Genomic DNA, 288,358 nt, shown 5'->3' on the forward strand with positions numbered 1-288,358 from the left:
GGATCGGGTGTCACGAACCGACACGTAGATTTAGGGGATCGGGTGTCACGAACCGACACGTAGATTTAGGGGATCGGAGTGTCACGTACCGACACAAGAGGATTTATGAATATGAGGGAGCGGAGTGTCACGTACCGACACAAGAGAAATAAAGATAATGAATCTTGAAAGGTGTTAATATACTTAATCTAAAGAACATAATTTCCAAATGAGTATGGTATTGAGGCTTGAGTCCTCATATGTGAACTTGATGGTAATGGTTAATGATATAGTACTTGTTGTTGCTACATGCTGAGTATCATAGTTGAGTTTATGATATTGCTTGTATATATTGTTTTCTATTTTGAGTTGGCCAATGATATCTACTCAGTACCCGTGTTTTGTACTGACTCCTACTTTTATGTTTTCTTCTTGTTTATTTTTGGAGTGCAGCAAACGTGCCATCGTCTTCAGCTCAACAGTAATTCAAGCCAGTCTTACTATATCGGAAATTCAGGGTGAGCTAATGCTTCTAGCTTGGACTGGATCTCCTTCTTCAAGTCTTGATGCCTTGAACTTCCTGCATGGACTAGCTTCTTATAAATTTTTAGCTTTTAGAATATTCTTAGTTTAGTCATTTGATCGTAGATGTTCTTGTGATGATGACTTTTAGATTTTGGGGGAATAATAGATGTTGAATTTTAGAAGTTAATGAATTGGTCTTTATTTAATGAGTTTAAGTCTTCCACATTACTTTCTGTTGATATTATATTGAAATGTTAAGGTTAGATTGGTTGGTTCGCTCACATAGGAGGGAAAGTGTGGGTGCCAGTCGCAACCCGGTTTGGGTCGTGACAAACTTGGTATCAGAGCATTAGGTTCATTGGTCTCATCACACAAGAACAGGTCTAGTAGAGTCTTAAGGAACGGTAGGGGGACGCCTTTACTTTTCCTTGAGAGGCTATAAGACTTTAGGAAAATTTCACTCTTTCATTCTTTCTTTCGTGCTACTACTTGAGTCCAATTGTTATCTATGCGATACGAATTGGTATCTGACCATCTTCACTCTCTTTCGCAGATGGTTAGAACTAGAGCAACGACTACGCCAGCATCAACACCCGCACCAGCGGGACAGGGTGCGACTGAGCCAGCCACTGGGGCTGTAGCTCGAGGAAGAGCAGCGGCAAGAGGCCGTGGTAGAGGTCGTGGGAGGACGTCCTCTAGGGTAAGAGGACGAACACCTAGTCCATATGATACTAAGGCAGTGACTCCTCCACCGACTGAGGAGGTAATAAGAGAAGGGGTGGATGGGGAAAATGAACAAGTGTAGAATGAGGAAATGCCACCCCAACCTACCCCAGAGATGATCAATCAGGTTCTGGCTTATCTTAGCGGGTTATCTGATCAGGGCCAGACACCCCCAGTGTTTCCTGCACCAGCACCTCAGGCTCCAGAGGTACAACATGCAGCCACTATGGCTCCTCGTATGGATGCCTCATTGGACATAAGCACGTTTCCACGTCAGACTACTTGGCCTATAATGACAAGTGATCAGCATGAACTTTTCAGTAAGTTCTTGAAATTGAAACCTCCGGTCTTCAAGGGTGCTGAATCGGAGGATGCTTATGATTTTCTGGTTGACTGTCACGAGCTACTACACAAGATGGGTATAGTAGAACGGTTTGGTGTGGTGTTTGTGACTTATCAGTTTCAAGGGAATGCCAAAATGTGGTGGCGGTCACATATTGAGTGTCAACCAACAGAGGCACCACCTATGACTTGGGCCTCATTCTCTAGCTTGTTTATGGAGAAGTATATCCCCTGAACTTTGAGGGATAGGAAAAGGGATGAGTTCTTGAGCCTAGAGCAAGGTAGGATGTCGGTCAATGCATATGAGTCTAAGTTTCGTGCATTATCCAGGTATGCCACCCAACTGTGTTTCAGTCCACAAGAGCGAATTCGCCGGTTTGTGAAGGGGTTGAGGTCAGAATTGCAGATTTCGGCCTTACAGATAGCGGCAACGACAAAATCCTTCCAAGAGGTAGTAGACTTTGTAATGGAAGTGGAAGGAGTGAAGCCAGACGACTTCACTACGACATCGACATCAAAAAGGTTTCGAAAGGGAGGTGAGTTTAATGGTGCTTACACTAGAGGACAGGGTTCGGGAAGTTACTCATTCCGACCAATTCAGTCTTCACTACAGACTGTAGTTGGGGGACCACCTCAGACCGGTCAACACTTCTCCGAGAGACCTATGCTTGACTCCAGAGAGTGTTACGGATGTGGGGAGACTGGACATATTAGGAGAAATTGTCCAAAACAGAGTTACAGACCCCCAATAGCTAGAGGTAGAGGTGGTCATGGTAGAGGCCGTTTATCGGGAGGGTGTGGTGGTCGAGGAAATGGTGGTCACCAAAACGGCCGAGGTGATAGGCAAACTGGAGCCACTACATCACAACATGGTAGGGGCAACGGACAGACGAACGATAGGGCCCATTGTTACGCTTTCCCTGGGCGGTCTGAAGTAGAGGCATCTGATGTTGTCATCACAGGTAATCTTTTGGTTTGTGATTGCATGACTTCTGTATTATTTGATCCCGGATCCACATTTTCTTATGTATCTTCCGCATTTGCTAATGGTCTTAGCTTACATTGTGAATTGCTTGACATACCTATTCGTGTTTCTACTCCGGCGGGTGAGTCTGTGATAGTTGAAAGGGTGTATAGGCCTTGTCTTGTAACTTTTGCGGGGAGCAATACTTATGTAGACTTGGTTATCTTAGAAATGGTTGATTTTGATGTAATTCTGGGTATGACTTGGCTTTCTCCGCAATTTGCGATCTTGGATTGTAATGCTAAAACGGTGACGTTAGCCAAGCCTGGAACAGATCTGTTAGTGTGGGAGGGTGACTACACTTCCAATCCGGTGCGTATCATCTCCTTTCTTTGTGCTAAGAAAATGGTTAGTAAAGGGTGTTTAGCTTTCTTGGCACATCTCAAGGATGACACTACCCAAGTACCTTCGATTGAGTCAGTTTCGGTAGTCCGCGAGTTTTTGGATGTGTTCCCTGCAGATCTTCTTGGTATGCCACCGAATAGGGATATTGATTTCTGTATCGATCTTGAACCGGGTACTAGCCCCATTTCTATACCCCCTTATAGAATGGCTCCCGCAGAGTTAAGAGAGTTAAAGGCACAACTTCAAGAGTTATTTAACAAGGGCTTCATTAGGCCAAGTGCATCCCCTTGGGGTGCTCCGGTTTTGTTTGTGAAGAAGAAGGATGGGAGTTTTCGAATGTGTATAGACTACAGATAACTAAACAAGGTAACCATAAAGAACAAGTATCCTCTTCCCCGCATTGATGACTTGTTCGATCAGTTACAAGGTGCTTGTGTCTTCTCTAAGATTGACTTGAGATCCGGTTATCATCAATTGAAAATACGGGCAACGGATGTGCGAAAGACTTCTTTTCGAACGAGGTATGGGCATTACGAATTTTTAGTGATGTCTTTTGGTCTTACGAATGCCCCTGCTGCGTTCATGAGCTTGATGAACGAAATTTTTAAGCCATATTTGGACCTCTTCGTGATCGTATTTATTGATGATATATTGGTATACTCAAAGAGCAAGAAGGAACATGAAGAGCATTTGAGAATGGTATTGGAAATGTTGACGGAGAAAAAGCTTTATGCCAAGTTCTCTAAGTGTGAGTTTTGGCTAGATGCAGTGTCCTTCTTGGGGCACGTGGTTTCTAAGGATGGACTGATGGTGGATCCTTCTAAGATTGAGACAGTGAAAAATTGGGTAAGACCTACTAATGTGTCAGAAATAAGGAGCTTTGTTGGGTTAGCTAGCTACTACCGTCGATTTGTCAAGGGATTCTCTTCTATTGCTTCCCAATTGACGAACTTGACTAAGCAGAATGTTCCATTTGTATGGTCGGACGAATGTGAGGAAAGCTTTCAGAAGCTCAAGACTTTGTTGTTTACCGCACCTATCCTTACCTTGCTAGTAGAGGGTAAGAACTTCATTGTTTATTGTGATGCATCCTATTCGGGTTTGGGTGCAGTGCTAATGCAAGAGAAGAATGTGATTGCTTATGCTTCAAGACAATTAAAAGTGCATGAACGTAACTATCCAACTCATGATTTGGAATTGGCTGCGGTAGTGTTAGCATTAAAGCAATGGAGACACTATTTATATGGGGTTAAGTGTGAGGTCTACACGGATCATCGTAGCCTTCAGTATGTCTTTACTTAGAAGGATTTGAACTTGAGGCAACGGAGATGGATGGAGCTACTAAAGGACTACGATATCACTATCTTGTATCATCCGGGAAAAGCGAATGTTGTAGCGGATGCTTTAAGTAGAAAGGCGGGAAGCATGGGAAGTCTAGCTCACTTGCAAGCTTCTAGACGCCCACTGGCTAGAGAGGTTCAGACTCTAGCTAATGACTTGATGAGATTAGAAGTAAACGAGAAGGGAGGATTGTTGGCTTCTGTGGAGGCAAGATCTTCCTTTCTTGACAAGATTAAGGGAAGACAGTCTGATGATGAGAAACTGTGCAGAATTCAAGATAAGGTATTGCGAGGAGAGGCTAAGGAAGCACAAATTGATGAGAAAGGTGTTTTGAGGATCAAGGGAAAGGTATGCGTACCCCGCGTCTATGATTTGATCAACACTATTCTGACAGAGGCTCATAGTTCAAGGTATTCTATACATCCGGGTGCAACCAAGATGTATCGTGACCTAAAGCAACACTTTTGGTGGAGTAGAATGAAGCGTGATATTGTTGACTTTATTGCCAAGTGTCCAAACTGTCAACAAGTAAAGTATGAACACCAGAGGCCCGGAGGAACACTTCAGAGAATGCCCATTCCTGACTGGAAGTGGGAGAGAATTGCAATGGACTTTGTGGTTGGTCTTCCCAAGACATTGGGAAAGTTTGATTCTATTTGGGTAATTGTTGATAGGTTAACTAAGTCTGCTTACTTCATTCCGGTCAAGATGACTTACAATGCAGAGAAGTTAGCCAAACTTTACATCTCGGAAGTGGTGCAATTGCATGGGGTTCCACTATCCATCATATCAGATAGAGGTACGCAGTTTACTTCTAAGTTTTGGAAAACATTGCATGCGGAATTGGGTACTAGGTTGGACCTTAGTACTGCGTTCCATCCTCAGACCGATGGTCAGTCTGAGAGAACGATTCAAGTGTTGAAAGATATGCTTCGTGCATGTGTGATAGAGTTTGGTGGCCATTGGGATAGCTTCCTACCCTTAGCGGAGTTTTCATACAATAATAGCTATCACTCAAGCATTGATATGGCTCCATTTGAAGCATTGTATGGTAGGAGATGTAGGTCTCCCATTGGTTGGTTTGATGCATTTGAGGTTAGACCTTGGGGTACTGACCTTTTGAGGGATTCGATAGAGAAAGTGAAGTCTATTCAAGAAAAGCTTCTAGCGGCGCAAAGTAGACAAAAAGAATATGCAAATCGAAAGGTTAGAGACTTAGAGTTCATCGAAGGTGAACAAGTCTTGTTGAAGGTTTCGCCCATGAAAGGGGTGATGCGGTTTGGAAAAAGGGGTAAGCTATGTCCAAGGTACATTGGTCCCTTTGAAGTACTTAAGAGAGTAGGAGAGGTGGCTTATGAGTTAGCCTTGCCTCCAGGGCTGTCCGGAGTACATCTGGTATTCCATGTGTCGATGTTGAAAAGATACCATGGGGATGGAAACTACATTATCCGTTGGGATTCAGTTTTGCTTGATGAGAACTTGTCTTATGGGGAGAAGCCTGTTGCTATTTTAGATAGAGAAGTTCGCAAGTTGAGGTCAAGAGAGATTGCATCCATCAAGGTGCAATGGAAGAATCGACCCGTTGAAGAAGCCATTTGGGAGAAGGAGGCGGATATGCGAGAAAAATACCCACATCTGTTTACAGATTCAGGTACTCCTTTTCGCCCTTGTTTTCCTTCTTGTGATCGTTCGGGGACGAACGATGGGTAAATTGGTATCTATTGTAACGACCTGTTTAGTCGTTTTGAGCAGCAGATTTTATTCCTGGAAAAACAGGCTGAGGCGACGAACCCAATGACGGACCGTCATGGGCACGACGGACCGTCGCAGGGTCTCGTTTCAAAACACTTAGAAAATCTGAAATTGGGTACCGAAAATCGACTCTCTGAACTTCGTAACGGAGTGGCAGGACGGACCGTCACAGGTGTGACGGACCGTCACAGGCCATTCACCCAAAAATCAAGTTTCTGAACTACGCAACGGACAGCAGGACAGACCGTCGCAAGCGCGACGGCCCGTCACAGCTTGCGTAATCCCAGTTTGAGTCAGATTTCTGGTTAAGTTTTAAGGTACGTTTTTGACTATTCTTGCCTTAATTATAAAGTTCGTGGGTTTATATTAATAACTCAAATTCTTGGGGGTTAAAAGAGGTAACCTTAAGTTAATTAGTGGGGTATTATTTCCATCTTTTATTCTTAATTATATACTAATTAGGGTAAAAGAAAGAGGGTTTGAATAAGAAAATAGAAAGAACAAGAAGGGAGAGAGAGAAACAATCGAGAGAAGAGGAAAGCACCAAGCTTTGAGGATTAACTTGCTTGATTTCAATTCTTCGGTGGAGGTAGGTTATGGTTTTCATGCTTTCATAGTAAACTCTTAATAGAGAATGATATGTATTGTAGTATTGTAAAACCCTCCTATGTGCTTAATTGTATGCATGCATGAACGTGATTATATAATTGTGATTATATTAAGCATGATGAAGCTATTGAATCCCAAATCTTGATAAAAACCTAATCTCTTGTTAATGATGATGCCTTGATATAAAAGAAGGCTTGATGAACTAAAGTAATGAGATTGATGATGCCTTGGTGAGAAAGAAGGCTTGATGAATTGATAGAAAGAGATTAGGGGATCGGGTGTCACGAACCGACACGTAGAATTAGGGGATCGGGTGTCACGAACCGACACGTAGATTTAGGGGATCGGGTGTCACGAACCGACACGTAGATTTATGGGATCGGGTGTCACGAACCGACACGTAGAATAAGGGGATCGGGTGTCACAAACCGACACGTAGATTTAGGGGATCGGGTGTCACGAACCGACACGTAGAATTAGGGGATCGGGTGTCACGAACCGACACGTAGATTTAGGGGATCGGAGTGTCACGTACCGACACAAGAGGATTAATGAATATGAGGGAGCGGAGTGTCACGTACCGACACAAGAGAAATAAAGATAATGAATCTTGAAAGGTGTTAATATACTCAATCTAAAGAACATAATTCCCAAATGAGTATGGTATTGAGGCTTGAGTCCTCATGTGTGAACTTGATGGTAATGGTTAATGATATAGTACTTGTTGTTGCTACATGCTGAGTATCATAGTTGAGTTTATGATATTGTTTGTATATATTGTTTTCTATTTTGAGTTGGTCGATGATATCTACTCACTACCCGTGTTTTGTACTGACCCCTATTTTGATGTTTTCTTCTTTTTTATTTTTGGAGTGCAGCAAACGTGTCATCGTCTTCAACTCAACAGTAATTCAAGCCAGTCTTACTATATCGGAAATTCAGGGTGAGCTAATGCTTCTAGCTTGGACTGGATCTCCTTCTTCAAGTCTTGATGCCTTGAACTTCCGGCATGGACTAGCTTCTTATGTTTTTTTAGCTTTTAGAATATTCTTAGTTTAGTCATTTGATCGTAGATGTTCTTGTGATGATGACTTCCAGATTTTGGGGGAATAATAGATGTTGAATTTTAGAAGTTAATGAATTGGTCTTTATTTAATGAGTTTAAGTCTTCCGCATTACTTTCTGTTGATATTATATTGAAATGTTAAGGTTAGATTGGTTGGTTCGCTCACATAGCAGGGAAAGTGTGGGTGCCAGTCGCAACCCGGTTTGGGTCGTGACAAAATGTCAATGTCTCATATCTTAAATCTTTATTTGGAGCATATTGCCTATGGTAAGCATATTCTCTCAAAAATTTAGCTCAACTTTCCCCCCTGATTTCTATGGTATATAATTGTGTTCTCCATTATATAAAAGGAGAACAACTAAAGGATAAATTTATAAATAAGCAAAATATATACTTAATAGCAATTGTACTTCGTAGAGTACATAGAAATACTGAAATTCCAGAAAAACTTTTCAATTTTAGCATTTCCTTGAAGTCACGTGGCTATCTACACATTGGAAGAGTAAAAGAAATCACATGGATTGCTGTAAATGTAGGGTCCAATATTGCCTTCAAAGTCATCACAGTAATTTTCTTAACTTTTTAATATATACTAATAAGTAAATAACATTCAAAAAATCATATAGCGTGATACTTTTTCTTTTTCTTAAAGTAATGTAACATCTAATCTACTCAATTGTGTGTATTTTGTTATTCCTTCTCAAATTCATAAATAATGTATATACATCATATTTACGAAAAACAAATTATATATATATATATATATATATATATATATATATATATATATATATGAAGTCAATAATTTTTAATTGTTATAAATAATAAAAGTTATTAAGTATTCATGTATTATATATCTTTTAAGTTTTGAAGTTGTTAATTATTATGATTGACAATATTATTTATGTTAGTTTCAAATAATGAATTATGATTTATAGTAATTTTGTATGTTAGTTTCAAATAGTTTATATTACTTTTTCTGTCCTAATTTATGAGAAATTACTAAAACTTTGACTCATTACTAATCATATTTTCTGTTATTATTTAAGATGACTTACACGTTGAACTTCATGCAATAATGGGATTATTACAATGCGCTTCTTAATTCGAATTTCCACTTGTTAACAGTAAATTTAATAATATAGGCATTTAAGAAAATAACATACAACAATTTAATATAAGAAATAACTTATTTTCAAAATCTATAAATTTATATAAGTAGTAAAAATAAAATAAAATTGCAATCATGAGTATTTCAAAAATAACATATATTTCCATAATTCATACCAACTATATTTGTTTTACAGTTAATCTACATTATTATGTTATATATTCATGCTAAAAGTTTCTTTAGGGAAAATAATATTAATCAAATTTTATTTAACATTTTTGTTAGCAAATTTATTCTTTAAAAAAATATAAAAAATAAAAAATAATAGTAAACACTTAAAATTTCTCTATGAAAAATAATACCGTCCTTCAATTATCTAATATCTTTGATAAATATTTTGGGGGCGTTGTTATTGTTAGATACTTAAAGGCTCGTTGACGGACTCAATATTATAATATTAAGTTATATTATATTTTTATTGGATTATTTTTTTATATTTATGAATATTTTGTTACACGATATAAAATGAATTGCACTTTATAATAAATTTATTATCTATTTCTACAAAATCAAAATAGAACTTATAAATTTTTGAAGTTCTCATATTAAAATTTAAAAATATATCTGGCATACTCATTTTAATATTATATATAAAATATACATCATATCAAATAATTAATAATATTGGTATTTTGTCATATTGTATTTGAAAAGTCTACTATAATATAAGTAGAAATAATGTATTACTGTATTAGCAAGTTTTCATTATGTCGAAGAGTTTATGAAACGATTCAAATCATCGTTATTTTTGGAAAAACAAAAATTCGGAAAATTATTAGGCCACTGTCTTGCCAGGGCGGGCTAGATGCCACTAGGACGGCGGGACTACGACTGGGTAAACTGGCGCCAGAGCGGTATAAGTGAGACATAATATAAATAATACAAAATCTTATTTTCTTCTTCTTCCTAAAATATCAAATTTAGACGTAAATCACCCTAGAAAACAGTCAAAAAGCTGCTCTAATCTTTGGAATGAAGGAGATGGAGATTTCTAGCATAAGGACCGCGGGGGATGACAATTTCCGATCAAGATCATCGTCACGAAGTTAGAAAAACAAGAATCGAAGCCAAAACTCTCTGCAGCTGATTGGCGCCCAGATATGCTAGGTTTTAGTAGTTGAGTAGTTATAAATTTGTTCTCAAAGTGTAATATAATATAAATCAATGGCATAATTTATTTGTAAGCCTTTGCACACCGAACAAAAGATTATTAAAATCATAAGAAGAACAAACCTTAAATGATGAACTAGAGCTAAGTATGGTGAGTTATTTTCTTAGTGATATATGTTGATGTATACTTCGTAAGTGATGGTTGTGATTCCATGTAGGTGATATATGTTTGTTCTTGCTTCGTTATAATGCATGTATGTGTGCAAATATTGTGTTATAAATCAAACTAATTGTATATGAACATAATTGAATGTGGCATGCCATGAATCTTAACTTAATTGTATGATTTAGAGAATATACTTGTGATTGTGATTATGACTTATTGAATGGATCAGTTGTTGCAGTCCGATACACTAACTTGGATCGGTTGTCACATTCTGTCATAACCATGAGATCGATTTCCATATTCCAACATAATCATGAGATCGATTGTCACGTTCCGGCATAATCATATGATCGATTTCCATATTCCGGCATAAATATTTGATTGTGTACCACGTTCCGTTGTGCTAATAGTTTTGTCTTGTGTTCCTTGAGAGGACCAATGACTTGACATAATTATATATCGTGTAATGGTGAAGTTGTATGTTGTTCGTAAATGATATTTGATGTCGTTTTCCTTGATTTGTAAATGATCACCTATTTATGTTTAATCTACAATGTTTATTTAATCCGTTATATATCTCCTTGTTGAATTAAACTGGAAGGGCCAAGAGTTCAAGAGTGTAAATGTTGAGAGACAAAAGTTGATCGTATGTTGAAATTATGAAGAGTGATTGTAGTATACGTGATATGAATACTTAGGTAAATTTCAGATTGGAAAAGGAGATTCATGGTTGGTAGTTAGAAAGCTTGATAATGTATCATGTGGCAATGACTGGGTAATATAAAGATTAAGTAAGGTATGTCATGAGTGGCTAGTCGGAGTGCTTGTAGTTATATTTTGTGGACTCTTTTATGAGCTAGAATGATAAGTCTACAGTCAAGACCCTAGTAAGTAGGTCAACTAAGAAGGTGATTGATAGTAAGGGTGTGTAATTTTGAAGTATTCAAGCAAAGGTAAAGGTGGAAAAGTGACTGTTTTATTGCTTAATCTGGTTAGTTGATTTTTTTATGTTATGTGGTGGGTTTTGGGTTGACCCGATGATGCCTACCAGTATGTGTGGTTTTGTTTAGATACTTATTTTGTTATTCCTTTTGGGCATAGTTTGGATACAGGTTGGTGATGTTTCATTAGATGAAGACGATGAGATTCTCTAGCAACTTTAATTTTTCCTTCCGCTTGGTCAGAACTTTGTCTTTTATTTAATATCTCTAGTTTATACTCTTAGTAGATATTGTATATATTTAGAATAGATCCTTAGGGGCAAAGTTACTTTACAAGTCTTAACTAAAATTGTGTTAAAAGTTCTTATTTATAAAATTTCTTAGTATATTTATTTCCCTTTTATTTAATTTTTGCATGTTGTAACTATTGGAAAAGAGGGTTCTTCTACTTAGGTGGTAGTGCGTACGTGCCTTCATGGTCTTGTGTCTTGGAACGTGAAAAATTGGTATCAGAGCCCCGGTTAGTGATCTCTCAGTGCAAGAGCAAAATGTAAACTAAACTCTTGCAGATTGGTGTTTGACGTCCACATATAATATTCATGAGGCTAGGAAGCAATCTAGGAAGTAGTCTCATATTTTCTCTCCTTCGTGCGAGTGTCAATTGTGGTGTGATTTGGATTTAATTGGTATCTCCCGATTCCAATTACTAACTCAACGAAGTGAATCTGAATCTGTATCCACGATCGAAGGTATACTAGCAAAGAAAATTGAAACTGAGAAAGTTCCAATTGGTATCTGGTTATGGTGTAAATGCATGGATGATCAATTTTGGTCATCGGAGCAAAGTAACTAATTAAAAACTTGGATTTGTATGAGAGTGTAACTTGAAACTATGAAAGCGTTCTTCGGATTTCTTAATTAAATGTGAATGTGAAAGTTGTTGTGCTGGAATGTGATGATATGATTGGATGCACGGTAAATGTGTGTATTTACCTTGTTATGTGTAATTTGTTGACTTAATCTTTTCAATTATGCAAGTTGTAACTTCTTGAGTATCGTGAAACTCTTTGTGGGAATAAATTCAAAACTAAATTGGTGCGAGGGTCTAGATAATTTTAAAGTTTTTTCGTAAAATGGAATCTAGACGTGTGTCGCAACCAACTTATTATCATGTGAATGTCTAGGTGTATCTTGGGGACAAGGATGTTTTAGCATTGAAGTAACACAAAGGGATTTTTGAGCATGTATCATTGGATTGGCTCGGGTAGGCAACAATTATAGTGGCTAAGGGGATTGATCATTTCAAATGCTTAGTTATATCTGGAGAATCTAAGGGAAGTTTAGACAAGAGAAAACCCCTAGAAAGTCTTGGTATGGATTCTGGTTCTCTCTTAGACTGTAGGGCGAGACCGAGCGAGACAGTATGAGGCAGAACCTCAGCCTGCCTCCCATGTTTTCCCAAGTTACCAAATAAACCCATAATGGTACCCGCGCTAACCCCTGCAACGCAATATGTGTTCAAAAATCAAGAAATGTTTATAAAACTTAGTAATTAACTAGTTACTGCGAAAACATCAGAAAAACCAGCATCCAAGTGTTACAAAAACACAAGGAAGAACGAATCATAAAGGCAAATTTTTGTCCTAAATTACAAGCCCAAAAAGGGGCGAAGAAACAATCAAGAACCCTGGGACTGGGTGGTGTGATCATCAAAAGTAGATCCTCCGAGGAGCTGGTCTATCACGGCCTCCACCACACAAGAGAATTGATGAAAAATGTACATAATTTTCACTGCTTTCAATATTCGAACGAGCATACAGTCCCACGCCAGAACCTTCCTTCTCTTTTGTAAGAACTGGTGACAGAGCATATGAAGCTCTATGGTACTGTTGGGGAGCCGAAGCATTGTAAGCAATAGGGTTCCCCATTCTCCTCCAGACAACTGCAAATTCCTTGGCTACCTTTGCAGCTGAGAGTGGAAGCTGGGACCTGGTGGGACGAGTGTAGTAGCTTACCTAGTCGTCAGATTCCGCAGCCGTCTAACCCTGCTCGTTCTCCTCTTTTTTCTCCAAGAAGTAGAGACTTGTCTAATCAAAATAGGTGAAGGGGGGGTCCATATGGAGTATCTCATCAATATATAGAAGGGGTACCCCTGCCTTTTTACCATAATGTAGTGATAAGTCTGAGCAGGAAGAAAGTCGTCTTGTTACCCCGATATAACATTTTCCACTCTGAGATGATCTACGCCTTCATATTCAGCTCAATGCCCTACATTTCGCACGCCACCACCAAGGCTTGAGGAAATTTCATGTCTGTGCGATTGTCTGACCCTTGGAAACTCTAGTACCTCATTAATGACAGTGGCATTCAAGGGGATGTTGATTCCCCATATACAATTGATGGGGTAAGGTTCGTCCAAGCGGACGATGAGCAGGATAGCGTAGAAATCCCTCACCAAGTCAGCACGCGCGGTAGAGGGAGCCTCGGTCAGCGAAGCCCACCTGAACTCCATCAGACAAGCATAGAATGAAGGCTATTTATCCTCCAGTGTGAGTAAGATGAAGCCCTTCTCCTAACGGAACTTGTGATTTCGAAATTCATGAAATCTCTCTTGACTAGAAGCATCGGGAAACTAGATGAAGGACAAATTTTCCTCGTTAACACCAACTATTTATAGAATCCTATAAAGGTTAATAAGAATGTAGAACACGATAAAAATAAACATTTTAAGGTTGAAAAGGGGAAGGAAGAAATTTTCCATCTTAAACAGATGCAGACCACTGGTCTGGCATATCCGACCATTGCAGCCAAAATCCCACTATAACAGGATGATGGAGGCCTCCACATCGGGATGAATGTCTCTAGAGTAGTCTTCATCTGGGACGACCAACAGGCGCGATCATGGCGCCTCTTCAACCTAAAATCCCCGTTTTAGATAGAATATTAGTAGATAAAACTATATTAACTATTATAGAATCTAAATATGCTATTATTTCGACAAAATAAACCATAAATACACCTCAAATTCGAGTTTTAAATGAAGAGGATTTTCAACTTCTCCCAACCATATTAACACTGATTTAATTGTATATTTATAATTTTTTTCCCTATTATGTTGTGGAGACATCATGGACATAGGGGAGTGACCATGCTATGTTTTTCTATTAAACTAGAAACCTATGTTCAACGTTTCGAATAACTACCCAAAAATTGTTTCTAAATAAATAATTTATCGTCGTGCATTTGTAGTTAAGTAAGTAATGAAGTAAAGAGAGTAAAAAGCATGAATTTTACCTTGTATTTGACATTTGGGATGAGTGATTTGGAGGATTGTTGGGACAATTTGAGTAAGGAAAGGGAGAAATGAGGAAACCATTCCCCGTTTCCATCTATATTGTTTTCCGATAGATCCCTCACCACAGCGGACCCGCCTCAGTGGGAGGGCTTCCACCCTAGTGGGGTGAGGCTATGTAAATTAAACACGTTCGTTTCTTCTTGTTTGTCTTAAATACCTAACATGCCGTGGAGAGTATAATAACTTTTGTTTTTTGATTGAAAGAGTCATCAACCTTTGTAGAATGGTCCAATATTTAGTTTAAAAGTAAAATAAAATTGGGCATGTGATGATACATACACTAGTCATTCGGGGATGAAAGAGATATAAATTGATATTTATTTTAATGACCCAAACCTTCATTATATAGGAAAAGAAAAAATTTGAGAAATTACTGGCCCAATGTGTAGATGCTGCTAGGAAGGCAGTGCCACACTTGTGTAAGCTGGCAGCAGAGCCGGATAGGTAAGATAGAATATAAATAACGTGAAATCTTATTTTCTTTTCTTCCTAAAATACCTAATTTAGATGTAAACCACTCTAAAAACCGTTAAAAACCTTCTCTAATCTTGGGAAGGAAGGAGAAGGATATTTCTAGAATAAGAAGTGCGGGGATGAAGGATTTCCAATCAAGATCACTGTTATAACGTTAGAAAAACAAGAATGAAGCCACAACTCCGTGCTACTGCTTCCTGCCCAGGTAGGCTAGGTTTTTTAATTGATTAGTGATAAATTCATGCCCAATACGTAATATAATGTAAATCAATGGGGTTTTTATATATAGGCCTTCGCGCACCAAACGAACGATGATTAAAATCATATGAAGAAGAAACCTTAGATGATGAACTAGAGCTAAGTATGGTCGAGTTATTTTCATAATGATATATGTTGATGGATACTTCATAAATGATGGTTGTGATTTCATGTGTTGGATAAACATTCATTCTTCCTTCGTTACAATGCATGTACATATGCAAATACTGTGATATGGATCACACTAATCGTATATGAACATAATTGAATGTGGTATGCCATGAATCATGAATTGATTGTATGATTTTGAGAATATACTGGTGATTGTGATTGTGGCTTATTGAACGGATCGAGTGTTTTGTTGTGAAACGCTAGCTTTAATCAGTTGCCACGTTTTGGTATAATCATGAGATCGATTTACACATTCCAATATAATCATAGGATCATTTTCCATGTTCTGGAATAATCATGGATTCATTGCCATGTTCCGTCATAATCATCGGATCGGGTACCATGTTCCATCATGCTAACAGTTTGGGTTGGGGTCTCTTTGGAGGACCAATGACTTGACATAATTGTATATCATGGAATGATGAAGTTATACGTTGTTTGTATGTGATATTTGATGTTGTTTTACCACAATTGTAAATGATTATGATGGCGTATTTATGTTTGTTCTACTATGTTGACTTAAATCATTAGTATCTTGTTATTGAATGAAACTTGAAAGCCTAAGGGTTCAAGCATGTTAATATTGAGAGACAAGGGTTGTTCGTATGTTGTGAGGGTGAGAAATGGAGGTAGTGTTCGTTATGTGAATACTTAGGTAAATTTCACCAAGAAAAAAAGGATTTGTGGGTGGTAGTTAGAAAGCTTGATATAGTGTATCATGTGGCAAGGGTTGGGTAATATGAAGAGAAAGTAAGGGTAGGTCGTGAGTGGCTAGTCAGAGTACTTGTAGTTCTATTGATGGACTCTTATATTAGCTATAATGGTTAGTCTATGATCAAGAACCCATTAAGTAGGTCAATTAATAAGGTTGTTTGTAGTAAGGGTATTAGTGTAATTCCAAAGTATTCAAGTGAGGGTAAAGGTGGAGAAGCGAGTGGTTTATTGCATACTCTTGTTAGTTGATTTTCTTATGTTTTGTGTGGGTTTCGTGTTGACTGATAATGCCTACCTATATGTGTGGTTATTTATTTCTGTTTTATTTAATTTTTGCATGTTATTACTTTTGCGATTAGAGGAATCTCATACTAAGGTGATAGTATGTAGGTACCCGCACTGTCCGGTGGTTGGGTTGTGACAGTTTAATTTGTTAAAAAGCTTTTATTATGTAGAAGCATTTAATGTATTAACAAGGATTTTGTTATGAAGAAGAGTGAAGAGGTAGAAGAATCCTTATTACCTTTTTGATAAAATTGTAAATTGATCATATTATTCTGTCTAACATAGTCTCTCAGATTCAATTTATGCGGAACACTTTTCTTTTTATACGTCCCAAAAAGAATGTTGCCTTTTTATAATAGAAAACAATTGAACTTTCTAATACTCTCTTTACTGCCAAGAAATGTTTTTTTAATCATACATTGGTCAAAGAATATTTTAGACTTTAAATTTTCAATATATATATATATATATATATATATATATATATATATATATATATATATGTTAAAAACTGTATGTCAGATTAAACGATGTCATATAAAATAGAGGGGATGAAATAACAAAAGATGGGTAGAAAGAAGATTGCTTCACTTCATCTTATATAATACAAAATTGATAGAACATTTAACAACAAAGAGAGCTCCAAGGGAATTTACAATCATGCTAAACAATGTATTACCTTTTAAAAACAGAAAATAAAAAGGCATTACAAAAGATTTACATGATAGAAATTATAGTAATTTGGAAAAGTTGTTAAGATTATTGCTATATATAAATCATTTAATTAAATGACATTACCTGGTGATAAATATTTGAATATAAATATAAATTTACATAAATTAGCCACACATCATATGTTAACCGTAATTGTGAAACAACATAAAAAATATAAAATACAATTTATTAATAATTATTCGAGTACAACCTATATTTTAAATAAGTTAATGTCATATATATATATATTCCATTAAAGAAATTTCATACTACAAATTTATTTACTTATTGTAATATGTAATTTATTTTACTAAGAAATTTATAAATCTGACAATATTATCAAAAAATGGTAATAAGTATTAATATTTGACTTGATAATAGGATCTTTACTTTTTTGATATAAAGGAGAATTACTTTGAATAATATATCACGCCAATCAAGCAAATAAAATAAAATATCTTAATAAAAAAAATTACTTGAATCGCTTTTGTAGATCTTAACAAATTATACTTTGTAATTATCTTTCGACCTATGAAAATTAATAGTAAGTTGTGCCAATAGATTATAATGAATATTTCAAACTAAAAAAAGAATTAAAAAAAATATACAGATTATAATATTCTATTAAAATGGACTAATTATTATTCTATATCTAGAATATTTAAGAAAAATTTGATTGAAAATGTGGAGTCTATGTTAGATGTTACATCATTAGAATAGACATGCCATTCAGGTAAAGGTGCTTGGTTATTTTGTTATTATAAATTTATGATCACTTTTTGCTTTTTGATTTTATAATATAGAAACAGATATTCTAAAATTTTTATGAAATGATAAAATTGCTCTCAATCGTCTTCAACTTGCCTCTTGTATATAGTAGAATTGTTGGTTTTCTTATTTTTCACTTGATTGCTTACATGCATGTTATCTAATTGTTCATATTTTTTAGCACAAGCTCTTTATTTAATTTGAGTCCATATTCATTTAAAATAAATCACTATTATTTATAGATGGTGATAAAAGAATCTAATGAATAATTTCTCAACTACTTTATTCTAGAAGTTCTATAATATTCTTTTCATCCTTCATTTAGAACTACACTTCTAAAATTATCATTGTGAAATCCCGCCCTCCCCCCTCCCAATTCTCCAGCTATAAGTAATATTGAATATTCTAAATTCTTCTTCGAAATATCATAAATATTAATCTGACTACGCATCCTACTCAACAGTCTATCACGTCCACCTTAGTATCAGGTCTAACATCCAAGATATATATGTCACACAAACGACTCATATGAAGAACCACACACGAGTCATCACTAAAATAAAGAGAGTTGAATGAAGTGATAATACCAAGTCATACCAAGGATGCACCATAGAGATTAAAAAATGTGAAGTTTTTTCCTAAACTTCATTATAGTATCGATCCTTGAGACTCTACTTAGACTCGACTTGTATGCATGTGAGACCTATGAATACGGGGGCTCCGATACCATTTTTTCATGACTCAAAAATAGATATGACGGTACTCATTTTCTTCCACCAAGACAAGTCAGCCTAAAACTCAACCATTATGATAAAGTGCGAAAACAAACTCTAAATAAAAGTCCAATACTTTAATATAAAATTCTAAACAAAAGCCTCCAATGTGTATTAAAAAATTAACAGAAAATTATGTCTCAAATGGTGTTGTCTCTAGAATAGAACAAGATCATAACTAGGAGTAAGAAGATTAACTGAGATGAGAAAAAACTACCTCAGAAATCTCCATAGGAAGCCTAAAAAAAGAAGATAATAGAAAATATCACAAAATTTGGGATCTTAACTTTAAAAATCTCCATATGTCATGCTTAGAGTCACACATTTATCAATTACTATGCCTAATCATGCATCATTTTCATTACATCAGAATATCACTTTTTCTTTAACCATCATGCTTCAGAGTTATACTATGTACACAAGATATAGACATGCCGGTTCAACAATAAAAATAATCAGCCTCTTGGGGAAAAATAACACAGGCAAGAAAACCCCAAAAGAGGATCGTGAGTTGGGCTACTCAGACTTCACCCTAGCACTCACACTCCATTTACCCCACCCCAATAAAAAGATATGCAATTATCCCCAATGAATAAAAGAATCCAAAATAATAGAGTGGTAGGTGAAGCAAACCTGAGGCGCAAAGCACCGTCGATCAACAAACTGGTGGATCCGGTGTCCCGAAACGCACTCCCTCTATAGTCTGGACACCCTCAGTAGTGTCCTTAGCATCAACAGCACCCTGATTAGTGCCTCTCTCAACAATCATAACACCATCAATAGTCTCTTCTCTTCCTTAACAACTCCAGAGCTAGATGCCCCAACAGCTAACTCAATAGCCCTCAACTGATGGGCCTCCTCATCAGCAGTCAAGGCTTTCCTCGCAGCCTCCAAATCTCGGGGCTCCCTCTTCTGTGCCCTAGCATCATCCTCATTCCGACCTCTACGTCTCTTGGCATGCTCTCGTTGTGGAGGCGGTGGCACTGCCACAGTGAAGAATAAGGCCACCAAAACAGAATCCTCGACGGGATCTGCAGAAGAGGCCTCAGTCTCGGGCACCCAAGCCTGTAATTTTGTGTCCAGGTCCGCTCTCAGACTCAATACAACATCCTGAAGGGTCTACACGTCCACCGGAGGGGCTTTCCGGGCTAGCACCGCAACTCAAAAGCGTCCAGACGCTGATGAACCTCCATGATCTTCCTTTCTGTGTGCTGGACCATCTTCCGCTCCATGCACTCCTCTGCCTCAACAATAGACCTCTGCATCCAAGGCTGGATGTGATGCAGAAAAGTGGCCATTTGGGCCTCATGTTTCTGGACCCCAGAAAGTGGGACCAGAGTTGCGGAGGGAGCCGAGCGAGAGGAGCTCGAAGCGGTGCTACCACCCGGGATAGACTCGTCCGGGGTGCTGTTAGTAGGCTCAATTGTAGCCTGGGTAGCCTCTTGGACTTGCTCCAAATTGTCTGCCAGGTTCTCACAAAGTGGAGGTACCTCCGGGAGGGGTCCGCTGTGTGGAGCCAACTCATTGGCCTCATCCCTGATAAGGCCTATATCAATACTACTCGACGGGGACTTTATCTGATCGATGTGCCAAATAGGCACACCTACGGACCTACACAAAGCAAACACTATGCATGGAAATGGGTAAGTACTAGTGACCTTGAAGGGCCTCTCGTGCATGACCGCCTGAAGAAGCCAAACAAAGTCCACCTCGAACCCTGCTATCATCACCGCCATCATAAATACACGATCCCATGTGACAATATTATCTGCAGCAGTGGGGGGAAAGGCAGTGGCGGACTATCAACCACAAAAACTTGGACAAGAAGGTCAGGTTAGCCTTTTTGATGGCTCCTTTCGGCTCTAGTAGCGAGTTAGCAGCCTCTCCATCAACGAACAAATACCGGGCAATCTGCCTCTTGATGGTCTCTCTCAACTTTGGCTGACGCAGGAACTGTCTATCTTTAACCAATTTCCACCGGTAGTCAAACTCGGCAATGAGAGGAGTCCGGTTAGCATCAACAGTCTTGCTATATAGATACCGTCGAATGGCTGGCAAGGAGATGTCTACCCGCTTGCCGCGGACTCGAATGTGATCTAGCGGGGCTTGTTTGGAGGGGGAAGCCCACTGTCTATCTGGGATCAGAGAGTCGCCACATACGAGGCGTAGAACTCTCTAACCAACTTCTCACTGTATCGGCCCACATCACGAGCCGTCTAATCCAGCCGGTGCCTAGTAAAGAGGGTATGTATTACCGGCATGGTGGGGAGACTCCCCGTAAGGACCCGCCTCTCCAGTGTAAGGGTCCGGGTAATAACCCCCCTATCATTCGGTAGCTTGGCATTTGTGTACACCTAAAACTTCCCCTCAACATACCACCAGTTTGTCTGGTCGGTAACCGGGGCGGGGACTCCAGTCAGTGGTGGTGGAGTGGAATCAACACTCTCAGCCTCATCAGACGAGGCGGACTAGGATGCAGTGGTTGGGGCAGAAGCCTCCTCATACCCGGAGACTTATTCAGAACCCGATACTTCCTCAGAACCGGAAGCATCGCTACAGTGTGTTGCAGACCCAAAAGGCGTGCCGGTTAGTATGTTCTACTCTTCAGACTGGGAGGCAATGACTACACCGGGAGCCACCTTCATGGGGGTGGCTCTGGTGGTACATGCAGCCCGTGCAGGAGTGATAGTGCCTGGAGGCACGTATTCGGGGTCACACTTATCGTCAGAGCCAATGACCAGTAGGGCAGATGGGGCGACGGACTTTGAGCGCCCCCGTGCGTACACGCTATCTAGCTTTTGTGCTATAAGTTTTAGTAGAACAATTAGTACCAATAGAAACAAACAAGACATTCAAAAAAGAAAACAAAAATGTAAAACCAAAACTGGCATAAGCTGAGGTGAACATGTTCAAGGAGGGACCATGGCCAACACATTGTTCCCAGCACAGATTAGTTGGGGTTAAAAAGAAAGGTCTATTTTAAGATCAAATCATTTGGATTAAGAAGGGATTATTTCATTCAGTTTTCTGTTATCTAGGCTAAAGATTGGCTATCATGAACAAGGGCTTATAATCCTTTCCTAATTGCCTATCACAACTTAATTTTAGCATGACTAGCCATACAAGTTCTAACTCAGTACCAATGGTTGCCTATTAAAATTTTCCTCACTCTCACTTGACATGTCATTACTCTACCAGATTATCATACACCTAGTTCATGTTTTAGATTTAGGGCCATGTCATGGTGTATCTCTATGTCATGCTTAGATCCACACATTCATCGGTTACTATGCCTAGTCATGTAGCATTTTCTTTAAATCAGTATATCATTTTGTTTAGCCATCATGCTTCAGTTTCCATTCCTATACTATGTACAAAAGATACCAACATGCCGGTTCAACAATAAAATAATCAGTCTCTTGGGGAAAAAGAACACAGGCAAGAAAAATCCAAGAGAAGATTCTGAGTTGGGCTACTCAGACTTCACCCTAGCACTAACTTTCCATTTACCCCACCCCCAACAACAAGACATGCAATTGTCCCCAATGCATAAAAGTATATAAAATAGGGTGATAGGTGAAGCAAACCTGAGTTGCAAAGCGCCGACGAGCAACATGCTGACAGGTTCCTGAAACTCGCTCCCTCTGTAGTAGGGACACTATCATTGGTGTCCTCAGCAATAAAAACACCATCATTAGTGCTCCTCTCACCCTCAACAATTTTGGAGCAAGATGCGCCGAACAACAACTTCTAGAACCCTCAACTGGCGGGCCTCCTCATCAATCAGCGAGACTCTCCTCGTGGGCTCCAACTCATTGCGCTCTTTCTTCCGTACCCAAGACTCGTCCTTATCTCTAACTCGGTGCCTCTTGGCACGATCTCGTGGAGGAGATGGTGGCACGACAATGGTGGACAACAAGTCAGCCAACACTGTGTCCTCAGCATGCTTTACGGAAAGGGACTCAGACTCAAGCACCCGAGCCTTCAGTATGGTATCCAAGTTTGCTCTCAAACTCTCCACAGCAGCCTGGAGAGTCGTCAAATCCACTGTAGGGGCTGGCCGAGTGAGAACCCACAACTCAAATGCATCCAAGCGCTAGTGGACCTCCATTATCTGCCGCTCAATATGTTGGGTCATCTTTTGCTCTATTCGCTCCTCCGCCTCAGCGATGGACCTCTGCATCCAAGTCTACGTGTGATGCAGAAGTGTGGTCATTTGGGCCTCTAATTTGTTGACCCTAGCAAGAGGGACCAATGTAGTAGATGTAGTCGAGAGGGAGGAGCTCATACTGGTGCTAGCACTCGGGATAGACTCAATTGGGGTGGTGTCGATAGACTCAGATGTAGCCAGATTAGCCGCTTGGGCTTTCTCTATCGTGGCCGCCAGGTTCTAACCGAGCGGCTGCACCTCTAGATGGGGCCCTCTATGGGGATCCAACGCATTGGCCTCATCCTAGATGAGGCCAATATCCATCGTGCCGCGTGAGGTCTTAATCACATCAATGTGCCACAGATGAACACCTGCAAACCTGCACAACTCAAAGTCCATGCACGGGAAGGGGTAAGTAGTAGTGTCCTTTAAGTCCCTCTCATCCATCACTGCTTGCAACAGCCACGTGAAGTCCACCTCGATCCCCACAACCATGGAATCCATCAGCACTACACGATCCCAAGTGAAAATGTTATCAGCAGTAGTGGGGGAAATGGAGTGTCAGACCAGTAGCCATAAGAATTTCGCTATGAAGGTGAGGTTGGCCTTCTTGATGCTCCCCTTGGGCTCCATCACCCAATTAGAAGACTTACCATCCATGGAGAGGTGTTGTGCTATCCACCTCTTGGTGGTCTCTCTCACATATGGGTCATGCTTGAACCAACTGTCCTTGATCAACTTTCACCGATATCCAAACTTGGTGGTGAGGGGGGTCCTCCTGGCATCAATGTCCGTACAATAGATAAACCTATGAATGGCCGGCAAAGAAATATAAACCCGCTTATCGTGGATTCGGACATACTCCAGAGGTGCATGTTTGGCTAGTGTAGCCCACCTATCCAACTGAGACTGAAGAGTTGCCACATAGGAGTCGTAGAAATCTCGCACCATTTCTTCACTATAGACCCACATTCTGAGCCTTCCACTCCAGCCGATGTCTGGTGAATATAGCATGGATGGCTGCCATAGTGGTAACACTCCTAGTAAGAACATGTCGCTCGAGTGTCAGGGTCTGGGTCATGACCCCCGATACGTTGGGCACCTTGGCATAAACATGTACTTGATATTGACCCTCAACACACCATTGGTTGGGCTGATCAGCAACCTAAGCAGGAACGTCAGTCTGCGGTGCTGGAGTCGAATCAGCATTATCAGCCTCATCAGACAAGGCAGACTAGACCGAAGTAGCTGGAGCATTTGTATTAGGAGAAGTAGAAGCCTCCTCAAACCCGAAAGCCTCCACAAAGACGGACTCTTCCTCAAAATCGTAGGCCTCATCGAACATAGATGCTCTCTCAGAATGTGTAGACGACCTAGAACGTGTGCCAGTCAGTATGTGATCCTCTTCAAATAGGGAGGTAGTGACTCTGCCGGGCGCCACCTTCGTGGGTGTAGCTCTGCTAGTGCGTGCAGCACGTATAGGAGTGAGGGTTCCTGGTGGCACGTACTCCGGGTAATGCTCATCATCTGAGTCTATGACCATCTGGTTCGACAGGGTGATAGACTTAGAACGCCCTCTCGAGTAGACAGGTCTTGGTTGAGTGTCATACGTACCAGCAAAGAGAAGTTACTAGTACCACTAGAAGCCTGTAACACATTCAAAAGCATCAAACACGAAAGTAAAACACATAAATGGACGTGTAGATGTGCAATTTTTCCTAACAAACCAATCGACGATCCATAGAAGGGATGACGGTCCGTCATGGGGGTCCATCGAGGGACTCAAAGAAGAATTTTTGAAAATATAAGAGGGAAAGGTTCTGATAGTGTCGACGGTTGTGATAGTAGCAAGTATGAATGTTTGATATTTATCAAGTGATGAGAGTAATTAGGGCATAAGTTTTCTCCACAGGTTCATAACGCGGTAATTCTAACTATAACAATCATTTCCTAGTATCTTGCATGCAAAGTGGTAAGTTATGTATCCCTAATTTCTTGGTCCGACAACTAGGGAATTTCATTCCGCACCTTGGTCCGCCTACGTGTGTATGCTTTACTAAACCTTACCTTTACCTCATATTAAGCATCATAATCGAAGTATGGCTTAGTTGTTACTTCGCACCAATCGACACTAGCCTATTAGATAGTTTATACTTAATCTACGTTGATAATTCTTTTCTTATTATCTACCTCCGTGGTCTGGCAAGTAGTGACAAGGCGAGTTCTAATGCGTGCACTCGTTAAAAAGACTTGTAGATGAAAGAATTATCAATACATGCAAGAAACTATTCTAGAATTGTTATTTTAGCTGGTTTTTAACTTGTTATTTACCCATTCTTCCCACAACCCTAGTTATGAATTTAGTTACCCATGTTCATAATTACACAATTCATATTGATTAGACAAGAATTCATGTACTTACTTTGATGAGATTGAAGAAAATCCAGAAAATCACTTGAATTCGAGAAAATAATGCAATAAACAATTCCAGAAAAATGAAGTATTTTCCAAAACCCAATATTCAACAACCAATTTTACAAATCAGAAAAATAGCCAAGAGTCTAACCCCAACTACGAGGTTTTTACATTTGAGCCGACGACCGTATCGACGGACCGTTGAGGCCATGACAGACCATCGAGGCCTCCCGTCGTTCCACACTTAGAATCTTTTTTCAGCTTCTTTCTTCTCCAACTCACTATTACCATCGACGGACCAAGATGACGGTCCATTGAGTGCACGATGTTCCGTCGATGGCTTCTATTTCTCCACACTTAGAATCTTTTCAAAATGGGTACTGGGCTACTTTCTGTTAGAAACGACGGATATCTAGGACGATCCGTCATTGAAATAACGGTCCGTCGATAGCTTCCGTATCCACACACTTGGTCTGAATTCCCCGATCTTCCTTCAACAATATTTTATTTAGACGAAGATTGCCACCTACGGACCGTACAGGGGTCGACGGACCATCGATGGCTCCGTAGGTCATCACTTTTGCAATTTCAGCACAATTCTTCTACGTTTTCATTCTGGATAGTTTTCCTGCAAACAAAGAAAAAAATACATTAAATATACTATAAAAAGGCCTTAGAAACACATTAAACTTAAAAAAAGCATTGGAAGTACCGTGAAACCACGGTACATCAAGGCTTAGAAGGGTTATAATAAGAATGCACTTCCCCTCATAGAAAAAATTCCATGCGGCCATCTAAACATAGATTCAATCTATAGATCATAGTCTCATGCGTGGAATTCATATTGAATTTTTATCCTCGGAATTTCATTAAACAGGTCAAAACTATAACATATAGAAATTCCCACAAACCATAGGTCCAGGGCATAGAACTTATATTGAATTTTAAGGCTCAAAAAATCATTCTTCGTACAGAAACTATGAACCTTAGAAGTTTCTATGGACTGTAGATCCAATTCATAGAATTTATATTTAACGTTAAGGCTAAAAAAAGTTCAGTATACGGATCCAAACTATAATTTTCTATGACCCAAAGATGGGTCCGTAGGAATTGGACCTCAAAATTTAACTTTCTAATGTTTTTCCACTAGTTGAAATTATGGCATGTAGAAGGGATTTGTAGGAACTTACTCATGAAACTCTGTTGTGGAAATATCTCATAAAATAGTGATAACCTTTTACTCAAAATTCAAATAAGGCAAACTTAGTGGTTTCGGAAAGAAAACTCATATACCTATAATTTATAGGTAATGAGCCAAATCATACATTATGTGTCGAGAGATATGATTGTTTGAAGTTGACCTAAGTAGAATCTTATGTCAAAACCTAATGGATAAGGAAGTTTTCAACTCAACTTTGTGCTAGGGGATTCTTGTGACATAAAATTATATAAGAATCCATTCCTACACAAAATAATTGAACTTAACACCTAAGAATAATTTAAGAATCACCCAATACGAGCTTACACACAAAATCTTTCCCGAGGAATCATTCGTCCTCAAATTATAGTTTAACTGATCATGGAAGGAGGTAAGAAATATTTAGCAACTTAATTTAAAATACACATGAAAACTCATGATCTCAAAACACAATAGGAGACACTAAATTTAATGAATACTTTTGGATAGATTAATACGTTGGACTATAACTAAATCAGAGGAAAAGAGATTAGAATGTCTAGATTTCATATTCTCTTTGGCTTCCAATGTAGACTCTTCAACTTGCAAATATGATAATTAGGGATTTGAATCAAAACTTCTTCTCAGGATACACAATTTTCACACTAATTCTTTCTATAAGAAAAACAAGAGAAGGATCGCTCAAGCATTTCTTTAGCATGGAGATGTAGAATACCACATGGAAAATCTTTAACTCTAGTGGTAAATTAAATTCATGACCTACATTACCAATCCTCTTTGACATTCTATAAGGACAAATCTATCTGGGATTGAGATTTCCTTTCTTACAAAACCTCATAACACCCTTCATGGTTGAAACCTTAAAATAGACCAATCACTAACTTCAAACTCCAAATCTTTCCTTCTAATATATATATAGGATCTCTAAAGATAGTGAAATGTTTTCAACCTTTTTTTGAATAATCTTCACCTTCTCCTTGGCTTAATGAACCATGTAAGGACCTATCAATTCAGCTCACCAATTGTCACGACCAGGGAGCACCCCCTAGAAGTAACATGGCATACTTGACCTCTTGCAGGTCTTAAACAAGACCATAGTTATCATTCATCGTGTTTTCATAGGTAAATTTAGCGCAAAATTTAAAACTTTCTTAGCACATTGTATGTTAGAAACTTTACTTCCGTTAATATAGAAATAACATATTTATATAGTTAGACTTTAAGTCTCTTTTCCATCTTAAACTCAACATCATTAGAATACTTTAGGGACATGGACCTTATACACAAAACATAACTATACTATTACATGACTTTAAACATAAACTTGACATAGGACATCCTTGAATCTTTAGAATTCCTTTGCTTGAGCTTGGGAAACACATATCAAGCTCTTCAACATAGAGACATCCTTTAAGCATCCATAACCTACACTTTGTGTAAAAAGGTAGAGAATAATGGAGTTATTACAACAATGTACCAAGTATGGAAACCATGCAAAAACATGCATTTAAAATGAACATTTTACTTGAAACCATGTATTATGCCTTTTTGTGAAAACTTCATAAAACTTGATACAATAATTTTCATGTCATTTGCATACTTGTTTTAGGCATATACAATAGTAATAATATCACATAAAACAACACATTGCATTTAAGGCATATAAGTCACAACTTTATAGTAAGCACATTTTCAATTACAATGAGTTCATTTTATAGTGAGCTTTCTTTCTTTTAACCTCTTAGCTTCCCAAGCAACCCTCTACTGATACTTGGTGCAATGCATCACTTTAAGGCCAAAAGGTACTCATACATACCACCTTCATAACCTAACACATACCTTCATATAATTATCACATCACAAAACACATTCAAGTCAAGACACCCAATACTATTACAGTAAGCCATAGTCACGTTGCACATATGTTAACTTCACTCCACATAGGCCACTATAAGACCCTTACTCATAACTCCAATCTAAGTCCACCAGTGCAATGTACATGTGAATCCTCATAGACTCACACATACTTAGTAAACCTATCATGAGATCACAAGCCTTAACATGTATTTCATACATCAACCATAATACTATAGTCAACTACATATACATCAAGTAGGACCTTAATCACATAGTCACATTAGAACTTCATACCATGCATATCATCATATCATGTAGAAACTAATACAATGTCATAAAAAAGAAACATAAACATGATCATATACATTACAACACCTTCCTAGAACTTCCTTCAAGAGTTACTTGTGCAATGCATAGGTAAAGTCCCATACCCTCATCTTCATAAGCAACTTCCCTTAGGTTATCCTACTTAGGTCCTAGCTTTACTTCCATTGTCCATTTTACTTTAGGGAAACTATAGCCTTAACCAAAACTAATACCATGTGTGCTAAATAAGGAATTTGGTTTTGTAGAGCCTTACACCAAGGGAAGGTGCTCTACTTAGCCAAAGTAGAACATTAACATCATACTAGCATCTTAGGTTATATCACTTGCTAAAACCTATGAGGCAAACATAGTTTATGGAACTTGGAGGTATATATGTAAACTCTCTTTATGCCTATTGAGGCATTGTAGTTATGCACCTCATGAGGATTATGGTGAACCTACCTTCTTACTTTGGGAAGGGGCACCACTCATATTCAAGTTCACTCGGTGATAAGCTAAGTTCCCTTTATTGAAAAGTCATTATTATCTTTACTTTATCAAATGTAGGCTTAGGAGAGTTAACTCCTCATAGGCTTAGCTCATAGGTCATATATGAGAGCTCATCAACCTAAATCATGTGAGAAGTACTTTCACATGGACATAGCATATGTAAAGCATCATCTAGTTTAGGGTACTCTTGAGAACACCTTCCAAGAGCCCCTCCATTGACTAGATCATCATACATATGTGTGTGTGTACATACATGTCAGCAAACCTTTCACATAAAACCTTTAGACCACACATACATTACTTTATTCATGCATAAAGTTATATGTGTAAGTACTTGAGCAATCCTTTCACATAAACACATTTAGACACTATGCATACTCATCTCATACTCATGCATTCATGTTCATGTACAAAGATCTCAAACTTAGGAGCTATCCTATCAAGGCACACATGTTCAATGCATGGACAATGTCTCATACCCTTATCCACACTAGTACACCTATCACGTCATCCTAGTCAAGGGATACATAACATACTTCATAGACATAAGCTTTACATGCATAGTAGTAGGCACAAGTGCATATGAGAATACCCTTTCATTAAACACCATGAACTTATGCTTCTTTGTAGGCGTGCATAAGGTGTAAGTGTATGTACATTGGTCAACATGATCTTTCAATAGCTATCAACAACATATTTCGGCAGCTACCCTCTTGAGACCACAATGCACATTCAATCATAGACCACACATAACAATTTAGCATAGGAGACAATCTAACTTCATATTACACTTAAGACTCTAACATCAGCTAATAATAAATTCACATAGGGGAACATAGTTGGGGGTTCATTGATCATCAACTACGTCATCAATGGAAGCACCTAAACATAACCCTAACATAGTCATTCACAAGATTATACATAAGCAACACAACCTAGATCACAACTACAATATAAGACTAGGCATGCTTCACATAGTGTGATCATCACAACCACAATCATAGTTCACAACTTTCCTTCAAGTATATAATCAACACATATAAGGATTGAAAAGAAGTAAACACCTCCACCATAAGTATACTATACCACACAATGTCATACAAGGCTACATCAACTAGCAATGTTATAGAAAAGTAGAGGAGTAGAGCAATCTTACCAAAACTCCCTTGCTTTGATCATCAATGATCAATAATCATAATCCATCAATAATACAATTATAGGGCAGTATCTAAATATAATATATCATAAAAGAAATCATACTTCAATTGCCCTAGAATCGAGATCATGACAAGTTCTCCATATTAACAATCAATAGAAAATAGAAGAACATAGGTCAACCTTCAAACCTTGATCCACATGGATAAATTTAACATAATTTACCATAATATTACATCATATGAAGTATCTAAAGTACACTAATCATATACAAGATTATGTTTCAATCATCATAGAATTAAGACAATATCATGTATACTACTTCACCAAACTATAGAAGATATAAGAGTACAGGTCAACCTTACCAAAATTCCAAGCCTTGGTCATCATTGATCACTCATTAATAATTCACCATCAATTTTAATACAAAAAGTAGAAATGTACAATTCAACATGCTATAATCATAATTCACTTAACATAGAATCAAGATCACAATGCCCACAAATAAGCTAAATCAAAATTTTAGATGGAATATTGGTTCATCATGCAATTGGATTGAGATTAACTTTAAAATCAATAAATTATAATCAATTCATCATGAGAAAGATTTTGAACCATGGCTAGATTGGAAGATTTGAGGTTTGATCATGAATTTTCATTGAAAACATAGGAAGGAACTCCTTAGAAGAAAGGTTGAATAAGGATGATCCTACCTCATTATATAAGAAAACCATGAAAACTTTATGAATAAACAATTACAATCCAATCTACAAGTTGTTGTTGAGATTCATATCCAATGGAGATTTCTGGAGAGAGTTTGGTTTGGGAGGGAAGTCTAATTTGAGAATATTAATTGGGTTTGGAGTTTTGATATTTTTAACTAACTTAGTATAACCAAAAATATCTAAAAAGAACCACATAGATTCAGGTTATTATGTGGGGTGAATTTTCCATTCACCCCTTAATAAAATAGTCCGTCTGGCAACGCCATCATCGACGACCCATAGTCCCAACGATGGAGCATATTAATGGTCATTTTTTGCGTCTGATGCTTGTTAACTGGATTGAGACTTCACCAGGATAAGTGTTTAACGATACCTCCCCATCGATGGGGTGTAGTCAACCTACGTAGCGTTATTCAAGGACGCCGTTCGACAATGCCAAGGCAGTGCATAGGTAGTATTTGGGGTCCTTCTTGAGGGACTTTTATAGGGCCCTTGGGGAGTCGTACCCAGACATTTCCAATGTAAGTACACATATTAACATGTCACGGACCTTCCATACCAGGTTTAGCATCAAACAACACTCGCAACACATCCAAACATGCTAGACTTACTCAAGTCACACATGCACATCTCAAGGGCTAACTTCAAACGTCTTGGACGTTTCACTTCCAAGTGACTTCAAATCGATCATAAATTCTTTTAAACACTTAATTAACATGTTAACAATATTTTAGGCACATGTGAGGCTCTAGACACCCTAACTCATCTTGGGGGTCTTACACCAATCTCGCACCAGCCATTAGGAATTTACATCTTTACCCATAAAGATCCTCATAATTAGACATCTGAATGAATGGACAATTGTTATCGTAAGAAAATATATGTTAGGCAAGTTATCATCCTAATTAACTTTGAAATTCATGACATGTGCTCCAAACATATCCTTTAGGGTCTGAATTGTGAACTTTGTTTGACTATCCATCTAAGGATGTAAAGCAATATTAAGGTTTACCTTTGAACCCAAACCTTTCTTAACGAGTTCCAAAATTAAGCAGTGAATTCTTCACTCCCATATGAAAAATGATGGACCAAAGGACTCCATAAATATGGACTATATAAGAAAATATAAACTGTCATAATCTTTTGCTAAATTTGTAGTCTTTACCGGCAAGAGATGTGTTGATTTAGTCATTTGATCTACAATTAATAAAATTGAATCATTCTACATGTGAGATCGCGGTAAGCCTGTAATAAAGTTCATATGAATCTTCTCCTACTTTCATTTCAGAAGACCTATGGTCTTAATCACACCATATGTCCTTTAGTGCTGAACTTTGACTAGCTGGCAATTTGGATACTTAGCAACAAAATTTGCAATACACCTCATTGTACCATTCCACCAGTATACTTCTCCCGAGTCACGGTGCATATTTATGGAACCCAGATGGATTAAATATCTAGAATTATGAGCTTCTACCATAATGTTCTCTTGGATCTTATCCACCATTGGAATAAACAATATACATTAGTATCTCTCCACCTTGTCCAAAAGATATCACATTTGGTTTATGAACATTTGTCTTTATTTTAAGTAAGATGGGGTCTTTGTCTTGCTTTTCTGTACTTCTAACACTAATGATGATTCAACCATATTTATCACAACAGCTCAACCTTCACTAGAATCCAACAAATAGATTTCCATACATACTAGTCTATGAACTTTCTTAGTAAATTTTGTATTTCCTTCCTCGGCATGAGAAGTTCTCCCCATGGAAATCCTTCTCAAGGCATCAAGAACAACATTAGTGTTACTTAGGCTATATAAAATAATCATGTCATAATTATTGAGTAACTCTAACCACATCTTTTATGTCAGAGATTAAGCACCTTCGGATCGAAAGCATACTAGAGAATCTTGTGGTTGGTGAAAATATCCACAAAATTCCTTAGAGATAGTGAAGCCATATTTTTATAGTGAAAATTATTACTACCACATCAAGATGAAGAGTCGGGTAGTTCATCTCATGAATCTTAAGTAACCTAAAGTCATAGGCTATAACCTTATCAGTCTGCATCAACACATAACCAAGCCCTACTCTAGATGCATTTCAATAGATGAAAAATCCCTCCTTAGTAGAGTCACTAGATCAGTAGTTAACTTAGTTTTTAATTCTTGAAATCTTTTATAACAAGCTTCAAAACATGAAACATAGTTGTCTTCTAAATTAAATTAGTTAACGAAGATGAAATAGATGGAAACCCCTTGATGAACCTTATATAGTAACCTAGAAACACATTATATCAGTTAGGGATATGGGTCTATGCCAACTCTGCATTGCTTTAATCTTCTGAGTTTCGACTAAAATTCATCCACCAGACACAATATGGCCTAAGAGTACCAGAGATTTAATCTAGAACTCACACTCAGAAAAATTGGCATATAACTTTCGATCTGTGATAGTTTGGAGGAATATCCTGAGATGACTAGTATAATTCTTTTCATTCATTGAGTAGATCAGGATGTTGTCAATTAATATGATAAAAAAATACATATCTGGATACTACTGAAATACTGTATTTATGAAATCCATAAATTTTATAGAGCATTAGTCAAACCAAAGGAAATAATAAGAAACTCATAATTATGATAACGTGTCGTAAATGTTGTGTTTAAGATGTCACTTTCTCTCCCTTTCAATAGATGATAGACATATTCGATGTAGACCTTAGAGAAGAAAGTGTTACCTTGAAGTTCGTCAAAAAGGTTATCAATTCTAGGAAGGGAATAATTATTCTTTATAATGACTTTTTCAATTGAGGGTAATTAATACACATCCTAAGAGAACCATCTTTCTTTCTCACGAATAAGACTGTGGAACCCAAGGTGAGACACTTGGTAAGAAGAAACACTTATCAAGAAGATCTCTCAATTGATCTTTAGATATTTTAGCTCAGGTAGAGACATTCTATATAGTGGAATAGATATGGGTTTAGTATCTGGAAGGATATCTCCTAAAAAGACCTTTGGGAACTCATCCACGATTGGGATCGATGAGGTAGTATCTCAATACTAGAGTCATTAACTCAGACTAAGTGATAGATGCAACCCCTACAGATTTACTTTTTAGCCTTTAGGTATGATATTAAATGACCTCTAGTCACTTTTGAATTACTCTTCAACTTTAACACTAGCTCATAAGCGAACTGAAATTTGACTACTGGAGTTCTACAATAGACTAAGGCATAACCAGCATAAAAGTTAGTCCAAAATGATATGAAAATCTGTCATGTCTAATTTAAATAAATTAACCATGGTGTCTTTATAATAGACATATATGGTACAATTTATATAAATTTTTTCTACTTGAATAGACTCACCAACAGGTGTAGAAATGCTGAAAAGTTCAAAAAGTTGTTTAGGGAAAGTCCCTAATGGCTACATATGGAATTGTGAAGGATAAACTCATACCTAGATAAAGGCATACACATTAAGAGAAAAGACCTTGAGCATACTAGTGACAATATTTGGTGGTTTCTCCTGATCCTAGCGACTAACCATCACATACAAATAGTTTACACCTCCACCTATTATTGAAGTAGTTTTGTTGGAGCAGCGCAGTATGCTATAGACGCTGAAAAATACTAAGTCTTATTTCCCCAATTACCTTGCCCTTTTTTGGAAAGCCTTTCTTAAATGACTCGTTTGACATAACTTAAAGCAACCATTTGATCCATCTTGACATTCTCCTGGGTGGTTATTTCCATACTTAGTACAAGAGGGGGTCTAAGAATATCCTTATGACATTACCTTGGGATTGAGTACCCTGAGCTATGGAATGCTAAAAATTGTTAAATATGCGATCATTCATATTCCTTGGTACTGGTGAACTAGATGATGATGGGTGTGATCCTTGAGACATTGAAAAAGGTTAATATGCATTAACGGGCAGGACCATAGGTTAAACAATGATGAACCCTCTAAGTAAGCCAAAACGGCTTTTGAAAGGGTCTACGGACCATTTTTGGGAAAGGGGTTGGTCATTAAAGGCAACCAAGAATGAATGTTATCTTTGTGGTTTTCTTCATGGACAATGGAGGTTTAAACTATACTTTTTAAGTCAAGGGTATTTAAGTCTTTACTTGTGTGTTTAATACTTAAGGTATTTACTATAAACCATTACTGTAATCTCTATATAAGTAATTTAATTCCTAAAACAACCCATTCTAAATCAATCTCCTAAATCGTTGATTTCCCCCCAAGTTCATCCCAAAGTTCTCTCTAAAGCTAAGGAAGAATAAGCTAGGGTTTTACTTTAATAATACTCAATTCACCATATATATTGGTACTTGATCACTAAGGTATGTTAATATGCATCGGTGTCTTTTCCTTCATAGGGTTCCCAATATTTCCATTTTAAGTTCAATTCTCAATTCAAAGTTTGGGATTTTATTCAATAATCATAGGTTATTCTCAATTATGATCCACTTTATTGATTCTATCTTTTTATGCATAAATTTAAGTATTTAAAGGATTTTGTGTTGAATTTATAAACACTCATGCATGATCCATGACTTTTTTTACTATAAATATATGATTAAGCTTATGAACTATGAACTTTATTTATGGAAATTATGCATGTTTTATGAAATCAATGTTTATGACTTAAGTCATCTTATAGATGAAAGTACGTGTGTATACATATATGTTAATGAAGTTTTGACCCAAGACATTATTGACATCTAGATTTGCCATGAATGCTTTTGATGGCTTTCTTATATAAGATCTTGATTAGTACGGAATCCGCATATTCCATCAATAATCATTGATCAAGTTCTAAAACTAATATTATTAGTAGTATGACCGTTTTACTATGAAGTTAATGATTATGAGTTTTCTGAAGCTATTATAAAAAAATCATGAATGGTGAAAGGTTTTCTCACAAATAATTTACGTAGCTACTCTATGATGCTTCTAGCTTAGATTATAAACTTAATTAAACTTTTCCGTGGATGATAATTTATTAATGACTATTTCATGGGATTTTAGTGTGCACCAAGTGGTCTTTTGAATGAAGGTTTCTGCATAACGTTTTTGGACCATTGGCAGTAATCCCTAAGTCACAAAACTATGTGTCACAATTGAATTTTGTCTCAGATAGACATTAGTTAGTGGATCCATCTTAGCTTAAACTCATGGTCCTTACCTTGGCAAGTATGACACTCTCTTCTTGGTATAGGAGTAGTGAAGTGTATTTCATGCTATAGCTCACATGATCTATGTCAATTAATGGTAAGCATCCCACAATAATGAACTAAGGTTACTTTTAAAGTATCTATCAAAGTGTTGTAAATATGATAAGCTCGCATTGACCATGATTATGACTCGTGTTTTCTAAACCTTTTATCTTATAGTTTAGCTTGGTCATTGCATGTCATAAAAGGTCCCCTTTTATCTTGTTTTCATATCGTTTATGCATTGTTATCATACGTAGTACCTTATATGTTCTAATTAAAACACTTACCTGAACTAATTCACTAATTCATGGTCCAACACTCCTATCTCGCATACTTGTAGCTACTTTATTTATCTGGAACTTGAAGATTTGTGAGTCATCATGTTCCAAAAGCCAATACATTTTTATAACTTTTCTTTAATTTTGGTTTACGGACATTATATGTTGTTTAGGGTTACATACCAAAAACTTCCTCTTGATATAATAGACATCTTATTGAGACTATTTTAGATTTCCACTTTGTCAAACTCTTTTATGATATAAGATCGTTTCTTTTAAAATCTTTGTTTCTATAATCTTTTATGATGCATTCTAAGTGGCTTGTGTGAGGTTTCTTCGGGTTTTGCGTGTCATTACACGCCTAGAGTATACTTTGGAACATGCCAAACTGGATATTCACAACACAAGATTTAGAAAGGTCCTAGGATGTCTCACAAGTCACGTCAAGTAGAGTCTTGTTCATGAGTGTGAAGCGTGCCACATTTTTTATTCGAAGGCTATAAGATATTTAGGAAGCTTCACTTCTTTCATCATTCTAAATTCGTGTGATGTAGTTTAACTCTATATGTTTCTCCCCTAATCTTTAATCGATAATCTTAACGTATGGACCCTCAAAGACCATACTTAAGAGGGAATGCGGTGAGAATGTGAGACAAGAAGTTCCTCAAGTTTCATCTGACCCATTGGTTGAACAAGTGACTAATAATGAGTTTTGAGTCGCATTTCACAAATAGGCCCAAGATATGACGACTCAAGTAAAGTGGGAGTTTGTGGATCTCATGAACCCAAACGTGGTTATGGCGAAAACAAGGGTGAGGGACTTTACTAGGATGAATCCTTCGGAATTCCATGGTTCTTAGGTTTAGGAAGATCCTCAAGATTTTATCAATGAGGTTCAAAAGATTGTATTATGGGTATCACTTCAGTAGAAAATGCAAAATTGACAACTTTCCCACTCAAAGGTTTTGCTCAAGTTTGGTTTAACCAATAAAAGAAGAGGGAGCAACCGAAAAAGGTCTTCTTAATTGGGAGAAATTTAAGGTTGCTTTTCTTTGATAGCTTATTTCCTCTTGAAATGAGGCAGGCAAATGTTCTTGATTTAATTAACCTTCTTCAAGGAAAAATGAGTGTAAAAGATTATTTTATGAAATTTATACAATTATCCAAATATGCTCCAACTATGGTTACCGATCCAAGGCAACTATGCTCCAAGTATTTCAAATTTGTTTTGAATAATATCTTGTTGCTCCATCCATTGAAACAAAATCAATCTTCAACAATTTCAACCCCTGCAAACTTTTAATGATCGGGCTCCACTTTTAACTATGATCATGCATATTGCTTTTAACACGTGAGCTCCACTTTCAACTCATGCATATTATTTTTAACGCATAAGATTCACTTTCAACCCTACTCGTAACTTTTAAAATAGGGCTCCGCTATTTAACCCATATAAATTTTTAAATCATGGTAAGCAGCAGTGATACATGAAGATTGTATGAAGAAAGAGGATCAAGATTATTATGCCAGAAAATTCAAACCAAAAGGGGAGATTTGTTAGGGTTATGCCCTAATTTTCTTACCTTATTTGAAGTGTATTTTTCCAAAAAAAAAAAGTTAAAACATTATTAACATGAATGTTTTTACTTTTTCTAAGGAAAATATAATATTGTTTCATATTTAGTTTATTCTTTCCTTTTAAGAAAAGGCTTGGAGTAGCTAGTTATTTTCTAGTAGGAAAAGGTTTTAGGACTTTATAAATATAGGCTTGTTTCTTCTAACACAACACAACAATAGAATCCACAATGTAGTCATTAGGAAATTTAGTTTAAAGGAGATTTATTCTCTCTATAGTTTCAATGTTTTCATTTATATTAGTTTTGATATAGTAATATTTAGATTTTTAGTATAAGTTTTTTTTTAATTTATCAACCATATGATTTGTAAATTATAACTTTCGTATGATGCCCTTATCAGCCTTCATAACCCCAACACCACCATCTCTAGAGCATAGCAGTTCATTGAACTGGATGCTATATTATTGCACACTTATACTCCTCTATTACATATTGAGGAACTCCCTCACTTTTGTTTCCATTATCTCTTGGGGAAAGAGACACCCCAAGAATGCATTCTCAAATATTGTCCAACCTAAGGGTGGTGCATCTTCTCCCCTAGTTTTCTTCCACTTATCGTACCAAATCCTCGAAACACCCTTAAGATAATAAGAAGTTATATACACCCTTAAGATAATAAGAAGTTGTCTGCACCCTTAACATCTATAACCTAAAATACGTCTTCTGAAACTCTTCCACAAAGTTTTCTGAATCTTCGCTGACCTTTGACCTAGTGAACTCTAGAGGATTCAATATTAGAAGCTCTTAGAATCTGGACATATAATTCACATTTTGATGGTAAGCTCCTTGGCGACCAACATGTTTTGTTATCACTTGAGTCAACATTTAAGCCGCGTTCCTGAACTTACTATTTGTGACGTCACCATGAGAAGGTTGCACTACCTGTCACATTCCGAGCCTACAACCTGGATATGGCTGACAGTCAAGAACGATTGATTCTCAAGCGAACCTTTGGCTTAGATGGATACTTATATAAATACTAACTCAAGTATATTTAAGCTTTAAAATAGAATTTAAATTCAAAAGTCTCAGCACTTCTCAAAACTCAAACTATCTCAAAGTACTATACTCAAAATTTCCTGAAAATACATTATAAAGAATAATAGTTTGCCAAAATAGTTTAAAGGAACTATATAAAAGAAATTCAACACTAACTATCTATGAAGACTAGATAATTCAACATGAATGTCGAGGCAAAACCTACAGCACCTTAAACTACTAAATTGAAAGACAGAAATGGACTCCTCTTGAATGCAAGGAAGGTTTACCAAAGCTAGCAAGAAGTATAAAATGATCTGAATAGAGTGTTTGATGATCGTGAACACCTGTATCTGCATCATGAAAAGATGTTGATCGAATGACATCAGTACATTGAACGTATGAGTATGTAATATAGATGAGAAAAATAAATAACTGAACCGAAGAAGCTAAAGCAAGATACTCAAAAGAATGTGAAATATATTTAGAGATAAAATCATTTAAAGTTATAAAAATAAATAGAGAAAAGACATAAAGTTACCATTGAAGTTCTCCCGGATTTTTAAAAAGACACCTTAACTTTGCGGATGTCCTATATAATTAACCCACTGAACAACTTCAAAATAGTACGTACACCGTATTTTTCACCCAATACCACTCATACAAAAATATTTGTAAATCACACACAAATAGTCACTTGCCACGTGTTAAAAATATTTTTTGATTATTTTTATTTGATTTCTTTGCTTATTTCTTTTTCTTTTTTTTCTCTTTCTTCTTTGCCTCAACTTTTGTCATCTACCATTGATTTCACCTGTACTGCGACGGTTGGCATATTTACCATGGCGGGATGGATTTCGCCGCAACAATATTAATTATTAGTCAAGCTACAACAAATTAATTTATTTATGAAAATAAATCCCATCAAACTATTAAATCTAAACACTCAAAAGATCACAAGTTAAATTTGACATTTAAATCACTAACTTCTTCAACTTCTTACTCCCAAATCGAGTTTCTCATAGTTTCACTATTTCTAAATTCTAATCTTGATTTGTAGGAGGTAAAAAATCACTAAACTAATTTATTTTTTAAAAAAAGAATAAGAATGAACACAATATCATTAGTTTTAAAAAACAATGATAAGAAAGGGAAACAAACAAAGGTAAATAAAAGAAGCCGTGAATGTTAAACAAATATGCGTAAGCTGATAATGGTAGGGAAGAAGAGAAAAGGGATTTGAGAAATAAAAAAACTATTTCTTATAAAGTTTCAAAAAATTAATACATGAGTTTTTATATTTTTTTCAAAATAAGTCAAATTGGGAGTGTCATGTGCCAATTTTTATGTTGGTTTGAATATGCACCAAGAATCCTTTACGAACCATATTTCGTGGCAACACGAGTGGTGTTAAAATTAGTCAAAAAGATATATTTTTTATGGATTTAGATAGTTTCGTGGGGTAATAGAATACTTCAAAAGTTAAGGTGCGTCTTTATGCAAATATGGGACAATCAGTGGTGACTTTATGTCTTTTTTCTCAAATAAATATGATAAATCAATTAATTGTGCATATACAACTATGGTAATGAAATACTCTTTACTCTATTTGAGAGATTCTCTAGACGAAAATCATTATTTATGAGGTCAGTGTTAATATAATGTCTCGCCCGCATTGCCAAAATTATGATATACCTTGTCAGCTATAGAACATCCTCAACTCATGGATCCATATAATAGGTCTTCTCAAACGTTATGAGGAGTCACCTCAATGTTGTACAATATTATCCCACACTTGTTATGTGGTTTATGGGGACTGCAACCTCCTTATATCGGTGCTCAATAATATCAATATATACAGACATTATGGTTGTGTCACGACCCAAACCGGGTTGCGACTGGCACCCACACTTACCCTCCTATGTGAGCGAACCAACCAATCTAACCTTAACATTTCAATATAATATCAACAGAAAGTAATGCGGAAGACTTAAACTCATTAAATAAAGACCAATTCATTAACTTCTAAAATTCAACATCTATTATTCCCCAAAATCTGGAAGTTATCATCACAAGAACATCTACGATCAAACGACTAAACTAAGAGTATTCTAAAAGCTAAAAATACATAAGAAGCTAGTCCATGCCGGAAGTTCAAGGCATCAAGACTTGGAGAAGAAGATCCAGTCCAAGCTAGAAGCATTAGCTCACCCTGAATTTCCGATGTAGTAAGACTGGCTTGAATTACTGTTGAGTTGAAGACGATGGCACGTTTGCTGCACTCCACAAATAAACAAGAAGAGAACATAAAAGTAGGGGTCAGTACAAAACACGGGTACTGAGTAGATATCATCAGCCAACTCAAAATAGAAATCAATATATACCAAGTAATATCATAAAATCAACTATGATACTCAACATGTAGCAACAACAAATACTATATCATTAACAATTACCGTCAAGTTCACACATGAGGAATCAAGCCTCGATACCATACTTATTTGGGAATCATGTTCATTAGATTGAGTATATTAACATCTTTCAAGATTCATTATCGTTATTTCTCTTGTGTCGGTACGTGACACTCCGCTCCCTCAATGTTCATTAATCCTCTTGTGTCGGTACGTGACACTCCGATCCCCTAATTTTACGTGTCGGTTTGTGACACCCGATCCCCTAAATCTATGTGTCAGTTCGTGACACCGGATCCCCTAAATCTACGTGTCAGTTCATGACACCCGATCCCCTAATACTACGTGTCGGTTCGTGACACCCGATCCCCTAATACTACGTGTCGGTTCGTGACACCCGATCCCCTAATTCTACGTGTCGGTTCGTGACACCCGATCCCCTAAATCTACGTGTCGGTTCGTGACACCCGATCCCCTAATTCTACGTGTCGGTTCGTGACACCCGATCCTCTTATCTCCTTCCATCAATTCATCAAGCCTTCTTTCTTACCAAGGCATCATCAATCTCATTACTTTAGTTCATCAAGCCTTCTCCCTTACTAAGGCATCATCATTAACAAGGGATTAGGTTTTTATCAAGATTTGGGATTCAATAACTTCATCATGCTTAATATAATCACAATTATATAATCACGTTCATGCATGCATACAATTAAGAACATAGCAGGGTTTACAATACTACCAATACATATCATTCTCTATTAAGAGTTTACTATGAAAGCATGAAAACCATAACCTACCTCCACCGAAGAATTGCGATCAACAAGCTATCTTCTCAAAATCCTTGCTATCCTCTTCGTTTCTCTCTCTCTCTACTCGTTCTCTTTCTTTTTCTGTCTCTCTTTGTCCTTTCTTATTTTTCTTATTCCAACCCTCTTTCTTTTACCCTAATTAGTATATAATTAAGAATAAAAGATGGCAATAATGCCCCACTAATTAACTTAAGGTTACCTCTTTTAACCCCCAAGTAATTAGACTTATTAACATTAACCCACTAACTTTATAATTAAGGCAAGAATAGTCAAAAACGTCCCTTAAAACGTATCAAGAAATCCGACCCAGACTGCGATTGCGCAACCTGCGATGGCCCGTCGTGCCTGCGACGGTCCGTCCTGTAGGTCGTCGCAAGGGTTAGAGACTCAATTTCCACTGAATAATCTGTGAAGGTCCATCACGCCTGTGACGGTCCGTCCTACCATTCCGTTATGAAGTTCAGAGAGTCGATTTTCAGTACCCAATTTTATATTTTCTAAGTGTTTTGAAACGAGACCCTGCGACGATCCGTCGTGCTCATGACGGTCCGTCATGGGGTCTGTCGCTTCTGCCAGTTTTTCCAGAATTGAAGTCTGCTACTCAAAACGACTAAACAGGTCGTTACAATAGATACCAATTTACCCATCGTTCGTCCCCGAACGATCACAGGAAGGAGAATAAGGGCGAAAAGAAGTACCTAAATCTGTAAACAGATGTGGGTATCTTTCTTGCATATCTGCCTCCTTCTCCCAAGTGGCTTCTTCAACCGGTCGATTCTTCCATTGCACCTTGATGGATGCAATCTCTCTTGACCTCAACTTGCGAACTTCTCTATCTAAAATAGCAACAGGCTCCTCCTCATAAGACAAGTTCTCATCAAGAAAAACTGAATCCCAACGGATAATGTAATTTCCACTTCCATGATATCTTTTCAACATAGACACATGGAATACCGGATGCACTCCGGACAGCCCTGGAGGCAAGGCTAACTCATAAGCCACCTCCCCTACTCGCTTAAGTACTTCAAATGGACCAATATACCTTGGGCTAAGTTTACCTTGCTTACAAAATCGCATCACCCCTTTCATTGGTGAAACCTTCAACAAGACTTGTTCACCTTCCATGAACTCTAAGTCTCTAACCTTTCGATCTGCATATTCTTTTTGTCTACTTTGCGCCGCTAGAAGCTTTTCTTGAATAGACTTCACTTTCTCTATCGAATCCCTCAAAAGGTCAGTATCCCAAGGTCTAACCTCGAATGCATCAAACCAATCAATGGGAGACCTACATCTCCTCCCATACAATGCTTCAAATGGGGCCATATCAATACTTGAGTGATAGCTATTATTGTATGAAAACTCTGCTAAGGGTAGGAAGCTATCCCAATGGCCACCAAACTCTATCACACATGCACAAAGCATATCCTCCAACACTTGAATCGTCCTTTCAGACTGACCATCGGTCTGAGAATGGAACGCAGTACTAAGGTCCAACCTAGTACCCAATTCCGCATGCAATGTTTTCCAAAACTTAGAAGTAAAATGTGTACCTCTATCTGATATGATGGATAGTGGAACCCCATGCAATCGAACTATTTCTGAGATATAGATCTTGGCTAACTTCTCTGCATTGTAAGTCACCTTTACCGGAATGAAATGAGCAGATTTAGTTAACCTATCGACAATCACCCAAATGGAGTCATACTTACCCATTGTCCTTGGAAGACCAACCACAAAGTCCATTGCAATTCTTTCCCACTTCCATTCCGGAATGGGCATTCTCTGAAGTGTTCCTCTGGGCCTTTGGTGTTCATACTTTACTTGTTGACAGTTTGGACACTTGGCAATAAAGTCAACAATATCACGCTTAATTCTACTCCACCAAAAGTGTTATTTTAGGTCACGATACATCTTGGTTGCACCCAGATGTATAGAATACCTTGAACTATGAGCCTCTGTCAGAATAATGTTGATCAAATCATCGACACGGGGTACACATACCCTTCCCTTGATTCTCAAAACACCTTCCTCATCGATTTGTGCTTCCTTAGCCTCCCCTCGCAATACTTTATCTTGGATTCGCCTTAGTTTCTCATCATCAAACTGTTTTCCCTTAATTTTGTCAAGAAAAGAAGATCTTGACTCCACACTACCCAACAATCCTCCCTTCTCATTTACTTCTAATCTCATCAAGTCATTAGCTAGAGTCTGAACCTCTCTAGCCAATGGGCGTCTAGAAGCTTGCAAGTGAGCAAGACTTCCCATGCTTCCCACCTTTCTACTTAAAGCATCTGCTACAACATTCGCCTTCCCCGGATGATACAAAATAGTGATGTCGTAGTCCTTCAGTAGTTCCATCCATCTCCTCTATCCCAAGTTCAAATCTTTCTGACTAAAGACATACTGTAGGCTACGATGATCCGTATAGATCTCACACTTAACTCCATATAAATAGTGTCTTCATTGCATTAATGAAAACACCACCGCAGCCAATTCCAAATCGTGGGTCGGACAGTTACGTTCATGCACCTTTAGTTTCCTTGAAGCATAAGGAATCACACTCTCCTCTTGCATTAGTACTGCACCCAAACCAGAATAGGATGCATCACAATAAACAATGAAGTTCTTACCTTCCACTGGCAAGGTGAGAATGGGTGCGGTAGTCAACAAAGTCTTGAGCTTCTGAAAGCTTTCCTCACACTCATCCGACCATACAAATGGAACATTTTGCTTAGTCAAGTTCGTCAGTTGGGAAGCAATAGAAGAGAATCCCTTGACAAATCGGCGGTAGTAGCTAGCTAACCCAACAAAGCTCCTTATTTCTGACACATTAGTAGGTCTTACCCAATTGTTCACTGTCTCAATCTTAGAAGGATCCACCATCACTGCATCCTTAGAAACCACGTGCCCCAAAAAGGACACTGCATCTAGCCAAAACTCACACTTAGAGAACTTGGCATACAGCTTTTTCTCCCTCAACATTTCCAATACCATTTTCAAATGCTCTTCATGTTCCTTCTTGCTCTTTGAGTATACCAATATATCATCAATAAATACGATCACGAAGAGGCCCAAATATGGCTTAAAAATCCCATTCATCAAGCTCATGAACGCAGCAGGGGCATTCGTAAGACCAAAAGACATCACTACAAATTCGTAATGCCCATACCTCGTTCGAAAAGCAGTCTTTGGCACATCTGTTGCCCGTATTTTCAATTGATGATAACCGGATCTCAAGTCAATCTTAGAGAAGACACAAGCACCTTGTAACTGATCGAACAAGTAATCAATGCGGGGAAGAGGATACTTGTTCTTTATGGTTACCCTGTTTAGTTGTCTGTAGTCTATCCGAAAACTCCCATCCTTCTTCTTTACAAACAAAACCGGAGCACCCCAAGGAGATGCACTTGGTCTAATAAAGCCTTTGTTTAATAACTCTTGAAGTTGGGCTTTTAACTCTCTTAACTCCGCGGGAGCCATTCTGTAAGGGGGTATAGAAATGGGGCGAGTACCCGGTTCAAGGTCAATACAAAAATCAATATCCCTATCTGGTGGCATACCAGGAAGATCTGCAGGGAACACATCTAGAAACTTATGGACAACAAAAACTGACTCAATCGAAGGTACTTGGGTAGTGTCGTCCTTGAGATGTGCCAAGAAAGCTAAACACCCTTTACTAATCATTTTCTTAGCACGAAGAAAGGAGGTGATACGCACCGGATTGGAAGTGTAGTCACCCTCCCACACTAACGGATTTGCCCCAGGCTTGGCTAACGTCACCGTTTTAGCATTACAATCCAAGATCGCAAATTGCGGAGAAAGCCAAGTCATACCCAGAATTACATCAAAATCATCCATTTCTAAGATAACCAAATCTACATAAGTGTTGCTCCCCACGAAGTTCACCAAACAGGACCTATATACCTTTTCAACTACCACAGGCTCACCCACCGGAGTAGAAACACGAATAGGCATATCAAGTAATTCACAATGTAAATTTAGACCATTAGCAAATGAGGAAGATACATAAGAAAATGTGGATCCAGGATCAAACAATACAGAAGCCATGCAATCACAAACCAGAAGATTACCTGTGATGACAGCATCAGATGCCTCCGCTTCAGACCGCCCAGGGAAAGCGTAACAATGGGCCCTATCGTTTGTCTGTCCATTGCCCCTACCATGTTGTGATGTAGTGGTTCCAGTTTGCCCATCACCTCGGCCATTTTGGTGACCACCATTACCTCGACCACCACGTCCTCCAGAATAACGGCCTCTACCATGACCACCTCTACCTCTAGCCATTGGGGGTCTATAACTCTGTTTTGGACAATTCCTCCTAATATGTCCAGTCTCCCCACATCCATAACACTCTCTGGAGTCAAGCATAGGTCTCTCAGAGAAGTGTTAACCAGTCTGAGGTGGACCCCCAACTACAGTCTGTAGTGAAGACTGAATGGGTCGACCTGAGTAACCTCCGGAACCTTGTCCTCTAGAGTAAGAACCATTAAACTCACCTCTCTTTTGAAACCTCTTTGATGTCGATGCCATGGTGAATTCATCTGGCTTCACTCCTTCCACCTCTACCACGAAATCTACCACCTCTTGGAAGGATTTTGCAGTAGCCGCTATCTGTAAGGCTGAAATCCGTAACTCTGACCTCAACCCCTTCATAAAACGGCGAATCCGCTCTTGTGGACTGAAACATAGTTGGGTGGCATACCGGGATAAAGCACGAAACTTAGCCTCATATGCATTGACCGACATCCTACCTTGCTCTAGGCTCAAGAACTCATCCCTTTTCCTATCCCTCAAAGTTCGGGGGATATACTTCTCCATAAACAAGCAAGAGAATGAGGCCTAAGTCATAGGTGGTGCCTCTGTTGGTTGACACTCAATATGTGACCGCCACCACATTTTGGCGTTCCCTTAAAACTGATAACTCATGAACTCAACACCAAACCGTTCTACTATACCCATCTTGTGTAGTAGCTCATGACAGTCAACCAGAAAATCGTAAGCATCCTCAGATTCCGCACCCTTGAAGACTGGAGGTTTCAATTTCAAGAACTTACTGAAAAGTTCATGCTGATCATTTGTCATTATAGGCCTAGTAGTCAGACGTGGAAACGTGCCTATGTCTAATGAGGCATCCATACGAGGAGCCATAGTGGCTGCATGTTGTACTTCTGAAATCGGAGGTGTTGGCGCAGAAAACACTGGAGGTGCCTAACCTTGATTAGACAACCCACTGAGATAGGTGAGAACCTGATTGATCATCTCTGGGGTAGGTTGGGGTGGCAATCCCTCATTCTGCACTTGTTCATTTTCCACATCCTCCCCTTCTCTTATTACTTCCTCAGTCGGTGGAGGAGTCACTGCCCTAGTATCAGATGGGCTAGGTGCTCGTCCTATTCCCCTAGCGGACGTCCTCCCACGACCTCTACCACGGCCTCTTGCCGCTGCTCTTCCTCGAGCTACAGCCCCAGTGGCTGGCTCAGACGCACCCTGTCTCGCCGGTGCTGGTGTTGGTGCTGGCGTAGTCGTTGCTCTAGTTCTAACCATCTGCGGAATAGAGTGAAGATGGTCAGATACCAATTTGTATCACCTAGATACCAATTGGATTCAAGTAGTAGCACGAAAGAAAGAAAGAAAGAATGGAATTTTCCTAAAGTCTTATAGCCTCTCAAAGAAAAGTAAAGGCGTCCCCCTACCGTTCCTTAAGACTCTACTAGACTCGTTCTTGTGTGATGAGACCAACGAACCTAATGCTCTGATACCAAGTTTGTCACGACCCAAACCAGGTTGCGACTGGCACCCACACTTACCCTCCTATGTGAGCGAACCAACCAATCTAACCTTAACATTTCAATATAATATCAACAGAAAGTAATGCGGAAGACTTAAACTCAATAAATAAAGACCAATTCATTAACTTCTAAAATTCAACATCTATTATTCCCCAAAATCTGGAAGTCATCATCACAAGAACATCTACGATCAAATGACTAAACTAAGAGTATTCTAAATGCTAAAAATACATAAGAAGCTAGTCCATGCCGGAAGTTCAAGGCATCAAGACTTGAAGAAGAAGATCCAGTCCAAGCTAGAAGCATTAGCTCACCCTGAATTTCCGATGTAGTAAGACTGGCTTGAATTACTGTTGAGTTGAAGACGAAGACACGTTTGCTGCACTCCACAAATAAACAAGAAGAGAACATAAAAGTAGGGGTCAGTACAAAACACGGGTACTGAGTAGATAGCATCGGCCAACTCAAAATAGAAATCAATATATACCAAGTAATATCATAAAATCAACTATGATACTCAACATGTAGCAACAACAAATACTATATCATTAACAATTACCATCAAGTTCACACATGAGGACTCAAGCCTCGATACCATACTCATTTGGGAATCATGTTCATTAGATTGAGTATATTAACATCTTTCAAGATTCATTATCTTTATTTCTCTTGTGTCGGTACGTGACACTCCGCTCCCTCAATGTTCATTAATCCTCTTGTGTCGGTACGTGACACTCCGATCCCCTAATTCTACGTGTCGGTTCGTGACACCCGATCCCTTAAATCTACGTGTTGGTTCGTGACACTCGATCCCCTAATACTACGTGTCGGTTCGTGACACCCGATCCCCTAATACTATGTGTCGGTTCGTGACACCCGATCCCCTAATTCTACGTGTCGGTTCGTGACACCCGATCCCCTAAATCTACGTGTCGGTTCGTGACGCCCGATCCCCTAATTCTATGTGTCGATTCGTGACACCCGATCCCCTAATCTCCTTCCATCAATTCATCAAGCCTTCTTTCTTACCAAGGCATCATCAATCTCATTACTTTAGTTCATCAAGCCTTCTCCCTTACCAAGGCATCATCATTAACAAGGGATTAGGTTTTTATCAATATTTGGGATTCAATAACTTCATCATGCTTAATATAATCACAATTATATAATCACGTTCATGCATGCATACAATTAAGCACATAGCAGGGTTTACAATACTACCAATACATATCATTCTCTATTAAGAGTTTACTATGAAAGCATGAAAACCATAACCTACCTCCACCGAAGAATTGCGATCAACAAGCTATCTTCTCAAAATCCTTGCTATCCCCTTCGTTTCTCTCTCTCTCTCTACTCGTTCTCTTTCTTTTTCTGTCTCTCTTTGTCCTTTCTTATTTTTCTTATTCCAACCCTCTTTCTTTTACCCTAATTAGTATATAATTAAGAATAAAAGATGGCAATAATGCCCCACTAATTAACTTAAGGTTACCTCTTTTAACCCCCAAGTAATTAGACTTATTAACATTAACCCACTAACTTTATAATTAAGGCAAGAATAGTCAAAAACATCCCTTAAAACGTATCAAGAAATCCGACCTAGACTGGGATTGCGCAACCTGCGACGGCCCGTCGTGCCTGCGACGGCCCGTCCTGCAGGTCGTCGCAAGGGTCAGAGACTCAATTTCCACTGAATAATCTGTGACGGTCCGTCACGCCTGTGAAGGTCCGTCCTGCCATTCCGTTACGAAGTTCAGAGAGTCGATTTTCAGTACCCAATTTCAGATTTTCTAAGTGTTTTAAAACGAGACCCTGCGACGATCCGTCGTGCTCATGACGGTCCGTCGTGGGGTCTGTCGCTTCTGCCAGTTTTTCCAGAATTGAAGTCTGCTACTCAAAACGACTAAACAGGTCGTTACAGGTTGATAAAAGTTCTCAAAATGACCTCTTTAAGAGGCAACTTGTTTGCACTCAACCTTTCTGAAAACTCTGTACTTTTCTCAAAATAGTACTATTTCTCTATGTAAAATAATAAATTTGAGAATCATATAGTTTTGTCAAACTCTTCTCATAATTAGACTTAAACTTTACTCTTGAACTCACTTTTAACTTCGGAAAATTTATTTATGAGAAAAAGATGTTTGTTCAAAAGACTCTCACTTAGATATTAAGGTTCTTATAGAATACAAACATGAATAGAAACTCAAGTACATCAATGTATAATATATAACACCTCATGATCAAGGACTTAGAACTCAAATCAATAATATCACGCATCTGAAGAATTCTTGTAAATAAGGTTGTAACCCTAGATAAATATTTTAATGACTGAATTTTAGTGTAGGGCGTGAGGTCGAACTCCGTCCATCACTATGATTAGCCTGACATATATGGAAGAATAAAGTTCTTGGCGAAGCAAGAAGAATGCTTGAAAACCCTAGCTTTCTCTAAGACGTGGAAGCATTGATCAGAGCAATTGGGTCGATTAATACTATTAGAAACTTACTTACATGTAAGAGAGTTAGGGTTTAGTCTTAGCCGAAGTGAGAAAATACTGAACTACCCTCTTAAAAAGTTGTTGAAAACCTTCCACGGGGCCATCTATGTTTCATGGATTGATCTACAGACCATAGATCTCATCCGTGGCATTCATATTAAATTTTAAACCTCACTACGAACCATATATATTTCTTCACACCATAGATCAAATTTATTGAATTTTAAGGCTCAAAATTTTATTCTATGGGTCCAAACTACAGACAGTAGATTCAATATGTGGACTTAATATAAATTTTAAGACTCAAAAATTCATTATACAAGTTCAAACTACGACTTGTAGATTGTTCTACTATATGTACATGGGTCTGTAGGAATTAGAGCTCAAAACTTCATTTTTTGATGTTTTTCCACAAGTTATAAGTACGAGTCATAGAAATTGCTATGTCCTATAAAGGTATTCATAGGAACTAACTCAGAAACTCTGTTGTGGTAGTCTCTGGTAAAACAGTCATAACTTTTTACTCCGAACTCAAAATGAGGCAGAGTTAGTGGCGCTAGAAAGATGACTCATATACCTTCAATTTGATAAGTAATGGGTCACTAATTCATTATGTGTTGTGATATATAATCATTTAAAGTTTACCTAAGTAGAGTCGTATGTCAAAACTTAATTGATAAGGAAACTTTCAACTCAACTTTGTGCCAGGGGATTTTGTTACCTTAGTTCATATCCAAATTCATTCTCAAAACAAAGAATGGAACTTAACACCTTACACATAAATGAAGAATGATTTGGACCTTATATTAGAAATGTGTGGGTTGTTGCATATACTTGTCTTCCGTTAGTCATAATTAGTATTGTTAACGTATAACAACGAACCAAACTTTCTTGAATTAGACAACACTTGTTGACTTAATTACAACAGTCACATCAATAGTTTTTTTAACAAATAAGTCCTTGTGTAATTTGTTTATCCGATTACTCACTATCACCTTAATATGTGTGATCATGTATACTTGTGTGTATGGGTGTGATATACATGGAGGCCTTTCCAACTATGACATTCACCTTCTTGTTACTTCACATGTTGGTAGTATAGTGTTTGATCCATCAATGATATCCCATATTCATAGTTGAGAAAATAATAATCATTCTTGTGCTCCACGAACAGTGGTTTCTCGCAAAATCCACCATTGATTAGTTCCTTTAGAAGTAGCTTGTAGGATCTCTCTTGGAATTGCTACGTTTCTTGAGTTACTAGGCTTTGATAGAACTTGCTGGATATTATTGGGAACAATTAATTATTCACAACTTAAATTTAACCAATTTTGGCCATACAATTTTACACTCAATTTTTACTGCACTCACTCAAGCAACTCTTTTTGTTGCTCTTTCTTATTTCTCACTCGATCATTCACATGTTGTTTGTTTTAGCATTCTCTTCTCTTGAGCACACGCATAATATTTGTGTATACATACATCTCAAATAAACCACCTCTATTTAAACATAGATAATAGAAGGATCTCTAGTGAGTTATTTCTCAACTACTACATTTTCTTTTTTGCCTTATCTCGAACTACACTTCTAGAATTCTCATTCTAAAGATTTCCTCCCAATTCATCAAGACTCTTTTTTGAAATAGCTTAACTATTAATTAATTTGGGGATGACTTTTCAACTGTTTAAAAATAGCATACACGTCGGAAGCATTCCAGAATCATACATCTCGCATGAATATAAACAACAATCACAAATAGTCATTACATACAAAGTATGCTGAAAATTAACTCAGAATACCTCTTGAAGCATGAGCAGATATATTGAAGCAAATCAAACTCCAGCTCTACAGTCTTTTACAGTAATCTCAATTAAGAATTGAACTCTCTCAATACTTGGGTAGGCAAGTATTGTATAGAATACTGAGTTCCTTTTCTAGGTTAGAAGAATCTCTATTTATAGAGATGTCTTCCTAGTTCAAAGAGGAGAAGAAAAGCAAATCCTTTTTCTTCAAAAAACTTGAAATACATGTTTCTTCTTCGAAGAAAAAAATACGCCACTTTTACATCTTCTACTAGAAAAATAAGATTCTGAGTTCTAGTTAAATTGGGCACTGGAGGGACCACAGAATATAATTACTGAGGCTCCTTGTTATGGTAATAATTCTAAATAACTAATTTGAATTATTCATACCATAATAAATTAGAAATCATTCCACTAAAAATTCGTAATTGCACTCTCTATTTATTTAGAAATTCACCATTAAAAACTTATATAATCATCCATGTTAAGATTACCGATACTAATAAATAAATTAAATTACTTGATTAATTTAATTCAATAATTAACTTTTTTAGAGGAACACTTAATTTATTTCATGTGCCAGATTCATAAATATATCGGACGGGTTTACACATGAAAAACTTATAAGCTTCTCATAAAAGGTGTATCATCAATATCTATACTGAGAAATGGATTCCATCAACTAACTAATTATTTCATATATATACATCATTATCATCTAATCTACCATGCATATTGACCAATCTCAGAATCTCACCTTTTAATAAATCAAAATGACAATTAATATATACATATCATAATCGTTATATCAAGATTAAGAATATAATTACATTTAATAGTTTAGAGAATATGTTTTTATTAGTCATTCTAAGACAACTCTCTTCATGGTCTCGTTCAATACATACCAAAATGCACTAGCACGAGAAGTTAGAACTATGTCATTCTCATAATCAAGATAAATTACATATAATCTCGTGCTACAATCTTTCTAATGGTTTTGTCCAAATTTCCATCTATGATTGTGAACTATAAATTTTAACTTATAAGAACTGATAATTTAATTTTCTGTGTATAAGCTTGAACTCTATACACCAAATCATCTACTATATAAGTTAAGGACACATAAATTACAATTGATCTATTTAATGTAACACTTAATTGAATTGAATAAACGAATAAACAATTGTTCAATATTAATACTATCGCAAAACGCATGGTTAATAGTATATCCTGACAATCTTCCACTTAGACTCGTAACCATGCACCTACAACTCTAACTCCCATTCCTTCAACATGTCTATTAAAAGACTTTTGTGAAAGGGTCTACAAGGTTGTTCTCTGATGCAATCTTCGCCACTATCACATCCCCTTTTTGTACTAGGTCTCGAATCAAATTGTATTTTCGCTCAATGTGTTTTGCCTTTTTATGACTTCGTGGTTCCTTTGAATTTGCAACCGCTCCACTATTATCACAAAACATTATAAGTGGTATTTCTATTGCAGGAACAACCGCCATGTCTTTCAGAAAGTTTATTAGCCACACTGCCTCCTTAGCTACCTCAGAAGCTGCTACATATTTGGCTTCCATGGTAGAATCAGCAACACATGTGTGTTTTATGCATCTCCAAACAATGTCTCCACCTCCCAAAGTAAACAAATTTCCTTAGGTCGACTTTCTATAGTCCATTTTAGACTGGAAATCTGAGTTTGTGTACCCTATGGTCACCAACTCATCTGAATGATAGACTAACATGTAATCCCTAGTCCTTTTCAGGTACTTGATTATATGCTTAACTGTTGTCCAATGTTCTCATCCAGGATTTGACTGATATCTGCTAACCATGCCTACGGCAAAAAAAATGTCAGGTCTAGTGTATAACATGGCATACATGAGACTTCCTACTTTTGATGCATAAGGAACTGTCTTCATGGTTTCTGTTTCCTCATCTGACTTAGGACATTGTTCCTTAGATAAAGAAATTCCATGTCTGAAATAAAGAAATCCTTTCTTGGAATCGTGCATGCTAAACTTGGTAAGAATTGTATCAATATAAAGAGCTTGAGATAAACCTAACATCATTTTCTTGCGATCACATAGAACCTTGATCCCAAGGATGTGAGCAGCTTCTCTGAAATCCTTCATATTAAAGTTTGTGGAAAACCATTCCTTAACTGAATTAATCAAGCCCACATTATTTCCTATGAGAAAGATATCATCTACATATAATACCAAAAACACCACTTTATGCCCATTCCACTTTTTGTACACACAAGACTCATCAAGACATTTCTCAAAATCAAAAGACTTGACTGCATTGTCGAAGCAAGTGTTCCATGCCCTAGAAGCTTGCTTTAATCCATAATTAGATCTTTTAAGCTTGCACAACATGTGTTCATTTCCTTTTTCTATGAAACTGTCTTGTTGTCGCATAAATATGCTTTCATCAAGAATTATATTAAGGAAAGTTGTCTTGACATCCATTTGCCAAATTTCATAATCATAATGAGAAGCAATGGATAAGATAATTCTAATAGACTTAAACATGACTACTAGCGAAAAAGTTTCCTCATAATCGATCCCTTCTTTCTGGTAAACCCTTTTGCAATAAGTCTAGCTTTGTAAGTTTGCACTTGTCCATCTACTCCTCTCTTTTTCTTATATATCCACTTGCATTCAATGGGTTTGACTCCATCTACAGGTGGTTCTACAAGGTCCCAGACTTTGTTAGAGTAAATAGACTTCATTTATGATTTCATGGCAACAATCCATTTTTCTTCATCTTTATCCTGTAGTGCTTCATCGTAATTCACGGGTTCGGTATTTGAATCTTCAGGGATTCTGTCAAAAGACTCTCCCAAGAGTGCATACCGAAGTGGTTTTACTATCACTCTCCCACTATGACGAGACACTACAGTTGTAGGGGCAGGTTCAGAGAGATTTGCATCATTGTGGTGGAACCACATCATTTTTAGGATCTTGAGTTTTCATGTTATCTCAGTACCTTGCGGTGCAGAGATATCAATAACTTCTTTCTCTAATACAATTTGCTCATTATTACTCCCTCTATCTTGATACAATGAATTTTCAAGATCTTGTACTTGTGGAATTTTATGTATGTTCACATCTCTCCCACTATTATAATGTTATGGTATGTTGACTCTAACATGTGGGGTCTGAATTTGGTTTTCATTATTTTCACTAGATTGATTTGTTATCTCTTTGCTAAATTCTTGTAAAACTAGTTTACTTCTAGGAATATGGTTTATTAAAAAATCTGTTTCTTGAAACTTGGAATTGGTAGTCACAATGACCTTCTTTTATTTAGGATTATAAAATATAGCACCTTTCATTCCTTTAGGGTATCCAATAAAAACACATACTTCTGTTTTAGGTTCCAATTTTTCTGTCTTTCCTTTCAATACATGTGTTGGACATCCCCAAACCCGAATATGTTTCAAACTAAGTTTGTGCCCAGTCCACAGTTCAATGGGTGTCAAAGGAACAGATTTAGAAGGAAGTAAGTTCAGAATGTAATTTGCAGTTTCTAAGGCATATACCCAAAACGAGTAAGGCAATCAGATAACTCATCATTGATCTAACCATTTCTAAAAGAGTTCTATTTCTTCTTTCTGCTACACCATTTTGTTGTGGCGTTCTAGGTGAAGACATTTGAGATGTAATTCCTTGTTCTGATAAGTAACTAATAAATTCATTAGAGAGGTATTCACCACCACGATTAAATCGCAATGACTTGATATATATTCCATGTCGTTTCTCTGTTTCAGCTTTAAACTCTTTGAATTTCTCAAAGCATTCAGACTTACGACGCAACAAATATATATATATATATATATATATATATATCCATATTTTGAGTAGTCATCAATGAAAGTCACGAAGTACTCATACCCACCTCTCGCTTTAATGTTCATTGGGCCACACAAATCAGAATGAATTAACTCTAGTTTATCATTAACTCTATTTCCTTTTGAGGGAAAAGGTCTCTTAGTCATTTTTCCTTCTAACAAGATTTACATGTTGGTAGTGCCTCCACTTTTAATGAACCTAAAGGTCCATCTCGAACCAACCTTGAAATCCTATCTAGATTCATATGACATAGACGCAAATGCGATAGATAAGTCTCATTAAAATCAGAATAACGTTTTCTTTTACTTGAAAGGTTAACATTCTTCAGTTCTATGGTTTGTTGTAATTCGGGAGAGATATTAATAATAAAAAGACCATCAATCAATGTACAAGTAGAGACAAGATGTTTATTATAGTGAATAACACAACCGTTATCAGAAAAACTAACATCATAACCATAGTTTAAAAACCAAAATTAAATTTCTTCTAACAGAAGGTGCATATAGAATGTCTTTTAAAATTAAAACTCTACCACTATCAAACGAAAAAGTAATATTTCCTAATGCTAAAACTGGAGCTGCTGAGCCATGCGCTTGAAAAACGCTAACTTCACTTCCAATCAGCTTGCGCGTTTCTTGAAACCCTTGCAAAGTAATGCGGATATGATCAGTGGCTCCTGAATCTACATACCATGAAGTGGTAGAAACAGTCGCTAAAAATGTTTCAACGACAAGTGAGAGTGAGTTACCTGGTTTGTTTTTCTTCTTGGCTAAGAAATTTGGACAACGTGCCTTCCAATGGCCTGACATCTTGCTATGAAAACACTTACCGTTAGACTTTTTCACGCCCCCAGTTGGAGGTACAATTGTCTTAGCTTTGTGAGCCTTTTTCTTCTTTGGTCCACCTTGTGGTTTCATTGATGGTGCATGTTTTTTTACAAGAGTCTTTGCCGCCTGCAGTTCATTCATCAATTGTTCCAAAGATAGACTCATCTTATTCATATTATAATTTAGGCAAAACTGTTAAAAACTGTCAGGTAGAGACTGCAATATCATCTCTAACTTGGGAGTCATTGTCAATTTCAGCCCCCAAAACCTCTAGTTCATTCAGATGACCTATCATCTTCAGAACATGGTCTCTTAAAGGAGTGCCTTTAACCATCTTAGTGTTCATGAGAGTTCTCATGGCAGTCTGCTTAGTTGATCGACCCTGGTCTCCAAACATTTGTTTGAGATTCTCCAGAATTTCAAAAGTAGAGAACATAGCTTGATGTTGATGTTGCAAAACATTTGACATTGAAGCCATAATGTAACATCGCGCCATCTCATCAGCTTTGCACCATTTCTTATAAGCTAACTTATCCTCATCACTAGACTGATCATTTGGTTTCAATGGACATTCCTCATGAAGCACAAACTTATATTCTTCAGCAGTTAACACAATGTCGAGATTTCTCCTTCAGTCAATATAGTTAGAACCCTCTAGTTTGTTTTAATCCAAAATAGCACTAATGGAATTAAAAGGAGACATGTTGAATCTGAGATTTAAGAAATAGTTACAATAGATCAATCAAACAGTCATATAAGATTGAATATTTACATTCAAACTCATCATATACATATATATTCATGCATCTTGAATAGTCAATCGATGGGATTGGAGGACTACTCATACAATATACATATATAATGACTGATTATTCACTCCATAAATTAATTCAGAGCTAACTCAGTTGGAGAGTCTACTGTTAGTTTAAGTCAAGTGAATATCCTCTAGTTACATTGATCTAATTATATATTACTCAGTTTAGGAGAGTTAATACAAATTATCAAACTATTGATTAAATACGTAGTAACTTGTATTAAATTCATCCGATGGGGAGGAAGGTCTAAGCCAACACATAAACTTAATACTTCATTACTATTTAATCTTGGTAAATATTGGAAAGAATTTTCATCACATTTTATATTTTCTTTTTCAATTTATACAAAAAAAATCCAGAAAACTAAAACATAGACATGACTAGTTCAATTCCTTCAATATTCCATTCAATTCATATTGCATAAACAATATTCCTGTGCATCTTGTTCAATGTCGCCTTAACACAAATAATCCACTCAATTTTTAAACTCCACTAAGCATATACATATTACTTGTATTAATTATTATTCACTTGATTTCCATTAACACAAGAAAACAACCAGCAACTTAGTTTGAGAAATAAATTCTAATTATTATTATTATTAATTTTTTTAAATCATAAGTGTTAAAAGAATATGCTCAACATTGATATATTTTTTAGATAAAACAAAAAATATAGGCTTGTTGATCTGTGGCTTAGCCGCCACATGTATCCCAAAATTTATTTATTGTTTTAATAGTTCATCAACTAAAGAGCACCTTTTAGAAGGATTCACAGTAGGGAACGTGGAAACAAGCACAAACAAAAATTCATTCCTTGATATCCTTTCACGCATGACTTAGATGCAACCGTTAAATCTTTTCAAAAAAATATTATCACGCAAAAGTTGCACATACATATATTTTTATATTGTATATAAAGATGAAGTGTGGCTCTCATATCAATTGTTAGAAAATAGCATACACAGCGGAAGCATTCCAAAATCATACATCTCGCATGAATATAAATAACAATCACAATAAGTCATCACATATAAAGTATGCTGAAAATTAACTCAGAATTACCTCTTGAAACGTGTGCAGATATCTTGAAGCAAATTCAACTCCAGCTCTACAGTCTTTTACATTGATCCCAATTAACAATTGAACTCTCTCAATACTTGGGTGGGCAAGTACTGTATAGAATACTGAGTTCCTTTTCTAGGTTAGAAGAATCCCTATTTATAGAGATGTCTTCCTAGTTCAAAGAGGAGAAGAAAAGCAAATCTTTTTTCTTCAAAAAAAACTTGAAACACATGTTCTTCTTTGAAGAAAAAAATACGCCACTTTTCTATCTTCTATTAGAAAAATAAGATTGTGAGTTCTAGTTAAATTGGGCACTGAAGGGACCATAGAATTTAATTACTGAGGCTCCCTATTATGGTAATAATTCTAAATAATTAATTTGAATTATTCATACCATAATAAATTACAAATCATTCCACTAAAAATTCGTAATTGCATTCTATTATTTAGATATTCACCATTAAAAACATATATAATCATCCATGTTAAGATTACCGATACTAATAAATAAATTAAATTACTGATTAATTTAATTCAATGATTAACTTTTTATAGAGCAATACTTAATTTATTTCATGTGCCAGATTCATAAATTTACCGGTCGGGTTTACTCATGAAAACGTATAAGCTTCTCATAAAAGGTGTATCATCAATATCTATAACGAGACACGGATTCCATCAACTAACTGATTATTTCACCAATATATATCATTATCATCCAATCTATCAGGCATATTGACTCATCTCAGAATCTCACCTTTAATAAATCAAAATGATAATTAATATATACAGATCATAATCGTTATATCAAGATTAAGAATATAATTACATTTAATAGTTTAGTGAATATGTTTTTTTATTAGTCAGTCTACAACAACTATCTCTGCTTGGTCTTGTTCAATACATACCAAAAAGCACTAGCACGAGAAGTTAGAACTATGTCATTCTCATAATCAAGATAAATTACATTTAATCTAGTGCTATAATCTTTCTAATGGTTTTGTCCAAATTTTCATCTATGATTGTGAACTATAAATTTTAACTTATAAGAATCTATGATTTAATCTGCTGTGTATAAGCTTAAACTCTATACACTAAATCATCTACTATATAAGTTAAGAACACATATATGACAATTGATCTATTTAATGTAACACATTATTGAATTGAATAAACAAATAAACAATTGTTCAATATTAATACTATCGCAAAACGCATGATTAATGGTATATCCTAACATTAACATATACCTATTTAATTTAAACTTTATAGGGACAAAAGAGAAGATAACAATAGTAGGCTAGCATCATTACCTAATAATAAAATGTGGAAGTCAAATTTATACTTTGATACCAAACCTAAAAATGCTTTAATGCAAACTCCAAGTCAAAATAATACAAAATTTGTACACCATCTCTATCAAGCTACCTACACTACACTTGATCAAAGTTCCAAAGACCCTCCTCAAAATCTATATCTATCTCAAGATTATCATTGTTGCTAGTAGTAGTACAAGAAGAGTAAACCCCAGATGAAATAACATCGGGCGAGGTCATACGGCTGCCGGAGGCTTCAAATGTTGCTGGAGTGAGATGATCATGATCATGATCATTGGGAAGAAAATAATCAGAGCTTGATGATTGAATTTGATCTTCAATTTTAGGATAGAATCTGAAAACTACTTCCTCCTTTGTTTCCTGTTTTATTGATGGAAATGTATGATTTTGATCAAAACTAATATAATTAGAATTTCCATCAATTTGAGAATCCAATATTATTTGTGAAACTCTAGGAAAAGCTTTGCAAGTGTGATGTCCATAGTATGTTGTTCTAAATCTTTGTGGGTTGTCTTGGATTTTCTGTACTTGTTTGCTTGCTTGACATTTCTGATCATATTTATGTGTGCACCTAAAGTAGTGCCTGCATACACATTCATTTTATTATAATTATTATAAATAGATATATAAAAACAAATATAAAATATATGGATTAACTGTACATCTATCACATCAACTCTATCATTATTAAAAAATTCATACCTTGGATAAGTAGAATTAAGGATCTGTTTTTGTCCATATTTTCTCCAAGCATGACCATCATCCACCAAATCTGAGGATTCCTTTATGTCTGATTCTGAAGTTTTCCTGTATATTTTCCAAAACATCTATCAGAAAATTGTTTCTAAAAGAGCACAAGTTAATTATTTTAGGGTTCGTTTGATTGGAAACAAATTATCCTAAAATTATTTATCTCGTAAAGAGTTATCTTGACTAAGTTATTTCACCATATACTTACTTCATCAATGACGTAAAAATGATGAGATAAATATAATTTTAGGTCTGCCTTTACCCCAACCAAGCACAATGGTACTTTACACACCCTAGAGAGCTCTATGATTATTGTAATTTAATGAGTAGTACAATTAACTATATAAGAAATAGATAACCCCAAGGCCCTCATCATGAATTCAGTATGAACAAATCTTAATCAATCTAATTATCACCAATGCTTTGTAGGGACCAACCAACAAAAAAGTACTTCAACCATTTGTTGAAGGACAAAATTGTCAATAACCAATCAACGACCGACCAAACTTGGCAATAATTATTAAACTAAAAGAGAACCAACCAATTACCAATCAAAACTTGTGACCACAAACGTGACAAAGACTAAAATACCCTCCATGAAAAATTAGTAAGTAATGAAATTAATGAATCACCTTCTCTTGTAGCATCCTCTTCGATCTGAACTCTTGCAACTTCCACTAGAATAATCTTCCGGCGACTTGACCTCCACCGCCGTAGCGACGACGACATCAGAATTGTTTATAACGGAGAGAGTCTCAGAAAATGAATCCAGAATTTTGGCAACTAAATCCTCAGCCATAATGTTTTCAACTTCACCACCAGATATTTTAATAATCTGTTTTAGTCGTCGAGTAAATTCTCGACCACGAATTAAACCTTCTATTGCTCTATTTAGATCAGACGATGAGTTATCCATATGTGTATTTTGATAATTGTTTAGTAACAAGTAGAAAGATGAGGGGATATATATATATATGGAGAAAAGTTGGAAGTGGTGAATTCTTAGTAAATTAATGGAAGCTTACAAGGAAAATTCTCCTTTACCTTAGCTTGTGGAAAAAATGACCCCCACGCGCACTAGTCGAATCTTTTGCTTTCCTCTCAAGTGATAATGACAATTATCGGTAAGGTTCATAAACAATTTTGATGTGCATAAATATTATATTAAAAGAAATGATAAAGTTAAAATTTATATGAGATCAAGTACAATTTTATAAATCGGAATGAGAGTCTAGTGAAGCTTTATTGGGGATTTCAATGATGTTATGGCTGTTGCATTTTACGCAAAGATGAAATTAGAAATTTGATAAAAAAATATATATATTTTACTTTTAAAATTATGTTAAGCATATATAAAATTAAATATATATTTATAATAATTAATATTTAATCTTTATTTGTACATCACATAATTTTCGGGCAAAACATATACATCGAACCATCCTTCGCCTAAGATGACTTTGTCCCTTGTTTAGAGCCATTAGCAATTTGATGAATAATTGATACTTGAAGTTTAAAAGTATAAAAGTAATTTTGCCATATTGCTTGAAATTATAATATTTGCTTATAAATTAAAAAAAAAATAAGTTATTCATAGATGACCAAATTAATTTAAAATTTTAATTAATAAGAAAGCTTTACTCGAATTCTAACGTATTAAGATGAATAGATGTTGGTAATGCATATTACCCTTCTCTTTGATGAATTTTTTATTGAAAATCAGTAATTTTAAGAGAAAAAATAAAAGGACAAAAGGATTATTTGAAAAATCCAAAAATTAGTTAATTTTAATCGATATAGTTATTTTCCAGGAAATTAGTAGAAAAGAATGAATGTGATTGCATTAATTTGGAACGCGCTACAAAGAGCGTCAACATACTTTTAGACGTTAACTGATGACGTTTCTCAATGTTGTCACCCTAGTATCGTCATCCACGTGCCACCTGGCAAGATTAAATGTGAATTTCTGTTAATACTTAATTAAAGTCCAATTGGTTTATTTATTTAATTTTAATCATATTTGCAAGTGGTAGTCCTTATCCCTTGGGGATTACAGATAGACAAAAGTTTTCATTCAAATGACAAAAATGACCTTTCTTGTATCAAACAAATTTCAAGTAATTATGTAAAACCATAAATAAGACAAACTAGTGTTTGTTGAATATGTACACATGATCATCATCAATCTCTATAATCAAAAAACAGTTTTTAATGTTTATAAAATAAATGGATTACATCCTCTAAAACCGGGAAATTTATTTTTTTTTAAAAATTAGTAGGTAACTACTATAAGTAAAGTAGAGTAGGTGGATTATTACATAGATTTGTACTTGACTTTAATTACAATTAATTAAGAGATAGATGGAAACATTTCAACATCTAATATTAGATTTTGAATCATAATATATATCAAAACAATTGAACTTGTCAAGATATTCCTTTTCCTCGTCCAAACTTTTCTCTTTAAGGTTTGACTTGAGAGGCTAATTGAATGCTTAAAAAGTTTAAAATCTTTAAAAATGAAATATAATTAAGATTTGGATCTTATAAATGAAGTTTTGCTTGATGGGAGTACTAAAATTCATGGTAGAGTACAGATAGATTCAAAATTAAAATGTTATTACCCAAAAAATTAAGATTTTACCATTCGATCTATTATATTTTAAAATTATGGTTATTCTATTTTTATTTATGTAACACATTTTAAATTTTGAGATTTAAACAAATTTATTTTTAATCATAAATTATCACATATCTTTAATTATTTTAAATTATCAATTTATTGTGAATTATAATTTTTTTATATAGTATACAAATATATAAATTTCATAATTTATACATATAAATTAATGTTTTCATGTCGAAAGTATTGTATTCAAATAAATTGAATAAGCATAACATCAGATTTGTTAGACCACTGATAAATGTTTTCTATCGTGTAAATTAGACAAAATATTTATTGAATTAATTTTCCTATATGTGACATTTTTATTTTGCACTTACATTATGAAATGATGTTATTTTATCCTTCTGCCTTTATTTAATTTTTCGAACTCAAGTTTTCAATAAATATAAATAAATTTATTTTGATTAATTAATTTAACCAAAGAACGTGAATCATTTACTTAGCTTTTCTAAGTTGGTCAAATATATATTTTTGAAATTAACAACTCACAAACGGTAAAAAAGGAACAGTATGATAATTTATGTATCGATTTTATAAAATGACAAATGTTATATACCAACTATTTTTTTTAAAAAAAAGGATCGCATACATAAAAAAAAATGGGGGGGGGGGGGGGGTACTATTTATTTTACAAATATAACTGTTTTAACTTGAGACTCGAATTTCAAATGTGGTGAGGAGTTAGAAAAAAAACAAATATCTCCATTTGAGAAAATTAGAAAAGGTATATGATCCCTCCGTTTAAGAAAAAAATAACATAATTTGATTGACACAAAATTTAAGAAAGTGAAGAAACTTTTTTACTTTGTTATTCTACCTTTTTGGCTAAAAACTTTTTTTAATTATACATCAAAATTAAACTACATCCTGAAAGTATCATTTTTAGCAGAAAACATCATTTAACTATATCCAAACTTAAACTACAACTTTAAAGTATCATCATTTTTAGCAGAAAACATCCTTCAAGTATTTTAAAGTAAACAATTTTTATTCTTCTACTTGAATTTATCAGAAAACTAATCGATATATCCCACAAAAATTAAGTCATGCCTACCTAATTATTATTCTTAAATATGTCAAGAATATTATCCAGAACTTTTTCGTAATTGAGTTAAGAATTATGCAAAATCTTTTAAGTTGACCGTATTTTATTCATTTTTCATGTAGTTTTAATTAAAAATATTAGTAGTTTAAATATGTTTCTTCTCAATGGAATATGCTAGAAGCGATAGTTGTTGGAGACTTCCGCTTCTAATAATATAGAATGAAACTCAAATACCAGACATGATCAATATTTTGGTCACTTTGATATTAGATTGACCCGAAAATATATTGATTTAATTGGTTAAGAAAAAGGTAAAGATAATTAATCTACAACTTCTTTTCGTCAAGAAAAAAAGAAAATCATGTGCACTCACACCTTGCAATTATTTTTAATTTCCATGAACAACAATGTCTAAGATTTAATTTTAAAGAACTTCTTGTAGAAAGTAATGAAATTTTACAGAATAACTTTTGTTGATAATCACGTTAATTACTCATGGTTTTTCGTAAGATCTCTTAATATTTTGACAATATCTAATAAAGGATGAAAGTTGTTCACTCACAAATAGTAAAAAATGTTTTCTGCTAAAAATGATATTTTAAGGATGTAGTTTGAGTTTGCGCAATAGTTAAAGAATTTTTTGTGCTAAAAATAATATTTTAAGGGTGTAGTTTATATTTTGGGTATAGTTGAAAAATGTTTTTGGCCAAAAATTCTAATTATCCTAAATCAAAGTTATATTAAATGAATTAACATATTATTTAATTTTATAATCTTAAATATGTCAGATAAAAAATTAAAGTACAGTATAGCTAAAAAGAAATTATCATTCTTTCTTAAAGTAAACTAAAAGAAAAAGAGTGCCTTTTTTTTAAAAAAAAATAGGGAAATTAATGATCAGTAAATTGTATAGTATAATAGGAACATTGAGCATGTGTATGTATTCCTTACACTCGCACTCAAACTCAAGAGTTTGATAAACTAAACTATAGTTAGAACTTAAAAGGGTGGTTAGGTTTGGACAGAGTAAGAAGGGAAGAAGGAATAATGTCATGTGTTCACACTGCACACTTTGTCCCAACCCCCAATATTCTATGTTCCCACTTCACACCTTGGACTTGGACTTTGGACTTTGGACTTGTTATATTGTTTGTAGACCTCACACTAACTATGAATGTGTACAGAAACGGACAACACTATTTGCTGGAGAATCTATTGCTACCATTTAATTCATTAACTATTCCTTTCCATCTCATTTAATGTAAATTTTATAGCTTGTAGTGTAAAATATTTTTAAAATAACTATGTGGCAGTAAACAGTGGCGGGTTCAAAATTTTCAGTAAGAGAATTCGAAAAAGAAAGTAATGGTTTGAATTACTAAATTAATCTCTAATATTATATTTATGAGATTCGAAATCAATATATAAAAACAATTTTTTCTAAAAATACTTTAAATATATAACGTAATTTTTTTGCCGAGGGGGTTAACCCATGAAGTTCTAAATCAATATATGAACATAAAATTTCTTTAAAATACTTTCAATATACAACGTAATTTTTTGCCGAGGGAGTTCGGGTGAACCCCCTCGGCATACTCTAGGTCCGCCCCTGGCCGTAAATTACTTTTTTCGTTCAATTTTATTTGTCATATTTTTACTTAACACACTCATTAAGAAATTAGTATTGATATAAGTATTTTACAAAATTGTCCCTGTTATATAATGCCTTGAAAAACGATATAGAAAATAAGTATTTAATATTGACAGTAACACATGGAAAATAAATTATCATCTCTTCTTGATATGTCAAAAAAGACAAGTAAAAAAGAAAATATAGTTTAAGATAAGTAACAAGAAAAATAAACAAATGAAGTATTTCCTTAAGGATAAAAAGAGAACTTTAAAGTTTGATTATGGAATAATATCCAAGTACCTCCTCAACCTATGTCTGAAATCTCAGAGACACACTTATAATATACTAAGGTCCTATTACCCCTAAACTTATTTTATTAATAATTTTTTACCCCTTTTCAACCTACGTGGTACTATCTTGTGGGCCCAACGATGGTTGACTTTTTTTTCAAACTAGTGTCACGTAGGCCGAAAAGTGGTAGAAAATCACTTATAAAATAAGTTCGGGTAATAGGACTTTAGTATAATATAAGTGTGTCTTTGAGATTTCGAACATAGATTGAGGGGGTACTTGTGCATTTTCTCTTTGATTATTTCTAATCATAAGATGACATATTTTTAGACAATTTTTTTGAAAATGTTACTAGCATAAAAAGTTTTTATTATTGCAACTTCCAATTTGTTGTCTGCTCCATTCATAGGACCTTATTAATTTATTGAGCTTTTGACTTGTAACTTGGGTCGTTTTGTTGACAACGAGTTAATTTTGAAATTAATTATCTTGATATAAGTTATTTTAAGATAATTATTCTATCATATATACAAAATAATTAATTCCATCGTTAATATATAAAGGGTGAGCTAAATAATCACAAGACTGTCTAATATCTCACAATAAATGCAGAATAAAATAATCTTGCATTCTATCTTTGAAATTGTTGTACGTTATATCTCATGCTAGATAACTTCTTAGTTTATAAAATATACTAAGGGCTTGTTTGAAAGGTCATCAGGTAATTGAAGTTGGTGTAATTGTAGGATAGGTAATTATTAGTCTAGTATGTTTGTTTGCTACAATGTAATTACATCTCATTATGTGTTGCTTTCTTGGCTATTCGCTTTGTATGTATTTAAGAAAATAAATTGATATATTTCTTTTAAAAATCAGTTAATAAAAAGAAAAAGAAAAAATTTAGAAAAAGTTGAATTTTTATCTGACGTTTAATTTTAGATTAATAATATGGAAAATAGGATTTAGAATCCTATTTGAATGTGAATCATGAAAGAGATAGGATTATTTGTCCTACTATGAAAATAACTCTGCAATTTACTTTTAAAAAAAAACCGCTTCTGTTTAATATCAATTATAAAATTGATTAGAAGATATGTTTGGTCAAAACTTATTTGATCATAATCTGGTTGTGCTTATCTTTTCGAAAAAATATTATTTTAAAGAAACGGAAATAAAATGAGTTAGATATAAATGGTTAAAAAATTGATTGTTTATTTTATAGTTTTCCAAATACTTAAGAAATATTAAGAGGAATCAACAAAAAGATGTGTACTTTGTAATTCATAGTGGAAGTCGTCGATCTGCTTCATTGACAGGTTGGTGCTCAAGTCCATCTTTGAATCACTAGGAAACAAAGATTTTGTTCACAAACTAGAAGTCTGTTTTTGTGTGTTGATGAATCTGCATGAGAAACTCAATACTTTTGTTTCTAGACTGAATGCTTGATTTTTGATTTTCTGTTTCACATGTTTTCCTTTCTCTTTTCACGTTTAATATTTTTACTTCTCATGTCTCACGTCTCTTATCTCATAGAAACTGCTTTCACTAGGAGTTTTTTAAAGAGGAGTTGAACAGTTACATTATAATTGTTCAGTCTTATCCTTTAAATGATTTATCCGAATTAATTAATTAACTAACTGGATAAGACATTAAAACAGATTGTATCTGGTCGGTCCACATGGGCGACCCATGACCCAAAACTTACATCTCCCACTTCTCACATGGTGGACAAAACATAAGTAAAAATTATATCAATCAGACACACAATTCATAAGACAAATAGTTCGTGCGACCTGTGAGCATGAAGAGCTTATCTTTAATATTTTTCAAGTCGTGTATATGAATTCAATCACACGTGGAAAGAAGTCACTACTATTAAAGAACACTTTTACTCACAATACCCTAGACATCATTCACTACTTCGATAGTTACTTATTCGATCCCTCAACCTCTTAAAGAAGTGAACTCGAGTTTATGTTTAACTTTATACACAAAATTACACTTGTGTAATAGCCATCTTATGTATACAAGTTGAATTGCTCATTCAATCATTTCCCCTTTCTACTCGAATATATATGTTTCATATCAACTGCTTTCCTAAACATATATTGTATTGCCGAATTGCTCATGGCTATTGTAACATGCTAAAGTAGCAACATTGATTTAAACTTCAAGAAACAACAAAAGGTAAAAAGGTATTTTCATTGAAAAGTTGATTTCAATTTTCTAGGTCTCACACAATGAAGAAACAAAGAATATTCTTTCATTGACCCATTGATCGCGAGACACACGTGATATGATACACATGCTACGGTGTTTACACCTTAAATTGGTGTATGTATCTCATTCTATTGATTATTCAACATCATATAAACCTTGGTCTAAACATCTCCAGATGTTTAACCTTAGTTTCTCTCTTCAGTGATCTTTATGCTCATTTCTTAAGGAAACTTTTGTCTAAATCATAAAACAAGTCATAAAATGGTGGTGAAATTCATCTTTTCACGTTTCCCTAATGTAAGAAGTGATTGCTCGTGTGAGAGAGTCAATCTCGCGACTTGTTCAACATATTATGTATTGAAGAAAACCTTACTACTATACAAGAAGCGGGTTCTTGTAATTTTGTCGTAACACAATAACACAAAGATTTATTGTGGAAACCTTCCTAACTCACGGAATAGAAAAATCACACCGAAGTTTTATATTAGTTCAAGATTTACAACTTAGTTAATCAATGAAATTAACTCTAAACTTCTACCCTTTTCGATTAACTATAATCGAAAACTCTCCACTCAACAAGAAGTCACACTCACTTCTTGTTTACATAAACTCTCAAGTCTTCTTAACTCTAATCACCCAAGAAGTAAAACCCACTTCTTGTTTACAATTCTCACAATCTCTCTCCCAAGAAGTCAATACCACTTCTTGTTACAATTCTCTCAAGACTATACTCCCAAGAAGTGAAACCCAATTCTAGTTACAAAACCTAAGAATTATTACAACTCAATAATAAACCTAGAGTAAATCAACAAAGACTAATAACGCTAGACTTCAACATTCAATAGTTCAGAGTGGAACATATTTCGTGAACCTGGTCCTTACGTTGATGTGATGAAGGTATGCATTTTTCTCCAGTAAATACTGCTTTCAAGATGATATATTTCTTGAATATGCAATGACCATTGTTCTGGCTTTGCTGATAAATTCTCTCGATTTGTGTTTATGCAAAGACACTTTTTTCCTTCAACTCTTGATCCTTTTATAGAGTTTGATTTGTCTTCAACTTCTACAGAAATTGAATTACAAATCCTTTTCCTTCTTGAATTTGTCTCTTTATCGTATAAGAAGAATAATTATAAGTATGGTATAAAAATAAATACAATTTGTACAAACCTTTTTATACATAACTTTCCTTTTTAATTATCCTTTACAAGTACGCAAACTTCAGGTTTTCTTGTTTGTATCAACTTCTAAATACTACACACTTATGCCTCTTTCTGTACGTGTTTGTTTCAACACACGCCTTTGCTGCAAATATGAAACCTGTTAATTGCTTCCGTATTGAATATGTTGAATACTGTATTATTACTTCTGCATTGGTGTACAATATGTCCATCATCAAAACTTACTAATCCTTAATCCTGTCATCATATATCTTACATATTATCACATGCATACTACATTTGAACATAAATTTAATAGTTTTATATAAAAGAGAATATTATAACCATCAAGTTACTTTACAATTCTCAAATACCATCATAATTTACTTAAACCTAGAGTCTTAACATGTTTTTCAAACTAGTATCTAGAGATGGCCTTCCAAATAAATCAACTACCATTTCACGTGTCTGAATGTATTGTAAAGTTATTTCTCCACTTGCCACTATGTCTCTCACAAAGTTATACTTGATGTCAATGAGATTGGTTCTTCTGTGAATCTTAGGATCCTTTATATACACGTTAGTGGCTTGACTATCTTGATGTAGAATTATTGGACCTTATAATTCTTTGTAATATCCAAATCTTCAAGGAATTTCTATGACCAAATAACTTTTTGATATGCGCACACACATGCCACAAATTCAGGTTTCATGATTGAAAGAGTTGTGCAAGTTTGCTTCTTACTTTTTATTGAAATAGTACCACCATTTAGTAAGAAATGAAAAATGGATGTTGATTTTCTATCATCCCGGTTACTAGCCCAATCAAGTACCTGTATACCCTTTTATGAATAAATCAGATCCACTATAACACAGTATATGATCTGCAGTTCTCTTCAGATATTAGAAAATTCTCTTTACTGCTTTCTAGTGATCTTTTCTAATATAGAATTGATATCTTCTAACTAGACTCACGACATAACATATGTCTGAGCAAGTACACATCATAATATATATCAAACTCTCGACAACACTAGAATAAGGAACTTTAGACATGTCTTTCAATTGACCCATCCGATTTACGTTTAACTGTAAGAATTCATTTATTCCCAATAACTTAACATTCAATAGGAAGTTCAACTAGATTCCTGACTTTGTTTGTTTTCATAAGCTCTAATTCTTCTTTCTTCGCTTATAACCATTCATCCCTTTTAGGGCTTGATCATGTCTCTGTTACATAATTATGTTCATCCAATTTCGTAGGAGATACCAAGAAAACATAATCCTCAATTTTATAAGATTGTTTAGGTATACTTTTCTTGTACTCTTACATATTTGAAGTTCAAATTCCTCTATAGTATTTTGGGATTCATAACTCCCACTTGGACCAAGAATCATTTCTTGATTCATTGAATTATCAAGTAGTTTGACAACATTGTCGCACCCCATTTTTCAGAAAAGCGCATGACCTGACAACTCTTTTGGAATTTTGAGTTTTCAAGAGTCGCCAACTAACGAATTAAGGCGCGTTATCTAACCTAACTAAGTTTAGCTAAGGTTAATGAGCCAGAGATCAGTTTAAGGGTTCAGATTACCTCGAGGGGAAGGTGTTAGGCATCCCTCGAGGTCCACAAATGTGGGTCCCGACTTTATCTTATGCAATCTATGTGGGGGTTACAAGTAGCAATCAAGGTCACTTCATTATTATTCATTAATATGATTGCTAAGTGATGACATAATATTAAGCAATTAAAAATATTTTTTTATTATTTTAGTTAATTTAAGCATACAAGGCTAGGTGATAGCAATAAATAAACAATTAAACTCATTTTTTATTTAATTTAGCATAAGAGACTATATGATATAACAAATCGAATAAATAACTCATATTATTATTTTAATTGATTATTTAAGCATGCTAAAAAGGTGATAGAAATAATAAACACAACAAATACTAATCAATTAATTTAAGATAAGCGAGGAGAAAAAAATAGACAAATAGATAAGCCAATAAATTTCTTAGTTTTTTAATTTTAAGCTACCCAAAATGAATTACTAACAATTAAGATTACTTCAATTATTTATTATTTGAGTATACGATCTATGTGATTAAAATATTGACCAGATATTAAACAATTAATAAAGAGATAAACAAGAAGACATAATATGCACAAATAAAAATAATTCAATTTAATTTATTATGCCGCACCAAACAAGAATAAGATGTGTGAAAATAAATTATTGAAAAATTGAGAAAATTTTCGATATAAATTTTATAAAAAAATGTTTGTTTCTTTATAGGGATAATGCCACGATATTGTTAATCGCGCTCCTCCACCATAGAGACAATTTTGTTTTGATGTCGATCTTAGAAAAATAATAAAAGTTTATACTTTGAAGATGATTAAAAAAGGATTTAGTGTGCATATAGGCACGTAAATATTTACATATAAATACACATAATCCCTTTTGAAAATCATGGGTAGGTGGTGCTCCCGGAGACGCGTCGGCTTAATTTATAAAATATTAAAATTAGACCTCGTAATTCCTTTGACTTTCCCACTAATGATAGGTTAGGAGACAATAGTTATAATTTATATATATATATATATAATCAATCCCGAGTTCTAAAGGAGGATTGAACAATGACTAAAAAATCATGTTATAAATCTTTGTAAAAAAACAAGTAGAGCATTAATGTAGCCAATAAATTAAATGCAAAGATTTTAATATGAAATATATTTAAAAGTCAAGCAATTTTTTAAATGCAACAAATGATTTTTATCTTATTTTAAAGAGCAGTTATTAATTAACAACACAATATTAGTTGATTTATTTATTTAAAAGTGGCAAAAAGACAAGCACAACAAATTTTAATTTTTATTATTGATTTGCTGAAAATTTATAAGCCTATCAACATGATTTTTAGGTGATCAATATGCTGAAAAAATTATTGAAACACAAAAAAGAGTTATAAAAGTCTAACCAATTAACCTACTAAGATTATTTGATTTTAACATACCAAATTATTAGAATCTAATTTTTAGAAACTCATTAACAAATTTACTAAAACATTAAGCATGTTGAAAATTGGTTAGATTACAATACCTATAAACAAGAATTCTAGGTAGTTAAAAGAATTAAAATAGCATACCTATAGGCGTAATTTTTAACTTTGAAAATTACGACAAAACAATTATTTTATTTTTTATATTTTTTTTCATATTGAAAGTTAGAGTTAGAGAATTATAAATTATTACAAAGTAACAATTATACATACATAAGAACATAAATCAAATAAAATCATTTTCTCTGATCTTCCTTATCTTGGCGACTCTTCTAAATCTTGAATCTTAAATTCAAACCTGCTAAAAGGTTAATATGACACAGATATATAATAATAAAATAATCATAGTATTAAATATTCGTAATAACCGATTGATTTCACATAAACAACAAACCAAAATAGATAAAGAATCGTCATTGTTGTACATAAAGGGAAAGGGTAGTGAATCTGTCACGACCCAAAACGAGCCGCGAGTGGCACCCACACTTACTCTCCTAGGTGAGTGAACCAACAAATCTAAACCCCAACATTTACCAGTATTTCAACCATAATGAACAAAATATAATGCGGAAGAGCCAAAACTTATTAATATAACCAAATAAATAAGCTTCTAAAGTTTATCAATTATTATCCCAAAAATCAGGAAGTCATCACATCAAGAACATCTATCCTCAAATTTCTAAATCTAAGAGTATTCAAGAAGCTAAAATAAGTAAAAAGATGGTCCATGTCCGACTTCAAGACATCAAGACGTGAAGGAGAGAATCCAGCACGAGCTAGGATTAATAGGTCACCCTGAACTCTGATGTACTGAAGACTGTCTAGAGCTGAGGACGAGTCGAAGTCGATGACACGCTTGCTGCACTCAACAAATAACAAAGAAGAAAGTTACAAGTAGGGGTCACTACATGGAACACGTACTGAGTAGGTATCATCGGTCAACTAAAAATAGAAAACAATATATACTGAATAATAACATAAAATCAACCACAATACTTAACAGGTGACAAGCAACAAGCACAAGAACCATTGACAACAACATCAAGCACACCTATGAGGACTCAAGCCTCCACACCATACTCATTTGGGAAATAGGTTCTTCGAATTTGAGTATATTAACATAATTCAAGATTCCTTCTCTTTATTATTATCGTGTCAGAACGTGACACTCCGATCCTATATACCGTGTCGGAACGTAACACTCCAATCCCCTAATACTACTGTGTCGGAACGTGACACTCCGATCCAAGAATACCGTGTCGGAACGTGACACTCCGATCCATTTATCTCATTATTTTTATTTCGTCAAGCCTTCTTTATGTCAAGACGTCATCTTAATAGAGAGGATTTAAGATTGAAGATTCCAGAGTCTCATCATCATAACCCACCACAATCACACAATCAAACATACAAACACACAATTAAGCACACAGAAGACTTTACAATACCACCCAATGCATATCGATCGCTATTTAGAGTTTATCTATCACATAGAAATAAACCATAACCTACCTCCACCGAAGAATCGTGATCAAGCAAGATACCTTCCCAATGCCTTTGCTGTCCTCTTCGTTCTCTCTCTCTCGCTCGTTCTCCCTTTCCTGTTCTTTTTGTTTTTCTTCTTCAGATTCTTTTTCTTTTACCTTAATTATCATATAATTAATTATAAAAGATGATAAAAGTAACCCACTATTTATTCCCTATCGTCTTCTTTAACCCCCAGTAAATAAATTATTAAACTTACCCCACTAATTTCATAACTATAATCATGAATAGTCCAAAACACCCCTTTAAAACTTTTAGCGAAAGTCTGACCAAGTCGGGGTTACGCAGCTTGTGACGGCCCGTCATATCTGCGACGGTCCGTCCTGCAGGTCTGTCACCAATTTCAGAGAGTTAATTTCAGTAGTGAGGTTACACAGCGTGTGACGGTCCATCGTATCTACGACGGTACGTACTACAGTTCCGTCGTGAAGTTCAGAGAGTCGATCTCAGTACCCAGATTTCAGAGTTGAAGTGTTTTGGAACGAAGGCCCTCGACGGACCGTCGTGCCTATGACGGTTCATCCTACCTGTCGTCAAGGGTAATGAGGAGAGCAGCAGAAGAAATTACATAATTATGGGATGACGGAGTCCATCACGGTCCGTCGTGACCATGACGGTCCGTCGCGTGATCCGTCGACCCTTTCAGTTTTTATCAAAAATAGTTCTACTGCTCGAACCGACTAAACAGGTCGTTACAATAGATACCAATTTACCCATCATTCGTCCTCGAACGATCACAGGAAGAAAAACAAGGGCGAGAAAGAGTACCTGAATCTGTAAAGAGATGTGGATATCTTTCTTGCACATCAGCCTCATTCTCCCAAGTGGACTCTTCAACTGGCCGATTCTTCCACTGAACCTTGATAGATGCAATCTCCTTTGATCTCAACTTGCGGACCTCTCTATCTAAAATAGCAATAGGCTCCTCCTGATAAGACAAATTCTCATCAAGAAGAACTAAATCCCAACAAAAAATGTAGTTTCCATCCCCATGGTATTTTTTCAGCATAGACACATGAAATACCGGGTGCACTCCTGAGATTCCTGGAGGCAATGCCAATTCATAAGCAACCTCCCCCACGCATTTCAGAACTTCAAATGGACCAATATACCTCAGACTAAGCTTACCTCATTTCCCAAACCGCATCACCCCTTTCATGGGTGAAACCTTCAACAAGACTTCTTCACCCTCCATAAAATCCAAGTCCCTAACCTTTCGATCTGCATATTCTTTCTGCCTGTTCTGAGCTGCTAGAAGCTTCTCCTGAATGAATTTTACTTTATCTAACGATTCCCTCAAGAGATCGGTACCCCATGGTCTCACCTCAAATGCATCAAACCAACCAATGGGAGACCTACATCTCCTCCCATACAGTGCCTCAAATGGGGCCATATCAATACTTGAGTGATAGCTATTATTGTCTGAAAACTCCGCTAAGGGTAAGAAGTTATCCCAATGACCACCAAATTCTATCACACATGCACGAAGCATATCCTCCAACACCTGAATCGTTCGCTCAGACTGACATTGGTCTGAGGGTGAAATACAGTACTAAGATCCAACCTAGTACCTAATTCAGCATGCAATGTTCTCCAAAACATAGAAGTAAATTGCGTAACTCTATTAGATATGATGGAAAGTGGAACTCCATGCAATCGAACAATTTCTGAGATATAGAGTTTGGCTAACTTCTCTGCATTGTAAGTCACCTTGACCAAAATGAAGTGAGCAGGCTTAGTTAATCTGTGAACGATTACCCAAATAGAATCAAACTTACCCAATGTCTTTGGAAGACCAACCACAAAATCAATTGCAATTCTTTCCCATTTCCATTCAAGAATGGCATTTTCTGAAGTGTTCCTCCGAGCCTCTGGTGTTCATACTTTACCTGTTGACAATTCGGGCATTGGGCAACAAAATCAACAATGTTACGCTTCATTCTACTCCACCAAAAATGTTGCTTTAGGTCACGATACATCTTGTTTGCACCAGGATGTATAGAATACCTTGAACTATAAGCCTCTGTAAGAATAGTGTGAATCAAATTATCAACATGGGGCACACATACCCTTCCCTTAATTCTCAAAACACCTTCCTCATCAATTATTGCCTCTTTAGCCTCTCCTTGTAATACCATATCTCGAATTCGGCTCAGCTTCTCATCAGTAAACTGTTTTCCCTTAATCCTGTCAAGAAAACAAGATCTTGCCTCCACACAGGCAAAAAATCCTCCCTTCTCTAGTACTTCCAGCCTCATAAAGTCATTAGCCAGAGTCTGAACCTCTCTAGCCAATGGGCGTCTAGGAACCTGTAAGTGAGCTAAACTTCTCATGCTCCCTGCCTTTCTACATAAAGCATCTGCCACAACATTAGCTTTTCCTGGGTGATACAAAAATAGTAATATCATAGTCCTTCAGTAATTCCATCCACCTCCTCTGCCTCAAATTCAAATCTTTCTGAGTAAAGACATACTGTAAACTACGATGATTTGTATAGAATTCACACTTTACCCCATATAGGTAATGTCTCCATTGCTTTAATGCAAACACAACTGCAGCCAACTCCAAATAATGGGTCAGATAGTTGCGTTCATTCACTTTTAATTGCCTCAAAGCACAAGCAATTACATTCCTCTCCTGCATTAGCACTGCACCCAAACCAGAATAAGATGCATCACAGTAAACAATGAAATTCTTAACTTTCACTAGCAAGGTAAGAATTGGTGCGGTAGTCAACAAGGTCTTGAGGTTCTGGAAGCTTTCTTCACATTCGTCCGACCATACAAATGGAACATTCTACTTAGTCAAATTTGTCAATTGGGAAGCAACAGAAGAAAATCCCTTGACAAACCGACGGTAGTAGCTAGCCAAGCCAACAAAGCTCCTTACCTCTGTAACATTAGTAGGTCTTACCCAACTCTTCACAGCTTCAATCTTAGATGGATCCACCATCACTCCATCCTTAGAAACCACGTGTCCCAAGAAGGACACTGAATCTAGCCAAAACTCACACTTGGAGAATTTGGCATAAAGCCTTTTCTCCCTCAACAATTCCAATACAATTTTCAAATGCTCCTCATGTTCTTTCCTGCTCTTTGAGTATATCAGTATATCATCAATAAATACAATAACAAAGAGATCCAGATATGTCTTAAAAATCCCGTTCATCAGGCTCATGAAAGCAGCAGGGGCATTCGTAAGCCCAAAAGACATTACTAAGAATTCATAATGCCCATACCTGGTTCGAAAAGCAGTCTTTGGAAGATCTGTTGCCCGTATTTTCAATTGATGATAACCAGATGTTAAATCAATTTTTGAGAAGGTACAAACATCTTGTAACTGATCGAACAGACCATCAATGCGAGGAATAGGATACTTGTTCTTAATAGTTACCTTATTCAGTTGCCTGTAGTCTATGCACATCCGAAAACTTCCATCCTTCTTTTTCACAAATAAAACAGGAGCACCCCAAGGGGATGCACTTGGTCTAATAAAACCTTTACCTAACAACTCCTGAAGTTGGGCCTTTAACTCCCTTAACTCAGCTGAGCCATTCTATAAGGGGGTGTGGAAATGGGGCGAATACCTGACTCCAGATCAATACAAAAATCAATATCCCTATCTGGTGGCATACCAGGAAGGTCTGCAGGAAACACATCCAAAAACTCACGGACTATTGAGACAGACTCAATCGAAGGTACTTGGGAAGTATCATCCCTGAGATGGGCCAAGAAATCTAAACAACCCTTACTAACCATCCTCTTAGCACGAAGAAAAGAGATAATACGAACTGGGGTGGAAATATAGTCACCCTCCCACACTAACAGATCTGTCCGAGGCTTGGCCAATGTCACAGTTTTAGCATTACAATCTAAGATTGCAAAATTTGGAGAAAGCCAAGTCATACCCAAAATTACATCGAAATCAACCATCTCTAGAATTATCAAATCTACATGAGTATTGCTCCCCATAAAAGTCACAAGACAAGACATATACACCTTCTCAACTATCACAGACTCACCCACAGGACTAGAGACACGAATAGGCATGTCAAGCAAATCACAATATAAATCAAGACCAGTAGCAAATGAGGAAGATACATATGAAAATGTGGATCCAGGATCAAATAATATAGAATCCATGCAATCACAGACCAAAAGATTACCTGTTATAACATCATCAAATGTCTCTGCTTCAGACCTCCCGGGGAAAGCATAACAATGGGCCCTATCACCTCTCTGCCCGTTGCCCCTACCATGTTGCGCTGCAGTAGTTCCAAATTGCCCGCCACCCCGACTGATTTGATGACTACCATTACCTTGGCCACCACGTCCTTCAGAATGACGGCCTTTACCATGACCACCTCTACCTCTAGCTATTGGGGGTTGGTAACTCTATTTTGGACAATATTTCCTAATGTGTCCAGTCTCTCCACATCCATAAAAATTTCTGGAGTCAAGCATAGGTCTCTGTGAGAATGACAAAGTCTGGGGATAACCTCCAAACTCAGAAAAATGCTGACTGGTCTGCGATGGACCCCCAGCTACAGCCTGTAGTGAAGACTGAATAGGACGGGCTGGGTAACCTCCTGAACCCTGCCCTCTGGAGTAAGAACCACTAAACTCACCTCCCTTACGGAACTTCTTAGATGTCGACGCCAGGGTGAAGTCGTCTGGCTTCACCCCCTCCACCTCTATCACAAAATCAACCACTTCCTGAAAGGATTTTGCTGCAGTAGCTACCTGTAAGGATGGGATCTGCAAATCTGACCTCAATCCTTTCACAAAACGGCGAATCTGGTTTTGTGGACTGAAGCAAAGTTGGGTGGCATACCTGGATAGTGCACGAAATTTAGCCTCATAAGCAGTAACAGACATCCTGCCTTGCTCTAGGCTCAGGAACTCATCTCTCCTCTTGTCCCTCAAAGTCCAGGGTATATACTTCTCCATAAATAAGCTAGAGAATGATCCCAAGTCATAGGTGGTGCCTGTGCTGGTTGTCACTCAACATACGACCGCCACCACATTTTGGCATTCCCCTGAAACTGATAGGTCACAAACTCAACACCGAATCGTTCTACTATGTCCATCTTATGTAGCAGCTCATGACAATCAACCAGAAAATCATAGGCATCCTCAGATTCAGCACCCTTGAAGACTAGAGGTTTTAACTTCAAGAATTTAGTGAAAAGTTCATGCTGATCACTCGTCATTATAGACCCTATAGTCAATCGAGGAAACGTGCCTACTTCCAATGAGGCATCCATGCAGGGATCCACAACAGCTGCATGTTGTACTCCCGGAACCTGAGGTGCTGGTGTAGAATACATTGGAGGTGTCTGGCCCTGATCAGATAACCCGCTAAGATAAGTAAGAACCTAGTTAATCATCTCTGGGGTAGGCTGGGGTGGTAATTCCTCATCTTGAACCTGCTCGTTTTCCCCTTCTTCACCCTCTCTCACTACCTCATCAGTCGGTGGAGGAGTCACCACCCTATTACTAGCTGGACCAGGTGTTTGTCCTCTACCCCTAGAGGGCGTTCTCCTGCGACCTCTACCACGGCCTCTTGACACTTCTCCTCCTTGAGCTACAGCCCCAATGTTTGGCTTAGACGCACTGTCTTGCCGGTGTTGGTGTTGGCACAGTTGTTGCTCTAGTTCTAACCATCTGCGAAATAGAGTGAGGATGTCCGATACCAATTCGTATCACCTAGATACCAATTGGATCAAAGTAATAGAATGAAAGAAAGAAAGAATGGACTTTTCCTAAAATCCTATAGCCTCTCAAGGAAAAGTAAGGGCGTCCCCCTACCATTCCTCAAGATTCTACTAGACTCGTTCTTGTGTGATGAGATCAACGAACCTAACGCTCTGATACCAAGTTTGTCACGACCCAAAACGAGCCGTGAGTGGCACCCACACTTACTCTCCTAGTTGAGCGAACCAACAAATCTAAACCCCAACATTTACCAGTATTTCAACTATAATGAACAAAATATAATGCGGAAGACCCAAAACAAATTAATATAACCAAATAAATAAGCTTCTAAAGTTTATCAATTATTATCCCCAAAATCTGGAAGTCATCACATCAAGAACATCTATCCTCAAATTTCTAAATCTAAGAGTATTCAAGCAGCTAAAATAAGTAAAAAGATGGTCCATGTCCGAACTTCAAGACATCAAGACGTGAAGGAGAGAATCCAACACGAGCTAGGATTAATAGCTCACCCTGAACTCTGATGTACTGAAGACTGGCTAGAGCTGAGGACGAGTCGAAGTCGATGGCACGCTTGCTGCACTCCACAAATAACAAAGAAGAAAATTACAAGTAAGGGTCAGTACAAGGAACACGTACTGAGTAGGTATCATCGGCCAACTCAAAATAGGAAACAATATATACTGAATAATAATATAAAACCAACCATAATACTCAACAGGTGACAAGCAACAAGTACAAGAACCATTGACAACAACACCAAGCACACCTATGAGGACTCAAGCCTCCACACCATACTCATTTGGGAAATAGGTTCTTCGAATTTGAGTATATTAACATAATTCAAGATTCCTTCACTTTATTATTATCGTCACGGAACGTGACACTCCAATCCCATATACCGTGTCGGAACATGACACTCTGATCCCTTAATACTACCGTGTCGAATGTGACACTCCGATCCAAGAATACCATGTCAAAACGTGACACTCCGATCCATTTATCTCATTATTTTTATTTCATCAAGCCTTCTTTATGTCAAGGCGTCATCTTAATAGAGAGGATTTAAGATCGAAGATTCCACAGTCTCATCATTATAACCCACCACAATCACACAATCAAACATATAAACACACAATTAAGCACATAGAAGACTTTACCATACCACCCAATGCATATCGATCGCTATTTAGAGTTTATCTATCATATAGAAATAAACCATAACCTACCTCCACCGAAGAATCGTGATCAAGCAAGCTACCTTCCCAATGCCTTTGCTGTCCTCTTCGTTCTCTCTCTCGCTCGTTCTCCCTTTCCTATTCTTTTTATTCTTCTTCTTCAGATTCTTTTTCTTTTACCCTAATTATCATATAATAAATTATAAAAGATGATAAAAGTAACCCATTATTTATTCCCTATTGTCTTCTTTAACCCCCAAGTAAATAAATATTAAACCTACCCCACTAGTTTCATAACTATAATCCTGAATAGTCCGAAACACCCCTTTAAAACTTTTAGCGGAAGTCTGACCAAGTCGGGTTTACGCAGCTTGTGATGGCCCGTCGTATCTGCGACGGTCCGTCCTGCAGGTCCGTCACCAAGTTCAGAGAGTTAATTTCAGTAGTGAGGTTACGTAGCTTGTGACGGTCCGTCGTATCTACGATGGTCCGTGCTGCAGTTTCGTCGTGAAGTTCAGAGAGTCGATCTCAGTACTCAGATTTCAGAGTTGAAATGTTTTGGAACGAAGGCCATCGACGGACCGTCGTGCCTATGACGGTTCGTCCTACCTGTAGTCGAGGGTAATGAGGAGAGCAGCAGAAGAAAAATTACACAATTATGGGACGACGAAGTCCATCACGGTCCGTCGTGACCATGACAGTCCGTCGCGTGATCCGTCGACCCAGTCAGTTTTTATCAAAAATAGTTCTACTGCTCGAACCGACTAAACAGGTTGTTACAGAAACTAACAGTGCTTCCTTGTTGGTTCATTTTTTCAACACATGACAATTCATAATTATGCAAAACCCAAATTTAAACTAATGAAGGGGGTTAACTTATAATATAAATGTTAATTAAGAACACTAACCGGTTAAACAGAATAGAGAATCAACAATGAAGTATTAAGTAAGGTTTTCGATCAACAACAGCAACACAACAATAAAGGGGCCAAAGGATGATTCAAAGATTTACTTGAGTTCTTACTTCTTTTTTAAGAATAGGGAGAAATATTTAAAGCATTTCAAGAAAAGAAAGGAGAGAATGAGAGAGCAAAGTGTAATGATTGAACTTGTGATAAAAGTGAATGAGTGTGTGAGTTGGGGGGAGGGGGTCCTATTTATATAGCAAAGAGTGGGAGCTCAATAATGAAAATAAATAAAATCAAGGAGCTAATTATAATACTATTTCCTTATTTTCAAGGAAAGCCAAAAATCAAAAAATATTTACAATATTTCATTACCAAAAATAAACTAGAAAGAATAAAGTAAAAATGTCTTTCCTTAAATAAAGAAGAGCCAAAATCATATTTTAAAATATTATTATGTTACCAAATATAAAAAAAATAATAATAAATTAGGAAGAGTAATATATTCTTTAAATAAAGAAGAACCAAATCAAAGTAATTATTTTCCTAAAATAAGCAAGTAAGAAATCAGTCAAATTTTAAACTAAGGTAAGCAAATTCAGTCTACCATGAGGAAAAAGAAAAATAAATTATAATTAAAAAAATAAATCTATATTCAATCAATATTTACAATCCACCAAAAATTGTATAAAAGAAAAAAGTATTTCCAGCCAAGTATTATTCCTTCTCATGCTAAGTTTCTGTTACGAGAGCAAAATAAATTGATTCATAATCAATTAGCACAAGGTGTAAACTTATTTCCAAGCTATTCCTAAACAAGAAGTTACCACCAGTGAGTTGGATTAAATAAATAGTCAGACACAATTAGATTAACATTTATCAAGGTTCAATTGATTAATCTCAAAATCACGAAAAAAGCTCAAGATTTTGATCTCTTAAGAAAACTGAATATTTTAAGGTTAAACTACGATGATGAAATATTTAAGCCAACAATTGAAGCTTTAACAGTAAATACTCAAGACATGCTAACATCCATTACAAGATCCAAAGTCATCAGTAAAATAGCTTGACATTAAAATTCTCGTTGAAAACATTAAATCAGATTAACTATGATGCTATTTTAAATAAGCTAAATCATAACCATCCTTGATACTATCACTAACTCACTAAGAAATTAAAGTGGTAATTTGAACAAGAAAACAACCGGGGACAATCTGAAAAGAACTGTCAAAGTACTTTAACTTGCCCGGAAATCTTCTTTCTTCATTTGCTTCGCCGGGGTTGCTGTTGAAGATGTTGCTTGTTGTTTGCCGATGGCTGGATGGAGAAAGCCGGTCAGAGCAGCCTCCATCGCTGCTGCTGTTGGTTGAAGTTTCTACCCGCGTTGCTGCATTCAGCCGGCGGCTGCTTGGTTGCTGATGGGAGGCGCTAGTCGCTGCTGCGGTCGTCCTTGCTTGGCTGCTGGTACTTGCAAAAAAAAAAGAGAAAGGAGAAGAGAAAGGGGAAGAGAAGAGACGGGAGGGAAAGAGAGGAGAAGAGGAGAGAAAGAGGGAGAAGGGGGATGACGGGAGAGGGGAGAAGAAGGGGAGAGGAAGAGAATGGAGAGGGAGGGGTGGAGGCGGAGGAGAAAGAAAGGAGGAGGGAGGAGAGGCGGCTGCTGGAGAAGGAGGGATTTTTAGGATTAGGTATTTTAGGGTATTAGAAATAGGAGATTTAATCACAATCATAGGATTAGTTTAGATGAATGACTATGATTTAATCTATGAATTATTTTAAAGATGGACGGATGAGATCAAAAGATGAAGTCTTGAAATTAGATTGGAAAAGATATGGAATGGATAAAATTGCGATAAGAAATTTGCTAGAATTGAAATGAAAAGTTGGCTATGATTGAAATAAAATTGAAATTGAATAGGCTAGATTGAAAAGAATTAGAATAAAATGGGCTACAATTTAATTAATTTTGATAAAAATTTAAAAATTACTATCCAATTAAAATACTACATATATTAATATTTTTATATAGTTAAAAATCACTTCAAATTTAAAGCATTTGAATAAAATAGTAATTTCAAAATTCATTAATGATTTTTTTTAAAAAAAATTAAGTAAAATTCACAATAATTTTGTAAAGTAAACATTTCATTTTTTATGCAAAACGAATAAAACTCTAAACTTAAAATAATTTTTTAAAAATACAAGTTTAATTGAATAACATTCCTAAAAAGATTAAAGGTCGGTCAAAATTGAGTGTCAACAAACATTATCTGATCTTCTAAATTCAATATTTCGTACAGATGTTCAACTTTATTCATATATCTTTTAAAGCATCAAGTGCTATAATAAAGTATGAAGCACCAGACCTTGCCTTCACATTCATTAAACCACAAATATTGATTGAAGTGGGAATTCAACTCTCTTAGCCTCTCAAATGATTTACGCGTAATCTTTCCACCAAGACAACTTTCATAAGTAGACATTTCAATTTTGGTCAAAGAACCTAAATGCCCTTCTTTTGTAATTTTTTTCTTTCAATATTGCCCTATGTGACCTATTCTAGCATGTCATGTCTGTTATTGACATATAATTAGTCAAGAATTTTAATAAGGCCAAATACATACGCAGGTCCCTAAAGTTGTTCGCGTTTTTCTCCCAGGTACCTCAACTTACCAAGATTCCTATTAAATCCTTTAAACCCCTATAATTTGATCCTTTTAAATATTCTTGGCTGATGTGGAGCCAAACATGATCTCTCGTCCTTTAAGCGCGTGCAGACGCTTTAAAAGAGCTGATGTGGATCTTGAACCACCCACCAACGAACTTCTTCCCCCTTTTAACCCTAATTTCTCTCATTCTTCCGTTATTTCTCCTCTTTTGTTTATATTCATCCCTTATTTCTCCTCTTTTGTTTCTCTTCATCATTATTTCTCCTCTTATATCTCTTTTTCATTGATTTCTTCTTAATCATCAAGTTTCAATGTTGAATTTATCTTCTTCATCGATTTCTTCTTCTTCAACTGCGAAGGTACTATGTCAATGTGGAAACGTTGTGGAAATGAAGACCTCATGGACGCAATCCAATCCTGGACGTAGGTTCCTTTGTTGCAAAACTTCAAAGGTAAATCAAATTCATTTATTTTTTCCAATATAGTAAAGAATCACCTTATTTATAATTCAATTTTTTACTTTAATTTTATAGGCACGAGGTGGATGTGGATATTTTCGATGGTATGATGATGAAATGTCTGCTCAAGCTAGGAAGGGTGATATGGGGTTTGATTAAAAGAGTCAAAACATATGAATTGGAGAGGAATCGATCAAGAAAACTATGGATAATATGCATCATCGTAGGGGTGATATTGGCTACTTGGATTTTTGTAACAAAATAATCTTAGTTGATTCATTTGTCTTCTATTAGATTCCTTCATAAAAGTATGTATGGTAGATTCGAGTGTTCTTTATGGGCAATTTTAGATCGATTTTTCTATTGTAAATGCCTTGTGTTTTTATTGTAATGATTTAATTGAAGGAATGAAGATAATTTGTGCCTCAAAAGCAGTAAAAATTGATCATTCATGCCATTAATTTGCTCTAGTGAGCTCCACGTTTCAAAGCAGTCAATACAAATTTCTACTGCTAATTACACAACAAAAAAGTGATTTTTCTACATAAATTAGGCATTTTTTGGTGCACTAGATGTTCCACGCTTGTTTTTCCTTGACTGAGTGATACGTTGCAACTGTGAACCAGTGACAACATCTCCACGATTCCACTTGAGTCCTCGAGGCTTATAACCAATATCAATATTTGTTGGAGTTGCATCCTTATAAACTCTCGAATTGATAACTTTTTCTGCTGAAGTACCAGGCTGCATGGAAATATCTTAAAATGAGACTTTATATAGTAGAGTAAGAAATGAACAAAATTATGTGTACACTTACATTAAAGGTTTGACTACCACTTGCATTTGTATAGATGCCAAATCCTATAGTATTGGTCCTTTTTTGTCTTCCTGTTGATATTGAAGCTTCCACAGCCGTTGGTTGATCAGGTTGCTGACTTGATACATCTCCAATGTTGAAAACACTGCCTTTTCCAATTTCACTGGCAGTGCCAGTACCTCTACCAGTGCCTTTACCAGTTCTTCTGTCAGTACCTCTCCCAGTGCCTCTCCCATTGCTTCTGCCTCTGCATGTACCTCTGCTTTTAGCAGGTTGTTGCTCTCTTCTAACAGCTGAAGAATCAAGAAACATAGAACTGGTTTGATGATTGAATACTGGTGGCTGACTTGAGCTTGATGGTCTACTAAAAAGTGGTGGCTGACTTGAACTTGATGGTTAGCTAAACAATGGTGGCTGGCTTGAGCTTGATGGTTGGCTAAACAATGGTGGCTGGCTTGAGCTTGGTTGCCTGTTTGGGTAGCCTCCAGGTTGTCCCATTTCAGCCTATTAATACAGTAATAATAATTGATTATTGCAAATAATTGAAGCTTATTATAAATGTATTAGAAGAGAATAATAACTTACCAATGTTGGACAAGATTTTTTGTTGTGGCCTAATTGATGACACAGTGAACATGTCATTTTTACTCCTCTTTTGGATAACTTTCCATACTTTTTTCTACGCTGATTCTTTGCCTTTCTTCTGCACTTTGGTGGCCTACCAGGCATGACTTTTGGTTCAGGAGGTTCAATCACTACACCACTAGTGTGAGGCCATATTTTCATGTTTGGTATTGGCTGTAGAAAATGGTTATAAGCCTTCAAAAAAAGTCTCTTTCCTATACCAATGTACCACTTTATGTTCAGGTTCTATGCCGTTGTGCTGATATGCAAGCACAACATGTTGACATGGTATGCCCCTCAATTTCCATGTTCTACATGTACATGTCTTCTTTCTTATATCAACAATATGTCTGTATTGACCATCTAAGATTTCATACCCAATATCATCATTGAATCTAACGTCACAAAATCTAGCAAGATCTTTGTTCTCTTCTAGTACTAGTCTAGCCATAGGACATATTTGAGATCCAAGTTTCAGCAAATTGCCTCATTGCAATATTTCTATCCATTATCTTGTGCCTAATATCCTCTAACATAGTTATGATAGCCTTATGTCTAGCAACTAGTATCCAAGAATTAAAAGTTTCACACATATTGTTTTCAACAATGTCACACTTAGAATGCTCTTTAAAATATGCTTTACACCAAGTAGTTTTTTCATAATGCAACAAGTCCTCACAAATTTTATTACCTAATTTGTTGAGTTTATCTATCTCATCTTCAAATTTCACTTCAAAACTTGACTTAGCACATCTCCAGAACTGTTTTCTTCTTTCTTCACCACTCCATAATTGATGCCAGTTGGACCAGATATATCTAGCACACCTTCTCTGCTCACTATCTGGTAGCAACTCACATAAAGCTGGTATAAGGCCCTATGTAAGCAATTGTAGCACAAACATTAAAAAGTATTAGCAACACAAGAAAAAAAATAATAGAACAAGATACAATACAAAAACCATTTACCTTCTGCATATCTGACATAACAGTCAGTCCATGTCCTGTGCCTAAGTTCAGATCTTCTATCAAGTACTTAAGAAAAAAACTCCAACTATGTTTTGTCTCTGTGTCAACAACAGCCCATGCGATTGGAAACATCTGTTGATTTCCATTTCTACCAACAGCAACTAACAATTCTCCCTTGCAAGAACCCTTCAGAATAGTCTGCAACAGCTTTTCTAAATTGTTCAGCACTTTCAAATACCATACCAAGCTCAAAAATTGCTACAACACAATCAGGATCAAATCTTACCTTTTTACTTTTTCTTCTTCTTGGTAAATCAACACCCTTCACAAATTTTGAATCCAATTCATCCCTACTGTCTTCACTGTCCAATTATGAGCTATCTATATATTGCTCATCACCCCCTAGTCTTCCAGTGTATCTAGCAGTCTTATTCCTTCTTATGTCTTCAAAGCCTCTATCAACACCAACTGTTCCAAGCTTTATTTCCTCAGTTTGAGTAGGTTTTTTCTTTTTCACTTTGTTTCTCCTTTCATTTCTAAGAGATCTTAATTCTTCATAAACCTCAGAGTCATCCACATCAGGAATAGCATCCTCTTGAGAGTCATCACTACTTTCTTCATTTGATTCAGTCCATTCCACATCTAGATCTGATATATCTCCTGGCTCAACTTTCACATTAACATTTTCAGATTCAGCCTCATGATTCAACCCTTCACTTGCAGTCACATTTATATCTTCTAAGTCTTCTTCAACGACAGACCCACAAAGCAAACCTGTTGTGATCACTTCTATATCATCCACCACATGCTTTACATAAATGTCTAAAAAGCCACCATCTTTTAGGTCTTTGATGAGATTTACTAATGTTAAATCAGTGTCTACCTCAATAAAGCCATTTTTTGTGGGGTCTTTAACACAGAATCCACCAACACTAATATACCCCAATTGTTTAGAGTAAAAAAATAACTCGATTATTGAGAAGTTGTCCTTGTCGATATTAACATATTCAACCTCGGCTTCCCCTTTATAAGTAATTCCAGTTTTGTCCTAAATAAACTTACCACCATGATGAATACGAGTTATAATAATGGCGTCCATAAGATTCCCTGAAACAAGGCCCAATTTTTTCTAACACGTTATGAACAATAAAAACCAAAAAACCCTAACTTTATCTAGATATTAACAACAACAACCACATTGATACTAAAACCCAGTATATATCAATAAAAAATACAGGATAAACACATATATTAAAAACACACAACCACAACAACATGCTCGTCACTTACCTCACACTCGTCAACTCAAAAATCGCGAATGAACAATCTTCGATGATTCCATCAACAAAACACTCGAAATCACATTAAAATCTAAGAATTTCTGCTGTAAAAGTCATTGAAAGGGAGAGATTCTTAGGGTTTTCTCGTTTAGAAACGGATTAGAAGTGATTTGGGGGGAAATTGATTTTTAGGTTTCATGACTTAATATGTGGCACTGACGTGTAACTGGGTTGGAGTGCATTGGTCAAAATTTCCACGTGGGGAAGGTTCATCTCACGCGCCTAATTACCAAAAATTATTTATTGAAATTTGGCTCCACATCAACCAAAAATATTTAAAAGGATCAAATTATAGGGGGTTAAATGATTTAATAGGAATCTTGGTTAGTTGAGGTACCTGGGAGAAAAGCGCGAACAACATTAGGGACCTGCTTATGTATTTGGCCTTTTAATAATTATGCATGTGATATACACATTCAAGCAACAATTCTCATAAAGGTTTCATATTTAAATGTAAAATCGAAAAAACACTTAAGCATCCATTCATCATTTACTAATTAAATATTTAATCGATATTTGAAATTAACTTATTAATGTGTAAGCTAATTCATTTTAGACTATAATCACACAGATTTGCATGTCTAATTATTAACACCATATAGTATTGTGCAATAGAATAATCGTTCGCTCATCCAAAATAAAAGAGAATAAAACTCAAAAAAATTCATATTAAAACGCAATTAAAGATGTTCACTTCAAAGTTTAATAAAAAAAATTACAATAATAATAGTAATAAAAAAATTTATTGATTAAAAAGGGAATATGTGGATACACCATAGGTGAGGTTTTATCCACTTAACTCCTATTTTGACATAGTATTTCCATAATTCTTTATTATCCCGAATTTAAATTCTAACTTGATTTAGTTCATAATTCCATTATTCTGGCAAAGAATGATGCAAAACATCATACCCTTTCCTCTCTGAAACTTGAATTTCACTTTCATTAAGCTTTTAAATTTTTTTGACAAAAATCTTGAGAAAATCCTATTAAACAACCAAGGGGATCCATCTTCAAAGACTTTCTCTATAAGATATTTTTCTTTTTTTCTTCGAATGTTCAAAGACTTAAACTCTCTTAGATCTTTTTCTTTTTTTTTCGAATGGTCCTTTCATCCCTTAACATACTTTGTGTATCTTTTGGGACACCAATCTATACGATTTCTTGCCTTCAGAAACATATCTTACGGCGGGTTGCTTTTTGATCTCGTCCTTTTGCTCTACTATGAGAACTCCCACTTAGTGTAATTTGAGCATATTCCTTTTAAGCCACATCTGAATTTGGAACAAAAAGAAATATGATTAATCCATCTTAACATGTCACAAATTTCTCATAAAAGGCTAGAAACTGTTTAAGGAACATTAGGACTAAAAGAATACACAAGGCCAATAAGATCCTAAAGAGGAAACATATAAAAATGATCCTGAATAGGACTCTCTCAATCCAAAAAAAATTAATTAAAAAAATGTATTTTTTCAGCTCAACTTAAAAAATTCATATCTTACTCATTTTAAGTCTTTTTCTCTATTGTATTATATTTTCGGAAAGCTTAAAACGAGCAGATTGTAAAATAATTAAATTTTTATCCAAAAACTGCACAACAAATTTCTAGATGGGTCCAGACATATGCAGTTTATTGGAAAACTGTAAAAAAGACAGCCAATTTTTTTAACAATTTGTATCTAACTCGATTTAATTCCTTTTTTTTATAATATTTTTTTCGGAAAGAAATGCACATCCAGATTATGATCAAATAAGTTTTGATCAAAAATATTTTTCAACCAATTTTCAAATTTCTATTAAACAAAAGCATTTTTTATATATATATAAATGCAGAGTTATTTTTTCATAGCAGGTCAAGTAATCCTATCTCTTTCATGATTCACAATCATATAGGATTTCGAATTCTATTTTCTATATTATTAATCCAAAATTAAATGTCAGATAAAAATTTATCTTTTACTAAATTTTTTCTTCTTATTTTTATTCACTAATTATTAAAAGAAATATACTCAATTTATTTTCTTAAATACATACAAAGTGAATATCCAAGAAAGCAACACATAATGAGATTAGTAACAATGACTCTGATACCACCGAAGGAACATTAAGAGGAATCAACAACAATATGTGTACCTTGTAATTCACAGCGAAAGTCGTCGATCTGCTTCTTTGATAGGTTGGTGCTCAAGTCCATCTTTGAATCACTAGGAAACAAAGATTTTGTGTATTGATGAATCTGCATAAGAAACTCAACACTTTTGTTTCTAGACTGAACGCTTGGTTTTTTATTTCTGTTTCACAGGTTTTTTTCTCTCTTTTCACGTTTAACGTTTTTACTGCTCACGTTTCACGTCTCTTATTCATATAAACTACTTCCACTAGGAGCTTTTTAAATAGGAGTTGAACAATTACATTGTAACTATTCAGTCTTATCCTTTAAAGGATCTATATTAACTAATTAATTAGTTGAATAAGACATTAAGACAGATTGGGCGACCCATGACACAAAAACTTACACAATGTAATTACAAATATACAACTGTATGCACAATATCAATCAGAAGATTTTATTAAACTTAAGAGTGGAAGTTAATTATCTTAAATTAAAAATTTATACAAGACATATAAGAGACTTTATAAATGATATTGAATTAAATAACGAAGATATATATCATCTTTTAAAAATATATTAATCATCAAAAATAGGTTCTTAATTAATTTTATAAAAAAAATTAATTTATGGTTTTTCAAATTAGTATATATTAATTAAATTAATACTAAAAACTAAATTATAATATTTCTTTGAACATCATATATACATATTTACAAATAGATTATATCGTAAATATAATGTCATTATGAAAATATTTGACAAAAAAGAGAATCTATCAAATCTGACTAAAAGATAAATGACTTGCAATGTTAAGCAAGTCAATACTACTAAAAGAAATGTAATTGAAAACATAACATAAATTCTTAATTAAAAAATAAATTTAATGTAATACTCATATGTCAAATCTGAACATAAAGTACATAATTGTGATCTTAAAAAAATGTAAATCTATAACTTTATATGAAGATAAATTTTCCTTCAAATTGAGAATTAGAATACTAAAATAATTATGCTAATAAAAAAATTAATTTCCCTTCAATTTGAAAATTAGAGTACAAAAATAATTATGCTAATGAAAAAATAAACATATAACCAATAAATCAAAAAAAATACAACAAAATATGATGAAAAATTCTATGAATAAGAAGGAAATGAAATATGAGCAATATAAAATAATATATATTTGGTTAAAAATTTGTTTGGAAACATTGATTGCGAGATGAATTCTTTTTTTCGAGGTTATTGCAAGATATAGGTGTTTCATGTAGACTTTAGGTCTTCCTTAATATACCTTTTGATTGCTTTATATCTTAATTATTATTTTTTTATTTTTACATTTTTTCATATTTCGCAAATAGAGTTACAACAATGTTGATCTTCATCTCAATAGATAAACAAATGAGGCTTCTACTACTTTGGTTCACCAAATCCTGTAAATTGACCCTTCAATTATATGGATTTTAACTATCCATGAGTCTTAATGAACTTCAGAATGTTAAATTTGGGTGAAACATTTTTCAACTCTGATGCTAATGATAATTTTCTTGACTAGTTAGATCTTAATCTATTCTGACAATGAGGAATAACCAAGTCTCTCAGTAGAAGACATGTGAAAGGCTATATCAATATCAACAGATAAGGAGACAAATGATGTCACACTTCAAGTTTACACTCTAGACGTGATGGACACTTAAAAATATTGTTGTTCCCAAGTGAAATTTTGTTTGACTACTAAGAAGAAGACTAACTCAAGCATACACAAACATCAAAACTGAAGTATTATTTAAAATAGTTTGCATAATCTCAAATTATCTGAAAAATATTGAGTATGAAATATAAAGTTTTTTTATGAAACATCTAAAATTGAATACTTAAAGACTACCCAACACTTTCTATCTAGGAAATCTCTACTATCTCAATATAGGTGAGGGGAAAAGACCCACGACACCTCAACAAGATACTAGTAACAAATCATAAATCTGGAGACCTCCATAAGCAAAGCAGCCTCACCTAAAAGCTGACAAGGGGATAAAGTGAACTCAATGAAATGCCTATTAATGGTTCTAAGTACTTGAATCTGCATAACGAACTGATATAGGTTGAATTACATCGATACATTAAATGTACGATATATAATAGGGTTGAATAAACAAATAACTGAGTTTCAAGACTAAAAGTAACTCAACTGAAGTATAGTATCATAAATGTTGAAAATCGTTTAAACTCTTTCTATTAGGATACAATAATAGTAAATATTGAACTGGTATTTGTGTGTGTATATATATATACATATATATACACACACACTTTACTTTATTGTAGAGTTTCTCTAAACGACAATTATCACTATAAGCCTCGTGATGATACAACATCTCATCCACCTTGCTGGAGTATAAAACATCTAATTCACTTGGGAGACTGAGGATGATATGCAAAAAAGATATCCAGACCTGCAAAGTCATTTTTGATTTTTTTTATAAAATTATCATTTTTCTCCTTTCAATATTTATATCGAGTCAATTATGATTGATCAGTGAAATTGATTGAAAATTTTAAACTATTCAATAACTATAGTAACTTAATTGACATGTATTTATTAAATAATTTATTTTAATTTAATTGATAATTAATGATTAAATTTATAATCAATTTTACCCATATATTAAAACAAGTACTAAGATTTGTTACTTTTAGTACATTATTAATTTTTAATTAGAAAAAAAAAAGTAAAAGGAAATCTAGGTCAAGAACTCGCCGTGCGGATGCGTCGTGAACACAGAAAAGACGAACTGTTTCTCTTTCTTAAAGGTAACTTCAATTTAAACTTACAAATTTATAGAAGCATTTAATCTTGTTGACATTAATTGCACACATATTTATACATATAATGATAATTGTAATGTTTTTGAATTAGGTAGATTTTAGAGTTAATGTTTCTTTTGCGTACTGTTTCTTTGGTTTTCCTTTTCTAATGAGTTATAATACTATCATTATATAATTGATAGAAAGCTAATGTATGTTATTGAAGGATATTCTATAAAATTAAGTTAGTCTTCTGCTTTATTTTGTAGTTGAAGTTACCAGATACGTAACTTGGATCTGATCTTGAATTTTCTTATAGTTATTGTATGATGATTCAAGTTTTGACATATTGAAATAAGTATTTATATGTAGAGTGTATTATTCTATATAAAACGTATTAAGGTGATAGTGTTTGGAGAAATTATGACTTAACCCTTGATTTAAAACTTGAAAAATATGATAGTCGAAATGTGAATTGGCATCAAGATTTATTTACTTGATTATAAATTCTAGTGAATTTTTTTGGGTCAATGCTAAATACATAATAATGTGAATGTTGTTAGTTTTGAAATCTTATCGTGGTTATTTATTTGAATAAATTGGTTTGAGTGGAAAGTTCAATTCCGAAGGACGTAGACAATTACTATACATCGAGGATCGTATCGCACACCACGATGAATGCATGGACATATATGTCCCCATGGGTCCCGGGCTGAGAGACAACATGTGTGTATCATTATGTCAAACATGCATACGATACTTGACATTGCATTTCATTGCATTGCACATCTTCATCATGGGTGAACTTGATCTTGTGTGTTATGGATCTTGTGAGTGTTTTTTTGTTAAACTTGTGATTAATGAACACTGAGTTTGTTGTTGAGGATATTTAATTTGTTAAAGTGTTGTTGTTGAGGACATGTAATTTGTTAAAGTGTTGTTGAGGATGTGTAATTTGTGTAAGTCTTGTTGTTGAGCTAGGTGCTATGTAAACTGTGAGTTGTTAGGGTGAGTTGGTGTCACGCAGGTTGTAGTTTTAAAGGTTTGGATGGGTGTAAAGAGTACCCCTATTCTATTCCCTTAACTTGTGTTTATAGGTTTGCTTTTTGAGTACCGTGTGGTTTGGTACTCATCCCTACTTCTACGATTTTTTGTAGGTTATTGGCCCAGAACTTTGTGATATATTCTCTTCTTTTTTCGAGGCTTCTCGAGGATTTGTGAGATAGCTGTTTGTCATCTCAGCAGACCTTCTTACTCCTGTTTATGATTTTGTTTGACTTGAAAGACAAAGTCATTTGAGACTTGCGTATTTTATTTCATTATAGTATTACATTAGAGGCTTGTACACGTGACAATCAGATTTTGGAGATATTTTAAGTTGATTGTGAATTTTCCGCATATTATTGTGATTGTTAAGTTTTAGGCTGACTTGTCTTGGTGGGATAAGATGAGTGCCATCACGTCCATTTTGGATCGTGATACCAGACCTGGTCGATTCAAGTACCTTTTCTTGCCCTCACTATTTTTAGCGGTTCAAGGATGAACGATGACTAAATTTTATTTGATGTACCAAATCTTTAGGTTGAATTGATTATTAGAACGTCTTATTTCAGAAAAAAAAACTCTTTCAATAGATTTTAAATGGATATTTTAGACTATTCAGTAATTATGATTAGTTCGTTGACAAATATTAGTTGGAAATTATCTCATGACCCAAAGTGCACCCTAGACGTAACATGACATGGTGCATTGGACCCCATGAGGCACTACACAAGTCGTTTAGCATACATCATATAAAATAATAAAATTAAAGATTTCAAAAGATAGCATTTTATATTTGAAAAGAGTTTGATAAAAGTAGTAGAAGTCTAACATAAGTCACAAAGCCATCTATTATATCAAAGAAGTGATTGTAATGTAACTCATACATCATATACCACATCCAAAATGAAAAGATATGAAAGAAATAAAAGAATTTTGGCCTTCAGATTATGAGGAGTCAATAATCTTCAATGTCTATACAGGATCACTAACCACGAGTGTACATGTAGAAGCGTTAGATCCTACATTAGGTAAAACAATGTAGGCACAAGTATGCATTAGTAAATGGATGTAGCAAGTATGATAACCATACATAAGTGTTATAAAATCATGCTAAAAGGAATTTATATGACATGCAATGACCACGATAAATCATGAATCAACATGTTAGAAAAGATAAGTCATAACCATGATCATGCAATCTAGACATCTTCGAAACAAATTTAAGAGACTCTTAGGATGTACATTAGTTCATCATTGTGGGAGATTTACATTTAGCCAACATAGACTATGTAAGCTATAACATGGAATCTAATGTATGCCCCACACCGAAAAGGGGTGTTCTAGTTGACAAGGTAAGGACCATAAATCTTGAGCTAAAGTGGATACACTAGCCAATGTCTATCTAAGACAATTCTATGGTGGAATATAACTATGGGACATGGGTAATTGTCACTTGTTCACTTAGTCCTAAGCATAAATCCTCCAACTTAACCGTTAATCTTAACTTATTTTTATCATTTTGGGACATGGATAGTCGTTGCTTGTCTTATCATCCGTGGGGTCACATCAAGTAGTCAATCAAAGCTAGAGTTAGAATAACTCCTAATTCTTGATTAAGTTTAGTTGAAAAAACCTTTCAACCCTATATGTGAGAAATCCTTTCACAATAACAACATCAATGCTTCATTCTCAAAGAAATCTTAAATCATTTATATAAATTTCATAAAGAAAATTGCATATCTTTATAAATTCATCTTTCTTAGTTTAAAAGCCCGATCATATGATCATAGTCTAGGAGCCTGTTTGGCTCAGCTTAAAAGCTGGTCAAACTGACTTAAAAGCTGGTTTTTGACTTATTTGACTGTTTGGCAATACTCAAATAAACTTATTTTAAGTTTAAAAAAACTTATTTTAAGCCAAAAGTTAAAAGCTGGGGTAGGGGTGCTTTTTTTTTTAGCTTATAAGCTGTTTTAAGTTGACCGTACTTTTACCCTTTTGCCCTTAATATTTTTATATAATCCCCAAATTACCCATCCTAACCCTAACATTTTCTTCCAATTTTTTCCCTTTTTCCTTCTCACGCTTGGCAGCTGCTGAACTTCTTCCTCTTCTTCCAAAGTTTCGGCTGCTTCTTTTTCTTCTTCTCTTTATCAAGTAAGTTTTTCTTCTTCTGCCTCTTTAGTTTTCTTTCTTTTTTCTCCATTTTAATACAGATTTGTGCTACCTCCGGCTCTTCTTCTACCTTTTTCTTTGTTATTAATGGATTCCATACATGGTTTCTCCATTGCTCTTGTTTTGTGTCTCAATTTTGAAAATATAACTTCCGAATTGTTGTTCTGTTTTATGTGCATGTTCTCTATGTTTTGAGATGGATATTGAATGTTAATATACAGTGTTTGATGCCTGAAAAATATTATCCGTTACTGGGTAAAAACAGGGTTATCGTTATCCACTGTAATCTACTTCGTCCACTGTTGTTCCAGCCATAATCATTACCTTTCCATCAAGACTACTAAGCATTGCACCTGTCTCATATAACTAACTCAAAGAAGGTCCTTCAATACCAGAATAATCTTCAGGCACAAAGTAACGTCTTTCCAAGAATCACTAAACTGCAAAAAAACGAAATGGTTAAAAAGACAGGTGAAAATAAAAACACTCTCAAACCAATAATAGAAGATAGTTACAAAGACCAATTCTTTATCACAAAAAGACCATCACATCACACTTAAAAAAAACAATGTTGTTAGCAAAAAAGAGTGCCCTTTTCAGAATCTAGAAAATAGTTACAAAGAAGAAGCAAAGAATGAATTATCACTGTTATTACAAGGTGGCACAAGAGTTTCACAAAAGGAAGAAATAATTTGAATTTGAGAAGAAGAGAAGCCATGTATATAGCTACTGTTAATTCTTCATCCTTTTAATGAAGAATGACATTCTGTTTCCTTCACCATATTTTTTAGTAATACCTCAGCTTTCTTGTTTTTGAGTTATCCTATAATGTTAAAGGCTAAAAATGTGTATTTATATATATAGTTCATATTACAATTGTGGTAGGTTTTGATATATCAAATCCTAATAGGCTTGGTAATCCCTTTCCTACTAATATTGGGATTAATTTTAGTTTGAGTTTATTTCATATTTAATTGAAATAAAATTATAAAATAGGTTATTCGGGGTTTTAGTATTGTTATAGTGAAATTATTTTAAGATAATTTGTTCTCGAACCAACGAATCTTAAATATGCTCCTTCTATTTTTTCTTTGAACTAGTTTAATGTTATTTTATATTTTCTTATCAATTTCATCTTCAGATTAATTACACCATGTCTGAAACACAAACTAATGCTAAGTGGGATAATGATGCTCATCTCAAATTTATAGAGTTATGTGAATTAGAGATTAGGAAGGAAATAGACCAAACACACATTTATCCAAAGATGGATGGAAAAATACGATTAAAACATTCTATGAAAAAATGGGAAGACGTTATATAAAAATACAAATGAAAAATCATTGGGATGACATGAAAGCTGAGTGGACTCTTTTTAAGCAATTGATGAGAGGAGTTACAGGTATAGGATGGGATGCCACTAAAAATACAATTATGGCAGATGATGATTGGTGGAAGCGAAAAATTAAGGTACAGTTTTCACGTTGTTTTATATATCTTTTTATTTATTTTAAAGTTACATTTTTACTTACTTAAATTTGTTGTTTCATTTTTTGTTATAGGAGGATGTTCGATATAGAAAATTTAGGAATAAGGATCTTTCACTGATATGGTTTTACTATGATGCATTATTTTCTGATATTGTTGCTACGGGGGAAAGAGCACGTGTCTCAAATCAATCCCAATTTTTTGAAAGTGAGGTAGATTATGACGAAGAAAGACAAAATGGTAAATGATGATATCGAGCACTTCTTTAATACAAATAATGAAGGGGGTGATGAAAGTGATGATCCAGAAGATATGAATTCTTCTATGTTTCCTAAACCATCAATAAAAAGACCAAATTCAACAGATGGTATTGGAACTAGTAATCAAGTGAAAAAAGTAAGACAAAATCTACACCTGCATCAATGAAAGAAGATATGCAATCTTTACTAGAGTTAATGTCTAACAAAAGTACTGCTACATCTCATGCGGTAGATGATCCCACCATTGATAAGTGTATGGATTTTTTGGCAAATATTTTCAATATTTTTGAAAGGGGTGAAATGTACAACTACTTTGTGAACATGTTTCTTAAAAAAGACATTTGACAAGTGTTTCTTAAGATGCGTACGGATGAAGTTCGAAAGTCTTGGATGGAGTATAACTATCAGTTATACCTTAAGAAAGTGTGAAAATGTGTTGTTATTGAAAAAGTAGTTTATTCTTTTATGTTTGACATTATGCTTGTACGCATGAACTTTTTTTATTATCTTGGATTTTGTTTTGGACATTATCATTATATAGTTAATTTATTTTAAGTGAAGTTTTAATTTATATAAATGTGTTTGTTATGTTGAATTTATGTAAATGTATATGTTGTGTTGAATTTACATATAGGTGTTTGTTATGTTAAATTTATGTAAATGTATATGTTGTGTTGAATTTACATATAGGTGTTTGTTATGTTGAATTTATGTAAATGTAAGCAAGTAAAAATATGTGTCATTACTTGTGAAATAATGAAACTTTTATACTTTTGATTTTTTTTTAATTGAAGATATTTTTATTTGTAGTTAAATGGAGGATTTGGACTTTACCATATCACCTCATTTAAGTGATTTGTTAGATGAAGAAGATGAAGAACTAGAACAAAGTAGGAGAGAGAAAAACGAGAAAGAATGGATGTGTCTATGCCGGATAGCAGGTAAATACATCTTAATGTATTATGAAAAATACTTACTCAAAAAACCTTGTCGTAGATCAAAGCGTTCCGGATATATATTTATTCAAGAGATATTACAAGGAAATGAAACTCGTTGTTATGAAAATTTTCGGTTAAAGAAGGTGGTGTTTGTTAATCTATCCAAAGATTTAGAAGAAAAATATGGACTTAAGCCCACCCGTGGAATGTCCATAAATGAAATGTTAGGCATGTTCTTAATGACTTGTGCACATGGAGCGGGAAACCGAATGATACAAGATATCTTTCAACATTCGGGGGAGACGGTCCATAGACACTTTCATAGTATTTTAAAAGCCGTTTCTAAACTTGCAAGAGACATTATTAAACCACATTTGAATTATAATGATGGTGTTGGAGCTCACAAGCCATGTAATGAGCGATATTTGCCTTTCTTTAAGGTAAGTAACAACTTTGACTTTGCTATATTTTGAGTTAATATCTTAAAAAGGTCATTCAACTTTCACAACTTATCTGATAAAGTCATTAAATGTTATTTTATATCAATAAAATCACTTAACTTTAGGGTCTTTATATCAACAAAATAATACAACTAAATTTATCAATAAAAATATGTGTCTTCAAGAAATTCTATATTTTTAAAAATAAAGTTCAATGACGTTGTTAAATAAATTGTGAAAGTTGAGTGATCTTTTAAAATATTAACTCCTATATTTTTTTAGTATTACTTGTTATATTTATTTAGTTCACATGCCTATATTTTTAGGATTGTATTGAGCACTTGATAGCACACATGTCAAAGCTAGATTGCCATAAGATCAACAAATACCTTATATTGGGCGTAAAGGTTATCTGACTCAAAATATTCTTGCCGTTGTGGATTTTAATATGTGTTTTACATTTGCATGGGTTGGGTGGGAAGGAGCGGCTCATGATAGTCGTTTATTTGGTGAGACTCTTCGTAGAAAAGAACTTAACTTTCCACATCCTTTAAGAAACAAATATTATTTAGTGGATGCAGGATATGCACATATGAAGGGATATATGGCTCCATACAAAGGAGACAATGTGAGATATCATCTTCCCAACTTTCGTCGTGGTGCAACAAGTCAATTGCGTGAGCCAAGAGGACACATTGAAAAATTTAATTATATGCATTCTTCATGTAGAAATATAGTAGAGCGTACATTTGGTGTTTGGAAAGCAAGGTGGTCTATTTTGCGAGATATGTCTTATTATAATATTGATACTCAAAGGGACATCGTACTTGCTACTATGGCCATTCACAATTATACCAAACAAAAATGCAATGTGGATGATGCATTTCAAACGACTGAGGATGAGAGATATATTCCATCAGTTGACTCCGAATTTGGCTCAAGTTCAAATACTAACAATGAAGAAAACAATATGGAAGAACAAAATGATACTTATTGGACGGGGCTTCGTGACATGATTGCTAATGAAATTGGTAACGTTTGATATTTGTATTATTTTAGTTTTTCCACTTTTATGTTAGTAAAGTGTTCTCTTTCATTTTGATATTTGTATTTGAATCAAACAACTTATTTTTGAAATATGAATTAATATTCTTCTTATAAGTAATTTGTTGATAAAGAAGTATGTGGATGATAGACAATTACTATTCAAATTATATATTATTAAAATGTAAAATAAGTTGCACATATAACTTAAATAAAAATTTATATTCCTCTTATAAATAATTTGTGATAATAAAAAAATATGTGAATGATAGACAATTATTATTACCTATAGATGAAACTAAAATAAATCTTAATTCGTTCTTTGATCTATTCAAATTAAATATCTTTAAAATCTATAATAAGTTTATATTCCTCTTATAAATAATTTGTGATGAGAAAGAAATTGTGAATGATAGCAAAATATAATTATTTATGGCTGTAAAATATAAATTAATTAACTTTTATTATGTTAACAGATTTTAAGGGTATTTCAGACATTTTGATTTAAAAAGCGATTTATCAGCACTTATTTGCCGAACACATCAAAAACTTTTTTTTAACTTCAGCACTTTTATCCAAACACATAAATGCTTATTTTAAAAATAAGTTTCAGCACTTTCAAAAGTACTTTTTTAAAGCTGCTTTTATTAAGCCCATCCAAACGGGCCCTAGATATCATGGATTACACATAGGTTCGTAGGAGTTCAAATTAAAAAGCATACAATTACTTTAATTCATGCATAAAAAGACATAAAACAATCAATTGGATCATGACTGAGATTAACCCCTAATATGGAAGAAAACCCTAACTTCAAATAAAGAATTCTAACTTGTAAAATTGAAGGATTTAGAAAACCTATAGAGGCAAGACTTCCATAGGTGAATACAATCATACCTCGACGTAAAAAACCCACAATCAATAATGAATTTAGAGACTTGACCTTGAAACCGTAAACTTATTCTTCAAGGTTTAGAGAGATTTAGAGGGATGCATTAGGTCAAGTTTAGGGAATTTTAGATACTCAATTGAATATGATAGTTTTAGGATTTAATTCACTCATATAGGTCTTGAAATAGGGTTCAAAATAGTGTAGTTTAGGTAGCAAATACATTGGGGAAGACTAAAAAGACCCTAACAGGTCTTAAAAAAGGGGCTTCACGAACCATTTAGTATCATACGGTATGTGAAACACTTCACCTTCCCCAAAAGACATTACTAAAATGAGGATAAATATTTACTCCAAACTTGCAATAAGGCAAACCTTGTGGCCTTGGAAAGATGACTCAACGATCGATAAGTGACTTGTACAAACCCCTTAGCAGGTCATCCAAGTCATTACGGATCTTCTAGGATCTTATCTAGGTTACCCCTGTCTAGGATGACTTGGATGGTCCATCACGACACCCAAGGCGGGTCGTGACCCCTAAATGAGTTCTAACGTGTCGTGAAGGTGACTCTTCGACAACCTTGGAAAGTTCTTTACAATAACCAAGACATGTCGTAGACCCCTAAATGGACCGTTTAAGGTTTCGTGATGGGTCTATGGTCCATTTTGGGTTCGTGCACTTGTATGTTTGTCATTTTTACCCATTTTTGCAGTCCGAGGTGTTGCAATATCTCCCTCTTGAAAAACTTCATCCTTGAATGGAACTCAAACTAGCACGAATAGAGTATGTCACACCCCTTTTTCGTGCATGACAGTGAAGTTTTTTCCAATTTAAGTGACGGTATTGATTAAGAGATTAATATTATTTTTCAGAGTTGCCACTTGAAATTGAGTTATGACTTCCCAAGTCACCTTTTTATTAAGTCCCTAATCGAAAGGAAATGACTCTTTGTTTGGTCTGTGAACGAGAAATTCAGGTAGGAATTCTATTGACCGAGGAAAAGGTATTAGGCATCCCTCGAATCCCGTGGTTCTAGCACAATCGCTTTTATTGACTTATACTTTAATTATTTATTATTATTGGGACATATTATATCTTCATGCTATGATTTACTTATTTTTTATTGTTGAATTCTTATTAGTCTAAACCTAGATGGGTAACCACATTCTTGGTCTTGACATTTAGAGGCATAACATTTTTTCCTTTCGAGTACCTCACACCTAATAATTCCTATTTACACCTTTTGATTTAAATTAAGGAAAGTTTAGTCATTTAAATAATTTAGCCAAAGTGCGTAACCACATCCTCGAATTTGGCCAAGGTGCGCAACCGCATCCTTGATTTATTTTAATGTTACAAAAAAGATATGTAACCCACATTCTTAATTGGAATCAATTTTTGAAATGGGTCATACATTTTAATATTTTACCTATTAGTAGAAAGTTTAAGTGTATTGTTAGTGATATAAACTACCTCTGCTATCTATATTTATTAACATTATTTACGTAATAAAAATCTAAATTTTTAAACAAATAAAAAATTATTTCATATTCAAATGTGATATGGATGTATTCATAAATTTAGTATTCTAATAAGTTATGATAAAAGACATAAAAAATGTAATTCTTCATATCTTAATTTTTCTAATATCTATTTTTTAATTCTAGATAAATTTGACTAAATAAACTATTATACGAATTTTTTCACGCATTTAGTTGAATATAAAAATACTTAAATGATAGCAACATATTATATAAAATTGAAGAGCAACGAGATTAAAGACATAAAATTCGAGAAACTTCAGAACATTGAAATCAAGTATTATATAATCATGAATATTAAATTATACAAATAAAAATTAAATAGTATCTCTTGCAAAAATTTAATTCATGAAAAAAATCTTAATAAAAAATTACGAACTCGAAATCGCGGAAGTGAATCTAAAACTCACTTTTGTTTGTGAGTAAAAGAAATATAATATATAAAAAATGTGAGGGGTTGTGAGATTTTTGTGTTTTCTTATTTGTTATTGCCTTGTTTTTGCTGATTTTTTCCAGCGTCCGTGTAATTTTTTTTTAGTAGTGTAGAATTGTTAATATAGTAGTATGTGTGTGTCGTGTGTTGTTTTCGAAAATGGGGAAATGGTGGTGTGCAAGTGGGTAATAGTGGTATAGGGGTAGAGTAGTGGGGTTAAATGGGGAGGTACATATATATATATAAAATATAATAATATTAAAAATATTAATCAATTACTTATGTTAATATAAATATGAGAAAAGTTATATAGATAATTAAAATAAATAATTAAGAAATACTAGTTTATTTATTAAATTAAAATTAAGAGAATATATATATATATATATATATATATATATATATATATATATATATATATATATATATATATATATATATTGTAACTTCTTATTTCTATTTTTTTCTAAGCAATTAAAAATAAAATTAACCTTAAAAAATGATTATATTTTTTTTGTTGTTTTCAAATACTTTTTAAAAAATAAGATAAAAGTCAAAAAATATTTAAGCTCTAAAAATAATGTAAAATTTGAGGTTCGGTTAAAAATTACGTGTCTATAGTTTGCCCCTCTTTGACTGGAAACACGAAGAGTTTTCAAAAAAAAAGTAGATAAAGTGAAGAGTTTTGACCAAACTCCTATTTGAAAGACAAAATTTGTGTGATCGAGTTTTGGTTTTGGACATCCTACATATCTTGGCTTATAGGGGAATCAGGTCACAGGTAGTTCAAGGAGATGGAGTGATGAGTTGGAAAAGTTAAGTGAGGTTTCAACGAAGCTCCAGGCCGCGACTCCTAACCTCACATAAAAATAATGAAAGCTAGTAGTCAAAAGAAAAATAAAGTACAAGCTCCTATGTAGTTTCTCTTGTTTCTTCACTTGAGTCTTGACTTTCAGATATCACCTTGATTTTTAGGTGAGTATCTTGATCTTGAATTGAATTTGATGCTTAACTTGACCTTTTGAGTGAGTTTTTGACACACTTCAAAAGTACAATTTGAAAATGCTCTTGATTGACTGCATGTTTTCTTGATGAGCAACTGAATAAAAAAATACATGAGGAAATCAGACGGCTAGATGCATTAAAGAAGCTGATTCTGGCTATCAAGGGATTGATTATTCTGAAAAGAATTGAAACTTTGTTCTTGGATTTCAAATCCATATTTCCCTTAAAAAAACATGAAAAACCAGCACAAACACAAGAAAAACACAAAAGATTTTCCCCCAATTTTTCAATGGAAAAAAATTGTGAGTTTTTATCAAATGTAAATAGAATGTAAACTCAGACTAGTAAGTATTTATCCAAGGAGAAATAAAAATAATGGTGTCAAACTAGAAAACGTTTATCCTATGAGAAAATAAAAATTATTGTCTCAGACTAGAAAGTGTTTATCCTAGGATAAAATAAAAAATAACGTCTCATACTAGGAAGTGTTAATCCTAGGAGAAAATAAAAATAGCGATCTCAGATGAGAAATATTTATTCTAGGAGAAAATAAAAAATAATTGTCCCAGACTATAAAGTGTTTATCTTAAGAGATAAATAACAATTTTAGATTAGAAAGTGTTTATCCTAGGATAAAAATAAATAAAGTCACACTAGGAAATGTAAATCCTAGAAGAAAATGATTATAATAGTTTCAGAATAGGAAGTGTTATCCTAGGAGAAAATAAAAAAAGTAAACTCTTAGACTAGGAAGTGTTTATCCTAAGAAAAAATAAAAATAATGGTCTCAGACTAGGAAGTGTTTATCCTAAGAGAATAATAAAATAATAATCTCAAACTAGAAAGTGTTTATCCTAGAAGAAAAAGAAAGTAACGATTTCAAATTAGGAAGTGTTTATCCTATGGAAATATAAAAATAACGGTCTCAGACTAGGGAATTTTTATCCTAGAAGAAAATAATAAAAAAAAAAGTCTCACACTAGGAATTGTTTATCCTACGAGAAAAAAAAACTCTCAAACTAGGAAGCGTATATCCTACGAGAAAATGAAAAATAACGGTCTCAGATTAGGAAGTGTTTATCCTAGAAGAAAATAAAAAATAACAGTCTCAGACTAGGAAGGGTAGGAGAAAATTAAAAATAACATCTCAGACTAGGAAGTGTTTATCCTAGGAGAAAAATAAAAAAAATTGGTCTTAGACTAGGAAGTGTTTATCCTAGGAGAAAACAAAAAAAAAACGGTCTCAAACTAGGAATTATTTATCATAGGAGAAAATAATAATAACGATCTCAGACTAGAAAGTGTTTATCATAGGAGAAAATACAAAACAACAATCTAAGACTAGGAAGTATTTATCCTAGGAGAAAATAAAAAATAACGGTCTCAGACTAGGAAGTTTTATCCTAGGAGAAAATAAAAAAAAAAAGTTTTCAGACGAGGAAGTGTTTATCCCATGAGAAAATTGAAAAATAACGGTATTAAACTAGGAAGTGTTTTTCCTAGGAGAAGATAAAAAATAACATCTCAGACTAGTAAATATTTATCCTAGGAGAAAAATAGAAAATTACATAACAGAAAGGAAATGTTTATCCTAGGAGAAAATAAAAAATAATGTCTCAGACTAGGAGGAAGTGTTTATCATTGGAGAAAATAAAAAATCAATCTCAGACTAGGAAGTGTTTATCCTATGAGAAAATAAAAAACTAATATAGACTAGGAAGTGTAAATCATAGGAGAAAATAAAAATAACTATTTTTGCAAGTACAAAAATAAAAATGGTGATAGGTTCTTATTGTAACTCTGATATCTATTTTGAACCTGTGAAACAATGTTTATTTCAATAAGAAAACTTCTTATTTCAAGAAAAAAAAATTGTTAGTTTTTTTAAATTGCTGGTTGATTTGTGGCCTTGGCTTTGAAGATGATTGCTTCTGGTATTGCAATGATGAATATATCAGTTTGGACAGACTATTTTCGTTACTAGTAAGCCTACCTCGATTATCTTGAAAACATATTCAGATTTTTTATATTGTTTTCACCCTCCAATAACAATTGAATCTTGTATTCTAAAAAAATTGTCAATTGTTGACAAGTTACTATTTATATCATTACTTCTTAAATCATATCACGATTTATGCGTTGAACAAACTTTGTTTTGTGTAATTGAAGAGATGGTACCAATTTGTAAATAATATTCCACTTGCTTAATAAAGACTAACTCAAGATCGAGTTGAAAGACACAAAATACGAAAGAAACAATATTTGACCCTTTTGAAAAATAAATAAATAAATAAACGGATTCTGTTGATAGTAATGGTCAATTGTAATGATCATGACATGAATTTTGGACTAAATGACTTGGTCTGTCCAATCAATCAAAACTTCATCTTTGTTAGACATTCAACTTTGAAGTCAAAATTCTATAATCCAAATTATTATTATATTTATGACTAACAGGGACTTGTGGTGCCTCAAAAAATTTTCATAGACAAGCCTCTTTAGCTTTATTATCTCTAACTCTCTATTGTCTTACAGTTTCCTGAGGGTGTTCACCAATAAGACTCTCTCATTTTTACTTTCTCTCAACTCAAATAATCTCTATAGGGCTTTCGAGGATTTTCATCGATAAGATTCTCTAATTTTTCACTCCTTATAAGAGTGACATGACATTTTTCATTATATAATTAACACTAAAAACTTATTTGACTTGTTATTAAAATTGATCAGAAGATCTTTATTAATACTGTATTGTTGTTGTTGTTGTTGTTGGTGGTGGTGGTGGTGGTGGTGTTGCTGTTGTTGTTTGAGTTGGTGTTGTTGTTGGTATTGGTCTTGTTGTTGGTGTTGGCGTTGGCGTTGTTGTTGTTGTTGATGATGTTGTTGTTGTCGTTATTGTTGTTGTCGTTGTTGTTGTTGTTTGTGTTGTTGTTGTTGGTGGTGGTGGTGGTGTTGGTGGTGTTATTGTTGTTGTTGGTATTGTTGTTGGTATTACTGTTGTTGTTGGTGGTGGTCGTGCTGTTGTTGTTGCTATTATTATTGTTGTTGTTGTTGTTGTTGTCGTTATTGTTGTTGTTTTTGGTGGTGGTGTTGTTGGTGTTGCTGTTGCTGTTGTTGGTGTTACTGTTGTTGCTGTTGTTATTGCTATTGCTGTTGTTGTTATTGGTGTTGGTGGTGTTGGTGTTGGTGTTGGTATTGGTGTTGATGTTATTGGTGTTATTATTGTTGTTGTTGGTGTTGGTGTTTTGGTGTTGTTGGTGTTGCCGTCTTTATATAATGTTGGGACTTGAACCCAACATCTTACCCATAAGAAGATATTTTACGTCATTATTTGTTGGGACCCAACCCAATATTTTATTATCATGATGCACCAGGACTCTCACCCGATGTGTTGTCCTCTTGGTGTGATAGGACTTGAATCCTTCATCTTACCCTCAATCAAATGACATGTTAAGCCAAATATAATAGGAGTCACCATTGAACCTTAAAAAACTATTGTCACTTGTGGCTAACATGCACAAATAAATAGAGAACAAAAGAAACATAATAAAAATATTCTCAACAAAGTATGTATCAATATCTTAAATTTGTTAAAACAGAGAGTTACATATAGCATTATATTATATTATTTTTGGTGCATAATTATTAAGGTAGTGAATTACCATTATAAATCAAAGAATCAATTGCACACTAAGAAGATAATAATTCCAATTACACTAAATTAATACTGCTCACTACCATCATTCCCTTTTCAATTTCCATGTGAATTCAAAATATTTTACACGCAAAAAAAAATAATTTAAAAGCTTATGTAATAACCAAAATAGTGAGTATAATCATAAATAAATATAAAACAAGCTTCACATACAAAAGAAAGTATATAGAATCATAGGTGAAAAAAATGCACGTTAACAATAATATAGATCATTCACCTTGTTCACAAGTAAAATATAAAATATATTCCACAATAACTTACCTTGTTCCCAAGAGAAAATAAACACAATTATTTTACCTTCGTTTGTTAACTTTACTTCAATCTTTTAGTGGTAAAACATTCGTGCTGATAACGTGTTCTAAAATTAAAGCAAACTAATAATATAAAGATAAAGAAAAGAAGAATATAAGACAAGAGATATAGAAGATGAAAACAATAGAAATAGGAAGACAAGAAGATGAGTGCTTTTCTTATTCAAGTATTCACCAAACCTTCAAGTCTATACAATAGGAACCCTTATGCCTCTATTCATAGTGTAACATAGAGGCATACAAAAGATTAGTCATAAACATGACATTAAACATGAATATAAAGAAGGAGGTTATGGAGGTGAAAGGTTACAATAATAATTATCATAAAGTGGAGGTTGTATTCACAATGGAAGGAAATAATGTATTAAATTCTTGGTGTAGTGGATTATCTTCATAATAGAAGAAATGATGTAACCATTTTGTGTAGTGGACATCCACAATATATTATTTTATAACATCATTCATTTTTCTTCTCATTTTCTCTCCTAGGTTTTCTTCGTTATTTTGCTTGAATTTACACATATTTGATCTTTTAACTCTGGTACCCAACTTAGGTCTTTGGCGTTGTGTATCTAATTGGTAGTGCGCACATGGACGTGCGATTCAAAAATAGTGCATTTATGCACTAAAAATGATATATGTGAAGTTGTGGTTATTCAAATAAAAATGTTTCAGGTTAAAATGGGAGTCCTATGAATAACATGTCATTTGGTAGGTTTAAAAAGCACAATCGGGTCAAAGGAAGCGTATAATGATTTTCCAAGTTAGACGTCGCTCACGATTTCGTTTCGACCAACATTTAGGCCTAGTTCTAGATCAAAAATCATTCCATTAAATTTTATATCTAAAGTCCATCACACAATACACAAGAAATAATGAGGTTGAATTTATTTTAACCTTGAATTTAAGCAGAATAGTTTCTCAAATATTACATAAATATATCAAAAGATACCAAAAAAAGTCTATAGGTCATAACAAAGTTGGTCTATCTTGTCAAATAGTTTAGCACTTTATTATTTTGTATGTACATTTCTAAGTATGTAGATACCAACCAAGTCAATAGTTTTCTAAAAAAGATCATTTTTTGCCCCAGTTTTTATGATGAGGAATTTCTTTACTTTTTCTTGGTTGGACTGAACCTCACAATAAGGTTGCCTACATATCTTTTCAAATAAGAATCAAGTCAAACGTAGTTCAAAATATAGTTCAAAATATGAGTAAAAATATTGTTTCTTGTTTTTTAATTAGGAAAATCCTTTTTTTGAATGGATAAACAAATTATTACCATTTTTTTGAATTTTTAAATAAATATTTAGAATTACTTTTTTAGAAATTTTGAATAAGGACCACCAAACCCGAAAAAGGTTTTCTACTTATCGCATCAAAATGAAAACCAGGTGGCCGTAGTTCGTTCAAATTGAACAATTGATTTTTATTTGACTTAACAAATACATTATTTTTATAAGTTTATAAGTATGATGAAAGCAACATATTTTAATTTTTTTAACTATACAAAAACCTAAATAAATTTGTTCTTTTATTAAGTTGTGACAATCTTTTATTTTATTTTTACAGAAATGTGTAATAACCTCTAAAAGAGAAAAAATATTTTTGTATTTTTTTTTAAAAAAAAATCAAAAGATAACTTTTAATCACACTAAAATGAGTCAACTTATAAAGACTTTATAAATAAATGCATTTTCATGTTGCACATAAAATGATCTAAAGGTTGGTCAAGTAAGAGAGTGAAACTTGTCCATGACGGAACTAACTCTTCTTTCGAGACTCACTAAGTGGAGCCTACTAGCGGTAACCATGATCTAAAGGAGATAGTTGTCTAGACTGGCTTACTCAAATGGACAAGTCGAGTCAAGAATGCGAAACGTATCGGTAACAGCGCTATTCCGACTTTATTCTTGGTCCAACCCGACTTAACTTGTGCTACTTGTAAATCCTTCACTAGGTTTCAAGACACTCTAGCTTTATCTCAAGGGAAAATAAGATGCATAACTGCATTCCTACTAACTTGTATAGTGTAGTCAAAGACTCATAAGATGTGCGTGAGAGAAAAAAATTAGTGAAGTTCAACAATATAAGTATAAAAAAATAAATGAGCAGAAAATAACATATTAGGTCATCAAAAATAATATAACCAATAAAATAAAAATAATAAAATCAAGTGAAAGTCAATATAACAAAACTCGAATTCTGGTTATTTCCAAGCGTAGTCGCCAGAGGTGTCACAAGGAAATGACTCTTTGTTTGTTCTGCGAACGAAAAATTCGGGTAAGAAATTATGTTGACCGAGGAAAAGATATTAGGCATTCCTCGAGTCTCGTGATTCTGACACGTCACTTTTATTGACTTATAGTTTAATTATTTATTATTATTGGAACATATTGTCTTTACCTGCTATGATTTATTTATTTTTCATTGTTGAATTCTTATCAGTCTGAACCTAAATGCGTAACCGCATTCTTGATCTTGACATTTAGAGGCATAACTGTCTTTCCTTTTGAGTACCTCACACCTAATAATTCCTATTTACACCTCTTCATTAAAATTAAGAAAAGTTTAATTATTAAAATAATTTTGCCAAGGTGCATAACCGCATCCTCCAATTCGGGCAAGTGCGTAGTCACTTCCTTAAATTTATTTTAATGTTTCAAAAAAACTGTGCAACCATATTCTTAATTGAATTCAACTTTTGAAATGGATCATATATTTTAATATTTTACCTATTACTAAAAAGTTCAATCGTATTATTAGTGATATAAACTAGCTCTACTATTTATATCATAAACATTATTTACATAATAAAAATCTTAAGTCTTAAACAAATGAAATTATTTCATATTCAAATTCAATATAGGTGATTTATAATTTTAATATTTTAATAAGCCATGAAAAAAGACATAAAAAGTGTGACTCTTCATCTCTTAATTTTTCTAAAATAAATATTTTTTTAATTCTAGATAAATTTGACTAAACAAACTATTACAATAATTTTTTCAAGAATTTAGTTGAATATAATAGACATTCAATTTACAGTAGCATATTATACAAAATGGATGAGCAATGAGATTAAACACACATAAAATTCGAGTAACTTCATAACATTGAAATCAAGTATTATATAATCATGAAAATCAAATTATACAATAAAAATTAAATTGTACCGCTTGCAAGAATTCAACTCACGAAAAGGAAAAAATCCTAATAAGAAAATACGAACTTGAAGCCATGAAAGTGAACCTCGATCTCACTTTTTTTTTGTGAGTGAAAGAAATATAAAGTGGGGGTGACTTTTTATTGCTGATTTTTCTTTTTCTTTTTTGCTATATGCCGTGTGTGTCTGTGCATATATAAGAAGTGTGAATTTTTTTGTGTCTTTGTGTGTTTGTTGCTTTTTTTTTTCTTTTTTCTGTATGTTTTTTTTCCTCCCATCTTCTTTATGGGCGTGTGTCTAATATATCCTATATGCGTCTACGCGTGTGCATATTTTTATAGGTTGTAAAAAATGTGGAGGAAAGTTGGGTGAGTGGGTATATTGGATTGAGGGTAGTGGGGCAAATGAGTTTGTTAAGTTATTATTTTTTAGCTTGAACATATAAATATAAATAATAATAATAATTTTATTATTTTGAAATAATAAAATATAAGAAAATTCAAATAGCTAACGCAAAGAATATAATTTAGAAAAACTAATATATTTATCAAAAATTTAAATTAAAACAAACCATATATTTTTTGTTATTTTCAAATCTTATAAAATAAACTTAGTAAAATAAGATGAAAGTCAAAATATTTAATTTACATTGTTAAAATATTTAAGCTCTAAAATGGTATAAATTTTTAGTTAGATAAAAAATTACGTGTCTACAGAGTACCAGAAAAACTAACAACTCAACATTAATGCAACTTCATCAAAATATACATAACCATGTAGGAACCTCGACTCCAAGCTAAAACATATTTAAAAAATTATTTCATAAGACATACATGCAAATTATAATCATGAAGCAATCAATAAAGCTAAATCATATCTTTGATCGAATTAATTTTTTCGGGAGCATGCATGCAGAAAAACCCATGGAATGGCTAAGACATAAGGATGAATTATGAGGAACTTAATACCTCAAGATAGAGTAGGGTTGGTGGGTAAGAGATGACAGTAACAAGACTTCATATCGATCTCAGCCTCCAAGTTGCACCCTTAACTAATTGATTCCTTCAAAGTACCTTCACAGAAGTAACTTTCTTACTTCTTAACTTCTTGATCCATAATCTCAATCAGAACTTCTTCATAAGAAAGATTCTCCTTAATTCTTAACCATTTCAAGGGAAGTATGAATATCGGATCTCTAACACATTTTTCTAGGAGAGATGGAAAACTGATGTACTGATACAAAATCATTATGCAAATAAACTTCATAAGGAACTTTACAAAAACACTTTAAAATTTGATACGGGCCCTCATAATAGGGACTAAGCTTCCATTTCTTTCCAAACCTCAGCACACCCTTAATGCTACTATCTTAGGATAAAACTTCTGAATTTGATGCTCAACTTTCACTTGTTGACAATTAGGGTACTTGGAAACAAATTCTGCAATATCCTTCTTCATCTCATTCCACCAATAGACCTCCAACAAGTCAAGGTACATCTTGGTGGCTCACGAATGAATGGTATATCGAGAACTATGAGCTTCTAATAAGATCTCCTCTCTCATGTAATCTACATTTGGAAAGCAGAAACAACCTTGATTTCAAAGCATACCATCTCTCCCTTGGGAGAAAGCCTGAACAGACTTTTTAAGCACCACTTCCTTCAATTCAACGAAATTCGGATCAAGACTTTTCTTAGCTTTCACACCTGACACAAAATATGATTCTAAACCATTATGAACATAAGACCGCCCTTGGTAAAATCAACCAACCAACACCCAATCGGGCTAATATATGAAACTCTCAAACCAACTCCTTTTACCATACTTAATATGAGCAACACTACCATGCATAACCGACTATGATCATCCACTACCACATTTACATTGTCGGGGTGATAGAGGACACTCATGTCATAATTCTTTAGTAAATTAAGTCACCTCCTTTGGCAAAGATTTAGATCTTTCTGTTTAAATACATATCGCAAACTTTTGTGGTCAATAAAGACATCAACATGAACACCATGTAGGTAATGCCTCCAAATATTTACGACAAAAACAATTGCCTCCAATTATACATCATGGGTAAAATAGTTAAATTTCAAGTATTTTAAGTTGTTGTGAAGCATAAGCAATATTTTTTTTTCATTTTTGATAACAACACATTCTATCATAATTCTTGAAGCATCAAAATAAGACACAAATCTATTGGATCCTTTTGGTAAAGTCAACACTTGCAAAGGTAAGTCTATCTTTCGATTCTTGAAAACTCTTGTCACATTCTTTAGACCATATAAACTTAAACTTCTTTTGGTTCAATTCCATTTTAAAGTGGCAATTGAAGAAAACCTTGTATAATAGTCATCCAAACCCAACAAACATCAAATATCTGAAAGGGACAGAGGTCTAGGGCAACTATTAACCGCATTCGTATTTTTAGGATCTACCTCAATTCCCTTAATGAAAACAATTTGACAAAGAAAAGTAACAGATCTTAACCAAAACTCACATTTGCTAAATTTTGCAAAGAGTTGATGGTCGTTGGCAACCTGCAACACAATCCTCAAATGATCGGTATGCTCATCCTCACTCCTTGAGTAAATCAAGATATCATTGATAAACACAATCACAAACATATCAAGGTATTGATTACACACCCTATTCATGAAGTCCATAATTGTGTACGGAACATTGGTCAAACCAAATAACACTATGAAAAACTCATAAAGACCATATCGAGTGCGAAAATCCATCTTTGGAATGTAAAATTACTTTACCCTCAATTGGTGATAGCCGACCGAAGGTCAATATTATAGAAGTGACTCACTCCTTGTAGTTGATCAAACAAATCATTTATCCTTGGATGCAGATATTTTTTCTTGATGGTAACCTTGTTCAATTGTCGGTAGTCAATACACATACGGAATGAACCATATTTCTTTCGAACAGACAAACCTGGAGCACCCCATTATGAAATCATTTGTCGGATTAAGCCCTTATCCAACAAATATTTCAACTACTACCTTCATTTCTTAACTTATGTTGGGTCCTTACGACAAGGAGGAATAGAGACAGGTTGCATATTTGGAAGGAGGTCAACACAAAATTCTATTTCCCTTTCGGGATGAACACCAGGTAAATCATAGGGAAACACTTCTAGAAACTCATTAACAATGGGGACCGACTCAAGAGCAGAGGTTTCAAAACCCATATCCCTAACCTAACTAGACGATATGAGCAGCCTTAGAAATCATTTTTCTAGCTTTAAGACAAGAAAAAGTTGACTCTTAGGCATATAATTCCCCCCTTTCCGCTCTAGGATAGGCTCATTTGGAAACAAAAACTTGACCACTCGGTAACTACAATCTATTAAACGAGAATGCAACCAATTCATTCTGAGAATAACATCGATATATAACATATGAAGCTCTACAAGATCAAAATAACTGACTCTATGGGAAATGGACACAAGACAATTTCTATAGTTTCCCCTAGCCACAATAGATTCACAATTCTAAGTAAAGATAAAAAAAAGATCTGAAAATACATCCAAAGAGATGTCAAATCTCATAGACACATCTAATCACAAGAGACAAGGTACCACAAGGATCAAATAAGACATAAACATTATGACAAAATACTTTCAACATAACTCTAACCACATTGGGAGAGCCCTTTTACTCATAACGATTTTGAAGTGCATATAATTTATTTTGAACTGGTCTCTTAGGAGTTTGAAGTACATAGAATATCGTACATTCTTAGCAACTGGGAGAAAATCCCTTATCTTATATTCCGTCTTGCCACAAGAAAAACATGCATTAGACACAACTAGAAATTTACCCTCATGCTTCCTTCCATATTTAACACAAGTAGAGAATGAAGATCCACTACCTTAACTCATTTAGGCTAAGGGTTAGACACACTATCCTTGTTGAATTTAGGATCCAGAGCATTAGAGAACTCTTGAATAGAAAACCTTTGTTGAAACTTAGAACGACCATGTTTCTCAGACCTCGAACGTGAAAGGTTACCATTATTGGTCCTTGCCTTCTTTGGCTCTTTAAACTTCTCCTTAAGTTTCTTTTCTTCTATTTGTTGAGTATGCACCATTAGACGACAAATATGGATGTCATTGATGGACATGGCAATACGATATTCTTCGTTAGCATCTCGAACACTCCAAAAACAAACTTACTCATCATGACCTAGGATCCACAACCACAATTGGAGAATATTTAGACAACTACTTTAATTTCAAAGAATACTCCTTCACACTCATGTTTACTTGAAAAAAGTTGATGACCTCAAGTACCTTTGCCTCTCTCATCTCAAGAGGAAAGAACCTATTAAGGAAAACAACCTTAAACTTCTCCAATCAAGAGGATCAACATCAACCACCCTCTCTCCAATATATTTGTTGAATCAAACTTGAGAAACACACTTAAGTTGATAAGTGGAAAATCCGCCTTCTCCACCGGCGTCACTCTCATAATTATTAAGACCTTACACAATTCATCAATGATGTAACACACTCAGAAATTTCCACGACTTAGACTAGAGCCAGACCTGTTAAATAATGGTTAAAATGAAGTTTCCACACCTATACTGTTGAATGATATTAACTTAGGAGTATTAGAGCCTAAACGTCATGGGGCGACCACGACGTCCAGAAACTAGTGCAATTGAACTAGTTAACGTCTTTAGGTTTTGTGAAGGTTTAGGAGTATTGTATGAACTATAAAACTTGTAAAAATACTTTAAATAGGTAAAGTAATGTATGTAGGGTCAAAACTTCTAGGTACGACCCCCCAGGGACCACCCTAGGGGTCCTTGAAGGGACCCTACCCTTGGTCAAACAAGCTGCCCAAGGCTGCAACTAATTGGCCTAGCATGAAACCAGTTTGCATCACGGACATGGTTCACCAAGAACCCAAAATCATGGTTCGCATTCAGGACCATTTATAGCACTCCTCTATCCAAAAAATTAATTTCGGTAATCTTGGAGGAACAGCTCAGTGAAGTTTGACTTCACTAAAAAGTCAACTTAAGTGAGGGGTATTTATATTTTAGGGGACGGTTATATATATATTTTTATATCAGTTTAACCTCACATTTTCTCACACAAATCAAATCCCCAAATTACACCAAAAAGCTCTCACTTCTCTCTACTTTCTCTCTCTACTTAACCTCCATTGAAAAAACCAAGAAGCTTGAAGAAGAAGACTAACTTCCCCAAGTTTGTACTCAAACATGTGTCTAAATACTTCATAAGGTATGGATTGTTTCATTCTTGGGATTCCTTTCCCCAAGAGGCCAATTCAAAGTCGATTTCTAAACCACCCAATTCTAAGATTTCTTCTCTGCCAATGGATTTTCTTCTAAACTTGAAATTGATGATTGATTATGATGAATTGTGATTATATATGACTAATTAATTATATATTGTTGAGTAATTGATGTTTATTAATGGGATTTTCGTGTGATCCATGTCATTTCCCCAATCCCCAAAATCTTGAATCTTGTTTATGAATTGATTGGAAGTGATGAATGTATTGATTACTAAGCTTGTTTTAACTAGGATATTTCATTAATGGACTTCCTAGTATCATGTATTTTTGGTATTGGACCTACTTCTTGGATGAATTCATGATTGAACTCTTTTCCCTAACCCTAGTTATGAATTGGACTTGTAGATGATCAGGGTTTTTAGAATTCATTATGTTATTGTTTAATTTACTATATTATGATGATGAGATAAGTGGATTATTGGATAACTCTGATGAATTTAGTGTATGATATTAAAGAAGGTTTAGGAAGTTATTGGTAAGACTTCTTATGACTATGAGTTCTCTACTTAAAAAATGAAGGTTTATTCTTGATGATGTTATTCAATTGGATTATGATTATGTGAATAAGATTAATATTTGATTATTAACAATGAATTAATGGCATTTCAAAAAGGAACTTTATCTTAACACCAAACGAACTACGTATGAGAGGTGTCCCTTCCCCATGTGCGAAGGTAGGTTCTCAATGGTTTTCATGAGATAGAGACTACAATGCCGTTATGCATAAAGAGGGTTTGTAGTATATCTACTAATTTCTTAACTATGTTGCCTCTATTTGTATACTAGCGAGTAGATCCAACTAGAATGATATGTTCATATTTTTGTTCTACCTTGGCATTTAGAGCACCTTCTTTTGGTGTAGGGTTTTATGACACCGGATTCCATGTTTACCTCACATGGTCTATTGTCGGTTAAGGTGATTATTCCCAAAAGTAAAATGAATGAATGAAAAATTGAATATGGACACTAATTAGGGTGACTTAAGGGTAACTACTTAGTGTAGGTAGGGGTATGAGACTCTATCTATGCATTGCACAAGTTAGCCTTGAAGGGAGTTGATGTACCGTGGTTTCGCGGTACTTTCAATGCTTTTTACTTAAGATTTGTGTGTGTCTAGAGCCTTTTTTGTAGTAGTTTTAACATGATTTTATCTTCTTTTTTTTAGGAAGTATGTCCAAACCCAAATGAGAAGACAACTAGGATTTAGTGAAGAGGTGACCCACAAAGGCCATTGACGGTCCGTCGATGGAATGAAGGACCGTAGATGGTGACCGTTGACTGATATTTCAGGCATCTGGAGAAGCTTGGGGAAATCTTACAAAGTGTGGGGCTACGAAAGGATGGACGGTCCATCTATTGATCGATGATCGCCCTGTTGAATCGTCGATAAGTTCAGATATAGTCCAGTACTTGAAGTTTAAGAAAGTCTAAGTATGGACCGACAGAAGGCATCAACGAACCCTAGATGCATTGACAGACTGTGTTGTTTGTCCGTCGATTGATTCAGAGAGAATGCCAGTTGAATGATGAAAAAGATGCTAAGTCTGGAGTAACGAAGGCAGTCGACGGTCCGTCGTTTCATCGACGGGTCGTCTGTGGGGGTCAGCGAATACAACCGCATTTTTAGGACAACTTTCCTTATTTTAATTCCTTTAAATTTAGGACTATATTTTTATAAATAGGGTGTAAAAACCTCATTTTTGTAGTTGAATTCTATTACTATTGTTCTTAGTTTGTGTTTGGAGATTGGGTTTTGCAACTTTAGCATTAAATCAATTTCCGGATTTGGTTTTCAAGTGATTTCTTGTTATTTCAAGTTGATTTTCTAGATTTTCTTTGAATTGTTAAAGTAAGTTCATGTTTTATTGTTTAACAACTATGAATTTTGTTCTTATGAGTATGGGTAACTAAATCCATAACAAGGGTTGTGGGAACCATGTGTGATAAACAAAGTAGACCAAGCTTAATAACAATTCTCAAATAGGTTATTGCATGTATTGATGATTCTAAGTCTTTTTAACGAGTGCACGTGTTATAACTTGCCTTGTTGCTACTTGCCTGACCAAGGTGGTAATTAATAGAAAAAAATTATCAACATCGATTTAGTGGGATACTATATAATAGGCTAGTCTAGATTGGTGCGGAGTAATAACTAAGCCATACATCGAATATGATGCTTAATATGAAGTAAAGGTAAAAGTTAGTAGCTTATACACACATAGTCGGACCAAGGTACGGGGTGGAATTCTCTAACTGCCGGACCAAGTATTTAGAGATGCCTAAGTTATGACTTTTCATGCAGAGCACTAGGGACGAGTTGTTATAGCTAGGAATACGATGTTATGAACCTATGGGGAACACTTACACCCTAGTTTCTCTCACAACTTGATAAAACAGATGTTTTACTCCTGTTACTTGTTTTTTTAGAGATATTAAAACAATTTTATTTCACAAAGTCCCCCTTTAATTACCTGAATCTGGAAAGAACTTGACTAAATGGAAGTAATTGTACATTAAAGTTAAGTCTAAATCATTTTCCTCGTGGGATGGACCTCAACCTACTAGTTGAGTTCTTTACTTGATACGACCGCTTATACTTCTTTAGGGAGGGGTAATTTGAGAGTATCAGGAGTCCTAGGAGATTGTTTTATGTTATTATTCACTTATGATATCATGAAATGTATACTCAAGGGTGTTCAAAAGAGATTTGCACACTCGGAAGGTAATCCATAAAAGAGGTATATGTCAAATTGGTTCACACTCTTTCAACGGTGCCTAAGATCATATCATGAGTTCATATCACTTAGCCAATCGGACGAACGGGGAAAATTCTAGTTGTCATCATGCATGGTTCACAATAAACTTGAAACACAAGACTTCGACACCAAAGTCAAACAAGACTCCACGTTTTTGCAAGTGTGCAATGTTCATTGCAAGAAACTCAATATGATAATTTTCTAATCGCAATGAGATGAAAATAGTTCACATATTGTCTATGCAACATCATTTTACCTCTTTGTAGCCGTACATTCATGTTTGTTCGATTGCAAGCACTATTCAAGTCATCGGTATTGATCAAATAGGGACTTAAATTTTCCTAAGAACAACCACATTCAAGTACATGCAATAGGTGGAAAAACGAAGGAATTTTTTTTGGTTGGGCTACATTATTTGCAATTTAAAACAAAAGGATCAACAAAATCAAACATCCGCAATAATAGTATGACACACGATTTTAAAACATAACAACCCAAAATATATTAGAAAAACATCGAATAATAATAGTCGCACACAAGGTGGGCCTCATCCTATAACAAATAAAAAGACATTTTTCCTAAAATGCAAATAAATAAAATCCAAAAGTCAATTATAGAGAAAAACCGAGAGTAAGGTAGTCATCCATGGAGCTTCTTTCAACGATTCAGTGGCCACTAAATTCCTGAAATTGTTCAAGTCATGAGCCGCCAAAACGGAGTGGTTAACTGTGAAGAATCCATGTCTCCACGAGGGAATAATGGGGAATCAGGGATTTTTTCTCTTGCTGACACTGGGATTCTTGCCCTCATTAACCGTCTTTAGAGGATTTTCTGCCTTTTTATTCTTTATGAACATTTGCGCTCTTGTTTGTCGAGGTGGCATATCTCTTTTTGCTACTTTTGGTATATCCATATCTGCAAAGCATTGAGAAAAATTTTAAAAGTATTCAAACGAAAACATGGAAGTTCAAATTTAGAATAACTTACCAAACCAGTTGGCGAAGAGCGTGACCACTTAGACCATTTTCCAAGTGCAGTGCTTAGTGGAAGCAAGAATGCAATCAATGGGCGAACAAGAAGTATTTTAGCGGGACACCGAATGCATTTAGCGAGTTCAGTCTTCTCACAGAAAATTATAGAATATCTCATCACATTCAACATTTAATTAAAGTGAGTTGGGGACTTCAAGCGAACTGTCGAGTGATTCGGAGAGCTCGACCTAGATCGCCAAATGATAACGTGCCTACTTATGGTTCCAACTTCCAGGATTCATCCCCGTAATCCTCGAAAACAAAATAAAGCATGTACCACTCAAATTATGCTTAAACCTAGTGTTAATCATGCACAACCCACAACTTCTCATCCATTTTAAAGTATAATTTTCAGGAACAACTGTTCAATTCCCCATGGTTAATTCTTGGTATTCATGTATACTTGTTATTATCATATTTACATATGAATGATATATATTTTATGAAATGATGTTTTGAGTAGGTTTTAGCTTGGAGTCTATATTTCTCCTTGGTGGCGTACATTTATGTGATTGCATTCATATTTGGTTGGTAGATCTATTTTCTTAATCTTTTCGTGTTACTTGAGTCCTACACAAGGACAAATGTTTCCACGGGGGAGAAATTGGAACACCTCAGATCTCGAAAAAGGAAAATAAATCAATTTTAGCTATTGGTTTGATTATACAAGTCTAATTTATGGGCCATAGACGATTTTAAATATTGAAAAAGGCATCCATTGAAAGGGGGTTGATTTTTGTGAAAAATCTTCTTTGTAATGGTGAGTCTATGATTGACCAAAATGATACATTGAATGGTTTTTGAGATGGAGATTTGTTTCCTATAAAGATCCCAAAATTTTGAAATTTAAAGGCCAAGACTTGTGTTACGTTGGGGTCTACTGACAATAGAAATTCTACGGTGTCATAGACATGTCTCATCAAAAGATTTTAAACCTTAAGTATTCTAAAATTTTTAGTGGTTTACCAGGACAGTCCGTAGAAAGTCATACAAACCACATGTCCAAACATAGAAGGCTTTGACAATTATTTTAAGGGGTTTTGGGTCTTTTCCTATGTGTTTAATGCCAATGTCACGTCATTTTAAGTTTTAAAATGTGAAATTCTAGTAATTTTCACAATTTCCTAGTCCCAATTAAATTTATCATCTCCAATCCTCTCTTAAGCGAATAAAGAAGAAACTAGCATTTCAAGGTCAAGTCTCCAATTTACCATAGCTTTTGGAATTGGATCATGAAATTATGTTAGTATTCATTAATGGAGACATTGCCTCCATTGGATTCCAAAATATCCCATTTCTCCTGGTTAAATTCAGTTGATCAAAGTTAGGGTTTTCTATGATCTTCATGGGTTGTTTTTAATTGTGATAGCCTATTTTCTATCTTGTAGAATCGAAGTCTTTACGTGTTTTTGAGTTAAATTCATATGAATCCATGAATGATCCATGAACTTTTACAATGATAACATAATTTAGTTTATGAACTTTTAACTATGAATTTATGTAGATGTGCATGTTTTTACAAGATTGATGTTTATGACTAGGGGATGCTATTAGATAAAATATTAATGAAATTGTGAAAGGTTTTGTACATAATAATACGATCATGATTGCAAAAGGATTACTCACATAAGGATTCATATGTTTGAAGATGTTCTTAGATAAGATGAATTATGATTTAAGGATATACTCTAAATGACTATAATTTTGATTGGTAACTTAGTTGTGCCTTTCTATGTATTATGAAATGAATATGATTAATGACTATTCCATTAGATTTTACTTAGCATTGAGAGGATATTAAGATTAAGGCTTTCCCATTAGTAGAGACCACGTCTCTATAACAATCTCCTTGTCCCTAACTACATTCCCCCGTATGATGTATTAGCTTGTAAATACACATAAGCAGAAGTCTATGGTCTTTACATTGGCAAGTAGGACATTTCTTTTAAGGGTCAGATATACACTAGAGTATATTTTAGCTCACATGGTCTATGTCACGAGGTTACTTCTGAGTATCTCATAATGTGTTTTGAATATGTTAATCTTGTATCGACCATGATTATGAATTGTGTTATCGAACCCTTTTGTATGATGATCTATCTTGGTCATTGCATTTCATGTAAAGTCCATGTAATATGATTCATATTGTTTATGCATTGCTATCATACTTACTCCATTACTTGTAATTATTGGATACTGGTGCCTACATTATTTCAGTAATGTATGGTATGACTCTCCTGTCTCACATTCTAGTGTCTAGTTTCTCTCACTGACAATTATAAGATGTTGAGGTGGAGAGTCCACATGTTTCGAGGACTCTGACACTATTTTTTTCAGTTGTCAGATAATTGTATATGGTGCATATATTACATCCCAACTACTTCTTTGATGTATTAGATGTATTGTAGAGACTATGTTAGACTTTCACTTTGTCAAACTCTTTTGATATGAGAATGCAAATTTTGAAATGTTTATTTCTACTATTTTGTATTGTGTATGCTAAATGGTTTGTGTAGGGCTTTAAGTGTTCTATATGCCTTCTTACATCTAGGGTATAATTTGGGCGGTGACAATTTTATATACATGACAACTTATCTGACAGAAGGAAGAGTTAAGCTTAGACATATATAAATTAATTTGGTTTAGGTATTAACAAATTGGAGGCGCACTTGAACTAATAGGTTGAGGACTCTGAGGCCCGATAACCAATGTCGTGGATGATGACCAACTAGTGGAATGAAAATGGATGTCTGACCATTCAACCATACCTTATTCGTTATTTTCTATGTTGAGAAGGATTACAATAGATAGGAAGTTGTAAATAATGTTCCTTTGGAGGTTAGAAACCTTTGAGCCCCATCGAAACACTTTTCCATCTAATTCTTGGATGATGGCATGAAATTTGAATTATCTGAAATAATGGAGGATTATTAATATAAGGAACATTACCTCTACATTTGAAAGTTTTATTCCACGTAGACAAAATGACATTCCTCGCATAACAACCAAGAAGTGCAAGATGCAACATCAATTACTTGATTCAATTATCTTTATACAACCTCCCCAATGCGAAGAAGAAAAATTTATGTAATGTTCGGGGGTGAACTGAATAAGTTCAAAGTGGAAAGAAAAGTGGTAAACTTAATTTTGTTATGGAGAGACGTTAAATAAGTATCTTATTGGGAGGCAACTCAATTTTTAATGTAGGTTATTATTTTTTTAATTTTTAGTTTTATATTTTTGTGTTTTTCTAGATTAAAGGATGTTTGATTATTAGAAATTTAAAGAATAGGAACACATTTGAACTTAAGTGTGAGATGCATACGACCCTTGATAAAAACTGAGAGAACATGATACTAGTTATTACAAGAGGCATCAAGGAGTTCTTTCTTTGTGTCTTAGATTATGTATTGAATTGTTGCACTCGGATAGTTCCATGTTTAAGTGTGGGGGTGAGGGAATGAAGTGTTAGTTTTTGATGTTTCATTGAATCATTTCTTTTTTAGGATGGTTCCTCAGGTTTTGTTTTGTTTTTTCTTGAGGATATACCCTTTGAATCAGGTAGATATTTTCATTGTTTGTAGATTAGTTGTAGTAGTAGTGACTTGTCCTGATAGTTGATAGATGACTGCCGTATTAAGAAAAAAATAGTCATAGATTTTTAGGCGTGTAAACCTGACCTTTGGAACTTTGAATCCCAATTTGGAAATTAGCCAGAAGTCATTGGTAGTTCATGCTGAATCATGTAGATTAAAGATGTATTTCTTCAAAAACACATAGGTTTTTAATTGGACTCTAGGAAAAAAAAAGAAATTGGGCGTAATTGTGTGAATTCACTCAATGTTTTTGCGTTTGGGCATGAAGTTATTATGTTTCTATATGTGTATCATGTTTCCATGTGTGATGAGTGTTTTTTGGTTATTTCATAGAATAACATCTAGAACTAACCCCTTATGTTTTTTTAAAAAATTCACATGTATGAAGTCATGGAATAAGATATAGGCATTTGCTTGTATATCTCGTTCAATTCTTATTTGTTCCTCCTTAAAATCATCCCTAGTTAAACCTATTGAAAATTGTAGCCTATTTCTTTGTTAGTCACGTATTGAATCTAATCCATTTCTTGATACTTATATCAATTTTATCAGAATATTAAAGTTCCAAAATGCATTTTTGGTAAAAATGGGTTAATAAAAAGATGAGTAACTTAAAAAGTTAAGGTGAGTGTAATGAATGAGAGATTTAATGAACAGAGCCTTTGAAATATTTAGAAAAGTGCTGCCTGCATATGAAAAAACACAAGCAAAACACTGATAAGTTGAAATAAGAAAAGTTATGTGCGAGCGACAAATGCTTTGATTACTACTGTTACGACCCAATTTCGGAAATTGAAGGGTTTTGAAACCGATTTTGCAACTTTGGCAAATTTTGTTAAATTTTTTGAAAAAAAAAAAATTGGGAGTCGCCCCTTAATATTTTAGGAAAAATTAAGAAAACCATAAAAATAACTTTTTATAGAAGATATTTTTTAAAAAAAACAGAGTTGATTAAGGATTCAATTAATTCTCTAAGGAAGGGTTTAGGCACCCTAGAGAATCTGTTAACATGCGGTTGACCGACGAATTTTAAAGTTGACTAATTCTTTAAAAAAAATTTAAGAATAGTTGAAAAATCTTGTTTATTAATTTCAAACTACTCAAAAAATAATCTGCTAACATGCGGTTGACCGACGGATTTTAAAGTTGACTAATTCTTTAAGAAAAACTTAAGAATAGCTGAAAAATCTTATTTATTTATTTCAAACTACTCAAAAAATTCTTGTTGAAAACTTAGATGAAAATCTCTTGATATTTTTCAAGATCTCAAGAATAATCCTAAGACTTAAAACTTTTATCCATAGTCATATTTTGAACCATACAAATAATTCAACACATAAACATAGATTACAAGACTTTGTTCAACAACTATGACAGGATATTAAAGATCGTCAAGTCATTCATACAAAATTATAAGGTAAATTAGATACTAAATTAGTTTGAGAAACATAACAATTTTATCCTATTCAAAAATTTCAACTAAATAGTTAGTTCAAACTCGTAACATGGATTCAAAGCATTTCAATAATTATGAAAGAACATGAAAGGTCGTTAAGTTATTCTATAAGCTTAACATACCTAACTTAAAATGAGTTTTGGAAATTTTCGAAGTAAACAAGAGACATAATACGAAATAAAAATCCCTCCAAAGATTTATCTAAGTTAAGAAGAAGGTTAATGAATACAACACAAAATGATATGAGAAAACGAGAAACTAAATCGAACAATATAAGAATAAACAATATAAAGAGAAAATTAGTCTTTTCGCCTAACTTTTAGCCCCAATTTTGCTGCTGTAATAAACTGTTGCACTTATTGGACTTTTGGGGAGTCCAAAAAATTATTAAATTTCAGCCTTTTCAAGGCTAGTACTGCTGCCTCGTTAAGTATGGGGTTCAACCCATTTTTGCTCCTCATTTGAGCTCGTTGGAGCTGTTGTTGCTGTACTTTTGGGTGTCTAACCCAATAATATTAGTTTCCATTCAATCGTCATAAAGGAGGTTGACTCAAAGAGAAAGGAATGCAAGGAGGGGAGTCTTGATAAACTCAACGAAAGAGTGTTCATGCACAAAAGAAAGAGGAGATAAATATTTGAATCAGTCAGAAATAATATTAATCTAAGCTAGTAATTTAATATGCCTACAAGGACCGTAAAATGTGCAAAATTTAAAGCATCCATTCATATTAAAATTTACAGTACATCAAAACTATATTAGTCATAATAAGGAAATAGCAAATCTAATAAATAAATAAGAAAAAACAACAGTGCTTCCTTTCATTCAAATCAATATATATGCACGATATGACATTCTAATTTTTGACAACAAATCCATAAGTTCTAAAAGGATTCCAAAGGAAACATGGTGAGTTAACTTGTTGCCGGAACAGACCGAAATAACAGATCATATGACCATTAGTAATATGATAATATGGAGAATCGGGCAGATTTCAAAGCAAAGAAGGCTAAACCACTATATCCAAACTCAAACTAGTCTTTAAAAGATAGCTAGAGCAAAAGACTACTTCATGAAGCTTTATAGGGAGAAAGCCAGTGAACATTCAAAACTAGACAACACATCTCAAATAAACAGTTTAAGATACAAAATGGAAAGGAACTGTTAAATGAGCTCACATTAAAAATCAAAATTAGACCAAAATCTATTTGAGAAGAAAAGAAACCTTGAGATAATTTGCATTTACACATCACAATTAAAAGAAAACTAATCGACTAGACCTAAAAGAGAATTATATCTAACGTAAGAAGAAACAAGAGGCTTCTTATCCATTTCCGATACGATTAAGAAAACTAAACTATGAAGAGCAAATCATAGGTATTTAAGAAGCTATTAAGACAAGAAATAAAATATTAAAACCATAGTTTTGAATCCGATTACCCAACTTACATATTTAAAGTTTTCAAACCAATGAGTTGTTATTTATAACATATAACAAAACTAAGCATCTTCAATGGGAATCAACGCAGAACAGAAACTATACAAAGCAAGTATAGATGGTATAGAACACGTAAGTTAGCAAAATAAAGAGGTTTATGAGACTAACCCTTATAAAACAACAAAAAATCATACTATCGAATATTAAAACAGCATGCATATCCTGAAGCATTTTAATTCAAAATCTAGCATGAAGGGAAGCAACCAGGATTTTAGAGCAATCAAATACTAAAGCCTGAAAAAAAACATTCTTATTTAACATTGCTAAGGTATGCACAACTATGGATCAAGAAGCTAAGGTAGGAACTAAAGACCTTTTTCATATTTGTAGCAATCAAAACGTTTTGAAGACAACAAGAACGCAACCCAACAACTAATTTTCACCTTAATACAACAAAAGAGCAGTTGCACAACCTAGTATTTATAAAACAGACGAGAAATCAGGCTTTGACAAAAGGCAAGGTGATAATCTTAATATAGAACATAACAACTTAAGACAGAAAACAACAACTATATAGCACAAATTTCTAACAGAATAGAGATAATAGTAAGTGGAAGAACATGTACGGACTAATGGATTTTACGAAATAAAAGAATCACATTTACATGGAAAATAACCATCAGTAGAGCAAAACATTTGAAATCCTTCAGAATTTAACTTAACTTTAAGAAGACTTTCACTGTCATTCACACCACTAATCATATTGAATCTAAACAGATAAATAACAATACCAAACAAATAACAACTCTACAATGCAACAGAGAGAAGAAACTGAGAAAGGGCAAGAAGATTACCTGGTTCTGGGCAGCAGAACCAAAACGACGAGTGAAGACGACTGCACCTCTTCAACTCAAAAGCCACAAAACTCTTTAAAATTTTGAACTACGGTACCAAGAAATCCCAAAATTTTATGGGTACTCTTTGTTCTCTGAAAAATCCTCCCCTAAAAAGTGAATGAAGAAGGTTTATATAGGGCAACTTCTGGGTTGGAATTGAGGGGGAAAATGATGTGGGAATGCCTCACGATTTAGAACTCTTAATGGATAAGGTAGAGGGAGCTGGAATTCGTACGAATTCTCAATAGATTGAGAACCAAGTCCATCCGATTATGAGTAAGGAGGAGCGAGCGACAGGATTGAGACACCTGCTCTGTTCGAGTATGCCTGTACGAGAGGATAAGGAGAACACACGATGTTTGATGGTTTCGCCTCTGATGCGAGTTGGAGTTTCGCCATTTTCTGGTTTTGTGGCGTTGCTTGCGAGTCATTTTTCTAAAAGAAGGAGAAGAACATGGGCTGGATTGTATTGGATATTTGTTGGGTTATTGAATTAAGGGCTGATGGGCTTCTCGTAATTGAAACAAATGGATTGGGAACATTGGGTTAGTTGAATTGTCTTGGAATGAGTTAGTTGATGGTATTGCATGAGAATTAAAGAGTTTTGGCCGGTTCGGATTTGGGCTGCTGCAAAAAGGGCCAAACAAAATGGGAGAAATGTCCCCAAACATAAACTTGTCAACAATTTAACTAGGTTTCGACCATATATATTTAAATTATAAACAATTAGAAATTTAAAATGTAGCCAAGCTCGATCATAGGATAAGATCGACTAGTGATTAAATAAGATGAATCAATATAATTAACTTACGAGCTTCTTAATATTAAAAAAAAATTAGTTTTAACGTAAACTAATGATTCAAAAATTACTTTAACTAAACTAATTTAACAAAATACTTACTAAAACAATGAAAATCTTCATGAGTTGATTTTCGGATAGTTATAAGATATAATAAGCATTTAAAATAACTTGAGAAAATATTTTGAATTTTATAAAGTCAACTATTTTGAATCCTTTGGAATTTAAGAAGCTCGAAAGTTAAGTCCTATCGTGGAGGGGTTAAAATTGGGTGTCAACAACTACAAGGCGGAAACAAAAAGATTAAGATGGAATTTGTAAAGGTTTGAGCAAAGAAGATAAACTAAGGCTAAGAGAGGAAAAAAATGGTAAAGTGTTGTATTTTTAAATAAAAGTATTAGGGAGGAGAGTCACTATATGTTTCAAAAAGTACTCTCCCCGACCTGAAGCTGAAACATCTAAAGAAAGTTTTTTTCATTCCATCAGTAGTATGCATTGTAAATGTAACTATACACTAAGTGTAAGCCTATGTCACATTGTTATATGCGGAAACATATTTTGTGAGAGTGAGTTTCTAGACTTTTAGAATTGTTCCTTTAAAGTTGAATCATTGTGAAACTACATAACAAGACAAGGAGTGTACTCAAAATAGTGGGGTCACTCATGAAATCTGCATGGGATTATTGCTGTTTTTTTGTTTATACATGATCACAATAGCGTAAAAAATTTGTAGGGAGATGATTATTGTAACGATTCAAAAAAAAAAGAGAGAATTATGTAAATAAGAATAAATAGGTATTTAAGGGCATAATTGTCCTTTCACGTTTTAAATGAATAAATAAATAAATAAATAAATAAAACAGATTTGTATTTATTTATTTTAATGTTATTTGACTAATTCTTGAATTAGTCTCCTAACCCAATTAGTCCCCTCTCTCTCACGCTTCTTAACTCCCTCTCTCACGTTCTCCATCTTCCTCACATTAATTCTGCCAAAATATCAACAATTTTCATGCTTGAAGAACTCACAAAAAAATTTTTAAGCAAAAGAAAAAGTAATCAAAACGTCAAGGCTAAGAGAGATTTGTTGAGTGAGGTGTACGTTGAAGTGAATTGGGAGTGGTTTGGAGGAGTTTTCCGGGCAGCAACATTTAAAGTTTGAACATCGATTAAGGTATGGGTTTTCTTCTCTCTTGGTCCCTTTCCCAAGAGACCCCTTAAGGTTCAAGATATTCATTCCGAAAACTAGGGTTGTTCCCTTTTGTATGTCCTTGTTACTAGCTCCCAATGAATTTTAGGTTGGGTATGATTGTTGGAAGATTTAGAGGTATATTATGTTTTCGCGATGAATATGATTATGTTTGTGTACTTGGAATCGTATGAATGGCAATCATGTTTTCTTGAAATTAAGTATGTTGCGGTGAATGAGGTTCTCTATGTAATGCTCCAAAAGTTTAATGTAATATGATTGTATTTATTGTGTATTTGATGTGTATAATGGATGTACAAGATGATGTTCATTATGATGAAGTATATAGTAATTGATTAACAATCTTTTAGCTAAACAAACCCATAAAAGATGCACTCAAAATGTGTTATAATAGTCTACGAATTTTCTTAGGAATTCAAGTGAAAATATTGATAAAAACGAATTGAAAAATGACCAAAAATTCCAGAAACAATGCAACTTTAATTTAGACTAAAGTTTAATGAAGGAAATCTGGAAATTTATTAAATTTTAAAGGAATGAGGCCGCCAGGATTCGAACCTGGGACCTCACCTATGAAGCTGCAGTAGCTCGCAGAAAAAGAAAAAAAAAGGGGGGGCTGGGGGATTCGAAATCGGGTACAGGAAGAGGAAGAAAAGAAAAAAAAAGGAGATGCTGGGGGCGGGAATCGAACCCCCGACCCCCAGTTCGCGAAAAAGGGAAAAGAAATGGGGCTGAAGGGAATCGAACACGCGACCTGGGGAAAAGAGGGGAAGGGAATTAATTCAGTAAATTAAATGGGAGGCGTGGGATTCGAACCCACGACCTCCAAGTGCGCGCGAGAGAGGGAAAAATGGGAAGAAATAAAACGTGAGGCGTGAGAATCGAACCCACGACCTCAATGACTGTAGCAGAGTATAAAAAAAAATATGAGGGGCTGTGGGGGTTCGAACCCACCACCTCACAGTCTCCTCTTCAGCGAAAAAGAGAGGAAAAATAAGGGGCTGTGGGGGTTCGAACCCACAACCTCCCTATTCAAGCGAATTTAATTAAAAATAATAATAATAGTAAATTAAAATTCTAATTAAAGTTGGAAAATTAATTCTCTTATGTAAACATTGAGATTTAATTTAGAATTTTAATAAAAAATAGAATATTAATTCTTTTATGAAAATGATTGAAATTTAATTTAGAATTTCTAATTAAAATAGAAAAATTTATTATGTCACGAAAATGTTGAGATTTAATTTAGAGTTCTAATTTATGAATATTAGAACTAAAGTCAATGAAAAATATAAATGATATCCAAATAATTCAAGATTTGGGTTCTCGTGTCCAAACCTCCGTATTGATACATAAGTCATACGTGAGTGAAATATTCAAGAGTAATGTCATCTACTTAGATCAAAAATCAAAGATCTTGGCATATATACAAGATACATAAGTCTTGTAATACATAATCTTAGAAAAATAAGAATCACTTAACGAACTATAAATGAAGTCCCATGGCTTGTATGTATAGACACATAAATCTTACATACGTTCAAAAATAAGTGGACCTAAGATATACGTAATGAAATGAAGAATGTGGTGACAACCATGATGTGAGGCTAATGTATATGATGAGAGCAATCTCAAATAAGCCCAAGTAAATGTTACTAATATGTACTTACCAACGTGAATGTGAGATAATGAAGAGACCAGCCTCTATGAATACTCTAATAAAAATATTGATTTTAAAACATTTAATACTAATGATGAGATGAGAAATCATCTATTGAGCTATGATGTCCTCATACTAGAAGCAAACTTCTATGATGTATGAGTTGAATGTAATGGAACTTTATACCGAGCACCGATAGGCTAGCTATGAGTGGTGATGCCTTCTTTCGGGAAGGGCGGAGGTTCACGTAATTCTCATGAGATGAGACTGTCCGGCTTGCCGGGTATGGGTCTCCATACATCTCCTAGTCTTTGAACCTATATTGCCACTATAGGGATCTGGCGGGGTTAAATTCCCATATACGCTAGTATGTTATTGAATCGCTTTGGCCGGTGATTCCACCTCTTTTCGGTGTGGGGAAGACACTGGATTTCATGATGCTCACATGATCTATGTCGGTTAAAGTTAAAGTTCCCAATGAATGAATGAGGCCAGCCTCAAATGAATCATATAAAGAAATGAATGATACCGAAGGTGTTAGGATAGGATAATCAAGAGGTGAGCTAGATTCAGGTAATGACATTAGGTCATTCCTGATCATTGCACAGCAAACCCGATGAAAGTCTTAAACTACATCCTAGGTATAGCTGGTGTTCGCACTGGCCTATGAATGAATTGAAATGAAATACGAATGAATGAGTGAAGCAGACTCTGTGTTTGCTAAAGAAGGCTCCCTAGTTGAGGTCCCATATGTTGAGCCCTCATTTTGGAAAGTCTTAAAGTTAAGTCTATGATAATAAGGTCTCATGGTATACGAATGAATAATATGAGAGAAAGTATGTGTTATATGTTATGTGCTATATGAATATGTTATGTTTTGTGTGCCATACGATAATTATAATGATGCATGTCACTCTCATGGCATAACTTTCCCAATCTCAATTTGGCAAGTCCACTGACTTGACTTCCAAAAATCATGTTGTTAGGAAAGAGCTATTCTTTCTCATGTATGTCCCTGGTGTGTACTTGCATATACCCATACTTAGTACAAGTGTGTACTAATTCCATACGAACATCTACTTTTAGGTGCAGGCACAGGTGGACGCTAGAGCTACAGGTTCGTCGTTGCAGCTATCCGGACGTCAGTATTCATCCGGAGTTTGGTAGGTCCTCATGCTTTCGATGATGCTACTGTTTTACATTCTAGCATAGTTTTAGAGTTGAGCTAGTGGAGCATGTTCCACTAGCGTTTCTTTCCTGTTTTGGCTCAAACTTTGTATTGGTGCTATTGTGGCCGATATACAATTAATACTTAATGAATTATTTCTTTCAGTTGCTTCTCTCTTAAATGTTAGATGGTTGATGATGAACGATTACGAAATGTTAAGAATGTTCAGCAATTATGATTAAAGAATCAAAAATTTCAAATTTTCCGCTAAAATTAATCTATGTAAAGTAAGAATGACGTAAGCAGGCTTGTCTGCAACCTCTGAGAGGTCAACGACGCCGGTCTCGTCTGGGGTCTAGATTCCAGTCGTGACAAAGTTGGTATCAGAGCGCTAGGTTAAATTCCTCGAATAATGAGTTCACATCAACCACATTGAGTAGTTTCTAAGTCATGGTAGTGAAGTGCACCACTATCCTGGATTCGAGACTTCATGATGCGTAGGAAAGACTTCCCTTCTTCTGATCTTATTGTGCTTTTCCTAATGTTTGAATTCTTGGTGTTACGAACGTGTCTAACATCAACCTTGTTGTTTTCAGAGAATGAATACTTGGGGAACTAAGGGTCTGAGGACGGGAGCAGCAGCAGCTAGGGGTAATCAGAATCTACCCCAGGCTCCAGCTGAAGGAGTGGCCATGCCAGTGAACCCAGCTGGGTTGACTGATGCGGAGGTGAGGGCATCTCTAGCCCAGATGGCACAGGCCATCACGATGCAGGCCCAAGCCATGACTGCCCAAGTCAACCGGCATGATGTTCTGAGGGAAAACCCACCGGTTCGCAGCATAGCGAACAGACTGCGAGACTTCACGAGGATGAATCCTCCAATTTTCACAGGGGCTAAGACTTCAGAAGATCCTCAGGAATTTATAGACGAGTTGCATAAGATACTGGTGGCCATGGGGGCCACTGATATTGAGAAGGCTGAGTTGGCTTCCTACCAGCTCAAAGATGTTGCACAGACTTGGTGCAAAATGTGGCGAGATAGCCGTGTCCTAGGAGGGGTGCCAGTCACCTGGGAGTTGTTCAAGACAGCATTCTTGGAAAGGTTCTTCCCTAGAGAGATGAAAGAGGCCAAGGTTGAGGAGTTCATCAACCTCAAGCAAGGATCCATGACTGTCAGGGAGTATTCCCTGAAGTTTGTGAAGTTATCAAGGTATGCTACTCCCTTAGTTTCTACCAGCAGAGAGGAGATGAGCAGATTCCTCACAGGAATCAATGGAGACCTGGAGGAGGATTGTCGGGCTGCGATGCTCCATGATAATATGGACCTTTCCAGATTAATGATGCATGTCCAGCAGGTAGAGGACAGCCGAAAGAGGAGAGGTGTACGTGATGTTAGGAGGCCTAGGCCTCAAGATCAGGCAGGTCCCAGCCATGGAGGCCATAGAAACAATTTTGGCGTCCGCGAGCAACCCAAGTTCAAGAAGGGGCAACAGAGTGCTGGAAATTCTGACCCTCAGAGAAATACAACGCCTAGAGGAGGCAGACCCGAACCCAAGAGGGGCAATGGAGGTGAGATGCAGCGTCCAAGGAAGACTTGTACTAAGTGTGGCCGAACTCACCTTGGAGAATGTAGACAGGGCACTAATGCCTGTTTCGGTTGTGGTAAGAGTGGACACATGGTCATAGACTGTCCCCAGAACAGAGGTCAGGCTGGGGGTAATGCTCAGCCTAGGCCTACCCCACATAATGCAGCAGCAGCCGAGCCTCCGAAGAGGAACAGATTTTATGCCTTGAAAGGTAGGGAGGAGCAGGAGAAGTCCGCTGATGTGGTCACAGGTATGCTGCAAGTATTCTCAACTTCTGTTTATGCTTTACTTGATCCAGGGTCTACACTTTCCTTTGTGACTCCTCTACTTGCCCTTACTTTTGAAGTACCACCTGAAGTCCTGCATGATCCTATAGTGGTTAGTACGCCCTTAGGAGAAAATGTGAAAGCTGATAGGGTATACCAGAATTGCCCAATAGTTGTGAGTGGCAGGGCTATGTGTGCAAACTTGATTGAGTTACCCATGCATGATTTTGATATTATTCTTGGCATGGACTGGCTTCACAGCCATTATGCTTGCTTGGACTGTCGTAGAAGAGTGGTGAGGTTTCGTTTCCCTAATGAAGAAGAGTTAGTCTGGGAGGGGTACAGTCCGACTCACCCTAACCCCTTGATTTCAAATCTTAAGGCCAATAAAATGATGGACAAAGGGTTATTATGTCATCTAGTGAGTGTTAATGATTTAGATCATGATGTTCCTTCCATAGACTCGGTGCCTGTAGTAAATGAATTCCTAGATGTATTTCCTGAAGATTTGCCTAGAGTCCCTCCCCTTCGAGAGATTGACTTTGGTATCGACTTAGAACCTGATACTAAACCAATCTCAATTCCTCCTTATAGAATGGCTCCAGCAGAACTCAAGGAGTTGAAGGTGCAGTTAAAAGATCTCACTGATAAGGGTTTCATTCAACCGAGCATATCCCCTTGGGGCGCTCCAGTGTTGTTTGTAAAGAAAAAAGATGGGACCCTTAGAATGTGTATCGATTATCGGCAGCTCAACAAAGTCACTATAAAGAATAAGTATCCACTTCCCAGAATTGATGATTTGTTCGATCAGCTCTAAGGGTCTAGTTTCTTCTCTAAGATTGATCTTCGTTCAGGGTATCATCAGCTTAGGGTTAGGGATGGGGATGTCCCAAAAACAGCTTTTCGTACCCGTTATGGTCATTATGAGTTCTTGGTTATGTCATTCGGTCTCACGAATGCACCTGCTGCATTTATGGACCTCATGAACAGAGTCTTCCGTGAATACCTTGACTCTTTCGTCATAGTATTCATTGATGACATTCTCATCTACTCTAAGACCAAGGAAGAGCATGAACAACATTTGAGACTAACCTTGCAGGTACTTAGACAACATCAGTTGTATGCCAAATTCAGCAAGTGTGAATTCTGGCTGAGGTCAGTGACCTTCCTGGGCCATGTTGTGTCCGATCAAGGTGTAGAAGTGGACCCCAGAAAGACTGAAGCAGTTAGAAGTGGCCAAAGCCTCTTACACCCACCGATATCCGTAGCTTTCTGGGATTGGCTGGTTACTACCGCAGGTTCGTGGAGGGATTTTCTTCCATTGCTGCCCCACTTACAACCTTGACAAAGAAGAAATCCAAGTTTGAATGGACGGATACTTGTGAGAAGAGTTTCCAGGAGCTCAAGGACAGACTCACTTCAGCCCCGGTGCTTACTCTGCCTAAGAGTGGCGAGAATTACACTGTCTATTGTGATGCATCTAGGGTCGGTTTGGGATGTGTTCTTATGCAGGCTGGTAAGGTAATAGCTTATGCTTCCAGACAGCTCAAGGTTCATGAAAAGAATTATCCCACTCATGACTTGGAGTTGGCAGCTGTGGTGTTTGCGTTGAAGTTATGGAGGCATTATCTGTATGGAGTACACGTGGATGTGTTCACGGATCTTAAGAGTCTCCAGTACGTGTTCACGCAGAGGGAGCTGAATCTACGGCAACGCAGATGGTTGGAGCTGCTGAAGGATTATGACATGAATGTGCACTATCATCCAGGTAAGGCTAATGTTGTGGCTGATGCTTTGAGCAGGATGAGCATGGGGAGTACAACCCACATCGAGGATGAGAAGAAGGAGCTAGTGAAAGAGGTACACAGACTGGCCAGGCTGGGTGTACGGTTGGTTGACTCTACTAGTGGAGGTGTTTCAGTTCACCCTAGTTCTGAATCATCCCTGATAGTGGAAGTCAAAAAGGGGCAGCATCTCGATCCTGTGTTGATGGAGATGAAGGACTCAGTGTTGTTAAAAATGAATGAGTCTTTTGCTTTGGGAGATGAAGGCATACTTAGATACCAGAACCGGTTGTGCGTACCAGATGTAGATGATTTACGGACCAAGATTGTTACAGAGGCCCATGGTTCCAGATATTCCATACATCCAGGTTCCACAAAAATGTATCATGATCTTAAGCAGATTTATTGGTGGGATGGCATGAAGAAGGATATTGCAGACTATGTGGCTAAGTGTCCTAATTGTCAGCAGGTTAAGGCAGAGCATCTTAAGCCTGGTGGTCTGACTCAGATTATTGAGGTTCCGACTTGGAAATGGGAGGCCATTAATATGGACTTCGTAGTTGGTCTTCCGAGGACTAGGAGGCAGCATGACTCTATATGGGTTATTGTGGACAGACTGACTAAGTCTGCCCACTTTATCCTTGTGAAGTCCACTTACAGGGCCGAGGATTACGCGAGACTCTACATTGATGAGATTGTGAGATGGCATGTGATTCCTTTGTCTATTATTTCAGATAGAGGAGCTCAGTTTACTTCGCATTTTTGGAGATCTTTCCAGAAAAGCTTAGGCACGCAGGTGAAACTTAGCACTGCCTTTCATCCTCAGACAGATGGGCAGGCAGAGCGCACTATTCAGACATTGGAGGACATGTTGAGAGCGTGTGTGATTGACTTTAGAGGTTATTGGGATGACCATCTACCTTTGATAGAGTTCTCGTATAATAATAGCTACCATTCCAGCATTGGGATGGCACCATTTGAGGCATTGTATGGTAGGAGGTGTAGATCTCCAGTTGGGTGGTTCGAGGTTGGAGAGTCATCTATTTTGGGTCCAGAGATCATTCATGAGGCCTTGGAGAAAGTTAGAATGATTAGAGACAGGTTGGCTACCGCTTACAGCCGACAAAAGTCATATGCAGACAACAGAAAGCGACCCTTAGTATTTAACGTTGGTGACCAAGTTTACCTGAAGATATCGCCTATGAAAGGGGTGATGCGATTTGGTAGAAAAGGGAAGCATAGTCCGAGGTATGTGGGGCCATATGAGATCCTACAGCGCGTGGGTGAGGTGGCCTATGAGTTAGCATTGCCTGCGGAACTAGCTTCTGTTCATCCAGTCTTTCATGTCTCTATGTTGAAGAAGTGCCTAGGTGATCCAGCATCAATCCTACCTGTAGAAGGTTTGGGGGTTGGTGAAGACTTGTCCTATGAGGAAATACCTGTAGAAATCTTAGACAGACATGTCAAGCGGCTGAGGAACAAGAAGATTGCCACAGTGAAGGTATTGTGGAGAAACCATCTTGTTGAGGGTGCTACGTGGGAGGCTGAGGCCGACATGAGATCCCGATATCCACATCTTTTCAACTCTTGAGGTTAGGCTTCCTACTCGTAAGACTATAGTTCCTTATCTCTTCGTATTTGTTGCTATTGGCTGATTGTATATAGCAATTAAGTTATGATCTCATTGGCATTATGAGGTGTAATGGTAGTGTCATTCGGGGACGAATGTTCCTAAGGGGGGGATAATGTAACGATTCAAAAAAAAGAGAGAATTATGTAAATAAGAATAAATAGGTATTTAAGGGCATAATTGTCCTTTCACGTTTTAAATGAATAAATAAATAAATAAATAAAATAGATTTGTATTTATTTATTTTAATGTTATTTGACTAATTCTTGAATTAGTCTCCTAACCCAATTAGTCCCCTCTCTCTCACGCTTCTTAACTCCCTCTCTCACGTTCTCCATCTTCCTCACATTAATTCTGCCAAAATATCAACAATTTTCATGCTTGAAGAACTCACAAAAAAAAAATTTTAAGCAAAAGAAAAAGTAATCAAAACGTCAAGGCTAAGAGAGATTTGTTGAGTGAGGTGTACGTTGAAGTGAATTGGGAGTGGTTTGGAGGAGTTTTCCGGGCAGCAACATTTAAAGTTTGAACATCGATTAAGGTATGGGTTTTCTTCTCTCTTGGTCCCTTTCCCAAGAGACCCCTTAAGGTTCAAGATATTCATTCCGAAAACTAGGGTTGTTCCCTTTTGTATGTCCTTGTCACTAGCTCCCAATGAATTTTAGGTTGGGTATGATTGTTGGTAGATTTAGAGGTATATTATGTTTTCGCAATGAATATGATTATGTTTGTGTACTTGGAATCGTATGAATGGCGATCATGTTTTCTTGAAATTAAGTATGTTACGGTGAATGAGGTTCTCTATGTAATGCTCCAAAAGTTTGATGTAATATGATTGTATTTATTGTGTATTTGATGTGTATAATGGATGTACAAGATGATGTTCATTATGATGAAGTATATAGTAATTGATTAACAATCTTTTAGCTAAACAAACCCATAAAAGATGCACTTAAAATGTGTTATAATAGTCTACGAATTTTCTTAGGAATTCAAGTGAAAATATTGATAAAAACGAATTGAAAAATGACAAAAAATTCCAGAAACAATGCAACTTTAATTTAGACTAAAGTTTAATGAAGGAAATCTGGAAATTTATTAAATTTTAAAGGAATGAGGCCGCCAGGATTCGAACCTGGGACCTCACCTGTGAAGCTGCAGTAGCTCGCAGAAAAAGAAAAAAAAAGGGGGGGCTGGGGGATTCGAAATCGGGTACAGGAAGAGGAAGAAAAGAAAAAAAAAAGAGATGCTGGGGGCGGGAATCGAACCCCCGACCCCCAGTTCGCGAAAAAGGGAAAAGAAATGGGGCTGAAGGGAATCGAACACGCGACCTGGGGAAAAGAGGGGAAGGGAATTAATTCAGTAAATTAAATGGGAGGCGTGGGATTCGAACCCACGACCTCCAAGTGGGCGCGAGAGAGGGAAAAATGGGAAGAAATAAAACGTGAGGCGTGGGAATCGAACCCACGACCTCAATGACTGTAGCAGAGTATAAAAAAAAAATATGAGGGGCTGTGGGGGTTCGAACCCACCACCTCACAGTCTCCTCTTCAGCGAAAAAGAGAGGAAAAATAAGGGGCTGTGGGGGTTCGAACCCACAACCTCCCTATTCAAGCGAATTTAATTAAAAATAATAATAATAGTAAATCAAAATTCTAATTAAAGTTGGAAAATTAATTCTCTTATGTAAACATTGAGATTTAATTTAGAATTTTAATTAAAAATAGAATATTAATTCTTTTATGAAAATGATTGAAATTTAATTTAGAATTTCTAATTAAAATAGAAAAATTTATTATGTCACGAAAATGTTGAGATTTAATTTAGAGTTCTAATTTACGAATATTAGAACTAAAGTCAATGAAAAATATAAATGATATCCAAATAATTCAAGATTTGGGTTCTCGTGTCCAAACCTCCGTATTGATACATAAGTCATACGTGAGTGAAATATTCAAGAGTAATGTCATCTACTTAGATCAAAAATCAAAGATCTTGGCATATATACAAGATACATAAGTCTTGTAATACATAATCTTAGAAAAATAAGAATCACTTAACGAACTATAAATGAAGTCCCATGGCTTGTATGTATAGACACATAAATCTAACATACGTTCAAAAATAAGTGGACCTAAGATATACGTAATGAAATGAAGAATGTGGTGACAACCATGATGTGAGGCTAATGTATATGATGAGAGAAATCTCAAATAAGCCCAAGTAAATGTTACTAATATGTACTTACCAACGTGAATGTGAGATAATGAAGAGACCAGCCTCTATGAATACTCTAATAAAAATATTGAGTTTAAAACATTTAATACTAATGATGAGATGAGAAATCATCTATTGAGCTATGATGTCCTCATACTAGAAGCAAACTTCTATGATGTATGAGTTGAATGTAATGGAACTTTATACCGAGCACCGATAGGCTAGCTATGAGTGGTGATGCCTTCTTTCGGGAAGGGCGGAGGTTCACGTAATTCTCATGAGATGAGACTGTCCGGCTTGCCGGGTATGGGTCTCCATACATTTCCTAGTCTTTGAACCTATATTGCCACTATAGGGATCTGGCGGGGTTAAATTCCCATATATGCTAGTATGTTATTGAATAGCTTTGGCCGGTGATTCCACCTCTTTTCGGTGTGGGGAAGACACTGGATTTCATGATGCTCACATGATCTATGTCGGTTAAAGTTAAAGTTTCCAATGAATGAATGAGGCCAGCCTCAAATGAATCATATAAAGAAATGAATGATACCGAAGGTGTTAGGATAGGATAATCAAGAGGTGAGCTAGATTCAGGTAATGACATTAGGTCATTCCTGATCATTGCACAGCAAACCCGATGAAAGTCTTAAACTACATCCTAGGTATAGCTGGTGTTCGCACTGGCCTATGAATGAATTGAAATGAAATACGAATGAATGAGTGAAGCAGACTCTGTGTTTGCTAAAGAAGGCTCCCTAGTTGATGTCCCATATGTTGAGCCCTCATTTTGGAAAGTCTTAAAGTTAAGTCTATGATAATAAGGTCTCATGGTATACGAATGAATAATATGAGAGAAAGTATGTGTTATATGTTATGTGCTATATGAATATGTTATGTTTTGTGTGCCATACGATAATTATAATGATGCATGTCACTCTCATGGCATAACTTTCCCAATCTCAATTTGGCAAGTCCACTGACTTGACTTCCAAAAATCATGTTGTTACGAAAGAGCTATTCTTTCTCATGTATGTCCCTGGTGTGTACTTGCATATACCCATACTTAGTACAAGTGTGTACTAATTCCATACGAACATCTACTTTTAGGTGCAGGCGCAGGTGGACGCTAGTGCTACAGGTTCGTCGTTGCAGCTATCCGGACGTCAGTATTCATCCGGAGTTTGGTAGGTCCTCATGCTTTCGAGGATGCTACTGTTTTACATTCTAGCGTAGTTTTAGAGTTGAGCTAGTGGAGCATGTTCCACTAGCGTTTCTTTCCTGTTTTGGTTCAAACTTTGTATTGGTGCTATGATGGCCGATATACAATTAATACTTAATGAATTATTTCTTTCAGTTGCTTCTCTCTTAAATGTTAGATGGTTGATGATGAACGATTACGAAATGTTAAGAATGTTCAGCAATTATGATTAAAGAATCAAAAATTTCAAATTTTCCGCTAAAATTAATCTATGTAAAGTAAGAATGACGTAAGCAGGCTTGTCTGCGACCTCTGAGAGGTCAACGACGCCGGTCTCGTCTGGGGTCTAGATTCCGGTCGTGACAATTATTGAGTTTATGTTGTGTCTTATAGAGGATTTTTGTTCTAAGAAAAGACATGTGTTATTGCATGAGTGGTGAACTACAGAAACATGATTAAAAAAGTTCGGTTACTGAAAGTGATGTCGAAGAGTCCTTATTTGTTACTAGCCAAGTGATACAAAAATGGTAAAGAGTTTTGATCTTTGGCGTATTTATATGCTTATTTATTATTTTTTTCCTACATATACCTTCAGTTTAAGAGTATTCTTTACTCTATCTGTTGTGTTTTGATGATTGTGCTAATAATTTTGCACTAGAACTTGTGACTGGACATTGTAGGATATTGATTCTAGAATCAAGTAAATTGGAGCTGAAGTAAGGGGAGAAGCTGGGCAGCAAATCAAAGGAGTGTACAAAAAAGAACTTTCAAGAGAAATCTAGGCTCTAGCACATATGTGGAGAATGCCCCTTTCCCTAAACTACTAGAAGCCCAGGCATGGTGCCCTGGTAGTAGACCATGCCAGGCTCTAAGATGGTCAAGCATAGTTCTAGTTCTATGGTGGCATGCATCCCATGAATTCCCTAACAAAAATACTACATATTAGGACTCCAAATTCAATATCTTATGTTTGACACTAACACATTAGCCAATAAAATCTTTTAGTGTTTTATGCCCTTACTCTAGAGTTGTTAGAAGTTTTTGTATAGTAACAACCTCACGAACTCCAAAAGCAACTCTTAGACGAAGATGAGAAGGGGATAATAAAGAGATCTGGGCTTGTAACCTACACATATGTAGAAAGAAAAGGTGTGTGTATCAAATAACAATGGTACTGAGAAAAAAATCCCTACCTAACCTTAAGTAAAGCAACATAGAACATATGTACTCCATCACACCATTTGAAGCCCCACATACTACACCCTGCATAGAATCAGATAAACTCAATCTAGCAATTCTCAATTCTATAACAACAGAGAACAAGTAGAACATCACAACTTGCAGCTCAACTTATACATATATCATAACAATCTTTCATAATTCAATAAGCACAAAACCATACAAATTACTCATAATGGTTAGGAAAAAAGGATCAAGTGAAATTTAATATAGTGCAATGTCATATAGAGTAATCCATGTCTCTCCTGATGATACACACTCACTGAATATCAAGTTGAGACTCATATTATTTCATGTCTCTCCTAATGATACATACTCACTGAATATCAAGCTGTGACTCATGCTATACTTATCTTTACATGATCTATCAAGACATGTAACACTTCTCTAAAAATCATAGTATATGTCATGACGTATTACATGTCCCACGAAATCATAATATACAACACATAGTGCGTAAAATATCCCTCAAAATCATAGTATCTATCATGGAATGTGAGACGATAATTGAAATAGTACATCTATTTTATTTGTCTTATTTTTAATCAAATAGTATCTAAACATGACGACAATTTTCTCTCATGCTATTGATCATAGAAACTTAACTTTTTTTATATGTCAACTTCATAAATAGTGTCGAGATGATAGATACACCTTACGAAAATCTATGCTAATTTCCAGCTAAACTTAAAAATCTACGAACCTCTATAGGATTTAGAGGTCTGGTCCAACTCTTTATAGCTTCTATTTTCTTCTATCAACCCTTATACCTTCATCTGTAATTAACTACCAAGAAAATCTATAGAGGTTAGCCAAAAATTACATTTATAAATCTTAGTGTAAACATTGTGCTCTTCGAGAGTATGTAGCACAACTCTTACATAATTTGCATGTTCGGCCTCTAACCATGAGTATTTCAAGATTTAGTCAATAGAGACGATAACAAACATGTTCATAAAAGGGCTTAAATACCCTATTCAACAACTTCTTAATGTCTAATGCATTAGTAAGTCCAAAATACAACAACTTTAACTCAAAATTACCATATAAGGTCTTGAAATCAGACTTATGGACATAGACTTCCCTAACTTGTAGCTGGTGGATCCAAACCTTAAATCAATTTTTGGAAAAGCACCAAGATTTCTGGAAAAATAAATCATCAATTTTGGAAGAGCACCAAGCTCTATATTATAACATATTCTATACTTATTCTTCAATGTCACTTTATCAAACTGTCTATAGTCGATACAGATTCACAAAAAACCATTTTATTTTTGCACAAATAATAATTGTGCACCTCATAGTGATAATCTAGGCCGTATGAAACCTTTCTTAATTTAATATTTAAACCATTGCTTCAACTCTCTTAGTTGTTAAGAAGCCAATCAACGAAGAGGTATCAATATAAGCTTTGTACCAGGGAGTAGATTTATGAGAAAATCCATTTCCCATTCAAAGGGACTCTCTCACAAAAAAGTACACCCTAGACGTGACATGTCTTATAAGACCCCGAGAGGCAATGCGTAAACCACTTGACATGTATATATACACAACTTAATAGATTAAAATAATATATCTTAAAAGTAGTAAACAATTTCACAAAAGTGGAAGTACATAATCTTTGAAAAAACATCTATGATGTCAAAAAACTAGTCGGACAGTAACTCATACAACACATACAAAGTTTTAAAACTAAAACAAAAAGAAAGCAATAAAAGTGTACTCGTACTCAATACATGATGATTCACCAACTCCTTATCTTCAAGTCCCTAAGGTGATCAACTAGCCACGAATGATAAGAGAGAAATTGTCATACCCTACATTAATGAAAAATGTAGGAACAAGTATGCATTAGTATACAGAATATACTATTATGAGGGGATGCAATAAAATACGAGATATGATCATAAGGGGACATGAACGAGAATATGATAATCATGACCAAGATAAATGTAGTAAAATAAAAAAAAGAATCCTAAATCATGAAGATGGAGATGATTCAAGAAATTATGGAACATTTGACATTAAAAACACAAAATTAGTAAGAGAACTTGAGCATATTTACGTGGATATGATGTGTTATTGATGGTTGAATAGGAAAAACACTTGGATGTAGAAGATAGAGAAACAAAAAGAAATTGAGTTGAAACAAACACCACATAGACCTAAAAGGCTCGTGGTCGTGATGACGGGACACCTGAGCGCTCGTGAAGATGAGACAATGAAGGGTGAGAAAGTGACCAAGTGGTAAGTGAAGACCATAGAGCCAAAAAAAGGTCGTGGTCCATATAATGAACCATCTGAAGGCTTGTGAGAGATAGAAAATGCAAGGTCTTTTGGTGCTAAGTGTTTACTGAAGGTCGCAGGACCCTAAAATGGTCGTGGTGGATTTTAGAAGGCATATAGTTCTTCGTGAACAAGAGGTCGGAAATCTAGTGAAGACTCAAAGTCCAACCCAAGTTCAATTAACTCTAGACCAGCCGTCCAACAGCTTGTGAAGGTCATGAACAAAAAAGATCCACATTATCTATTTGTGGGACAAAGAGAGGCTTCATGGTCCATCTAGCACATGATGAGCAGTCAAGTGAGCTGTGAGGTGTTCAATAAGTTAGTCTTACTACGAGTATGACTTGTTTTTAGACTATTTTAGTTATTTAGATTTTATTTTTTAGCACTACTTTTTATCGTTGGATAGTTGCTATAGTTTCCGCATTCAAAACATGGTTTATGTCAAATATTTTTGGATCAAGATTTCAGGATTGTGATAAAGTGTTGTTAATCAAGATTACTTGATGGTTTGCACTTATTGTAAGTTATTAATATCATGCTTTCAATAATGAATACTTCTTGTCTTCTTGAACATATGAGCGACTAAACACCACAACAAGGTTTGTGGAAACATGACTAAAATCTAGTAAGAAATTCAAAAGACGAGTAATGTATTAGTGTGTCATGACCCAATAGCACTCCCTAGTCGTAACCGTCGTATTTCGCCTCGAAGAGGTCCTACACAAGACTCTTAAAATTCATTTATCACATAGGTATGAAAAGTAGTGCAAAATTAAAACTTTTCACTATAAAGTCAGTATGTTTAAACTCTTTTATACAACATAAGTAGAACTAAGTCTCGTCAAAGCCATCTTAGAAACGTCTAATTATCATAGGGATTCAAACCTTATATTGAAAGGAAATATACAAATCTTATACAAATGTCTTAGTAAAGGAAAACTAGAAATATCGAGTCTTGTCCTTGACGTATAATGACATTGCTGAATCTAGAGAGAATTCCTCCTTCCCAAGCTTGAACACTACAAGATCACCTCACTTGCCAACATCTACACTTTGTAGAAAATAGAGGAAATTTGGAGTTAGAAAAATTAAGCACTAAGTATGACAATCTTGCAAAAACATGCTTTAAAGACGACATTTTACATGAAATATGCTTTTCATGCTATTTTCATAAATCATCATGAACAAAGTGTAAAAGACATCATGCAAGTCAATCATCAACATACAAGAAAAAACTCCTATAATCCATAAAATATGACCACATTCATTAAGTAATCTATTTAACCATTTAGATCATCTATCCAAAGTTATCCTAAGACCGATATAAGTAAGAAATGAAGAGACCGCCCATACAACCTCTTCAATACACACCTAAGTGTTCCTTAAGACTACTAAAGAACATGACATTTCCTTTCCAAAACAACTGAACAAGTAAACATTACCATTAGAGATACTAGAGGAGGTATTCATGCATTGAAGGAATTCTTATAAGAACAATTCCCGAGGATAACTTTTACACTAGTACAATGTGAAAGTAGAATCCCATACTACTACTCCCACTTAGTGATCCTATACAATTACCCTAGACTAGGCACATAACATTCAACAAGTCATATAACATTATTAGACATAAGACCAACATACTTCATTAATCATCAGAAATACAATCAACTGCTTCATTAACATCTTATAGAAACCCATACATTCATTAACATTATAAGGACACACCAAGACTCCCTTCAAATGCCTACTTGTGCAATGCATAAATGGCGTCCCATCCCACCACCTATCCTAAGTAGTACACCCTTAGGAAGACCTAGTTCATTAAGTTCTTTTGTGGGGGTAAGCTTTAACCGACATAGACCATGATATCTTAACATGGAATCCTACTATTAACCCCTACTAGATGAGGATCCCCACTTTCCTAAGGTAGGGTCATTCAATTAGACTTTACGTGGGAACCACTAGCTAGTCCTATGTGGTCACAGAGTTAAGGGATAGGGAGATTTCTTGTAGATATTATACATCTTATAACAAAATACCCATCTCAAGAGGTTTTTTAGATACTACACCTCTACTCACACAGAGTATCCACCCTTTTTCATATCCTCTCGGTGCTAAGTATTACTCCCCCACAGAGTATTAGACTTTCATTACTTTCATTAACTATAGGTTAAGGGATTGCTACTAAGTAGTCTACCTCTACTCACAGAATAATACTCATCCCAACTGATCATTCATTCATTGAAAAGCTTTTAGGAATTTTGAGGTTGTTACAAGACAATCCACCTCTTCTCATAGGGAAGTATCCACCTCAAAGTTTCCCTTTCGTTCATTAGAGTACAATTAAGGAAACTTTTCAATAGACTCAAATTCATTATATTTTCGTACCTATATTCATTTATTCATGTATGTGTAGATGTGAGAGAAATTTCACATAACCACCATCATTCATGACATTTTCTAAACATAATCATACTACATTCAACATAATCCACACACAAACATACTTCACATTGACATTATACTCTTATGATCATACTATCTTTAAGGATCACATACATAACTTCATCATAAGTCTCTATACTTATGCATCATAAAATTACTTCACTGAACTTTAAATACCTTCAAGTCCATAATCACAATACACACACATATACATATTCAATATCTTAATACCTCCACCATAAGTGGACCATACCACACAAGAAAACATCAATAATACTAGAGAAATTCAGGTCAACCTACTCTTCATCAAAGCCATGATCCCTTTTTTCTCAATTCTCCAACAATTTATCCTAATTAGGAATGCATAGAAATAGATAAAAACAATACACCATAATATATTACAATTCTAACAATGTCCAATCACATTCATCAAACAACCTTGTAAGCCAAAATTAAGGAATTAAAGGGATCATGGGTTCAAAGAGTTTTTAACTTGAAATAATCAATTAAACCATAATATAATCATAATAATTTGCTTGAAACCATTTAATGCAAGAACCCATGAGTTTGAGGAAGAATTGTGGTTTTGATCATCTTTAAGAAACTTGAAAACCATTTGAAAATTCACTCTAGAGTGAAATCTAACTCTATATAAAGGATCATCATAGCTTATTATTAAGAAGCCCACGAAAATTGAAGAAGAAATTACTTGAAACCCTTCTCCTACCTTGAATTTGACCTAGACCTTCAATGATGTTCTTCATAGAGACTATTTGGAGAGGGAAGGGTTTGATTTTGATGTTGAAGTCTAAGTGAGGGTTTAGTTGTTTTAATATACTTAATGTACCCTAAACAACCTAAAAATAACGTCCCACCATTTATTTATCAAATGGTGGAATTTACCAAACCACCCTTAGCTTGGCCGAATCACTGGTGGAAAGTGCAGACCAAACCACGACCCCCACCTACGAACCGTAGGTGGGTTGATGGGGCATGATGAAACTCCACGGAATGATTCAGAGACTTTAAAAATGGGGTCTAGGCTCCCATGACCAAGTTTCTAGCCACCCACCTTTCCACGGGGTGTCACACCCTTAACGAGGCGTCAATTATGGGTGTAGGTCAAGGCTGCCTAGTCATCTTTTTGTCCAATGTTTGAGTCATTGTCAAAGACCCTTGGGTTTGGTTTTGGGGAGTCTTACCCGTACATTTTGAACTTAACCACTATTATCTATATTATAGGGCCACTTACCATCATTTTGTAAAGATACACCAAAACATGAACAAGACACTAGCACACAAAAGACTAGTTTTCAAACGTCTTGGTCGTCCCTTGACATTTGACCTAAAAAATTTTCATACCAACTGTGAAAAGCTATTTGTCATTATATTAACAAGTTATTAACTCATATAACTCATGTGAGTCTATAGTTTTTCCTATTTCATTTTGAGGGTGTTCCGTAGTGCTATTTGAGCATGTGATTCTTAAATTCATTTTGAATTCTTTCTACTAAGTTCACAAATTATAACTTGTATGTATTTACCATTTGTTTGAGAGAAAAGTGGTAATTAAGAAAAAGTAAAATTACATTCTATTGATTTGTGTGTAGATTTGAGTTTGAGAGAAGAGAATTTCACTAACAAACAAGCAAGGTAAAGATGAAAACACTCTAGAAAAAATAGGAAAAAAGTGAAAGCCATTTGATAGGGTTGAAAAGTTTTTAGATGCATTTAACTTGATAGGAACATGTAATGCTAAAAACTGATCATTTATTGTATACGATTCAATACTTAACTAAGGAAATCAGTAACACAAATATAATATCATTCACCAATTACTACAATCTTGAAGTTAAAGTGATTGTTACTTCTGTTTACTTAGATAGTTAAGTTAACATTGGTTACTAAAACAACAAACAACCCCATATTTACTGTCTGTAATTACTTTTTTGGAAATAATAATGACAATTGTGTAAGAGAGTTAGTAAATGTATTTCAATAAGAAAATTCTCTGTGGGATCCACCTCAACTTAGTTGAGTTCAATAAATTGACATCGACTGTTTATACTTCTTAATTGAAATGTAAGTTTGGACGTATCAAATTTGGAAGCTACTGCTAGGGAATTTCATTTTGGAAATACTTTACAAGCAATTATATCTGTTACAATTATATTTCCTAAATTTACTTCTTGTTACTTATATTTTTGCTTTGCTGGTAAATTCAGTGGTGCATGCCAAACACAGAACTAAAAGAGCACATTTTTCAAGACCCAAGGCTAACCCATGTATATAACACGATTTACAATACTCCGTAAAGTCTCATACAAGCCTCATAGCATATCATAACATAAGAACATAGAGAAATAGTGCAGAAATTTAAAACTTCTCTTTACAATCAAAGTCATTTATAATAACAAGAGGGAGTCGACAACACTATGACTCAAATCATATAAAACACCTGCATACATTATTAGGGACATGCACCTTATAAAAGTCTAAAACATGCATAAAAATCTTTAGAACATGCTTAAAAGCGATGTTTTAGTTGAAATCATGCTATATTCCAATATTGAAACATCATCTTTGATATAGTTGGGAATGTAATCCATCAGACAACTTATGTACCATTCATCATAACATAAAAGACATCAACATAATCACCAAGATAGTGTCAAAAATAATGTATACACCAATCATCATGAGACATAGTTCACATAAGTAATTACATACCAATATCATATCATAATGATAGAACTATCACATAAGCAACCCTAGCTATAATTGTACAATGCATAAAAAGGATCCCATAAACCTATACACTAATGATCACTTCTAGGCTACCAAGATCATGCATAAACTACCCTGACCTTATCCATTTTCAATCACTCATAAACAAGGAGACATTCATGTTCATATCTTGTAATACATAAATTTTCTCACATCTATCTCATGCATACATAAGTTCATGTATCTTCATAGCATAAAAAACCCACCACATAACAACATTATAAGTTTACTTGTGCAATGCATAAATAAAGTCCCATACCCCAACTCACACTAAGTAAATCTCATTACTAAGTCATAAGTATACTTCATGTTTATAATTCATATAAAACATACCTTATATCATAAGCATCATGTCACAAGAGAAACATACCATGACCACTCTTAAAGCCTACTTATGCAATGCATTAATAAAGTCCCATAACCCCATACATAATAAGTAGAACCTATTGAGAAACCATAATACATAACTCATGTTCTTATCATAATTCATATTCTTATCATATAGGAATTTATAGCCTTAACTTACATAGACCTTATGAACTACATGGAATCTGGTGTCTTACCGCCACACTGAAAAGAGATGTCCTACTTCCCTAAGGTATATTTATAATATTTAGCTTTTTGTTGGATCCACAAGATAAAGACCTATGTAGGAAACTATTCATGGGATAAGGAAATTGGTACTAGAAACCCAGACGTTCTAGCATAAAATGTTTTCATCTCATGAGATCACTTACATTGGGAAGCTGAAATATGTACCATAAATGCTTTCATCTTATTTTCATATTCACTCGGTGCTAAGCATTAAAAGTCTTTACTTAAATTAGTGTTTATCGAAGGGTTTCTTAACACCAAATCTAATACAACATCTTGACACAACTCATAGATTCATTTGGTGAGAATTATATTTCAACGTTAGAATCTTTAATATGTGAGTAAAACTTTCACATCATTTTCATAATGTTTTCATGAGAATATTCTTTCATTCAGCATAATTTAGTATAAGGGGAATTACTTTTCAAAAACACCATAATTACACAATAATCATAAAATCTTAACTTTCTAAGTGATCATAAGCTTATAAAAATTCTCATAAAGATGTACAAACCCTCATAGCCTTTCCCTTAAAGGGCCATGAACCACAAGCAACACCTTAGTCACATAATAGTCATATTCATGCATGGGGTGTATGCGTGTGATTGACCTTTCAATGACACAATAACAATATTATCATGATTGACCCTTCAATCACAAAGTGTTCATAAACATGCACATAATACAATAATCATACATACCCCTCATATCTTACATTCAAGGGTCATATTGATTCAATACATAAAGCATTCAATACATTAACATGACTCAAGTAATGTAATCATTTAATGCATAAACTCAACTGATCATATTATAGTTCATGTGGGTGAAGTTTTTTCACAATAATTCCATATAAAACTCAACATTCATAATAACTTATTTGTTAAAGTCTTTACATCCTAAGCTTATTCACCTTCGCTTTCACCATTAAAGACCTAGGAGTCATCTTCATGCTACAAATCCTACTCTAAAGAAGTGCCTTACATGATCCTCATGTATACCAAATTCTCAAAGTTATCAAACCACATACTTCATTCTTAATCAATTATAGTCACATGACATCATATAAACCCAATGAATATACCGCTCAACCACATTCCATCATATAAGACATAAAATAATCAATTCATGTCTAGGAGCTTTATTTCTATGCAATTATTACCTAGATGCTCTAATCTTAAGCAATTTATGAAGAAGTTCATCAATCTTAGAGGATTACATCTAATCCATCAATTTTCCTTTTTCATGACGTAACACTAGACTATATCATTTTCACCCTAGAATCTTAAGTTAATAAAGAATATATGTATAATCATACTAAATAATGGCATTACACTATCATCATAGAATCTTCATTCTCCACATAAGTCTTGAAGCACATGCATAATTCTCATGTTCATGTACAAATTCTTATAATACCCTTTGAGAATCATGAATTACATTCTCCCAAACACCTAGAATTTCGATATTAGATATGGGTGACAATAATATTCAATCAATTCAACTAATTCATACAAGACCCATTTACATGCTTTTAAAATCAACTACTTCATTTAAGATAACAATTTTAGCAATAAAGGGAATTTCACGGGTCCTTGGGGCAATTTCACCAAAATTCAACCATATGTAATAAATTTAATCATAACTCAACATAATTCAATCATAAAAAATCACATTTAAACAGAGCCTATGTGTTCGAACCAAAACCCTTGATCTGGGAATAGTTCTAAGTTCGAAAACCAAGTTTTAAGGGGATTTTTGCGTGGAATCTATCTAAATATGAAAACTACATACCTTGATTATGAATACATGAAGAGTTTGATGTTAAATAACTTGAATTATTCGTCCCTAGATTTAATGAGCCCATGTGTTCGAACCAAAACCCTTGATCTGGGGACAATTCGAAGTTCGAAAACCAAGTTTTAAGGGGTTTTTTGCGTGGAATCTATCTAAATATGCAAACCAAGTTTTAAGGGGATTTTTGCATGGAATCTATCTAAATATGCAAACTACATACCTTGATTATGAATCCATGAAGAGTTTGATTATGAATAACTTGAATTATTCATCCCTAGACTTCTTCTTCTTCTTCTTCTTCTTCTTCTTCTTCTTCTTCTTCTTCTTCTTCTTCTTCTTCTTCTTCTTCGCGAGAAAGATGAAGTTTTGATTCTTAGAAGTGGGTGTTTGTGAAAGTGATTTATGATGAGCGTATTTCAATAAAATTACTTTATACATTCACTTAGAAAAAATATAAAATATACCCACTTTAAAATTTAACTTAAAAATAATATTTAAGAAAATTCCCCTTTCATGATGGACTTGATGAGTCCATTATTTGGACTCATTAGGGGCAATATTTTGATAGGTTTCGTATCCATAAATTAACATTTTGTCTCCATAACTGATGAAGTACCTTGATTTTCAGGTATTTATACTTTGAGACAAAGCATGCATAGAACCAAGGAAAAAGGAACAAAGGCACATAAAACAACAAAGTAATGAAGGCATGAGGATCGCCTAATCCATTCGGCGAGTCACCAAATGGTTTTATCATTGCCTAAACTTCCAGTGTGCTAAGACCTGAAGGAAAGGATCAAATCGACAGAGAAAAGAAGCAGACGGCATGTCGAAAAGCAGTTTTGCGAAGTATTTCTATGTCTCCTAATGATCCAAAACGCAAATAAGTTGAAGGCAAACACAAGACAACGATGGAATATACAAAAGGGCATATCACCGAGTTTATGGAGATCCCGACTAACTACTCCTAGTGATCCTTCATAGCATAAGTTTTGGGAAATTATAAATATCCGTAGAGAGTTGTAGCTTAAAATCAAAATTTTAGCTTGACCTCATTTTTGAGACTTCGTTTCTAAATTGAGTTTTTAGAGCTTTTGGGAGACTTTGTTCTTGAAACTTCAAGACTTGAAGGTTCACATTTCAAGAAATTGGTAGTGGGTCTTTAAGAGTCTTTATCTTCATCCCTTATAAAGAATTTATTTATGTACCCAACTTATGGAAATACTTGTCAGTGTCGATTTTCTATCTCTTTACTATGCATAGCTAAAACCCTAATTCTTGGGGTGAGATTCTGTGACTGTGTTGTGAATTTATTGCTTGGTCTTGCTAATTAGTAGATAATTTGTTGTCTAAATGATTTCAATCACTAGTTGTGCTTGGAATTAATGAACTTTTAGTTTCAAATATGATTTCATCTTCATTTCCAAGGCTTGCTAGAGATAAGGGTCTTTAGACCAAAACTACTGAATCGATAATTGGTGGTTATTGTGTTGTTGTGGATTTATCTTGAGAGAGTCAGTCCTAAACATTCTCTCACAATTTAACTCGAGAGAGTGAATTTTCTAAGGCGAAGGCTGGGCATACTAGCGGCATTTTGATGTTCGAGAGAAATCTATTTAACTCAGGGTAAGTTGCTTGAGAAAGAATTTATCCCCACAGACTCTAAGCTTAGTTACAAATTTAAAGCAAATCTTCTTTGAATATCATGTACCCGATATTTTAGTTAAGCCCATATTCCTATCACATCCATCCAGTCTCTCGATTTGTATCTCTTATTTTTTGCTATTTTTTAGTTGTTAGTATGACTACAAACCCTTAATTATTAATTGACCCTTGAATCACCCCTTTGATTTGTTATGTTTTTAATCATTAATTTCTAGTAGCTACGACTAGCATGAACTAAATTAGCACTTGAACGATTTATTATCAAAACCTCTCCCTTGGGAATCGATCCCAACCCTTGGTTTGGTTATTTTATGTAATAACGATCGTCCACGCTTAAAATTGGATGAAGTGTCTTTGATGAAGTTAAAGTAACTAAAAAAGTGTGGAAACATACATATGAAGGCAATCAACGTTCCGTCATTCAACTGAAAAAGTGGAGAAGCCTCTCAAGCATTGGATAAAAATTAGGGAAGTTTGACAAAGTGTGGAACCACGATTGGCATCGAAGGTCTGTCGATCGATCGACAAACCGTACTAGTGAATCATAGTTTGTGAATGCAAGGTTTCCAGTACCTGATATTTGAAGATTCTAAGTATGGAGTTACAGAGGAGCATAAACGGACCTTATATGGATCATCCAACCATGTTGTTGGTACGTCGATTGATTCAGCTGCAATATGGAGGTTGAAATATTTTCTAAGTCGTGACCGAGAGAAGCAAACCACGAACCATCGATGGATTGATAGCCCGTCATTTGTCTAGTTGATTGAAGCCGCGTGCCAAGACAAAACTTTCCTTACTTGAATTCCTTTTGCTTTAATACTTGTTTTCTATAAATAGGGTTCAAGACCTCATTTTTGGGGGTTAGATACTACTACTCTTGTTCTAATTCTTGATTTGAGAATTATTCTTTGCAACTTTAGCAAATTAATTGATTTCTGAATTTGGATTTGAAGCTTTTTGTTTGTAATTCAAGTGCTATTTCTAGGTTTATTATTCTTTCTAAGTAAGTTTATGATTTATTCATCTAAAACCATGGGTAACTAAATCCACAAGTAGGGTTGTGGGAACCATCGATAATTAACAAAAATAATTGGTAACAAAGCAATTCTTCAATAGTGTCTTTGCATGCATTGATGATTTTTTCGTTTAGAAGTATTTTTAACGAGTGAATGCATTAGAACTCGCCTTGTTGCTACTTTTTGGATCAAGGAGGTAGTTAATAAGAAAAGAACTATCAACATAGATTTAGTGTGATACAATCTAATATGCTAGTATCGATTGGTGCGAAGTAATAACGAAGCCATACATCGATTATGATGTCTACTATGAGGTAGGGGTAAGGGTTAATAAATTATACACACGTAGCCGTGCAGGGTAAAATACTCTAGATTCTGGACCAAGGTTCGGGGTAAATTTCTCTAGATGTCGGACGAAGGATTTAGAGACACATAACTTATCACTTTGGATGTAATACACTATGAAAGGATTGCTATTGCTAGGAATACTACATTTTGAACCTGGTGCGAACACACACACCCTAGTTACTCCCTCATCTTGATGGCAACCAAAATTTTCTTAATCACACAATTATAGGAATTTTTTTCACAAACCCCCGCTTTTACTTTATTTCTTTGGATATAACGTAACTAAAAAGAGATAATCGTGGGTTAAAGTTAAGTCTAAACAATTTTAGTCATTGGATTGGCTCCAATGTACTAATTGGGTTCTTTACTTGATAATGATCGGTTATGATTCTTTAGGGAGGTGTAATTTGAGCGTATCAAATTCTGTCGCCGCTTCCAGGGAAATTGGCTTTTAGATTAATTTTAACTACATTATTGAACTTTAGTCAATTATTTCCTTATTTTACTTTTTCTTTGTGTTTTCTCACTCTAGGCTAAGACTAGAGTATGCCAAGTACACGGAGCGGAGGGGAACACTAACATCTTACGATCCCGAATTGAATCGCACTTCTTTGATGATGGAGAATCAAGGGATTTCACGTAACCTAAAGAGAGGGAATGTAGGTGATTCAGTAGGGTTGCAGTCTCAATACTAGTCAGTGCAAACAACCAGATGCCCGTTGAGTATCAGTTAGGAGATGACTTGAGAGTGCAACCTCCAGCAGCCCCACGACCTCAAGATTAATATATAGACAACGTGAATGTTGCAGACTCTAATGGACTTCTTTTCCTACCCCTGTCCTCGGGGCATACACTCGTGGTGACAAGTATCCTGATGTAGATGCTCACCACGAGGGGTTTATTTTCGGGAATGCCATCGAAATATCCACATGATCATATAGCCAATATAAGGGTTGTTCCTTATCTCTTCGTATTTTTTTGTTATTGACTAATTGTGCATAGTGATTAAGTTATGATCTGATAGGCATTACGATGTGTAATGGTAGTGTCATTCGGGGATGAATGTTCCTAACGGAGGATAATATAACAATCCAAAAAAATCGAATAAATAGGTACTTAAGGTGATTGAATTATTAATTAAAAATCTAAAATTTTAGATGCATAGTGGTCCTTTCACGTATTAATTAACATAAATCGGATTTTTATTAATCTAATTTAAATCCTATTTGACTATGTCTTGAATTTAGTCTCCTAATCCTAATAACACACACACACACACTATCTCTCTCTCTCACGTTCTGCATATCTCTCTCTCAAGTTGGTTTCTACCAAAAGTAATTTCAAGAACTTAAAATACATCAAGATTTATTCACACTTGAAGAACTTACAAGAATTTTTAAGTAAAAGACAAAGTAATTGAAACATCAAGGCTAAGAGAGGTTCGTCGAGTGAGGTGTACGTTAAAGTATATTAGGCGTGGGTTGGAGGAGTTTCCAGGCAGCAGCATCTGCGTTTGAACATCGATTAAGGTATGTGTTTCTTCTCTCTTGGTCCCCTTCAGACCCCTTAAGGTTCAAGATATTCATTCCGAAAACTAGGGTTGTTCCCCTTTGTATGTCCTTGTCATAGCTCCCAAACGAATTCGTAGGATGGGTATGTTGTGGTACTATATTTAGGCATGAATGATGTATTTATATTAATTGTGAACATATTTTATGTGAGGGAAATTACGAAAACGATATTCAAAGTGTCACAAAAAAATTTGATGTTGTGTGTGCATTGTGGGCAGTGGCTTTAGCCACTGTTTCGGGGTCGAATGTTCATATGTTTTGGTGTATTTTATGTGTGTAAAGTGATGTTCCTTCTATTGAGAAATGTAGGGTTTAATACCACTCTTTTAGCTAAGTAAACTCATGAAAGAGGTGACTAAAAATGAGGGAAGAATTAAAAAAAAAATCAAGATTTCATACCTCCCATAAGGCTAAATTCTGAGTTTTTTTAAAAAAAGAAATAAATAAGTGAGGTCAATGGGAGTTGAACCCAAGACCTCACATGTTGAGAAGGCTGAAAAAAAAGGGGGCTAAGGGGAATCGAACCCCTTAGCTGCTGGTTATCGTTTTTTTTTTGCTGGTTATCGTTAGGGAGAAAAGAAAAAAGGGGAAAAAAGAGGCTGGGGAAATCGAACCCCTGGCCACTACTTTTCGCGCAAGAAAACCAATGGGGCTGGGGGGGAGTCAAACTCGCGACCTTGGGGAAAGAGGAGGAGAAAATTAATTCAGCAAATAAATGGGAAGAGTGGGATTCGAACCCACGACCTCCATGCACGAGCGAGACAAAAAGGAAAATAAGAAGGAAGAAAATTCAAGGCGTGGGAATCGAACCCACGACCTCAAGGACTGAAGCAGTGAGTGAACATAAAAAAATATTTATAAGGGGGTTGTGGGGGTTCGAACCCACAACCTCCCTTCCCAGCGATAATTAAAGGAAAAATCAAGAGGTTGTGGGGGTTTGAACCCACAACCTCTTGCTTTAGGCAAGAATAGGTAATAAGAGACCAATAAAAAATTTTAAAAGGTATTGTGGGGGTTCGAACCCCCAACCATTCGGTTAACTAAGAGTAAAATTAAAATAGAAAATTAACTCTTTCATGTAAATGTTGAGATTTAATTTAGAATTCTAATTAAAATACAAAATTATTTCTTTCATGTAAGTGTCGAGATTTAATTTAGAATTCTAATTAAAGTAGAAAATTTAATCCTTTCATGTAAATGTTGAGATTTAATTTAGAATTCTAATTAAATAGAAAATCAATTATTTCATTTAAATGTTGAGATTTAATTTAGAATTCTAATATTATGAATATTAGAAATAAAATTAATGATAATATAAATGATATCCAAGTGATTCAAGATTTGGGTTCCCGTGCCCAAACCTCCGTATTGATACATAAGTCATACGCGAGTAAAGTATTCAAGAATTATGCCATACACTTAGATCAAAAATCAAGATCTTGGCATATATACAAGATACATAAGTCTTGTAATACATAATCTTAGGAAAGTAAGAATCACTTAGCGAACTATGAATGAAGCTCCATGGCTTGTATATATAGACAAATGTCTAATATACGTTCAAAAATTAAGTGAACCTAAGATGTGCGTAATGAAATGATGAACCTTAGGAAGGTTATGTACGAGTGTAAGATACACTAAATGGCCAAGTGCATTGGCATATGTTGAGATGAACTATGAAATAAGGAAATGAACATTCACGTAATAAGAGGTGAGTAGCTATGAAAAAAAGGTGCTAATAATGAAGAATGTGGTGAAAATAATGATGTGAGGCTAATGTTTATGATGAGAGCAATCTCAATTGAGCCTAAGCAAATGTTACTAATACGTATTCACCAATGAGAGTGTAAGATAATGAGGAGACCAGTCTCTATGAACACTTTCTAATGAAAATATTGAGTTTATAACACTTAATACTAATGATGAGATGAGAAATCATCTAATCAGCTATGTTGTCCTCATACTAGAAGCCAACTTCCATGATGTATGAGTTGAATATAATTGAACTTTATCTAGAGCACCGATAGGCTAGCTATGAGAGATGATGCCTTCTTTTGGGAAGGGCGAAGGTTCACGTAACTCTCATGAGATGAGACTCTCCAGCTTGCCGGGTATGGGTCTCCATGCATCTCCTAGTCTTTGAACCTATACTGCCAATATAGAGATGTGGCGGGGTTAAATTCCCATATATGTTAGCATGTTATTAAGTCACTTTGGCTGGTGATTCCACCTCTTTTCGGTGTGGGGAAGACACTGGATTTCATGATGCTCACATAATCTATGTCGGTTAAAGTTAAAGTTCCCAATGAATGAATGAGGCCAGCCTCAAGTGAATTATATAAAGAAATGAATGATACTGAAGGTGTTAAGATAGGATAAAAAAGAGGTGAGCTAGATTTAGGTAATGACATTAGGTTATTCCTGATTATTGCACAGCAAACCCAATGAAAGTCTTAAAATACATCCTAGGTATAACTGGTATTCACACTGGCTTGTGAATGAACTGAAATGAAGTATGTATGAATGAATGAGCAGACTCTGTGTTTGCTAAAGAAGGCTCCCTAGTTGAGGTCCCATATGTTGAGCCCTCATTTTGGAAAGTCTTAATATCAAGTCCATAATAACAAGGTCTCATGGCATATGAATGAAGAATATGAAAGAATTTATGTGTTATATGTTATGTGCTATGATATGTGCTATATGGAGATGTTATGTGTTGTGTGCAATACGATAATTATAATGATGCATGTTACTCTCAAGGCATAACTTTCCCAATCTCAATTTGGCAAGTCTTTTGACTTGACTTCCAACAATCATGCCGTTAGGAAAAAACAATTCTTTCTCATGCATGTCCTTCGTGTGTGCTTGCATATACCCATACTTAGTACAAGTGTGTACTAATTCCATACAAACATCTACTTTTAGGTGCAGGCACAGGTGGGCGCTAGAGCTACATGTTCGTTGTTGCAGCTATTTGGACGTCAGCATTCATTCGGAGTTTGGTAGGTACTCATGCTTTCAAGGATGATACTATTTTAAATTCTAGCATAGTTTTTGAGTTGAGCTAGTGAGCATGTTCCACTAGCATTTCTTTCCTGTTTTGGTTCAGACTTTGTATTGGTGCTATTTTGGCTGATATACAATTTATACTTAATGAATTATTTCTTTCAGTTGTTTATCTCTTATATGTTTGATGGTTGATGTTAAACGATTACGAAATATTAAGAATGTATAGAAAGTATGTTTAAAGAATAAAAAATTTCAAATTTTCCGGTAAAATTAACCTATGTAAAGTAAGAATGACGTAAGTAGGCTTGTTTACGACCTCTGAGAAGTCAACGACGCTGGTCTCTTCTAGGGTCTACATTCCAGTCGTGGCATTCGTAAAACCTTTAATCTCATAATCTCTTGTTTGGAGGATATGACTTATTATAGTAGCAATTATAGTAAAACGGCTTGATTCAATGCGCTCAATCAAACATGATAACAAATTTTCTTTGTTAGTTCTAAATCTGGATTGTGAATCATATGGTTACGAAATTCTATTTATTAAATAAATGAATAAAAAATTATTACGAAAAAAGGCAAGTAAATGTATTAAAGAAAATTACATGATATGCAACTGTAATAGAGCTAAACTAGAGAGGAAATCTCTTTAATTATCACTACTATATTTTGTAACCAAGAGGAGATTTCTTTCGTCACAATAAAAAATATGTTTTCTAGTTAGATGACCATGTATTATTTAACCACTCAACCAATTACTTTAATAGAAAATTGAGATAAATACAACATCATAATTAATGCAATTAATTGTGAAATACCAAAACCATATAAAATTCAAAACTATCGACTAAATATAAAAAAGAGAAACCTAAAAGAAAAGCAATCGGGAAAAGGTACAAAATGGTGTGTCTTATAAAAACTACCAATTCTCTTTTGATATATGTTATCATAATATCATTCACATTTACCATTCCACATATAATACTTTAGCCTCGCTTATATTATACAGTCTATTCGATCTGCCCCAGATATAACTCATATGCATTATTTTTGGACGATTATTGGGAATGTGCGTATGAATTGTTTGTTTATGTGAATAAGGTTATTGAGTTTGCATATAAGAAAATACTATGAAGGTCAGTTCAATGATGTCATAAAATACATTGATGAAGCACTACACGAGATCAATGACTGTTTAATGTTTACTAAATCCTACCCCAGTAAGGGTGAAGAAATTGTTGACAAACTTCAACAACTTCTTGAGAAAATTAAGAAATATGCTTTCTCAAGATTAAGAAGTTATATACTAGGAGAAACATACCCTAGATCAATGACATAGTACTGATCTTCCTCGTATAACTTCTAACGCATAATTAATCTTCTTGGCTAGGTATGCATAATCTTATGATGTATTTCAACCCCATCTATCATTTATTTAATTTACTGAAATCAAACTATATTAATTTCAACCTTTCATAAATAATACATTTGATGTAATTATTTTCTTTTTTGGTAGTTAAATGATATCAATTATTTTTTCTTTGTATCTATATTTTAGTCCTAAACTATATCGATCATTCTTCGATTAACAAAGTATAGATAATTTTTGTATGACTTATATTTGGGAGGTTCAGATTCGTAGCTAATGAACTGAGGGATGTTTTTATGATGCGTTTCTCATCAATAATAATTATTTTTAAAATGAAAATAATGATTTTAGATCTTGAATTATTAGCTAATTACTATTTTGATCCTCCTTTTATTTGACTATTCACATAAAACCTTTAATGAAATAAAATTAATTTCCTTACGTCTAAAATAAAATTTTATATGTTGATCAAACTATGCATGATGAAATTACTCATCTATATTTTTGATATGATATCTTAAGTTTTTATCAGTTACCGAGGACCACCTAACGTTAAAAATAATGAGTGATATACATTTCAAAATAAATAAATAAATACTCTACAATTTAGTTATATCTGAATTTATATAATTGCCGCTTAATATTAACAAAATAATACATATTTTCATAAAACTTGGAGCTTTAATCATATCATTTCACTTTTCAATACATATTTTGTGAGATTTCACTTATGGTATCGTTCCCCTATTTTTGTGTGTCTTATTCTATGTAAAGGAATTTCTTTTTTATGATCCAATATTTTCGTTTCCTTCAAAAGATAATTGTCCTTGGAAAGAATTTTATTACGCTTGTTACTGTCACAATTAAATATCTAATGCCAAAATGGCTCCTACCGTAAACCTTTGATATGTAAGCTAAACCTTTTCCAATTAATAAATTTTGTACTTAAATGAGGGACAAAGAAATAATAGAATATATACACTTAAACTGAAAGAAAAACAAGAAATTGGTTGAGAGAAAAATTCTCTTTTCTATGTGTTTTGCATCACCGAACAGGTGCATACATATATATGATTGACCTTTCAGAAACTTAAACCTATGTCTTTTTTGTCGTTACTGTTTCACCATAACCTAGACCATAATAAACCCCAAATTTTAAAAAATTAAAGACACATAAGTTGAGTTTAAGTAAACAAAAAATCTAGTATCTCCATTAGAAGAGATTACTAAATTGAATCCAATACTAATACATCAAACTATCTAGGATATCAAAACATAATAAGTAATATATTGATGAAGCTTGACAAAGACTCCTGCTGAAGGGAGGTCACCACGACTTTTGTATGTAACTACCATAACCCACATGTAGGTACGCCAACCCATATTTTGGAATGACAAGTAATAGACAATTGGGTAGAATTAACAACCACAGAGAAAATAAGAGGAATATAAAAGAGGCACATCGGAAAAGAGAAATAACATCAATATATACAAAGAAGAGATATAATCATACAACCTACTAAAAGACTACAAGTCTCAAAAGTAGACCAGAAAATGAAGACTTACCCAAAATAGGTAATATGATTCTAAAATTTATAGAGATGGAGATAAGTCCAAATAGGATGCCATCATATTACCCTCTATGTCCTAAGATTGATCCAAGGCTCCACTCACCCATTTCAACTAGCGATCAGAATTGCATCAACAAAGCAAATTCGAAGTGTATAATGAGTACCAAAAATTAATGGGTACTCAGTAGTAATTATAGACTCTATGATCTTGGAAAGTATATACAACATGAAAACCAAGGAAGTAAACAATGACTAGAGATCAGGTAAACAAAGCAATAATGGAAAGTCTAAACATATAGGTCAAGAGTCTAGAAAGGACAAAGTGATTAAGTAACACATATAGATATAACCCAACTACAATTTAACTAGCCATGTAGGTAAACTCGGACGTACTTGAGAGTAATAACCCAAATGAACCCACATAAGCTCGGTGAATACTCATAAGAACTAAGGATAACACTACCTAGGTCAAAAGCTATTACAGAACTGAAACAACCAACCCTACATTCAAATTATGGTGAAGGCACCCCGAAGAACCCAATATAGCAGTCGCACACTATTTCGAAGTAGCCAAAACAATTACAATATAAAATGGTTGTGCTTTTAGTTTTGAGAAATTGTTCATAGATGAACTCAGTATGTTTAAAAAAAATGATATACAATTGAAACTAAAGATTTGGTAACAATTGGATCAAAGTAAATTTTTGTACTTGTATTCTTAGGTGGTTGATCTACCACTTTCTCATTCTCAATAGTATCCCCTTCATCTTCAATGATGTCACTTCTAGGATCTCAGCTATTATAATAAAGGCCATCATCACCCAAATTTCCTTCAACTCTTCCCCTCTTGTCCTATGTCTTAGAAACCATCTATACCTACAGGCTTAGATGATATCTCATCTAAATTTACTCTATAAATTTTCTCTTTAACTTGTTCTGGAATGTTTTATTTTCTAGTTTGGAGAAATTCCTCATCCAAATCATCAATATTTTCATCAACTTCCTAGAGTGAATTCAAATCAGAATGTTCTTCAAATCTAGGGGACTGTTATTCAAATATATGGGGTTCTCCAATTCTAGGGGAATGATCTAGGTTTAAATCCCTATTTTCATTTTCATCAAATTATTGAGATGATGAAATATCAGGCCTACCTTTTTATGAGGAGGATGACATAGTGGGCCTGTATTTGTGTGTGGAAGACACATTGACATTACCTTTTGGTGGGAAGGAGGAAACATTAGCATAATCTTTTGATGGAAGAACACATAGCATTAGAGCTAGGAAATGCAAATATCTCCTCAACAACTAAACTTATACTAATGGGATGTATCACAAATAAATTAACAAAGTGTAACATCCCACTATTTGGAAGAACAATAACTAGAAAGAAATTATTTTTTGAAATACTTAAATTTGGAAATTTAAGCAAGTTATGTTAAGTATGAGTTTAGGGTCAACTTTAAACGTACATAATTCATAACACAGGATGTGTTAGGTGGGATACAAGATATAAAATAAAAGGTCTTTGAATTATCTTTTCAACACCAACGCATTTGCAAATTATTGAGTTCATATGACGGATATATGCCCGTTTGAAGTCAAGCTTCCAAAATAAAGATAGTCACCCGGATTTTTAAAGGGTATTTTGGTTTATTCGTTACCAAATTACATTATTTCATTTTTAGTAATTTAATTTGGGTCTGAACTGATTTGGTTCTGCTAACGCTTCACAAAATTAAGCTAGGGCTTTGAGAGAAGACAAGAGAAGAGAAAAGAGGAGAAAGAGCCAAAGTTCGTCATGTTCTTAAGATTCGCTTGTGGATTTTACCAAGGATTAATCCCTAAGATGTATGTTGGATCACATAGAATTAGGTTCATTCACCCATAGGCCAATCATGTTTAATTCAGCGTATTTACGTTCAAGAAAGTAGAGTAATTGAGTTCTTGATGAATTTTGTTAAAGTTTCTATTGGGATCTTGAGTTTTTGAGGATCTCTTAAGATTATTTTATTATATTTAAGGTTGTTTTAGTAGATTCTTTTACACTTTGATTGGGCATTTGAAAGTTAGTGTTTGGGGAAGAAACCAATCAAATATAGATGGTTTAGGTTTGATAAATGATCATGAAAATGGAGGGATTTTCTACGTAGGGGCAGGAACACCGCACCACTCAGTGCACCATTAGGAGGATTCTGTGTGTTGGCCTCTGGGGCGCTGCGCCACTCAGTGCGCCCTAAGGAAGTTTCTGTAAGGTAAGGTCTTGCGCCCTGCGCCACTTAATATGCCAGGGTCATCAGGTCTTCTACCCCTTCTTGCGCCCTGCACCACTTAATATGCCACGGTCATCAGGTCTTCTACCCCTTCCCACTTCTTTCCGTTTGAGTTCTCTCAAATTGTACCTATGTTTTCTAGTTGTTTTCTACACTCTATGTTAAGTTCAAACATTGATTGATTATCAATAAAATGAGATCATAACCATTGAATCCAAAAATAAAATTTTAAGGTAGAGCTAAGAATCAAGTCAAGATAGTTCTTAGTCTCTTTCAGAAGTCTTATACAATTGTTATAAACTAGTTTCAAATACTGAAGCATTGAGTTTGAGAAAGAGTATATCCAAGTTCATTTCTTTATAAATGAAGTATGGGGACTATTTATTCTTGAAGAGAAAATGCTTTCACATTTAAGATTAGAGGAAACACCGATTTCCAAATGAGTTTCATGAGTAGTTTTGAGTTCTATCTCTTTTATGAGATAAAATTTTTGAGTAATAACCTCATAACAAAGATTTATGTTTTTAACGATATGAGTCGAGTATATTTTGGGAGTACTATTGAGCAGAGATGTGGAGACGAGTTCATAATAACTCAAAGTCTCCATAAACCATGTTGCAGTTGTGGATAGAAAGGGTCACTCTTTTTAGATGATTCCTTAATGCTTTTTAGCATAGACTAGTGGATCCACTTAGTTGAGGCGTTCCATATCTCGGCATGTTATAGGAAAGATTTGGTAGTGTGGGTGAGATGATGTATCATTACATAGCTCATAGTGATGATTATTGGTTAGGGAAACTCCCAAGAATGTATATTCCTTTATTATTATTATCATTATTATTATTATTCTTATTATTATTATTATTAATAATAATAATATTATTATTATATATATACACACATACATACATACATATATACATACATACATTGAATTGTGATTGTAGTGTTCAATACATTGAGTTTCTACCTACAGTTTAAATGCTTTATCAAAGATGCATCCTTACGGTTGTTCATTTATGCATTGAGTTTGGTATTCATGTCATCACCTAAGCCTAGATCCTAGACGTGCCTGGCAGTTGAGAACCATTGTTGGTCGCGAAGCGAACCCTCATCCTTTCTGACTACAAGTGAAACACTAACTCAATCACTCAAAGCTTAAAAAGTGAATAAAATATCATGAAATAAAATACAAAACTTTAACTTAAATGAAAAACACTAAATAAAAATAAATTATTCAACTCACCATAAAATACCTAACTAAAGTATTTAAAGCACTTGATAAAATAAATGAACCTACTTCTGAAACTTTACGGCCTATCTATAAAGAATCTAAATGAGAAAGATAGATGTCCAAAAAATACCCACGACCTCCTAATCATTGCTTTAACTTAAAATATGAAATGAAATCCTTTGGAACCAAAGAGGATCACCATAACTAACTTCAACTCCATTTGATATCAAAGAAGCTCCTGTTGATAACCCTGAATGTCGGTATCTACATCATAAAAGGATGTAGACCAATGCATCAATATGTGAAATGTAAAAGCATGTAAGGGGAATTCCAAAGTATAAACATAAACTTTAATGGGATAAAAAGGGAAACATACTTACCTCTTCTAAGACTTACTCAGCTCAAGGAATACACAAATTACTCAAACTTACTCAACTGAGAACTACTAAAGAAAAAGATACTCAACTCATGAAAGTTGTAAAATTGTATATAGAAACTCGAACTATTGAAAGATACAATAATACTCAATGCACATATAAAATAAATTATAACCATGTGAAGTTTCTCTAACTGAAAACCACCACTATGAGTGTAAGCGATGATACAATGTCATGCCCATGACGATACAGTGTCATGCTAACGCTGCCAGAACTATCCTATACTTTGTTGTCATATAAGACGTCTTGACTAAGTGGATCCACTAGCCTATGCTGAAAAGTACTAAGGAATCACCTAAAAGGTATGATAGTTTCTACCTATGATGGCTACATGGTTTATGGAGAATGGAGTTATTATGAACTCGCCTCCCATATCAGTGCTCATTATCACTCCCAACATATACTTAGATCATATGTTTTTAAAACAAAAATCTTTGTTTTGTTTGAGATAATTACTCAAAACATAGATTAAAATATCTCTTGGAAATCGGTGTTTCCTTTTTTGCTCAAATGTGAAAATATTTTAAATCACGGGAATACTTAGTTCCTGTATAATATTTGATGAAAAGAAGTTTACTCGTACTTTTACTCAACTTAACTTAAGTCTTAAAAATATTTAAAATTTTTGTAAAAGAAATTTTAAAATATGTTTCATGTCAAATGATAGAAATTAATGACTCAATGCAACGTTTTCAATAACCCTATATAGAACTCAATCTTTGGAACTAAAGAACTTCAAACATACTACTCATTTATAGAATTCTCAACTCATAGGGTTCATGCAGAATTATGAGCATGAACTACTCAACTCAAGGACTTCGTGGGTAACATGTAATAGTCCCATGATTAGAAATATAATCTCAAAGGAGATTAGGAACTCAATACTCAAGACTTAGTACTTGAAGAAACTACTCCTCTTAAAGATACTAAACTGATGAAGTTCATGTATGAATTATGGGAATGAAAAACTAGACTCAAGGGTCAAAATATCAATAACAAACCCATGTATAAGACTCTTCTCATTCTCATACTTACTTAGTCAGAATATAACTAAAATTGATGGTGGATCTCAAAGGATTCCCAATTGAACTTAAAGGCTTCCTTGAACACTACTATTAACTCTCTCTTGAATGTGAAGTTTGAATTCAATAGTTATGGTTCATTATATGAAGGATATCTTGATGAAAAAGTACACTCATGAATATATTCTCCTCACTCTTGCGGTCACTTACTTAAGTCATGAAATTGGTTATTAGAAGTTTGTCAAAGACTCCTCAAATCACTCAAAGGGACTTCTTCAAAAAAATTGGAAAGAAATCTCAAGACTTAAATCTTAGCTCTACCTTGAATTTGAATGATGAACTCAAGATTATGATTTGTAGTATGAATTATGTAGCGATGATTAAAAGTGTTTTAGATAGTTTATCATGAGAAACGGTTGAAAACACTATGTGGGAAGCAAGTCTGTGACGCAAAGAAGAATTAAAATGTTTGTTAAAAATAATTTTTAAAAAAAGTGGAGTTTTATTTCTCTCCGCGATACGAAGAATATATTTCACCATGTAGCAACAAGTCCTCAACGCGGACCCAGTACTTCTTCCTTGTCTGACATTTTCTTCCTTGTTTCCTAACCCCAATTCATCTAAATTAATTCTTATTCTCAATTTTTTTGTAGATGCATATACCCAATACATGTGCACAAGAATCTAATTAGATCGAACTATAAAATTGACATGAATTCTAAAAGAACTTAGCAATCACGTGTAAACTCAACAACGAACGTCAATTTCCAGAAAACATTTCAAGAACGTGAAACCTTCATCTTTCTAGAACATATTTAATGCTGAAATTTACATGATCTTCATGTGGTAAACAAACCCTATTCTATAAAAGCTTACATACCTCTTAGGTATCAAACCTATGGAGAAAATCTACTAGAAAACTCAAGAACTTCGACGAACGCCTTGATCCTTTCCTCTTTTCTCCTCTTTTCTGTTCATTTCTCTTCCTGAACTCTCAACTAAAACCCTAGGCGTATATTTTAACTATACATAAGAACATTGAAACCATACTAAAAACAAATTAAATCTGATTTTGTAAGCAAAAGACCAAATAACCCTTCACTTTTTTTGGTTAACTTTCCCTAACTGGACGACTTAACTTCAAAAAGGCGGATCTCACACATCTAAACATGAAACTTAGTAAATTTTGTGGAGTTAGAAAGACAATTCAAAGACCTTTCATTTTCCATCTCATGTCACACCAAATTAATTGTGTACTAAGAGTTATGGTCATTTGATGTTGACCCCAAACACAGAAGACCTTAGAAATGACTTCAATTAGTTCTCTATAGTTATATTTGGAACTCAAGGTGCTACTTGTAGTGACCTTAAAACTTAGGAAAATTTTAAATTTCTTGGTTAAAACTTACTCAATACGAAGGATGGTTCGAGTCGTAGCTTGAGAACATTTATGGGGTGTTACAATGTCTCCCCCTTGGAATCTGTCGTCCTTTAATGACCACTGGACTAGTTATGGAATGGGTTTATTCTAACTAAGGTCTCATTCTATATTAATCTTACTATATTCAAACTTAACCTAAAACCTTAGGTTTGAATTTTATTCTTCTCTATAGGGAATATCCTCCAAAGGCTATTACTCTTTAAAACATCCTTCAAGCTTAGTACTCTAACAACTCGATGGACTCCTACTAATCAATTTCATGAAATTATTAACACTTGACATTATTCTCATCTGATCATCTCCCCCTTAAGTCTAAAGTTGTATTAGTTTTCCACATTGACAACTCAATTATTCTCTGTAGGCACACATGATAAATTATAACTTAATAGGAACATCATTTAGTAACATACCATCTCAGCACACCTCTTAATTCTCTTGTTACTCTTGTGACTTAGCCACACTTCACTGCCCTTATCTAAACATTAGGGTCTCTTACTTGTACCACTCATATTTATTGTACCTCAATTCCTCACCTACTCAATGTCAAATCTTCTAGGTCAAACATCATCATCCTCATATTGTCATTCTTTGATCATGACACTCATCTCAAATTCAAGATTAATGTTCACTACTAAACCTGAATATCAATATGATTGCTCGCTTGCTATGAGATACCTCATTACTTTATCAGTTCTATAACATGCTAAACATCATGACCCTCTCAAATAAATCATAGTCATATCTTAGATATATCACTTTATGAATACTTTGCACTTTTATTCAATACATTCACTTCGTCATTACCTACACAATGACACTTCATCGCAAACTCCTTTCTAGCTAAAACACGTTCTACCTACTATGATGGAATCTTCAAAACTCATCACTTATTAGTGTACCCATAAGGGAAAACTCGTCATTAATAACTTACAAGGTGTATGAATACAATAATATAGCTTACCAAAACACTATCTTCCTTACATAGATTACTAAACCTCTGCATACTTTCCTCTAACTCTGGGCTCTTTTAATACTACTACTACTACACATGATCTCATAACTAATGCTACCTTTTTAGGTGAACTTATTACTGAAGCTCTAAACATGCTTCCTCATAAGGATATCATCTTAAACAACGCTTAGGGAAAAGACTACAAGTTATTTTTACCTCAAATGCATTATTCATCTAAAAACGGGTGTATTTCTCTGAAACTCAACACTTAGATCAGTAATGGGCTTGTCTAAAGCCCCTCTGAAGTCTCATCACTTCCCCAAGAGTTTTTCTAAGCAAAATTCATCGAAAAGAAACTGACTTTTCTTTTCAACCACCTCTAGTATGATGGGTATTGAATGATTATGATAAATCATGAGTTTGAATAAGTCTCTATGACATATATCTATTGCATGATATAGAGTATGAAAGTTGGGAAACTTATCTTAAATGTCAATAGCGCATCATTTATAGAAGTGGGTCCCTCACAACCATAAAGAAGATTCTACTTTGACACAACTCATAGACACCCTAGGAGACTTGAACCCTATGCTCTAATACCAAGTTAATCATGTTCTGTGCCTCAAACCTAGACGTGGCCGTCACTAGAGAACCACTATTGGTCCCTAAGCAAACCGTCATCCGGGCTGACTACAAGTGGTAAACTAACTCAAGCATAAAAAGTTTAAAATTGAATAAAAATTCATGAAACTCAAATACAATGCTTTAATTTAAATGAAAAACTATGGATAAAAATATATTAATTAAATCACCATAAAATAGTCTATTTAAGTCTTGAAAGCATTAAGTAAAATAAATGAACAAACTTTTGAAACTCTATAGTCTATCTAATAATCTAAATGAAAAATATGGAAGTTTAGACAAGGCCCACAACCTCCTAACAACTATTATAACTAAAAAATAAGTTAAATATTTTCGAATCAAGGAGGCTCACCATAGTTAACTCTAAATCCATGTGGTATCAACAAAGATCGTATTGATGACCCTAATGCCTGTATTTACATCATGAAAGGATGCAGGCCATATGGCTCAGTACGTGAAATGTACGATCTTGTAAGGGGAATTATAAAACATAAACATAATCTTGAACTTGATAAAAAGGGAAACATACTTACCTCTTCTAAAACTTCCTCAACTCAAAGAATACTCAAAACTACTAAAACTTACTCAACTCAAAAATACTCAAGGATAAGATACGAATCTCAAGAGATTCAACTAGAGTGATGCAACTCATGATACTAAAAAATAAAGCTATAGTAAAGGATGCAATACATATGCAAAGTTGTAAAACTATATATAGCAACTCAATGTATTAAAAAATACAATGATACTCAATGGGTATATAAAATACAATATACTATGTCAAAGGTCCTCTAACCAACAACCACCATTATGAGCCTTAGTGATGATACATCGTCTTGCCAACGCTGCCAGAACTGTCATGTACTTTGTTGTCATATATGTGTCCTTAACTAAGTGATCCACTAGTCTATGATAAAAAACACTAAGGAATCATCTAAAAAGTGTAATTTTTTATATCCATTATGGTTACATGATTTATAAAGATTTGAGTTATTATGAACTCGTGTCCCCATACTTGTGTTCAATACTACTCCCAAAATATAGTTAGCTCATATAATTTTAACTTTTTCTTTGGTTTAAGATAATTATTTAAAACTTAGCTTTAAATTTCTCTTGGAAATTGGTTTTTTTTCTTGTTCAAATGTTAAAACATTTTAAATCTTGGAATATTTAGTTCCGATATAGTCTTTGAACAAAAGATCTAACATTACTCTTACTCTTTACTAAGCTCAAAATTAAGTCTGAAGACAAATTTAAAATGTTTGTAAAATATTTATAAAAGCAAGGTTCATGATTAATTATGGACATGAAGAAATCAATGCAAGGTTATTAATAATCATAGATAGAACTCAATACTTGGAACTCAAGAACTTACTACACATTTCAAGAATACTCAACTCATAACGTTTAGGAGGAATCATGAGAATGAACTACTTAACTCAAAGGAATTCAGTAGTAATAATAGTTCCATGATTAGAAGTATAATCTCGAAGGGGATTAGGAACAGAATACTCAAGACTTACAACTTCAAGATACTAATTCTCTCAAAGGTACTCGACTGATGAAGTTCGTGCGAAAGTTATGGGAATGAATCACTCTACTCAAGGGTAGAAATAAAATAAGGAACTCATGTATATGAATATTCTCATTCTCATACTTACTACTCAAAACTAAACTAAAAATTGATGATTGATCTCAAAGAATTCACAATTGAACTCAAAACGCTTCCCTGAACTCTACTCTTAACTATCATGTGAATTATGAATTTAAGAGTTATAGTTAATGATATGAAGTATATAGTGATGAAAAAGTTGACTCATGAATACATTCTCATCCATCTCATGTTAACTTACTTAAGTCTTGAAACAAATTATTACAAGTTCGTAATAGACTCCTAAAAAAGACACAAATGGACTTTTTTAAGAAAATAAGTTTTAAAGAACTCTCGAGACTTAACTTTTAGCTAAACCTTGATTTTTAATTATAAATTCAAGGTTATGATTTGTGAAAGGAATGATGTAGTAATGATTAAAAGTGGTTTAGATAGTTAATCATGAGAAACAATTGAAAAACAATGTTTTGGGGAGCAAGTATGCGACGCGGAGATGAACTAAAATGTTTGGTGGGAATAAAGTTTGAAACAGTCGAGTCTTTATTATCTCTGCGATGCAAAGAAAAAAATTCACCCTGAAGGAACAAGTCTGCGACGCAAGCCTGCTACATTTTCCTTGTCCGGCTTTTTCTTTATCGTTTTCTAGCCCTAGTTCACCTAAATTCCACTCATATTCTCAATTTATCTTTAGATGCAGATACCCAATACATTTACACAAGAATCCAATTAAACACAACTCTAAAATTGACAAGATTTCTTCAAGTACTCATCAATCCAATCTCACCTCAAGAACGAAGCAAATTTAAAGAGTACGGTTCAAGAACATGAAACCTTCATCTTTATTTAACAAATTTAATAATGAAACTAACATGATTGGAGTGTGAGTGAAAAAATCCAACACTATGGAAGCTGATACACCTCTTTGGGATCACACCCATGGCCAAAATCTACTAGAAAACTCAAGAACATTGACGAATGTCTTGATCCTTTCCTCCTTTTTCTCTTCTTCTCTCTTCTTGAACTCTCAACTAAAACCCAAGGCCTATATTATGATTATAAAACTTAACCTAATAGGACCCTTAAAATCTTACTAAAAACAAAAACCAAAAATACGCCTCACTATTTTCGGTAACTTTTGGTAACTGGACAATTAACTTCAAAAGGGAATATCTCACTTATCCAAATTTGAAAATTAGCTAGCTCGGTGGATTCGTAATGATGAGTCAAATACCTCTCATTTTTATGTTAGATCACACCTAACTCATCATGTACTAAGAGTCATGGTCATTTAAAGTTTACCAAAATAAAGAATAGCTTATGAATGACTTAAATGAACTCTCTCTAGTTCTTCTTTGATATAAAGGTGCTACATCTAGTGACCTTAACACTTAGAAAAATTTTAGTTCCTGTAGAAATATATTAACTACAAAGGATGGTTCGAGTCTCAGTTCAAAAAAAATTCTAGGGTGTTGCAATTCATGAGTTGACTTGAGCTAAGATAAGTATTTTTTTCAGAATTCAGTTCAAGATTAAGTCCTTTTTATCTTTACTATCACATTCTTGTAAATTTAATGTATCAATTACATTTTTCTTGCATAATTTAATCATGTAGATACAGGTATCAAGGATCAGCATCTACACCCTCGTTAATCGAGTCAAGCACTCAGAGTTATTTATTCGAGTTAAGACGATCAGGGGTCTTGTCCCGTCATCGCTCATAGTTTTATAGACTTCATACACATTTAGTTATTAAATCTCCAATCTTGTTATTTTTGTTGTGTGGATATTCAGACTTGAGTTGCCACATTGTCTACTTGAATGTATTCTTTTAATACATTCCAAGGTATTTGAGTAAAGTTGCCTCTTGATTTATTTTTGTTAATGCTTAAATTCATCGTTGAGTAGTAATCTAGGCCAAGGGTTTTGTTGGCCATCAATGGTTTGTTGTATCCATAGATTCAGCTCACTTAGAGCTATATTTGGATAGAACTAGTGTCCTTAAATGGTTGTTTTGTCTCAATTACTGATAAATAACCTTGAGTTTCATGTATTTTGAGTTTGAGGGAAAACATGGACACTACTTGGAAAAAAAGGAGCAAAATTTCTTAAAAGAATGAAGAAATGAATGCATGAGGATTGTCGAGTCCACTTGGAGACTCGTCGATAGGTCTGAATATCGCTCTTGGTTCCAGTGTGTTGAGCCCTAAAGGAAAGGATCAAATTAACGGTGAAAAGGTGAAGACGACGCATTTCCAAGAAGTTCCGTGAAGTAGTGCCTTATCGCCCAGTGATCCAAAACATTAAGATGCTTGGATGATGCGCAAGATTGTGATGAAGTGACAAAATGGAAAATCGTTGATTTGATTGGCAATTCTGACTAATTACGCCGACTAAACCGCTACACTAATCTTTGAAACTATAAATACTTGTTGAGTGTTTTAGCTAAGGATCGGATTATTATCCCTTAATGCTAAATTTTATACAATTTGTCAAGCTTTTGAGCTCTAATTTGGATAGGGTTTTTGGACAAGAACTAGAAGATTCAATGTTTTTTATATCCAAGGATTCGTACTTGGGTCTCTTGGATTTTTCATTCGTATCCTCTAACAAAACTTAAATCTTCATACCGACTTGAATTCAAGCTCATTTTGGTATAAATACTATCTCTTGTTTATGTTTAGCTAAACCCCCAATTCTTAGGGTGTGGTTTTGTGAATATGGTGTAAATTAGTTGTTGGGTGTTGCTTGTTAATAGTTTATTAATAGTTTAATTGTGATTTTTTAGTAGTTATGGATGAATCTAATGAGGTTGTAGTTGCAAATATAATCTCATATATGTGTTTCTGGCTTGCGAGAGAGAGAGATAGGTCGAGAAACTAAGATTACTAAATTGATGGTCGGTTGAAGTGGGTCGACATGAGTTTAAGATCAACAGAATTAACCCTAGACTCATTCTCACACACATAGCTCGCGATGTTTAAGGATGACCATGCTCTTCATGCGGGTAGTGGGTATCGAAACGGGGTAAGTTTATAGAGAGAGAGGTTATCCCCTTAAATTCTTAGATTAGTCGCAAAGAGAAAAAAGTCTATTGATTCGGCGTTGTCGAAATCAATGAGTGGACTTGAAATCATAGATCCAATTACTCTATGAATTTTCTATCAAAAGCATGTACCCAATAATCTCATTTTTCTGTATCCTATCACATCCCAAGAATCCCCTTTTCTTAATTTGTTCATTTTATTAATTTTGCTTTTTTTACTGACTCGTGACAAACCCTCAATTTAGATTTAATGATTGTGTTATCCCCATAACTAATTTAATATCTTTTTATTTGATAATGTCTTTAGTTACGACTAATTAGAATGTAATTTTACTTTCCTATAAATTATCACAACCACTTCCTGGGGAAACAATCCCAACCCTTGGTTGGATTACTATACTATGTATGATTGTCAACACTTGCATTGGAAGTTGTGTCTTTGATGACGTTACCAATTAAAATGGCAATGTTTTTGGGTATTGGTGTTACGTGAAAATTTTTAGTTAAGATAGATTTTACTCTTGCTTAGGTTTAACTTTAATTACTTTACTCACAATTTTTCTTTGTTGTTTTGTGCTTTAAGGAGGAAGGGGTTAAATATATTCAGTAAGCACCCACATGCTAATGAAGTTTCCTCCATTAGAAGCAATGAGTTAGCGAGATAGCATACTAACATTCAAGCAATTGGAGGGCAAACAAATCAGTGAATCATGGGAAAGGTTCAAAGAGCTAATAACGCAGGGCCCAACTCATAGAATTTCAAATGTAGTCCTTCTGGATTGTTTCTATAGAAGTTTGGTCCCGAAAAAAATATGTTGATTGACCAAGTCATTCGGGAGGGATCGCAAAGCAGCCCTAAATGATAGCAGCTCGGTTTCTAGACCACGTGGATGAAGCAAACAGAAAAGTGTGGGACTTTATGCTGGCCATTTTTTGTTGGTAAAGGCTACCTATTTGACAGAGGATTATGATAAGTTGTACCTTCAAGAGGTGGTGAGACTTCATGGAGTTCCGATCTCCACTATTCAGATAGAGGTGCACAATTTACTACAATTCTGGAAATCTTTCCAAAAAGGCTTGAGTTCAAAGGTGAGCTTAAGTACTACTTTCCTTCCTCAGATAGATGGACAAGCAGAGCATACTATCCAGACCTTAGAACATATGCTGAGAGCTTGCGTGATAGACCTCAAAGGGAGTTGGGATGATCAGTTATCTCTCATTGAGTTTGCTTACAACAACAGTTACCATTAGAGAATCCAAATGTGTCCATATGAAGCTCTTTATGAGAAAATATACGAAAGCAGGGTTGATAGGACCATATATAGTTCACCAGGCTATGAAGAAGGTGAAAGTGATTCAAGAAATATTGGAAACAGCACAGAGTCTCCAAAAGTCCTAAACATATGTGAGGATAAGCCAGTTAGAGTTTGAGGTAGATAATTGGGTGTACCTGAAAGTTTCACCAATGAAGGGTGTTATGAGGTTTGGTAAAAAGGGGAAACTTAGTCCCGCTATATTGGACCTTATAGAATCTCCATAAGAGTGGGCAATGTGGCGTATGACTTGGAGCTACCCCAACAATTTACAGCGGTTCATCCGGTATTCGATATTTCTATGCTGAAGAAGTGCTTGGGTGATCCTTCATTGATTGTACCAACTTATAATGTTGAGATTAAGGATATCTTATCCTATGACGAAGTTCAGGTTCACATTTTGGATCGTCAAGTTTTCAAGTCGAGGATAAATGAAGTTGCATCAGTCAATGTCTTTTAGAGGAACCAATTCATTGATGAAGCGAAGTGGGAATCTTAGGAGGATATGAGGAAGAGATATTCACATCTCTTTGATCTGGAGAGAATGCAGATCAAGTTATTAAATTCTCTTCCTAGCGCCTTATAAGACTATATGTAAGCATGTTGTTATTTAGTTCTATTGTTGAGTGCTGAAATAATGTTACTAACCTTAGCTTTGTCACACCCTTGTATACCCCCTTAGACGTAACCGGTGTCTTCGTCCTTTTTAAGGACTAAGACTAGCCTCTTAGTCTCATGTCATTACATTCATAGGTTGAAAAATGCGGAAAATTTTAAAACTTTCATTATCAATACTTGGAGGTTTACATAGATCTCTACATACACATATTATATATTCATATCGAGTATACATAGACACTTCGTATAGGAAGATTACTTACCCCTCTATTTTTATTGCACATAAATATATGTAAAATATAGAAATAGTCTCAACAATTGTCTCATATCATAAAACCTAAACGAATATCACAATATGGGCATAGCCCTTACATCAATCCAACAAGTCAATGTATAGGTCATACGAAATTACAATACTCAATCAAAAAGGAAAGGAATCAAAGAGCAAATAAGCTCATAACAAAATCCATAAGCTAGAGGATGACATTGTATTCAAAAGTTGAGGACCTACCTCACTTGGATGAAAGGAAGAATCCAAGCCTTCAACAATGTATCCTTCCAAACTCTGCAATGACTGGAACCTAAAATATTAGGGAAAAGGGAAGAAAATGGGGTTATTAAAACATGCCAAATTACCCCTTTAGGTCTTAATTCAAAGTCAAGTAAGTCATATCAACCAACCAAACATGGTTATTATCTCAACAAGTAATACTTATCCCAACATACTTAAAACCATGATTTACTACAACCCTAACATCAAGGAATAATATCACAAGAATGAACAAGAGTCAAACATATCATAATAAGCAAGACAACTACTCACAAGTCCTTATCAAGTCAACAAGTGAAATGACCAAGCAAAGCCCCATAACCTTACCAATCAAGTATCCTCAACAAGAAAACATGACCAATGTCCAACTCTACATATAATGCATTTAGGTTTACAATTCATCATATATTAACATTACAACCCAAGGACTATTCATAAATAAATTAATCAACATATAGTATCGACAATCTGCCATGGTCATCATATATACATCATATATTATCATAACATAAACAAATATAAGAACATCCTCCTAAGACACACTCAAGGCTAACTACTGCAATTTAATTCTTTTTACCTTTTGTGAACATCTTTCCCTAACCGACATAGACCACATGAGCTACTTTGATATCCGGTGACCCTACACCGTAAGAAGACGGACTACTTGCCAAGATAGTATCACACATGAAACATAGAAACTATGTGGATCCACTAGCTAGTATTCCTATGGGGGCAACATATTTCAAGAACTAGGAGATATAGTTGGTATCCTCTTTATGCGCCATGCATTATAGTTTCCAATCTCAAGAGTAATATAGTGTTACTACCTTCCCTATGTAGGAAGGGACACTCCTCAATCTAGTTCACTCGGTGCTAAGTTAGTGTCCCTATTTGAAATGTCTTTAAGCCTTTAATTATCAATCATAACTTAATTTAGGCCATAGGGTATACCCCTTGTATAATCATCATCACCAATAGATCAATAAGAATTGTATGAGTATAAGTCCTTTCATCAAAATTCATATAAGTGAGTTAACACATTAGCATTTCATTGCATTTACCATCCTTATATCACATACACCTTAATCAACCTCAAAACATAGTCAAGATATTTCAATTCAACATCATACCACCCTATAGTCTTAGTATAAGACATACTCCAATGTAATATCATTACTTAACAACAATTAATCACATGTGAAAATAAAGATAGAGATTCTAAGACTTACCAAGTCTTCCTTATAGTCTATCATCAAGGTCTTACCATCAACCCATAACTCAACCCAATTTGGGGAGTAACATCATCATACAATGATAACGAATAAGATAACAAGACCAATTGCATCTCTCTAACACAATTCAACTCCAGATCACAACTTGAGATAAGCTACATAGGCTAATTTCACATTATAATTCATAATCTAAATCACATCAGAAGAACTAATATGATAGACCTATAAATTAATATTAATTTAATCATAATAACATCATAGTTTAGTAATTTAATCAACAATCAACTTAATTGAATGATCACAATACAATATAGGTCAAGATCACTACCTAGGGTTAGGGATGTAGGATCATATTCTTCAATTTAGACCAACCCATTAACAATTACCATAAACAAGTTGAATTACATGTTAATCTACTCAATATCATCTAAAGAAATCATTAACAACTCAATTCATAACTTAAATTTCGTAATTCAATTAAACCCATGAGAAAACTTAACTTTTGAAATCTATTTTGAAGGAACCATTTGAGGAAAGAGTTTCAAAGGTGAATAGAACTCATACCTAAATGTTTGTAAAAAATTTGGTGGTGATTTTTCCCTTTCCAACACCAAACCCTAATTCTTGCTAGTCATCAATGGTGAGTTGAAGTAGCGAGACCAATAAGAGAGAAGGAACATAGTTTATTTGAGATTTATCTTTATATTAATGAGGGTTGGGAGTATTTAAATTGGGTCTTAAATCAACATAATTAGAAACCTTTAACCCCTAATTAAACAGCCTAACTCCCTAACTAATTAAATGAGACCAACTTAAATTAGGCAGAAAACTCAACCCTTACAGACGAAACCACGATCGATGGGCCGTCTGCGATTCGACGGACATCTCCTTCCGTCCTGCACTCCGTCTTCTTGGTCAGAGACTGTGCAGGCAAGGGGATTCCTCTAATTGTCTAAGTGTGGGACAACGGTGGCATCAACACCTCGTCGATCCACACACGGACAATAGCATGAATCTCTTCACTCCGTCAATGAGTTTAGAGGCTGTGCGGGTGAAGGGGCGTTCTCCACCAGCCTAAGTTTTTTAGTACAATGGTATCGATGCCCCGTCGATCCACACACGGTCCATCTTATTTCCAGTCGATGCACAATGCCAAGCAGTGTTGCATCAAACTATAAGGGTCCTTCTCAAGGTCCCTTGGTTGGTCCTTGGGGAGTCGTACCTAGACGTTTCAACCATGAAACACCTCAAAACCCTATTATATACCGTTCCACAAATTTTCATACATTTTTTAATTTTAAAAGTTAGGCAAATAGGCTAAGGCACACTAACATCCCTTTGAACCAACTTCTCGGATGTCATGGATGTTTTCGTTCTTACAACTCATAAATGACCTATATTTGTTACAAATGGAATTAGGAATAGTTCTTAGACCTTATGACACCTATGTTAGGCTTTACAATATGTCTTAGATTATCAAGTTGTTACATTGTCCCCCTCCCCCCCTTAGGAATATTCATCCCAAAATGACACTAAAATTCTTTTGAAGGAAGGAATAGACTCAAGACTAGCAGCCCAACCAATAAACAATATCAAATAAACATAAATAATATCATTTCGACAAGGTAAATACCGAATCTCGTATTATCACACATATGGCTCAAAACACTTCATCATGAGGCATTTCCTTCTCACAACACATATGATCTCAACATACATTACATCAATTAATTAGCAAAGAGTTCAACTTAACAACATGCGATGTATCATTTCATAAAGACCTACCATTTCAAAATGCACAACATAAGTCAAAACAAGCAAAAAACATAATTTCAAGTTTTTAAGACAAATACTACAGTAACTTCACTGTAAGTTTTTCAAAAATTCATAATGTGCAGAACTTCACCCAAAAAAATAAGGAAACTTCGATTTCCAGTCATATTTATATTATTAAAAAGAATAACTAACCTTAATTCTAAAAAATATAAGGGTAATGGGACTTCATGTCGGCCTCGGCCTCCCATGTTGCACCCTCAACTAGATGATTTTTCCATAACACCTTTACAGAAACCAGTTCTTTAATCCTCCACTTCTTGACTTGCTTATCATGAATTTGAATCGGAACTTCCTCATACGAGAGGTTATCCTTGACACCAAGATCCTAAATAGGAAAATGGACTCGGGATCACCGATACACTTTTTCAACATACAAAAATGGAAAACTGGATGAACCAAAGCCAATTCAAAAGGAAGTTTCAATTCATAGGCAACTTTTCCAACCCTTTGCAAGATTTCATAGGGACGCACATAACGAGGACTCAATTTCCCCTTCTTGCCAAATCTAACCACCCCTTTCATTGGTAAAATTTTCAAATACACCTTATCCCCTTCTTCAAACTCCAAATCCCATCTCCTATGATCGGCATAAGAGTTTTGCCGACTATAGGCCATTTGCAACCGGTTCCTTATGATATGAAGTTTTCCCAAAGTTTTTTAAATCAACTCGGGACCAAGAAGTGATGGCTCACCCACTTCAAACCATCCAATAGGAGACCTACACCTCCTACCATACAAGGCTTCATAAGGAGCCATGGAAATGGATGAATGAAAACTATTGTTGTAGGCATACTGCACCAAAGGTAAATGTCTATCCCAATTCCCTTAAAATTCAATATTGTACGCCCTAATCATATATTTAAGGATTTGTATGGTACGTTCCCCTTGACTATATGTTTGGGGATGAAAAGCGGTGCTCAACTTCACCATAGTACCTAACCCTTTTTGGAACGACCTCCAAAATCTAGATGTGAATTGTGCATCCCAATTCAATGTGATGGATAAAAGAATGCCATGGCGGCACTCTCATCTAGGAAAATTCTTGCATAATCCTCCGCCTAATGTGTAGACTTAATGTGAATAAAGTGAGCGAACTTAGTCAATCGATCCACAACCACCCATACGGAATCATATGACTTTTGAGTCTGAGGTAAACATACTACAAATTCCATGTTGATGTCTTCCCACTTTAAAGTAGGAATTCGGATCTCTTGTAGTAAGCCACCCGGCTTTAGGTGTTCGGCCTTTAGTTGTTGGCAATTCATACACGTAGCGACAAAATCCGCTATGTCCCTTTTTAGAACTTCCCACCAATATATCTCCCTTAGATCAAGGTACATTTTTGTCGACCCTGGATGAACTGAGTAGTGGCACCCATGTGCTTCTTCTAGGATCCGATCCCTCAACCCATGTACAGAAACATAATCTCCCTTGGTACCTTAACACACCATCCCCTCCTAGGATAATGATTCAATCAACTTGCCGAGAATCGATTCTTTCGATTCCATTAAGGCTAAATCAAGGTGTTATTTGGACTTCACGTCAACCACTAGAGATGACTCAGAATTGTGATGAACTATAGCACCCCCATCCGGAGAACTCTCCAACCTCATCCCCAACCTATCCAACCTATGTATTCACTTGCTAGGTCTTTCTTGTCTTCGTCAAGATGGGATACACTACCCATAGTCATACGACTTCGGGCATCCGCAACTACATTAGCCTTGTCAGGGTGATAAAGGACACTCATATCATAATCTTTCAACATCTCAAGCCACCTTCTTTGTTATAGATTCAACTTCTTTTGGGTAAACACATATTGAAGACTCTTATGATCGTTAAAAACATCAACATGAACTCCATACAAGTAATGCCTCCAAATTTTCAAAGCAAAAACCACGGCCGCTAATTCAAGGTCATGAGCGGGGTAATTTCTCTCATGTACCTTTAGTTTCCTAGAGGTATAGGCTATCACCTTTCCTGTGTTGCATAAGTGAACACCCCAAACCCACTTAGGATGCATCACAATACATCACAAAACCCTTTGTACCCTCCGGTAAAGTCAACACTGGAGCGGAAGTGAGCCTATCTTTCAACTATTGGATACTTTTATCACATACCTCCGACCACTCAAACTTCTTACTCTTTTGGGTCAAAGTAGTCAAAAGAGACGCAATGAACATGAAACCATCCACAAACCTCTGATAGTAACCCGCTAAAATCAAGAAATTCCTAATGTAATTCAGGGTCAATGGTCTAGGCCAGTTTTTCACACGCTTCCATTTTCCTTGGGTCTATCTCTACTCCTTCATTATAGATAATGTGCCAAAGAAATGTCACCGACCTTAACAGAAACTCACACTTACTATATTTGGCATACAATTGACTTTCTTCAAGGGTTTGCAATACTACCCTCAAATGACCCATATAATTATCCTCATTCTTCGAATATACCAAGATATCGTTAATGAAGACAATGACAAATGAATCTAGATAATTTTGAAATACTCTATTCATTAAGTCCATAAATGCCACCGAAGCATTAGTGAGGTTGAAAGACATGACCAAGAACTCATAGTTCCCATACCTAGTCCAAAAGGCTATCTTTGGTATATCCTCATCTCTAACCCTAAGTTGGTGATACCCCGATCTCAAGTTAATTTTTGAAAAGTAACTCGCCGCTTGGAGTTGATCAAACAAGTCGCCAATACGAGAGAGAGGACACTTATTCTTAATGTTAACCTTGTTGAGTTTTCGGTAATTAATACACATTGTCAAGGACACATCTTTATTATTCACAAACAAAATCGGAGCACCCCACTAAAAAGTACTAGGCCTTATAAAACCCTTATATAGTAAATCCTTGAGTTGAGCCTTCAACTATTTCAACTCGGTCGGAGCCATCCGATAAGGAAGAATTGATATAAGATTTGTATCCGGTAGCAAATCAATGCCAAAGTCAATTTCCCGTTTGGGACAAATACCGGGAACGTCATTGGGGAAGACCTATGGAAACTCACTCACTACGGGTATCGACTCGATGGGAGGGACTTTGGAGTCTAGATCTTGAACTTTTACTATATGATAGAGACAAACTTTTGAGATCATTTTGCATGCTTTTAGACAAGAAATAACACAACCACTAGGAATAGAATTTCCCCTTTTCCACTCAACAACGGGTTCATTTGGGAAGTTAAACCTCGCCACTCTTGTCCTACAATCAATGGATGTAAAACATGCATGAAACCAATCAATACCCAATACAACATCAAAATAAAGTATACCGAGTTCTACTAGATCAACATAAGAAACACTATTGGGCAACATTATTGGACAATTTCTATACACCCTTTTTGCAACAACCGACTCACCCACCGGAGTAGACACTATAAAAGGTTCATTCAAAATATTAGGTAAAATATCAAATTTGTTAAATACTACAGGTGTAAAAAATGATAAAGTAGCACCGGGATGAAGTTAGGCATATAAATAAAAAAAGAAAACTTTCAACAAACCGGTCACCACATCGGGAGAGGTTTGTTGCTCACCCCTAGAGCAGAGAGCATTGAAGCGGTTTTTATTTGGAGCATCACTAGAACCACTTTCTTAAGCTTGACCACTACCCTTGTCTTGACCCTTCAAGTTTTGACAATATCTCATCTTGTAACCAATCTTCCACAACAAAAGCAATTTTCATCCCCTTAAGAAAATCACCATAGTGCTTTTTACCACACTTTCCACAAGTTGGCTTCACATTTGGTGAATTTGTACCTTTTCCCTTATTGAATTTAGGGTTAGACACCCTATCACCACTAGCTCTTGGGAATTTGGAAGGGACTTGATCAGAAACCCGCTTCTTAAATCTAGGCTTGTCTTGCATCTCAAGCCTATTATTTTAAGAACCTCCATCAAAGGACCTTGCTCTCTTAGCATCTTTACTTTTTAGCTTAGCCCATGCCTCCTCAACCCTCCTTGTAAAACCCATAAGACGGGAAAGGTTCATATTGTGATGTAGCATAGACGATTGGCACTCCACTTGTAAGTCCTCTGACACCCCCTACACAAAACGGCTCATTTGGTCTCTAGGATTGGAGACCAAAGAAGGAACATATTTGGACAACTTAATGAATTCCAAAGAGTATATGGACTCTCCTTCCTCATTGGTGAAGATTGATGAACTCTGTCACTTTTGCCTCTCTCATTTCTCTAGGGAAGAACCGATCTATAAAAGCTTCCTTAAAGAACTCCCAAGTCACTGGACCTCCCCTCAACGATCTATTATCCCTCCATTACACATACCAAGTTTGATCCATATCCTTGAGTTGGTATTTGGCCAACTCGACCTTCTCACTTGAAGACACCCCCATAGCATATAGTATCTTGTAGACCTCATCGATGAATTCTTGGGGGTTTTCATCAACCTTAGACCCATAGAAATTAGGAGGGTTTATTCGACTGAAGTCCCTTAGACAGGAAGCCATAGTAGTGACTTGTTGATGAAGACGGGGAGCAACCTCCTGATAGGCACGGGTCGTCATAGCTTGGGCTTGAACTGCTGTAGCTTCTGCTTGAGTAGTCGTGGCTTGGGCCATTTGAGCAAGAATAGCCCTCATCTAAACCTCAGTCATAGGTGGAGGGTTAGCCGGGGCTTGCTCCACATTAGCAACTTCATCAAGAGGAGGAACTTGCTCACCATGGGGAGGAGCTCCTGCATTAGCAACTTTCTCCTCATGTTTTTGAGCCGCATTCGTTCGAGTGTTCATGTTTCCTATAAGCACAACAATAGGATTAGATGAAAAAGATCACCAGAAGTATACTCTATTGGCACGATATCAGATTTCCAAGAAAGAGAGTGATTCCTAAGCATCATACAGGTTCCTGCTCATAAGTGTGTCACGCCTCAAAATTATAAGACGTGGTAGAGATAGAGACATAACTCAACGATATTCAACCTCATGTTCTAATACCAAGTTTGTCACATCTGAGTTTACCCGTAGACGTAACTGGCATCGTCATCTTTTTTAAGGACTAAGACTAGCCTCTTATTCTCATGTCATTACATTAATAGATTGAAAAATACAAAAAAATTTAGAACTTTCACCATAACTACTTGGAGGTTTACATAGACATCTACATACTCATACTATGTATTCATATCGAATATACATAGAACCTTTGTAAAGGAAGTTTACATAGCCTTCTACTTTTATTGCACATGAATATACGTAAAATATAGAAATAGTCTCAATGATTGTATCATCTCATAACATCTTAACGAATATCACAATATGGTCATAGCCCTTACATCAATCCAACAACACAATGTATAGGTCATACGAAAGTACAAAACTCAATTAAAAAGGAAAGGAATGAAAGAGTCAATAAGCTCGTAACAAAATCCGTAAGCTAGATGATGGAATTGCCCTTCAAAGTTGAGGACCTGCCCCACTTTAATGAAAGGATGAATCCAAGCCTTCAACAATGTTTCCTTCCAAACTCTTCAATGGCCGGAACCTATGTTTAGGAAAAGGGAAGAAAATAGGTTTAGTACTCCACATGTACTAAGTATGGGATCTTATGCACATAGACAAGCAAAACATGCAAAAAAGGACTTTTTATCAAAACATTCCAAATCACCCCTTTAAGGCCTAATTCAAAGTCAAGTAAGTCATATCAACCAACCAAACAAGCTTACTATCTCAACAAATAATACTTATCCCAACATATTTGAAACCATGATTTACTACAACCCTAACATCAAGGAATAATATCACAAGAATGAATAAGAGTCAAACATACCATAATAAGCAAGACAACTACTCACAAGTCCTTATCAAGTCGACAAGTGATGACCAATCAAAGCCCCATAACCTTACTCAATCAAGTATCCTCAACAAGAAAACTGATCAATGTCCAACTTTACATATCATGCATTTAGGTTTGCATTTCATCATATATTAACATTACATCCCAAGGAATATTCATAAATAAACTAATTTACATATAGTATCAATAATGTGCCATGGTAATACTATATACATAATATATTATCATCACACAAACATATATAAGAACCTCCTCCTAAGACTCCCCTCAAGGCTAACTAGTGCAATGTTTAGGTAGAGTCTCATAGCCTACCTAGACTAAGCTAAACGACTTAGGTTATTAAAGTTAGAATTCAAGTCCTTCAATTTATTTTCCCTTTTGGGAACATCTTGCCCTAACCGACATATACCATATGATCTAGTATAGAATTCGGTTTCATAAAACCCTATACTGGAAGAAGGCCGAATGCCTGTAAAGGTAGTACAAAAACATGAAACAACATGGATCCACTAGCTAGTATTCATATGGAGGCAACATAGTTGAAGAACTAGGAGATATAATTAGGACCCTCTTTATGCACCATGAATTATGGTCTCCAATCTCAAGAGTAATATAGTGTTCCTACTTTCCCTATGTGGGAAGGGACACTCCTCAATCTAGTTCACTCGGTGCTAAACTAGAGTCCCTTTTTGAAATATCTTTAAGCCTTTAATTATCAATCATAGATTAATTTAGTCCAAAGGGTCTTTCCCTTGTATAATCATTATCATTAATAGTTCAATAAGAATTGTATGAGTATGAGTCCTTTCATCACAATTCATATAAGTGAGGTTAACACCTTAGCATTTTATAGCAGGCACATTGATAGTATTCACGATCCATATATAACATACACCTTAATCAAACTCACAACATATTCAAGAGATTTCAATTCAACATCATGCCACCCTAAAATCCTAGTATAAGGCATTCTCCAATGTAATATCATGACTTAACAACAATTAATCACAACTGGAAGATAGAGATTCTAAGACTTACAAAGTCTTCCTCATACTCTATCATCAAGGTCTTACTATCAAACCATAAATTAACTAAATTTGTGGAGTGACATCATCACACAATGATAACCTATAAGATAACAAGGCAAATTGCATCTCTATAACACAATTCAACTCAAGATCACAACTTGAGACAAGATATAGGCTAATTTCACATTATAATTCATAACCTAAATCACATCTCAAGAACAAGCATGACACGCCTATAATGCATCTTAATTTAATGATAATAACACCGTAGTATAGTAATCAAATCAACAATCAACTCAACTGAATGATCATAATACAATATAGGTAAAGACCACTACCTAAGGTTAGGGATGGAGGATCATATTCTTCAAAATTAGACCAAACCATCGACAATTACCATAAACAAGTTGAATTACATGTTAATTTACTCAATATAACCTAAAGAAATAAAAAAAACTCAATTCAACTTAAATTTCGTAACTGAATGAAACCCATGAGAAAACTCAACATTTGAAATCTATTTTGAAGGAACCCTTGAGGAAAGTTTCTCGAGGGTGAATAGAACCCATACCTTAAAGTATGTCAATAATTTGATGGATTATTCGTCCCTTTTGAGCCCCCAAATCCTAATCCTTGCTAGTCTTCAATGGTTAGTTCAAGTAGAGAGAAAAATAAGAGAGAAGGAAGAGAGTTTATTTGAGAGTTGTCTTTAGATTAATGAGGATTAGGAGTATATATATTAGATATTAAATCAACTTAATTATACTCCCTTAACCCTTAATTAAACCATCTAATCCTCTTACTAATTAAATGAGACCAACTTAAATTAGGCAGAAAACTCGACCCTCACAGACAGAACCCTCATCGACAGGCTGTCTTTGAGTCGACGTACATCCCCCCCTCCGTCCTGAACTCCATAGTCTAGGTTAAACTATGAAGGAGAGGGGCTTCCTCCAATTGTCTAAGTGTGGAACAACGCTTGCATCGACGCCTGCACCTCTGCACTCCTTTGATGAGTTCAGAGGTTGTGCAGGTGAAAAGGACTTCTCCACCAGCCTAAGTGTGGGACGACAATGTCATCGACACCTTGTCGATCCACACATGGGCCGTCTTATGTCCCGTCGATGCACACTGCAAGGCAGTGTTGCATCAAACTACAAGGGTCCTCCTCAAGGGCCTTTGGTTGGTCCTTGGGGAGTCGTAACTAGACGTTTCAACCATGAAACAACTCAAAAACCTATTATATACCTTTCCACCAATTTTCGTACATTTTTTTCTCCTTAAAGTCAGTCAAATAGGCTAAGGCACTCTAACATCCCTTTGAACCAACTTCCCGGACATCATAGACATTTTGGTTCTTAAACCTCCTAAATGTCCTATATTTATTAAGAATGGACTTAGGAATAGTACTTAGACCTTATGACACCTATGTTAGGCTTTACAATATGTCTTGGATTTTCAAGGTGTTACAAGCTTAGTGAAAGAGTTATCATTAAAGGACGAATGTTCCCAAGGGAAGATATTTTAATATCTCATAACTTAAGACAACTAAGAATAACCTAAGAAACCAAGAATAACCATTTCTGGAAATAACTAGGAAATCTGGAAAATTTCCTAATTTTTAAAGAGTGAGTTTTGGTAATTTTCTAATATTATAACTCCCATATCATGAGGAGTTAGGATGAGTTCCTTATATGGTTGGAAACGGTGCCTATTTTTCTCATTTTTTATGTCGTATGAGTGAGATATGCGTTTCGGAAGTTGGGTTGTTGGACTGAGCAAAGTCCAATCCAGAATTTTGGAGAGGTCAAAGTAGCCTTTTCACTCTAGTATTGCCTAATTCATTTTAAGGGTTTATTAGGGGTAAAACAAAGTCCCAAGTCAGCTTTAAAAAATTTGAGAACGCTTAGGGCTAGGGGAGAAAAGAATGATCAAGAATTTTGAGAAAACGCAAAGATTTCACTAGTGGAATTCGTTGGGGCTGATCCCTATCGAGGTATGTGATATTTTTCTGTGTTAGGTTCGTTCACCCAAACACCCACATGTTTAATTCAACAGGTTTTGTATTGATTAAATAATTAATCTTGAATTTCTTGATGAACAATTATTGAATCCTTGTTGGTAGAGTTGTATTGTCCCTTTAGTTGTTGTGATTCGTGTTTTCAGGCTTTTCTACGAGACTAAACTATTAGGTATTAAGGATATTAGTGATCCTAAGTTTTTGGGAGAAGATCCATGAAAGTTTGGGAGTGATCCTAAGTGTTCGGGCTCCTCTAAGAGTTCTAGGGTAACCTGGAATTCCCATTTCTCCGATATATTTTCGTAATAGTTTCTAAATTATGTACATAATATTATGAGTTGATTCAAACACTCTAAAGTACATCTAAACTACATGAAATCATCCATAAACATGAGATCATGATCCTTGAATCCATAATCCAATTCAAGGGAAGTTAAGATCAAATTCAAAAAGTTAAGAGTAAAGTCTAAAAGTTAAGAAATAAATCAAAGTAAGTTCCTAAAGTATTCAAGAGTCCTAAAAAAACATTTTAACTTTGTTTTAAGGTTCAATCAATGAGTTCAGCAAAGAGTAAAGAGTTTAGTTAAATTCTCAAAAATTATAAGGGAACTAGTAGTCCATAAGAGTTCAAACAAAATTTTCAAACTTTTGAGAAAGAAAGGAAGCTAGACTTGCACAGAGCCTATGGCTAGTTTTAGTAAAAAGAAAACTATGAGTTTCAAGAGAGAATTTAAAGCTATCTTTGAGAAAATTATCTCAAACCAGAGAAGAAGTGTTTTTAAAACATATGATCTAAGTATTATTGGGAGTAGCATTGTGCACCGATATGGTGACGTTAGTTCATATTAACTCAAGTCTCCATAGACCATGTAGCCAACATGGAGAGATAAAGGATCATACTTTTTAAATGATTTCTTAGTGATTTTTAGCATAGACCAGTGGATCCACTTAGTAGTTCAGGTTCACTATCGACGGCAAGGTATAGAGCGGTCCTCTTACAATGTGAGGTAATATGTTGTACCATCACTTAGACTCATAGTGATGGTTCTCTGTTAAAAAACCTCCTAAAAAATTATATTACTTTCTTATATAAGTAAAGTTGAGTTTATTATTGTATTATACATAATGAACTAAGTGTTTACGCTGTTTTCTTTTCAAGTTTTCTTTATATTGCATGAGTCCTTACTACTTTACATTGAGTCATTATTTCTTGAGTTGAGAAGATCCAAGGTAAGTGTATTCTTACTCCTTTCAAGTTTTGTAGTTGCGTTTAGCATTCAGATTCAAATACTCGTACATCCAATGTATTGATGTGAGTTGTCTTTTATCGTCTTATGATGCAGACACGAGTAACCAGGATCAGCACGCAGCGCTTCGTTGATCCATTTTGAGCTTCAGATTTAGTGGTAAGCCTCCTTGCGTTCTTGAGGACTCTTTTATTGCTTTCCGTATTTCCTTGTAGAATGTTGTAGGGTTTTTCCCAATATACATCTCAGTATAGTAGAGGCTTCATAGAACTTAGTTAGCGCGACAATTTAGTTTTTAGTCTCTCTTTATTTACAGATATACATTGTTTTGATACTAAAGTGCAATTTTGGCCAACATAATTATATTTAAGTATTTACTATGATAATCTGTAAGTTTTATGATTTAGTAAGTTAAGTTTTTTGCTGAGTTGAGTAAGCAAAGAAAAGTTCGCTCAAGGCCAGCAATGGTCATTGGGTGTCGGCCACGTCCAGGGTGTAGGCTTCGGGCATGACAAAAACATAAGGACTTGAACACTCCACAATCCAATTATTGAATTAGATTCCATTAGTACTGATATTGCAATCTTCGAAGATGGTGTTTCTGGTTCTATAATGCCCTTGACTAAATTGGCACGTCCGGTAAAAGTCATCTCTTGAATTTTTCTCTAAAGTTTCCTCCCTTTCTCTAAAGTTTCCTCCCTTTTTCAATTGTATTTTTTTTATTATCCAGGTGGTCTTGGGGACATCCCTAGCAATGTAAATGTATTTGAAGATTGTACCACAATATCAAACTCCCTCAATATGGCGAAGAGTTCTTACCTCCCTCTTGTTGAAGTTAAGATTCAAGTTGCAAATGAGGTTCCACTAACAAAGTTGATGGTCCTTTTTTAAAAAAAAAGTTTAAAATTCTTAAGATGAATCAAATACTAGTGTGGAGATTGCAGCACATCAAAATGGGTGTTCAGATATTTCCAATGATTCGGTCCACCCTTTGTTGGGGATTGCGTCGAATTTTGGACCACAAAAGGCTATTTCAAGATTTAAACTATCTTACATTTCTGGAACATAGCATAACTTATGTGAGTGTATTATTCAATTCTCTATTGAATCCGTAAAAAAAACTCAAAGAGTTGAAGGCAGATGTTACCTTGATTCTTAAAAGGCCTTTGAGAAGTTAACATCATCAACCTTTCTCCTTTATACGTTCTACTTGAAGATTTTTTAAAGAGATGTGGAGATTAAGATGTTGCAAGGTTGTCCCCTTCTCAAAAGATAATAAAGGATTCTCATCAAGAGTTGCTTTCTACTACGCAGCCATGTCTTGATATTGAAAATGAGGAGAAAGTCAATATGAAAAAAACACATGGAAGAGATTCAAAAATTCCTTACAAGAGATGAAAAGGAGTTAAAACTATGGTCTTCAAATAATAATAACAATCTCACTTATTGAGGATTATCAGAAGAGATCGTCTGAAAAAATCAAGAGACTATTACTAACTGTGAAGATGAAATTCATGCCATTGAGAAAATCATTCCCTTGTCGAAAACAGAAATAAAAGAAATAGCTAAGCTAAAGCAGTATGCCGAGATAAGTCGTCCCAAATCCTTAGCCATATGCATTTTTCTTAGTCTTTTATCATGCATAAGGACGTTCTCTATCATTTTCTTGTTTTATTTTATTTTCTTTCTTGTCTTGTTTTTTTTCCTAGAAGATTGTTCTGATGTAGTGACAATCCTTCTTGAATGAATAAAAGTGTTGGGTTTTTTTCTCAAATATTTTCTTTTAGTTCTCTATTTTGAGTGTTTGTCGTGTGTTTTGCAACTTACTCTACATGTTCAGAGAACTTTCTCCAAGATTTAAGCTTTGAGCCCTTATGTTTGAAATTTAGTAACGCGTAGTAGAAATATTCTAACGACAAGTTTCCATTTCATTAGAAAGATAACTCACACAAATACAATATATGTGAAACTCATGACTAAAAGATTTCCGAGTTAGTACGTCTACTATTCCAAAGTTAGCTCGAATTTTTCCTTGGTCGACTTTTAAGATTTGAGCACCTGTGGTAGAAAACCGATGAATCGATGTGGGATCATCGAAATAAAGTTAGTCTTCGTTCATTAGAAGAATAAATCATAGAAATACAATACGTGTAAAAATCATGGCCAACAGATCTCTAGTTTAGTATAGATATATTTTTAAAGTCAGCTCAAATTTTGTATCGCTCAATTCTTCAGTATTGAGCAACTTAGGGAGAAAAACAATAACTCGGCGTAGGAGCCTTGAAATATTGTGATTCTTGTTCGGTTGGAGGCATAACTCACAGAAGTACAAAATATGTAAAAATCCCGAACAAAAGTTTTCCAGATTAGTACAAGTATATTTTCAAAGTTAGCTAGAATTCTTTCTCGCTCAATTCGTCAGGTTTGAGCAACTTTGGGAGAAAATGAATAACTTGGAGTATGATCCTCGAAATGATGTTATTCTCACTCTGATTGAAGCATTACTCACAGACGAACATATACAAAAATCACAGCCAAAACATTTCCAAATTAGCACAGATATATTTTCAAAGTTAACTCAAATTCTTCCTTGCTAAACTCTTCAGCCTTGAACAACTTTTGGAGAAAATCAACAACTCGACATAGGAGCCTCGAAATAATGTTATTTTTTTTCCTTTAGAAGCATAACTTATAGAAATACAACATGTCTAAAAATCATGATTAAAAGACCTCCATATTTATATAGATATATTTTAAAAATGAGCTTAAATTTTGAAACTATTTGATTTCTTGTTTTATTGTAAGGAGTGCATTTTCGGTGTGAAATCCATAGTTCGTTGTAATAATGGTGAAACTATGAGCTTCTTATTTCATTGTGATGAGAGCATCAAGAAAAACACTATTTATAGAAGTTACAACGAAATTCATTTATGATTGATGAGAATAAATTTTTCAAGTTGACTATACGCCCAGAATGTCATTCTCTCAACTTTGTGCGCTCTTGACAATAACAAAAAATAGCCTCTTGAACTTGGAATGTTCACATCATGATATTTGCGGCTGTACAATTTCAACATAGAGATTGTATCCAAAGGGTGTACGATTTGATGTTGTAGGTAAAGATGCCCCTAATTTTGAGTAACAAACTGGAACATCGGTGAATTACACAAAATTATTTGAACCATAAGAAAAAAAACTCAAGTAGAATTGCATGTCGCTTGATCAAACGCACATGAATTCATCAGCCTATCGCATATTAATAATTCAAATCAAAGTTCCTTTGAATAGATCATATTAATACCCGAAGTTTACTTCCGAATTTAGCATGTTTTATTTGCAACTTTGAACAATCTATAACTTGGTATAGGGGTCTCAGTATTACGAACTTTTTTTTGTTGCAGAGAAGGATTCAAGAACTTCAATTTGTGTAACAACGATGATCAAGATCATTATGAGTTCCACTAATAGGCTTTTGATATGCTCAGATCAACTTCAAAATATGATGATTATTATTTTTTCACCTTTGAGTGGTCGTGGTAGAAAATTCACAAGTTAGTGAAGAAATATCTGAATCACGAGCCAATTTTCACATTGTTAAGGAGGCTTCATAAATCTTCTCCTTTTCTCATTTGTGACGCATTTGAATTCATGTGCTAGCTTCATAAAATTTAAAGAGCTCGTGTGATGATCACGCAAGGCCATTAAACTTTTTTTCACTCATTTGATTGAACTTAGAGTGGTTACTCCAAGCGCCTATGTACCTCGGTGAAAGGATCAAGTCATACCGTAGTTCAAGATAATGAGTTTTATTATTTCATTTTATAATTATTATTATTATTATTTGGGTCGTACGCAGTTTACACTCTTGCGATCCAGGAGTAACATGTAGTTTATGCTCATATCTTAAGAAGCGTTGTAACTAGAAGTTAATGTTCTTATATCAAAGAGAATTTCAACTTGCATCTTAGGATCATAAGTCGAGGAGCATTTCAACTTGTAGTTTAGGCTTGAACATCGAGGAGCATTTTAACTTGTAGTTTAGGCCATACATCAAGGAGCATTTTAACTTGCAGTTTAGGATCATACATCGAGGAGCGCTTCAATTTGTAGATTAGGATCGTATGTTAAGGAGCATTTCAAATTTCATTTTAGGCTCGTACATCAGGGAGAATTTCATGAAGAATTCCATCAATGTAATTGTTCTTCTTATATTTTGGATGAAGCATAAATGTAACGACCCTCAAAATGAATTAGGTTGAACTAGAGCTTCACTTGTGTTTAAGGGATGTTCACTACATAATTTAATGTGTAAATAAGCTTCTAAGTCACTCCGATTTAGTTTGAAGTGAAACATTAAGGAATGATTTAGACGTTCGACGACTAGCCATCTATGTGCTTGTGTGTGTCCTAGTGTACCTTTTCATATTTCATGAGATGTTTGGTGTCTAAATTGATTGGATAGGACCCTAAGACCTATATGAGAATATTTAGAGTTTAACGTCCGGGTACGACTAAACCAAGGACCCATGAGGGGCCCTAGAGTAGGACCCTATCTCTTAGCCTAGATATTGTCGGGCATTGTCAAATAATGGTCAAAAGGGACAGCCAGTCGTTCAAACAACGGCTCATCTACCTTTGGCATAAATTGGACCTGAAAGGCCTGAACATTTTGGATCTCTGACCCAAACTAAGGACCCCAATAACGAGGTGTCACTCCTTCTACGGCCAATAGATGGTAGGGCGTCGTTTTGGGCTTGTTTTCCTGTAACATTTTGGCCAAGCTTAGGGTAATATTGTAAATTCACCCCAAGTCTAATTAAAGGTATGGATGGTTATTTTATGTTTATTTAGGTAATTTAAGAGTGTTGAAACACTAAGACGTATAATTGACTTCACTTTTTCAAAATAAAAACCCTTTCTCCTTCTAAAGTTATCTCAAACCCCATGGAAGCTCAAGGTCAAAATTTGAGCTAGGGCTACAGATTCGAATGGATTTATTCTTTAGTTCTCTTTGTTTTACTTATAATAAGGTATGTTATTTATTTATCTAAGTTTAATTATCACCTTAGATCCAATTTCAAAGTGATTTCAAAGATCTCAAATGTTTATGAAAAAGTCTTATTTTCACTCTAACTCAAGGGTTCTTGCATGAAACGATTTCAAATGATTAGATATGATATTATTTATGTATGTTTTATGTTTTACAATGAAAATCTCCATGAATCCTTGATATTCTCAAATCTTAAAATATCGCTATGAACTGGATATATTGCTTATGATCCAATGATGATAGAATTGAGTTTAGATTATGTTTTAATGTAGATTTCTATGATGAATTATGTTATTATATTTTGAATTTTTGGAGATGTTAAGGAATGGTGATCTTAGCTATTGAAAGAAGGTAACTTGACCTAATTCCCTTAGTTAATATAGAATTGATATAGAATTGTTATTGAGTGGTATGGTCCATTTATGGTGGCGGTGATCATGTGATGAATATGATGATGATCATGGTCTTGTCGACATTATTATGTGAATCATAGTAGTATCATGCTAGGTTTTATATGAAGGTATAATGTGAAGTTTGGTATATAAAGTAATGTGGTTATGTATAAGATGTTATGGCTTATATGTATGAGTATAGTAAAGAATGATATGTTCTACATATGGGATCTTGTATAATGTGAATGTATTAAGTGAAGGTTCTCATATTATGTCTATATGATTTTGAATGGGTGTTATAATGTTATGATTCTTCTCGAATTGATGTTATATGTTGATGAACGACTAGGAATGATCCTTGTAGAATGATGTTGTATCTTATGCTGGTAGATTTAGTTGTTCCTACTTGTTACTTGAATGATATGGAATAAATTATATGATAAATGTTGTGTCTTGAATGGTATAATTAGGTCTTTCTTCTTGATACATGAAAGCTATGTGAAGGTGATCTCCTGACTTGGTAGGCTTAGGCACCTTGTCATGTACGTGTATGAATGAATGAGGGATGTAAGTCTAGGATCAATAGACCTAAAGTAAGTGCCCTTCTATGAAATACTTATATGGGACCTTGAATATGAATTGAAGGTTATGTATGTGAAACCTTGAATATCAAAAAAAAGGTTAATAGAAGCGTTGATCAGTAGACCGTAATGGTGCCCTTCTTGAGTGGAATGATGGACTTAGGTATAGGTTGGCTTAAACGGCATGAAACCATCTCTAAGCAAGTCATACGATTTATCCTTGTAAAAAGTGTTATGAGTTGGTAGGACTTAGTGATGGTACAATCATTAATACACCTAGGGAATGATTTACTCTATGTGAAACAAGGCAAAGCACTGAGTGGATACGCTTGTGGTAGTAGATTTATTTGAGTATGAGACTAGACTACAAAAAGCATTTGATATCCCTTAACCATGTGCCAACATGGGATGTGTCCTAGTTCTACCTTTGGAAAGTAGAACATCTTCCACGGTGTGTGATTTACCGTGGATTCACGGTACTTTCAATGTCTTTTCCTTAAGTTTAGTAAGGGTCTAAAGCCTTTTTGTATTGATTTTTTATGTAGGTTTGTCTTTATTTGCAAGAAATCAATCCAAAGGAGAATGTAGAGGATTTGAGCAGAAATTACAGAAATGACCACCTACAGAGCCCACGACGGTCCGTCGTGACTGTTACGGTCCGTAGGTGGCACCATAGTGAGAAGAAAATGGCTGTTGAAGGAAGTTGGGGAAGTCTGAACAAGCGTGGGACTACGGAAGATCATGACGGACCGTCATAGCAATGACAATTCATCCTGCATATTCGTCGTGGTTGTCAAAGAGTAGTTCCAGTACGAATTTAACGAAGTTTCTAAGTGTTATGGAATGGAACCCCTCAACAGATCGTCGTGCTTGCAACGGTCCGTCATATCTGTCCATCGAGGAAAAAAAAGTTGATAAAGAAAGCAGCAGAAAATCATACCAAGTATGGAATGACGGAGCCCACGATGGACCGTCTTGTCCATGATGGTCCGTTGCAGGGATCGTTGATTCAGATGTGTTTTGGACAGATTTGCCATAAATAGAGTCCTTTTTTATTAGGTTTTATTTTTTTATAAGTAGTTCGAAAAACCTCGTTTTTGGGGTTAGTATTTGGATATTTTTTAGTTCTCTTGTTTAAGTATTGAACTCTTGATTTTGGTATTTGATCATACTTTTCTTGAATCAATTGTTGCCGTTTTTGTGAATTATTCAGGTGAATTTTTGGATTTTCTTCATTCTCATAAAAGTAAATGCATGAATTCTTATATTATCAATATGAATTGTGTGATTATTAGCATGGGTAAGTAAACTCCATAACTAGGGTTGTGGGAACCATGGGTGAATAACAAGGTAAAATCTAACTAAAATAATAATTCTAGAATAATGTCTTGCATGTATTGCTAATTCTTTCGCTTAGAAGTCTTTTTAACGGATGGAAAACTTTAGAAATTGCCTTATTGCTACTTGCCGGACCAAGGAGGTAGATAATAGGAAAAGAATTATCAGCATAGATTTAGTGTATACTATCTAATAGGCTAGTGTCGGTTGGTACGAAGTTACAACTTAGTAAAATATCGAATATGATGCTTAATAGGAGGTAAAGATAAGGCTTAGTAAAGCAACACATGTAGACGAACCAAGGTATGGTGTGAAATTCTCTAGATGTCGGACAAAGAATTTAGAGATAACTAACATATCACTTTACATGCAAGATACTAAGAAAGGATGTTATAGCTAGAATTACCGAGTTAGGAGCCTATGGGGAACATTTACGCTCTAGTTACTCTCATAACTTGATTAAACTCCAATACTTGAACCTGTCACTTGTTTACATTAATTTAGCTAATTGCTTTTATTAATCAAAACCCCATTTAGTTATTTGTTTTCGGAAAATAATTGACTAAATAGAAGTAATAATAGAATAAAGTTAAGTCTGAACCATTTTCCTCATGGAAACGATCCCAACATCAGTAGTTAAGTTCTTTTCTTGATGCTACCGCTTTTACTTCTTTCCGAGAAGTAAATTTGAGTGTATCAAATTTTGGCGCCGCTTCTAGAGAAAGTGACTTTTAGATTAACTTTAACCTTATTACCGAAGTTTAGTCAACATTTTTCTAATTTTACTTTTTTTGTTTGTTTTTGTCTCTTGCAGGTCTAACTTCCTTACATGCCAAACACAAGGAGTTGAGAAATACCCGTAATTGAACATGACACGAACAAGAGAGTACTTTAAGAAGAATGAATCAGAATTTGAGCATCCAAGAAGATGAGGTCGGCCCATAAATGCCACCATTGGTCGACGTTCGTGACCCTGTATGACCTAATATTCGTGGGGAAGGTGAAATATGGAGACAACCTCCCACTCCACGCCTTCAAGATTACTATAAGGGCTATGAAAATATCGCAAACTCTGATGGGCCACTCGTCATGCCCCCTTTACCACACGGCCACACTTTTGTGGTAACTAGTAGTCTGATACAAATTCTCACTGCCAAAGGTTTGTTTTCAGGTCTACCTTCTAAGGATCCATATTCCCACATCACTAAGGTAAGGGCAGAGTGCAAAAGTTGTGTAGGGAGGCCTGATTTGAATATGGATGTAATCGGGCTAAGAGTTTTTCCTCTCTCACTAACGGGAGAGGCTGCTATCTAGTTTACTGAGCTCTCCTATAACTCAATCTTCACTTGAAATAAATTGACGGATGCTTTCTTAGTACGCTACTACCCGGTGTCTAAGAAACTAAACCGCAAAGACATAGTGAACAACTTTGTGGAACTACCGGGAGAGTCAGTTAGCAGTTCTTGGGATAGGTTCACTTCATTCTTGCAAAGTGTTCCAAATCACCGCATAGATGATGCGTCTCTTAAAGAGTATTTCTAACGGTGACAAGATGATAATAACAAAGTGGTGTTGGATACAATAGCAGTTGGTTCTTATGGGGAGTGTCCTTATGCCGAAATTGCTTAAAAGTTAGAGAAAAACTCCCGAAACAATAAATCTTAGAATACTAGGAAGTCATATACTTGGAGAAACACCTTCACAGTCCAATCCGTACACAACTCAGTCGCAGATGATCTTCAGGAAGAGATGGCTCAAATGAGAACTGAACTTGGGTTAGTGTTGAAACATGTTGTTGGGGGTACGGAAAAGGTAAATGCGGCGAACTATTTTTCAAAACCACCACCGCCAAATGATGAATATTACTATGAGGATGACTCCTATGCAGTGAATTATCATATGGGGAGGTTTCCGACCAAACGTCCAAGAATCCAATAAAGAGAATTGGCGCCATAGTCAAGGAAACCAAGGTTGGAACTATGATAATTACGACCGCAAGGATCATTATAATCGAGATGGGAATTACAACCGCGATAACAACTTCAACTGGGGTAACTATGGTAATAGAAATGATAGGAGTGGGCCCTATGTTCCACCTCAAAATCGTGAAGTTGCTTCGAGGGATGATGGAGGTAGTATGGCGCGAGTTGATAATATGATGCGGTAAATGATGAGGAGGTTTGATGCTAGTGATGAGCACACTAAAGAGTTAAGGAATGACTTAGCAGGTATAGGGCAGAAAGTTGATACACATGCAATCTCGATTAAGCATCTTGAGTTGCAAATGGCCCAATTGTCTGCAACTGTGAACACACGACAATCGGGCACTCTTCCTAGAAACACTGTCCAAAATCCAAAAAATGATGGGCATTGTATAGCAACCACTACTCGGGGTGGTAAGCAAACCATTGACCCACCCATGTTGTCTGGTGTAGAAAAGGTGATAAAAGATGATGATACAGTGATGGAGGTTAGTGGTGAGTTAGAAGATAAAATGGTAAAAGATGTTGAGGTGCCCCAAAAGGTGACCCCCATGCCTAAACCACCACCTCCTTTCCCACAAAGGTTATTAAAAATGACTGAATATGGTAAATACCAACATTTTATAATGATGTTGAAACAGCTTTCTATCAATGTCCCTTTGGTAGAAGCGCTTGAACAAATCCCTGATTATTCCAAGTTCATGAAAGATCTGGTTACAAAGAAAAGATCAGTCGCTTTTGAGGATTATGATAGAATGCAGCACTGTAGTTCCATTGCTACAAGATCTCTAGTGCAAAAGCAAGGAGATCGTGGTACTTTCACTATACCTTGTACAATTGGGCTGTTACATTTTCCAAAATCATTATGTGATCTTGGGGCTAGTATAAATTTCATGCCCCACTCGATTTACAAGAAGTTGGGTCACGGTAACCCAAATCCCACTGTGATGCGGCTACTGATGGTCGATCGAATGGTAAAAAGGCCCATTGATATACTCCACGATGTTCTAGTAAAAATGGAATCATTCATATTTCCGGACGATTTTGTGATTCTTGATTGTGAGGCCAATTTTGAGGTGCCTATTATTCTTGGGAGGTCATTCCTTGCTACGGGTAGGGTCCTGGTTGATATGAAAAAAGGGTAGATGAAATTCCAGTTGAAAAATGAAGAAGTGACCTTCAACATTTGTAGGTCCATGAGGCAAAGTGGTGAGCTCCAATCGGTATCTACTATATCCTACAAAGTTAAAGAGTCATCAGAGGTACAAATTGAAGAGCGCTGGGTGTAGAAGCATTGGCGGCATGTGATAAAAATTTTGATAGTGATGGCATTGATAAGTAAGAGTCATTGGTCGCGGCACTTGATCAAGGTAATGTTCATTTTAAACCAAAGATATTTGAGTTAGATATGCAACATCGCGAATCTCCACCCGCGAGACCGTCTATTGAGGAGGCTCCAAAATTAGAACTTAAGCCTCTACCACCTCACTAAGGTATGTATTCTTGGAAAAAGATGATACTTTACCAGTTATTGTTGCATCATATTTGAATGTGCATCAAGTTGAGAGTTTGGGGAAAGTTTTAAAAGGTTCAAAAGAGCTATTGGGTGGACTATTGCGGATATTATTTGGGATCCCTCCGGGTATTTGTTCTCATAAAGTCCAACTCATGCCCGATCATAAGCCAAGTATTGAGAATCAGAGACGTGTAAATCCACTTATACAAGAGGTAGTGAAGAAGGAAATTATTAAGTGGTTTGATGCCAGAGTGATATATACAATCACTGATAGTACTTGGGTATGCCCTGTTCAGTGTGTACCTAAGAAAGGGGGAATGATTGTGGTCTCCAATGAGAAAAATGAGCTTGTTCCAATGAGACCGGTGATTGGTTGGAGGGTGTGTATTGATTACCAGAAATTAAATGCATGGACCAAAAAAGACCACTTTCCTATGCCCTTCATGAACTAGATGTTGGATAGACTTGCTGAAAAGAGGTGTTACTGTTTTCTTGATGTTTATTCGGGGTATAATAAGATTTATGTTGAACTGAAAGATCAATAGATTACCACCTTTACTTGTCCATATGGGACCTTTGCGTTCAAGAGAATGTCGTTTGGGTTGTGCAATGCACCCGCCACATTTCAGAGATGTATGATGTTGATATTCTCTGATATGGTGGAAAACACTATTGAGGTGTTTATGGATGATTTTTCTGTGGTTGGTGACTCCTTCGAGTGGTGTTTGAGTCATTTATCTGAGGTTCTTAAGAAGTGTGAAGACTGAAATCTAGTACTAAATTGGGAAAAATGTCACTTCATGGTGAAAGAGGGTATTGTATTGGGTCATCTCATTTCAGAGAAGGGTATAGAGGTTGATGGAGCTAAAGTCGAGGTAATAAAGAGACTTCCCCCACCTATCTTTGTCAAAGGTGTGAGAAGCTTTCTTGGGCGTGCAGGTTTTTACCAGCAGTTCATCAAGGATTTTTCAAAAATTTTGTATCCTTTGTGTAAGTCGCTTGAGAAAGAGTGTAAATTTTATTTTGATGAATCCTATCTTAAGGTATTTGGTGAGTTGAAAGAAAAGTTGGTGTCTGCACCTATCATTATTTCTCCGGATTGGATCAAGCCATTTGAGGTAATGTGTGATGCTAGTGGGGTTGCTCTTGGTGTTGTATTGGGGCAAAGAAGGGACAAAATTCTTCACCCCATTTACTATGCTAGTAAAGCCCTAAATGAAGCCAAAAGAACTACACCGTGAATGAGCAAGAGCTTCTTGCAGTAGTCTTTGCTTTTGAGAAATTTTGCTCCTATTTTCTTAGCACTAGGGTTATAGTGCATATTGATCATTCTGCTTTGAGATATTTGATGGAAAAGAAGGATTTGAAACCTAGGTTGATTCATTGGGTATTACTATTGCAAGAATTTGACTTTGAGGTGATCGATATAAAAGGGATCAAATATCAAGTTTATGATCACTTGTCCCGTTTAAAAGATGAAGCAATGAGAGAATTGGGGGATAAAACTGAAATTGATTATACTTTCCCTATGAGCATTTTTTGGTCCCCTCTCAAGACTTGATTCCATGGTTCGCAAATTTTGCGAATTATCTGACTAGAGATATCATCCCATCAGACTTGTCCTTTCATCAAAGGAAAAATTTCATGTAGGATGTGAAAAAATTCTTTTGGGATGAGCCTTACATGTATAGGAATTGTGCCGATGGGCTTATTCGGCGTTGTGTGCCAGAAGTTGAGATGTTGAGTGTTTTGGAGGCATGCCATTCTTCACCCGTAGGTGGACATCATAGTGGTAGTCGGACCGCTCACAAGATCTTACAATGTGTCTACTATTGGTCAACTATTCATGAAGATGCTCATGAGTTCGCCAAGGCATGTGATAGATGCTAAAGAAATGGCGGCATTTCAAAAAAGTAAGAGCTCCCTTTAAATCCCATTCTCGTTATTGAGTTATTTGATGTGTGGGGTATTGACTTCCTGGGACCTTTTATGAGTTCTGAATGGGTGATAGCTATCGCACTAGCAAATAATGAAGGGAAGAGTGTCACCGCGTTCTTGAAAAAGAATATATTTCCTGATTTGGCACCCCAAGGGCTATTATTCGTGATGGGGGATCCCACTTTTGCAACAAATTGTTTAAGGGATTATTGGAGATATATGGGGTTCGCCATAATTTGGCCACTCCTTACCATCCTCAAACTAGTGGGCAAGTTGAGGGGTCAAATAGGGAGATTAAGCAGATTTTGTCGAAAAGGGTGAACGCTAGTAGAATGGATTGGTCAAGGAGACTTGATGATGCTGTTTGGGCCTATAGGACAGCATACAAGACTCCCGTAGGTATGTCCCGACAGCAACTTGTATATGGGAAGGCTTGTCATTTACCTGTCGAATTAGAGCATAAAGCCATGCGGGCAATGAAGAAGTTGAAAATGGAATTGAATGAGGCTGCAGAACAGAGGTTAAATTGGTTGAATGAGCTCGATTAATTTCGCCTAAAAGCTTATGAAAGTTCAGCCCTCTACAAAGAAAAGATGAAGAAGTACCATGACCAAAAGATTGAGAAACTAGATTTTATGGTTGGGGATTTGGTGCTTTTATTCAATTCTATGTTGCGCTTGTTTCCGGGAAAACTCAAGTCCAAATGGACTAGACCTTGCTTGATAACCCAACTATTTCCTCACGGAGTTGTTGAGTTGGAAACAAGGAGGATGTGCGGTTTAAGGTGAACGAACAACGAATAAAAATCTATCTTGGGCATGCTGAAACGATGAATGAAGTGATCGAGGCATACAATCTAGATAAAGTCTAAGTAATCGAGTGTCCTCTGTCGTGCCGCGATGTTAAATCAAAAGTTGGTTGGGAGGCAACCCAATATGTATCCTCTAAGCCAACTATAGTTTTTTATGACTTTATAGTAATAGTTGCATTTTTGTTGCTTTTCTTTTTTTTAGAAGTGTTCGCTAGAGCATAGTTTAGGTTCCGTGTCAAAAAAGTGTCCAGAAAGTACAAAAAGAATAGCTTCATGGGTGTTAAATTTGCAGGTAGCACATCACCAGAAAATTGGTCTGCAGAACTCGTTGACGGACCCATCGACGGACCGTCGCAAGCATCCGTCGTGTCCAGATAAATTTTCTCCATTTTTTCTAAATTAGGGAACCCATGACGGACCCCATGACAAGTCGTCACACCTATGACGGATCGTCGAGGGGGAATCATCCCATTAATACCCGTAAACCCAACCCAACCCGACCGGCGAATATTAAAAGTTTGTAAACCTTTTAACTTCCCACCTCTTCATTCTAACCGTTTCATTCCCTCACTTCCCACATTTACTCCCTCTTCAACTCCGTAAGACTCTCTTCCTCTCCCCAAAACATCAAATTCCCCATCCCTTTCCAAATTCCCCTAATTTTCCCTCTTCCAATCTCCCTGCTTCTTCAAGTACTCTGCCGGACGGACTCAATTGTTCTTGTGATTTTCACCAGAGTTTTATGCCTTGCTTTGTTTTCATCTTCTCCATATATCAAGTATGTGGTTCTGATCTCTAACTCATCTACATTTCTTTCTTGTTTTCCCATGCTGCATGCTTGATTCTGAATGTTGGATCTTCAAAATTTTAACCCTAGTGCATACCACGAACTCACCCCATTAATACTACATGTCTTAAGACCCTTCACATAGTAAACAGAATGGGGGTGTTGTGTTAACTAAATCAAATGGGGGTGTATATTTCTGATAATTGTTTCTAACCTAGGTTGATAGTCCTCCAAAATGGAATGCTAAAACTCGAGGAACTATTGCCTTAAGATTGCTAGTATGTAGGGTAATTGGGTTAGAAATTATGGATCAATAAGTATTCTTTAGATTAGCATTTTAGGGGATGAGAGAGGAATCCCTAGTTCTCTCACTGAAAGACAGAATGAGACCCCGTCGATGGACCGTCGTGCCCTCGACGCACTGTCGTGGGGTCCGTCCCACTAATTCCAGTTTATTTTCTCTAAGTGTCCATCGACGACCTCTATGACGGACCATCGTGCCGCCGTCGGTCCGTCCTGCACAATCATCATGGTTGTTAGAGACCCTATTCCTAAGGGTCACAAAATCTTTTCTAAGTGTCCAATGACGGACCTCTACGACGGACAGTCGTGATTGTCAGAGACTTTCTTTATGAGAGTCCAATAAATTTTCTTAAGTATTTCATGACGGACCGTGATGACGGTCCGTCATGCTCAGGATGGACCGTTAACTGGTCAGTCATCCAGCACAGAAACTACAACAATATTATTTCAGTTTTTGCATGTCTTGTTTGTTTCTACTGGTACTAATTGTGGTTCTTTTCAGTACTAACACTTATGGTACCAAAGATACATCGCATGTACTCACAAGTGCGCTTTAAGTCCGTCACCCCATTTTCTCGACTGGTCATTGGCTCTGATGATGAGCATGACCCCGAATATGTGCCCCCTGGCACTATCACTCCTACACGGGCTGCACATACCACCAAAGCCACCCCCACAAAGGTGGCACCCAACGTACTCACTGCCTCTCAGTCTGAAGAGGAGCGCATAATGGCAGGACTTCTGGGTCTGCTACTCATTCCAGCAATGCTTCTGGTTCTGAGGAAGTATCGGGTTCATAAGATATCTCCGGGACTCAGGATGCTTCTCTCCAGCCACGGCATCCCCGTCCTTCTTGTCTGATGAGGCCGATAGTAATGATTTTACTCCAGCACCACTAACTAGAGTCCCCGCCGTGAATGCCAACCAGCCCAATAGGTGGTGTGTTGAGGGGCAGTTTGAGTTGTACTCCGACGCTAAGCTTCTGAATGATAAGGGTGTCACGACCCAGACCCTTACCATGGAGAAGCGGGTCCTTACGGGGAGTCTCCCCACCATGTCGAATATCCATGCACTCTTCACCAGGCACTGGCTAGATTGGACGGCTCGTGCTTTGGGCCGATAAAGTGAGGAGTTGGTTAGAGAGTTCTACGCCTCGTATATGGCGACTCTCCGATCACAGATTGGTAGGCGGGCTGCCCCCGCCAAACAGGCTCCACTACATCACATCCGAGTCCGCGGAAAACGGGTATACATATCATTGCCAGCCATCCGCCGGTATCTATACGGCGAGGATGTTGATGCCATCAGGACTCCTCTCACCGCCAAGTTCGACTACCGATGGAAACTGGTTAAAGATGGATGCTTCTTGCGTGAGCCAGAGTTGAGAGAGACTACCAAATGGTGGTTGGCCCAGTATTTTTCCATTGATGGAGAGGCTGCTGACTGGGTACTGGAGCCGAAGGGAGCCATTAAGAAGGCTAACCTGACCTTCACGGCCAAGTTTCTGTGGTTAATAGTCCACCACTGCCTTTCCCCCACTGCTGTAGATAATATAGTCACATGGAATCGCGTAGTTGTGATGGCAGCGATGATAGCAAGGTTCGAGGTGGACTTCGCTTGACTTCTTCAGGCGATCATGCACGAGAGGGATTTCAAGGTCACTACTACTTACCCATTTCCGTGCATGGTGTTTGAATTGTGCAGGTCCGCAGGTGTGACCATTTGGCACATAGATCAGATCAAGACCCCGCCAGGCACTATTGATATAGGCCTTACCAGGGATGAGGCCAATGAATTGGACCCACACATAGGACCCTGCCCGGAGGTTCCTCCGCTTGGTGAGAACCTGGAGGATACAGTCGAGCAAGCCCAAGCGGCTACCCAGGCTACATCTGAGCCTACTGACATCACCTCGGACGAGTCTATCTCGGGTGGTAGCACCGCCCCGAGCTCCTCTCGTTTGACTCCCTCCTCCACTCTAGTCTCACTTGCTAGGGTCTAGAAACTTGAGTCCCAAATGGCCATTCTTCTGCATCACATCCAGCCTTGGATGCAGAGGTCTATTTCTGAGGCGGAGGAGCGCATGGAACAGAAGATGCCCAGCATACAGAGAGGAAGATTATGGAGGTTCATCATTGCCTGGACGCTTTTGAGTTGTGTATGCTAGCCCAGCCATCCCTCCGGTGGACGTGTCTACCCTTCAGGCTTTTGTACATAGTCTGCGAGCGGGCTTGGACACGATTCTAGAGGCTAGGGTGCCCGATTCTTAGGCGCCTTCTACAGAGCCTGTCGAGGATACTGTTTTGGCGGCCTTATTCTCCACTGCTGCAGTGCCACCACCTTCACCACGAGAGCATGCCAAGAGGCATGAGGTAAACATGAGGATGAGGCTAGGGCACAGAAGAGGGAGCGTCGAGAGTTGAAAGCTGCAAGGAGAGCCTCGATTGTTGATGAGGAGGCCCGTTAGTTGAGGGCTATTGAGTTGGTTGCTGGGGCGTCTAGCTCCAGAGTTGTTTAGGTAGAGAAGAGCTCTACTAATGGTGCTACGATTGTTGAGAGAGGCATTATTGAGGGTGTTGTTGATGCTGAGGACACTACTGAGGGTGTCCATACTACAGCTAGCTAGCTTTTTATAATTATATTTATGCTGGAAAATTAATTAAATGTTAACTTGATTGACTCTGATATATATATATATATATACATACATACATATAAAACCCTAGCATAAAAAGGTTCTCTGTAATATAAAGTTTGTACTAAGTTTGAAGAAGTTATATTTCTGTAAGTTTTCGGGTTTCCCGAAAGGAAAACTTCACTCCGTTAATTGTGTAAGTTTTCATATTTAAGATCTAGTAACTTCCCATATATGTAAATTATGCTTGTTTATTTTATGTAAAAACTGTTTAATATGTTTTCTTTAATATGAATCTATGTTACTTATATGTGTATAATATATATATATATATATATATATATATATATATATATATATATATATTAATTATTGTTATATATAACCAGGGAGGTGGATGGTGCGTAAATGTGACATACAAAAAATTGATGTGGGTTCTTCAGATATCATGCAGCCATGGTTATTTGAAGGTATCCATAGCAAGAATGAGAGTGCAAATCTCGATTTTTATGATTGGAATAAAGTGTTTGTTAGAAACTTTGATGGTGGAGCCTTCACCAGAAATGTCGAATACGTCAATCCTGTAATACTCCATCTCATTTATTTGGAATATTTATCCTTTATTCCAATTAAATGAGTATATATTTTCTTAATTTAGGCTACTAATCTGCACTTCCGAGGTGCCAGGATTTTTGAAACATTAATGGAGGAGTTGTTGGCAAGGCGATTAAAGAATACTAAAAATGTATATACTAATTAATTCTACATTTGACAATAACTAATCAACATACTTTTTATTAATACATACATACTTTATTAACAATAACTAATCAACATACTTTTAATTCATACATACATACTTTATTAACAATAACTAATCAACATACTTTTTATTAATACAGACATACTTTATTACATGCATGTAGGCTATTCTTGCTGGAGGTTCAGCTGCAGGATATCCCACAATATTATATTGTGACCATTTTCGTGGATTGTTAACAAATACTCCGAGAGTCAAATGCTTAATTGATTCCCGATACTTTATCCATGCGTACAAATTTGAAAAAACTCATTTATTACAATGCTTTTACTTCTGTTGGAAAATAGGAGAACATATAAAGTAATTTTGATAATTGATAAAGTGAAGGCATGGTTCACTACTTGTTTTCGTATGCATACTCTATCGCAGATAACCTGTATAATTATAAGAGATTGCGGCAAAGAAAAAAACGTATTGCGGCAACAAGGAATATGATGATGGACTTAATGAAAATGCATATAATACAGATGAGAAAAAGGAAATCAAGCAAAACGCATTGAAAGCCAAAGTTGAACAAACTGTGTTGAAAGTTCAAGTTGAAACGAATAACGAAATTTTAAATCGTATATGTCAAGTTTAATTAAAAGAGGAAGTTGTGTATAAAAAGGTTTGTACAGTAAAAGCAAAATATTGTATTCTTTTTTATACTACAATTGTAACTTTTCTCCTTATACGATAAGGACACAAATTCTCAAAAGCTTATAAAAGGATAAAGAAGTTAAAGGAAAAAAGTGTCTTTGCATAAACACAAATTGATAGAATTTTTCCAGCAAAGCCAGATCGATAGATATTGCATATTCGCGAAAAAAAATCATCTTGAGAGCAATAGTTACTGTAGAAAAAACGCAGGTCTTCATCACAGCAACGTAAAGAAAGGTCCAAAAAATCTGTTTCACTCTTAACTATTGAATGTTGAAGTCTGATCTATTAAAGGCTAGGGTTATTAGCTTTTGTTGATTTGTTCTAGGTTTATTATTGTGTTGTAATAATTCCTAGATTGTGTAACAAGAAGTAGGTCTGACTTCTTGGGAGTAGAGTCTTGAGAGAATTGTAACAAGAAACGGGTTTGAGTTTTTGGGAAAGAGGTTGTGAGAATTGTTAACAAGAAGTGGGTTTGACTTCTTGGGTGGTTAGAGTTAAGAAGAGTTGAGAGTTTTTGTAAACAAGAAGCGAGTTTGACTTCTTGGTGAGTGGAGAGTTTTCGATTATAGTTAATCGAAAAGGTTAGAAGTTTAAATTTGATTCATTGATTAAATGAGTTGTAAATCTTGAATTAATATAAAACTTCGGTGTGATTTTTTCGATCCTTGAGTTAGGAAGGTTTCCACGATAAATCTTTGTTTTATCATGTTGTGACAGAATTACAATAACCTGGTTCTTTTATCAAGGTAAGGTTTCTTCAATTGGTATCAGAGAAGGTCTTTCCATTCAAACAATAACATCTTGAAAAGGATCAATGGTTGCACCACCTACACCATAGGAAGGAGCTTCTCAAACTCGACCACCGCTGTTTAATGGATAGTATTATGGATGGTGGAAGAATCGCATGATGGCTCACTTACTTAGAGAAAATAAATCCAGATCTATGGTGAGTCGTGTTACACGGTCCAACCATACCCATGAATAATGGAACTGATGGAACCACTCAAGTACCAAAGGATAGGAAAGAATGGAATGTTGCAGATAAACTTGCAATTCAGAACAATGCTAAAGCAAAAAAGATCTTGATATGCGGAACAGGTAAAGATGAATATAATTGAATCTCATCATGTCAAGATGCAAAAGCAATATGGAAAACTCTGTAAACTACGCATTAAGGAACAACGGATGTAAACAAGTCTAAAATAGATAATTTGAATAGACAATACGAACTGTTTCGAATGGAAGAAGGCGAAACAATCCAAGAGATGCACATCAGGTTCACTGCAATCATCAATGAAATCTACTCAGTAGGAGAAATATTTCCTAATGGGAAGGCAGTCAGATAACTTTTGAGTGTTCTTCAAAAATCTTGGGAAAGCAAAGTAGAAGACATTACTGAAGCTCGTTATATAGATAACTTAGATATGGATGAACTCATTGGAAATCTCATTACCTATGAACTCAAAAAAATAAGAAAGGAAATTGGAGGCAAAAGAAGGGAGAAGAACCTGGTTCTTACAGGCACAACACCAGAATATTTTGAGGACAAAATATTGCATTAATGACCAAAAGGTTCTCAAGAATGTTAAAAAAGGACAAGTGTTCGATAGAAGGAACTCTCAAAAAATCACTGAAAATCCAATAGATCAAGTATATCACAAGTGTGGAAGTTCGGATCTCTTTTTCAAGTTTTGTCCATTAAAAGCTCTAGAGAAAAAGATGAATAATTCGGAGAACGAAAAGGAAATAAAAAATGATAAGTACATTCCCACAAATAGAAGAATGACAAATCAAGAAGCTGATCATTCGATGAAAGGGTGTTTGCCGCTATGGGGGACTAATCAGAAGAAGAATTTGAGGATGGAGGGTTCGAAAATCAATCACTACTTGCAATATATCAATCAAATATATATGATTTTCTTGCACTCATTGCTGGAACAAATTCTGAATATGACGAAGAAGATGACAAACAAAGCAAGGTAAGTTTTCATCACATTAAAGTTAATATTGAATCATATTCTAAAAAAGAACTAGAGTCCCTATTGAGTACTCTTATAGATGCATATCAGTCAATCAATTTTGAAAGAGAACAAATGATGGAAAACTATGCATATTTAAGAGAAGACAATGACAATCTTGAGAAACACAATCACTTTCTTCAAAATAAATTAAAAGAACATATTAAAATCTCAGAGTTAAGTCAAGAGGGAAAAAACTCTGCTAGTGAACTTCAATTAGCTCTGGAAGAAAAAATAAAATTATTAAGCATAAATTGTAAAGCCCTAAAAGAAAGAAATAGGTTGCTACAGGAAAATCTTGATCATACAAAACATGATCTGGAACAAAATCTTAGATGGACCAGGTCCTCTGAAATTTTAACTCAGATTCTAGAAATACAAACCACCAGTCGAAGTGAGATAGGTTTTAAAAAATAGAATAATCTTGTAGCACACACTATTCACATTTCTAAAAGTTTATGCACTCAATGTGAAAACTCAGGTCATTTAAAGAATAAACGTAAAGCTCTATTTGAGGCTTTTTCAAAAAAATGTTAAGTTCACCAACAAGGAAAAGACTAATACGGCTAAGAACGTGGTTCCAAATAAAAATGTTCCAGATAAAAGGTTTTCTTATTTGCCTTTATGGGCTAGAAGAAATCTTATTCATCATTTTACTCACATAAAGGGTCCCAAGCTAATCTGGGTTCGCAAGACTAATCTTTGACTAGTGTTTCAGGTGAAAGTGAGAGGAAAAAGGTCAACTTGGTACATGAATAGTGCATGTTTCAAACATGTGCTATAAATGGTAGAAAATTTCCTCTCGCTTTTTGATTTTCAAAATGTCGATTTAGTCCTTGAAAAGAATAGAAAAATGAAACAGACAAGATAAAAAAAAAGGTTGAAGAAAGTGACATGATATCAAACGTCTTTGATGATACAAATTTAAGGAACATTGCATATTAACCTAGTTTACATCTAACAATCATTGATGCACCTGAAAGATGAATTACTCTACTAACCTATGGTTTTGGAGATAGGGGGATTAATAGAGCAATCAGTACAATTAGAGTATGGTACACCTTCAGGGGGAACTTTGTTGTATGAACCTGGTCCTTGTTATTCATTGAAAGTTATTGAAAACTCATAGGGGTTGGTTCTCTGTTACTCAGATTGAGATTCCTTTGATCTGGGAGAGTATTATGATGCAGACATACTCATGAAGTCCTTGAATATGAAGAACTTGGGAAAAATCAACAAAAGTCAGGACCTATCTGTAATCATTTAAAATTTATTAGATATAAATTTATAAAATGATTCGGATTATATTGAATTCATAAATATATTAATCCAAATAAATATTGTAGATTTATATAATTGAGTTAAATATTTAAGTTCAATAAATATGGATTTAATTAAAGTCTAAATTAATTGATTTGGGCTACATTGAATGAACTCAATTTGTTAAACCCAATCTCAGCTCATTTTAGAGCTCATCTTGGCGCCACGTGTGCAGATGATGTGGCATGCCAAGTCAAATAAGAAAATCAATAGAATCATGACATGTGTCAAAGATGACAACCCCGCTCCATAAAGCCCAAATGTCATGTCACTTCAATCTAATTGGATGAACAGAATTTTATTCCAATCACAACTCCTCTATTCTAAAACTATAAATAGGGGTCCTCATAATTCAGAAAAGGGACAAAAAATTCTAAACAAGAAGCTAGAGAAACTCTGTGGTACAAACGCCATTTAATTCTCTACAAAGCTACAAGTTTAAGAATTCAAGCATTCAAGTTCAAGAACGATCAAGATCAAGACCACCGAATTCAAGAACAAGCTCGAAGCCCTTGAGTTCCAATAAAAGTCAAGATCAAGAAAAAGTTAAAGTTCAAGTAAATCATAGATTCAAGAACAAGATTTAAAGCCCTTGAATTTATATTTGAAAAGGCGAATTCAGAGGAATTATAGAGATTGTAACACTTGCATTTGAAATAATAAAATAGATTGTTGCTATAATTTTCCGTTCTTGATTATTGTTTTCTCGACGCGAATTTTATTGTCTATACTATCGAAACAAGTTGATGAATTATTATGTTTTTCTTTAATAATTGGCTAGTAAATGAATAATTTTATGCTTGAATAATTATACACTGAATATCTGCTAACTCAGCTTCATACTGTAACAGGTATAAACTCCAGTCACATCTCAAACAATGTTTAGAAGGTCTGTGGATATTATCTCTACTCTTTGCTAACACCATTAAGTAATCATGGAGGAACATAAAAAGGGTGAACCTGGTTTCTCTGTAATACTCAGGTATGTACCATCCTTTTTCAATGCATTAATTTCCTGAGTTTGGGTCAAACATATGCACTAATGAACCTGGTTGATCATAAAAAATTCAACTATCTTAAAATTCACATGAGAAACCTCTTTGAAAATAAGCATCGTTTAATCTCAAACTGCTCTAATGATGAAAATCTCAGTATTGAAGTCACTCATGCTTTAATTTAGGGGTAACCTTGCTTTACCACCCACGTCTGAACTAGATTCACAATTTTCAAATTGATATTTCATCATTTCCAAGTTTATAACATGTATATCTCTCAGGGGGAACAAAACTCATAGAAATAAATTGTTACTTGCTTTCATTGATAAAAAAAAAACATATCTTTGTGGACCAAAATGTGGTTAATCTCTTACTTGTAGTTGGTACTCCTTCAAAACGTCATAAAAAAAAATCTATCAAAAAATCATGGAGGAATGAAAATGTTATGGAGTAGAGCTTTTTTTGATAAAAATTGATGATGTGCCTCATGTTTCTCTTGATTAAATTTCACATTCTAAGAAAACTGATCAGATTGAAGGAGCAAGTACACAATGGGTATACTGAAAAAAAAATTTATGGGGATAAACATCCCTTTCTTCCTCACTTGGTAATCTTTGTCCCAATACTTATCAAAAAAAAAATTAGACTCCTTGACTCGTTGATATGCTTATGTCTGTCTCATACTCATGGTATCATAGACTTTTGATTTAGGGCTTTAAGGGCGTATAGTGTTACATAGTTGTTTATTCATTGAAGATCTTAATTGTGTATAAGTTTAAGATGACTAATATCCTCATATTAACTAACAATGTTGTTAGCAAAAGTGTATTTGAAAGTGTTGCCCAAGTGGCTATGAGTTAAAAATGATATTGCACTCATTGAATGTTATTCGAGTTTTTTGGTTATTGATTTTCAATGATGCAAAAGGGGGAAGTTGCATGATGTGAGATAGGGACATATTATGTATAGTTTGTCATCAAAAAAGGGAAAATTGTTAGGGAATAAAAAAACATGAAAGTTGTAGTTTTGATGGATGACAAAGAGTTGTAGTTTTGATGACTAACAAACAGTCTTAATATGTAACAAATCATTGTTTATCATCATCAAAAGGGGGGGAAATGTTGGAAAATAGGAGAACATATAAGTAGTTTTGATGATTGATAAAGTGAAGGCATGGTTCACTACTTGTTGTCGTATGTGTTATCTGCAGATGACCTGTACAATTATGAGAGACTGCGGCAAAGGAAAAAACATATTGCGGCACCAAGGAATATGATGATAGACTTAAAGAAAATGCATATACATACAGATGAGAAAAAGGAAATCAAGCAAAACATGTAAAATCAAGCATGTTGAAAGCCAAAGTTGAACAAACCGTGTTGAAAGTTCAAGTTGAAACGAATAAGAAAATTTTAAATCGTATATGTCAAGTTTAATTAAAGGAAGAAGTTGTGTATAAAAAGGTTTGTACAGTAAAAGGCAAAATATTATATTCCTTTTTAAACTACAATTGTAACTCTTCTCCTTATACAATAAGGACACAAATTCTTAGAAGCTTATAAAAGGATCAAGAAGTTAAAGAGAAAAAGTCTCTATGCATAAATACAAATTGAGAGAATTTTTTCAGCAAAGCCAGATTGATAGCTATTGCATAATCGCGAAAAAAAATCATCTTGAGAGAGGTAGTTACTGTAGAAAAAACACAGGTCTTCGTCACAGCAACGTTACGAACAAGTCCACAAAATCTGTTCCACTCCGAACTATTGAATGCTGAAGTCTGATCAATTAAAGTCTAGGGTTATTAGTATTTGTTGATATATTCTAGGTTTATTATTGAGTTGTAATAATTCCTAGATTATGTAACAAGAAGTGAGTTTGACTTCTTGGGAGTAGTCTTGAGAGAATTGTAACAAGAAGTGGATTTGAGTTCTTGAGAAAGAGGTTGTGAGAATTCCTTATTTTTTTTCTTAGTTTCTCCTTTATGTGTTTTTTTTATTTTTATTTCTTTTTCCTTTATCCTCACACGTTAATTACGAGCTTTTCCTAATTACAACCATGATTCACAAAACTTCCGCTTAAATAAGAGTTAATTTCCTTTATATTTCTCTAGGTAATATTTCAAAAATATCCCGCCTTCTAAAAATTTTATTTTATTTAAATAATTATCAATATTCTCTATAAATTTAGAAAAGTTATATTTGGAACAAACTATATATAACTATTTGTGGAACAAATTATAGATGACAGACTAAATATGAAACAAAATGAATGAATTATTATTTAAAAATTATACTTTAATTTCGACATTACATGGAGCCATTTTTTCATATTTTGTTCCTTGGCAACTCTTTGTTTATATTCCTTATTTCTCTTTGTTTATTATAGTGTTTTTTTTCTATTCCAGTACTTCTTGTACTTTTTCATTTGTCATTTTCTAATTTTATGCAAAACCCCCCAATATCGAAATTTTCCCTAAATATTGTCAATTTTTCCTCGTATAAATTTAAAATATTTCAATGGATCAAAGATGGACAACATACAAGAAGAAAAATAGCTACATGGAATTGAAAAATAAATCAAATTAATTGTAGATTAAAGCTAAAAGCTTCTTCAAAAGTTCTGATTCTTTCTTCTTCTTCTTATTCTCACACTCGGATATCAACGAAATACTATATACTTAGCAAAAGCCTGGTATTTGAAATGTATCAAGAAAATTTTTTTATATATTGTTTTGTTGGTAAAAAATTATTATAAAATAATTTTGAATTGTTATGGTCTTTATCTTTTTGGCCCCATTCTTTTTATCCTATCTACTTCTTGTAAAAAAAGTTTAAATATGTTTCATGTAAAGGTGAGAAGGTGAATGCATGTTGTAGGCCTATTTATCTTAGAGTAGTTATGTTTAAATATTAACATTGAAGAACTTCTTGAATTCTATAATTAAGTAATAGAGAATTACTAATATAGTGTTTTAACTTAAAGGTCTATTTGAAAAGTTACTTGTTAATTGAAATTGGTGTTATCACTAGGGTAGTAATTATTACATTAGTAATTACACTGACTTATTTGATTGCCACATGTTACATTGTAATTACACATGTTCTTTTTGAATGTAAAATTGCAAATTTGCAATCATAAAATTATAATAATTTTTTTAAGAAACTTTATAAATGACATTAGATTAAATATTTAAGATATATATTCTTTTTTGAAAATATATTAATTAATAAACATATTTTCTGTAACTAATATTATGAAAAAATAATTGATTTTTATATTTTTTTTAAATTAATATATTTCAATTGAATTGATCGTAACAACTAAAAGTATGGAATTTCTATAACATCGTAAAATACATGTTTGATAAAAAGAATAATATATAAATAAAATGTCATAAATTATAAAATGTTTGACAAAAATAATCTATCAAATCTAATTAATAATGACATGCAATGTAAATTCAATATTACTAAAATTAATGAGTCTGAAATATAACATAAGTTATAAATTCAAAACAAAAAATTAACATAATACTCTTATAGGAAATTTCAACAAAGCAATTAATATGATTTATTTTTATTTTTTTCTTAATAAAAAAACATAAGTCTATAACCTTACTTAACAATAAATTTTATTTTAATTTAAAAATTAGAATATTAATAAAATTATGCTAATGGGTAAATAAGCATGACATAATAAATAAATAAATAAATAATACGAGAAAATTACATAAAATCACAAAATGTAAGTTTGAGAACAAGAAGAAAATGAAATATAAAATAATCTTTTATAAATTTTTAGAATAATCAAAATAAAAAAATACCTTAAATAATAAAAGTAAAAAATAAAACAAAAAAATGAAAATAGAAATAAAAATTAATAATAATTAAAAAGTAAACAACTGATAATTAAATCATATCCACTATCAGTTACACCAGCTATCTGCTCATCAAATAATTACATGTCCTTCTAAAAACACAAGACAATGTAATTAACAAGACATCAAATAATTACATGTCCTTCCAAATCTAATTACGAGGATATCCTTTCAAATCAACTCAAAAAATTCATTTAAAGAAAAACAAAAGAGTCTTTGTAGGATGTGTAATACTTTAACATATGATAAAGAGCAAAAGTTCTAAATTAGTAGAATAATATTTTTTTTTGGAACCCTATGTCTCTTTCAATTCCCAACTGCTGTATATATTTCTCCTTCTTTAATTATAAATTAAATAGTAATTAAACCTGTATTTTAAATGAAGGATAATTTTCTTTCCATAAAAGGATGATTGTCTTTGCATTATGGCGATGCAATTAATGCTATACATATTAAATATAATATAATAACACATATTGTATTTACTATTTAGTATAAAAAATTTTAAATATTTGAGATAATAGATAATAGAAATCCTGGCTTCTAAGAGATGTTATATCACCATTTTCAGTTTTAGCTTTATATATATATATATATATATATATATATATATATTAGAAAGGTACGGCCCGTGGCCTAACATAATGCATTGAAGTTATTTTAGCAAAAATATCTTACTCACCCTTGGTTTGGTACTTATATTACAAACATGGGTACTTAAATTGCATGCTCTATAGTTGAAGCGGTTAAATTTAAATTTATGTCTGAAATATCTAATTCATAAAATATCCTATTGAAGCAGCTCAAAAAATATCGTTGTTGAGTCATTCCTCCATGCTTCAGTTATGATCCTTCTTGAATTTCACATAGGATATTTGTGGTGCATTCATCTTTTTCTTCTAAGTCTAAAAGACACCGGAAAGACAACGGGATAGTGTTAAACCAGATTCATATAGTATATGTTATGTTTTCTAAAAGTTATCAAGAATAAAGACTTAAATCACAATCAAAATCGCCTTGATTTTTTTAGAAATATAATCGTAAGGATGTGATGTGTTCTGTTCTTCTAAGCAATGAAAAATAAGGCAACATGCGACCTTAATGTGTTTCTTCCAAAAAGAATCTGCACGACTAATCTAAACAAACTAAGAGACAGCAGCAATTCTTGCAGATTAGATGCCACTTGTTTTTTGAGTGTTCATACGGAAGCTGGTCAATTCGACGCTATTTGCTACCAACTTCTATATGTATGAAATCATAAATCTAACAAACTAAATATATTTCAAGTATAGTGTACAAGTCTAATAAAAGAATACGTAACAAACAATTTCACTAATAAAATGCATTCACAAAGAAGAATGTTTTTACTTGCAAAGATCAAGGTAGGGTACTAACCTCTAGAAAGTATGAAGCACGGGTAAAAGCATATCATGCCATATTAGTTGTGCAAATACTGTTGAATCCTGCACATTATATAAAAAAAAATCTCGAAGCCATAAATTATTAGCATACTTATTCATAATTGGTAATGTTGTTGGCAGAACTGAATAGTAGAACTCTCTGGGAAGGAAATGTATAGCTTTCATAGACTCTGCTGACAAACTTTTTTCAAGTAAAAGATATGGTTACAAATCAAAATAGAAAATTGATTGAAACGGATAACATAGAGAAACTTAATACAAAAAAGCGAAAGACACAAATTACAAAACAACCAGAATCGTATCTATCATTAAGCAGACTTGCAGCTTTTACGAAAGATAATAAAAACTAAAGTCAAAATTACACAGTACGTAAGGGATGAAAGTTCAAAGTCTTGTACCTTGAAAGACACATTAAATATCACTATTACAACTTAAAAATATTTAACAATTTGTCAATATTAACATTTTACTCTGAAATATACTACACATACGACTACCATTGACATATGCATACCCCATGCACAGTAGCTAAGAAAATTTAATTCTACTGCATTGTATTTGAAATTGAGAATTTTGCTTTTCATGTACTAGTTAATAAGAAGCTCCCGTTTGTGAATGCTCAAAAGTGACAGCTTAAAATAAGATGAGCGTGACAAATTACAAATTTATATTTTAGATCTATTGGTTGCTGCTCCACTCCGATCAGTATCACACAACATAATTCATTCAAAAATAAGATGTCATAACCATAATTTATAATATCCAGTTATTTTCTCAACTGCTAACATTTAAGAAATCAGAAGACTTTTCCAAGTACAATTGTAAAAAATGAAGGATGATAATATAAAACTACAAAAGACACTTTAATTTGGTGGAGATAAGTCTCGTCTTTGCTAGAGTAATTTTGAAGAAAATTATAAGAGAACATTAACTCTATAAAGAGTTCTAAAACACTTGCATTCCAGATTTATCAAAGATCAAAAGAATGACATTCATTTAATCTTGTATTTGACAATTTCCTCTTCCTTTCAAAACCCCGCAATGAAACACAAAAACATTTCTCAAAAGCTTTTTAGTAATTTCACAATATAAACTGTGGAATACTTGTTCAATTAAAATAGGGTAGGCTAGTATATCTTTCAAGTAGTGCATATTTTTCTTCAAATAGATTTTAATTAGTATTAACTGTTGTATTTTTAAAAAGGTGTGAATGGAAAATGAAGAGTTGCGACTTTTATGAAGAGTTGTGACTTTTATGAAATGTTGCGACTTTGATGAAAAGTTGTGACTTTTATGAAAAGTTGCAATTTTTATGAAAAGTTGTGACTTTTATGAAAGTTGTGACTTTTATGAAAGGTGACGACCATTCTGAAAGATTGTGACTTTTCCAAAGGTTTGTGACATTTCCGGTAAGGCACAATAAGAACCTTTTCGCACCACCCTTTGTCTTCTATAAATTGAGGGATTTCCTCTCATTTTAATATAGAATTCATTGACTTCTTCTTCAACTACTAAATATAGTATTCTAAGTGTACTTTACTGCCGTTGAGTGGTTCGCTGACACCGAAGTTTTTGGTATCTATACTCTAGTGATTGAGATCATTTTACCCTGGGAGGTCATATTTCAAATCAAACCTCGGATACTAGAGGGGAATAATTTCCTTAAGGGGACACTGTGAATTCAGTGGACTTGATCTTTTTCCTATTAAATTTTTTTTTTCAGATTCTGGTACATGTTTTACAAACTTTAGATTTGTAAATTAATTTCAGTACTTCTATTCTTTTGTTCTTCACTGGTTCATTAAATTTGGTAACTTCGTGTTTCTGCAAAGTTTGTTGGAATCAGTAAGATTCTTTAGACACACATTAAACAACAATTCTTCTTGAAGAAAAATATTTCGTATATTTTTTTTTAAAAATCTGTTTCTGATTCTAGTTTAGCTACTAGTTTTAATTTTCTAGTTGTGAAAATGTTTTTAAACTTTGTTTTCTTACAAAGATATTAAAAAGTTTTGTTCTAAGTATGTCTGGAATACAAGATGAACAACATTCTTAAGGAAATTATTATACTGTTAGTATTTTTGTATTCTACTGATTGAGAGAATCTGATTATGAAAGTAGAAGATAAATGCATTACTTCTTCATAATTCGTTGCTTTGTTTAGCAACGTCGAAATGAGAATGTAAACAGAAAATTCTTACGGTATTCCGTTTAAAGATTACCAGGTAACTTTCTTATTAAATTATCTATGGAGAAAAATAGTTTCTAAGAGTTATCATCTTTGATTTTTTTTTAATTATGTGTATCTTTGGAAAAAGATCTGCAAACCATATGTTGTGGAATGAATTTTACTTCGCAAATATTGTTGCTTTTAAAATTCTTTAGTTTGCAAAAATGAGAGATGCATATTTTTGTTTGATAAAATAGTATGTCAAAATGTTATAGTTGGAAGACTATTTGATAAGAAAAACATTTCTATGTGATAAAGAATATGTGTTATTCTGTTTGGAGAAAAAAAAAAGACTTTTGTAGTTTTGTACTCCATGAGAAATGTTAGTGTGTCTGATTTTTGTAGACTAAAAACTTTTGTGGTTTTATACTCCGGATAAATTGGACTATGCAATTGGTTTGAAGAATATGAAAACTTCACATAATAAGTTAGTATTGCACTTTTGATTTCTATAAACTTCAATGTAATATAGAAATAAATTGTACAATTTTTTTTGTCCTTATTGTTAGTATTTAAACTAAGTGGTATGTCTATTCATGATAGAGGAATGGTAGAGGAAAAATACCAATGACTTAGAATTTGTGATTTTGTGTCTCTATGGAATGAACTTTGACATTGTGTAAATATTGTCAAAGAGAATTGCAACATTATAATTCTTTCCGAGAATAATATTTCCAATATTAAAATATGTGGAAAAACTGTTTTTGAGATCACATTTGAAATGTGGGGGTTACTTGCTTATGATTAGACTTGGTGTCTAATTAAACTTTGGAGAAAAAAAATATGAACTTCAATGATACTTTTGTATTATGTTATACCCACAAAATTCTTGAAGTATATTTGGTATTGTGGTTGTTGAGTTTCTCTATTACTACTACTAGTATATAGTGTGACTAGTATCAAACATCCAAATTATATATATACTTGTTCAGAAGAATTGTGTTCTTTTATGAAAAAAAATCACTTAAAATGTTGTGATTTTTCATAAAAAGATATGTCTATTATAATAAAAGTATTTGCATAGACATGAATATTGGTGAATAGTCATTTGTTATGTTTTTGTAAAAATAACAGTTGGACTATATTGTCTTTATTGAACCCGATGAAACTTTGTTCATAGGTAGTTCTATAACAATCACATTGAAAGTTATGGAATGTCCTTCTGAAAAGGATATTTGACAATCTAAACAATGTTTGTATCACACAAAATTGTAAGAAATAGGAACAAAATATTAGTGAGGAAAAAGTTATCTCGCAAAGAGCTTTTCAAACTCAATGTTTTTATTTGTTCTTACTTGTTTGAGTCAATATTTGTGACATGAACACTTGGGGCATGTCAATTATAAAACCTTATAAGAAAAACTGATCAACTTAATGTCAAGTTTTTGTGGAATCTAAGTATGTTGAGCATTCTAATAAATCTGTTGAAAGGAATTCTAATCCCTTAGAATTGATTTACTCTGACATTTATGATACGAAGTTAACACCATCTCATGGTGGGAAAAAGTATTTGTTACTTTTATTGAGAATTGCATTAGAAATGACTATGTCTATTTGCTAAATGGTAAGGATGAAGCAATAGAAATGTCTAGACAATGTAATATCGAAGTTGAAAATCAGTGTGAAAAAATATATAATAAGTGATAAGAATGGAGAGTATAAATCTCATTGTACAGAAATATGTTTGGAAAGTGAAATATCAAACTACTGTCATATTCACCTCAATCTAATGAAAAACCGAACGTTGAAAGAAATGATGGATGCATTATTTATAAGTTTGGGTTTACACAAAACTTGTGTGGAGGAACTATCCTTACTACAAAAGGGATCAACAAAAGGTTTTGTCCTTTTAGAAAGAAAGCGATTCTGTTTGATCAGAATACAATCTTTTCCATATGAGAAATGGAAAGAAAGGAAATCCAACTTGAAATATTTCAAAGCGTGGGGGTATCTAGTGAAAGTCCAAGATCCTATTCCTACCAGAATTAAAATAGGACCTATGACTGTGGCTGTAAAATTAGACTTGAGTAGTCTAGAGAAGGGTCTAAAAGGCCTAGGAAATGAAAAGGATAATATACTTAATAAAGAGTTTCAGAGGCTTAGTAAAATGTTAAAGAACATTTACTTCTTTCGAATATGATTTTGTAACATTTTCGGTGTCTTCTGTAGACTCATCCTTTGGAAAGATGGTGTCAATAAACAATATTAAAAGTTAATTGATCTTCCTCAAGAAAATAAACCTTTGGGTTCAAAATGAATCTTTAGAAGGAAAAATAACAGTTGATGGAACTGTTGAAAAATATAAAGCAAGACTTTGTGTCAAAGGCTTTAAAAAAAATAATTAAGATTTTGATCTTGTCGATATATATACTCGTTAGTAATTAGAATTACATCCATTCGGATGCAAAAATTATTACTGTGGTATATGACCTCCAAATTCATCAAATGAATGTGAAAAGAACTTTCTTAAATGTAGAATTGGAGGAAGAAATTTACATGGAACAACCCGAGGGTTTTGTGCTACCTGGTAAATAAAAGAAAGTATGTGAACTTGTTAAGTCACATTATGGAAGCACCAAAACAATGACATAATTCAATCAAACCATGTCGGCAAATGGATTGAAGAATGATGGAAGTGATAAATGTGTTCACATTAAAACCATAAGGTCATTGTTTGTTTGTATATTGGTTATATGTTGATCATCAATAGAGACACTAATGACATAAATGCTACTAAATGTATGCTATAAAACAAGTAAAATAAAAATTAGTGGAGTTGCTAATGCGATCTTAGATATAAGAATTCATAGAACTCCATAATGTTTAGCATTTTCATGGTCCCATTGCATTGAAAAGGTACTTAACTAGTTCAAATATTTGAATGTCAATATTGTCAAGTGTCCAATAAATGTGAGCTTTGCATTTCAAAAGAGTGAAAACAAAAGTGACTCACAATTGGATTGTTCTAGGGTTTTGGGAAGCATGATGTATATCATATAATGTGTGCGATCAGATATAGCATTTGTTATTTTAAACTGAGTCGGTTCATAAGTGATCCCAAATAAATTCATTAGATGACAATAAATAGAGTTTTGGAGTATTCCAAATAATACTTAAAACTATGTCTTGCATTATAACAATATCCAACAATATTAAAAGATATAGTGATGCAAATTGAATCATCGGAAGAATGAAGTAAAATTCACGAGTGGATATGTATTTACTATTGGTAGAGGAGCAGTCTCTTAGAAATATTTGAAAAGAAACATGTATCGCTAGCTCTACAATGATCTTTGAGCTAGGTGCTCTAGATAAGGTCGGTGAATAAGTTAAAAGACTCCGGAATTTCTTGATAGATATTCTATTTTGGCCCAAACCATTGGCATTAATATGCATACACTTTCACAGTCAAGATGCAATAGGTAGGGCATGGAGCATGACGTATAACGGAAAGTCTCATCATATACGACATAGACATGATACTGTTAGAAAACTACCCTCTAGTGGAATTATCAGAATTGACTATGTAAAGTCAAAGGATAATGTGTCAGATCCACTTACAAAAAGGCCTAACTAGAGAGAAAGTTAAAAAATCATCTAAGGGAATGAATTTACGGCTTAGGACAAGTCATCATGGCGGTAACTCTATCTAGCAGACTGGAGATCCCAAGAGCTAGATTCAAGGAGAAAAATAAAGTTGTGAATGACGGTTCGGCATTGTCAATAAACTCAATCCATTCTCATGATGAAGACAATGCTCAGGGACAAAGATACAACATTAAGGCTTGTTAATGAGTTAATAAAGCTTAATGGTTTTAATGATTTTCTAAGTTTGGCAGAGTCGACCAAATAGTGTATCTACGCGATAACACAGTTAGAAATCACCTATGTGAGTGTGAAGTGTAAGCCGCTTCAAAGAAGATGATTGTCAAAAGCCCATCTCTCTATACACTCATGAAACCAGGAGGTGTTCATGGCTAAAACGAACACAACCGTAAGAACCATAAATGGTAAAGGGTTAATTGTGTGACATATGGTTGTCTAGTTATACACCAAAGTTCGACGGTTCAAAGATATCGCATTTACCGATTGACAGAGTATATCCGACATATGTTCACTACGGAAAGTCCAAGGGGAAACCTACTTATCCAGATGCAATTAATTCTTGCTTGTAAAGTACACATACTTGTCCGTTTCTTTGTCTTCGAGTCATTCCCTATTCATGCGGGGGATTGTTGTATTTTAAGAAAGGTGTGAATGAAAAATGAAGAGTTGCGACTTTTATGAAGAGTTGTGACTTTTATGAAATGTTGCGACTTTGATGAAAAGTTGTGACTTTTATGAAAAGTTGCAATTTTTATGAAAAGTTGTGACTTTTATGGAAAGTTGTGACTTTTATGGAAAATTGTGACTTTTATGAAAGGTGACGACCATTCTGAAAGATTGTGACTTTTTCAAAGGTTTGTGACCTTTCCGGTAAGGCACAATAAGAACCTTTTCGCACCACCCTTTGTCTTCTATAAATTGAGGGATTTCCTCTCATTTTAATATAGAATTCATTGACTTCTTCTTCAACTACTAAATCTAGTATTCTAAGTGTACTTTACTGCCGTTGAGTGGTTCGCTGACACCGGAGTTTTTGGTATCTATACTCTGGTGATTGAGATCATTTTACCATGGGAGGTCATATTCCAAATCAAACCTCGGATACTAGAGGGGAATAATTTCCTTAAGGGGACACTGTGAATTCAGTGGACTTGATCTTTTTCCTGTTAAATATTTTTTTCAGATTCTGGTACGTGTTTTACAAACTTTAGATTTGTAAATTAATTTCAGTACTTCTATTCTTTTGTTCTTCACTGGTTCATTAAACTTGGTAACTTCGTGTTTCTGCAAAGTTTGTTGGAATCAGTAAGATTCTTTAGACATACATTAAACAACAATTCTTCTTTAAGAAAAATATTTCGTATATTTTTTTTAAAAAAATCTGTTTCTGATTCTAGTTTCGCTACTAGTTTTAATTTTCTAGTTGTGAAAATGTTTTTAAACTTTGTTTTCTTACAAAGATATTCAAAGTTTTGTTTTAAGTATGTCTGGAATACAAGATGAACAACATTAACAAACTTAAATTAATGTGAAGTGAAAAATATCCAAGTTTAAGTACCAGAATGCATTGTACGAACTTTAAAACGTTATTTGGTGGAAATATGGATAATTTTGAGCTTATTCACATTCAAATGACATGTTGAAGACTCAAAATATATAGGATTTCCATTACTAAACTATCTAATGTTTTCTATGCATTTTCTTGATATGCAATCATTTGAGACAATGATCTTTAGAAAATAGACACCTGGGTAAGGTCTGCATACACTCAAGCCCTCTCATATGTTTACACTGAATATATTATTGTTGAACCATCTAACTTTTGTTCCATTTGTCTTGAGTATATTATTGTTGAACCATCTAACTTTTGTCCCATTTATCCTGAATATATTATTGTTGAACCATCTAACTTTTGTTCCATTTGTCCTGAATATATTATTGTTGAACCATCTAACTTTTGTTCCATTTGTCCTGAATATATTATTGTTGAACCATCTAACTTTTGTTCCATTTGTCCTGTAATACAAGATTATGAGTCTGCTCTAAAATATTGTGCCTCATCAATAACAACCTCTTTGAATTATCATTGTATTGGATATATGAAGAGATACCTAAAATAAGATGTCGATCTTGTCACCTATAAAGGAGATCACACTGTAATAGAAAGATCACTAAGAACCAAAAAGTAATGTCTTAAAATAGAGACCATAAAAAATGGGGTCAAAAAATTAATAAATCATGTCCTGAAAGTTTAAGTTGTTTTTTTTAAAGTCTTCTAATTTCTCATCTGCACATTTCCTTCATTTTATCTTTAGAGGTAATACATTTTTCCTCTAACATAAAACAAGATGTCTACTAAGCCGATGGCATGACAGAGTACATGTTACTTATACGTTCGGAATTCTAATTAGGAACGTATTTTCCAGGTAGGAAACGATACTCAAATTTTTTGATGCATAGCTTATAGCAAAATAGAATATCTGAAGGTTAAAATTATCATCTCTATATACAAAAAAAAATAATTATGACATATAAAGGACTAATAAATAAATGCCATGAAATATAAACATAAGATTAGACAATGTGATAATCTGCATTCACAGTAGAGGTTTATATATGGGCGAAATGGTTTGGTGGACTCTTGTACGTATATCAGTTAGTATTCTGAATCTTTCTATTTAACCCTTTGTCAACCCTTGAACTCAATAAAAACGATTTAACAAATCCCTCTATCTATTGACTATGCTTATGTGTCTATAAGATGGCTGAGTTGACGAAAGTGTGTGATTTCACACACCTTAAGGCGAAGAGCCTTTTTTAATTAAAAAATATTAAAATTATAAAAGAGATTTAAAAAAAAGTTTAAAAGGCATTTCTTCTTCCCCCACTAACTTTTCCTTTTTGGCCATTTTCATGCCTGACCAAACTTTTCTTTTCTCTACAATTTACTAAAACCTATTTACAGATCTGGCCTCATTGAATGTCGCTGACTGAAAGAGAGGGGTTCAATTATTTCTTTCTTTACATTGTAAGATACTGTTAGGAAAATACGGATAAATACAAAAATATATATAATCAAACAATAGAAATAAAATGCGAAAATAATGGCACCAAATATTTTACGTGAAAGCCCTTTTAAATAAGGGAAAAATCACGGGCCAAGAAGAGCAATTGATATTACTATAGTAAGGAAATTACACTGTGTAGTCACGAATATAATATTCAAAGTGACTACTATACACTCATAAGGAACAACACTCTTTTGGTTTCCACCTTACTAAAATATCGCTCATACTCTATTTTTCTTCACAGACTAATTTTTCTCGAATAATCTATGGAATACCTCACTTTGCTCTCAAAATGATTTTTCTCACTAATTTGGTGTACTTTAAAAATGAGCTAATGAGCTCCATTTATAGAAGAAATTTGCAACTGCAAATTTCACCATCCACAACATGTTAAAGTTGTGCCACCGAAAGTTTTTTCATTGTTGTGTTTCTCAACACTTGCCGCCACTACAATTTGCCAACCTTGCCAACCATTGATAATTGCATGCAGCAATTTTTGAAGTCGATAGTGGCATAATGGGGTTGGACCCCACAAATCTCCCCCTCCAGACTCATTCACCGGAGGAAGGCATCTTCATTTTCTTTAGAGAGAACACATACCCACAAGTGCTTTGCATAACTCGAACTTGTCTTTCCGTATCGTCTTGGTTAACATATCTGTTGAATTTTCACTTAAGTAGATTTTTTTGACGTGAAATGATTCACTCTCCACTTTTTCACGAATCTAACGATATTTGATGTCTATATGTTTTGTTCTTGCATGGTAAATCGAGTTCTTGCTCAAGTCCATTGCACTCTGGCTGTCTATACTCCATCTTATGCAAAGCAATCTCTTGAAGAAATCGTTTTAGACATATCATCTCCTTGCCGGCTTCAGTAGCCGCAACATACTCAGCTTCAGTTGTAGATAGTGCAACACACTTCTACAACTTCGACTGCCATGATATAACTCCCCTGAAAAAGTAAACAAATATCTAGTAGTGGATTTTCTGTAATCAAGGTCACCTGTCATATCAACATCTGTATAGCCCTTAAGATTGGATTTGATGCTCTAAAACATGAACGTTAATTTAAGCTCCTCTAAGATACCATAGTATCCACTTCACAGCTTCCCAATGCTCCTTTTCCAGATTTTTGATAAATATATTCAAAATACCAACTACGTGAGCAATATCAGGTCTAGTGCACACCATTGAATACATTAGACTTCCAACGACGGAGGAGTATGGAAATTTGACCACACTCTCTTTTTTATCCATAACTTTAGGACACATCTTCTTGCTCAACTTCATATGACAAGCAAGAGGTGTACTAATAGACTGAGCATTGTTCATATTGAAGCTCTAGTACACGTTCAATGTACTTCTTCTGGGAAAAATAAATCTTCTTTTCATCTCTGAGACGAGTAATTCTCATGCCCAAAATTTGATTGGCATGACCCAAATCTTTCATAGCAAAAGACTTACGGAACTCTTTCTTCAACTCGTCAATCTTGGAAATATCCTTGCCCACAATCAACATATCATCCACATACAGCAAGAGGATGATAAAATCACGGTCAGAAAATTTTTGTACAAATACAAAATGATCTGAAGAAGTCCTGTTATAACCTTTCTCCTCCATAACAGATTCAAACTTTTTGTATCACTGTCTAGGAGCTTGCTTTAGGCCATATAGACTCTTTCTGAGTTTGCAAACAAAATTTTCTATACCATCTACTTTGAAACCCTCACTTTGTTTTATATAAGTCTCTTCTTCTAGGTCACTGTGAAGGAAACCCGTCTTCACATCCATCTGCTCAATCTCTAAATTAAGACTAGCAGCCAAACCTAGAACTGTGTGAATCGAGGACATTTTCACAACAAGATAAAATATTTCATCAAAGTCAATACCCTTCATTTGACCAAGTCCCTTAACAACCAATCTAGCTTTGTACCTTGGCTTCAAGTTGTGTTCTTCAACTTTAATTTTGAACACCCACTTGTTCTTCAAAGCTCTCATGCCCTTGGGAAGTTTTACCAACTTATAAGTGTGGTTCTCATGCAAAGACTTCATCTCATCTTGCATGGCTTCAATCCATTTATCATTGTGTTCATCTTCTATGGACTCCTCATAACATTCAGGTTCTCCCCCATCATCGAGTAACACATACTTATTGGGTAAATAACCGGAGGAAGGAAACCACTGTCTTCTGGACCTCCGAAGAGGAATATTTGATTCATCCAGAACTTTATGAGCAGGAGGATCATCAATAACAATATCATTGTTATTGTCAACATCATCATGTTTATTTGATACATGATTTTGGGTGTCACCATGATTATCAAGCCCAAAAACATCATGCAAACTTGTGTGAGGAACTTCATCATGATGAACTATACCATTAAAACTTGAAGATTTTGCCTATGCTTTGTCAATATCTTCAATTGTTTGATTCTCCATAAAAATAATATCACGACTTCTCACAAATTTTTTTCAATTGGATCATATAGCCTGTAACCAAATTCGTCAAGGTCATATCCAATGAAGATGCATTGCCTTGTTTTGACGTCTAACTTTGACCTCTCATCTTTCGGAACATGTACAAAAATTTTGCAACCAAATACTCTAAAATGGTCATAGGAAACATTCTTTCCATACCAAACACTATTTGCATCACTTTGCAAAGCAACAATAGGAGGTACATTAATAACATGTGCAGGGGTTAATAAAACCTCACCCCAAAATGAGTTTGGAAACTTTGCTTTAGAAAGCAAACATCTAACTCTTTCTATAAAGGTCCTGTTCATCCTCTCAGCCAAACCATTATGCTGAGGAGTCTTAGGAGGAATCTTTTGATGTCTAATACCTTGATGCTTGCAGTATTCATCAAATGGACCACAATATTCACCACCATTATTAGTACGAATACATTTCAATTTCTTTCCAGTTTCTCTTTCAACTGAAGCGTAAACTGCTTAAAGACACTTAACACTTGGTCTTTAGTCTTCAAGACATACACCCAAAGTTTTCTAGAGCAATCATCAATGAAAGTGACAAATTAAAGTAGAATGCACCATCCAATGTCTTTGTCTTCATTGGACCACATAAATCAGAGTGCACCAACTCAAGCAACTCTCTCTTTCTCATACGGGGGTAGGACTTAAAGAAAACTCTATTTTGTTTTCTAGTCAAGCAGTGCTCACACTTTTCTAATTTAACACATTTGAAATTTGACAAAAAATTCTTCTTATCTAGAACATTAAGTCATTTTTCACTGACGTGGCTAATTCTCTTATGCCATAACATTGAAGAGTTATCGCTTTCAACCGCATTCACCATATCAACACAAGAAGATGTCGTAGTCCAGTATAGACCACAACGTTTATTACCACAAGTCACGACCAAGGAACTCTTAAAGAGCTTCCATTTTCCATCACCATTGGTACTAACATATCCTTCATCATCTAAAGCACCAACAAAAATTAGGTGCAGACAAACATCAGGAGCATGTTTCACATTGTTCAAAACTAGTTTAGTTCCAACACTAGTTTCCAAACAAATTGTACCAATACCAACCACCCTAGAAATAATCTCATTATTCATACTCAAGGTTCCAAAATCACCAGGAGTATAAGAAGGGGAAAAATCCTTCCTTGATGTCACATGAGATGCGACGCCAGTGTCTACAACCCAGCTTGACTCATCACAAGCGATATTTATCATACTGCATCAAGGACTGTAACAAGATCTTCGGTGGTGACGGTGGCTAGGCAATTTTCATTGCAATCTTCTTTAGTTTTCTCTTTGTTTTTGTTCTCCCTCTTCAACTTCCTGTAGAACTTCTTTGTGTAACCTTTCATACCACAATGATAGCACTCAATATCATTAAGTATGCCTCTAGATTTGCTCCTATTTTGTTCTCTATACTGAGAACCACGAGTTTTTTTCTCCCTTTGGGGCCAGTTATAAGGACATCCGACGAAGAAGAACCTTGAGTTTTTCTTCTCATCTCTTCGTTGAAGACACTACTCTTGGCGGTATCCATAGAGATCACACCATCTGGAGCAGATTTTGACAATGAAGTTTTAAATGTTTCCTAAGAGTCTGGTAGGGAACCAAGTAGAAACAAGTCTTGAATTTCTTCATAAAATTTGATGCCCATAGCAGATAATTGGTTCATGATCCCTTGAAAATTATTTAGATGGTCTGTCATCGTAGATCCATCCTCATACATTAAACTCAACATCTGCTTTATTAAGAACATTTTGTTGTTGCCAGTCTTTCGAGCATACAAACTTTCAAGATGCTCCCATAGGGCTCGAGCATGTGTCTCCCCAGAAATCTAGTTCAACACATTATCGTCAACCCATTGCCTAATGAATCCAAAAACCTGTCTGTTCAACAGATTCCACTCTTCATCTGTTTTATTATCAGGTTTCACAATGGTAAATACTGGTTTGTAAAAATTCGTAACATAAAACAGATCTTCCATATTTTCCTTCCAAATGACATAATTAACACCATTCAAAGTAACCATTATACATGTGTTGGCTTCCATTATTTTCCCCAAAAAATATTGTTATCGCAAATCAAAGTAAATTTTTTATGATGTGGAAGTTCAGATTATGCTGCAACCATAGAGAATACTTAGATAAAACATTGGCTCTGATACCAGATTGTTGGGAAAATGCGGACAAATACAAAAATATATATGGTCCAACGATAGAAATAAAATGGGAAAATAATGACACAAAATATTTTACGTGAAAACCATTTTAAATAAGGAAAAACAACAGGCCAAGAGGAGCAATTGATATTACTATAGTAAGAAAATTTTCACTGTATAGTCACGAATACAATACTCAAAGTTACTACTATACACTCAAAAGGAACAACACTCTTTTGGTTTATACCTTACTAAAATATCGCTCACATTCTATTTTTCTTCACAGATTATTTTTTTTGTATAATTTATGAAATAACTCACTTTACTCTCAAAATGATTTTTCTCAATAATTTGATGTACTTTAAAAATGAGCTAATTAGCTCCTTGAAGAAATTTGCAATCATCCACAACATATCAAAGTTGTGCCACCAAAAGTTTTTCAATTGTTATGCTTCTCAACATTTTCTCCCATTACAATTTGCCAACCATTGACAATTGTATGCAACAATTGTTAAAGTCAATAGTGACATAATGGGGCTGGACCCCACAAATACTACACGTTTTTCACAATAATGTGCTACGTACATTGCCCCAATTTTTACTTGAACTGTGCTTTGCCAGAGGTTACTAATTTATTTATGGGACACACCTAATATTGGAACCACATCTTATATAATTATGAAATTAATTCATACCATGAAGATATAATGTTATTTTTTGTGAAAATTACTTCATGAAAACAAAGCAGCTACAATCTACTAATTTCCAAAATTAACAAAAGTTAACTTTTAGGTCTATGTACTAGAAATCATGAACGAAAAACTTAAAACTTCACAGTTATGTTCTTTGTTTTTGGAGGGTAGGTTGTGTATGAGGTGAATATGTGATATGTGAATTAGTAGTAGTACGTGTGTATTTTTTTTTTTCTGATTGTTGGTTTTTTTACTGTTCTTTTGATTTTTGTGGGTATATTTATCGCGTGTGTTTTTTTGTAGTTGGAAGGAAGTAAAAATGCTAAGATCTTGTTTTTATATTTTGTACGTGTGGGTCTTTGGTATTGCTTTATCTTTTATTTTTTGGTGTTGTGAGAATGGTGTAGTATATATATATTTTAGTTTTTTGGTGTTGTGAGAATGGTGTAGTATATATAGACAGTGCGGAGCCACCTTATTATTCGGGATTTATCCGAATCTCATTCAGCGAAAAATTATATAATATGTATATGATTAAAATTATCTTAAAGATATATATAGTAGATGTTGAACCCCTTTCGACTACTTCATGTATAGTTTTTTTTAGATTTTTAATCCCTTTGTTGAAAATTCTGACCTCGCCTCCAAACTCTGTGTACATGGGTGTGATCTGAGGTTAGGAGGAGTGTCGTGGAATAATGGGGTAAGAAAAAATGGTAAGTGGGGTGTGAGTGGAAGGTGGATGTCTCGGGTAGTTTAGGTCTTTTATTGTTATTGAGTACAATTAAAATTATAATAATAAAAATATGAGCTAACTATTTAGAATTAATAAGAATATAAGAAAAGTTACATGTAGAACTAAAAATGTAACTAGGAGAACATTAAAACCAAGGGATGATAGAGAAGAGACGGTAATTATCATTTGACACAATTTGAGTTCACGGGGCTCGCTGATTAATAATTTGTAACATGCTGATTAATAATTTGTAACATTTCGAAAAATTTTAAGATAAGAGTCAAATTATTTTTCGTTTGTGAATAAGTTTGTAGAGAGTATTTTTTAATTATTCTTAAGTGTTAAAGTTAGTTCTTTAGTGCAAATATGAATCAAGGTCACTAGAATTTCCTAAAACAAGGTTGAGTTGTTGAGTATCAGTGTGAGATTTTAGTTGGTCAACTTCCACAGTCATATCTCTTAGCACATAAATATTTTGGTGGCCTATTGCCGATCAAATTAAAAGTATTTGAGTCATGTTTTTAACACCACCAGATTTGCTCAATTTCAAGCTCAGGGTAAAAAGTTATGCCCGTTTTGGTGAAAACTCTATTTCAAGGCACCCAATCATTTTTAGAACGGTGGTTTGATCTTTTCCTTTTTCCTTCTAAGACTAGCCACATCCACCCAATTAAGGGTATAATCAGATGTAAAATCATATTTTCACGTTCTTTAACCCTTAGAGAAATTAGGCAAGTTTATAAAGGGAGAAGAAACTAGGTTTCAAGCATTCTTCAAGATTCCGTTAATTCTCGCCAAGAACATTATTTTTTTCAGGTATGTAAAGCTTCTCATAGTGTTGGACTTGTTCATCCTCACGCCGTACATCTTATCACTATCCAAAGTATATCCTAGGTGTAGATGACGTATAGGATCCGAGAGGCCCTACACAAGCAAATTAGCATACATGACAAGATAATAGAAAATCAAGAGATTTTAAATGATAATTTCAAGTTATAAGAGTTTATAAAATGTAGTGGAAGTCTAACAGAGTCTCAAAGACATCTAGTACATCAAGAGTGATCATGACGTAATTCGTACATCACATAGTTTCTAAAAAGTAAAGGCAATAGGAAATAAAAGCTATGTCCTCGAATCATGAGTACTCATCGATCTTCAATTTACTAAGTGATCTCTAGCCACGGAGATGCAAAATTGAAGCATCGTACCTTACCTTTTTACAAGAATGTAGGCAGGAGTATGTGTTCGTATAAAAACGTACCAAGTATAATAGCAATGCATAAAAATATGAAATCATGCAAAAAGAGACCTTTTCTTGACAAGCAATGACCAAGCTAAATCATGAGATAAAAAGGTTAAGAAAATATAAATCATAAAACATGGTCAATGCAAGTTAACACCTTTAAAGCATTTTTGAGATACTCCTTGAAATAACTTTAATTCATTATTGTGGGAGATTTTCCGCTATAGAGTCATGAAACCCTATAGCGGCTTGCACAAAGATAGAGAATGATAAATCCTTTTTCATGCCCCCATTTCGTAACACTCTTTTGAATCTAGACGTTCTAAGCTAACCTCTTCACATCAAGTTCTATACCAAAGTTTTTTCCGCCCGAATTTAATTTCGAAATACTTTATTGATTTCTTAGTGTCTTAGCTACTCGAACACACGACCTAAACTCAAATATATCACTTCATCCATTTTCGGATCTATCTAAACTTCGACTCACTCATATTCCCTCTAAGATTGGCATAGCCTGGAATAGTTAAGTCACTATCCACAGATAATTCTGACTTGTTTCTTTGACCGTTGGCCTACCCATAATTCCAAGAGGGGTCGTAACACCGACACAAAAGAATATCCTTTGCTTTCATCCCTTAAAGCAATTTTCCCGCAAGTGGTACAACCATTCAGCTTGTTGCCGGAAACAATAGCAGAAGTAGTAGCACTTTCAATTGTCATTTCTTTTCACTGTCAAATTGACAAACTATTTTAGTAAAGACTAACCAAAATAACAAACTTATCACAATAATAACAATAAAGTTCTTATGTTTTTCACATTGTTGTACAAGCACAAATGTTAATATTCCAATGAAGTTTTTATATTCTTCAAGTTGAAATATTCATTCAAACTTAGTATTGATAAATTGGTGAAACTTTTATATATTTTGAACTAAATGCATAGTCTAATTTATTCGGCAAAGTTTTATAGACTTCAAATCGAAGGAGTAGAAAATTGGAAGATTTAATCTCCAAAAATTAGACACAATTGAATTTCATACGAATAGAAAATCACATTGATTTTAGTCTCAGAAACATAATGCAGATTAATATAAAGAAAATAATTTCCTTAAGATCGTTGTCAACCTACATTATAAAAATACTTAGAACATCAAATTAGAAGAATTTCGTAAGAAACATCAAAGTTTAGAGAATATTCTCAAAACTAGAAAATTTTAAATTAGTGAATCTGAAAAATATTGGAAACAATATAAAATATATTTGAAGGAAGAAACTCCAAAACACTAAATGCGTAGTGTGTTATTTAATAGATTATTTTCCTTCGGTATTCGAGGTTAATTGAATACATACTTATAAGATAGAACGATTGTACTCAATATATAAAACCATGGTATTAGCGAAGCACTCAACAATAATAAAACATTACATAATTTATTTGACATAACAAGTTGTTTTGAAATCCACAAAAAATCATTGTTGAAAAGTGAGAGGTAACCCTTCTGTTTATAGACTACAAAGGGTATTATGCACACATGTTTATGGTGCTTTAGTGAAAAAGTCATAACCCATAAAATAAATTATACATCTTTAGAAAAGTCACAACTCGTCATTTTGGCATAATAATATAAATATGGTCCTTAAATTGGCTTCAACGAACAAATGTTCTCCAACTTTGAATGTGCACAAGTAAACACAAGTGTCCTGCATGAAAATATACAGTAGGACACCATGTAGGACACAAAATTTTCATGTAGGACTACTAAAAAACTGTCGAAAAATAATGGTCAAAAGCGACGGACTATGTCACTTTTTTTTGTCAAAATCGACGGAAAAGCGATGTAGTCACTTTCGTCGCTTTTTAGCTCGACGCTTTTTAAAAGTAGTAGTCTAATAATACATTTATGAGGAGAGATAAAAGTAAGTTTACTTTTTTGATAACAATTTAGTAAACATTTCAAAGTTTCATTATTTCTTAAACTGCATGCCTGGTCAAATGTTTCCACATAAAATGGGACGGAGGGAGAATTAAATAACTTACAAAAGTTCGTTTGGATACGACTCAATTTCTTTTTTCATGATATGAGTCTTCTTGAAAACCTCCGGTCCCATGGGAGTGCGTCCCAATTATTTTTCCTATAAATAAAAATTAAAATTTATAATGATATATATGAATCTAATAATTATTCATTTAAAAGTTTGAATTAGAACTTACCATCTCTCTTGCTATTGTTTCAACGGTCTTTGCACCTCCGCTGCGCAACGAGCCACCGTGAAAACTACCTCAAGCCTTTTTGGCATGTACAGACATTGCCTTAACTTGTTTGTGTTCCAATACAAACCCAATTCATCAAAAACATGAGACGACATTCAATTAGGACGTTCCAGCTAAATAGTCTAGCCGATGCCCTCTTCTTAAATGTGGTCGTAATGACCAAATTGTACCTCGGCTCCCGTCTGAAAAAAATTGAATGACATTAATCAGAATGATAGTTAAAAAAATTAAAGTAACTTAGCTAAAATATATACCTTAAATTCATAAACATCGCCTAGAGGATACTGTTTTTAATCTCGCTCCAAGAGTGATAAGCATGTGTATAAAGTCTTCTAACATAGTCTTTTAAAGCCCAAGCAGCATCCTTTGCATGATGTCACCTACAAACACAAAATAAATTTTTTAGTTCATGAATAATATATTATAAAATAAGAAATAAGTAAAATGAACCAACAAATGGATAACAAGACAAACTTATGATGATCATTCTGACTCAATCATTACTCTACCAAGTTTGTCCTTCTAGTTAGGAGCTATAGCAGACATCTCATCATTTGGTATAGAAATAGGTCAAGATGTAGATGAAGGTGATACAACTATATGCACAGAACACCGAGTCAATGGAGGCGTACCAACCAAAGCATCTGACTGCTTGCTACTAAAATCTCCAATCCTCATTGCAGATAATTGAGGAGATATACCTGTGAGAGATGAAGTATCTACAGATACGGGTCGTGCTCAAGAATAACCTGTAAGGTTGGTACTCATAGCTTCATGGAGGAAATAACTATTAAGTAGAGGAAGCACCGACTGTTCGACGTTAGGATAATATTGTTGAGCATACGCCGTATCAAATGGAACAACAAATATATGAGTATCATGGTTGATGCACTCTAGCAGAGAAAAACTAGATCCTGCAATATCCCCAGGATCTATGGGTCTCCTAGACTTCTTCTTGTTAGTCTGTTTAGTGTGGCGAACTCCAAGATTAGCTAGCTTTCATTCTACACCAATCCTCCTCGCTTGTTTCAATTCCATTATTCTCCCATTCTTCCTCCTCAGTTGTTTCATTTTCATTATTGTCTCATTCTTCCTTCTCAGTTGTTTCATTTTCATTATCATCTCATTGTTCGTCATCAAATGATTCATTTTTCTCATTATTGGATATTGCTTCCTCAACAATCAGTATCTTATCATCAGATAATTTTTCTAATATGTGTTGAGGATGTTGTAGTGTGGTTTCCAATTCAACATCAACTTGTTCTTGAACAATTGCAACATCATTTTGATATACCACATCTATGACATTGTAAATTTCTATTCTACCCAAAGGATCACTTTTCATAACAACCCACCAATCGGCTTTGTCTCTACGCAATGGATATAGAGCGTAATACACTTGTTTAGCATTTTGTGCAATGATAAAAGGATCATAACTTTTGTATTTCGGGGTGTGCTTAGCTTCAATTATATTATGTTGATGGTCCACCTTTGTTCCTTTATGTGATAGGTCAAACCACTCACACCGAAACAATACAATCTTCTTCATAGAAAAACCTCAATACTTGATGAGTGCACAAGACTCATTTAGGTCTATATTTTGATAAGTTTAGTGTCCTTTAAATGTATTTTTGTCTCAATAACTGATGAAAAAATTTAAGTTTCAAGTATGTTAGAGTTGAAGACAAAGCACGGGCACAACCGAGCAAAAATGAGCAAGGCAGCTAAAAGAACGAAGAAAAGATGGCATAAGGATCGACTAATCCATTAGGCGAGTCGCCAAATGGCCTTACTCTCGCCTAATGCTCTAGTGTGTCGAGCCCTAATGGAGGGGATCAATTCTCCGTTGAGAAGGAGCAGTCGGCATGTTGCGAAGTCGTTCCGCAAAGTAGTAACACATCGCCCAATGATTCAGAACGAGAAGATGTTGAAGGCTAAAACAAAACGACGAAGGAATATCCCATAAGGTGGATCGCCAAGTTGACCGGCAATCTCGACTAACTGCGCCAAGTGATCTTTCGCAGCACAAATTTTTGAAAACTATAAATACTTGTTTGGCTTTGTATCTTAGCATCATACTTTTACGGAATTTTACAGAATTTTATTAGATTTTTGAGTTTTTTGTTTTTGGAGACATTGTTCTTAAGCTTGAAGGTTTTCAACTCAAAGAAATTCGAAGTGGGTGATAAGTTTTTAGGACTCATTTAGGGCTAAATAGCGTCTTGAAATGCTTATCTTATCTTAACATCTGATGAAAACTCTTAAGTTTAAGGTATTTGAAGATTTAAGAAATGCATGGACACTATGTTGTAAAAATGAGTAAAAAGGATGAAAAGAACGAAGAAATAGATGCTTGAGGATCGTCGAGTTCACTTAGAGGATCGCCAATGAGGCATGGGGTCAAATCGGGGAAAGGGAGGAGTAGTCAGCGCATCACCGAGTAGTCCTGCAAAGCAGTATCTCATCGTCCAATGAACCAAATCACGACGATGTTGAAGGTTGTACTAGAAGGTAATGGACTACACCAATGGGAAAATCTCCAAGTCAATCAGTGATTCCTACTAAAGTCGTTGAATGATCCGCTTCAGCACAAATCTTGTCATGACCCAAACCGGGCTGCGACTGGCACCCACACTTACCCTCCTATGTGAGCGAACCAACCAATCTAAACCTTAACATTTCAATGTAATAGCAACAGAAAGTAATGCGGAAGACTTAAACTCATTAATAAAAACCAATTCAATAACTATTAATATTCAACAGCTATTATTCCCAAAACCTGGAAGTCATCACCACAAGAACATCTACAATCAAATGACTAAACTAAGAGTATTCTAAAAGCTAAAAATACATAAGAAGCTAGTCCATGCTGGAAGTTCAAGGCATCAAGACTTGAAGAAGAAGATCCAGTCCAAGCTAGAAGCATTAGCTCACCCTGAAGATCCGATGTGACGAAGACTGGCTAGAGTTATTGTTGAGTCGAAGATGACGGCACGTTTGCTGCACTCCACAATTAAACAAGAAGAAAACAATAAAAGTAGGGGTCAGTACAAAGCACGGGTACTGAGTAGATATCATCGGCCAACTCAAAATAGAAAACAGTATATACCAAGTAATATCATAAACTCAACTATGATACTCAACATGTAGCAACAACAAACACTATATCATTAACAATTACCGTCAAGTTCACACATGAGGACTCAAGCCCCAATACCATACATCATTTGGGAATCATGTTCATTAGATTGAGTATATTAACATCTTTCAAGATTCATTATCTTTATTCTCTTGTGTCGGTACGTGACACTCCGCTCCCTCATATTCATTATTCCTCTTGTGTCGGTACGTGACACTCCGATCCCCTAAATCTACGTGTCGGTTCGTGACACCCGATCCCCTAAATCTACGTGTCGGTTCGTGACACCCGATCCCCTAATTCTACGTGTCGGTTCGTGACACCCGATCCCCTAAATCTATGTGTCGGTTCGTGACACCCGATCCCCTAAATCTACGTGTCGGTTCGTGACACCCGATCCCCTAATATCATTCTGTAAATCATCAAGCCTTCTCTATACCAAGGCATCCTCAATCCCATTACTTTAATTCATCATGCTTATCTTATCACAATCACATAATCATATTCATGCAAGCATACAATTAAGCATATAGCAGGGTTTAAAATATTATCAATACATATCATTCTCTATTAAGAGTTTGCCCTAATTAGTATATAATTAAGAATAAAAGATGACAATAATAACCCACTAATTAACTTAAGGTTACCTCTTTTAACCCCCAAGTAATTAGACTTATTAACATTAACCCTCTAACTTTATAATTAAAGTAGGAATAGTCCAAAACGTCCCTTAAAACGTGTAAAGAAATCCGACCCAGACTGGGATTTCGCAGTCTGTGACGGCCCGTCGCGCCTGTGACGGTCCGTCCTGCTGCCCATCACAGAGTTCAGAGACTCAATTTCTCTGAAGAGTCTGTGACGGTCCGTCACACCTGTGACGGTCCGTCCTGCCATTCCGTCACAAAGTTCAGAGAGTCGATTTTCAGTACCCAATTTCAGATTTTCTAAGTATTTTGAAACGAGACCCTGCGACGGTCCGTCGTGCCCATGACGGTCCGTCGTGGGGTCCGTCGCCTCAGCCTATTTTTCCAGAAATAAAATCTGCTGCTCAAAACGACTAAACAGGTCGTTACAATAGATACCAATTTACCCATCGTTCGTCCCCGAACGATCACAAGAAGGAAAACAAGGGCGAAAAGGAGTACCTGAATCTGTAAACAGATATGGGTATTTTTCTCGCATATCCGCCTCCTTCTCCCAAGTGGCTTCTTCAACCGGTCGATTCTTCCATTGCACCTTGATGGATGCAATCTCTCTTGACCTCAACTTGCGAACTTCTCTATCTAAGATAGCAACAGGCTCCTCCTCATAAGACAAGTTCTCATCAAGCAAAATTGAATTCCAACGGATAATGTAATTTCCATCCCCATGATATCTTTTCAACATAGACATATGGAATACCGGATGCACTCCGAAAAGCCCTGGGGGCAAGGCTAACTCATAAGCCACCTCCCCTATTCGCTTAAGTACTTCAAATGGTCCAATATACCTTGGACTTAGCTTACCCCTTTTTCCAAACCGCATCACCCCTTTCATGGGTGAAACTTTCAACAAGACTTGTTCACCTTCCATGAACTCTAAGTCTCTAACCTTTCGATCTGCATATTCTTTTTGTCTACTTTGCGCCGCTAGAAGCTTTTCTTGAATAGACTTCACTTTTTCCATCGAATCCCTCAAAAGGTCAGTACCCCAAGGCCTAACCTCAAATGCATCAAACCAACCAATGGGAGACCTACATCTCCTACCATACAATGCTTCGAATGGAGCCATATCAATACTTGAGTGATTGCTATTATTGTATGAAAACTCCGCTAAGGGTAGGAAGCTATCCCAATGACCACCAAACTCTATCACGCACGCACGAAGCATATCCTCCAACACTTGAATCGTCCTTTCAGACTGACCATCGGTCTGAGGATGGAACGCAGTACTAAGGTCCAACCTAGTACCCAATTCCGCATGCAATGTTTTCCAAAACTTAGAAGTAAACTGCGTACCTTGGTCTGATATGATGGATAGTGGAACCCCATGCAATCGAACGATTTCTGAGATATAAAGTTTGGCTAACTTTTCTGCATTGTAAGTCACCTTGACCGGAATGAAATGAGCAGATTTAGTTAACCTATCAACAATCACCCAAATGGAGTCATACTTACCCATTGTCTTTGGAAGACCAACCACAAAATCCATTGCAATTCTTTCCCACTTCCATTCAGGAATGGGCATTCTCTGAAGTGTTCCTCCGGGCCTTTGGTGTTCATACTTTACTTGTTGACAGTTTGGACATTTGGCAATAAAATCCACAATGTCACGCTTCATTCTACTCCACCAAAAGTGTTGCTTTAGGTCACGATACATCTTGGTTGCGCCCGGATGTATAGAATACCTTGAACTATGAGCCTCTGCCAGAATAGTGTTGATCAAACCATCGACGCGGGGTACACATACCCTTCCCTTGATTCTCAAAACACCTTCCTCATCGATTTGTGCTTCCTTAGCCTCTCCTCGCAATACTTTATCTTGAATTCTGCGCAATTTCTCATCATCAAACTGTTTTCCCTTAATTTTGTCATGAAAAGAAGATCTTGACTCCACACAAGCCAACAATCCTCCCTTCTCATTTACTTCTAATCTCATCAAGTCGTTAGCTAGAGTTTGAACCTCTCTAGCCAATGGGCGTCTAGAAGCTTGCAAGTGAGCTGGACTTCCCATGCTTCCCGCCTTCCTACTTAAAGCATCCGCCACAACATTCGCCTTCCCCGGATGATACAAGATAGTGATATCGTAGTCCTTTAGTAACTCCATCCATCTCCTCTGTCTTAAGTTCAAATCTTTCTGAGTAAAGACATACTGAAGGCTACGATGATCCGTGTAGACCTCACACTTAACCCCATATAAATAGTGTCTCCATTGCTTTAATGCAAACACCACCGCAGCCAATTCCAAATCGTGGGTTGGATAGTTACGTTCATGCACTTTTAATTGCCTCAAAGCATAAGCAATCACACTCTTCTCTTGCATTAGTACTGCACCCAAACCCGAATAGGATGCATCACAATAAACAATGAAGTTCTTACCCTCTACTGGCAAGGTAAGGATAGGTGCGGTAGTCAACAAAGTTTTGAGCTTCCGAAAGCTTTCCTCACATTCGTCCGACCATACAAATGGAACATTCTGCTTAGTCAAGTTCGTCAATTGGAAAGCAATAGAAGAGAATCCCTTGACAAATCGGCGGTAGTAGCTAGCTAACCCAACAAAGCTCCTTATTTCTGACACATTAGTAGGTCTTACCCAACTCTTCACTGTCTCAATCTTAGAAGGATCCACCATCACTCCATCCTTAGAAACCACGTGCCCCAAGAAGGACACTGCATCTAGCCAAAACTCACACTTAGAGAACTTGGCATAAAGCTTTTTCTCCCTCAACATTTCCAATACCATTCTCAAATGCTCTTCATGTTCCTTCTTGCTCTTTGAGTATACTAGTATATCGTCAATAAATACGATCACGAAGAGGTCCAAATATGGCTTAAAAATCCCGTTCATCAAGCTCATGAACGCAGCAGGGGCATTCGTTAGACCAAAAGACATCACTACAAATTCGTAATGCCCATACCTCGTTCGAAAAGCAGTCTTTGGCACATCCGCTGCCCGTATTTTCAGTTGATGATAACCGGATCTCAAATCAATCTTAGAGAAGACACAAGCACCTTGTAACTGATCGAACAAGTCATCAATGCGGGGAAGAGGATACTTGTTCTTTATGGTTACCTTGTTCAGTTGTCTGTAGTCTATACACATTCGAAAACTCCCATCCTTCTTCTTTACAAAAAAAACCGGAGCACCCCAAGTGGATGCACTTGGTCTAATGAAACCTTTGTTCAATAACTCTTGAAGTTGTGCCTTTAACTCTCTTAACTTCGCGGGAGCCATTCTATAAGGGGGTATAGAAATGGGGCGTGTGCCCGGTTCAAGATCAATACAGAAGTCAATATCCCTATCCGGTGGCATACCAGGAAGATCTACAGGGAACACATCCAGAAACTCACGAACTACTGAAACCGACTCAATCGAAGGTACTTGGGTAGTGTCATCCTTGAGGTGTGCCAAGAAAGCTAAACACCCTTTACTAATCATTTTCTTAGCACGAAGAAAGGAGACGATGCGGACCAGATTGGAAGTGTAGTCACCCTCCCACACTAACAGGTCTGTCCCAGGCTTGGCTAACGTCACCGTTTTAGCATTACAATCCAAGATTGCAAATTGCGGAGAAAGCCAAGTCATACCCAGAATCACATCAAAATCGTCTATTCCTAAGATAACCAAATCTACATAGGTGTTGCTCCCCACAAAGTTCACCAAACAAGACCTATACACCTTTTCAACTACCACAGACTCACGCACCGGAGTAGAAACACGAATAGGCATATCAAGTAATTCACAATGTAAATTTAGACCATTAGCAAATGAGGAAGATACATAAGAAAACGTGGATCCATGATCAAACAATACAGAAGCCATGCAATCACAAACCAGAAGATTACCTGTGATGACAGCATCAGATGCCTCCGCTTTAGACCGCCCAGGGAAAGCGTAACAATGGGCCCTATCGTTCGTCTGTCCGCTGCCCCTACCATGTTGTGATGTAGTGGCTCCAGTTTGCCCATTACCTCTGCCGTTTTGGTGACCACTATTACCTCGACCATCACGCCCTCCAGAAAAACGGCCTCTACCATGACCACCTCTACCTCTAGCTATTGGGGGTCTGTAACTTGGTCTGGGACAATTTCTTCTAATATGTCCAATCTCCCCACATCCATAACATTCTTTGGAGTCGATCATATGCCCCTCGGAGAAGTGTTGACCGGTCTGAGGTTGTCCCCCAACTACAGTCTGTAGTGAAGACTGAATTGGTCGGACTGAGTAACTTCCCGAACCCTGTCCTCTAGTGTAAGAACCATTAAACTCACCTCCCTTTCGAAGCCTTTTTGATGTCGATGTTGTGGTGAAGTCGTCTGGCTTCACTCCTTCCACTTCTATCACAAAGTCTACCACCTCTTGGAAGGATTTTGCCGTTGCCGCTATCTGTAAGGCCGAAATCCGCAATTCTGACCTCAACCCCTTCACAAACCGGCGAATTCGCTCTTGGGGACTGAAACATAATTGAGTGGCATATCTGGATAGTGCACAGAACTTAGCCTCATAAGCATTAACCGACATCCTACCTTGATCTAGGCTCAGGAACTCATCCCTTTTCCTATCCCTCAAAGTTCGGGGAATATACTTCTCCATAAACAAGCTAGAGAATGAGGCCCAAGTCATAGGTGGTGCCTCTGTTGGTTGACACTCAATATGTGACCGCCACCACATTTTGGCGTTTCCTTGAAACTGATAACTCACGAACTCAACACCAAACCGTTCTACTATACCCATCTTGTGTAGTAGCTCATGACAGTCAACCAGAAAATCGTAAGCATCCTCAGATTCCGCACCCTTGAAGACTGGAGGTTTCAATTTCAAGAACTTACTGAAAAGTTCATGTTGATCATTTGTCATTATAGGCCCAGTAGTCAAACGTGGAAACGTGCCTATTTCCAATGGAACATCCATGCGGGGAGCCATAGTAGCCGCATGTTGTACCTCCGGAGCCTGAGGTACTGGTGCAGAGAACACTGGGGGTGTCTGGCCCTGATCAAATAACCCGCTAAGATAAGCCAAAACCTGGTTGATCATCTCTGGGGTAGGTTGGGGTGGCAATCCCTCATTCTGCACTTGTTCAGTTTCCCCTTCCTCCCCTTCTCTCATTACTTCCTCAGTCGGTGGAGGAGTCACTGCCCTAGTATCAGATGGGCTAGGTGCTCGTCCTATTTCCCTAGAGCACGTCCTCCCACGACCTCTACCACGGCCTCTTGCCGTTGTTCTTCCACGAGCCACAGCCCAGTGGCTGGCTCGGTTGTTTCTTGTCTGGCCGGTGTTGGTGTTGGCGTAGTCGTTGCTCTAGTTCTAACCATCTGCGAAAGAGGGTGAAGATGGTCAGATACCAATTTGTATCGCCTAGATACCAATTGGACTCAAGTAGTAGCACGAAAGAAAGAATGAAAGAATGAAATTTTCCTAAAGTCTTATAGCCTCTCAAGGAAAAGTAAAGGCGTCCCCCTACCGTTCCTTAAGACTCTACTAGACCTGTTCTTGTGTGATGAGACCAACGAACCTAATGCTCTGATACCAAGTTTGTCACGACCCAAACCTGGTCGCGACTGGCACCCACACTTACCCTCCTATGTGAGCGAACCAACCAATCTAAACCTTAACATTTCAATGTAATAGCAACAGAAAGTAATGCGGAAGACTTAAACTCATTAATAAAAACCAATTCAATAACTATCAATATTCAACAGCTATTATTCCCAAAACCTGGAAGTCATCACCACAAGAACATCTACAATCAAATGACTAAACTAAGAGTATTCTAAAAGCTAAAAATACATAAGAAGCTAGTCCATGCCGGAAGTTCAAGGCATCAAGACTTGAAGAAGAAGATCCAGTCCAAGCTAGAAGCATTAGCTCACCCTGAAGATCCGATGTGACGAAGACTGGCTAGAGTTATTGTTGAGTCGAAGATGACGGCACGTTTGCTGCACTCCACAATTAAACAAGAAGAAAACAATAAAAGTAGGGGTCAGTACAAAGCACGGGTACTGAGTAGATATCATCGGCCAACTCAAAATAGAAAACAGTATATACCAAGTAATATCATAAACTCAACTATGATACTCAACATGTAGCAACAACAAGCACTATATCATTAACAATTACCGTCAAGTTCACACATGAGGACTCAAGCCCCAATACCATACATCATTTGGGAATCATGTTCATTAGATTGAGTATATTAACATCTTTCAAGATTCATTATCTTTATTCTCTTGTGTCGGTACGTGACACTCCGCTCCCTCATATTCATTATACCTCTTGTGTCGGTACGTGACACTCCGATCCCCTAAATCTACGTGTCGGTTCGTGACACCCGATCCCCTAAATCTACGTGTCAGTTCGTGACACCCGATCCCCTAATTCTACGTGTCGGTTCGTGACACCCGATCCCCTAAATCTACGTGTCGATTCCTGACACCCGATCCCCTAAATCTACGTGTCGGTTCGTGACACCCTATCCCCTAATATCATTCTGTAAATCATCAAGCCTTCTCTATACCAAGGCATCCTCAATCCCATTGCTTTAATTCATCATGCTTATCTTATCACAATCACATAATCATATTCATGCAAGCATACAATTAAGCATATAGCAGGGTTTACAATATTATCAATACATATCATTCTCTATTAAGAGTTTGCTACGAATATCGTAAGAGAAACCATAACCTACCTCCACCGAAGATTCGTGATCAAGCAAGTGATTTCTCAAGCTTTGTGTTTTTTCCTCTCGTTCGATCCTCTTTCTCGTTCGACTTTCTCTCTCTTTCTCTTGTTCTTTCTGTTTTCTTTATTCAAACCCTCTTTCTTTTTACCCTAATTAGTATATAATTAAGAATAAAAGATGATAATAATAACCCACTAATTAACTTAAGGTTACCTCTTTTAACCCTCAAGTAATTAGACTTATTAACATTAACCCTCTAACTTTATAATTAAAGTAGGAATAGTCCAAAACGTCCCTTAAAACGTGTAAAGAAATCCGACCCAGACTGGGATTTCGCAGTCTGTGACGGCCCGTCGCGCCTGCGACGGTCCGTCCTGCTGCCCGTCACAGAGTTCAGAGACTCAATTTCTCTGAAGAGTCTGTGACTGTCTGTCCTGCCATTCCGTCACAAAGTTCAGAGAGTCAATTTTCAGTACCCAATTTCAGATTTTCTAAGTGTTTTGATACGAGACCTTGCGACGGTCCGTCGTGCCCATGACGGTCCGTCGTGGGGTCCGTCGCCTTTGCCTGTTTTTCCAGAAATAAAATCTGCTGCTCAAAACGACTAAACAGGTCGTTACAAATCTGAAAGCTATAAATACTAGTAGACTTGTATTTTTTAAGGATTTTGATCATTTTCTTAGAATTCCGACATAGTGAAAAACAATATCACATTTTCTTAGTACTTTTAATATTTTACTCTCAAGTTTTGTAAGAGTTATGAAGACTTGAAAAAGAAAGGGTTTCTTCAATTTCAGTTTGGAAGTGGACCTCCTTGATTCTTATCTCTTTTCTAAAATCAAGACTTTTTTTGTCATACCCATTTGATTTCATCATCATTGAAGGTATAATTTCTATTTCTTGACGTGTGTCTAAACACCCAATTCTTGGAGTGTAAGTTAACAAATATGAGTTAATATTGTTGTTGAGTCTTGCTTGTTGGTAGATTAAATATTGTTTAATGGTAATTTTGTCTAGTGGTTGTGATTTAATCTAATGGATTTGTAGTTTTAAATCCAAGTTCACCCATATGTTTTCGGCTTGCAAGAGAGAGAAGTCACTAACAAGACCTCTAGATTGATAGCCTAAGGAGTGGATCGACATGAGGCGCAACCTGAGAGGGTGAGACCTGGTATCATATCCCGACACTCAGCTTGAGAGAGTGAGTAGGGTAAGTCATAGGTTCGTCTTCATGCGACAAATGGGTGTGCAAGAGGAACTCAGTTGAAATGGGGTAGTTGCTCGAGAGAGAACTTATTTCCATATAAATCTTAGCCTAGTCACTATTTTTTTTATAAATTTTTTATGGAAAGCACGTACCCAATAATCTAGATAAATTCGTATTGCAGTCACATCCCAATAATCCCCCTTTTCATTGTTTAGGTTTCTTGTTAATTTTGTTATTTTCTTACTACTTGTGACAAAAATCCCCTTTGATTTTTGAAACTTTCATGTCACTAATTTGATTTATAATGTTTTTATCGCAAACTTCTTTAGCTAAGACTAATTATAATAAAGTTCTAATTAGATAAACCTTTTTATTATTGTTCCTTGGGGCATGATCCTAACCCTTGATTGGCTTACTATATTATCGATGATCACAGACACTTGAATCGAAAGTAGTGTTGTTGGTCAAAATAATCATCAAAATGGTGGCACTACCGGGGAGTGGTGTTACGTGAGAATGTAGGCAATTAGAATTTTTATTTTTCTTAGTTTTAGTCTTACTAATTTTAGTTGTAGTGTGGTTTTTCTTGTCTAAATAACAAAACAGGGAAACAATAATGGATGATTACTATGGGTATCACACAGATCATCCTCTCTTGAAACTATTGAACCTCATGGATAATTTACTCATGTTCACGATTCATAATTGTGGCTGAAGTTCAAAGAAATATTAAAACCATGCCCGTCTCATGGGATGTCTAATAAGATACTGCTGGATTGCTTCTATCTGGGGCTTCAGACCCGAGAATAAAAGCATAGTTGAGCACCTTTTCGAGGGTGGTATGCTCAACCAAACCTACGAATTGGTCCCAACACTACTTGACAAAATGGTTGAAACCTTCAAGGAAGCCTAGAATAAATATGAATGGGATAAACTAGTGGCTCAAGTAGATGTTTTGTCCAAACGAGTGATGGGACAGGAAGAACAATCCATGGAAAGGGAAAAGAACTTCTCCCTTTGAGAATTCAAGCATGGGAAGAGGTATAAGAATGAGCAAAGTTACAATGCCCTTCCACTCATCCAACAAAAACTCAAAGAGCATGATAAGAAATTGAATGATGCGGAGGAAAATTGGAATTCTAAATGAAGTAACCACTTCAAACTTCTTGACCAACTGCAAGTTGCTCAGATCACCAATTTGATGAAAGATCACTATTATCCGTTCACTGAATACTCATCAATTACACTATGGGTGACTCCAAGGATAAAAGTAAATATTTACTTACGCCGTGCCGCAACATTAACTCAGGCGTTGTTTGGGAGCCGACCCAAAACCCCGTATTATCTTACATTCGCATAGTGGTGAAATAATAGTGTGTTAGTTTAACAGATTGAAGTGTGGCAGGTGATCTAAAGGTGCAGACGGGAGAGCAACAGGTCCAGTTGGTGAGTCTCCCAAGAATCCGTCAATCAATCTATATACCATTTGACTCAAAATGTCTTCAAAATGTAGAGTCTTTAAAACTCAGTGAGCTCAAGAATGTTTTGGCAAATCGCCCACCAGGTTGGCAACCCCGATGGTTATCACCATTTGAACATCTAGATTTGTTAAGACGTTCAATAAAACTCGGTGAAGTTAAAAATTCATTTAGTGATACACCAAATGACTCAGAATTCAAATTGTTGTTGCCAAATAGGAACGAACTGGACAAATTGCACGTCAATGCGAAAAATGGTGGCTGATGAATCATTTGATAAAGTGGGTTGCATATAGGCGCATTAATTTGCCGAGAGAAACTATATAGATCTTTCTGAACCACTTGACGTTTCATCTAACATCCCCACCTCATCTTCTGCTTAATGCTACATTTATTGAAAGACTCCAACTGGAAGAAGCTGCTTAACCATGATTACTCTCTAGCCCTATCTCTATATTTCTATAATTTGACCTCTAGATTATTGTTATATATTTGAGGCCAAATACTTTTTTGATTTTGGTAGAGTGAGGCCCACACTCGATGTGCTAATATTTGTGTTGATATATTTTAAATTGGGTTTTTTAGCTTTTCATGGATGTTTAAGATTATGACTTCTTGTTTATTTTACTTAAAACGATTTTAACGATTATTTAACCTTTCGAAGAATCTTAAATTTTTCATAATTGTTTTCCAGTTCTTGTGTTGAAAGTGATTATTCTCTTGCAAATTCAGGAATCAGTTTAGATCAATACCAATTACTTGAATAGTGCTCTCAATCGAACAAAAATGAATGTTTGGATGCAACGAGATCAAATGAAGTTGCATAGACAATATAAGAACTCTTTGCATCTCGATATGACTAGCCATATGTCAAATTTGATTCTCTTGTGATAACCTTTGCACACTAGCTAAAGCTTGGAGTCTTGTTTGACGTAAGTGTCTATGACTTGTGTGATAAGATTACATTGAACAATTCATGACAATACCTAGAATTTGTGCTGTTAGTCTAATCAACTAAGTAATGTTTTCTCTTTATATGATCTTAGACAATTTTATAGCGCGTGAGACAATTTGATACATACCTCTCTTGTGACCTCCCTTGTGAGTGTGTGAACCTCTCTTGGACATCCCTTGCTCCTTAATCTTCATTATAAGAAACAGGATGAAGACTAGTCCTTTGTTGATCCATCTCCCTTAAATTCTCATGAATTATTGGTTTGATTCAAATAGCCAACTTAGGCCAGTGTGGTGAAAAGAAAAAGGAAAAGGAAAAGTCAAAAGAAGTGCAAGGAAAGTCTCCCTTAACCCATGGTTTTGCCAAAAAATGGACACCCTCCATATCAAAAAAGAAAAACAAGAAATGAAAAAGAAAGTTGTGGAATTAAAGTTAAAAAGGAATAGCGTTTCCAAGCAATCCACGGGAAGTGAATAATAGGATGACTTACGAGCACTAACAAAGATGATGAAGGAAGAAGAAAGGAAGTGCTATGAGCACCAAAATTCATGAGGGTCATTAGTCACTAAGACTAAATGACCATACCTTTGCACTCAGACCCACTACAAGCCTTAGAGAGACCTTTTTGATCTTGAGAAAATGGAAACGATTGTTGATTGTAAAATAAGGGCAAACCTATGTGTGAAAGCATGCATTGTGTTTCTCTTTTGTAGGGTGAGCGATGTATCTGATTCCTAAACTTTAAATTGATTATAAACTTGCATTTGAAGCAAGTAATATGAGCAACAGAATCTTTCATAATGGTGTGTCACAACTTAAATCTTTGAGTACACAATTGATCCTTGTTTAAGTAGTTTGAGTCTTGTTCTGTGCATTCATGATTGAGTATTGTGTAGAACTATTTGAGTCATCCTTTTTGAACTGTTGAACTTGAGTTTTACTTGAGGACAAACAAAAGTTTAAGTTGGGGGTGTTGATGAGTCCACAAATTGGACTCATTTAGGAATATATTTTAATAGGAATAGCGTCCTCATATGCTTATTTTATCTCAATACCAGATAAAAACTCCTAAGTTTCAGGTATTTGAAGATTTAAGGGAAGCATGGACACTATGTCGCAAAAAAGCCAAAAGAAACAAAGAAATGGAAGCCTAAGGATCGCCATGTCGACCTAGCAGATCTCCAATGAGGCACACTTCACCTTTTGTTCTAGTGTGCTGAGCCCTGAAGTAAAGGGTCAAATTGGCTAAAAAGAGGAGCAGTCGATGCATCGTCGTGTAGTTCCGCAAAGCAGTATCTCATCGCCCAATGAACCAAAGTACGACAATGTTGAAGGCAATGGACTATACCAATGGGCGAATCGCCGAGTCAATCGGTGATTTCAACTAAAGTTGCCAAATGATACGATGCAACACTAATTTGAAAGTTATAAATACTAGTAGAGTTGTAGTTTGTAGGGAGTTCGATCATTTTCTTAGAATTCCGACTTAGAGACAAACAATATCATATTTTTTTAGTACTTTTTATATTTTACTATCAAGTTTCTAAGTTTTTTGATGACTTGAAGAAGAAAGGGTTTCTTCTCTTTCAATTTAGAAGTGGATCTCCTTGATTCTTCTCTCTTTTATCCAATCAAGACTTTATTTCTCATACCCATTTGATTTCAACATCATTGAAGGTATAATTTCTATTTATTGATGTGTGGAAAAAAAATCCCATTCTTGGGGTGTGATTTAGCAAATATGCATTAATATTGTTCTTGGGTCTTGCTTGTTGGTAGATTAAATGTAGTTTAATGGTGATTTTGTCTAGCTGTTGTGGTTTAATCTAATGTATTTATAGTTGCTAATACAAGTTTACCCATGTGTGTTAGGTTTGCTCGAGAGAGAGAAGTCGCTAATCCAAGACCACTAGATTGATGGCCTACGGAGTAGGTCTACATGAGGCTCAGCCCGAGAAGGTGAGCCCTAGTCTTATATCCTAACACTTAGATCGAGAGAGTGAGTAGGGTAGGGTGTAGGCTAGTCTTCATGCGGAAAATAGGTGTTTGAAGAAACTCATTTGAAATGGGATAAATTGATCGAGAGAGAAGTTATTTTCATATAAAGTTTATCCTAGTCAATATTTTCTACAAATTTTCTATCAAAAGCAAAATGAATAATCTATATTAATCCGTATTGTGGTCACATCCAAAGAATTTTCCCTTTCATTGTTTAGATTTGTTGTTAATTTCGCTATTTTTTTTACTACTTGTGACAACCCCCCTCCACTTTGATATTTGGAACTTTTGTGTCACCCCTTTAATTTATAATATTTTTAATCGCAAATTTCTTTAGCTATGACTCATTAGAATGAAGTTCTAATTAAATACAATTTTCACTACCGCTCCTTTGGGACCCTAACCCTCCATTATGCTATAATATTATCGACAATCGTAGATACTTGAATCCGAAATGGTGTCATTGGTCACGATAAGCATCAGTGGGTATTGATAAATCTTCATCCTTTATACGTGTAAAGACATTTTCTATCGTATAGAATTGATGGGAACACTTTTCGGTATCAATTTCTATCTCATTAGCATGTCTAGCTAAAACCCCAATTCTTAGGGTGTGATTATGTGAATATGGGTTGAATTTAATCCTGGGTCTTTTTTATTAATAGTTAAGTTGTTGTTTAAATGTGATTTCATTAATTAGTTTTTTATGAACATAATGAGATTGTAGTTGCTATCATTTCATCTTCGTGTTTTTGGCTTGCTCACTACATAGAGATTTTAAAACCAACTACTCTCTTGGTACACGACCCCAACCCATTCGGTTGGGTTATATTACTACATGCGATTGTTGACTCATCAATTGGAAGTAGTTTCATTTATTACATCAAACATCAAAATGATGTCATTGCAGAGGAGTGGTGTTAGTTGAGAATTATTAGTTAAGTTGAGTTTTGTTCTTTTTAGTTGTAGGTCTAGTTACCTTATTTTTAGTTATGTTTTTCTTTATGCGCTGTCTTAAGAAGATATTTTGAGCATAAGTGATGTAACTAATGGCCAATTGACTGAGACTGATCAGAAAATGTAAAGGAACCCCTCTTTGGTCCCACTACAAACCTAGCTGGATGAACTGGACAAGAAAATACTAGAGGTTAAATGGAGGTACATACCCGCTCATGAGTGGAAAAAATCTACAGACGATGAGAGTAGACGTTTCAAGGATACTTTGTTGACCATTCTTCAAAAGCTTAATGAGCAAGATAGATTGCTCGAAGAGATGAAGGAGAGTGTTGGAGTGCTAAATCAGATGTTTGACTCTAACTCCAGATCCATCCACCTAATTGAAACACTTATGAGTCATGTGTTACCTCATTTTTACCCAACTAAGCAAGAGGGGTCTCCTAGTAGTACTAAGGTTGACTGCAAAAATGGAATGTAAATAAGGGCGTGTATCGTATCACGACATATACTAAGGTTCTTCTTGGGAGGTAACCTAAGGTTTTTGTAAATCAAAGCTCTTGCCTATATTGTGTTTGTTGTTGAAATCCCATATTCTTATACTTTTAAACAAACCTAATCATTTGAGGTTGTGCTTGCATGTCATAAAGTTTAGTGGGTGAAGCCCGAGTAGCCCGTATTTGTGTCGAAGGATGTAAATTTCCCAATGATTGAAAATATGACATCATTCTTAAGGGTAGAAGTCATCAATTGGACAAATTTGGGAATACCAGGAGTTGTCTCAGTATTCTGTGTATTGGGTGTTATGGGTCTTCTGCAAATTTGACTAGTATATAATTTGATTTTTATTATTGGGGTGGCGGGATTGAATTTGAGAAGTTGGATTGAAAATAAACACGTTGGGTAGTTTGGCGAGCGGGGCCGAGCTCGCTGAAGCACTCGGTGGTTCGCCTAATATCCTTATCTTTCCTTTAATTTCATTGCTTTTTTATTGCTTACCTCTGTAACTTTTGACGAGGAACCTAATGTCACCAAAGGAACTTGATGACTCTCCAAAAGTTTTCTTGATCGCCCTTTTTATATGCTCCCCTAAATCATCATAACACTATAACTTTTTGTAAGTTAGACTTTGCTCGTCGAAACTTATTGGCGATCCACCAAAAGCAACTTCACTTTACCAACATGCCATAGTATTTGATCCAATACTTTTGGCGAGCCTGATTCACCAAAAGCTTTTCACCTTACCAACATGCCATAGTATTTGATCCAATCCTTTCAGCGAGCCCGATTCAGCTCATCTAAGTGATTTGGTGAATCACCGAGTAGCTCGACGAGTCCTAATTTTGAATGGATGTGATTAAGTTATTCCTAAATTTTTCTTAACACTTTGCAAGTATGGTGTGGACAAACATAGAAGATCTTTCTAGTAAAAGAGTATGGGGTATCATAATCAACGAAGGAGGATCAAGTCCTCCAAGAAGAGGGAGACAAGAACCACCACAGGGTTACAAAGGAAAGGGAAAGATGCCCATGTCTGATAGGGCTACTGCTAGCTCCCAAGCTAATTTATATGAGCTTGACGACGACCAATTGCTACAACCCCGACATTCTGATATCTGAAAAAGATCTCAATCCCAATTTACCAGAGCCTCTACAGCTCCCACATCACCACTCAGTGCCAGTCTATGCACCTCATGTGGCCCCTGTGCCACCTGTTGTTCCTCTACCTAGGATCCTTAACTAGTTGAAAGATGAAGGCTACAAGCTATTCTCGAGGAGAAGTTATTATCGACAAAAGGCTTTGCAGTCAAGTATCCAATGTAAGAGACACCCTGAACTTCCATAGATTTGGGAAATTCACCAAGACCCAAGGCCCTTATATTCCTTCATGGTTCCAAGAATTCTACATGATATATGGTGAGTTTGTCGCAAAGAGCAAAAAGAAGCCGAGTGAGTTACAAATGGTTAAGTCGGTCAAGGTCTGGGGAAAAGAAGTTCAATGCAATAACGAGTACATCAACTCCTTACTTGAAAGAGGGCATGAATTTCACTACCCCAACCTAACTACCACTACAACTTCATCGGATAAACCAAAGGGGTGGTTGGCACCCCTTATTTCAAACACCACCATGAGGTGTATCGAGGCGGGAGTCCCAATTGAGAAGATGGAATTGAGTGTTGCTGCACGTTATTGGTTTGGATTTATCAGCAGCTCCATCATGCCCTCCCAAAATGAGTGAGTTCTTCGTCTTCCTAAAACAGCCTATTTAGGGTCGATTTTTCCAGGAAGAGCATTCATATGGGGCTTATTATTGAGCAACAGATGACCATGAGGACCATACAGAGTCAAACCTCACGATCTTCCCAATGGTGATCAAGGAGCTGTGCTGACGTGCTGAGGTACCCGGGATAATGCTACATGTTTTGAGGTTACTCCTTCATCGACCACTAACATATGGCATATTAAGGTCAAGTATACTAGAGAGAAGGCTGACAGGATGAGGGAATTCTCGATGGACAGGTCCACAGAAGCGGATGTTGACTGACTACATACAGAGGCATCTTTGCCTACTTCAACCTTTGGTCTTTCAGTTACTTCTACCTCTACTTCTTATTCACATGCTCCAGGCACATCCACTTCCTCCCATCAGCCAAAGATTACTTAGGAGATGATCCTAAAGATGGGGTATCTTTATTAATCAGTTGATGTGAGAGTTACTAGACTGGAGAGATAAGTCCATGTGATAATTGAAGTTGCCATAGTAGCTACGATAACTCCTCTCCGTGCTTCTGTTGATGATCTGACTTCTAGATTCATAACTTATGAGAGTAGGCAAGGAGAAACCTCTGAGTTTTAAATTTGAAAAATGAGGTAGCACACCTGAAGGAGGATGTAGACTATCTAAAGTCAACCGACTTCACTTCATTACTGGAGGCTGCAGATGATCTAGATGATCCTAAGACTTTAGAGATTCCTACGAACACTAAAGATATACATAAGGAGGAAGCTACAGTTGATGAGCCAGATGTTGAAATCTACGAGGAGCATATAGATATACGGGAGGAGATCATATACTAAGACTTGTCGAACCTTAAGGTTGCTGAGGGAGCTGCATAAGGAAACATTGTTAAGATGAAGGAGATCATGCTAAATGTTGTTGTGAAGGCTTCGTTAGAAGATACACATGTTGTTGTATCTAGTGGAACTGGTACTTTTAAGGTGACTCCGGGCATTGATACCCAAGGATGATGCATCGGGCACTAATGCCCAGACAGATTGAGTGACTGCTTAGACAGGATCCCCTCTTTACCTCCCTCTCTATCTTACTTTATCTCAATGTTTGGATAATTGTTATTTCATTTGCATTTGAGGAGAAATAATTTTTATTTGTGGTGGGGAGAGGCCCACCTTTTGTGTGAATATTGATATTCGATGTTTTGATTATGTATTTGTGTTTATGCTTAAAATAGTGGTTTAAACTACTTCTGTGGATGTTTGAGCTTGTGGCAATGATTTTTGACCCGTCCAAAAAAAATTCACCACCTCTTGTATGTTCTTGAATGTGGCTTACTTTTTGAATTTTGAGTCTCAGTTTGGATCAATATCGATGACTTGAATAGTGTTCATAATCAAACAAACATGAATGTGTGGCTTCGACGAGGCCAAATGAAGTTTCATTGACAATATGTGAACTTTTTATATCTCGCTGTGATTAGGGAAGAATCAATTGAGTCTCTTGCAATGAACATTGCACACTAGCTAAAGTATGGAGTCTTGCTTGAATTTTGTGCTAATGCCTTGTGTGATGAGCTTATTTTGAATCATTTATATTAAAAAAATTTGCCCCGTTTGTTTGGTTGACTAAGTGATGTGATCTCATTATATGATCTTAGGAACTTTAAAGATTGTGAAACGATTTAATATTTACCTCGTTTTTGATCTACCTTGTGAGTGTGTGTGAACCTTTTTTGAACACCCCTTCAGCCTTACCTTTTCTTGGATGAAACTTGATGGAAATATGACCTTTATTAATCCATTACCTATAATCCTCTTGATGTGTGGTTGATTGAGTAGACAACTTAGGCTTAAAGCTTAAGTTAGTGGTGTGGTAAAAAGAGAAGGCAAGTCAAAAATTGCAAGAAAATTCTCCTTCTATCCATCTGTTAAGAAAAATGGAACCCCTCCATAGCAAGAGAGAGAGAGAGACAGACAGAGAAGAGGGTGAAAAAGAAAAATTTGTGGAATAAAGTTGTGAAAATTCTAAATAAATGGGGTTTCCGAACAATCCATGGAAAAGTGAATAATGGAATGACTTATGAGCACAAAAGAAAATGATGAAAGTGTAAATGAAGTGACATGAGCACCACATTTCATGAGAATAAAATTCACTGATCCTAAATGACCATACCTTTGCACTCAACAATGTTACAGCACTTGAAGAGGTCTTTTGATCTTGAATGAGCTGAAGCAAATGTTGATTGGAAAATACGGGCAAGCCTATGGGTGAAATCATGCATTGAGTTCATATTTGTTATTGTGAGTGTTGCATTTGTTTATCTAACTTAAGTGCTTGAACCATTGTGTGTGAAACTGGAATCATTCTTTGTGTGAGGGCATTCAAACACTTTCGTTCAGCTTTAACTTGCATTTGAAGAAAGTATCATGAGCCTGAGAATCTTTGATAATGGAGTGATACATCTTGAGTCTTTCAGTACACAAATGATCCTTGCATGAGTAAGTTGATTCTTGTTGTGTGCATTCATGATTGAGTCTTCATACTTCCTTTTTAAGCTGCTGAACTTGAGTTTAACTTGAGGACAAGCAAAAGTCTAAGTTGGGAGTGTTGATGAGTCCACAATTTGGACTTATTTAAGGCTATATTTTGATAGATTTAGTATCCTCAAATGCATATTTTGTCTCAATAACGGATGAAAAATCATAAGTTTTAGGTATTTAGACTTGGGGACAACGCATGGGCACAACTGAGCAAAAAGGAGCAAGGCAGCTGAAAGAAATAAGAAAAGATGGCTTGAGGATCGCCTAATCTAATTGGTGAGTCGCCAAATGGCCTCAGTCTCGCCCAATACTCTAGTGTGTTGATCCTAGTGGAGAGGATCAAGTGAAAGATGAAACTTAGCAATCATGTAGAAGTTACGTGATGCAGTACCACATCGCCCAATGATTCAGAATGCGAAGATCCTGAAGGCTAAAGCAAAACAACAATGGAATATTCGAAAGGCGGATCGTTGGGTAGACCAACGATCTCGACTTATTGTGGCGAGTGATCTTTCACAACACAAATTTTTGAAAACTGTAAATACTCATTTAGATTTGTAACTTAGCATCAGACTTTTACAGAATTTTATAAAATTTTTGAGTTTTAGTTTTTAGAGTTTTTGGAGACATTGTTGTTGAGCTTGAAGATTTGAAGGTTTCCAACTCCAAGAAATTGAAAGTGGGTATTGAATAATCTGCATCCTTGACGTGTCTAAAGACATTTTATATTGTAACCAATTGATGAAAACACTTGTTGGTATCAATTTCTATCTCTTTACCATGCCTAGCTAATACCTCAATTCTTGGGGTTCTATTATTTGAACATGAGTTGAATTTATTGTTGGATCTTGCTAATTAATAGTTAATTCACTGTATAAATGTGATTTCATTCAGTAGTTGTGTATGAACTTAATGATATTGTAGTTACAAATATGATTTCATCTTCGTACTTTTTGCTTGCTCGAGAGAAAGGTTTTAAAATCAAAACTACTAAATCAAAGTCGGAGGTTATTGGATTTTCATGGGTTCAGCTCGAGAGAGTGAATCCTAAAACCTTTCCTACACATTTATCTATAAAGAGTGAATGGGATAAGGTAAAGGTTTGGCATAATTAATGCTTATCGGTGTACGAGAGAAACCAATTTGATTCGGGGTAAGTTGCTCAAGAGATAATTTACCCCCACTAAATTATAGCTTAGTTACAAATTTATAGCGATTTACTATCAGTACCATGTAACCAGTGGTTTATTTCAGTCCATATTTCCATTACATCCCAAGAATCACGTCTCCATAATTGTATCTCTATTTTTATAGTTTATAATTGGTAATTTGACTATGAACCTCCCCTTTTTGATAACAGCACTTGTGTCACCCTTGATTTATCATGTTTTTACTCATTAATGATTATAGTTGTGATTGATTAGAAAATAATTTTACTTTTCTACTTTATTCTCGACTATTAACTGCTCCATTGGGATTCGAACTCAACCTATTAGGTTAGGTTATATTACTACACGTGATCTTTGATACTTGAATTGGAAGTAGTGTGTTTGATTACGTCAAACATCAATACCTAACTTCAATAATCTCATGACTGACATCATAATATTCAATAGTTTGGTAAATACCATCATATGTAGACACCACAATTACTTGTTTTCTTGTTCCTAGAAACTTCTTCAATTTGAAACTTAAACCATTGACACAATACTCATTCATTGTCAGTACTTGAGATCCAGGTACAAGTGATAGTTCTTTCACTAATTGCAAATGTTGGACACTTGATTATTCATCATAAACCTACACGATTTTTTTTCAAGTAATATAATTTAGTATAAAATGAATATATTATTAAATACTTAGTGATTGCACACTTATATAGTTCCTCAGCCATTTGGGAAATTCTATATATATACCTTCATTACCCCATGTGTTTACGAACAAGTTGATCATTTTACATTAAAGTATTTTGTTACTTAATGTACACTTATTACTATGTAATTTAATAACACATTTTAACACTTACTTGAGATATGGTTGAATCTCTGGAAAATTAAGCAAAATATGTGTCACAACTTATTACATTTTTATACCATTAAAGCTATATTTTCCAGGCCTTTTAGATACTCGACCATCTTTTAAATTAAAAATTGTTGTCGGTGGAAATAAAGGATAAGTATCGCCTTCATTATTGTGACTGGTCCCGTGAATCCTACATGACACATCATCACCAAAGTACTACAAATAAAAATCACCAATTTTTCTCCCAATATGGTCTTGAACAACTGATCCTTCCCCTTTGCTTAACTGTATTATTGGAAATATATATATATATGTATGTTATTAAAAGACTTGGTGAATATATATAACTTAGTGAATATTTCAAATGAATAGCTCTTAAATGGATACATCTATCTTGCTTGAACCAGATCTCTGAGGCAGGCCTCTTGTACAAGGTGAATTGGAAGACGCTGCTCCATCATATCAAAGAAATCCCATGGAAATATCTTCTCCAACATAGTAGTTGTAACAAGAATATTTTCATTCATACTTTCTAAACTACTCTCCAAAAACTTTCCAGAGTACAATTTTTATTTTTTAAAAAATACTTATCTTTGTGACTGGTTTGCATATCCTTTCAAGTAGATGGATAAAAGCGATAGGAATTAAAATTTCCATGAATACATGACAATTATGACTTTTCATACCAATCAATTTTTCTTCGTACATGTATATCCGCTTTCCTAAACTTTAAGCATAGCCCTCCGGCATTCTCAAATTTTTAGCCCACTCAATAATTTCACGATTCTCATCGAATGTGAATGAAAACCTAGCTTTGGGACTAACTATTTTACAATTATGTAATTTCTACGACTCTTTTCTCCTACAATATTCCTTTATGTCCATTTTAGCTATTGGGTTGTCTTTTGTCTTACCCTTAAAATCCATCATTGTGTTAAAAAAATTATCAAAATAATTTTTTTCAATGTGCACCACATAAAGATTATCTCTTAGTTGATTGTCCTTCCAATACAAAAACTCCTAATATCTACTTTGTTTGGTCCAATTATGTTCAACAAAATATCCAGGAAGTCTAAAAGGTGAAAGTTCTTTAACTTAAGTAATTGAGAAACTCTCTCCCAAATTTGACGCTTTGTGAGTAATGGAGGTGGGGTCACTTTCAACCTTATTTTTCATAAATGCATATTTCATCTTTCTAAACTCATGGTCAATTAGCAAGAACTGGCGAAGACAATCAAATAATTTATTTTTTCAGTCATGCTTTAAAGTGAATGTCTTACTATATTTTCCATGCAATACGGACATGATAGCTTTCCATCTATCGTCCAACCAGACAACGTCTCGTGTAGAAAAATCATTAATAATCCACACTAAAGCAACACATATAATAAAATTCTACTTAGTTTATATATCATAAGTCAAAACGCCTTCAAACCACAAAGCTAATCTATATGGTTGTAGATAGATATTAATCAAACATTTTGGATTACAGGGACCTAGAATAACACAACATAGAGAGATGTAAGGGCTGGTCATGCACATTTTAAGAGGAAAATTATACGGAGTAATAAATACCGAGCAGCATGAATAAGGCGAAGCAACATTAGAAAATGGTGTGAAGTCATTTGCACACAACCTCAATCTAACATTTCTTCGTTCACTAGCAAAATCAGGATATACATTATCAAAATTCTTCCATGTTTCACTAGATGGCACACGACAACATTCTATATTCACGATGTCATCTCATATGTGGGGCAAACCTCATGGATGCATACAACTTCTTTAACCTAGGAATGAGAGGTAGATAATGCATCGTCTTAACTGGGACCACCTTTCCAACTGGAGTCCTCTTACAATGAGCATGTCCACAAAACTTACAATGTTCTAATTCACTATCAGTCTTGTAAAACAACATGCAACCAATAACACAACAATGAATTGTATCATACTCAATCCTAACTTGAAAACCAAAATCTTTGCATGATAGAAGTTCTTAGGTATATTAAACTTTGAATTAACAAGTTCACCCCAAAGATCAACCAATTAGTCCATGGACGCATTAAGAACATTACAATCTGATTTATTATTCACTAATCTAACCAAAACTGATAAGGCTGAATGCGGACTCCCTTTACATAGTGGACGACTAGACTCTTCTAATTGATAATACAAATATCTTGCTTCTTTATTAGGGGCTTCATCAAAATATTGGTCAGGTTCCATCCCACCTTGAACCCCAAAAGAATCATTGATTATTTCATGAACACTATCATGTTCAAACCTAATTTGACCATGTGGTGCAAGCATATTATATTCATTCACAATCATCGAATTATAAAACATATCATCCAATCCATCTCTTTCTCCATGATAATCCATACAAAATATCTATGCTTAAATCCATTATGGTACAAATGAATCATACATGGTTTAAAACTTTTAAGCACTTACATGCACTATAAGGACACCTAACCAATCCATTATTCTTGAAATTGTCAAGTGTCATTGTATGTTATATAAAATCTCTAACTCTGTCAATAAACTCAGGTTTCAAACCAACACTAGTTTCATAGTGCATACTATACATCCACAATCGATAATCCATCTACAAAAATATAGATATTAAATTATATCATAAATCAAATTTAATAATAGTTTTACTACATTAATTCATTGTTAATACATATTTAAGTTCAGTTTATTATAAATTAAGTTCAAAGTTTCTTACTTATTATGTTCAAATTTAGTTATCAAGGTCACCAAGAATTAGTTATATTCATGTTCAATTTCTAAATTCAACTACATATAAAAGTTATTAGTTATATATAAAGTTCAAATCAAATAATCTTTTATATTAAAATTCTAAGATCAATTAGTTCATGTTCTAATTAAATTCAAAAGTAATATTCATGTTCTATGTTCAATTAGTTCAAGTCAAAATTTTAGATTCAAGTTCATATTTAATCTATAAAATTAGTTATATATAAACTTTAATCTAATAATTAATTATAAATTAAGTTCTAATTTAATAAACAAAATATTCATGACATTCAAACATTCATCAATTTATATTCATAACATTCAAACATTCATAATATAATACTCAAAACACTTCAATTACTAATCTAACTTCAAATTAATTAACACTTTACTAAATTACAATCAATCAAATTTACATACATTTTTTGAGTAGTACTGTATCTTTGCATACACACTGAGTTGGCATCATGTTTTAAACATTTTTTCTTTATATTGTGCTTGTTTTAAACTGGTTTATATTGAAATGATTTTAGATATGTTGAGTTGATTTGAGCCACTTAAGTTTTTTAGATTTCTTTCAAGCTTAATTTGTTTTTAGCATTTCAACTCGCATACTCACACATTCAATGTACTGATGTGAGTTGGCTACATCTTATTATGAAGCAAACACGGGTATCTAGGATCAACATCCAGCAAATGTTGATCTAGTTGAGATCTTTAGAGTCAGTTGGTGAACCTCGTTTCATTTCGAAGGACTCTTTATTAATTTTAATATTTCATTAGTTAGGATGATCAGGGGTCCTGTGCCGACATCCATCTCTGTTGTTTTAGAGGATTCATAGACAGTCCGATGTTCTTTAATATTTTCGTTGTCATTATCTTGTGCTAAGACTTCAGTTTGCCTTAATGGCCAGTAAAATGTTCCTTTACAACATTCTAGTTTATTTCATAGATTTATCTTTATTGGTTTGAGTCTTTCTCTAAGTAAGTAAGTCATGCTAAGGGCTCGCTTGGAGCAAACAATGATTCTTGAGTGTCAACCATGTCTAGAGTGTAGGCTCGGGGCGTGACATGATTAAACACAACTCAATAAACTAAAACAGTAATATACTAACTAAAAGTCAACTACATTCACAAGAATTGAAAAAAAGACTAAAATGAGGAACTAACCTTAACAAAGAGGAGAGAGGCAGCGACGACAGCGAAGGAAGAAGCTGGGGCAGCGGCGACGAAATAGAGTGAAGAGGGAAGAGAGAGAATAGAGTGAAGAGAGAACAAGATAAAAAGGAAAGAAAACTTGAAATCCCAATCTGGTAAAGATATTTCAAAAGAAGAGATGGATAGTGTTTCTTTGTCCGTCGATTTTTTCAAAAGAGTTACTCAATGTTTTGATAAAAAAAATTACGGACTAAGTCGCTTTCCTTAATTGACTGAAAGCGACGAACTTTGAGATGTTATCTGTCGCTTCTTTAAAAAAATAATTAAATAAGTCAATATTAATTATATACATAGATAGAGCAAAACTCCATGAAAAAAAGAGACGGGTAGATGAATAAAAAATTATTAAAAAGGATGGACAGTATGGCTAATGGCATTGCTTTTTGGAGATACATCGTCCGTCGCTTTCTGGAGCGACACCGTCTGTCGCTTTTATGTCCGTCATTTTTTAGAAGCATTTTAGTAGTGCCTTGTAGGATCAATGTGTTCATTTGCTTAATTTTGTATAAGTTAACTTCTCTACTTATGCCTACACCCAAAGTTAAAGGATATACTTGCCAACTGAAGCTAAGTTAATGGTCATGTTTATGTATTATTTTCGTCATTTTCTATGCACACATATTCAAACAATCGTCCTTTGTATAAGAGTAAAAAGTGGTATCTTATCTTTCTCAATAATAATAGACATTGTTGCACGTCGAGAGCACGAGCCCAACATTGTGCGTTTCAATGATGTTTTTCTTTTATATTTGAGAGACTGAAATATGTACATTTTACTTTCTATGTGGTATATTATTTGACGAATCTCATCGACTAGACACACCCTTTACAAAACTTTAGTTGATAATATATATTTTACTAAAGTAATTTTAAATTACACAAATAAAATTGAAAGTACAAGTAATATATCATGGAGGAAGTACATTTATTTGAGAGACTAATAGTTAAAGAAGCAAAAGTTATTAAAAGGTACATATATAAACAAATGCCAAATAGAGGCTACTTCTAAATACGACAGATCAACAAGACAATATAAAAATTATGTTGAAGATTTTTATTAAAACTATTACCTTGTATGTAAATCACAATGAAACAAATTGCATAGAGTAAGCAAGAACTTACTAAATGACCTTTTATCTTTAAAGAGAACAACATACAAGTAAACATTACAAATAATTGTAGGGTAGAAATAACCTTTTCATCTTGTAAGAGAAGCAGTTGATATTTCTTGGCTTTATCTTTGCTGTCTCTGGGCGAAAATTTATCAATAACTTGTAGTTTGCATATTTAATCTTGCATTTTTGGACTGATGGAGTTTAGAGTAAGTCTATGTGTCATATGGGGCTAATCTTCCAATTGCAAAAGAAATAAATAGGAACACAATAATATGTGTTAGTAGTGACGATAAGAAGACCTAACATCTAATGTTTAAGAAGATGGATAATATTATAATAGTGTTTGTAACATACTTAGATGTCATGAGAAGGCTTTTTGTATGATTTCTTTGTAAACTATATTACATGTGGTATGGTCATTCGTTGTCTTGAACTGTTGTTGGACTGATCAATACTTTAACGCAGTTAGATTTTTAGGTCAAGATAAAGCAACATATAATTTACCACGACAATACGCAGGTTCCTACAAATAAATACCAACAAATTCTAATGTTCGAACTTGTGCTTATTTATATCCATGAAATAACATAGTCAGATGAGGAATTGAGTTCTTTTGAATTGAAGGGTCAATCTTTCATCTTGCGAGGTTAGTAAAGGAATGTGTGAATAAATACATACCTATTTTCAATATCTCCACTAGATATTGTAGGACTAATGATATGACTCTTGAAATCATTACATATTAAGTGTGTTCCATTGCATAAGCCATCAGAAGGATTCAAGTTACATAATAAAATTATTTGACAATTTTTTTGTAGAATTAATTGATAGGGAGGTAAACCTGCAGGGGATTTAAACTGTGCATAAAATATCCATATTCACTTTGATCTTTTGGATCAATCGTTTCGTCAATTGCAAGATAAATTTTTGGAGGTGTCGGGTATTGAGTTATTAGCATATTATTAATCTCATCAATGAAGTCATTTTTTATTGCTAAAATGGAACGAAAACTAATGAATGAAGTATCTGAATAGTATACATGAAAATTTAGAGAAGTAACTTTAAATAAATCATGTAAAGATTATTGTTCAATAGTGAGTGGAATAATTAAAGTATCGGGAACAATTATTTTACCTTTAACATTTATTTATACCAATTCACATTAAATATTCACAGAAAGTAGGATCTGAATTTGTGCGCATGTTTTAAGATTATTTTAGTTTTTTAAAGATGGGGCCAAATTTCATATATGGTAATCTTTCATGGATAAAATCTTTTTTTTTATCACTGCGAACAACAAGAAGAGTTGTCTAAAATTTCCATAAATTAATGACAACTTTACCACCAAAAGTTATATTATGTTCCATCAAGTCTTTTAGAACAAAATCCAAAGCTTCAATTAATTTTTTTTTTCCCATTGAAATTTCATCCTAAACAATTAATTTAGCATCTTGAATAAGAGAGGCTAAGGAACTTTGTTTGCTTATATTCCAGTAATCTTTTTCTCAATGTCTATGGGCAATTTAAAGCGGGAATGAGCAATTCGACCTCCAGGAAGAAGTGATGTTGCCAGACCTGAGCTTGCGGTCGCTAAGCTATGACGCCACAATGTCTAAAAGCAGATAATAAGGTACGATATAAGAAAATATCCATGTTTCACCTGGTCCATCAATGAAAAAAGGACATGGTTGATTTCAAAAAATTCAATGTAAAAAAATATTGTACGTTGTCTTTTGTTAGTAGTCATTTTTGTTTCTAACAATAGACCTTCTGCATTAACAATAATATTTCTTTCGCAGTAATCATCTCTAGATTCTCTTTCTATTTTAGGGGTTCTATTATTTGAGCAGCGAGCTGAAATTCGTGGGTATCATTGAGTGTAAGATATCATTGATATGATTTAGTACTCTGTGTTGTACATTACGGGTAGTTAAATTGGAAAATTTTTTGAAATCATCGAACTTTGGGTTTCCAAATTATTCTCATAGTTTTTTTTTTGGATTTGGAGGATTGTAATAAACTAATAATGTAGTGAATAGATGACGTAGGATATAAGGCATTTGGTAACTTACAACTTTAGTCATACATTCTATTAAGTTACTATCACAAAGTAGAAGTCCTCTTTTTCCTGCAGATTCTCTAAATATATTATACGACACTCGATTTATAATTTTTAAATCTCAATATGATTTTGGTGCTCTCATGTTCATCAGAAGGAGTCATATTTAATATTTCTCTCATTCTGTTGGATGACATGCAACAATACGATCAATAATTTTTTTCTTGTTTACAACTCATCCACATTTTATCAGAAGACGGCCATACAAAATATTCAAGAAATTTTTGATACAGTAAATTAAGGCTTTTATCATAGTAGCATTCATAAAAAGAATTTAGTTAGCATCATTTTTTTGATTGTAGGATTATTTAGTATCTTAGTAATGTTGTCATTACTCTTGAAAGAAACAAATTGTTGTCCTTCTAAATGTACTTGAAGATGGTATACACTTGAATTCATTTCACTGATAGGGAAAGCAAATATACCCCATGTATCTTCGAAGGAAGAGACCCATTTCACAGAGTGTCACGTCCCTAGAGCACACCCTAGAAGATATGACACTCTCGGAGTGCAACCGGTGTACTTAAACTCTCAGAGGTCTTGTACAAGCCCTTTCATATCGTTCATCGCATATATACATATGAAAAGTAGTGTGGAATTAAAACTTTTAACAACATTCTAATAGTCTTTCAAAATATCTTATACATAAAATCCATAGGAAATACTAAGTCTCATTTCATCAAATCTAAAACACAAGAGTACTTGGGACACGGCCCATACAATACGAATATAGAAATATTTAGTCTATTACAATACGTTGATAAAAGAAATAAAAGACATTTATGCCCTCGAGTCAAATGAGGACATACTTCAACTTGCTTGAACGATACTATAATCTAAGATTAGCTCCCAAAATCACATTCACCTATGAATCACTTTAGCAATAGATATAAGCATGGCATTAGTACAAACACATGTACTAAGTATGACATAATGCATAAAATCATGAAAACAAATATTTAATGAAAATATGCATCTTTTGATTTAAATATCATAATATAAGCATAAGAAAAACATTTATCATCTTAGTATCACATAAGATATCACTTAATCAATTTAACATTTTACGGACAACTTTAAAGTAACCAAGTTCACTACAATGAAGTTCCTCAACTTCCTATTGGACACTTTCTAGCATATAATTCCCTCATTAAAAGCTATTCTAAGACTCACTTAAGTAAGACAAAGAGCGACCGTCCATACACCCTATCTAGACACACCTAAATGATCCTTAAGACCACCTATAATGAGATATACACACTTACAATACACCAACCAGATAAACATGAGATTCTCTTACCAAATGTGATTCTAAGGTTCACTTGAGTGAGTTATGAAGCGACCGCCCATACAATCTCTTTCACGCATACTTAAAATAGATCCTTTAGATTACCTAGGATAAGATCATTCTCACTTAACAAAATAGCTTTCATAGAATATGACATTCACCTCCCAAAGGTTATCAAAAGGCCTAATTAAGTAAATCAAAAAGAGAATGTACATGTTTGACCTCTTCAAGATTACCTAAGTAATCCTTAAGACTACCTAAGTTTGGATCATATCTACATAATCAACCAATTTTCCAAACTAGAGTCATTCTTAAGACTTACATAGGTAAGATACAAAGTGATCATTCCTATGCCCCCTTCATACCTTAACTAGACAATCCTTAACTACTCTAGACGAGTACTTATTCATTTAACATGCTTTTTAACTTATGTCATTACATTTATTAGTTCATTTAAGAGACATTAATCATATAAAAGACATTAATCATATAAAGGACATTCAAGTAATTGTCTTAGAGAAGACCTAGGGACTCTTACTAACATCTTCAAAGCCTATTGTGCAATGTCTAGCTAGCGTCTCATACCACCATCTAAACTTCATAGAACTTCTCTAATGCTAGTAGGTATCTCATATGATGAGAATAGGCAATAACCGACATAGACCATGGTAGAAAAGCATGGAATCCGAAGTTGTAATCTACTCCGATGGAGGGTGTTCTACTTGCCAATGGTAGAACTTAGACACATCCCATGTAAGCATATGGTTAAGGAATATGAAGGGCTTTCTTTGCCCTCTATCATCATTCTTTAACTAGATCTACTTACCTTATCATACTCACTTTATGGTAGTCTTTTTTCTCAGAGTAATTTACATTAAAGGATCATACAAAGGGGTTCCATATCAAGTTCATAACCCAACCACATCCACCCTACCAAAGAGGTCCCTTAGGGCTGCCTTACGATGGCGAAAAGGATAGCTCTAGTGACTATCCTAAGGATGATATAACGTCGTTCCAGCCAACCAACGTTAATTCCATCATTCATACATGAAGGATACCATTACAGCTTTCGACTTCAAGGTTCAAAATTTTTATAACTAGGTTCAAGGTTTCACATAAATGACCTTCTTAAAATCATTCAAGATCTCATGTCATTCATACATACAAGACTAGTAGGCTTTATCATTTTAAGTCAAAACATCACATATTCATATTCATACATGTATCAAGTAAGGGAGACAAGTCTACCATACAAGACACACCAATGACTTCAATTTATCACATTTATCATTTCATTATGGAAGCACATAGGAACAGCCATTATCATATACACTACTATAACATCATCAATATAAACATCATAGACTCATATAGTCAAGTAGGAATAACCATGCATCAACTCTAAGAATACACACATATGGACATAGTCATAGTCTAACATAATCACCTAACAACATCAATAGAAGAACACATACTTTTACATTACTCACCTGTAGACAGATATGATCATACTTCACATAATCACTACACAAAGCATCATAGTATATCAAGTAGTTTGACGACAATGTCATGATCATTATAATACATAAAGTAACGCCGACGAGGCCACATCAATTGCAAGTAAAGCACATAGCACCGCCACCATAAGCGGAGCATACCAATCACAACATAATTCAAGAGTTACATTACTTAAAATAAATAGAATTAGGGTAGTGTACCACCAATCCATTCTCACCACTTCAATTCATAGCTAAATCAACCAATTCAATACCATAAGGCCCTTACCCATGGCCATGAACATCAATTCAATACAAACACTATAATACTCAATGAACTAAGTCAATTCAGTATAGATTTATAAATCTAGGACAACCTAGACATGAATTCAATACAATTCTTACATCATTCAATAGCCCATAGAAAACTACTCTAGAATTCATAAACATTAAGACAATATCACTTAACCCATAAAGTAGTCAAAAAGTAGGGTTCATCAATTACATGGGTTCATAGGTTAATTGAGTTAAAATCATATAATTAACAACAATTCAATTAATATTTAATTATTTAAAACCATTAATTCAAGAACCCATGGATAGATCATAAAATTGGAAAAGTTCATCTTTAGAAAACTTTAGATATCTCTTTGAATTTTGGGATCCTTGATGAATAGAGTTTCAAGGATCAAAAACCATACCTAAATGATGTTAATACATGAAATTGATGAAGAATCACTACTCAAATCTCCAATCCAAGATCTTCCTTGAGTTTTGGCTTCAATGGAGTTCTAGAGAATTTCTAAGATATTTTTGGATTTTGATTTTGAAGAATGAGTTCATCTAGGTATTTAGGACTTGTAAACCCACTTAAGATATCTAAAATACCATTAGTAAACCTCCAAAAATCTTATTTGGACGTTGGGTGAATTTACCAATTCTACCTTGCAACTTACAGTGAAGCTGCGCAAGAACAAACCTCACTAACAACTGCCCATCGACGGACCGTTTGTCTACCAACGGATCGTCCTGTCTTGTGTTGTTTGGTTCAGAGACTGGAAATTGGGAGATTGATATCCCTAGGCTATGTATTGACCAATAAATCCCATCCATGGGGCGTTGACTGGCCAACGAGCCGTTGTTTGCCTCGGTCGATTGGGCTGGTCTTGACAACCTTTGGCTCAAATAAAGGGTCCTTCCTGAAAGACCCTTGGTTGGTCCTTGGGGAATTTTACCCGGTTATTTCCAACCCGAATTCGTTCGAATATTATTTTAGGACCTCCCATACCAATTTCATCTGAAACAAACACATAAAACTCGATGAAACGTGCTAAGACACACAAGGTAGTTTCAAGGAAAACCTTTCGAACGTCATGAACGTTCTTGGACATTTGACCTCCAAAATTCATGAACCTTGACACACTGACTATAAAAACTATAATAACTCATATAAGGACCACATAATCTCATGAAACACACATCTAGACACATAACCACACATGACGCACATAGGTGACTTAGTCATCGAACGTCTTAGTCGTCCCTTGACTTTTGACTTTAAATGCACCTAAATCTTTAAGCACTAACACAATACCAAATTATAAACCAATTTAGAACCTTATACCCTCATGACAAATATATTAGGCTCTAGCTTCACCTAAGTCATATTTGATATTTCACACATATTGATATTCTTTTATCTCATCTATTTCAACATTTGTATCATTAGAGTGTGTGTGAAATGCAATTATCTTGTTATTTGCGAAGATATTTGTAATATTTTTGACAACTTTAATATCATAACAAATCTCAATGTTTATATGACAACTATATTTTAAAAAGCAAGAAAGGGTTGTACAGGAAAACCCAAAAGTAATCTATCAGATGACATCTTATTGTATAAATAATTTAGTGTGTCGTCTTCAATAAATTAGATATGAATATTTTTCTTTGGTTGTTTTTTCAGCAAAGCCTTTGGGTATTTAAATTTGCAGTATTTTATTCCTTTGGTACTAGGAGGTGAGGGATTTATCAAGATCTGGCAATTCATCACAAACAAATTTTCATATGCCTCTGGAGTTAATAACTTATACTTTTCTTCCAAGATAACAAGGAAATGAGCATGTGAAAGTCCTTTTTTTGACTCTATAATATACATGAATGCTGCAACTTTACCAAACACATGTCTTTTTGAAATATCTTTTCTAAGTTCTTCTAATTTGGCATGAAATATTCGGTTAAGCAAATCGGGCATGTTTTTTGTTTCATTTGTAGGCAGAATGTTAGCTTTTATTTCAGTCCATATGGGACTACATTGTCAGAAAAATATCAGATTTTTTCAAAATGTTGCACCAACGCAATAACATCCATATATCGTCGACACATATCTCTTGGCCCTCCCGTAAAACTATGAAAAAGTATCTTATGTCTACCTTTTTGTGAGGCTTCTCTTTCTCCATGGCGCAACGTATCTAAACGTCTTCCCAACACATAGATTCTAAATAATTCTTCGTTACAAGAAGCAAAGTCTAATAGTTGACTTTCAATTTCGATCCATTGGTCAACTGAGAATTGCTAAAATGGTCTTTCATGTAAAAAAAATATTTTCTTTCTCTATTATCTTTAATTTGTAGTTATAATATTCATGGAAAGAAAACATTTTCTTTTGTACTTCCCTTTTTGCATGTTTACAAATTCCATGTCAAGAAAACCATCGACGAAACACATATTTCTTACACTTGGTAATAGTTCATGTTGACAATATGGTTGGTTATTATGCATATGAGTCATAGGATTTATTTTGTGAATACCTCAATGTCATTCATTTAGACCATATGAAAATAGTAGTAGATATTGTTATGGATCATAACAGTCATTATAGTAGTTTACCAATTGACTTCCATTTCTTTTTGTGTATATGTGAATATGTGGTGTTAGTATAAAGTTATTATCATTTTTTTATAACCCATGTGTCAGCAACTTCTGAAGTTGTAGGTAAGTTATAAACTCGTTGGTCTAGACTAGCATCACATTTAATGTAACACCTCTAAAACGACTTAGGTGAAACTAGAGCCTAACACTTGTGTCATGAGATTTTAAAGTTCTAAAATGAGTTATAATGATGTTCATAGGCAGTGTCTAAACTTTAGAGGTCAAACGTTCAAGAACATCCGTGACATTCGAAAGATTTGCCTTGAAACGTGCTTGTGTGCCTTAATGTGTTTCGTCAAGTTTTACATGTTTGTTTTGGATGAAATTGATGTGGGAGGTCCTTAACATGTGTACGAGTATGTTCGGGTTGGAAACTTCTAGGAAAAAGTTGCCAAGGACCAACCAAAATGTCCTTGAGAAGGACCCAACTCCTAGCCAAAAGTTGTCAAAACCAACCCCACTTACGGATGGCAATTGACGCCCAGTAGGCTGGTTGACACCCAGTAGGTGTAGGGCGCAGGTTCACACTTAGGCTGGGGAGCTTGTGCTCCCATTTGGATAGTCTCTGACCTAAATCACGGACCAACAAGACGGTCCGTTGGTTGGGCTATTAGGTGTCGATAGGCAACCATCGACGAGATATGCAGGGTTTCGGCCAGCCTAAGGCTATTTTGGGGTTTTCACCTAGCCTTCCTAAAATTAGTTGGATGGTTCCTTAAGTCTATTTTGGGTATTTTAGTGGGTTTATAAGTCTAAAATACTTAAATGAATTTAATTTTCAAAATCAAACCCCCAAAGGCTCTAAAGAACTCTCTAGAACTCCGTTGACGCTTGAAGGGAGATTGGAGCTTGGAAGTGAGTTTATCCATCAATTCTTCTCAATTTTTGTGGTCTAGCATCAATTAAGGTATGGTTTTAATCCTTGAATCTCTCTTCTTCAAGGATTCAATCTTCAAAGTGATTTTCCAAGTCTTTCTCAAAAGATGAACTTCTAAATTGTAATCTAGCCATGGGATCTAGCATAAAACGTTTTGAATCATTGTATTATGATTTAATTGTTTGATGATTTTAACCTAAAAACTTTATGAACCCATGCAAATTGTGTAATCCTAGATTTGACTATATTATGGATGAAGTGATCATGTCTCTATACTATTGAATTTTTGTGTAGTTTGATTTGAGCTATTGAATTATGAAAGAATTATGTTACTATCATATGTAGGTTGTCCTAAATGGATGAATTTGTATTGTATTACTTTGAATTCATTGTATACTGATATTATTGGATTGAATTGGGGATCATCACTTTTGGTAAGAGCCTTTGGAGTATTAAGTTGGTTAATTTGGCTGTGGATTGAAGTTGTGAGATTGGATTAGTGGTATGCTGCCCTAACTCTCTCTATATTGTGTAGTATAGGTCTTGAATTATGATGATTATTGGTATGATCCACCTAAGGTGGCGGTGCTTATATGTTATACTTGTGAATTATGTGGCCTCATCGGCATTACTTTATGAATTGTGAAACACTGTGGCCTCGTCAACATTATTTTATGAATTGTGGTATCATAATGTTATTACTTGATTATGTGAATATTGTGAAGGTTTAGATGACTTATTTGTATACGTGAAGTGAAAGCATGAGTTCTCTTAGTTGATGACATGTGTCTCTAGTAGGCTATAGTGAAGTCCTCATGTGTAAGACTTGATATTGAAGTATAATGCTTTATTGATGGCTTATATGATACTTGTGATTGTTTATATAGATAGTGATATATTAGTGAATAGGGTGACCTATAGTTGAATTGGTTGTCCCTATATGCTTCTAAAGTGGTATATTATATGTGATGAGGTAAAGCATATGTGTGTCTTGTTTTGGTAGACTTGTGTCCCTTACTTGATATATGTAGAATGAAAATATTGATCCTTGACTCAGTATTGTAAAGATCCTTAATCTTGTGTGTTATTGACATGTGGCCTTGAACATAGTTAAGAAGGTCGTTTATGTGGAACCTTTTAAAATGAAGGTTATGATATCCTTGAAGTTGAAAGTCGTAATGGTATCCCTCTCGCGTGAATGATGGACTTAGGGTTGATTGGCTGGAACGACATGAAATTATCCTTAGGAAAGTCATTGAGCTATCCTCTTAACCATTGTAAGTCAACCCTATGGGACCTCTTTGGTAAGGTGTAATGTGACTTGGTTATGAACTAGATATAGGACCTCTTCATATGCTCATGTATTGAATTACTCTATGAGAACAAAGGCTAGCAGAGAGTGAGTATGCTTGGGAAGTTTCTATAAATAAGATAAGTTAGAGAAGAAAGGAACCCTCAATATTCCTTAACCATGTGCCTATCCCATCCTAGTTATACCATTGACATGTAGAACACCCTCCATCGGAGTAAGTTTATGACTCTGGATTCCATGCCTAGCTAGTATGGTCTATGTTTGTTATTGTGAATTCTCATTATGTGGTATACATGTTAGTGTTGGATAAGTTCTATGAAGTTTAGGTAGCAGAATGGGATGCTATCTAGACATTGCACGACTAGGATTTGAAGATACTAGTGTGTGAGTTCCTTAGGTCTTCTCCAAGACCATTATGTAATTTCCTTAAATGTTGAATGTCTCTTAAATGATATAATGAACACAATGAATTAATGAAAGTTATCTTAAAGAAAAGGCAAGTATCTAGAGTAGCTTTGAGAATTGATTAGGTAGGTATTGGAGAGGGTATATGAGTTTTCTCTTCTTTTCTTACTTGGGTGAGTCTTAGAGTAATTCTAGGTAGGAAGTCTGATTAATGAAATGGAATAATCTTACCTTAGGTAGTCTAAAGGATCTCTTTGGTGTGTGTGAAGGGATTGTATGGGCGGTCGCTTCATAACTCACTCAACTGAGCGTTAGAATCACCTTTAGTATGAAGGTTTCCTATTTATGTGTTTTGATGTGTTCTTGATGCTATCTTGTAATATTTGATTTATATTTTAAGTTGGTGTAATATATGGTTCTCTATATTATAGTATGATGTTTTACTATAAAAGAACACATTTTGATACAAATGTTCGTTTCTCATGATTTATTGCATTATGTCATACTTAGTACATGTATTTTACTAATTCCATACATTTTGTCTATTTCTAAAGGTGTGGCTAGCGAGTGAGAGGCGTCTTGAAGCAAGGCTTTAAATCTAGGACTCTTTCAATCAAAGTTGGAGTATGTCCTCACTTGACCTGAGGACATTACTATCTTTGGATTTCTTTTATTGAAAAGTATTGTAATAGACTAAGTTTCTATATTTCGATTGTATGGGCCGTGTCCCAAGTATTCGTGAGTCTAAGATTGGCGTATGTTGAGACTTAGTATTTACTATGGTTTTATAAAAGATGTTATGAGATATTATTCGTGTAAAAAGTTTAATTTCGCACTACTTTTCATACATGTATGCAATGAATGATGTCAAAGGGCTTGTACATGACCTTCGAGAGGTCAAGTACGCCATGTTGCAACCTGAGAACACCATATATTCTAGGGTGTACTCTAGGAGTGTAACATTTAAAAGCAAAATAAAAATCAGATTAGTAGGCAATATTTGATAAAGATTTCAAGAAAATAGAATGAGAATTATTAGGTTTCAATACATTTATTAAAGTTAGTACAATATTCTTATTAAGCTTATTTGAATATGTCATTCGATTGCGAAGTTCGTTTTCACTGTCAAAGAAATATAGTTGTAAATTTTAAAATTTTTGATACTTGGAATTAAATTATTGATGTTTTTATACATTTGTCCTTGAACTCTGAAGGTGTAAACACCTTTATTTTGTTTTGCCAAGTTTTTATCATAAGTTACTTCAAGCGACGTGAAAGAGAATCTGTTATTATATTTCTAATTGAGGTTCGAAATTCTTTTGATTCAGCAGTGTTACTCAAACAGAGATTAGTCTATTCATGTGTCATATAATATGAAGTTAAGTGAACAAAACCATTGCTGCAACAAAATGTCATAGGTTCATATACAAACTTTTTGGCACCGCAAAATTTACAATTAGGAACAACTTTTAAGTGAAGATGAATGATTTTTGCTTGTGTATTTAACAAGAAGTCAATCGGGTTGAATTTTCACGTGCAAATTAAATCTTATGGTAATAATTATGTGATATGTAACATAATTGTGTTTGTTTTCGGTGAAAGGTGAGAATTGAACGTGGAGATATTATAGTTGTTGAACATTTAGTAGATTATGTACAGTGTGCACCAGATGTTGAATCTTTAATGTTAAAGTTATAGATTAGATTAAAGAGAAGTTTTTATGTCTTTGAGAATTTTAGAATTGAAAAGGAGTAAATTTTTCATCTTTACTAAATGAGATTATCCTAACGTGATTGACCTTATAATAGGAACCTGTGGAAGAAATTGGTTGCCTCAATGGATGTTAGATTAGTAAAGCCCATTGAAGTTTGAGCAACAAACAATTTTTTGCAACACCTTTTTTTTCTCGTTGTCGAGCCATCAGGTGCCATCATCACTTATGATTTTTGGCACCTAGTATTATTAATGGAGGTTGTGTTATGCGAAGTTTGAGCTCGCTTATTATGGTTATCCAACATTACTAAGGATTTGATATTGTATTAAATTTTTATGATGTATATTTAATATGAATATATAATAGTAGAGTCTTTTAAGTTTTTTCAAACACAGAACGGCAGGAGAAGAAAATTTATAACCGTAGCATGTAACATTATCGAATTGTAAATGAAGCAACATATTTTTTTAGTATAAATGATAACTATTAAGTTAACTCATGTATGTAGCTTTTATGTCAGACAGACAATTCAAAAATAGTGTGAAGTGTGAAGTGTGAAGAAGGACAGAATCAAACTTACGGAAGTAGAGGAGTTTGAAACCAAACAAACTTCAAAATAGTAGTCACAACGACAAAGGTGAAAGCATGTAACGAAGAATTAAAAAACTAGCAATTTAGTATCATCGAAAATCATAATATATTTTAAGAATCAAAAGCTGATGAATATTTACTATTATTGAAAGACAAATTAAAAATACTAATGTTAACCTTATTATCAATATTGGATGATCAGTTCTTAAGTTGGTATCCTAAAGTAACATTAACACTACCACTCCACTTGTTGGAATGAACCGCAAAGCTAGCATTTATATTTTTGGAAGATACTCTCTAAACCCACTACCTACAGTATAACCAAACCTCTAATCCTTAAACTGCTGAACCAGACAATACCATGGGTATTTTTTATGTTAAAAAAATCCAAGAAAGAATCTAACCGACACACACAAATAGAGTAGAAGTTGTGAATATCAAACACTATTGAAATAAAAAATTCCCAGAAATAAAAAATTCAACAACCTCACCTTTGTTCACACAGTAACACCATAAACACAATAGAGATACCAAAATCACTAAAATTAAATAGAAACCAAACCTAAAAGAAAAATTACTTGAAAATTAAAGTGACACTACGAACGACGAAAAATCAGAAGCCTTTTACCTGCCGTCAAATTCAAAAATCGCATGAAAAAATGAAAGAAAAATTGAAGCAAGGGTGCAAAAGAACGAAAGCTGAAAGTTAATGAAGAAAAATTGAAGCATCGATGCAAAAGAACTAAAAGTAAAAGCAAATAGTTTTTTTTCTTCTGGAAAGAACTAGAGAGGACTGAAAAAGAAAGACTTTTGTTTAATTTTTTTCTACTTTCATTTGTATGAGAATTGAAGAACTTTTCTATTCACCATAGATAGAATATACATGAGAGGAAGGTGGAAAGAGGCATGTGCCAAAACATCAACAGTTTTCATGCTTGAAGAACTAACAAAAATTTTTAAGCAAAAGAAAAAGTAATCAAAACGTCAAGGCTAAGAGAGGTTTGTCGAGACAGGTGTACGTTGAAGTGAATTGGGAGTGGTTTGGAGGAGTTTTCCGGGCAGCAACATTAAAGTTTGAACATTGATTAAGGTATGGGTTTCTTCTCTCTTGGTCCCTTTCCCAAGAGACCCCTTAAGGTTCAAGATATTCATTCCGAAAACTAGGGTTATTCCCTTTTGTATGTCCTTGTCACTAGCTCCCAATGAATTTTAGGTTGGGTATGATTGCTGGTAGATTTAGAGGTATATTATGTTTTCGCGATGAATATGATTATGTTTGTGTACTTGGAATCGTATGAGTGGCAATCATGTTTTTCTTGAAATTTTGTGTAAGTACGTTACGGTGAATGAGGTTCTTTATGTAATGCTCCAAAAGTTTAATGTAATATGATTGTATTTATTGTGTATTTTATGTGTAAAATGGGTGTACAAGATGATGTCCATCATGGTGAAATATATAGTAATTGATCAACAATCTTTTAGCCAAACAAACCCATAAAAGATACACTTAAAATGTGTTAAAATAGTCTACGAATTTTCTTAGAAATTCAAGTAAAAATATGGATAAAAACGAATTGAAAAATGACCAAAAATTCCAGCAACAATGCAACTTTAATTTGGACTAAAGTTTAATGAAGGAAATCTGGAAATTTAATAAATTTTAAAGGGATGGGGCCACCAGGATTCGAACCTGGGACCTCACCCGTGAAGCAGCAGTAGTTCGCAGGAAAAAAAAAGAATGTTGGGGGCGGGGATCGAACCCACGACCCCCATCCGCGAAAAGAAAAAAAAGGATTAAAAGGGAATGCTGGGGCGGCGGATCGAACCCACGACCCCAGTTCGCAAAAACAAAAAAAAAAATAATAAGGGGATGCGAGGCGTAGGGATCGAACCCACGACCTCAGGGCTGAAAGGGGGAGTATAAATATTAAGGGAATAAAGGTGAGGCTGTGGGGGTTCGAACCCACCACCTCACAGCCTCCACTCCCAGCGAATTTAAGAGGAAAATAAGGGGGGCTGTGGAGGCTCGAACCCACAACCTCCCTATTCAAGCGAATTTAATTAAAAATAATAATAATAATAATAATAATAATAATAATAAATTAAAATTCTAATTAAAGTTGGAAAATTAATTCTCTTATGTAAACATAGAGATTTAATTTAGAATTTTAATTAAAAGTAGAATATTAATTCCTTTTTTTGTAAATATTGAGATTTAAGTTAGAATTCTAATTAAATTAGAAAATTATTCTTTCATGTAAATGATTGAAATTTAATCTAGAATTCTAATTAAAATAGAAAATTTATTATGTCACGAAAATGTTAAGATTTAATTTAGAGTTCTAAATTACGAATATTAGAACTAAAGTCAATGAAAAAATATAAATGGTATCCAAATAATTCAAGATTTGGGTTCTCGTGTCCAAACCTCCGTATTGATACATAAGTCATACGTGAGTGAAATATTCAAGAGTAATGTTATCTACTTAGATCAAAAATCAAAGATCTTGACATATATACAAGATACATAAGTCTTGTAATAAATAATCTTAGAAAAATAAGAATCACTTAACGAACTATAAATGAAGCTCCATGGCTTGTATGTATAGACACATAAGTTTAACATACGTTCAAAAATAAGTGGACCTAAGATATACGTAATGAAATGAAGAATGTGGTGACAACCATGATGTGAGGCTAATGTATATGATGAGAGCAATCTCAAATGAGCCTAAGTAAATGTTACAAATACGTACTTACCAATGTGAGTGTGAGATAATAAAGAGACCAGTCTCTATGAATACTCTAATAAAAATATTGAGTTTAAAACACTTAATACTAATGATGAGATGAGAAATCATCTATTGAGCTATGATGTCCTCATACTAGAAGTAGACTTCTATGATGTATGAGTTGAATGTAATGGAACTTTATACCGAGCACCGAATGCACCTGCTGCATTTATGGACCTCATGAACAGAGTCTTCCGTGAATACCTTGACTCTTTCGTCATAGTATTCATTGATGACATTCTCATCTACTCTAAGACCAAGGAAGAGCATGAACAGCATTTGAGACTAACCTTGCAGGTACTTAGACAACATCAGTTGTATGCCAAATTCAGCAAGTGTGAATTCTAGCTGAGATCAGTGACCTTCCTGGGCCATGTTGTGTCCGATCAAGGTGTAGAAGTGGACCCCAGAAAGACTGAAGCAGTTAAGAAGTGGCCAAAGCCTCTTACACCCACCGATATCCGTAGGTTTCTGGGATTGGCTGGTTACTACCGCAGGTTCGTGGAGGGATTTTCTTCCATTGCTGCCCCACTTACAGCCTTGACAAAGAAGAAATCCAAGTATGAATGGACGGAGACTTGTGAGAAGAGTTTCCAGGGGCTCAAGGACAGACTCACTTCAGCCCCAGTGCTTACTCTGCCTAAGAGTGGCGAGAATTACACTGTCTATTGTGATGCATCTAGGGTTGGTTTGGGATGTGTTCTTATGCAGGCTGGTAAGGTGATAGCCTATGCTTCCAGACAGCTCAAGGTTCATAAAAAGAATTATCCCACTCATGACTTGGAGTTGGCAGCTGTGGTGTTTGCATTGAAGCTGTGGAGGCATTATCTTTATGGAGTACATGTGGATGTGTTCACGGATCATAAGAGTCTCCAGTATGTGTTCACGCAGAGGGAGATGAATCTACGGCAACGCAGATGGTTGGAGCTGCTGAAGGATTATGACATGAATGTGCACTATCATCCAGGTAAGGCTAATGTTGTGGCTGATGCTTTGAGCAGGATGAGCATGGAGAGTACAGCCCACGTTGAGGATGAGAAGAAGGAGCTAGTGAAAGAGGTACACAGACTGGCCAGACTGGGTGTGCGGTTGGTTGACTCTACTAGTGGAGGTGTTTCAGTTCACCCTAGTTCTGAATCATCCCTGATAGTGGAAGTCAAAAAGGGTCAGCATCTTGACCCGAGCACCGATAGGCTAGCTGTGAGTGGTGATGCCTTCTTTCGGGAAGGGCGGAGGTTCACGTAATTCTCATGAGATGAGACTGTCCGGCTTGCCGGGTATGGGTCTCCATACATCTCCTAGTCTTTGAACCTATATTGCCACTATAGGGATCTGGCGGGGTTAAATTCCCATATACGCCAGCATGTTATTGAATCGCTTTGGCCGGTGATTCCACCTCTTTTCAGTGTGGGGGAGATACTGGATTTCATGATGCTCACATGATCTATGTCGGTTGAAGTTAAAGTTCCCGATGAATGAATGAGGCCAACCTCAAATGAATCATATAAAGAAATGAATGATACCGAAGGTGTTAGGATAGGATAATCAAGAGGTGAGCTAGATTCAGGTAATGACATTAGGTCATTCCTGATCATTGCACAGCAAACCCGATGAAAGTCTTAAACTACATCCTAGGTATAGTTGGTGTTCGCACTGTCCTATGAATGAATTGAAATGAAATACGAATGAATGAATGAAGCAGACTCTGTGTTTTCTAAAGAAGGCTCCCTAGTTGAGGTCCCATATGTTGAGCCCTCATTTTGGAAAGTCTTAAGGTTAAGTCTATGATAATAAGGTCTCATGGTATATGAATGAATAATATGAAAGAAACTATGTGTTATATGTTATGTGATATGTGAAGATGTTATGTCTTGTGTGCAATACGATGATTATAATGATGCATGTCACTCTCATGGCATAACTTTCCTAATCTCATTTTAGCAAGTCCACTGACTTGACTCCCAAACATCATGTTGTTAGAAAAGAGCTCTTCTTCCTCATGCATGTCCCTGGTGTGTACTTGCATATACCCATACTTAGTACAAGTGTGTACTAATTCCATACGAACATCTACTTTTAGGTGCAGGCACAGGTGGACGCTAGAGCTACAGGTTCGTTGTTGCAGCTATCCGGACGTCAGTATTCATCCGGAGTTTGGTAGGTCCTCATGCTTTCGAGGATGCTACTGTTTTACATTCTAGCGTAGTTTTAGAGTTGAGCTAGTGGAGCATGTTCCACTAGCGTTTCTTTCCTGTTTTGGTTCAGACTTTGTATTGGTGCTATTTTGGCCGATATACAATTAATACTTAATGAATTATTTCTTTCAGTTGCTTATCTCTTAAATGTTAGATGGTTGATGATGAACGATTACGAAATGTTAAGAATATTCAGCAAGTATGATTAAAGAATCAAAAAAATTCAAATTTTCCACTAAAATTTATCTATGTAAAGTAAGAATGACGTAAGTAGGCTTGTCTGTGACCTCTGAGAGGTCAACGACGTCGGTCTCGTCTGGGGTCTAGATTCCGGTCGTGACAGCATGGGTGCCACATACAACACAATTGTGACGAGCTGAACACGTGGAAAGAAGGAAAGGAAAGCTATGAGCTAAAATGACCAAAAGACCCTTCATTAATAAAACTAATTACGTAAAAGAGACATGTTGATAGTATCACATATATTGATGCTTCTACAATGGTAGAATATAATGAGTTATCTTGAGTTATAAATCTCATTTTTTATTTTCAAATCTTGATATTAACAAGCAATTTCACTTTCAATCTTTAATATTATTTTTTCTGCCTTTTTTTATCAACTAGATAAGAATTGCCCGTGCAGAGCACGGGCCACGTTGAAAACACCATTAGTATGATTTAGCAATTATTACTTGTAAATATTCATTTGAAATTTGTAACTTGTAAATAATAATAAATTCTTGAGAGACAATACATATGACATATTAGTAAGGAACAATTCCATATCTATATGCATATTTTAACAAAGAAGCACAAAAACAATCCTGTAACATGTACTCTCAAATGTCTAAACCTTGCTCCCTTGTATACATGAGACATTTATGTGGCAAAGAGAATATGAGAACACTTGATTCAAATCACTATCATAAGAGTTTCTTAATATAATAGTTGAATTCTCTAGTATATCTCCATTTTTATCAGGGAGGTCTTATCCGAATGACCTGGAATTTTAAGCAAAAAACACATTATTTGAATCATAATATATTTTTTTAAAAAGGGGTATAAGTTGTTAACTTAATTAAAATTACTCAAGTGCGTGATACATGCCTACATATTAAAATTTTCAAAATAATTAGAGATGAAGAATTGTTCCGTAAGAAATAAAAAATAAGCAAGCTACATAATTTGCTAAAATACATATGATTAACAAATTGTTTATTAAAAGATCATTATTTAGTTTATAGTTCAAAAGACAATTATTTTTGTTATATATCTTTTTTAGATCATAGTTAAAGGGAACAATAGCTGAGGTATAAATCACACTACAAATAAATATATTTTTGATCATTAACTCAAAATTGAAATAAAAATTAAGATTGAAACATGCCGAAATTGGAGAAGACTCAATAATTTGTTCGAGCATAATCCTTGATTTGGATATTGAGAGGAAGGAATTGGGGGGGGATGACATTAGCATTTATAACCTTCTAACTTCTTGCATACCCGTTAGCAAATTTTGAACCTACATTTTCTGCTATTTCAAACATATCTTAAACTCAACAATTGCTTGACGTCAGTTCAAATATCACAAGACATAAAAATAATTTTCTATATATAATAAATCAACCCAAATGGTAGAGTTCTCTACTGATCTAGAGGTTTTGTTCATGCATTTTGTCAAACAGACATTTCACAATACATTTCAAACAGCTCATTCCGATGAAATTACTACATTGAAACTAAAAACAAAAAGAATTGTTGTTAGTAAGCAGACATGTAAACATCACAGAGAAGCAAATATTCACCAAAATTCAAAAATTAAACAAATGTCACTGATGAATTCAAATTCAAATAGAGAAAAGAGTTCCATACGGAGAGGATAATTGTACTGATTCATAGTTACTGCGATGATTTGTTG

The 288,358-nt window shown here is 34.9% G+C and overlaps 5 protein-coding genes across 5 annotated transcripts; 2 read left to right on the forward strand and 3 right to left on the reverse strand.

Annotated features, from left to right (window-relative positions):
* Positions 1 to 60,336: 60,336 nt before the first annotated feature.
* Positions 60,337 to 62,001, reverse strand: WRKY81 (WRKY transcription factor 81). The gene is made up of 3 exons (NM_001279343.1): positions 61,677 to 62,001; positions 60,997 to 61,101; positions 60,337 to 60,877 (listed from the first exon to the last, which is right to left on the reverse strand). The coding sequence occupies exons 1-3, from the start codon at positions 61,958 to 61,960 to the stop codon at positions 60,391 to 60,393; spliced, it is 876 nt and encodes a 291-aa protein (NP_001266272.1). The 5' UTR covers positions 61,961 to 62,001; the 3' UTR covers positions 60,337 to 60,390.
* Positions 62,002 to 86,167: 24,166 nt separating this feature from the next.
* Positions 86,168 to 86,747, reverse strand: LOC109121062 (uncharacterized). Its single transcript, XM_019215541.1, has 2 exons — positions 86,436 to 86,747; positions 86,168 to 86,362 (listed from the first exon to the last, which is right to left on the reverse strand). Exons 1-2 carry the CDS (start codon positions 86,745 to 86,747, stop codon positions 86,168 to 86,170), a joined length of 507 nt encoding a protein of 168 aa, XP_019071086.1.
* A 14,713-nt stretch (positions 86,748 to 101,460) lies between these two features.
* Positions 101,461 to 178,373, forward strand: LOC109120050 (uncharacterized). The gene is made up of 8 exons (XM_069289321.1): positions 101,461 to 101,656; positions 108,345 to 108,595; positions 134,681 to 135,439; positions 135,503 to 136,275; positions 137,071 to 137,234; positions 137,531 to 138,024; positions 139,084 to 139,221; positions 178,068 to 178,373. The coding sequence occupies exons 1-8, from the start codon at positions 101,461 to 101,463 to the stop codon at positions 178,371 to 178,373; spliced, it is 3,081 nt and encodes a 1,026-aa protein (XP_069145422.1).
* Positions 178,374 to 186,290: 7,917 nt separating this feature from the next.
* Positions 186,291 to 187,284, reverse strand: LOC138338365 (uncharacterized). The gene is made up of 2 exons (XM_069289322.1): positions 186,971 to 187,284; positions 186,291 to 186,558 (listed from the first exon to the last, which is right to left on the reverse strand). The coding sequence occupies exons 1-2, from the start codon at positions 187,282 to 187,284 to the stop codon at positions 186,291 to 186,293; spliced, it is 582 nt and encodes a 193-aa protein (XP_069145423.1).
* A 15,039-nt stretch (positions 187,285 to 202,323) lies between these two features.
* On the forward strand, positions 202,324 to 203,280 carry LOC138338366 (uncharacterized). Its single transcript, XM_069289323.1, has one exon. It carries the CDS (start codon positions 202,324 to 202,326, stop codon positions 203,278 to 203,280), a length of 957 nt encoding a protein of 318 aa, XP_069145424.1.
* Positions 203,281 to 288,358: the final 85,078 nt, after the last annotated feature.

The sequence above is a fragment of the Solanum lycopersicum genome, chromosome 9, assembly GCF_036512215.1.
Source record: "Solanum lycopersicum chromosome 9, SLM_r2.1".
In the NCBI taxonomy this organism is placed as follows: Eukaryota; Viridiplantae; Streptophyta; class Magnoliopsida; order Solanales; family Solanaceae; genus Solanum; species Solanum lycopersicum.

Coding starts and splice junctions, on each gene's coding strand:
- LOC109120050 (XM_069289321.1), top strand. CDS start 101,461: ATGGCCATTCACAATTATACCAAACAAAAATGCAATGTGGATGATGCA. Junction 108,596..134,680: donor TTGTTGTTGTTGTTGTTGTC/GTTATTGTTGTT, acceptor TGTTGTTTTCAG/AGAATGAATACTTGGGGAAC. Junction 135,440..135,502: donor TAATGATGCATGTCCAGCAG/GTAGAGGACAGC, acceptor CCTCAAGATCAG/GCAGGTCCCAGCCATGGAGG.
- WRKY81 (NM_001279343.1), bottom strand. CDS start 61,960: ATGGATAACTCATCGTCTGATCTAAATAGAGCAATAGAAGGTTTAATT. Junction 61,102..61,676: donor AGAGGATGCTACAAGAGAAG/GTGATTCATTAA, acceptor GAAAATATACAG/GAAAACTTCAGAATCAGACA. Junction 60,878..60,996: donor CTTAATTCTACTTATCCAAG/GTATGAATTTTT, acceptor ATGTGTATGCAG/GCACTACTTTAGGTGCACAC.
- LOC138338366 (XM_069289323.1), top strand. CDS start 202,324: ATGAGGAGGTTTGATGCTAGTGATGAGCACACTAAAGAGTTAAGGAAT.
- LOC109121062 (XM_019215541.1), bottom strand. CDS start 86,747: ATGTTTCTTGATTCTTCAGCTGTTAGAAGAGAGCAACAACCTGCTAAA. Junction 86,363..86,435: donor GTGGTAGTCAAACCTTTAAT/GTAAGTGTACAC, acceptor ATTTCCATGCAG/CCTGGTACTTCAGCAGAAAA.
- LOC138338365 (XM_069289322.1), bottom strand. CDS start 187,284: ATGAGGGCTATTCTTGCTCAAATGGCCCAAGCCACGACTACTCAAGCA. Junction 186,559..186,970: donor AAGGATATGGATCAAACTTG/GTATGTGTAATG, acceptor TTAAAATAATAG/GCTTGAGATGCAAGACAAGC.